The sequence below is a fragment of the Labrus bergylta genome, chromosome 11 (genome assembly GCF_963930695.1).
Source record: "Labrus bergylta chromosome 11, fLabBer1.1, whole genome shotgun sequence".
Classification (NCBI taxonomy): domain Eukaryota; kingdom Metazoa; phylum Chordata; class Actinopteri; order Labriformes; family Labridae; genus Labrus; species Labrus bergylta.
In genome coordinates this window covers 4621039-4898375 of record NC_089205.1, presented here as the reverse complement: position 1 = coordinate 4898375, position 277337 = coordinate 4621039, and the positions used below count along the sequence as shown (strand labels likewise).

Sequence of the window (277337 nt, the reverse complement as noted above, 5' to 3'; positions counted from 1 at the left end):
GCATTTCTTTAAAGTAGACCATCCTGTTTTGAATTTAAATAATTTCAATCAGACATTTAGAAGACAAGGATGTGTGTTTGTTTGTTACATAAGTGCAGTGATGGTGATGGTGCAGGCCGTGCACATTTCTTATTATACAACTTTAACACAGAACATGTTTTATTAGAGTGTCTGTAACATTTTGATTCCCGACTGTTTTACCACGACAGATAACTATGAGCTGCTATGGTTATATAAAATAAACAGCAGGGTGGATATCATCCTTATTCTCAGCTTTTTAAATAATCTCTTACCACACTTTTTACGGACGTATAACTATGCGGAATTTCCATTTTTGTTACGTAAGACAGAAATGTCATGAGGTTCAGCTTCAATCGATTTCACACCAAAAAGCTGCTTCAAGTGGAAACATGAAATAAGCAGCTCATCAAATGTTTTTTTTTTTTTTTTACTGATGGTTATGAAAATCAAACATTTACACATTTAAAGAAATTCATTCGGCCTGGGATTATTATTGAACCAAAAAAAAAAAAAATTGCATGATGAAATCTTAAACAAAATGTCAGTCCTGACTGCTGGAACAGAGATGTAAATGCACAGAGATAGAGAGAGAGAGAGAGAGCACGCAGAGCACAAAGCTGAATCTCTTCTCATCCGACATCTTTCCTTGCTGTCTCTCGCTCTCTCCATCCCTCCATCTCTCGCTCGCCCTTGCCTGTAAATCCACGCTGAGATTTGGCTCGCACACACTGGAGCTCTCTGCAGCCGAAAAAAAGTAGGCCAAAAGCCATCTGAGGACAGAGCTCGGGGAGAGACAGAGAGAGAGAGACGGGGCGAGAGGGGGGGGGGGGGAGGCGGCTGAGGAAAAAAAATGACTGAAAGGATCTGATAGAGGACATGAAGAGGGATATGTATTTATATCTTTGTCAACCTTAAACCCTTTTCATGGTTTCATTTAGGGCCCTTTTTTAACCCGTCTTTCAAATTATATAACACGTTGAAGGTCTTTGTTGTGAAAAGGCTGACACGCACTATTTTTAGACCAGATACCGGCCTTTTTTTAAATCTTTATTTATGAATTTTTAACTCTTAGCTGCGGTTTTATTATGTCTCTACATTAACGATATTCCTTCAGATGAGATTCCTCCAGAATGTTAACCCTAAAGCAAAGATCTTCAATGTCATAAATAAATACCTTATAGGATATATCAGGATTCTGTAGAGCTGGATTAAATCAAATATTACTCTGATCGTCTAAAAGCTTTCTGTAAGGCAGGCTCTGAACTTTAAGATGCTAAAATCAAACTTTGGCGAGATAACTTTCTTCTTCTTTTATCCTGAAGTGAAACATTTCTTCTTCTTTTTTTTAAATGACTTAACATGAAACTGGATTTATTCCTTGATTAAATGTATTCGTTGTTGTAATAAAAACAAGAGATGAATGTTAAACTTCACAATGTTGAAAATGAGCCTGTCGTCTTACTTGATGTATTTAAAACGTCTTTGTTTAATGCGAGCAGATTTCATAATTATTTTTTAAAAGTGATGAATATACATTTGAGCTGTTAGGTACTTTTACTTTTTTAAAGTGTCCTCAAACAGGCGATGGTTTGTATTTTAAAAGACTTTCTCAAGGCTTCATTTAAAAAGTTATATCTCTTTTTTCTTTGTATGAAATCAGAGTAATGTTTCCAGGTTGACACTTTTGTGTTTTCATCTTTAGAATTAAAGAATCAATCCTCGTCGGTGTCCTCTGCATTGAGGTTACAAACTCAGTCAAGGACATTTTTTTAAACATTTTATCTCCAAATAAAGACTTGTTTAAACGCTCCCAAAGACCTCATTTATTTTATTATGTTTCATGAAAGAGACTTTTCCCTTTTTCTTAATACTCACTGTATGTGTTCATGTTCAAAATCCAGCAGGTTTGGACCCTACATATTTCAGAAACATGTTTAGGTTTTGACTGATATGGCGAGAATCATAAAATAAATGAACTCATCCCTAAGCATGTGTTATATTCTTGATGCTTCACAAACTAAATCTTTTTGTTTCTCTGATCAAGGCCGAACATTTGTTGATCCTCATTCACTCAGGGCTGCTTTCTTCAAATCTTCTTTAGTTCACTGCTTTTCAGTCTTAAAGGACTTTGGCAACTTTATGCAGTTTGACACTCATCTATACACAGACTCTTAAAGTTTACATAGTATGTATGAATAAGCAGAAGGAGTCTTTTTAAAGTTTTTGGATTGAATGACATAAGATAAATATTACAGCAATGACTGCGTGATTATTTTTCGTTTTTTAATGGTTAAAAACATTACAAAAAATAAAAAATAAATGCTTAATGTCTCGAACTAGAGTTTTATTTTTCTTGATCAAACATTTTCTCATGAACGAGACAGTCTTTCAGCTGTGATCAGAAACATTTTTCAGTTTGATGATAGACTTTGGTGGAAATCAAAGATGTTTGGGTTTTTTGTATTTGGTCTTCTTTTATTGCTGCTTCATCAAGATGTCTGGTTTTATATAATTTTTAATGTAATATTTAATTTTGAAGCTTTGGCACAATTGTAAACTTTCCAATAAAGCTTTTCCTTCTTTCTTTTTTTACTTACTTACTTTCCAGTTCATTTTTAAATCTGTCGACTTAGTTGATTTGATTTTATCATTTAGATTTCATCCTGAAATCTCTGTTAGTTTTCTTGTTTCAGTTTAATTAAAACTGTTCCCACTTTTAAATTGTATCTTAAATCTGTAATTTAAATTGGTTTATAACATTTTGTTTTGACATATTGTTGTTATAAATTTTCATGGGGTTTCAAGTGATCGAATGTTCAACACTTTTACTAGTTTTTTTGCCCAAAGGCCCAAAGCTATAAACTCTTAAAGCAGCACATCAGTTTCATGCTCTGTATTGAAACTATGTTAAATTTCATCATCCCTATTAAATAAATAAATTCAAATTCAAATTGTATGACTCTTTAATATTAAAAAAAGTTGTTTTCCTTTCATAATACTCAAGTTTCCATCAAATTCTTTTTACATCTCAAGGAAAGAGGAGATGGTGTTATTGTTGTGTCTATCACATGCTTCACTGATTCATGTAGAAAATCATCTTCAGTATTTTCACATCATTTTATGGTCTGATATTTAATGAAGTCGTGTTTTCAAATTAGAAAAGACTTCCTGTTACACAGAAATTTAAACATTTTGTCTTTCTCAATTTTATTTTGACTGAGAACTTTTACTTAATTCATTACACTTTCTATAAGCCATAATCCTCTGACTCAGTGAAAGAGAAACATTTGATTTCAAGCTAACAAGCTTACAGTAAGGTCCTGAGTCGATTGATGAGAAATATCTGCTGATGCAGCAAATAAAACACGTTACAGGACATCACATGTATTAATTAACACATCTGTCACATAACTGCATTTATTATTATCATGTTACTTCAGCATCTTTTGCACTACTCACCACTGCACTGTTTCATATTTAGCCTTGTACATATCAGTCTGTGCTTATTGTGTTTATTGTTGATATTAAATGTTATACTTATAAGAGAGCAAATTAAATTCCTTGTGTGTGTAAGCATACCTGGCCAATAAAGCTGATTCTGATTCTGACAACTACATTTCTCCTGCTACACTGGCAGCGATCTAAAATCTACACAAATTATTTTATAAGATTTGAGTTATTGTTGTGATGCAGTAATATTACATTTACTGTCTTTCAACTTTATTCATTGAAATAAATCACCTTTATTCTCTTATAAATGAACGTTTCAGACAGCTTACTTTGTCCCACTCTTAAACTTTGCCTCCAAAACATTTAAGTGGAAATAATATGAACCATTTTGATTTCATTTTGTGATCATATAATGTTCAGAACACTCTTTTTTTGTGTGCATTGTCCATGAAATTGTCCATGAAATATGTTCATAACAATCATTTTGCTAAATTCTAAATGATAGCTTCCAGTCTCCTCTTTGTACGACAAAACTTAATTATGCTATTCATGATCAAGTCCAAGCTTTGTCACGGCCATCACAACACGTGAGGTTGGAAGTCCAAATCACACAGCAAAGCTTCACAAACCTCATGTCACGGTTATATTTAATATGATATTCAGAGAAAAGACTCAAATGCTAGCTCTTACTTTTATATAATGTGAATAATGAAGCATTACTTACTGCGTTGGTTCTGAATGTCACAATAGACAAAAAGATTTATGGAGCATCTGAATGTTACCAGACCTTGATTTGAAGAGACAGCTAATTAGAATCTTGCCATGGTGAACATGTTTTCAATAGTATCCACCAGAGTTTATGAGTTTATCAATGACAACTTGTTTAATAATAAGATGGTAATTAACACAGTGTCATGTAAGGTGAAAATGGAGATTTCTATTATTAACACTTTTGAAAGTAACATTTCAACATGCTGGATATGCTGTATATTATATTATTGAGAAAATTAAGAACAGAAGTGTCAGGACCTTGTCAGTTTATAGTCGCAGTTTGAGCTGTTGGAGACCTTGAGCTTATTTAACCACGGTTTGTTTTCATTCAACCATTTGTGTTGTGTTTTTATGGATGATAAAGAATTAAGTTCCACAGGCGCACTATGAAAGAAAAGTGTATTAACAGAAGATTGAATAGATATTGAGATTTTATATAAAACTTCAGGATGGTTTATTTCATTACTTTTATTATTGCCAAGTGTCTACTTTGGGTTTCTGGTCTCTTTATTATAATGATGGTGTCATGTAAGCCAGTTTTAGGCTGGGCATTTTGTTTATGCAAGACAGAAATATAACATTTAATCAATCAATCAATCATTTAATCAATCAAACACACACACACACACACACACACACACACACACACACACACACACACACACACACACACACAAACACACACACACAATTATTTTGGCCCAATCCAGCTTGACTGACTCAATGTCAAAAGATTTATAAAAGCACTTTTAGGATGAGTTACTGTTATAAACATAATTCTCTTCAAACCACAGCATGAAGTTTACGTCTGCATGTGCATTTATATTTCAGCATTCCATTAAAGTAATCATTTGTCACTTTTTTTTCACATTCTGCATCCATTCGTTGTAAACTTTTTATTTTTTTCAAAAACATCTGGATTTGATCAGGGCCATTTTCGTCATTTATTGCCTTGCCTTGGTATCCATTTTATTCATCTTTAAAAAGTTTTGATCATGCTTTTCACATATTGCTTCTTCTCGGCCCAACCATTAACGAGCGAATCACTTTCAAGACAAAGTTTCATCATGTGAGTTTGTTTATAATGATACCTTGAATGGTTGTCAAGCAGTAGTAGAACTTTTGACATTTAGAGCTCAAGTTTCAGCAGCTTCATCAGTCACATCAGAGCAGGTTAAAGGCCTGCTCAGAGCAGCTTTTCAACAAGTACAAATGATTCATTTTGGAGATTTTTCCTTTAACAGCTTCATCCCTGAATCCTTCCCAGGCATCTGAAGTAAATCTTGAAACATAGTTTGGATGAAGTTTAAAAATCAGGGAATTCTGACCATTAAAAAATCAGCAATGTCCATGGAGAGTTTGCAATTACATGGGGTCATCTTTCTTTTTCTATTGGTGAATTGGTGAAGATAAATAATAATAATAATAATAATAATAATAATAATAAAAAAACAAAGATAGCAAAAATAATACATTGAGACATTTTGCTGACTACAAACAATACTAGCACTACGATTTGCATTACAAAGGATTGACAATAAAAATGAGTTTCAGAAGAAAAAATACTTCACGGTTACAATTCACAAAAATATTTATTTATAAAATGGGGGGGGGGGACAAATTGAACTATAGACATAAAAAACAGGAATATTTTGTAGATGAGTCTGATCAGGTTTGTAAGCTTGTGTTTGAGGCATTTGAGACATTTACTTGTGAAAACATAACTTGTTTTCTTTCTTTGCACCAGTTAGTTTTTGTTAAACCTTCTATAATCATTATCTTTTCACAACATCTAACGGAAGTAGCAGCAAGGAAAAAGCTCTTAACACCCACCTAATTGGTCGCTATATAATCAACAGGGCAAAAAGTAAAAGTGTAGTAATTGTAAAGAGATAACTCAAAGACTATATTGGGGCTCTTGTGACTGAATTGCACCTGTATGTTTCCGGCTAGCTAGTGTAACCACTACTTGGAACAGCATTATACCACCTTTCCTTCTGAGAAGTCCCTACAATGACAAAAATATATTTGATACTGTAAAGAGTTCCATTTTATGTTTTACCTGGGCATTTCATGGTGTTCCTCAAGGTTCAGTTTTTGGTCCCTTACTTTTCTCATTTGTTTGGTGATAATGATCAACATCATGTTTCTTCAACTTCAGTTATTTCTCCAATTACAATCACTCTGATTCTTTGATTTTCTTAAACAGTCATGGAGGGTTTTTTTTCTATCTTCCCTCTATTGCTTTAAAATGTAGCAGCTATGATCACCACCAGTTCAAAATTAAAAGATAATTTAAAACAGGCTCTTGCCTACCTGCATAATCGTCCTGATAATTTTCACCTGAATGTTTTTATCTCTGACCTTAAAGGCTTTGCATGACCACGGCCCTAAATATATCACATGCACATGGTGGCTGCCCTTTGTCTCTTGCGTTCGTTTGTGGTATTGGTTTAATGCATGTTCGGAATATTTCAATGTGATTGCATGATGCAAATGAACAGTAGGCTCAATGTAGAGGCAGAGGGGATAGGACAGAGTCAACACAGCAGCAGCAGCGACAACAATGGCAAAACGTTTTGAGGAAAAGTCTGCATGTATGCACATTTGAACGATGTGTCATTAGCGCCAAACTAGCTTGCAACAGATCAGTTACATTTTATAAGACAACGTCTAAACCTGCTAAACTAAATGGAACAAGTCTGGGTATGTTCTGACCACTGGTCATCAGTCGCCTGCCCATCTGATGCTACTATTGATTATTGATGTTAGCATGATGTTAGGTCGGATCTCAGAATTAACATAAGTAACCTTCTCCAGTGTTGCGATGTGTTTACACATTTACATCCTTAATATTAGGTAGAAGCATACGGCCTGGGCTCTCAGCTGTGACCTCTAGAGCAGTAGTTCTCAAAGTTTTTAGACTGCGTACCACCTCCGACAATATTTGGCTCTCCAAGTACCACCATTATGGTAGACGTTAAAATACAGTGTCGGCCTATTTCTACACACATTTTACGCAAGAGGTAATTTATTCTTGACTGTTGGCAGACAAACTATAGGACTACTAAGGGCTAGCACTAGAACAGGCACTTAAACTCCACACAACTCTGACATTTTCCCAAATCAAAAAAAAAGTGCAGCACAATAAAAATGACAACTTTATACCAACAACATGTTTGAGAATATTTAATCTTCAGTGTTTCCCACTAATAGACGATACCTGGGCTCAAGTATATTTTCCGACCTGTTCTCATTTAATTTTTAATTTATTCATAAAATTGCTGCGTGTGCAAGAGAGCGAGAGAGAGCGGGGGAGAGAGAGAGTGCAGGTGCGCGCTCCGCAGGCTCTGTGCAACCAGAGCCGCTTTATTATAAGTCTCTGCATTCAACATAGCAAAACTGCCTTTTTTAAAAAAATCCCTCTCGACTCCTGCGGAGTGTTAAGACCGCAAAAGAGAGCAGAATCACATCAGCTTCAGAGCGAGAGAGAGATAGAGAGGTAGAGGGAGGGGGAGCGATAAGGTCCACTGTCCGTACATGCATCAGAACTGAAGCTTCTCCTGGCTCCGTTTTAAAAATGTTAATGTAAAGCTGCCTGCTGCTGACTGTGTGCTGAACTCCAATAACTAACAGAATATCTGTTAATGTAGGCCTACAATGTAATGATAAGCTTAACAGATATTATGTTAATGTAGGCCTACAGCTGCTTGCTGTTGTTTCAGTTCTGAACTATAACGGAATATCGAGTGGAACTTTTCAAAACATGAGGCGTACTCCTGTTGTTGTTTATGTCTGTGTACATTTGAGCAAAAATTGAGCAGATTAAAGTTGTTTGTTGCAAAAACTAGATTAATTTAGAGGGGAAAACACATTTGATATTAATACAACTCAATAGATACAAGACAGATAAGATAGGAGTACGACAAAAAAAAAATGTTGTTTTATGCTGAACAGGTTGTTTTTTTTATATTGTGGAGATTTCTTTGCGTACCACCACAGGGAGCCTGCGTACGTACCATAGTTTGAGAACCACTGCTCTAGAGGTACTCTCCAATAGTAATGTAGTGCAAACCCAAATATGGTAACAATTGCATTCATGACACACCTGGTTGTGTTTGCAAATGTAAGGTTAAGAAGCAAGTGTATCTCTGGCCTGTAGGGTTTCTAACAATCTGGAATGAACTACCCTTTGAAATCAGATTTACTAACAGTTTTTATAGCTTTCATTTAAAACATTCATTTAAAGGAAAAGGTTTTCTGGGCCAGATCTAAGTTACTTTGTAACAAGCAACATGTTTTGTAACAACTCAGTTCTTTATCTGATTTGTGAATCTCCTCAGAGTTAACAAGAAATATTGGAGAGCCCTTCCACAACCAGTCTGTACGTGAAAAGATGTCCTTGATGCCTTCCATCAAGATTTATTTCACCCTTTCTCTCCTCATGCTCTCCCCCTTCTGGCTTTCGAGGAGTTGTGAGACTCTTCTGGATTGTATTTATAGTTTTCATTTGAGCCAGCTCCTGCTGTAATGAAACTGTAATGATGCCCATTCACCACTGCCAGAGTAAACCCATTGACCTCGTGGTAGTGCATGGCATGAATTCGGACCAGTCCCTGCAGCGCGGAGCGGGACTCCGGAGAGGCCACCTGGAGGTCTGGCTTGGCCGGCCCACAAACCCTCTCAGGAGCCTGCTGTGGAGGGGAGTGAGGGGGAGAGAGAGAGAGAGAGAGAGAGAGAGAGAGAGAGAGAGAGAGAGAGAGAGAGAGAGAGAGAGAGAGAGGAAAACAAGGGAGAGATTTTCCATCTGAACCCAAATACCTTCCACCTCTTCGTATCTTATTTCTCGTCCACCGCCTCCACCCATCCTCTCCACTTTGCTTTTTTTTCTTTACTCCAAGCAGCTCCTTTTCTTTTTCACAACACACAGTGAGCTGAAAAATACACAACTCTTTATACCTGTTTCATTTTCTCATGCTGAATTCTCTGCATTGGAAGCAGGCAGTGATATTTTCCATGTACTCTACAAGGGCAGTACTATCCATTTCAAATTGAACAGCTTCTTCCTGTTCCATAATCATTTCCACCTTGTTACACAGCAACAGTTTCTCTAAGCTACTGTATGCACAGGCTTACTCATTCACACAGTATGCATTGTACAGTAACAGTTCAATATGAACACATGGTATTCATGTATTGGAGCAGGCTTTCATGGTTTTTCATCTTGCTGTCAATCGATTACAAAAGGTAATCAGGATTATTCACAGTAGAGGCTGTGATTTATCATGATCCATTGCTTTTTTTCAAATTGTAAAATACTCACAATGTGCCACTTTGAAATGCAAAGAAAGCAGCTTGTTGCAACACAGCCCAGTTAATTCATTTTGGATTATAGGGTGGCACCTGCAGAGGCCAATCAGATTCCACCTGCGGACCAGGATACCCTGGCCTTGCCCTTGATCCACCTCAGACACCCAGGCAACATGACCTGAGGCCATTCAGCTCATCATGCACACCACTACGCTATTGAGAGGCGCCTAATATGCAACATTATAGATGCAAACACAGGACCATTCATACAACTATGTTTGCAATCTTTCCCAGATGTTGTCATACACCCAACTTGAGTACAACAGAGGATACCTGTTTTTGTGGCTGGAATGGATGTTTCAAGTGATCATATTGAATCCAGATCGCTCCATTATAATGCTTAAACTGCACATGCTGTGATTAGCTATTAGGGTTGCAATGCTGAGAGGAGGCAGACCTGTCATGACGTAGATCTGTGTGTGAATGATGCTCCAAGTCCACAGAACTGAGGAACATCAGGCTTCATGATCTAACAACGTTTCATAGGCAGCATCACTTTGTTCTGGAATTACCTGCTCCTTTAAATGTACGTCTCTCAGGAGAACCAGCGTTGTTTTAATAACATCATCAATAAGTAGAGATCTCAAGAAAACAACTGAAATGTACTCATTATCACAGAAATATAGAGTACTATTAAATGAATCGTGCATGTCCCTTTAGGGCTTCATTACAATTCGGTGTTAGTTATCATTATTTTTGTAAAGCCACGTTTTTCTTTTTCTTTCAGTATAAAAAAGTGTTTTTTACAAAAGTGCTAGTTTTTGTTATCGTTAGTTATATCCTTGAGCGAGTCCACTTCAGAGATATCATTAGTTAAGGTAAGAAGTTTGACATTCATCAGCTGGACTGATTTGAAAAGAGGCAGTGATTTGTGTTTTCACTTCAGTTTGTTTAACTTCACACTTCCCTCTCTGTTCCTTCAGGTAAACAAGAGGCTTGACCTCTCCGTCCATCCTCTCTCTCTGCCTCTCTCTCTCTCTCTTCATCCCTTGATGAAGTCAGATCCCTTCAAAATAAGTGACAGTTCAGGATAATAGCCTGCTGTTGCCATAGAAACCAGAAAGCAGATCTTTGCACTCCTCTGTTTTCTCTCTCGCTCTGTCTCTCGCTCTGCTGGAAAAATGACAGTTGAGTCTGAACTCCACGGCCTCACCTCCTCTCTCTCTCTCCCTCTCTCCCTCACCCTTTTCATCGCTCCTCTCCTCTAAAACTCTGTGATCCTGCTTTTTTTCTTCCTTATTTTTCATATCTCTCTCTGCTTCTCCTCCTTCCTTTCTCTCGCTCGCTCTCTCTCTCTCTGTAGTACCTCAGCCCCCTTGCTGCTTCTTAATCTCCGCTCGCTGAGCTGCGGAAAGTGCTACACACGCAGAAAGCGGGGTCATGTTGAGTTTATACTTGTGTCTGCGTGTTGTTTGCCGCCATCATGTAAGAGGAATGAGGCTGGGTTGAAATTCAAGTGATTATATGACAATCAGAGAATGGGGGGGGGGGGGGAGAGAAAGAAAAATGCCCCCCTACCCACTCCCTAAACCTCCCCCAACCCTCCAGCTGTCGATGCTTTTGTCATGTGGACGCTCCCTTCTGCTGGTTCCTCCATCCAGAAAAGCCGTGTCACTTTTAAGTTTCAGGGGGAACTTTGAGTGTTCTTTCCAGCAGCACATAATGTATCATCAAAGCCGGGATTAAAAGGTTTATTCTCCTCTTCTTCTTCGTCGTCGCTGCTGTGGCTGCAGGAAGATTTAAGCTTATTAGCTTAAAGAGCAGGGGAAGGCAGCTTCAACTGATGTATGGCAGACTTCAAAGATGGTTTAATCTGCCAGTACACATGCCCCGTACAGCCTATTTATACTGGGAAGCCATGTTTCTTCCAAACGACTTCCTCTGGCTAGCTCCGGGTTTTCTGTTTGTCAGAGTGTCTAGACAGCTGAGATGGCTCTTCCTGCACGTTAACACCATCTCCCCCCTGGCTCACACACATATCTTGAGCTGCTCTGAATGATGAAAGTACAATGTGTTTGATGTGCGCTGTTGTTTTGTAAGATGTACCGCATCTTTCAGCTTATTGCATAATTGGCACTGATCTCTTGCGGTGAATGTGGGAAGCTCAAAATGCAAACACGGAGAATTAAACCGAGATGGCAAAAGTCAATTCTTAACTCTTGTAAAGTGGGAGATTCTTGTCTAGAAGAAAAGGACCAACTATTTGTCTTTGCTGTAGTAAAAGTGAAGGAAGTAAAAGCTTCCTTCTAAAGACATTTTTTGTGCTAAGATAACTGAGCTATGTTTAGAGACCACCTTAAAATGACTTTTAAAAAATCAACCTTATACCTTCTAAATCAGGAGGATGGGGAATTTGCTGCACGTTGTCGGCCATGTTGCCCTCCAAGTTCTCCCTGTTGCTCAGACATTACCTTCAAAGATGCCTCTCCTCCAATGTCAAGTTAAGTCTACCGTGCTTTACACACTGATATACTGTATTTGCCAAGGAATCATCTTATGTGTTCTTCTCCCATTCCTTTTCCACAGCGAGCATCTTTCTGTTGTAAAGAAGATTAAAACTTTTTCAAATGGGAGTTTTTCACCAGTTATGTATAGTCGGTCGTCTCCTCACCGAAGGTCGTGGGTTCAATCCCCAGCTCCTGCAGCTTCATGTCCCATGTGTCCTTGGGCAAGACACTTAACCCAGCGTATGAATGTGTAGGTTTGACCTGCGGTATTAAAACGCTTTGAGTAGTCAGGAGACTAGAAAAGCCCTATAGAAGCTTAAGTCCATCAGGGATGTAAAGATGCGTCTCATTTATCATGGCTGAAATGATGAGCATCACAGTCACTGGCCAAAAAAAATGCACATAGTAGACCTGGTTTCATGACTGCCTGCATTTAAGTCCGATGCTCTCCACCTTCAACCACCAGGGTTTCTCTAAAGCCCTTCTCCTGTGAGGTATGAAACTACTACATCAGCACACAGGGGACTTTCTGTCGATTGTCAGAGCTGTGCGGTATACCTGCACATGTGCAGTCTTCTTTTTTCATCTTCTGTGGAGAATTTTCAAAAAGGCTCTTCTGAACATTCTCGTTAACATCACACGGCCCATAAAGTGTCGTATTTAGGATTTGAAAATGTGTTGAACTTACGGATATTACCCCAATATGCAAAAGGATGAGAAATTATGTTACAATCATCATTTGCATCATCCTCTAAATGCAAAAAAAAAAAAAAAAGACATTCTCAAAATTCTCAAACTTAGTTGTTTTTCTGACACATTGATGTTTTACCGGTGTTTTAGAAAAATGGTTTGAGATGATATATGTTAAAGATGCCCGAGGAAAGCTGAGCATGCATGGAATGAAGGGATAGCCGATTAGGAACTGACTGAAAGAGGAAACAACAACCGCAGTAAATCCATTTTTTAATCACCTAGCTTGCGCTGTAGTTCACACCGTCTCCCGACTTTATCCATAAAGTAGTCCAAAAACTATGATGGCTACACTTCCTGCTCTTTTTCCATCATAAATGTTTACTCTGAAGTCATGTTTGAGTTTTTTGTGAGCTTTCAAGTTTTTAGAGTCAGGACTGGTTGTAGGCAGAGCAGAAGTAGTGAGAGATAACCGTCAGTGTGGATTATGATCGCAGTTTCAATCAAACCCTGTTAATACGATGATCTGATTCATCTGTGCTCAGCAGGAGACCTTAATGATCACTGTCACGATAGATAATAAAGTTTAACATGAAGATTTAGGTGCAGAGGTGATTTTAGCATCAAAAATGTGTTTGACTTTCTGCTCATCAAAATGCGTTGTGAATAAATTATACCTAAAGCAGATAGTTTCAGAATGAAGCCTTTAAACCTTTTACAAGATTAGACAAGATTTAAAACTGAAACACAACGACAGACTACAAAATATTTAACACTTCTCTTACAACAGTGAGTGAAATCAGACATCGTGTGGGAAGGCACGATATGCAAAAAATGATCTAAAATTTCAAAAAGCATACCAATTCCTTTGTATGTTCCAAATGTAAGGCATCTTCCTTTATCATCGTTCAATTGTACACTGTTTCATTATGTTAGGCAGTTATGATCTGACCGTAAAATGTTGTCTTTATCCACATCTTTATTTTATGTGTCTTGCTGCTTTTCCTCTTTATTTTTACTCACAAACTATTAAAACACTAAATGTGTAAAGGCTCTTATTGAGACCTGCTTTTATTCGTAAAAATGTGCAGCAACACCAGGCTAGTAACAGAGATGGTCGATTGTTTAAAGCGTTACTGTATTTTCATCTCTTGAAAGACAAATTAAACATACATTTTTATAAAGTCGCAGGGGTATCAGGGCCACATTAAGGGGAAAAATCAGAGATTTTGAGGTTAAAGTCATACATTCAAGAGAATAAACTCGGAAATTTATGAGAATAAAGTCTTTTTTAGTTACATTAGAAGAGCCGCCGCCTGTACGGAAAGGAGGAACATGAAGTATCTTGTGAAGTTATACTTTAGTAAAGGTTTCACAAATAAGGAAATACTTTTGGCACATCAGCATTACATTGTTATGAGTATCAGAACACTGAAAGATACTGCAAGAAACTGGAGCTTTCCTGAAGAAAGAACCACTCTGACTGGGAGGAGATTGTTTCTTATGTTGCTCCTGTAGAGGAAATGTCTTGGAGGGTTCCCCGCACAGGCCCATGGCTGCTCTTCTTCTGATACGACCTTTTTAGAATGATTCATTTAACCATAGCCTTTAATTTAAATCGATTTACGAATTTAATATCTTAAATTAACTACTTTATTTTCGTAAATTTACGACTTCAATCTCAAATTTAAACTTTAGGACACAATTAAATTTTGGACGTGTTGAATGTGCAAAGAAAAATCTCGTAATTAAACAAAAGCAGATTGATTTGAAATGTTCAGACAACACTGATGAGAGTAATCCCTTTTAATTTGAAGAACACTATACCACGCATGTTGTATAGTTGCAGAAAACGTCTTCCTCGCACAGAGGCAGTTAATTTATGGCAGTTTTAATTAAAATATGAAGTCGAGCTTTTTTATCATGTCATGTAAATGTTAGCCTGATACAGGAAACAAAGCATCTTTAGTTGCATAAGGTCAGTGGGTTTCATGGATTATTTTGAGCACATGAACGTCAGCTGTAGTAATAGAAAATTAAACATATTCTGGACTTGATGATTTTCTGCAGGAGTAAAGTGAAAAACAACCTGAATCTGTTCCTTATATAAAGCTCAGGAGTCCTTGATTCTATTCTTGAATAGTTGTCACAGCTTGAGGGAATTTTATTCCTTTAACATGAAGTGTGACATCAATTTCATGCGTCTGACAGTGTGTGTCTGTGTGTGTGTGTGTGTGTGTGTGTGTGTGTGTGTGTGTGTGTGTGTGTGTGTGTCACATGTCTGCACTGAGCTGTAAACTGCTCCTAAAATAGATCCTTGTCTTCATTTTCACATCTCTCTCTCTCTCACACACACATACAGAGGAATTGATGAATCTGTCGCCCTGCTCTGTAGTGTGATTCATTTATCTTTTACTTTAATGTTATTATTGTTCATGGAACCTGTTTGTTTTAAATCTAATGTACACTGAATTTTAATTCACATTTTTTTTTTGAAGATTTTTTTTTTAGTCTTTTTATGCCTTTATTGGAGAGACAGAACAGTCGATAGAGTCGGAAATTGGGCAGAGAGAGAGAGTGGGGTGTGACATGCAGGAAAGGAGCCACAGGTCTGATTTGAACCCGCGCCGCCTGCTATAGGACTACAGCCTCTGTACATGGGGCTCACACCCTAACCACTCGGTCAACAGCGCCTTTGTACTCTGAATTTTAGCGCAATCTAGTTCATCCTTTGTTTAATGTAATTGTAATTAAATTAAATGTAAAATGTGGGGATGGATGCAGCTGGTTCGGGTAACACAACTTTCAAATGTTACGTTTTTCAATTGTTTACATGCAATGTGAATCACATCTGAGTTGGAGTGTCAATAACATGAGGCGGGCTAATGACGCCACTTCCACACTGAAGGAATCAGACGAAACAGGAACAAATATCGGCTACTGTGCACGCCTACTGAACAGTAGGTCCTAACTGTTTATCGTCTATTGCTTCAAGTCCCGCTGGTTCACTCTGAATTAGGAAAATCTGCTTTTAGCGTCTTTGCCCCAAACATGTGGAACCTTGTGCAAAATACTCTTAAGACTGACACTCTGATGTCTCTTAGACGAATTGAGTCATTTATCTCAAATCATTTCACGTCAATGTGTGATTGTTTTTTATAAACACAAATTGTGTATGTTCTTAACTGTTGCAAATGTTGTAAATTGTTTGTTTATGTATCTCGACATCATTGTAAATGAGGGAAACCTCAATGATTTTTAAGGCTTGAATAAAGGTTGATGATGATGAACAGTATACAGCAGAGATAGTAGGGACTGTCTACTATCAGACTGTGCAGGCACTTTGCTATTTGGAAGCACCAAGTGACTAAATACAAGGGGGCAATCAAGCAGGTGAGACTAATGACACAGGTGAAGACAATGAGGGTAATCAAAACTGGAGGGAAACACAGAGGCAGAAATAAACACAAGAAACACTGAGGAACTAAAAAATGAATCAAGAGAGACTAAAGACACACAGAGAACTCAAGAATATAAAAATAACAATAAATACTAGAACATAGAGAAACATGAGGATATAAAATGATAAAATAAAACAGGAAACAGTAGAAACCTCAACTAGGGATAAGAACAAAAAATACAAGAAACACGAGGGAAGATCAATATGAAACTTATGTGACTTATGAAACAGGAAAGGAATTTTTAACACTGAAATTTAACAAAATATTGAACTAAACAGGAATCATGACAGTTTTAATATTTATTCTTTTTAAATGGATAAGTTACCCTAACTGATACAAATCTATGAAAAAGGAAATGTGGGAACATAGGGCCTAATTTTGAAAGAAATCTTAGAAATGTAGGAACAGGGGGCTGTGGGAACATAGGCACCCTCCCCTCCTGAGAAGTGAAGCATTTCCACTTATAACATTATTTCCTTTTTGTAACTTTACTTTTCATAACAAGGTGAAGGACATTAAGCCTGTGGGGTTTTTAGCCGCTCTAACAGGCAGGAAAAACATTTTCTTTGTTTCACCGTTATGTATTCACATTGTTGTTAACATATGTATCACCTATATAATATTAAGATCCCCTGATGAAGGTTCCTTTGACAGCTGTCTAAAGTTTATAATCCATGTCGCTGTCACAGTCTACGGACAGCAGCAGACACTGAGATGCCACCACAGTTTTAACAGCCACAGCAAACTGGCAGCTCCCACAAACGGTCCGTCTGATAGGTCTGTAGTAACAGCTGATAACAGTCAGCATAGTCTCATTGTATGGGCTACCATTTCTCTGTCTTGTTGTTTCAATTTTATTTTATGGAGAAAGTTGATTTTAACAATATATATGTTTAAATTGGGATTCAACAAAGTATGTTTAAAAACAGATTGCAAAGTGGCACCGGTAGTCTAGCGGCCCCATGTGCAGAGGCTTAGTCCTCGACAGGGGACAGCCCAGGTTTGAATCCGACCTGTGGCTCCTTCCTGCATGTCGTTCCCCACTTTCTCTCTCACAGGTTTCTGACTCAGACAGATTGCACTCAAATACTTTCAATCAAAAAGTTAGAAGTTTCTCAGTTTGTATGTGTCTTTTGCCTTTAATGAATAAAAGGTTAAGAAACCTTGCTTGACCCTAAAAACATTGGACTGCCCTCCATTCTGCAAAAACAGCTAAACCCCCCCCTCCCCTTTTTTTTTACCTTCGACCCTCTAATAATAACGGCCTCTTATTCTGCACAGTGTGTGAGCCTGATTGAAAATATTCCCGTAGTGTTTATCAGTTTACTGCAGGGCAGAGGTCAAAGAAAATTATGCAGCAAGCTGCTCGGAAGCTGTTTTTAAAAATAAATCTCATCTTGGAGGCTCTCAAAACTTGCCTGACCTTTCAGCTAATAGTTCGGTGACTAAGAGTAATTTATCACTATGTCAAAATCACTTATTGAGCCATTAGTCATTGCTGCACTCATGGCAAGAAATGTAATGGATAAAAGCAGGTTGGAAAGAGGATTTTGTTGCTGGAACATTAATGGTGTTTATTACAGTCTGATCTCCTTCACACCTGAAATGATATCAAAACTCAAAAGGCTGAGTCACTAAAAAATAATTTCTCTATTTCTATTGATGAACAGACCATAAGGTATGACTTACCTGCATTTGATTTAACTCTGATTTCCCATTTTAATGAAAACGTTTGATGACTTTTTTGTCACTTAGGAGCAGAAGAAAAAGTTTTGAAAATAAAATATCAAACGTTTTAATTTAGGGTGATACGATTAAAATGTGCTTCCTTATGATTACATTTTAAATTCAGTAGTTAGGGAGCATTTAGCAATTACATTTCCCTAATTATTTTGGCCATGAGGTAACTTTACGTATACAATATTTACTTCTTAGAGCTCTCTTTGACTTATCCTCCCCTTTGTACCACGGTAGAGTGGAGTAGGAAAATAACTGAGTTCCCAGCTAGAACCAGAGATGTCATCGGGGATCTTGAGGGCTTAAATCCCCGGTGAGTATGCTATGTATTTCTATATATTAGCCAGCTAGCTGGGCCCTCGAAAACCCTTGAGACTCCAAATCTCCGGAGCTATAGCTAGCTAGTTACCTAGATAAATATAGCTCCGGGGATTTTGAGGGCCGAAGTAATTTCCGTCCATCTTTTTTTCCTTCTCCATCGTGGTACAAAGAGGAAGACATGTGGAATAGGTAGTTATGCAACTCCATCAGTTTCTCCTCCTTTTTCACGGTCCAGGAAAACCTTCTTTGCCTTCCTGCCATGTTCAGTAGTTTGCAGCTTCCTGTTTGTTGCTAGTGAGCCCACTTGTATTAGTTGTTGTCTGTGGTCACATCACTGAACAACACAATTTGCACAAGACAAGAACAAAGACCTGTGATAAAATCAAATCTGTTTGATTTTAACTTTACGCCAAGATGAGAAAAGGACTGCCTTAACACTTTGAGAGATTTATGACCACCTTACACCAAAAGTCTCATATCACAGGAGCAAAACTCTCTGGATTTTTTTCTAACTTTAGAAATGTGTCTGTGACTTTGAAATCACTGTGATGTAAGGCCAGAATGAGATTAAATCCAGTTTAAGAATGAAGATGTGACAAAACTGGGGCCGGATTCACAAAGCCTCCTAAATACTCTAAGAGTTGCTCTTGGTGACAAAATTCTAAGAAAATTCTTAGAATCATGACATTTTCTAAGAATTTCCCCTGAAAGTTAAGACTTGTAGAGATGAAAGTTATATTACAAAGTGTTTTAGCCCTTAAGAGAGCTCCTAAGGTGTCAAACTGTTAGGAGGAGTGAGGAGGACTTTTAACAGGATGAAGAGTTCCTCAAGCTGAGGAGAAAATGGAGAAATGTTCTTTAAACAACACATGAAGAATATTAGTCAATCATAGTTGGGCCGAACAGTCAATAATGATTTGTGCAGATATTTAAATCCTTCTTTGACTTTGTGTAAAGTGACACATGCATGTTGAGTTTACCTCCACAGGTGAATTCAATCACTAATTAAGACTCTTCACCTGGTGACTCTTCAGCAGGTGACGTTTCAAACTTTTTAAGCTAAGTTAGGAGCTCTGTGAGAGGATTCTCAGAACGGCCAGACATCACATTAGCCTCTAAATGAATCCATTATAAGTGTGTTGTATATCTGCAGTTCTCATTTCCCTGGAAACTGATGGCAGTATTCTTACAAGCTGAGGTGAAACACTTTGACTGAGGTATGCAGTCAGGTAGCATATTGGGTCTTATATGGTGTGAGGCTTATTTTAGCTCCTCTCCTCATCTGATGCCCTGGTGGAGGTTAGAAGTGTAAATAGAGCTGTGCAGGAGCTTTGCTTGACAGAAAGAAAGGCAAGGTAAAGAAATATAGACACCTGATCTTCGATTTCCTCCCAGTTTTCTCCACAGAAAAGGGTTCGTAAGAGGAAAACCACTTTGAGGAAAAGATAGTGGAATCCTTTGCCATGACATTTCTTAAAATAAAAACTAGAATCGCAGCCTGCAGTTGTGCACCTAAAAAAAAAAAAACAAGTCCAGTGCACATTTTGTCTATCAGTAAGCATCTCATAATGACTTCATTTTTTTAAATACATTTCAAAGACAACCTTACATGTAAAAATAAGTAGGCCTGTGATAATGACAGAGGATCTCTCTCTCTCTCTCTCTCTCTCTCTTTGTGTTTTCCTCTGCATGGTATATCTTAAGACCAAGTCTTAAGACCCTCCTCATGTCTGCAGACCAAACAGGTTCATGAGGGGCAGAGTGAGAGAAGAGTGTCCACTAATTGATCTTGCAGGGTGTTGTTTCCTCAGATGGATAAAAGTGCTCTTGAAAAATCTTGCTGACATAAAAAAAAACATGGAAATAATGGCCAGGAAAGTGTTCTTTAGAGGGACATGAAGACGTCACAGTGAAAAACATACTCTTCAAACTTTCTGAAATTTGTGTTAAACTGAATCAGGATGACCATACATTCTGAAGTTATGACTTTAGACTGTTTAAAAAGATGGACGTGAAGTGAGGCCAAAAGTGAAGCCAAAACATTTAAAATCCAAATAGAGCACTTTTAAAAAGAACAAAAGTTGAACATAATGCTGCACAAACAAAAATTAAAACAACCAAAAGTAAAACAACAGGACATTAAAAAGTAAAGTGTTAAGATCGATAGGAAAGAAAGTGATAGAAGACATCTTCCTGTCAGAACTAAAAGCCAGCCTTTTTGATGATTTTTTATTTTTTTTTACTGCAATGTGGCAGACAGTTAAACAAGTGGCGGCATGTGTTCAAGGCTTTGGCACTGCTGCTGAAAATGCTTGGCCACCCCTGAGCTTCAACTTAGATTTTTGGACAGTCAGAAGAAAGTCATTGATGGACCTCAGTCTCCTTGGTAAACGTGTAGGAGCCAATGAAAAGTATAGGTGCAGAATAGGTTAGAAGCTCCACCTCCTCCATGTAAACCAATGGGATAAAGATCGAAGTTTCAAATCAAAATATGCATCGAATACATTTTATTCAAACTTCACTGTCGTAGTTGGTTCCTAACATGCTGACTAATGCCCAAGTGTTTATTTTTATTTGATGCTATAAAAAGGATTATAGAATCATGATTGACAGCACGGTTAGCAAATGACGCTCCTGCAGCGCTGTGTGCATCGGATTATCTGGTTAGAGGATGATAGATAGATAGAGAGATACTTTATTCATCCCTTGGGGGAAATTCAGGAGAGTCTCATAGCTCACAAGTTAGAAAAAATAGAACAAACAGAGAAAACATCAATATTAATTTAAAACTGGATGGATATTAACAGGTAATTAAAATACTACTATATTCCTAAATGCAGAATCCAGTGAGAGGAAACATAACAAACACTAACATAGTCATTCAACTTTTCATATCCTGAGTGTCCGCTTCAAACCAACACCAGAATCGGTTCTGCTGCAGACTGTACCCACCCGAGGGATGTTTATGTATCTTGATGTTTTATCTGTTTAGGTTAAAAATGTTTGTTTCGGTTAGTGGAAGGGGCAGGATATCAATAATGTGGCTCAAGTAAAGGTCATGGTACATACAGAGAATACAGTCGAAAACTGGGAACAGTGGCGGACATATTTTAAATTAATTTGCAGATCTTTATGGATGTAATGTGTTTGGATTCAATCTTTTACTAAGAATCATGGGGCCCATTTTTAACAGATGTGTGTTATTTGTATTTTGTCATCATGGCCTCTTAAGAACTCCAATCTACTGACATAGGAAAATGCTGATGTTTTTGTTATTCGTTTGTTTGATAATACCGGTTAACATTGCATTAATTTAACCTCAGTTAGTAATTAACGGATATTGAAGTTAACGCTTTAAGCAGATTAACAGTTCACAAAGTTTTGAGGAACTGTGCCCTCTTCTGCAAATGTGTAATATGTCGGTGCCTCTTGCATGGGTATTCTGGCTTCACTTATGTACAACGTGTGGAGGTGAAGACACATCGTCCATTTTTACACTCAATGCTTATGAATCAAATGTTTTGTTTTTATCAACCTTCACTTTTGGTAATCAGGTACATGATTCTAAAGACTTTACAGTGCAGTGAAAAAGAGGAAACATGTAGGCCTAATGTTGGACAATATCCTCAACATCACAAAGGATGGATAGATGTTGGAAATGAAGGAGGTGTGTGTGTGTGTGTGTGTGTGTGTGTGTGTGTGTGTGTGTGTGTGTGTGTGTGTGTGTGTGTGTGTGTGTGTGTGTGTGTGTGTGTGTGTGTGTGTGTGTGTGTGTGTGTGTGTGTGTGTGTGTGTGTGTGTGTGTGTGTGTGTGTGTGTGTGTGTGTGTGTGTGTGTGTGTGTGTGTGTGTGTGGTGTGTGTGTGTAAAGTACGTACAGAGCCAAGGCTGGGAATGCTGTGTGTGGCAATTGGCCTCCTTTGATCTCGCCTCCTCCCTTGTCCCATTTCAAAAGAATCCCCTAAGAAGAAAAGTGTGTGTGCTGGAGGGGAAGGAAAAAGGTAGGAGGGGGGAGCAGAGGATAGGGGAGATGGTGGGAGGAAGGGGGGGGGGAAGGGGGGGGTGGAGGGGGGCAAGGACCAGTGAAGTGTGAAGAGTGTGCAACTTTCTCCCACTGTCTTTCATTGCTCTCTCACTCTAAGAATGCTATTATGTCTGTGGAAAGTGGGAGATCGACCAGCCCCTCTCTCTCTCTCTCTCTCTCTACAGATTCTTAATATAGGAAGCTGGTTCCCACAGGCTGAACAATACATTAGCCAAGCGGAGCAGCATTGTCTGAGGGGAGGATTTGGTGGAACTGAAACTATACGAGCATACAGGAGCTGCTTGTGGCTGCAGGGGACATAGGAGCTCTATAGTTCAGTCAGAGGCCGAGTCTATATGGCTTTCACACGGCCAAAACTAACGCTGCATCTTTAAGCGAGCAACACTTTAAATGTCACTCACTCAAAAGTGCCCACTTGGTAGATTAAACAAGATGAAAACATGATGAAATAGTTAAAAATGTGTGCCTTCAAATGTAGAAAACTTGATGTAGGATGTTCTGTGTGAAATCTTGATAAGTGTCATATGTGTTCCATCCCAGTGGGGAAAAAGTTTTTCAAGGTGCCCTCCAGGACAGGCAAAGAGATACTGGTGGGCCTTAAGGTCCTGGACCCACTCACTTGCTCTATTGGCCTACCCTAATGACTGTGACAAGAAAGACTTTCCTTCCTGAAATATTTAAATGAAATGGAACCCCTAAAATCAAGTTTCCCCCTTAAAAGGTAAAGCGAATTAATTTCCCATATGACAACTTGACCACTCAGTCAGATTTCAAGCTTAACACTGCAAAGCTTTCTCAGTCTCTAATGTTTGTAAGTAAAGACTTCCACTTCCTCACCGCTGTAAATCAAAAAAGGCAGATTGGCCAAATGTCGTCTTTCTGACTTTTAGTACCCAGTCACCCCTAGTGGATGATTTAGTCATACCAGCTCTGCCACAGCTAGGTTAGGCCTGGCATTCTCAAGGGTGCAAGATTTGTTAATAATTTTTGACATCAGGTAGGCATCAGAGTAAAAAAGGAAGTTATCAAAGTTGTGAAATGTATATGTCTTCATATAACCATGATAATCTCAGCTTTTTATCTGGTAGTTTTAAGATTTGATTGTAGAGTGAGTATACACAGGCTTGATTGTTCGACAGTGACACTCGCTTCTGACCAGGTTTTAATACAATAAATGAAGAAATATCATAGTTCATACAAAGAGCTTTGCAGCAGATGAAGATCACTGATGCCTGATGCTCATATTCAGGTTAAACTTAAGATTTTGATGATGACTCTCTTTACATGCTTTTTGACTTTGCCATTGAGTTAAATGTTCTCTGTTCAAATGAACACTTGTTGCATGCTTATGTTTGTCTGAACCTAATGTCTGAGCATTGGCTTAAAGGCAAGAATACATCAAAATGGTGTAAAAATACACACTTGTACAAGTTAGTTGAATGTTTGTGTCAGCACATTTTGTCAATGAAGTTGGATCTGAAGAGGTCAGTGAGTTTATACGGAGTACCGGCTAGTGTGTTTTAGAGCAGGTATGTGATTCTCTGTGGTACACTAAAAGCTCTTGTAAAAAAACTATGTGAAGAAACACAATTTTCAGCTCTCTGCCCTTTCTTTCTCTCTTTCTCATTATAACACTCTGGCCCACAACAGCAGGATCAGAGGCGAGGCAGGGTCAGCCAGTAATAAGCCAGTGGCTGATACACATAGAGGAACAGTGGAGGAGGAAATTACAGATGCTATCAGCCAAGTTCAAGAACATGCTTTTTTTTCCCTTAACCCCCCTCCCCCTCTCCCCCTCTCTCCCACCCTATTACCCCCTCTCTCTCTCTCTCTCTCTCTCTCTCTCTCTCCTTCCTTTTCGTCTCTTTCTTCTTCTATGCGTTGCTGCACAAACGGCAGTCTGCAAGGTATGCAGCTCTCCATTCAGAACAGTCAGCACGGGGTCCCTAACTTCAAATCAGCCCCGCTGTTCGTGGGATTTAAACGTTCCCTCCATTTCTAAGCTCGCTGCCCCCTCCAACCCCTCTCCACCCGCCCCACACACAATGGATGAGAGAGACTTTTCTTCCTGACTTGTGTTTGTGTACAGCTCGATTTGCAGACTTATATGACCTTATATGGGCTGCTAAAAAGTTTGCTTTGTTACACGTTTCAAAATGCATGAATTGTTTTATTGGAGGTTTTTTTCACTTGGTTAAAGAAACTGCAGCAACTGTCTCAAATAGAGATTCAGGAGGAAGCTTTTCTCATTGTCCATCCTGTCATGACGCTTACTGCAGGTATTTAAGATGCAAATACACACTGGGAAAGCACAGTCATTGTTCTCCTCAATTATTAACACAAAATGACATTTACCTGTATTAAATAACATTCCCAAAAATGTTGCTGGGAAGTTTCTACAAGCGTATGATTGGATGTATGTACAGTTGTGCTTTTATTTTGAAGTTTCCAAAGAGCTAAAACAGACTCTTTGTGCATGCTGTTTTTTTTCTGCTTTAGTTTTTTTATTTGATCCTCACCCTTACACAGAAATAATTCTAACTGGGAACTACAACAGTCCACTGGAAATGACCCAATCCTACTGGCCACATCTGCACCAGCAACATGTGCTCACCTGCACAAAACAATGAAACTACTCTTGCTTTGTTTCTTTTTCTTAATATGTGAGCTTTATATATGTCTCTATGTTTATAATCCTAATCTCTTTTTGTGCCCTTCCTTCTTCATTTTTGTTCACCCTGATTTCCAATCTCCTCAAGAATCAAAAAGTAAAGATGGATGATTTTCATATTGAAGCAGATACAACCCATAAAGTAATACACAAAGTGTTCACACACAGACACACACACACACTGAAACACACACACACACACACACACACACACACACACACACACACACACACACACACACACACAGACACACATACATCTTTCTTATTCATACAGTTCCCAAGGAGTTTTCTTTTTTCATCAGAGGGGGGAGGGAGGGAGGGAGGGAAGGGGGTTGGCACTCCTGTGGCCCTGCAGCTGCATGTTGGGCTTCCTCATCAGCTCTCAAGGGGCAAATAAAACCCTATTATATGTTTGAGGGAGGGCCGCATTCAGGCTGTCATGCAGGCGCTCAGATGAAACGCAGCGCTGCCTCACAAGCACCGGTGGCTGCAGAATGAATGAACACGCCCGTTAGGAAATCGCGCCCTCTCGACCAGGTGGCTCCCGACAGTTTTTTTTACAGACGGCTGAATCTACAAGTTAAAAGAATGGAGGCTGAAACATGGAATAAATGAATGTTGTTAGTGTGATTTAAACCAAAAACTCTTGGTCGATCATGTGCAGAGGCGAGGCATCAAGCTAATTATCCTCCTGTCTGAGAGGCCCCACTGCCTGTTCATCATCATTGTCGAGGCATGACAAGTTTTCCTTCAAGAATTAGCCTGAACTTCTTCTAATTAATGACTAATGACCATATTATTCTATGTGACACTGTAATTACTCAGAGGGGAAGTGTTTGAGTGCCTGTAAGGCAGACTAGCTGCACTTATTGAAGATGAAAGTTATTTTACTAATAAGATTTCCTATACAGTGAGTTTAATCGCTTCTATTATTTTTTTTAACATTCTTTTAGATCTATTAAACATTTTTTTCATTCCAGTGCCTGCTCAGGGGCTGCAGTTATCAGTAAATGCATTTTTTTTCCACATCACATTTTAAAGCTCCTGTGAGGAATTTTTGGGTTTGCATTTGAATGTTGGTCTCCCCTCTTTATAGAAAAGGAATTTCTTCTCTCTTCTGATTCTTCCCTACAGGTAAAACTAGGAATGGAAGCCGATGTGCTCACTGTGTCGAGTGATGGGCAACACAAGGTGCGCTGTAGAAGGGACAAATTGAAGAAAGAAACACAACAGTGGACTGGCTTACCTCCGTTTTGTAGTGGAGCGGTCTCTGAAGCGGTTACAGGCACACTTGTGTGGAAGAGGGTAAGGTGGAAAGGAAAGGAAAAGAGTGGAAAACACCCACGCGTTTTAGCCTAATGGCCTTCGTCAGGGCGTTAGAGGACAGGTGTAAGATGTGCTGAATAATAAAAAATGTCATCCTGCTGTCTTTTTACAGTCAAGCATGTCACTGAGTTGGAATCTTTGCTGAGGAAAATGTAAACAAAGGCTGTTTCTGCAGTGTGCTGACATGGACCTATAGCAAGAGTGTTTACATACATTCAAAACAACTATATAGAAATGATCAATCTTATCACTGACGGTCAACAACAGACAACTGCAGCAGCAGTCTGGCATGCTGCAGACGTCTCAGCTCATCTGCAGACACCTCCACTCCCCTGCAGAAACTTCCACTCCTCTGTAGATACCCCCACTCTTCTGCAAACATCTACACTCCTGCAGACACTCCCACTCTTCTGCACACACCTGCGCTTGGCTGCAGACACATCCACTCCTGCAGTCACCCCCACTCTTCTGCTGACACCTTCATTCCTCTGCAGACTGTTTTCTTTCTTTTTTTCTGCTGTTTTTTTTCTTTTGCAGAGCGGTTCCCTGGTTGTTTAAAGCTGGGCTAAACCACAATGTCTGATACAATCTGTATATGTGTGGTTTCAGGATGTGTGTGTGTGTGTGATGTAATGCCACGCGCCTGGCATTTCCCTCATGACTTTATCATAAAGGGCCTCATATTACAGACTATTTATAACAAATTGTGTGGAACCACAAACATTATTTGCCGCTGGTGTTTTGTAGCCTCTTTTTTTCCATCTCGGCCGCCTGACTGAATGTGCCTTTTCAACCCACCCACATGGAGATAAGCCCAATCACAATTCCACTTATCAGTCACTACAGACACAGAGGAGACCCACAGGGACTTTATCCAAACAACCACTTGTCTACTTCACTCTGCTACATGTTTAACTGCAGGGATTTATGGGAAAAACATGGCCTATTTTAGGTCACAAGAGCTTGTTTTTCCCCCCTGAAATTTACCTTGTTTTACCTGAGGAAAATGAGGGTAATATTCTTGTTTAAATTTCTTTGCATAGGTCACCGTTTTTAGAAAATGTTTAAATCTGTTTTGTCATTTTTTTATTTTGAATCCAATAGAATAATTAATATAACTCTGTAAAGTGTCTTTGGGTGGTTTGAAAAGGGCTATACAATTTAAATGTATTATTATTATTACTGTTTGTTTACTCGTTCACCTTTTTATATTTTTAGGTTTATTCATTTATCAACGATCAGTTGGGATGAGTATCTTTAGGATTTTATCAATACGGTATATGTATGGTTACTGATTCTTATAGTGACTCTTATCAGTACTCTTATCGTTCTCTTCATGATTTTGTGCAAAAAATGAAGACGTGACATGAAATGTGTCTAAATGTTTAAGACAAATCTCATGAGAGAATTCTGCTACCCTCTTTAACACCTTAATAAAAAAAACTTAACAGAGGACCTAAAACTGACAAACCCAGGCTACAAGCCAAACATGAAATATACATCCAGAGAGTTCACCACAATAAGATCAGAATTATTCTATGTTTAACTTTCAGTTACATTTCTAGGTATGAGTATCTCTATCATCCTGGAATCAATGATATGAACAGACTGAGACTGAACAGACTGGTCAGGAGGGCCAGTTCTGTCTTGGACTGTCCTCTGGACTCTGTAGAGGAGGTGGGTGAGAGGAGGATGTTAGTGAAGCTGACATCCATCATGGACAACCCCTCTCACCCCCTACATGACACTGTGGGGGCCCTGAGCAGCTCCTTCAGCAGTAGACTCAGACACCCACCCTGCAAGACTACCTACCACAGGTCGTTCATCCCATCTGCCGTCAGACTGTTTAATCAGACTCTTTAACAACATCACCACCTCATGCTACACACTGTGTGTGTTTTTAAGAACAATCCCTTAGTTACTGTGTAATTTTACATTATTGTATTTTTTTTTTATTTAAATGATGTAAATATGTTTGATTTGATTTTAACTTCTATTTTTATTTTTAATAAGTATATTCCCGTCCCCTGTTTTCTGGAGCTGCTGTAATGCACAAATTTCCCCCACGGGGGATCAATAAAGTTTATCTTTAGCTTTATCTTTATATAAAATCTTTTTCTGACATTCCACAAATCCAGATAATAGGCCGAGCCCTCTCAGTTGCTGGATGTCTGCAGAGAAGTCTGCCTAGCAACAGGCTCTGACATCACAGCCTACCTGTAGCTTCTTTCATAATTATTATGTGTGTGTTTCTGGCCCTGTGGGAAATTAACTTGTGTTCAAAGAGTGGGTAGGTGACAGTGTGAGAGTGTGTATGTGTGTAAACAATTCATTATGCGTCCCCTGTGATGAATATAATAAAAACAATAAGAAGGATTTGTTTGTCTCTTCAAGCTTTTACAAACACCTTTCAGCTACCTTAAGTTTAAATGTATGTTTTATGCCCACACATTGAATGTTTATATAGACAGGTCTCTGGCGAACATGGAGGCAAACTCGTTCCTTATAGCACAGGATCAGCGGACACATGATCCTTCACTCCACATAGCTGCACTAACAATCAATCATCTTAATGCAGCTCCTCCTGTGGCCACTAGAGGCTGGCTCCAAAACTGAGTCAATGCCCATAGAGTCCAACTCAACAGCAGAAATAAACATGTTTACAAAGCGGTCATATGAATCCTGACAGCTATACTGGGGTTGATTTATATAATATACAAAAAATAAGTTTAAGATTTAAGTTTTGCAAAATTTGGGCATAGCCACTTTGATTGACAGGTGGGTGGGTGCTGCTAGCTATCTTCTAGGTTTAACCTGATGCTAATTAAGTCACTAAAATTAGCCTCTGTGCTATGTTTCTGTCGCTGCATGAGGAGAATCTGAAATACAAACTGGACAAATAGAATAACATATGTTATATCTAATGCTTTTACGGTCATTTCATGTTGAACAATGAAATTTGCTGTGCTTCTTTAAAACAGAAAATAATATAATTCATCACATTCAGCCACACATGTTCATCCATAACAGTTACAAAAGTTATGAAAAGATGTAGATAAGTATTAAGAAAAAGAAAGAGTTCAGACTTCAGTGTTATAGGACCTTTGGATATTATTGCACCTTAACTTTCTAATCATAGGCAATATTGAAGTAAAATGTCAACATAAATGACATTGCAAAGGAGATGCTACTGTACAAATAAATATTGCACATTTTATGTGTTGTAGCATGAGTATTTTTGTAGAATAAATGTTAAGTCAGTATTGCAACAACATGCACATAATGTCAATATCCTTTCTTTTTGATGCACCAACAGACATCAAATAATTAATGACATTTTAGCTTTTTTCTGTTAGTTCTATGCTCCCTGTGAGCAAGATGTGGGAGAGATTTCTAATAATTTAGCCATAAATACTAGGTAAAAATATTGTTTTAAGAATATGTTGCTTTCAGTAAGAGTCCAAAGGCAGCTAACAGCTCTACATTTTACAGCAAGTAATCAAAAACTGAAGATGTGTCATGATTTTCAGGGACACTGACAAAAAATGTCAGACTATAAACATCTGAGAAAATGTGTGGAAGATTATAGTGAAAATGTTAAGGCTTATTAAGCATAAAGGTAGCTTCTGCAGGGGAATTCTTCAGATATTGTATATTCAGTCACTGTGTGCAGATTAAAGCATGCTCAGGACTTCTTCATCGTGAAAAAAATGTCTATCAAATAAGCTCTCTGCAGGTAGAAAAAACTGAATCCTCCAATGGGAAACTCTTTAAGATATATTTTTTGGCACAAAACACTACTGTACAAAAACAAAAAACACCTCCATGTTTTGGATCAAACACAACTTCAGAGTCTCTAATACAGCTCAACACATTATGTGTAGTCATTTTTATTTATCATACAGTACAATGAGGCTGAATTAATGACCATTTGTAACTCCTTTGTTTTTTTTTTTCAAAATGCTGAATACTGTCTGCCAGCACCAAGACCCCATCAACAGCGGCTCCCCTCTCTTCGGCCCCTTAATAACTTGGAAAAAAAAACAACCTTTCTTCTCTCTTGCCATTCATACACGTCCTCCTTCTTGTTTCACCTCTCTTTTTCTCTCTCTCTCTCTCCCTCTCCATGTTTCTCTTCTTTGTTTCTTTACTTGCGCTTCACCTCTTATCCAATCTACGCGTCTGTGTCTCTGTCATCTTCATCCGGCTGCCATGCTGAGCCGGGACTTCTATCTTCTGTAACAACGATATTTTGTGAAGTAGCTGTACACATGTGCAGATTATTGAGCCGGGGTCAGACTTTGGAGTTGCCGGTTAAACTAAATTCCTGTGAAGTCCCAGAGGAGCGTCTGGTTGAGCATCAGTGCACACGGCATCAGTCTCTCACACGACCCGTTTTCCCCTCATCATGTCCCACAGCAGAGAGCTCACAACATGGCGTTAGAAATTAAAGTATTTTTTCTGATAACTGAATTGTCAATATCAGACTGTGGGATTCCTCTTGAAGGTTCCACTCACACTACATTTTCTGACACTGAAAACTTTTTTGATAATGTAATCCATTAATGTTGTTTTCAAAGTTCAAGGTTTGAAGTCGTTGCTAAAACCAAATTATAACTTAACAACACCTACCTGTAACAAATGAACATTTTTTTATCAGATGACTTTCTTTGCACTTCTCATGATTGCATTATTGTCTCATTTAGACTTTTACTTTTGCATGGCAGTGATGGGCAAGCTACTGAAAATGAGTAACTAGTTAGTGCTATGAAAAGTAACTTAGTTACTAACAAAGTTATTGCATTATAAAAGTAACTGGTTACTTGAGAAAGTATTTTTAAATACTCAAATTAATGTTCACAACATTTATGTTGCTGTGACAGTGTGAGAGGAAAACACTTGCAAATATCAAATATCATTGTAACCGTTTTCAATTCTACAATTCACTTAGTAGATGCTTTTATCCAAAGCGACGTACGCTTTGGAGTAAGTACAACACAAGCAAGGATCTAGAAAAAAAGGGAACAATGTCAGTAAGAGCAAACGATCAGCTTTGAGTCTGATTGGACACACAGGTGCTGACAGGAAGTGACCAGAGGCAAAGCACAACATTGAGGGCAGTTCTTGAGAGCTCTAATCAGTATAGAAACCATCTTATAAGTCGTCATTATCAAACAAAAACCATCGTCATTACCATCATCATCATCAATAATATGGAGACCATCATCATTAAGTTAGTAAGTATTCATCAAGTTTCCAGTTTGTAGGTATTTTACTGATGAGTTTTCTGTAGGTGTCAGACTCAACTGTTTATATCAAGCTTGCAGCAATTTGAAATCAAGCCTGCTCTTTGAATAAAAATTAAATTGAAAATGATTGTCAGTCATAGTAAAACAGACACATGCAAAAACACACATGTGGGATTCATAAGGGCACATAATCAGACAAACACACACACACACACTCACAGGGGACAGCTTAGAGGAGTGAATGCAGCCAGCAGTAGTTTAGGTATGATTATGTCATCGGTTTGGACAGATCTCTTGGGGGGAAATATCTGAAGCCATGAAACTGTCAGTTCTCTCCTCTCCCTGCCTCTGTGTGTGTGTGTGTGTGTGTGTGTGTGTGTGTGTGTGTGTGTGTGTGTGTGTGTGTGTGTGTGTGTGACTGTTTCTGTCTGTGTGTGAGTGTGTGTGTGGGCAAGCTGGGTGACATTGCTGAGCCCAGTGAGTCGATGGCATCTGAAGGCTATTAGCATGGAGAGAACACATCCGGAACAGGACAACCAATACAAACACTCAGCTCGCCAAAATGAGGCGCGACAACTACCCCTCCTCCGTCTGATCTCTCCCTTTTAACCCCCAGTTTGTGTTACTCTCATTTTCAGGCCAGATTAAAGACTGAGTTTAACAGTTTCTCATTAAGTATTTGTTGGATTAGTTTTACCTGGGGACCTCTGATCATTTTTTTATAATCATGCAGGATGTCTGTGGTTTTGATTCTGTGAGAATCGGCCATGTCTGTATTTTATAAAGTCAAACTTCCAGGGCAAATGACCGACCATATTTCAGCTAACACAAGCTTTGATTATACTAATGCAATATGTATCAGCATCTCAGTCATTTGGTAATGGTAAATGGACTTGAGCTTGTATAACGCTTTTCTATTCTTCTGATTACTCAAAGCTCTTTTATACTGCAGGTCACACCTACACAGCCACACACTGATGGCAGAGGCTGTAAAGTGACGATCAGAAATGACTTATCACAATTATACCCCACTGACCAAGCAGCTGGAGCTACTTTGGGTTAAGTGTCTCGCTCAAGGACAAATCAGACATGTCGCTGCAGGAGCTGGGGATCCAACCCCCAACCTTCTGGTTGAGAGACAAGACAACAAACCGACTTTTACCAGCTGAGCCACATCCGCTCTTGGGTTGGTAATTTGTTTTGAGAATACTCCCCAAACCCTTTTTTCGGCTTGTCAGTAGATAATACATTTAAAAATACAATACCCTATCTTTCTTAGGTCATGTATTCATATTTGGTTGTGTTATAGGTTTATTGTTTGTTTCACCTTAGAGTAGGTGTCAGATGCTACTTCAATGTGTACACTCAGGGGGGAGAACAAGGGAGTGGATAGAAATCTTGAAAAGAATAATGGTTGTCCACTACACTTGGCCGACTTGCCTAGATGTCGTCTATAAGGGAAACAATGGCTAACAGAACGTGTACATGAAGGCAGTGTAATCTGCAAACGCAAAGTACACTGCATTGCAATTTTGTGTATGTTTTTTCTGATGAAGATGACAGCTCTTTATTTATTGTCCCAGACATTTTAAATCAGGAATATCAGACATTTACAGTCAATTACAGGCGTCACTTATCTAGTGCAAACTCACCACACCAAACTCTGACGCTGGGGTATAATTCCCATATTACCAGAGGTTCCCAGGTTATACTCATCCTATCATCTACTCGTCACATTTGCTCTTAATTTCCCAGTATTACCCAAAATGTCCCAGTTGAGATCAATGTCCATCAATCCATCCATCCATCCGTCCTCAATAATTGATGTAAAAGACTGAACCCATTGTACTCATTTGTCCTCAGTAGCACTTTATGTGCAGACCTAACACTTGGAGGTCTTATTATGAGTCGTAGGTCAACTAACTGAGCTGTTTTTGACGAGTTGGCAGTGGGATTATGTTGCCATAACAGGTAAGACCTTCCTCAGATGTCTCCAACAGCCCTATTTCCTGCATTATTCTGACTTGAGTCCTCTATGTTTTCTGCCCACTGAGACCTCTTTCAGGTTCACCTGTCCGGACTCAAATGACCCGGTCCAAACCAGGCTGGGCCAGTGGGGGGATTTACTTCGTCAGGTACATTCCAGCCTCTTGGCCGGTCTTGTGTTTGTTTCCAAGGAGTGCTCTCTTTCCCAGGTCTCTCTTGGCCTCACAGCGAAGGCTCTTGGCCGAGGTCCACGCTGCACAAAGGGCCCGGGCATTCCTGCTGTCTGCCTTTAATCCAGTGTGTCAGCTCATGTTAATGTTGCAGCGTGAAATCTGAGGGCGCAAAGCGGCGTGGAATATCTACAAGAAAAAAAATCCACCCTAAGAATTCCTCTGGAAAAGGCCACCAAGCATCGAGCCGGCCAACTGGATAGAAGTCTGCTGGTGGTAAAGTTTATGGGTGGTGGATGCAGAAGGTTGAAGTTCATTGTGTTTGTGAGTGTGTGTGTGTGTGTGTGTGTGTGTGTGTGTGTGTGTGTGTGGGGGGGGGGTTCCAAGCTTGCCATGCAGGTGGTAGGAAGGTAACATTTGGGAGCTAACACCCAAGGAGGATGCTGGTGTAATCAAAAGGGAAAGCGAGGAGAAAGAGGAGCCCACGGACTAATGTGAGACTAAATCAGCATTTCCGCTCCTCCTCTGGACCCCCACTGCTCGCTCTGACACACAATAGAGGAATGACACGCTTCTGTGGACGGTTAATTATCTTAGACACACACTTGCACCCACTTCCACACACAGTATATGTGAATGCCTCAGATGCAGATGAACATATGCCACAATGCACACACGTACACAAAATCTTTCACACTTATTTTCACCCAAATCCGCCTTTATTCACCCAAACTCATTGTCTGCAAATTTAGCTGCAAGCTTCTTTTTTTTTTCATCCACAGCGGAACAATTCATCCTTCAAATACCGTAACTCAAACTTTTATCTGTGAATGGAAAATAACAGGAACATTTTTTTTTTATAGATATTTAATAAGCTTCAACCCCCAACGGTACAAAAAGAAGATTTAAGGTGCCATAGGAGTTTTCTACAGGTGATCTGCTTGCACATGAAGGCACCACCCAGGACCTCCTGACGCTCTGCCAACCTGCACTCGTCCCTGCCATGAAAGATTTACTCAGATCTGGATTTTATCTCTTCATAAAGGCACTTTCTGGAGTGTGTATGCACTCTGATCTGAAGCCGTACTAACAGCGCTTCCTCGCTGCTTTTGTTTCAGTGAGTTCATGGTTAAAAGCTGGAGGTTGATAACATTTTAAAGTTTTGCAGATGCAGCTCAACTCTAGTTATGTTCTTTATTGCCTTTGTTCAACTTTGGATTTAGTTTTTCTTTGGCAAATGATGTCTAACAAATAAAAGAATGTTTTTTGTCAGCTGAGATGAGACATGGGCAATTGTCAGAGATCTGTCAACGCTCAACCAAGTTGATGTCCTAATCTCTATAATAATTCAAATTTTTGGCATTTTGATTGTTTTTAAATCACACTTTGTATATTCAAGGGAAATTAGACACAAAAGAGGTTTCCACAGTCACATTATTTTTAATATGTATTCAAACAACATTATAATAGTTTTATTTATCTCAAGGGTCTAGATCTAAAGACATTGTTCTTTAGGGAGAACCGTATTTAAAAATTAACATGACAAAGAAAAGCATTTGAAAAAAAACTGCATTTAATCATCATTTAACACAAAGCCATTTTGGTGAAATGTTGTTTGGCCCTTTAACAACTTCATTTCTCAGCTTAATCCTGGCCCACAAAAAAATATTTTTAAAATCTTTACAAATGTTGAAGATGTCAGAGAGCCCACACATGATGACAAACAGTGAAAGATGAAACAGTTTTGTTCCTTAAGAATGTGAAGAGCCTTGACTGTTTAAAACATGGATGTAGTCGGGGCGCTGGTGGCGCAGTATCTAGTGCACGCGCCCCATGTATGGAGGCCATGGTCCTCCAAACGGGCGGCCCAGGTTCAAATCCAGCCTGTGGCTCCCTTCCTGCATGCCATTCCCCACTCTCTCTCTCTCTGATTTTCAACTCTATCCACTGTCCTATCTCTCCATTAAAGCCACAAAAAGCCCCAAAAAAAAAAAAAAACATGGATGTAGTCTCTCAGTGATGTCACCCATTGGTTTCTGAAGTTTGTGAAGCTGATGAGAGTTTCCATGTTAAAAATGCTAACTCAACTTAACTTTCAGTCCATCTAGTCACAGACGAATAGGTGGAGCTGAGGCGGACCTCAAAACTCCTGACAGCTACCTTCCTTTTGAAATAGGTGTGTATGCGACACTCGAGGAACTACAGTTTGCTGCACTTCCGCGTCGGCTTCATTTTTCAACACTGGGGGTTGCTGCTTGGTGGAGAACAACGAAAAGACTGAAACAACACACCACACACTAACAGATTCATTCACCAACAACATCCAGAGTCCTTACTCTCAAAACTGGAAATCTCACAAAATCTAGCAGTCAGACATCAGGTCACACAAACATGGTGGCTGACAGGCAGGAAGAATTCATGATATTTTTGGACTTCTTTTACTGATAATTCACAAAGAATAAAAAAATTACAATGGGTGAAGTCATGGGGACGGTGACTAAAGATGTACATGTTACAGTGCAAGCTGGAGGTGGGTAAAAATTGACTCACGGCGGTTGTTGTAGTTCTTCCTTCTTCAGTCAGCTTGATTCCCTATTGGCTATATCGTTCACAACAGGAGTTCTGATCAATAATGTTAATATTTATCATCTTAAATCTGTTCGGACACAACATTCTCCCGAGCAGTTCGGATCACTCTCAACACACCTCACACCACACCACAAGAACATTTGGCAAGATAGCATGAAATAATCGAGACTTTGCTTAATTTTGCCGATTGGGGAATCAGGCAAAAAGTCTGCAAAAAGAACTTCAAACTTTAGAGTTGAAGAGAAATAATTAATGAAGAAGAGGAATATTAAAAACAAGTGAGATGAATAATACAAACAACATTTGGGGAGTAAAGATGGTTTGTAGAAGTAGATCAGGCTGAAAAAACGGATCATAGAAAATCTGTCTTCTGCTTTCTTCATCCTGCAGGTTCATGATAGTGAACCATCAGGATTTTGTAGCTCAACACCTTAATTGCCAGCATCCTCATCCTCATACCTGAAATGTGCATTTCTCGCTCTAAAGCTTTCATTTTATCTTGCTTCAAGACTGAGGAATAAAAATCAGACATGAGAGATATATAACGGAGGCGGGGGGGGTTAATGTGTGAGACGTGCAGGTGTTGCAGACAGCCTGGCAGAGCTCAAGCTAATTAAAAGCTTTATTTACGGATATGGTGCGAGCAGACCGAGCACCACCGTCTGTTTTCTGATGACACCGCAATTTGTGGAGGCCAGGAGAAAAAAAAAATGCTCCAAGAGACGTGGGGCGAGGTTCTCATTATCACATCAGTGTCATCTTTCACTGTTTTCATCCAAAAGCCAGATCACACCCCGCAGAGACAGATGGAGAAACACACACACACACACACAATCATCATCTCCACATCGGTTTACGGGCCTGTGTATCACCCACCGTCTAACGGGTGACTTTTGAACCTGACTTGTTCAACAGGTCGGGTGTCTGGGAGCGAGGTTTCACATCACAGCACAAATGTTTTAGTGTAACCATGGCCTCATTTCAGACCCCTGAATAACCCGCCCACTTTTTAAATTCATTCTAGTGATTCAGAGGTCTGGTGGTGTCAGCAGCTATGTTCACATCCAACTCTAACAATGGGAATAATGGGTTGATCAGAGTGAAAGTGCTTGATGGAAACATCTCACCTGAAGAGCCTGCTCCGACCTGAAACAAATTTCACAATAATTGAGAGGCGCCATTTGTCATACGGGTCAATATTGATGTAAACACTTTTTCAGATTATTCCTTTTTGGTTTGTGTAAAAGTATTCTTACTGCACACGTCTGCACCACGTGGTGGAATCAGCTTTAACTTATGACGACCTAAGAAAAATACTCTTTGACCATGTACCAACAAGTATGCTCCAGGGTAGTGATACAATGAAACAGCATTTTGATAACCACATATTTGCAATATCTAATTATATTTATAAAGCCTGGAAGGGAAGGAAGCACACAACTTCTGCACAGTAGGAGGCTCCCAGCGTGGATCTTACAAAGCATTACTTTGCCCTGGGTATGAATGAGCAGGTTTACACATTTGAAAGCATAAAGTGTCTCTCGCTCTCTCTCTGTCTCTCACTCTCTCTTTTTGTATCAGGTATTTATTGTGTTATTCCAGTTTTTTTTTTCATGCTGAGTTGTTAACTCTATCTTTGTATCATTTTTGTGTTTGATTTGTTTTGTGTATAAGGGAATGTTTTCTTAAAATGTGTCTGAAATATTCTATAAGTTATGGGCCGTGTTGAGCAGCCACACAGGAAGTTAAGATTCATTTTACAATTCATTCATTCATACTGTAGTGCTAGCCATGTAGCCCTCACAGTGTTTAGGGATTGGACTGAAAAGGCTCAGGATTGATGAAAGGAATGGCACAGAAGAACGAACAGCACAAACACATGTATTGTTTGCAGTACAGGAAGTAGATCCACTTTGAAAAAAAAAAAAGAGTAGAGTTAGAGTAGAAGAGACAATGAGATCTCTGATGCACAGCAAGGTGGCTGGTGAGGGAGAAATAGCTGGAGGTGTTTATAGCACAAGTAACAGCTTCTTAAAAACGCTGTTTAAATAGTGTTGTGAGGCTGGTTGCATCTTAGTTACAGATCATTGCAATACACTACATGATTAACAAGCCGATTCTACTCCACTGTTAATTGGGCATCTTTATAAAACGATCCGCTGATGATATTGTCAAAAGGTCAGACACACAAGGAAAGGCATAGAGAACAGGTAGAAAAAGTGGCGGGAAGGGGGTGTGTGGATAAATTTGAGATGAGATTCCGTAAAAAAATGAAATGAAACCAGTTAAAACTTTTATCTGGCATCTGAATTGGGCAACTTCTCCGTAGTAGGCCTTTTTTGCCACCGGGTTGGGCGGTTCCATAAGTGTGTGATTTTACATTAACTAATAAATAACCATAAAAGAGAATGAAACAGAGTCGTTCCTGTACTTTCAGTAGAGGAAACTTGCTTCCAAGAGCTGGGTTGGCCTTGCTATGACTGTAAAATTTAATTATTAATTATTTAAACCATCAGAGCATTGACTTTTACTTCCAAAAAGGTGACTCATGCCCATCACTGACCAAAAGAGCCGTTCAGCCTGAGCACCAGGCTAATGCAACAAGCTACGTTTGTCATGGCCGAGTGCCAGGGCCCCCAAGGAATCTGTATCAATGCCAGCAGTTACAACTTCCTCACGCTCTCTGGACTTTTGTCTAAATGTTCTGGTTCAATCACATTATCTCTTTCCTTTCTTTGCCATGGTTAGCATTCGGGTGTCTGATGCCTCTCTCTTATCTAACAGCGCAGATGTGATACGTTTACCTCACTGCATTCAGTGTAACAAGAGCTGATCTTTTTCATGGATGTTTTAGCACAAACCTGTTTTACAGAAATATAAACAACAACTATGACCTCAATCTCCTCAATGAGACCAAACTCAGGGAGAAGTCACCCTCCTCAAACTTTAAGACCATGTCCTCTGTCAGGTTCTTTGCTGTCTTTTGTCATGCAGCTTGAAGTGCAACTGGACTGAGTTTCTTTCAAGTTTATTCCACCCTCCACCTTTTTGTGTCCCGCAGGGTTAGAGAATGGATTTGAATACCCAAGTCTGTTCTTAGACCTTCTGCTATCTGGGCCTCTCATCTACACTCTAGATGCCGACTCCAATGCAACCTGCTCTAAACAAAAAAAAAAAAAAAAAAAGAAGAGGAGGAGGAGGAGGTAGAGGGAAAGGGAGGGAGAGAAAGAGAGCCAGACAGCACAAAGCTGGGAGTGGGGAGAAACTGAACACAGTGTCTGTTGTGCGTATGAAGGGAGAACTTGGCACAAACACTAGCCGGTCTGTAAGAGTATCCTGTGCTGCTCCCTGCTCCATGCCTGGCTCCTCAATACTGTCTTTGTCCTACCACTGTGCACAGTGACACTGAGAATCCACACACAGCAACACCTGGCCCCTACAATGCTGTGTGTCTCCTCTGCTTTAACACAGGGGAAGGTAGGACAGGACAATGTAGGACAACGCTAATAATACACGAAGGAACAGAGAAGTCAGCTATGCTCAACAAAATCAATGACATCTTACATCATTACTTCAGAAACATGTTCAAGTGTTCACAACTTTCAAAAGGTGAACTTTAAGAAACATTGTTCTGTAAATCTGATCTTCACCTGTCTCAAATCCTTTTGAAACTAAAACCAAAAAATCTTTTTATGACCACTATATTTTCCTAACCCTTAACAGGTAGTTTTACTTGCTGTCTCAGTATTGCAGGTGCAGAGGTCTTCTTGCACACTTGGACAACAGACTTCCAGGGATGCATGGGTTTTAAAACAAAATTTTACTGTTTCTGAAATGCAGCAACACAAGTGCATCAGCTCAGCATGGCTATATTACTAATTACTTTAAATATCAAGGATTAGGGTCAGGGTTGCTTTTGAACATGGATATATATCATTTTATTACTGAACAAGATAATATACAAAGTAACTAGAGTAAAACTTGTGAGGGGGTTCCAAGTGTCCTTTTGTAAGCTGTCCATAAATACTCTATACATTGCTATGAGTTCCACAGTGGTTTATAAATACAAGGGAGTTTGCATCCATGAGTTAAAAAGCATGCAAATGAAGAAATACAGTGGTCCCAGGAATGACCCCTGTGGTGCCCCAAATTGGTTACGTGTTACTTCTATAGAATCTGGAGAACACATTTTTTGGTGTTTTACCAAGCAAAGTAATTCAATTTAACCACCGCTTTGGCACTTACTGTTTTTATGACTTTACGTTGGTCACTGTCTTCGAATACAGGCTACTGTTTGGCTGCAACTTTGGTTTCAGGTTATTTACTTTTGATGACCTGGTGTCCCATGGGAATAACACACTATAGATCCAGAGTTTACAGAGTCTATGTGGGACTCCTGCAGATTTAGAGTTATTAAAGATGATCCCAGAAGTAGGTATCTTAAGGAGGATGTCTTACTTGGTATTTATATAGACAAAATAAAGTGCTACATTTTTACATAGTAAAAGTAGGAAATTAAAATTAAGACGTTATTTATCCAAAAATAAAAACTATTTGCAGCTTGATATGCAAAAAAGATCCACATTGAAGGTGGGCAGTTTATGTTGTTGTTGGATATTATTTTTTTGTTAGGTTTTTGCTTGTCATTGTCTTTATATGTACATTTGTATATGTGGATCATCAACCTGCCAAGGGACTACAGATGGAAACTAGCCTATGGATGCAATATGGCATATTGATGTGTTCATCTTCCTTAATGTGCACTGTCCCTATTTATAAAAAAAAAGAGCAAACAATGAACCTGTTACTGTTTGCTATACCTGTGACTCATGTAATTGTCATCATCATTTCTAATATCAAGTTTCCAAACTCAAGTCCCTGCTTCCAGGGGGCCTCCCGCCTCCTGTCTCGTTATCCTTGGGCAGCCATCTTGTGTCAGCTTCCAATGTAGAAACACAGGAGGGAAAGAAACAGGTTCTTGCCATCACAACAGAGACATAATCAGAAGGGTGAAGGGAAAAGAGGGCTGCAGCAGCAATGTGAGACAGAGGCGGAGAGAAAGAGAGAGGTACTGCTAGGGGGGAAGAAATGGAGAGTTGGTGGCAGGCAGGCGGCATTTTTCTTTTAGCAACCTGATCTGAGCGGGGAGCGGAGCAGGGCGAGATAAAAGGAGAAAGGAGCGTTGTCCAAGCCCGGCTACAGGAAAAGGACGATTATAGCAGAGCCTGGTATCAGGTATGCAGGCCAGCAATCCCAGCCAATCACACGGCGGGTACATTAGGCCAGACGGCAGCTTGACTCCACTGCACTAAACCCACCTCCCCACCCCATGCATCCCCCTCCCACCACTCTGAATGTCTTCCTCTCTCTCTCCCTTGATGTTGCACTCCTCCTCTCTCTCTCGCTGTCTCTCATCCTCACCCCCGTTTTATCCTGTTGCTCGTCTCCCGCCCACTGCTCCGTGTAAATACATTACTGACTCTTTGTCTCCAACTGCTCTGCACCGGAAAATCAAAAAGCCTTTCAAACCAACACAAAACCGTTAACACATTAAAGCCAGGATAAAAATGCATTTTTTTTAGCTTAACCTATACACTGGACAACATCAACAATATATTGAAAACGACAAAATTTTAGAGTTCAAGTTTGACACTTTTTAATACCTCATGTATTTAAACAATATAATCTCCATTTAGTTAATTGGTCGACAGTATCGAAGAGTAACAATGCTTTAAAAAGACTTATTTAATCATATGTTTAGCCCAAAGCTGCTATGAGCGAAGGAGAGACAACACAGATACATCAGGAAGGTTTCTGACTGAAATGTTTACAATGTTTGTGAACGGCTAGAGTTTTTTTTTTAAAGATTCTGTCCTCTTTTATTCTATTGATGATTAAAAAAAACGGATGGAATTGTTTTAAAACACATGGTATTGAAAAGTATTGAACATTTTGACAACCTTTCTTTAGAGTGCAACAGTTGCTGAGTTCGGTTGCCTCTCTTCAACTAGTTCTCTGATCACTATATCTCTGGGCCTCTCTGCGAGGTGGCCATCCTAAGTTATACGCCATCTGAGCCTGCCACAGTAAATTTAGTGTGTGGTGCTCTCCGAGTCACAGAGTGCCTATTCAACTGTCAGTGGGAAAAGCCAACAGAAGGCTTCCGTCTGTTTCCTTTCATCTAGATCCTATAAGCTTAAAAACTAATCACATCAACTGAAGCATGATGCATCTGTGGAGGCTCTTCCGAGAAAGTCTTGTGAAATCGTGTGAGAACAAAAGAGGATGAGGAGGGGTAAAGGTGGAGGTATGTGTAAAACACAGCAACAAACATAAAGTGTTCAAGAAGTGATTCAGCTGTTGTAAAAGAAACTGATAAAAAAACGAAGATGATTTACTCTGCAAACTGTTAACTTAGTTTACTTTTTTGTTTTTGTTTTAAGTTGCTCTGCTTTCACCTCCCATGAGGAGACAAATGTTTGGATTTTAACCCTGCATGGTCAACACCTGATTTGTCTTTAAAGTGAAAGAGATTTTTATATGTGCAGCTCAAGTTTGGGAACCTACACTGGTAGTGTACTGGTCCAGCAAGGCAAAATCATATTTCTCCATGACTATTCAGAAGCCAACAACAATCCTATGAACTCCCAACATTATATCGTATAAAATAATCCACAAAATGTACCATTGATCCAAAACAAAAATACAATATACAAAATACAAACCACACTGAATGGAGCCTTGGCTTTAAGCATCATAAGCCAAGAGTCTTTAGTGTTGAAAGTACAATAATATACATGATGTGTTATTCATGTCATGAACATGAACATGTCAACAATGTTATTTGTTCATCATCATTTAACAGATAAAAGCAAAAGAAAAACATTTTGGCTCCACCATAAGCTTTAGAGACCATAACCATTTAATGTACCAGGCTGTTAACATGTTTATATCAGAGGTGTCGTTTACAGATGGTGCAATGTGGGGATTGAGAACCCAGCAACAAATCAGGGAGTTGCAGCTCCACGTTGCCGCAACAGTCCACTTTTCTGCTGCTTTGCATTAACCTACATTCAAATGAACACATGAGCTCAAGATCAAAAGAAACTCACTAACAAAGAGGGGATCCACAGCTTACAGAAGACATGTTGTATGTATGATGTACACATCCTTTATATACTTCCTGGTTAGACTACATTACGCTACCTCTAAGGAGGGGGAAATTAAACACCCAATCAAAGATTCTGACAATGTTTGCAACATCGGTCTTAACATTCATAAATTAATTTTTCCTATAATTCTTCCCCATGTTTTTCATGCTGGAGTTGGTTCTACAAAGACTGGTCGAGAAGGTAATACAAACATTAACACCATTGCTCTGTCCCCCCTCCAAAGGTTGCACTTGGTACAATCCACACTACCAACACCTGTTGGAGGAAGAGATAAAAAGCAAACGTTTCAATCAACTAATGGTGGTCCTAAATTAATCTGGAGGACACACACAATCAATATCAAATATTCAACTAAACCTTTATTAACAAAGGAGCTTCTCACCTTCCTGTCACAAGCAGATGAGTAAAAATATATAAAGTGCTGGCAAACTTTGATGAAATACATTAGTTTTCCCCAATGTAGAAAAGGTAGAAAAAAAAGATCAAAATGGAAATAAAATGAATGTTAAGAGTTTCCCTGTGTATAGCAAATGCTCATTGAAAAAGTGGACGAAGACTCCTCGTTCTACAAATGGAAATCAGAACACTTCTGATTCCAAGCTGCCCACCCTCCTTTATCAGTGGAAGAACCCCTTTATGTTTTTAATCACGAGCACTTTTATATCTAAGATATCTGAATAATTAAATCCTTAAAATTCCTTTGTGCTGCAAAGCTGATTTTGTTGCAACCATGTGTGCTGTGTACACAATATTTAATGCATGTGATGGTCCTTTTTAATGGAATTTTCTCTCCAAATTGATGATGCAATTTTTCACTCATGTTCATTTTTGCTGGTTGCAGCAAAATGTGTTTATCTCCGAGTATCTTGCATCTGCGGTAGGAGCAAATACTTTGAAGTTATAAATACTGTTGCTAAGTTCATTTTTCACAACAATACACAACTCCCTCACTACACCCCATAATGTGTGTGTGTGTGTGTGTGTGTGTGTGTGTGTGTGTGTGTGTGTGTTTGGGTCTATGTGCATGCTTTCGAGTGTGAGTGTGCAGAAATGTGCATGGCGTGTGTGTTCGCGTCTGCCTGTCTGAGCGTGTTGTGTTCCAGTAATGACATCGGAAGCTGGTAGGCCTTCGTGTCTCCCAGGCTGTATTCAGAGCGGCCGGGCAGCCTCCCCAGACCAGACTGTCGGGGGGGAAATGGAGTGATCTTCTGAATTGTCAAACAGAGGACCTAGAAAAGGCAGCAGAGCCGGAGTGAAATAAGATAAGGGAGGAACAGAGAGAGCATGATGGTGAAGGAAGGGGGAAAACATAACACGGGCAGAAATTGATATGTAAGAGGAAAGGGGAGGCATCGGGGTAGAAGTAGCAGCACATCGAGGGAGCTGAGGTTGGAGTGGCACAAATTGAGGACAAATTGGGGCTTCGTGGGGGCAAAGTTTTGTGGGTTGAGGGATGAGGGAGCCTGAGGAGGGGTGAGAAAGCGGATGACAAGTGAATGGAGGCTGAGGAGTGATGGGAGAAAGAAGAAGCCCAGAGGATATGGAGGCGAGGAGCAGAATAGGTTTGGCTGACATTCAGGCATGTGTAGGGCCGGGGGGGGGGGGGCGACAGGGGAGCATTGTAAATGAGGCGGAGGGGAGACAGATAGGCTGGGGGACAGAGAGGGACTGTTTGGGTGAGAGTGAGGGGGTTAGATTTGGCTGGTATGACTGGGAGATGATGGGGATCTTGCCCGGACCAGCTAAACAGTCTGTTATGTTTTCATTAACCACAGGAGATTGTCTGTGAGGTGGGGCAGTGGTCACACACAGTGTCTAAAATTAAATGCGTGAGGGGTTCATCACTGGGGAGAACTTCCCTCATTACACTGACACAATGAGCGCTCACACGTACGGAGCCATCGTTCTGGAGCTGCACAGCCAGGTCACACTGCCCTGCAAAGCATGCACAGATTTGTAAGAACAAAGGAATTACAGTCCACAGAAAAACATCAATCAAGGGTGATATTTAAATAATGTAATGTGCATTGATCCACATTCTCTTCAGTATCTGCAAAAGACGTTACAATAAACCAAATTTTATATTAAACAGTTCACAATTCTTCTACATGGACACTCGGCTTGATGAATCAACAAGGTATCACCTGTTTCTGCCGGTTAGAGGGGATGTTGTCAGTCATATCACACACAGAGGCTCTGCTCGTCAACAGGCAAGGTATAGGCAAATGCTTGGGGCCCCACACCAGTAGGGGGCCCCCTGAGGGCTCACAAACTTTAAACCAAAGCAGTGATCCCAAAATGTGCACATTTTTCAATGACAGTAGGACAACTCCCTAAGGGGGCCCCATCTCGTTGCACTGCTAAGCTTTGCAGCATTATTGCTAGGAAAACCAGAGTTTGTCAATGAAAGTCAATAAAGAAAAAGAAAGAGGAAAAAGAGGAACAAGGGGAAGCGTCGGGACACTGGCAGACATGATGGTGATGAACGCTGGAGGGCCTCCCAATTAATCTTTGCCTATACCCCAACAGTCTCTAGAATCACCTCTGATCAAACACATAGCTAACTAGATTTTACATGTAGCTTGTCAACAGATAGCCGCCATCTTTTACAGGCTACTAATTTCCTAATACTTCCTATACTGTTGTTTCTGTTCAACCTGCCATGTTATGTCCATAAAGACATTTCCCATGCAGCTCCCACACAGAGTCACTCTGGTGCTGCAAATAATCAGAGGAAACATCTTCGAAATATCAACGCAAATATTGATGCTTGAATGAGCATTGTACCGTTTTCTAATCAGGATACGCAGATATGTTTGATAAATACACCTTCATTTACCAAAGTGATAGCCGAGGATTTCTGACACATTTTAGAGTCCCAACAATTACTGACTAATAATTCTCCTCTGGTAAGGATCAAAGGTTTGCTCTTGGTTTAGGAGTTGTTTTCATCATGTATCAACCAGAGTTAGTTTACAGCCTGCTGGATTACCCTCCAACAATCAGTAACACAGGCACTTTAGTTCCTGTTGTGGGCTTTAGCTGCCAAAGGCCCCCCCAAGTGCTGCTTTGCTGAAAGACAGGATGTCAGTCTTTATCAGCTGGATCTAAACACACAGTCTTGTACTAGCTGCTATGTTCAAAGACTAAAATATACGCTTGTACAAAATGAGGACGGGAAGGAGAAGATTTAACTGTATGTAAATGTAATCTGTCATATGAGAGTGCCCGCCAATAGCAATAGTCGAGGTAAACCAAAGGATGCAAACTGGAACATGTGCATTTAAATTCTTAAAAGTCACAGAGTTTTCATCTGGTCAGATGCAGCAGCATGGTCAGCAACCTTTTGCTATGAAACATGAAGATCAAGATATCCTTCTTTTGTTTTTCATGTGCAAAACTTTACACATCAAGTTAGAAAATTATAAGACATAACAAACACAAAGTGTCCAGCTTTAACAATAAAACCTGCTGATATAAACAACTTTTTTAACTTTCAAATGTGAAATGAATAATTAAAATATGCAATATTAGTTGAAACACACAGTCGGTGTGAGGGGGGTCTCACAGAGGGTAAAAAAGGTGAAGATTGCATTTTGTTCAGCAAACTCCTCAACAGGCAGTTTCCGTGCAGCTCTTTACCATCTGTTGTCTCGACTTCTAGTTTGCAATCCTGCGAGCTGACGGTAAGCTAGTTCAGCTCTCAGCCTACAGACCCGCAGCCCACCTCTGCTGATCACTTGTTATCTTGAATTGAGGCTCAAACCAGCACTCCTCAAGGGTTTATTTTATTAACAGTATACCAACATCTTCTTTAAATGATAGATTATGACCTAATGAGGGGGGGAAAAGTGCCAGTCTGGTCTGCGCCGCTTTAAATTCCTGCACACTTTGTACAGTGACATGGCCACTTGCAATACACAAAGAATGGGGGGGCAACTTTTCAAATGATGTGCAGTAAACGATGTTGGTGACTGCACTTGTGGTCATGACGGTGCATTCCACCAACATTTTATACTGGTATGTTGGTAGCACTGTTATAGGACTGAAACAACTGTTTAGATGAGAAAAATAGGAATTAAATGCACCACATGCACCAAATTTTAAGGTATATGTTGATCATTTTGTAAAACAGTCAGTTTGGCTTTAAAAGAAAATCAACTGTGGCCATCATATTTACATTTATCCACTTAATTATTGTCTTAAAGTGAGTGGAAGTGGGAAATTAACCAGCGCTAGCACAGTGGTCATGTCAAGAATTACTGCAGAATATTTCTAAAATAATGTTATTAAGGTGTTAAATGACATGTCTACAGACATTAATGTCATTCATTAACAGCTGTGATTCTAAGCTTTTCTTTAATTCTAGGTTTGGGCTGACTCTTCACAAAAACTGTTCATGGTACATTTGCACCCAATCATCTGTTTCCTTTTTACCCTGAGAAGGCAAAGTTCAAATGAATATCTGCAAATGAAACCGGAATCCAACAAAGCATGAGCTTGAAATATACTTTATGGAATGAATATTTCCAACCTCTCACTGTGTAGTGTCTCATTTGGCCTTTATGTGTTTCTTTGTAGAGATTAGAATCAAAGATGTTTCCTAGTTCTTAATGTAATGATGCAGCTGAAGAAGAGATCAAACAGGTCGAGTGCTGGCGCTCTGTCAGCGTCTAAATTAGCGTTTACAGTAAGTCGTGTCAGCACAGAGAAGAAAATCCATTCTCATCTACTTCCAAGGGGAAAAAGGTAGGACTCAAGTTTAGTGATGCTGTTTTTTTTCCATGCCATGTGCTCATTTGAAAGGACACTTTCACCAACATTGCTACGATGGGAAAGCATGTAAAGGGATTAAAGTATTATCATCTAAGACACATCTATCAGGATAACAGAACATGTCTGAAGCTTATCTGTCTGTAGTCTTCACACAACAGTGAGATCAAAATGAGAGGCTGACAAAAGGTTGGAGAGGAGCGATGTGTGTTGTGCTGTGATCTCGGGCTTGAGGAGAAGATGAAGGTTTTGATACATTTCAGACGTATCAGAGAGATGTCTCACATGAGGTCTTTATCAGCTGAAGATTCCTCTCAGGACTGAAATGTTGCATCATGTTTCACCCTGAGAACAAACTGAGTCTCACCTTTGTTCCTTAACATTTTAAATAGAGATATGTCAAAATAAGTAGCAAGCTTTCGTGTTAAAAACTGAAGCAAATGCAGGAGTGAAAAAAACACCTCTGCCCATATTCTGATATGTTACTGTTGAATGTTCCTCGAGTCAGATCAGAACTGGGAAAATCTGCTTTTTCTTATTCTGCACAGGACTCTTGGAACAACATACAGCATCTTCTTGAGGGAAATGAACTTTTACCTTTTGGGCATTTTAGAAACCTGATTTTAAGCCTCCCAACCTCTGTTTGTAACTGTTTTACATAAGTGTGTTTATTTATTGTAGTTTTGTACTCGCTTAATTATCTTAGTATATTTTAGCTTTTTTTAGACTGATTTTAGCAGTCTTGTATTATCTGTCCCCTGTTTTTCTTTTTGATTTAATGTCTGTTTTCAAATTATTTCTGTAATGACACAATGTCATTGTAAATGAGGGTTGCCCCTCAATGATCTTTTGAGTATAAATAAAGGTTGAATTGAAAAATTTAGGCTATATTAAGTGCTGTAGAGTGACCATCATTTAGGGGACTGCTTCAACTTAAACACCTGACCGGATGTCACTCTGTTTGCTGAGTTTGAAGCTTCAAAACATTTTCAGAAACTATTTGGCAGAAAGTCCCAAAGCTTCTAAAATTCCATTCGCCCATCACTAGCAAAGGGTAACATTTACACATTGAGGCTACCTACAAATAGATTTTTTTTGCATTTATTGTAGAGATAGGACAGTATATAGAGTCAGAAATCAGAGAGAGAGAGTGTGGTGAATGACTTGCAGGAAATGAGGAAAAGTTTGGAATTCAACCTGGGCTGCCCGCTTGGAGGACTACAGCCTCCACACATGGGGGGCGTGCACTAAATACTACTCTACCAGCGACCCCTTAAGGTAGATTGTAAAGGGTTACCCTGAAACAGACATTATAGATACCTTGAAACAGAGGCTAAAAAAGTACCTCGCACAGATGCATAAAGAAACCATGAAACAGTAGCTAAAGGCTTCCTTGGAACAGACAATAGGGTACATTAAAACAGATGAGTACCATATACTGAGGGTATTAAATATACACTTTAAAACAGCTGCTAAAAGTTATGACCAAAATCACAATACGTTTTTAACATTGCTCTCACGTACTTATGGTGCTGCCTCATGAACATAAATGAGCTGATGCCTGCAAGCTAGTTCAGGCAGTCAGCTCAAGCTGCACTGGTTTCAAACTTCACGTGTCATTATCCACAATCACCTGACAACACCTCCTTCCAATTAACGATCTGTTTAAGCTGTGAGATGTCCGGTCTCTCCCTCTGCTCTTTCATTGCCAGCTCTGACCAGCACCAGTGCTGCACTCATGCTCAGCCTCACTACCACACCAGCATCCACCTGTAGTCTCCAACTGGAGGGTTTGAGATGTCATCCCATCGCTCCAAAATTTCTGCATGTAAATTAAAACGGTGAGGAGCGATAAGGTCGGAGCCTACAGTCGCCAAACACAAATCATGTTGTTCTGCAGTAAATATCTAAACAAGGCAAACGTGAGTTGTCTGACTGAAATGTTCTATGCACTATGCGAGTTTGCATCGAAGAGCTCAAGTCATTTGCAGCAACCTTATATGCGGGATGTAAACTATAGACATAGCGACACTTACGGAGGTTACTATTGTGTTAAACTGACACAATTAGATATCCAGCTCAGGGGACTGACAAGTGCCATTTCTCCAACATTTCCCTCCCTGCACGGATGTAACGGACCCTACCTTTTTCCGATTTGGTTTCGATCATGTGCATGAACATGGGGGGCAGCCGTCATGCACACTGAAACACAGAGTTTAAAGCAAGTATAACTCCTGCCTAAGCCGACGCCACCTTGTAGGCGACATAAATTTGTCGTGAAAATTTGTGCTAAACTTTTTGTAATACACATGAACAAGTGTTGCATTAAAGCAGAGCAGTAGTTAAAAACATTAAACATCAAAGTAAATCATTGCTTAGTATAATACATCGACAAACCTCAAACACTTTCCATTATATTATTTGTAGTGGCTGAAAGCAGCGATGAATACACTAGTATCTATTATATTTCATGGTTTTGCTAAATATTGAGATTAAATGTAATGTAATGATGAAGTCCCCTGATAGCCTCAGATTTGTTGGCTTCTTACTTTGTCCACCTTGCTCTTATTTTTACACGTTTTCATCCTGACTTGGCATGGTGAATCAATTCTATCCGTTGGCTGTGAATGATTTATTATTTCTTCTTACCAGAGCACCTCCTCCATTAGAACATGATTCTAAACCGAACCTGCAGGTTTTCATTTTACTTATGGCCTGAAAAACAAATCTACAGAAGATGCCTCTGTCTCTGTTTCTTTTGACGTTAATCCTGACGCAGTGTGAAATAATTTATGAAGTACAGAGAGGACACATAGACCCACCACATCCAATCAGGCTCATATTCATCCTTCCTAAATCCCATCATCTAAATCATGCCACTTCCTCTAAACCTATTGTTTGTTTAATTCTGCCTGCGACATCCATCCCACACAGCACCACATCAGACTGATCAATCACCACGCTGCCTCACACTGCTGCCATTGTCAGCGGCCTCCTTAAGTCAACCAACACACTGACAACCTCTGTTTGCGTCCTTTCTCCAGGCCCTGAACGAGCCCTATAGTCCGCTCTTTGTCCGCCCCGCCCGTATTGATGGAATCTGAAAGTAAGCAGATTTGCAACGGATATTAACAGTAGGCTTGCAGAACAATGGCGAGGAGAAGCATGGCACAAGGTTGAGAACAAATGTGTCCTTCTTGTCCAGTGGGGGCCTTGTTCTCAGAGAGGGGGGGGTAGAGGATATATGAGGAGGGGTGTATTCTCACACTGCAGATAGAAAGGAGAATATCTGCACATGTTGAAAGATAACACACTCACGGTGTGCAACAACTTAAAAAGCATAGGAGCATGATGTTAAAGTCTCTGATAGCATCACACATTCTGGAAAATACACAATCTTCTTTTTTCCATCATATAACGATGTTATCTCTGTTTAACCCAAAGTGACTAGTGTGTTTTTGTAAGCTTTTTTTATTCATATTTTGTTCATCACTTCTTCTTTTTTTTTGTGGGACGGAGTGTTTAACAACTCGTCTTTTTTTTGTGTAATTGTGCTCTAGTGCAGAAACTGCAGGCCTTTAGAGAGTAGAAGTCAGATAAAGCAACATCCCGACACACACAAATAAATTCAATAAATAAATAAGAAGTCATTTCAAGAACATTTCAGGAAGGCTGCCCCTGAATTTTCACTGACTTGCTTGTTCAAACATAATGAAACCCTCCATTATGTGCATGGAGATCGCACCGGTCACGTTCATACAGTTTATTGTCGGCCACAGACGAGGGATAGTTGACATCATCTCTTTCCACTTGTTTTCCTGCTGAATTCTCACATCAAGCTCGCCCAAAATTCACACAGAAAATTAGTGGCAGTACATTCAAGGTAAAGTGGGAGTGAAGAATTGTTTGCTGATCCCAAAAAACTTAAGGACATTTTCAGGAGTTTTGATCAAGTGTAAAAGCCTCATAAATTGCACCGTTTTACCTAAACTGAAAAGTACCCATTATCGGATGCCTAGGATTTGTTATAGTATTGTTTTGATCGTGGAAACCAAACAGCTATCAGTGTCATTTGATTTGAACTGGAATTATATCAATCTGGTATGTTGACAACTGTAGTTGTGAGTAAATGATGATGTGTTTGTTCTAATGAATCTATCTTAAGATATCCCTGAGGAATAATCCAATTATCTTTTGATTATTTCTTCCTTTTTTCAGGAGTGCTTACTCTCTACAAATGGAAGTGAGATACAACTGAGAGCTCATATTGACAGACAGACTCTCTGCTGAAGCTGAACATGCTGACAGATATGAAAAGAGGACATCACACACACACACACACACACACACACACACACACACACACACACACACACACACACACACACACACACACATAAAACACATCCTCCAAACAAGACGCTGGGGAGTCTGCGCTGTACATCTTCATCTTCAGCTACAGTAGTCTTCCCCTCCTCACTGCCAATAAGGGAGGTTTAACGCCTCCCTCGGTGGCTCCATTTCTCCATCCCTTTGACAGCGTGGAGATGGGGGGGGGGGGGGGGGGGGTTATTGGTTGCAGCTGCAGGGGGTCTCTTCACACACACCGCTACGGAGCTGGCTTGCAGTAATGCAACACCTCTGTGTGGTCAGAGGCGAGATGCACTGACATGTATTCATGATGTGTCTATGTCGTTAACTGCACGCTGTGAGATACACTAGCTGTTATCTTCATGAGGAGCTTTAACTGCACAATACCCCATGATAATGTGCCCCTTTATGTTTTAGGGGCATTATATATATATATATATATTTTTTCAAATATGTTGGAAATGTAGATTTAAAGAGCCCACATTATGCCCTTTTTGGGGTTCATATATTTAATCTATGTACCTACTAAAGTATGTTCACAATAGCTAAAGTTATAAAAAGATCGCTCGCTTCTGACTCTCTTTAAGGCTCTAAAGTGCCCACGTTCAGAGTCCCCACATATGCCAAGTCTGATCTGATTGGTCGGCCTGTCGGCTCTGCCGTAATTGGTCAGTCGCTCAGCACGGTTCTTGGAAATGTCCCGCCTCTTTTACCATATTAGGAATGTAGCCACTGGCTCCGTCCGAGGGGGCATATCGTGGGCGTGCTACAGAAGTTAACAGGCGTGCAACATGAGCTGCTGGGCTTGCCACAACGAGCCAATGGACTTAGATCAGTGATCTCACACTGACAATGACGTCACACTGACAAATAACCGAGCATTACATGCAGCTAATGCTACAGCTAACAGGAGGACGTGGGAGAAGCCGCGTTTCCGCTGACTTTGAATTTTTGCACATAGATGTGCCTAAACATGCACAGGACACTTGGAAAACACACTGAAGAGCATATAAAACCAGAAAAAGCATAATATGGGACCTTTAAAAAAGAAGTGAATGTAGCCGACAGAGTCTTAAAGTTAAGAAGTGAGATATGAAGAACCTATAGATTCATAATTTACAATTTAGAAGTAAAATTATTCTCCTGCTTCACTTTGTAAAATATTATTTTAGAGATACATTTTTGTGTCTACTTCAGGAACTAAACAAATTCTCAAATGAACATGTTATAAAGTCGTTGGTACGAGAAAATTATGATCATATCTCTTCTGATAAGTTATTGTATCTTCATGGAGAATTCAAGTCAGCCTCAAGTCACGCTCAGGGTGGAAAGTCAGACTGTCAGAGATTGAACGACTTGTACACGTAGGGATTCTAACAAACAAATCAAATCTTTATAATTTTTACATCCTCTCCGTTCTGAACAGACTCAGTATGTGCCATTTTTAGAGACACTGTCAACATAGAAAAATGTCTTACGATATTTTTAATGTCTGAGTCTATGTGCCTTGTGCCTATTTATGAAACTGCAAAACTAATTAATCCCTTGGGGGCAATAAAGTTAAAGCTGAAGTAAACTAAACTAACAAACTAGCTAATTAAAAAGCAAATTAAGAGCTAAACTGAAGTGTAAAAAAAAAACTTCAATTCAAACTAGTCAATATAATCAGAACATATGATTTTGAACTCAAACAGGTTTCATTTTGAATTATTGAAACTTGTTTTGGATATTAGGCCTAAAGGATTGCCCATTTAATAAATTGAATCTTTCTCTTTCCTGCCTGGAAGTGTAGTGAAATGATTTGTCATTAGTCGATGAGAGGAAGAACAACACATAGATGACTGAATGTGTCATGTAACAGGATCCCTCTCTTCCCCTGCTGTATGCAGTTAAGACACAATTAAAATGAAAGATGAACTCGATTTAACATGGAAAGAGAGAAACACATGAAAATACCAGCTGTCATCTGATATCTTTTATTCATACTGTTGTTGCTGATGAAAGGACCAAAACAAGTTTAATGTCATCCTGAAGACAAAAGGGATTTTTTTTTTTTAAATGTGTCTCAGTTAGCTAGTGGCTACACACAGCCAATGAGTCTTGTTGCTAGGAGAGATGAAACCCGTATCTCTTCTATTGGCCGGGATGTTCATCCAATAAAAAGCCCCCCAGCAGTAGGACAGTGATAGTCATCCAGACTCAATTATCATGGTGCCTCTGTGGTTGAAGTGGGCTGCCAAATACCTGTTGGAAAGGTCAACAGTGGGACTGTTGGTGGAGGAGGGAGAGGGGTTAAGCTGTGTGTGCGCACACACACACGTTTGAATTTGCATGTAAACTGTGTGACATGACGTGGGTGCCCACTACTCTGTCAGCAATAAATGTAAAATAACATCAAGGTAGAGACATGTATTTGTCAGTTATCTCATATCTGAACAATAATTGCTCATAACCTTTCTCCCGTCACTCAGGAGGGGGGCTTGGCTGCATTTTAAAGTGGTAACACCTCGATTCCTGAAAAGTAAAATCAGTCAAATTCAGAACAAAATAAGCATGTTTTTCATTGGTGGCTGGCTGCATGATGGCTGAGATGATTGGTGTCCAGGGAGGAATCTAAGGGCGCACTCACATTAGGCAATCTGTTCCATGCTGAAGCATGCTTCACCCCTAAAGTCCAGTTTGCACTAGTGTGAGTCCTCCAATCCGTGCTCAAGCAACTGACAAGTACACTTGTAACTTGGTCCTGGCACGCTTAGAAGAGGTGTGCTTGGGCATGGTACAGTTTATGCACGAGCCTAGTGTACAAGGGGGATGGCCTTCATTATCGAGAAATCCCAGAGTGTTCTGACTGTATCTGACTAAAATGACTCAAAGTAAGCCACAAAGTCAGTAAAGTATCTGTCATGTTTTCTGTTTTGCCCAATGATGAGCGGTAGCGGACTTGACCGCGCGTCCCTTTCATTTTTTTATTTTTCTCACGCCTCACAAGGAGTTGCATTACAACGTTATGTACAAGAGGTAAAGATAAAGATAAAGATAAATTTTATTGATCCCCTATGGGGGAAATTTTTGCATTAAAGCAGCTCAAGAAAACAGGACAAAAATTAAATTAAATTATTAAAAATAAAAAATAAAAATAATAGAATAATACCAGGTATGTGCACTTCCACTTGTGGAAAGACTTATCATTAAAAACACACACGGTGTGTAGCATTATTGATATGAGTGGAGATGCTGCTAAACATGCTCAGGCCCAGTTAGTCCTGGAGCAGTGTGAGTGCAGGACAATTGGGGGGGTGCAAAGCACGGTACGAGACAATTTTGCCTAGTGTGAGTGTGCCCATAAGAGGTGTTAAGGCATGGCCAGGACCACCCCTGATATCGGGTCATTCTGTAAAACCTTTAACACTGATTGGCTATTTACCTTTTCACTGAAGTAAAAATCAACTATATTGGCTGTGTTGCAACAGGCTGCCAATAGCTTTCATTGCATTGCAGGGTAGTACACTTCCTTTTATTAGTATTTTAAACTCTCACTTTGGACAAACATCTTTTGGTATCCTTAAAAAACTAATCTAAAAAAGAAGGTGTTTTACTAAGTTAAAACAATATAGAAGAGAATGCAACATCTTAATAATTTAATGTTAGTAGTTAAAGTAGATATGTTTAGTGGAGATAATAAATGCTTTTAATTCTTGTGTCTGTGTGCACAGAAACTCCATGCACCAGTCCCAGTTGGGCCCCTACAGTCACAAAAGTCTAGCTCTGCCCCTGTTGTTGTCTCCTTTATTTTCATCTGCAAATGAACTACAGGTGCATGATCGTACATCACAACCCTGCCCACTGACCCTCAGTGACACTCAGCAGGTGCAGAAATCACTGATTTAAAAACTGGAACTATTCAACGTTTGCTTTCTAGATCAGTAATTGCTTCTAGAAGTTTCTATAAGAAGGAGGTGTTATAGTTAACAGGGTTAAAACAAGTTGCAGCTGGCAGTGTGGTTACATCTCAGCTGAGAAAACTGAGTATGAAACACAAGTTTGAAACTTTTGAACTTCACCTGAAAGAAAAAGAAATCATCTTTTGAATAACTCAGATCAATAATGTTTATTCAAAGAAGTCAAAAAGTAAAAATCAAATCTCTCATCTAAAAATAAGCAGTTTGACTCTCTTTCTGTTCATCTGCAGAGATAAATCTGTGCTGCAATACCCATCAAGCTGCAGAAACTTTTAAGTCTTCTAAATCTCTCTAAAGGGCAGAAAGGCAGCCACAGATCCCTGAGGAGACGCCTCCTGCTTCTGTCTGTGCGGCTGACAAGGTCAGAGCAGTGATTCCTCCTGCAGACAGAGAGAGAGAGTGAAGTCAGCCCAAAGCAGCCGCCTGACTGAGAGACTGTCACAGAGAGATAATAGCCATTCTAAATAATCACCTGCAAGGTAGAACTACAACACCACAGTTAGAGATAAAATGATACAGTACATACATGAGATAACAGAGAGAGAGAATCTTAAAGCACTAGAAAGACGTGGCATATACGATAAAAATATAGATACTTAAAAATGTATTTGAAATAAGTTCTAGTATTTACATACTATAAAGCTAAACATTAGCTATGCTAACACATGCTTTCATGAAAATATCTAGAACATTTCAGACACACTGCCCCAAAAGTCTTCCTGAGTTTCTCCTTTACACATTTCTGACATTTTTAACAGTTTTTGCCTTGATCAATGAATTGTGTGATTGGAAAAGTACATACGAGCGACACACATTTTTTTGAAGCAGCTTTATACCATGCACAAAGATCGAAGCAGTTGTTAACTGATCGCACGATATAGACATCATCACCACTCACTCATGGTGGATTTTTCTCACTTAAAATATTTTGAGCAATTTTCAGGAGTTTTTGTGCATGTGTGAAAACAGCTATTGAAACGATATCATAACTTAGTATAAATATTGACTTTTAAATTTAACAGGGTGTCATATTCTGGGGGTTAGAACCAATCAAAACTGAGTGAAAATGAAACATAGGGGGGTTAAACACAAGGGACTGCTGTCAAATCGTTGTTGTATTTGGGTTGATTTTTGGATATCACCAGTCGGAAGAGCTCTGCACTTTTTGTCGTTTAGAATGTGGCACACTTTATTGTACAGTACATATTTTCTCAATTATATTTTTGGATGAATTCTCGCAACCCCCCTCTCAGTGTCTTGCGACCCCGATGGAGGTTGGGCACTTTGGGAACCACTGCCCTAGAGCTCCGTTATTCTTCATGGGGTCCAAAATCAGTTTTCAAAGTGAGCAAAGGGACCATGTCAGAGGGAAATATTCATTGGATGGGGGAAATGAACGGTGGCTTATCAGTTTGTCAGAAGTGGACAAGCACTGCTGAATTTTTGGTTGATGTTGGGCACTCATTTTTACAAGGATATATATTATATCAAAATAACCTATTAATTATCTGCATGATGTGATTCTCTTCAGGTAAGAAACCACCCATTGAAAAAAAAAAGTTACACAGATTGCAATAGATTAAGTTTAAAGGTTCCAGTGTTTGTCTTCATCTTGAATCATTTTATCTCAGAAAGGTCAAAGTTAAACTGGAGGAGCAACAGGTAACCCCGGTGTGTTTTGGTACGGGGAGAGCGCACGACGGCGGTGATGTCTAAATCGGTGATGATGCATGATTTTGGACTCTCATCTTGCAGTGGTTACAGAGGCTGGCTGTGTTTTGATCGGTCTCTGTATACATGCTGCATTGTGACAGTGTTGTCCAGGTTAGATTACAACAGAGGATCTGATCTCAGTGGAAGCTGCCTTGTGAAATTAAGGTTCAAATGCAGTTAATAGAAACACTGCCATACACCCACATCACCACAACCTCTCTCTTAACTCTCGTTTTCTTGCCAAGAAGAAATTCCCACCGGACTTTCTGAAAGACAACAGGAAATCTGTTCAACACTGCAAAACATTTCTTCTTGTATATTTGTGAAGTATCATCATACGCAGGACATTTCCCAAAATGGTGACACCATTATAACGCCCAAAAATGCAGGAATAAATAATTATACTGATACTAATTGTGGCCTTGAGTGGACCATGATGCTGCAGCGACACTGTGTCTGAACTCTCTGCTCTGTATTCTTTGTCTCTTGTTGCTCCTGTTTGTCTCTCACCTGTTCCCCACCTCACGCTGTCCGCCTGCCAATCACAAACCGACAGGAACCTCTTGACCAACTCTTGACCTTTGGAGAGAGAGACGAGTGGTTTGTTTTTGTTGTGTTGTGTGTGTGCATGTGTGTGCATGACTGTGTGTGTGTTGCAGTCTGACCGCTTCTGACCTTTGACTACTGAGTGTATTAGACAGCAACCAACAGCTCCCTGGTGAGTTTAGCTTATAGTCACCTACTGAGTCTGTCTGAGGGTGTGTGTTTGTGTGTAGATGTGTTGTGTTTGTGTTTGCAGTGTGTCGCAAAAACACAAAACAGACTACAATTGCATCCAAAACCTTTTTTTTTTTTTTTTTTTACACCTAAAAGATATAAGCCTGATTTACACAAGCAGCACTCTTTCAAAGAAAAGAAGCCAATTGTAAAGTGTATAAACTGCAGTTCCTTGAGTGTCCACTTGAGGCTGTCTGCAGAAATCATTAAACCCCATGTGGTCCCATATCAAATGTCATTTTTTACAGCAGAAATAAACATGTTTGCAGCCTGGTTTTTCTATTCATAACCCATCTGATCTGATGCTAGGCTAAAAGTAATATATCCATTTTTAAGATTGAGGAGGCGTGGTCTAGCTGACTGACAGATGGACGCGCTGTAGCTTTTCAACACGAGGCTTAATGCTGCATTCATGGGCTCCTTGGATAGTCCCAGTCTCCAAGTAAGGATGTCATTCTTCAGCGACTTCAGTGTGTTCACGTGTAATAACGAAAGTAATAATGTTATAACAACAACAAACAGCGTGGATGCTGCGGAAGAAGATGTGTGTGATGTCACTGTTACAAGTTATTCTTAAGCAAAAGGCTGATGTGCAATACGTGAATTAATAAAAAAGTATCTTAATATTAAGAAAACATCCTTTGTCTCCATTGTGATGATGAGTATGATGTCAAGTCGGCATGTCGGGCACTGATGTTGAAAACTCATTTTTCCAATGTGTCTGACACAACATGAATGTAGGGAAAGTCCGGCCTTAGCTCCATCTTTTTGTCAAATTCTAGATTACTCAAAAGTTAGTTTGGATTCATTTCCGATATAGCAACCACCATCGTTGGTTTTCACACTGCCTCTTCAGAAACCAATGGGTGACATCACTGATACTGTGTCCATATTTGAAACAGCCTGAGGATTTAAATAGTCATAGCATAAATAACAGATACAAACTTTGAAGTTTAGGCAGATAAAACGTTTAAAGTAAGCAGTTAAAGTAGATATGAGTAGTGGAGATTGATAGGGTAAATAAGTGCCATTTGTGTGTGTGTGTGTGTGTGTGTGTGTGTGTGTACGGGTCTTCAAGCCATCCCTACAGAAGTCAGTAAGCCAGTTAAGACTTGACTAACCCAGTGGTCTCCACCACTGATGGAATTTTCTTCATTCTTGCAGGTAGTTTTTTACATAATAAACTGTCCTAATGATGAAGATAAAGAATGTCTGATGTTCACCAAAGTCTGTGAGATTTGTCTTCTAGGGATCATGAATATTCAAAATATAATAGTTAAAATATTTGATTTTGAAAGTGGTCCCTTAAATCATGGCGCTACCTTTTCATGGGCACAGATGTGATCAACTTTGCAACTTTAATGACATAATCATATAGAGAAAGAATATGTCCACATTTCACATTAAAGCAACTCTGTCCTAAAAGAGTACTTGTTTAAAATGTATCCCTGCATGAGGTGAAGCAACACAACCATCTGCAGGTCAGCTCTCAGCAAAAACCTGTAAATATTGACCTACAGAAGTGCTGATTAAAAGCAACACCAAAGTTGACGTTATGGCTCAAATATCAGCTCGGGTTAATTTTGTGACAATATGCTCCTTTATGCAGATGGTGATAAAACAGAACAGATCCAGTAAGACCGACTGAAATGTATCTTTGATGAAACGTAACTGGAGATGATGGAGCTGCAGCACAGTCTCTCCTGCCCCCTGGTGGCTGGCTGACACACACACACACACACACACACACACACACACACACACACACACACACACACACACACACACACACACACACACACACACACACACACACACACACACACACACACACACACACACACACACAGCTGTGTTTGGTCTGACTCTGAGCTGCTGTTGTCCAGAGTGGATCCGTGTTCCTCAGCAACCTGAGGCCCATCTGAGGGCCCTGGAGGCAGCCTGGTTTTTACTTTGACCGGCTGCAACATCGAACCCACCATGTTCCTCTCATACTGTCCAACCGGTTCACAGAGGAGGGGGCTATTTCAGGAGTGTTCACTTTATCAAACACGGAGCTCTGTGTGGGTGTTCACTTCCTGACCGAGACAGGATAGGACTGTTTATCTACAACCCCTGACCTCTACCTCTAATCTCTTCTGAGCAAACACACTCTCTCTCTCTCCCTCCCTCCTCCACCCATCATCAGCAGCAGCAGCACCCAGCCACCGAGTCTGCAACCTGTCATGCTGATAAGGTGCTGCCCCCAGCTGTACAGGACTAAATCATGTCCGTAGGGCTTTGTTTAAGTTCATTATACATTTTATATTGAACATCACATACATAGCTTATTATCACAAGACAACATCCAAAAAAAAAACATGTTTAGATTAAGCAAGTGTTTGCCAGGCCAAAACTAAAAAAATCCCTTTAACTGTCTGAGTGAAAGGTTCAGCTTTTGGTCACTTAAGACTTCTGTTTTCTTTTTGTATGTACTTTTTTTTTTTTTCCTTGTCAGACATAAAAGTCCAGAAACAATAAGGAATCAAATAAAAACCTGTTCATCTGTAAGAGGGCAGAGTAACATGTATCATATATAGAGCCAGCCCACACCTTCACACAGGTGCCTCCAATCACAATCAGTCATCAGTGAGCTGCACCTGGAACACATGACACAGCTGCAAGCAATACAACGTTAACACAGAGTTACTGCAACTACAACGTACATCCTTACATTACACTACATAGAACTGAGAAGAAAGAGGTTTATTACCAGAACAGTCTGTGGGGTTGAGTCTTATGTAATCACTGTTTTCTTACTCAAACTGACCTGAAATACATCAAGTTTGACAACTACAACTAGATTTAAAGTATAAAGGGCAAAAGTGACTAAAACTAATATTCAAATGGACTTGAGCTTCTTTTGCACTTTTCTAGTCTTCTGACTACTCAAAGGGCTTATACATCACATGTCACACCTACACATTCACACACTGATGGCAGAGGCTGCTATGTAAAGTGTCTAACACATAGACACGCCACCAGCGAAGCAGCGGGAGCAACTTGGGGTTAGGTGTCTTGCCCAAGGACACATTGGACATGTGGCTGAAGGAGCTGGGGATCAAACCCCCAACCTTCCGGTTGAGAGGTGACCGATTCTGCCAACTGAGCCACAGCCGCTCACATTTTCATCTAAAGACTAGTGCTGTATTCAAGACCACAATAACCAAGACCCTGAGATCAGAGAATTCAGAGACAAGACAGAGACATTTAGGGATCAAGACCAAAAAGAGACCAAAGCAGGGCAAAACTGAGACAAGACCATAAATATCTCATCATCTTGTGTGCAGCGAGCCTGTCACTTCCTTAGACCGTATACAACGGGAAGGTTGCGGCTGTAACCGGGGGCATTATTATTCCTTCTTTTAGAATGAGGTGTTTTCCTCCTTATCACAGTAATGACGTGGACAAATAGCCAATCAGCGGTGGGTCTTGACCCATCTTGATTTAAAATCCAGAGTCCGCCCAGTATGAGACCGAGACGAGAACTAGTAAAAATGCTTTCTATTCCGAGACCTTCAAAAAGTGGTCTCAACACCGGCCTTGAGACAAAGACCGATTTCAAGAACTTCAACAAAGACTAAAACTAAATCTAAAATGTTTTCCCAAATGAACACTGCAAAAAAGTTGTTCACATTTTTCCGAAAAAATTAAATATTCCTGAATCATTATTGGGTTACAGTCTGTAAAAAATAAATTTACTGTACTTTTTACTCCTTTTTTTTATAAAAGTGACGGTTTGTTGCTATATCACAAAACACATTGATATGAGTAAATGTTAAACACTGACTTTAGTTCAAGCTTGTTTAGTATTATTATATTTAAATGATACCATTATGGAGGTGCACACATTCACTTACTCAGTCTATGGGTTGAGCTTGATTTGTACCAAGGAGTGAACAGTAAAGATGAATATCAGCCCTCTTTCTATATTTACTGTTCATTTGTCTTTGACTGTTTAGGACTGCAATACTGGAAATCAGGAGGTTTCATTTGTCTGTTAAATGGCTCTTTTGTCTTTTGTCTTCAAACTCTTTCGGACCTTTCTGACACTTTCCTAATCTGATCCAATCTAATCTGTGCACACCACCTGCCTCTCCAAAGTGAAACATTCCTGAAGACCTGGAGGCACAAAATTATTCTTCTGTGAGCTCCAAAAGTTGCATTAAATAAAGTTTGGGATATCTTTAGCAGCCATCTTTGCTGAGAAAACAGACTTGCCTGGATAAAGTTAAATCTTTTCATACCGCTGATATTTTCAGTAAATGTGAGTGGGAGTGATATATATTTTAACGAGGAGCCTCCAGCTTCGTCTGCACTGACTTCCAATTGTCTTACTCAACAGTTCAACAGTTCACAATGAACCCGTCTGAACTCTGTGTGAGCTCTTTGGAGCTCTTCGATCCCGAGTGATAGGCCATTTAGCTGGGAATATTTCAGAAAGAAAGGAATTACTGTACGAGTCTTTTCAATAACCTGCATGAATACAGACATCTCTTTGTCCTCAAACAAAGGCCGGACTGGAAATGTAGATTTAAGAGCCAGAAACTAAGCAAGTCATCACTGAGTCACTGCTGTTGTTCAGTAATCGTCTCAGTCCCCTGTGTGCATAAAAAACTCTGATCTAATGCTGCACTGATCAATATGTTTTTAACAGAAATGGAAATGACCACTTTTTGTAATGCCACAGAAGTCTTTGTCATGTTGGACCACCGGGAAAAAAAAGATCTCTGAGCTAGCTCTCCTGACTGAAAGAACTTCTTTTGAAATAGTGAGCGTCCTCACCTCAAAGACTTAGCTACCTTTATACAGTATGAATGAATTGTATTTAAATGATGAGCGTCCTCTTTTGTGGGAAAAGCTTCCTCACCTGAAGGAATGAACTGCATTTCTAAGAGTGAGCTCCCTTCCTATCAAAGTATGAGTTACCTTAACAGTATATGATGGAGATTCCTCACCTCACAGAATGAGTTACCTTTATATGAATGAGGTTACTCACCTGACACAATGAGCCACTATTGAAATACTGAGCGTCCCCGTTTGCCTGAAAAGGGATGTCACCTCACAGAATGAACTACCTTTAGGCCTGTAGTATGGGAGCGTAATGTTCTAGAGGGGTAATACACTCCTCTGAGCTCTTTGAGAGATGGCGGTGTCTGAACATTAAGAGCTTTATAGGTGAAAAGACAGGGTTTGATTTATATTGTTTTTTTTAAGGAGTCATGCAGAGAAGCTTATATGGCAAGTTTTAATCACTGCACATAAATTGAGATGTCATTTCCAGGCGTTTAAAACCCCTTCTTGGCATCCTAAAACGTACTAAAACCAAACGCCTCAGAAAAATGAACTCTCGTTACTATAGCAACGGAAACCATGCTTGAGAAAAATGTATTTGAAGTGTCTTTAGATTTTCTAGTTTGATCCTTGGCCTTGAAGTTAACATGGAGAAGATGTGTTGTATGATCTATACTGCAGCCTGTCAGTAGGGGGCGCTCCCCATGTTTTGGCTTCACTTTTAAGGTATCCTATATCGTTTATTTATTTATACAGGTGATGGTACACGTGACACTTCTTTTTACATTCCTCAATACCGAAAATAGAAACGTTCCATTCATTGATATTACAAATCCTCCTTCCCAGAATAAGAAAAAAGGATCCCAGTTTGATTTTCATAAAGTTTATTTCAGTATAAGTGGTTTTTAAAACACCTCACACTGTTTCTCCAAACATCACATTGTTCCTGCAACCTCTGAGATAAGCAAGCAAGACATTAACATCTCCAAACATGGCCAAGTTCAACATGATCAAACTCTGTGCCCAACAACATTTTTTTTAAAGCAAACTATTTGACATTAAGAGGCGACATTAAGACAAGTGGGGAGCAAAACAGTCATTTAAGAACCAATGATTGAACTTTGTACATGTGTAAAAGCGGACTAAAAAGAGAGACTTAGCGGCTGGCTTATAGCAGCCGATGCAGGAAGGTGCAGTGATCTGACAAAATCAACCAAATGCCCTAAAAGGAACTTCCTCGTCAGCCTCCTGAGCCTCGTGTGCAGGCTGTGTGTGTGAGTGTGTGTGTGCATGCATGTGTGTGCACTCGTGTTTTATCATACAAAGCTGCAATGATTTTCACTTAATCGATTCAAAGAAAATTAATTGCAAACATTATTTAGTCAATTTGCTGTTTCAGTAACTTCCTGCGGGGAAAATATGTCATATCGATTCCAGCTTCTTACACAAGAAGATTTGCTGCTTTACTTTGTCTTTAAAGAGCATAAATAAAGATTTCTGGGAGTTTTGACAAACAGAGAAGTTTGAAAACATAACGTTGAGCTCTGGGAAATTGTTTAAAGGAGTACACTTTCTATTTTTTTTTTTTTACATTTTATGTACTCAAAAATGAATCCATGGATTGTTATGAAAATTGGCACGTCTACCGATAATGAAAGTAACATTAGCTCTACAAACATGTCATCACATAGAAACCCAATGTTTTTTAATAAGGCATTATGTGGCTCAACAAAATAATCAGAATCTCCACAGAGCCAAAAAAAACAAACAAAAAAAACATTAATGCCACAAATTCTGTTTTTTAAGGCAAGAAAACAGAACAAAGTACAAAATGAGAAGCTGCGTGAAATCAAAGTGAAGTCTTGAGGAAACCTTAAAACTCTGTACAGACACCGGTTAAAGATCTGGCAATGAAAATTGATGAACACAAAAAATCAGACAAAGAATGGTTTGTTGCTCTGGTTGAGTAAAATAGGGTTTGGGTTGTAACAGCTGAGATTTGTCTGCAGAAGCCAGCCCACAGAGAAACAACCAAAAGAAAAACAGGGGGGCTAGAAGCAGAGAGAGTGCATTGACTTCACAGGTGGTGATGCTAGCATCATGAGCTGGGACAGTACCATAAAAAGATACAAAATACATTCATGGAGACATTTTTTTTTTTTACAAACAAAACACAGAACAAGGTCATTAAAAAGCAGAACACCATCAGTTCAAATGGCTCAAGCTGAGAGGCAGACCACAAAGATCATGAGATAAGACTACACTATATGGGCAGGGGGCCGAACAGAAGCATGACTCAATAAAACGTCTTTGAGTTGATCAGCTTATGGGCGTGCAACAGTGAGATTCATCACATCAAAAGAGACAAAACCCCTCCCTCACAAGTTATCATCTCTGTCCTCCTACTGAGCAAAGACCAACTAATGGCACATCTGAAGAAGAAACAAAACAAATAAAAATCATATTCTCTCACATTATGTACTTTGAGCAGTAACGGACACTCAAAGCCAAAAAAAATAAAAATCCAGAAACAGCATCCTTTAAAGCCAGGTCACATAATTTCTAACACCAGCTACAACGTGGACTAAATGATATTCACTTTAGAGCTCCTGTGAGGAGCAGGTTATGAAACATGAGCGCATGACCATCAGCATTAAGACTGTGTTACTTCTTCACTGTAATTATTAATGTTTGAAACCCGTGCTGTGTGGTGCGTGTCAGACAAAGTGAACAATGCATAAACAGCCTTAGCAGACATTTTTTGCTGGTAAATATTCTCCATGAGATACATTTGATTGCTAAAGAAGAATTTTTTTGTAACGCGTGCAAGAGATAAGATGCACTGCTTTGTCCACAGGGTGGCGCCAAAATCAGCACACATGGAAACTTCCTCAAAAAGCTTTAATGGAAATTGCCATTCAACAGGGTCTGGCAATTATTTCGTTTTATTCACAGCAAAAATACTTGAATAATTATTGGCCAGCTGCCCAACAGTGACAGTGCTTTCTGCTTTCATTTGTTAGATGTGACTGAAAAGAGAAACCTTGACGTTAAGTTTGACAAAAGATTTCTCCCTTTGCTGCAAAAAATTAAAGCTCCTGTGAGGAACATCCAGTTTGTATTGATTTTTGGCGCCCCCCTGTGGACAAAGCAACACCTCTTATCACTTAGCTGATCGTGTCCTGTACATTTGTAAAAGGTGTTCTGTGATGAAAAATCTCCTCCTGGTATCTTTGAACAGTCAAACATGTCAGTCCCTGGGAATCTTTAGAAAATATAATGAAAGTCTGTTTCCGCAGCGTGTTGTTAATCACCTCGTCTGACACCGACCCCTTGGCAGCAGTGGCTACAAGCATTCAAAATGACTATAAAGAAAGTATCAGTCTTGTTGCTGATGGTTTTGTATGATTTTCATCATCAACATCAGCATGAATTTCAGTGTTTTTCATAACCAGCTCAAAACTCCTCACAGCTCTAAGAAAAAAAAATCAACTTGTCTGGAACCTGAATTCAACTTTTTTACCTTGTTCAAACAAACTCTGCTCCTCCAAAGAGATCAGGAGTGGTCTGTTTTGGTAAGCTAACTTGCATATTTAACCTTTATTTGACGAAGCTGCTAGCAAACCGTTTGTGGAAAGGCGTGTTGCTGTTGGATTCTCACACCTGACTTTACACTAAAGCTCGGTTAAAAGTGAGCATAAAGGTTTGTTTGAGTTAACTCTTTAGACTTTTATCTAAACCCTGACTCTCTCATCAACTCCCCCCTGACAATAATCTGCGTCTGCCTCGTCATTCCACCCACAGCCGATCCAGTACCTCCACCATGTTTCTGTACCTCTTCAACAGTAGATGGACAGTGCTGCCTGAGCCATGATGCTGATGGTGATGCTGCGCGGGTGTCCACTCCGACACAGTTCCCTGAGAACCCACTTCCTCTATGACTACAGCTATGGCAATACGCAGGGGGGACAAAATAATGTGTGGTCCTGAACAATTCGAGAGAAAAAAAAACAAACACATTTGACAGAATAATATGGTGCAGCATTACAAGGAGAGGACACATTAAAAGCCAATATTTACAAATATTTCTGATGGGGAGTCTTTCCCACCTAAAAGCCATGATTATTCTTTCATCATGGTACGCGTGTTTTCTCTACATACAGACGTACAACAGTGTGCTGGTGGTGAGAAAATAAAGGTGTATCTATGAGGACACTGCACGGTGCCACTGGACGAAGCAGTCACTGAGCTGCTGGGTGTCATGAGTCTTTAGCTGATGAATTTACATGAATCAACAGTTTCTGGACTGGTGATCATTCACAGAGATGAACAACTCAAAAGATGTGAATGATTTCAAATGATCCGCTGTTAAAGAGGAGGTCAGTTGTTTTTTTCTTTCTGGTCACTATTTTCATAGATTTGAGGGGTTAATGACAAATATGTACCTAAACGTTTGGAACTGTTCTAGTACGTTGATTTAGCCAGCAGCTGCAAAGTGGGCTTGAAGAGCTGAAGGTAACACTCACGAAAGGTTTTAGCTTTGAGCACTTGCAGGCTCAGATTGCTTTTTCTAAATGTCTGGCAACATTTCACAAAAAAAACCATTAGAGAATTAAGTAAAAATATATATTTTAACCTGAAACAGGTGACACCACTCTGTTCAAAGCCACAAGACTCCACTGACAAAACAAGCTAAATTTTACCTCATAGACTAAAAGTTCAGGTTTACAGCTAGCACATGGCACAGTTTGTGAGTTTGTATAATTCTGTTTTGTTGAATTAGAGCCAACCCTCTCTAACAAACACACAACAAAGCAAAAACAGAGACTGAGGCAGAGGCCGAGCCAGACCACTACCTCCTGTGTCCTGTGAAGTAAACGTACTGTGTTTGTTCATGAACTCTGCTGCCTCTGAAGGGAGAGATACAACAGAGGTGTCTCATTACAGGGAAATCATCTTATTCATTCAGAAAAAGAGTCTGTAGGAACGCTTTCTGTTACTGTCAGCGACAAAAACAAGCACTCTGATTGGAGCTTTTTTTGTTTTCAATACTGCTGGCTGACGTCATCTACTGAAGCAATTCAAAAATTAATTTAGACCCTAAAACCACCAGAAGATAGTGCCCAGGATAAAACGACAGAGTTCCTCTTTAACTAATCAAACTGCTTCTTACATGACACCAACGTTACATACTGCTGTAGTACTACTGTACTATGAACACGATACATAACTGATACTCCTCCATCTTCTTTTTGTACATATAGTATACAGCATGTTGTCTTATTCTCTCTTTTTTTTTTTCTCATGGTGTGTGTTTTTTTTTTTGCATTCTATATTACAGTCTCTGGATGCTGATTTTGGCTTTAAGCAATGAACCCCTCCTATGGATGGTGAGTTTGCTTTACAAATAGGGTCTCTCTTTCCCTGGGCGAGCTCCACAAACTCAAATCCTTCACAGTTTCTTCAGTGTTCACCTCTTCCTGACAGTCCTCATTCGACCCCATATATATATATATATATATATTTATATATATATATATTTAACAATATAAAAAATAAGTTATTGCGCATCCAAAAAAAGTGCATTGTATATTTGAAAAATATCTCTTTCTCTCTTTACACTTTTCCATTTTTCTTCATGTTTCCTGCTAATCGGGATGGCTTCCTATCAACAGATTTTTGGGATGGCGGCAAAGTTTTTTCGACCTTTTCCACTTTGTACCGTACCGTTTGACTGGAAGAAACGGGGGGAGTGAAGGGGGGAGAGGAAGAAGAGAAAAGGGGGAGAAGGAAAGAGAAAACTGGTAAGGGAGGGATGTGGTGCTACGCGATGACCATGGGAACATCGTCCGAGAAGCCGCTGATCATGGGAGCATCCTCATCATCATCACCTGGAGAGGAAGGGAAGAGAGAGGGATGTTTGTGAACATGTTAACATCATCAAATATAATAAACATGAGCACAGTGGCATAATGTACATAAATCAATGAGGAAGCTTGTGCTAACAAACAGAAAAATGTGCAGCTCCCTCTCGCTCTACTGAGTGTTGGATTTGTTTCATGAACTTTTCAACTCTGCTTGCATCGACCTTCTTTCAGAGAGAGCCAAAGTTTAAAGCAAAGAATCTCAGAATAGTTTTGTGGCTGCTTATGGCACCACAAACTGCATCTACTGTGTCTACTATCTGCTCTGTCTCAAAGTCTAATTCCCAAAGCATAAAGTTGAATGATATTCGCAAAAACACCCAAAACGTTGGCCTGCTCCTGCTACAGTTCACTCTTGTTTTTCAGTCTGAATGTGGAGAAAATAAATCTTCCCCTAAAGTCTGCGTGGGGCTGCGCTCTCGTGCTGACGGAGCTCAATTCCATCAGCAAATAGATGATGAGATAGGAGGTGAGGGAATACTTTTTCAAGTTAATTGTGAGGCCGGGCTCGGGAAAAAAAAGGTTACAAGTTTCACAGTTTAAAACAAAGCTTCCTCCCTGAATGAAGGAAGTCAGGGCAACTCAGACACAATAGCTCCGGATCATCTTCAAACATGTGATGAGTCACTGACAGAACTGATCTCATTTACACAAGTTCAGCTCGCACAAAAGCTGTGCAGTCCTTTTGTGCATCAGGCCCCCAGTGTTGTCAACGCATCAACAAAGTGTCCGCTCTCTTGACACTGTGTGCTGCCTAAAGAAACACACACAGCGACAGAAACATTTCAATCGTCTCACCCAGTTCGTCCCCGGAGGAGAAGATGGCGGAGCCCAGGCGGGAGTTGTAATGCGAATTTGCGAAGGCGGTGAAGTTGTTCTGCAGCCTGCGGTGTCGGAGGTAGAGCGCCACCAAGCCGCCGCACACTCCCAGAAGCAACAGGAAGAGGACGGGAACCACCACGGCCGCCATGTCCCCTGAGTGGCTGTCAGCGCGGGAGCCATCGCTCGCCCCTGGGGAGGTGAGAAGGTAACGTTGGAAGAATAAATGGGAAATCTTTTTTTTTTTTTTTTTTTTTCTTTATTGCTAATTACAAGCTCTTACAGTAATATTTGAGTTTGTCTGTGTATTTATCGCCGTACCTGCTGCCAGCTGGTTATAAAGCAGGAGTGCAGGCTCTCCGCACAGCTGACCGCTGAGCAGACAGCGCGCCTGCACAGAGAAGGTGTAGTTGTGTCCGAGCAGCAGGCTGCTGATTCTGAAATATGTCTCTGTGGTGTTTCCCAGGAAGGACGTCTGGTTGGTCACACTGTCGTAAACATGCACCTCATACCCCTGAAAATGTAATGAAACATGTTTATGATAAATATGAGGGGCAAGTAAAAAGAAATCAACAGATGACAGTTTTGGTTGATCCTGCTTGATGGTGATTGGGTGTTGTTTTAAAAAAAAAAAAGTTAAATTATGCATCATAACAACTTAAAGGCTTTAGCTGGCTCACAATCATGTTAGTCAAATTATGTTTAGGCTTTAAAATGAAAGTTTGAACTGATTCTTTCTTCAGTACATCATCCCCATACTGAACTTAGTTGACTGATTAAAGAAGTAGTTGATTCTGATAGCCATTTGTGCAAAGTTTGATTGATACAAAGAGGGCGTAGAAACCTTATAGAAACCTAGAAGTAGTGTGAAAGAAAGAGTTATGACTGTGTAAAAAATGTGGAAGATGATGGTCATTTTAGTCTCACCCTGCTCTCGTTGAAGCCCTTTTCTCGGACAGCGAGACTCTTCCAGAACAGGAACACGTGGTCGTTCTCAGTCAGGATCTTCAGAGCCTCGGGAGCCGGAAGGGGAACTGAATCAGAGGGAAAATATGTGTTATAATGTATTTAATATAATGTAAAGACTTGATCTGACGGCTCACTAAACTCTAAGAACAGAATCTCTGATGTGTGCAATTAGACAACTAAACACTGTCACATTCATTTATAAATATTTAGATCAATGTAGGACCACAATGCTGGTTCATTGTTGTGTCTAAGCTGTTAGACCGCCACCCGCCACTAGATGGGGCAGTCGCTCCAGTTAATGGGCCTGCTCTCCTTGCTGTATTGCCGGGTGACCCAGCACAGTGGATGGATGGCAGTGCAGGTTAAACTAGCGTATAACCATTTAAACCAGAGCATAGAGTAAACACATTCAGCACAAATTGCAGATGTTAACCTGCAAGAGGACTGAAGGCTGGAGGTGCTAACAATGCTAACATCATCCACCATTGTGCCACACATTTCAGTGGCATTTCAAACAGCTGCCAATTTCATTCATGGTTTTGTTCAGTGTTCAGTTGTTTTTGATGAATTTTGCTTAACTTTTACAAAAGCAAAATCAGACATTTTAGGCTGCAATAATCACAGAAGAAGAAATCCTGGAGGGACTGATAAGAAGACATCAAGAGACACAGCAGGGAGAGAGCGCTGTTAACTTGTGACCCACGGGTTGCATGATGAGTCTTTATGTTTCAAACGGGCTGAGATGAAGCCGTGTGTGTACCTGTGCTGAGAGTGAAGCTGGCCTCCTTGCTCATGTTTCTCAGGCGGACAGAGATGCTGTATCGTCCTCCGGGCTCAAGGCCTTTCAGCAGATACTCCACCGTGTTGTTCTGCGTGGTCAGCTTGTAGTCGCGCTCCACCTTACGGATTCCGTCCCGCACATGGATTGCATACGTCTACAGATTCACAAAGCCAGAGAGAGAGGGGGCAGGAAGTCACAATAACAAAGACTCAAGGCAGGTTACACGATGTATGAAGTGTTTTATCAGAGAGTAAAGCGCATCAAAACACAATTTTTACAAACTCATAGAATACCAGGATTTGTAAAGCTGTGAATGTAATAATGAACTTTTGATCATTCACTGGAACATGAGTCGTACCAGGGGTGCGTTGGGAGTGTCGTATGGCGGCTGCCACTTCAGCGTGGCTTGTGTCTTGTCCACTCTGACTCGATGCAGGTTTCTGGGAGGCAGCCTCTCGTTGGGGATCATTTTCACCACGGCGTACTCAGAGGGAGGACCCAAGAAGGGGGAGACGACGCGCACCTGCAGGCAGACAGCACGCATTACAGTCACGATTATAACATACACGAGTCATAGAGGGAACAGACGCAAACAGAGGCAACGTTTTCTTCTTCAAAAATGTTTCCAAATCTTGGATTTACAATTTAATAAACAGTATAATGATTTTTGCTGTTATCTATCTCTCTCTATAATATATATATATACAATGATTTTGTGAGAGCTGGTAAGATTTTTTATTTCTTCATTTTGTTCTTTAACTGCAAGATTGTCTTTGTCTAATGCCATCAAAAATGTTTGCAAATCTTAGGTGTACAATTTCTTGTACTTTCTTCTTCACTTTGTTAAAGTGCAAACATGAATTTCTTAGAAATATCAAATGTGTTAAAAGAGCTCAAAATGTTCAGTGATTATTTTCTTTCTTTAGAGATACATTTTTTTAATTAAACAAAAAAGTTAATTCACAATCCAACCCTTCATTTCTTGTTAAGTGATCTTATTTCACATCATAGTTTTTATAAGATACAGTTTTAATTCATCCTGCACCATTCTCTATTTTACTTTTTTAACATTAAAACCAATCTAGACTCAACTTTTGGATTGATGATGTCGTCGATCATCACTCTCTGTTCTGATGCTATTTTAAACTGTTGGAAGACACTGAGCTGCAGTTTAACACGTTAAAGTTTTTTAATTTTTTGGAGGAACTGTGGTGGTGTCAGAGAACACCCCCAGCGCATGGATCCAATATTCACCAGGATTCATCAACCTTCACGCCCAATAATTAACACTTCTCATCTGACTTCCTTTCGTATCCCTAAATCTTTGAGATCTTAAAGCTCTATACGTCATTTTCACACAGTCGCTTCTGCATTTAACATTTTGACTTAAAAGTGTGAAAGCTCAGAAGATTGTCGAAACATAGCGACTCTGTGATTCCAGTTTGGATTTGGACTCACCAGGAACAGATACTGCTCATCACTGTCCACTGTGACCGTCAGACTGGGAGACGAGGTGCTGAGCTGACGAGGACTGCGGTACAGATCCAGGAAGGAGGTGGCATAAAACACACCATACACCTAAACCACACACACACACACACACACACACACACACACACACACACACACACACACACACACACACACACACACACACACACACACCTTGGCTTTAATTAAAATGTATTAACAGATTTGACTTTTTCACTGGAAGTCTACATCTGCTTTGTTTTGTACCTGAGGAAGGGGTCCAGTCATGTTCCAGCTGCAGTCCACAGCGGTCTGGTTGAGGGCCCGGGCTTTGAAATGGGGCCGGTCTGGCTGGGTGCCGCTGGTCTGGTGATGGGACAGAGCAGTGGGACTGTCTCCTATACTGGTGTGAGCCCACACGGCCACCTCGTACACCGTCCCTTCTGTCAGGTTTGTAGCTGGAAACACACACAGGCATCAACATTATTTTTCAGATAAATGAGTGTGATTAAAACATGATTAAATATGTTTTCCAGCATGATCACCTCTGAGGATCCTCTCAGTGACGGTGTAGTTCTTGTTCTCCTTGACATGGGAGTCAAACTGCCAGGATAGAATCACGATGTACTGTTTGACCTGTAAGAAACACCAGAGACGCATTAGTCCTGTCTCAACACACACAGAGAAGACTAAAGTTTGACAGAGACACAATGGAGAATGTTCTCAAAACAATCTCCTGAAGTCTTCACAGAGCAAAGGTTAAAAATCTGTACTCTGGAGATAATTTCCATGACAACAAACATCCTACGAGTACACGAACAGATCTGCATTATTCAGGACGTTTCACATCTTTTTTTATAAACTGAAATAATCACATCTTTATATTTCATGGAAAATGTTTAGCCGATGAGGCCTTTTCTATTAAAGTAGCACACAGCACATTTTCATGGTCTCATATTATTTATGTCTTATCTTTGGAAATTTAAAGTAGGAAAGTAAAAACACATCTTCTTTTCAGTTTGTCCATCATTTTTGGGAACCTGTCAGAGAAAATCTCTCACCTCGTACTGAGAGTTGAAGCTGAATGAGAAGCTCAGCGAGTCGCTGGTGACAGTGTCGGTGATCACAGAGGGCGGAGGCAGAGCTGCAGAGGAGACAGAAATAAACTAACAGATTTAGAGCTGTCTAAAATGATGACAACTTCCTCTTCTTCAGAGATTTTAACTTTATTCTGCTCTACACCAATAACTCAGGACTCCCTCCATGGGCTTCAAATTAAAAACCTGCATGATTTCTTCATGTGTGGAAAAAAAAGATCAGAGTCTGAATGAGTGAAAATGAATAAATAAAGTACTTGTTAAAAATGTAGGAATTTAATCATATCATGCTGGAAACTGCTAATTTGGATTTCTTCCACCTTTTGTCTTTAGAAAAAAGCACCTACCATAAAATCCTGACTGCTAACCCATTCATTTAAGATTTAACACCTCAAATTAGATATAGGCTTGAATTAATTGAATCTCCTCTATGTCAATTCTGTTCACAAGGTTGTATAGGTTCTTTTACACATATAGGGCTTTCACACCTGTAGAAATCTCCTGAAAAACTCAGGATGTTTCCAGGTCGTGAGTTTTGGGAGCGTCCTGCGGTGCAGTCCTTTTTAGTTTCAAATCACAGAATCTCTCTCAGAAATTATCAGTAAGGGAGATTCCATGTTGCCCCTTACTATGCCTGCTTAATGACTGTTCCCAGGTCCCTACTGTATGTGTGCACATGAGAACAGAATCTGGCCTAACTGCTGCAAAGAAAATCCACCACAAACACTGTCATTAAATCACTGGTGGCACCTGCTGTTCAATAAATTGCCCTTAGACCTCTCTGCTGCACGGTCTCCTTTAGGTCTCTCAGCTGTAGAAACTCCAGTCAGCAGGAGGGAAGGTTAATTGGAGGGTGGGGTGGGAATGGTCTTCCACCAAGCTGGTTAACGAGGGGTTGGCATCTGGTTGTTTATACTGTGTTTTTGTTTTTATGCATGTGTACGTGTGGGTAAACACAAACCAGGATTAATATGATGTATATGAAGCGTCCCCACAGATGACGATATCTATCTGCAAACTACTCGCCCACATGCTCTAAGTTAGGTTAAGCTGATGCATTAAAATAAAAATAAAAAACACATGCATGGTCCTTTGTTGACATAATGCTTTCATTATAATTTTCATCAATATTATCTCAAAAAGAGGAAAAACAGCACCTCTGAAGAAGAGGCCGAGACAGAGGCATTAGAAACAGAAACGTCAGCAGCGTTCACGTCACACCAGCACAATCTCAAGTACTTGTTTACCACCAGCAGGGGGCAGTGTTTGAGTGTGTGGGAAAGTGTCAGGGCATTCATCTTACCTTTTTTAGGCGTGATGGATTTCACTTCACTCCAGTTTCCAACACCTCGACTCGTCACTGCTGCCACCTGAGAAACATCACCATAGCAACAGAAACCATCATGCATCAGTAATGAAAGTCCACAATAAAGTCCACATCAAAAACAGCCCTAACATTTTTATATAATCATGTTGTTTCACACTTTCACTGATCAGATCGATTAACCAGCGTCAATATTCAATCTTAAAAGTTTTACTGTTTGAATGTCAATTTGTTGCACAGTGTAACACATTGCTGATGAAAGAAGAATAAAGGCTTCAGCTAATATAGTTTTAATGAGACAGCCATTTAAACAGGAACACTCTGTTTGTGCATGTGTTATTTTCTTACCCTGAACCTGTACATGGTGTCCGGCTGCAGCTCTTTAACGTCAGTGTTGGTGGTGGTGCACCTCTGTGACGTCCATTCAAGACCCCCTCGCTCACTGTACTCAACCTGACATCAGATAAAAACACAGTGACACATAAATATCCCAGTGAGGAGGAGGCAACAAAAAGAGGTTTCCTGCATTGATTGAATGAAAAGATGGATGGCATGACAGCTCCCCAAAAGTCTCCTAGACTGTAAGTCTGCAGCCTGGCTACCCTCTTCTGTGTGCTCTCCTCTGTGTGCCTGAAGCCGAGCCCCCTGAGCTTCTAATTTTCAACATAAACCCCCAGAAAAAAAAAATATGTAGTGTACATGTGATATATTACAAACATACTAGGTGCTTATATACGACGGAGAATTAGGGTTATGTTAAAAAATTATTATTATTTTTTTTAATCTCGACTTTAATCTCGAAATTTTTAAAAAATGTAACATGGCCCTAATCCTCCGTCGTACTTATACATTCAAGACTAAATAAAAAATAAGCAATTTCGCCATTCTATATGTTTATGTGCTTTTTAGTTATAAATAAACACACAGCTCAATCAGCAGCGTCGGTTCAGCTGTTGAAAAAAACGGCGCTCTAACTCTCCCTCTGCGTGACTCATTTGAACGTCTTTTCATTCATACATTCATTTGGGCTTCTTGTAAACCTCGGGCGCATGACTCCATCTTCTTCACCGTTTTCTACACTCTTCTCTTCTTTTGGCGCGGTGGTAATGTTTGAATTAATCATAGACTGTAAATATTAATTAATGCGCAAGTTTGTAAACTGCTTCTTGACCCAGCACACTTGGCGTTGTTAATTTCTGGAAGAGCGGAGTGCCAGAGCACATGAGATGAGAGAACACAGACGAGAGAGCGCCCGGATGCAGCCATACCCGACTAAGTAAAATCCAAAACACTAGGAGCTCCCCCTGCTGACTGGCTGCAGTAAAGATCATAAGCTCCGCCTCCTCCATGTTAACAGATGGGACATAGGTCAAACTCTAAAATCAAAATACACGTCAAATACATTTTGCTTAACTGAGGATTCTATCGTCATAGTTTGTTTCTTCTCATGCTGATTTATGTCCAATATATATATTTTTTTCTATCTGAGAAGCCCCAATCTTTTATTTTTTTATTGTATAAAATCGGATGTAATGATTGACAGCTCTGTTGACAAATGCGGCTCCTGCAGTGCGGTGTGCACCACTTTAATGTGTGTTTTGGTTAGAGGAAGGGACGGGGCCTAAATAGCTCCACCAGACTTCACAGATACTGCCGCTGAATGAACATTGTCAGGGAGTATTTTGGTTTCAAATTTTGTAAACCAGTAGGGGGGAGACTTGTTGTCCATCTTTATACACAGTCAAAGGATTTGATGCTTATGAAAATGACTTACGATGTACTCTCTGATGAGGCCGTGTCCTTTGTCAGGAGGACTCCAGGACACTTGCACCTTCCCGTCCTCGTCGTTATCACAGGACAGCTGCAGGTTCCTGGGCGGGTCGGGCACTGCAAGATACAGAGACACACACAATGACAGGAATGAAAGAGTGAACGCATCTTTAGGGTGAAACTCAGCTAATCTCTACTCTCTCTCTCTCTCTCTAATCTGACATTTGTAAACTCATACTAGAAAGCTTTAAATGTAGCCTACAGTGTTTTCATTTCTTATGGTCAATATATTTGAGCTTATGATATGATTATTTAACAGTCTAGTGTCCTCAAACCAATATTTTTTTACTATACAACACTTATATTGTTATCTCCTCAACTTAAAAAATTGTGTAAATTAAAATTCTGAGCTTTCCTAAAATCATTTAACATAAAATCTGGTGTATAAGACGCACTTTAAAAAAAAAAAAATTATCTAAAAATTGCACTGCATCCTATAAACCAGTTTAAAATGCTGAGACATACGCCGTCGTGCAGCCGCCACCATCACCCACTGCACGCGTCCTTATGTGATTATAAATTTACCCCCATACATTATGTATTGCAAGCAGCCTGCCGGGATACATATCAATTCAGACCAGGCTGGCTGCACCACTTTTAAACATCAGGTCTTTTATTGAAAATGGTGATATAATGTTATAAATATGGTGTTTAGTAAATAAACCCTGTCAAGTTCTGGTTTGTTTGAAAAGACTTCTGAGAGGAGGAGGGCAGCGCGAGTCATGGGTCTGTACTTCACAGCTGTCAACGTAACCGTAGACTGAGGTGCAAAAAAGAGCTACACAGCTGCACGTTACCTGTATGGTGTTGACTTTGCTGAATGCAATGGAAATCATAAAAGTGTTGGCGTTGATGTAAACTCTATAAATACTGATACTCACATCCCTCTGGCGTCCTGACTGTGATCATCTCGTTGGTCTTGTGCAGCTTGCTGAGACACTGAGTGAGCACCTTGACTTGGTAGGTGGTGTCCGGTTTCAACACCGTCAGCTGGTAGATGGTCTTGTTGCTGTGGGTGTCCATGATGGTCCACTGCTGGGTGCCCACCAGCCTAAAAAACAACAAAAACAAAAAAACACAATGTGGGTCACATCATGGAAACATGACTTGGGATGGGGATCTTTAATTTTTTTAATCACATTGATATCATTATCGAGACTCCTTAACGATCCGAGTCCTTGTCGATACCACTGTTGATACTGTTTTATTATTTGGAGGAAAGAAGAGATAACTATGTGTACTGACAAGGGAAAAAATCTATTCTATATCTCTTTGTATCAGTAGTGTTATTGATGCATCATTAGGTGATTAGAGCTTGTGCTAGAAAGTTAAACAGGTAGTAATATATATAAGAAAAGATATTAAACATCTTTAAAATCAATTTTATATTTCTGAGAAAACAAACCTAGTTCTCCTCCAAACAGCTGTAATTATTCAAGTTTCTCTCCAAAACTGAAGTTTTCTGTTTCTTGACGTTACATTTGAACAGATTATGAATACAATTTTAACGTTTATCTCACGTCACCTCATTTATTTAGGTAACTAGCCTTCATCCTTCTGATTTCAACACAGATTTCTAAAATTGGATTGTTTTAATTAACGGGACTTGCTTCAAAGTTTAGATGTTCTTCCCCAGGTCTGCTTTAAGCTGGGCAGGACGACTGTCCCAGCAGCTGCTGGAGTCGAAGGAGTTTGAGGGTGGATTTTTAACAAGAAACTTCACAGACATGTTTTGGGGAGCTCTGACAGTAATTCAAACTGGCTGAAAAAGAGTTTAGTATGTGACCTTTACATGACGGGACATGACTTGAGATATAACGTTTCATTGTAGAACCAATGAGACTCGTTCGCGGTGTTGTAAAGCTGAAATGTTACTAAATTTCAGGTTTTGAAAAACGTGGAACCAAGTCCTTAATAGAAACTGGTTTTGATGAGTGTCGAACAGTGGCGTCTGTGTAACTGCAGGGTGGAACAGATTATGCCAAGAAAAATGTTTAACCAATTTATAAGGAAAACAACATGATGAAGTTGCAGAATGTCTCACCTGTAGTAAACCAGGAAGTAACAGGAGTCTAGAGGAAGGCTTTTGGGGCGAGACCAGGTCAAGGTGATGGCACCCAGGAAGTCCCGTGTCCACTGGAGGTTCTGGACTTTATAGGCCAGAGAATCGACTGGGACAAAGAGAGAAACAGATTTTTTATGGATTGTAACAAGCCTGAAATAAACACAGAGAGCCAGCAGGGGGCAGTATTACACTGCTGTCAAAATAATCAAGTTACCTTCCAGGATTTCCAATGGATCTGGAGGTAGATGTTTTTTTTTACAGCTGATATTATTAAGTCATTTAATCCTCTCATCTTGCACATGAACTAAACACATTTTGGTTGTTATTAGAGAATCGGGGACTGGGACCTACGGGTGCAGTTGTCCTCGTCACTGTGGTCGGAGCAGTCCAGGAAACCGTCACACCTCTCACCGTCCAGCACGCAGGCCTCTCCATCGGAGCAGCGAGTCCCGTTAACACAAGACAGAGGACCACGAGTGGCTGCAGACAGACAAAGGGTTTAAATCACTCCGTGTTACTGGAATACATCTAAACAACCCTCACTATTTCTGTTTGCACTGACAAATATTACTAAAATGTTAGAGTTTAATTCATGTCATTAATTAAGAGTCACTAAATAAAATTGTATTTAATACCGACAATGAAAAAAAAAAGGACGTCAGTCTCGGTCTTAGTCTTGTGCAAGATGCTCTATCAATTGTGTTCTTAAAATACGGATCAATTCACAGAAGAATATGCAAACAGAAACCTGCAGCCTGTGTGTTTACAGGAGCTTCTCCATTATGACATCATCAACAAATGTGTAGCTGTACTAAATAAAAGACTGACGCCCTAGCTTTTGCAAAAGACTACGTCATGGTGTCACTTTACACAATGCTATTTGAAGCTCAGATCTTGTGTTCAGATTGAAACTGCGCGACTTCACCCTTTTCGGTAATTCTGACTTGTTGTCAACAAAACCAAATCTCAAGCCCTATTTGCCCTTGATTAGTAAACTGGAGGCTTCGCTGAACATTGTTAGCAAAGGTTTCCACATCACTTTGGGTGCAAACTCAGCAGGCTCATAATGCTACACAGTATGGAGACACATTCGCAGCAAGAGCAAACTAAACCAGATATCGAGGAGTGACAAGATGGATGACTTCCACATGTGGACATGGAACATTTTACTTTCCTGCTCAAATCAAATGTCTTTATAGTGCCAATGGTTTGCGAGCATCAATGCATTGTCACATGAAAAATTGCACTAAGTTGCCTTTATGTATAGAGTTAAAAAATAATTAGAGCACAGTACTTAATTCATTGTTGTTAAGAAACCACGAAATCAACAATCCAGCCACTTTCCAATCAAGACCTCCAAATATTGAGAACCGAGGGGGGAGGGGGGGAGCTAGTGCTGGGCTCAATACAAACTGTGTTATTGTGTGGTAACTTGTAAACTGTATATGACCTTAAGTTCTAATCTTTGTCTTGAAGTCCTCCACCTTGTTTCTGACCCCAGAGACACGGTGGAGGACATGCAGCACCTCGAAACATCAGTACATTTGAGTAAATGACAGACTCTGTTCATCCAGTGCAAAATACACCGCACCAAACACTGACAGTTGGTGTTATATTACCAGATAAGCAGAGACCTCCAGGTAATACTAATACTGTGTGAGTAAGGATTTAGCTGGTTTTAAGGTGCAGCATGATCTCATATTTTACAATGAAAGGTTCAGTTTATCAGATTGATCAGTTTGTTGAATCCACAGTAATTCACCACAACAGCACAGCCTCATCATCGTTATCAGTGTGTGTCTTTGTGTGTGTCTTTGTGTGTGTGTCTTTGTGTGTGTGTCTTTGTGTGTGTCTTTGTGTGTGTGATGGTGTCACAGGTGCACTGTTTTCACGAACTCACGGCATTGGGCTTCATCAGAGCGGTCCTGACAGTGGATCTGACCGTCACAGCGCTGCCAGTCGGGGATGCAGAGGGGGGGTCTGCGACACTGGAACTGACCCCGACTGCACCGGCTGGGGGAGGGCGGGGGAGGAGCGGGATGGGTGGGTACTGGAGCGACCGTCATAGAGCCGTTAGCTGCTGACAGAGTTGTGATAAAAGTTACTGTTTGATTGAAGTGAATTATTCTATCAGTTTATTTGTAGATTTTTACAAATGTTCATTCAGGTTGGTCAACTAAAATTAAAATCCCAACAGATGCAGTCTTCAGAGAAAAATACCATCGACAAAGTACAATTAAAGAAATGACCTTGCTGCTGCTTCTACTTATCTCCGCTCATCAGCAGACAGACGTTTACCTGTGGGACATCCCAGCTCGTCGCTCCCGTCAGGACAGTCAGCGTAGCCGTCACACACCCACGTGTTGATGATGCAGGCTCCAGAGCCACAGTGGAAGCGGTTAGGGGCACATGTGGAGGGGCCAGGGGCTACAGTGTGAGGAGTAACGCCACCTTCAGGAAGAAAAAAGAAGTTTAGTGACTGGAGATGAAAAGTCAGTTTTTCCAATTTAAGTTTAAAAACTATTACATTAAAAAAAACATTTGAAGTAAAGCATCCTGCAAGCACTGAAGCATCAATTAATCACAGGGAAAGTTACATTTTATCATTTCAAACTGTAGCTCCTATCCCGCGTTTCATTACCAGCATTCTCTCTGTCCTACTGTATCTCTCTAATAAAGGCATAAAAAGCCCAGTGTTTCCCCTAGGTTTACAGCTTTGGGGGGGTGGGGAGGTGCGGGCAGACGGACGCCAACACAAACACTTGAAGGAATCTTGGTGTTCATGTGTTACTTTTAATGACAGCTGTCCTTTTCTATCAGAAAGGTATCCTAAATGACTTCTTTCCCTGATTTCCAACTCTATCCACTATCCTATCTCTACAATAAAGGCACAAAAAGCCCCCCCCCCCCCCCTTCCCCCCCCCAAAAAACTATATATACCGGTATATATATATATATATATATTTTTTTTTTCAAAAGTCAAATGTAAACGTTTTTAAGGTTATTGTCTTTTTTGTTTTGTCTTTAACTGCAGATTGTGAAGCTGAGGATGGTAGGATGGTAGGATTCTTTGTTCCCTTGTTACTGTTAAGTTGTGTTTAAATGATGTGCTGTAAGAGATTACAAAAGGCTGTCATAAATAATAATATGGTTTAATGGTTCCAACATCTGCTCTTCGGTTCTTGACAACCGGGTAGCCTAATCACAGAGTGAGCACCTGTACACTGGGCCTCGTCCGACCAGTCCCCACAGTCGTTCTCTCCGTCACACTTCCACCACGTTGGAATACAGCGACCATTTCTGCACTCGTACTGAAAATACCTGGAGCAGCCGGGGACCTCCGTGGGAGCAGCTGCGACACACGGAGCATAACTTCATATATCTGTACTTTATCACTTATGTTCAACAGTTAAAATCATCAAAGGGAACCACAGTGAGTATAAATATGTGCAAACAACGTATTCTTGATGGTTAAATAATAAACATCATTCATGCATTTCTGCATCAACTCCTCCTCCTCACCACAGTTGGCTTCATCAGAGTAATCACCACAGTCATCCATGCCGTCACATTTCCACTCCAGGCTCACACACACTCCGTTGGCACACTGGAAGGTGTAGGCATCACACACTTTACCAAACTCAGAGGGCGTGGCTGACAGAAAAACAGAGGAATGTTAGAGAGTTATACAAATCCCTTTGGTATATTAAGCTTGAGAGGCTTGAGAGGCTTGAGAGGCTTTAGAGGCAGAGATAAAAGGAGAAGAAAAACAGCTGATCATAAGAAAGCTTTCTCAAAGACAATACAGTGATAGACTTAAGACATGTTAGGGCTCCTCACCACATCCAGCGTACGCTGCGTCCTCATCAGATCCGTCCTCACAGTGTTTGATCCCGTCACAAACCAGAGACTGGAACAGACACTGAGCTCTGTTCTTACACACAAACTCCATGTAGCGGGTACACAGCGGGTCTGTGGACAAAACAAATCAACATGTTTTATCATCAAGATCATTAAAATCAGCAGGTTGACTTTGAGCTGAACACCAATGAACATGCTCATGGATAATTTAAGTTTACTGGGCCAACCTTTTAAGTCAGAAAATACAGAATTCAAAGTTGAATCTGTATAAATCACATCCCTGTTAATTCGATGGGGTAGGATTTTTTTCATTCCAGATTTATTACTAATCTGTTTCTGCTCAACGAACAGGATCACGCACCACAATTGTGCTCATCAGCGCCATCTGGACACTCCTGGATGCCGTTGCAGTGAGCAGTGGCAGGAAGGCAGGTGTGATTGGAGCAGAGAAAGCCGTTACAGCGAGTTCCTTCTAAAAAAAACACACAGAAAACGACGATATCACTTTCAGAACTGTGAAATCCAGAGAGCACAAGAGTTTGTAAAAGGATGAAAATAAATGCATGCCATGTTTAATAATAAGTCAACTGAAAACATACAAACCTGCAACACATCATATAATTCAGCCGTCACCAGAACAACATTTTTCTGTTTATTCTAAAATTACCTGATAAATGCTACACACACACACACACACACACACACACAGAGTATTCACAGTACAGCAGAGTGTGTTACAATGACACTGTTGTGTGTGTGTGTGTGTGTGTGTGTGTGTGTGTACTGACTACAATGTTGGGGATCCTCATCAGAGTCGTCCTGGCAGTCGTCATCACCATCACACACCCAGCGCTGTGGTATACAGTGACCCGTGTGACACTGGAAGCTGCTGGCCTCACATGTATGGTGGCCCACTTAGGACAAAAACAGAGAGATTAAAAAAACTAAATAAGTGAAAGACAATATTTCAAACAAATGCAAATGAAACCCCTTCAAAACGATGAGATTCTTCCTGCCAGTCATTCTCTGCTTCCTTGTATGATTGAATAGAAAATCAAAAACTTCTACAGTGATTCTATTTAATCTGAAACAAAGCAGATTTCTGATATAGTGTTTACCTGTACAGTTGGCCTCATCAGACCAGTCTCTGCAGTCGTTGTCTCCATCACAGCGCCACGCCTCACGGATACAAACACCTCGTGCACACGTGAACTCTCCTGGGCCACACTGGTGAGACTCTGAGAAATGCATCAAACTCAAAGTCAGTGCTGTCGCTGATCTAACAACACAAACAACATGTATATCTTTGGCTATGAAAGGGGTAGCATCTTCAACCGAGTCCAGTTGCCTTTTGGATTTCGCATCGATTTACGCTGATCTGGATGACTAAGACCCCACACACACAGATGAGTAACTACTTAATGTTTGATCTGTAAGAAACACTTTCTCACTCTCTGAATGAAAAGCTTTATAAAGAAGAGTAAATGTATTAAACCCTCCATAACTCCCAGGGTTTTCTTACCACAGTGCTCTTCATCACTGTTGTCTCCACAGTCATCTTCGTGGTCACACTTGAAGGCCAGAGGGATGCAGGACCCTGAGGCCATGCAGCGGAACTGGTTTGATGGGTCACAGGTCGTAGTGGCTGAAGGGTGAACACGACACAGACGAGGACAAACATTTATACATGATGTTCTTTTATTCCTAAGAGTGACAAATACTACATTTCTTTTTATGGAACAGTTAAGGTGGGAAGTATAAAAGGTGAAAAATCTGTGTGTGGTGCATTTGTATGTGGGTGTGTTGGTGTTGTTTTTGTAATACTTATTTTGGCCACAAGAGGTCAGGTGTCCAACCACCCCGAGGTATAAGTAGGGACTGAAGGTATTTGTGTTTTCTTTCAGGTTATTGTTTGTTTATGTCTCAACAGGTAAGGTTCATATTGTACATTGTCTGTTGTTTATTTATTTTACATTACTTTGATGTCTTTGTAACAGTCATAACTATCTTTTTTCACCAGTACAGTTATGGGAGAATTCATGAAATCAGATAGAAAATCAAAGGAAAGTTGATTTAAGTTGTTTAAGCATCATGATCAAGTGAAAACAGAGTAAAACTAAATGTACAAATTTATGCAATCTTCCACAGATTGATGCAAATGTTGAAAGAGCCATGCACAAACAATTTGCTAAACTCTAAAGATTTAATTCTCGCTCTACAGACTTGATCAATTTTTCATGAGAAATCTGATGAGGCTGAATACTTACGACACTCTTGTTCATCACTCATGTCTCCACAGTCATTGTCGCTGTCGCACTTCCAGATGCTGCTGATGCAGCGGCCGTTAGAGCAGCGGTACTGGTTGGGCAAACAGCTGTGCTCTATGAGGAGGAAAGAGAATTCATGCAACAGATTATTCATCTGAGCATCTCTTTAAAAAACGTCATTTTCAACATTATCATTTAATTTGCAACACGAGACCATCTGGATTCTGAAGTAGGTGCGTTTATCTCACCGGTCTTCACGCAGGTGTTATTCTGGAGCTGGTAGCCGCTGGGACACTGGCACTGCAGCTCTCCATCGGGCATGGTTAAAGTCGGTGCTCCGTCTGGGCAGACGCAGGTGTGACGATGTCCGGGCTGAGGCAGACACAGCAGACTGCACGGCTGGTCCACACAGGCATTATGACCTGGTGGACAAAAAAATCAGGAGGTAAGAGTTTGACCATGTCCTAATGAGGATCAACAGACATTTGCACAAATTTCATCATTAGCAATATTAGACTAAACTTTTGGTATCGTTCAATCATACATCAAAAAAAATGTATTAAACAATCGTAGACTTTCTACATCCCCTCGCCTGTAAATCCAGTGTGTTTTAAAACAGTTTCAGAACTCTGCACGCAGTAATGAGATGGCTCAATTCTTCCTATTAACTTCTTTTTTTTTTTTTTGCATAAAACCTCAAACTCAAATTTTATTTTCCTTGTTACTAAAAAGATTTTCACACAGATATTTTTGCTGCTCTGTCAAATCTTTTCGGACTCCGCTGCACTCTCTGTTCCTCACCTCTGTTCTTCCCTTTATAGAAGATCTTGAGGTCCATGACTCCGGTGAGTCTGCCGACGATCTGCTCGTTGCTCTGGGAGCCGGCTTTAGGAGCTTTGAAGATTCCCATTCTGGACCAGTCGTCCCAGTACAGGTCATTCTGAAAGAACAGCATCCAAAATAATGTTAATGTTAACGTGAAGATTTAGTTCTGATTTCCCCTTTCTGACAACAGTTAGCAAAGTTCAGATTTTTTGATGGTTCTAAAGATGATTTTGTCAGATTTCCTATGTTTTTAAATGTGTTTAGAGTGATTCCATCAGCTATGAAGAATGTCAGGGCTGCATCGACTTCCTGTTGAGTGGGGAGAACCCCAGGGAAAGTCGAGCCGAGACTCTGTGGATTGTCGATGATTGTGAATGAAACGATAGCCAAATGGGAATCAAACCGACAGCAAATTCATTTTTACTCATCTCCAGCTAGAAAAGGTATTTCAACGTGATAAATATCAGTTCCTCCTGTCCTTCATGTTTGTTTACTATAAAGTAGTGTGGGTCAGCCAATAGAGGACAAGGCATTTTAAAGTTTGTAAATATATATTTGAGTTTGGGTCTCACTTTGAAGACAGCGATGGCGTACGGGTGGGGCAGCCCCTCCATCAGAACGCTCCTCTGGCCCCCCATGAAGTCGGCTCTCTCAATGCGGTCGCTGTACGCCTCGGTCCAGTACAGCCAGTGGTCGTCGGCTGTGATCCCGTTGGGCCAGCGGACGCCTTCAGACACGATGCAGGACACATTGAATCCGTCCATGTAGCTCCGGTAAATGCCGGCTGCTCGGTCTCCCCAGTCGGTCCAGAACATCAGACTGTGGAACGACACAGAGGGATTTAACAGAAAGACATACATTTACATCTTTAGAGTGCAGTTTATTTACACACATAGACATTGCCTTTCACCCACGTATTCTCTGATTTTATTAAGATAAATTAAACCAGTCAAAACACTTAATCAAAAAGTTCTTCATTAAATTCAGTATCTGTTACCCGCTCTTTATCAGACACAGCAGGTCAGGAGGGGCTGGGAGCTGAGCTACTGCTACAACCTTAGCTAATGGTTTATAACATTCCTTCAGCTTTCACAAGGAATATTTCACTGGAAGTTAAGTTATTCCATCTCTTGAAAACAAACAGACCCAGTAATTAATAAGTGGTAAAATAATAATAATAAATAAATAAAAACATATCTTGCATGCTCTTTGATGGTGTTTTGGGGGCTTCAAGATGAGCTGCAACAAAGTTAAGCTTTGACTTTGTTTTTTTGTCTTAAAGGAGGAAGGTGTGACATTTTACACATAAATACAGCAGAAATCCAGTTTATCCTCTGTAAATAAATCTCTGCTAACACAACAATGCAGCTCGAGACAGGGACGATTTTGCGCTTAATGCTTCATTATGGTGCCTTCCAATTTGATAACTCCTTTTTGCAAAGGCGAGCTTCTTTCCTCAGGCTGTCCGGACTGTTAATTCCACTCTCCTCAGTTAAAAACAAAGCACCTCATGAATAAAAACAGAACTGTGCCTACATGATGCACACACACCACACACTCCAATCTGCACATTGCACTTTGATACCCTGGACACTTTACACACTGACACTTTACACTGTTTACATTATTCTATATTTTGTTTATTCAAATATTTCTTTTTTAAATTTTACATTATATTTCTATTTTACTGTATTTATGTGTATTAGTAATTTGAGTGTTATTGCATGGCCTTGCGGAACAGTCTTTACATTTCACTGCACATCTGTATGAGCATGTGACAAATAAAAATCTTGAATCTTGAATCTTGAGGGGAGAGGGATTGGATGTGTGTTGCTGTAGGAGAGCGGAGGATTCAGTGTGGCCGAGGTGTCACACAGCAGCTTGTTTTGGTACTACTGGATCAAAAGGTGACCCTTTGTTTGGTTTGAAGATGTATGAGATAAGATAAAACTACTTTCAGTACATTTACAAAGACACGGTGATACGAGCTGCACAGTAAGTAAGAATCGGGCTGGAAATGTTTTCCCACCTGTTTTTCAGGCTTAATCTTCAGACTGGCTGTTTTGTTGTTTACTTTCACTGTTAGATCTGTTCATATCAAGACCAAAGTTTATCTTACATATTATTTAAATCACCTCACCCAGCTCTACAGTTATTCATAAAAGCATAAAACACTTGAACTAGAAACCTTTGTATTGTACATGGAGTTTCAATTCATAAGCTCTGTGCATGGAATATGAGACACTATACTGGAGAGGAAGAGGAAGAGGAAGCAGGTGACATGAGGCTGAAAATAAGTGAATTTTGTGGATAAAGAAAAGAGGAATGATGGTGAAACAAAGACTATACAGATAAACATGAATACCATAGAGGAGTTACTCAGCTGAACTCATCTTGAAGAAAAGCAGAAGTTCTGTTTGCAGAAGTGAAACTGGCTTGGTTATAGTGCATGTGAGTTTGTGTGAGAACTTTTAGTCTGGTCATCGCTTCCTCAAAGGCATGTGGTGGGGTTGAGTTGAAAGTTTCAGTGAAAGGAGGTTAAAGTCTGGGTTAGCCAAACAGCTGTGGAGGTTAAAGCCTCAATCATTAGTGTACTCACCACAACAGCGTGAATGATGTTCATGCATACTGGAAGTTTTATCTTTTCTTTGACTTTTAGAATTTAAAAGTGTCTGCATTTTGTCTTTTTTTTTTTTTTTTTACTAAAATGACAAAGTCTTGTTTTTTTTTCTATGTTGAATCCTTAAATTAAAGATCAATCAACTGGTGAAAGCAGCATATGAGTGTGTATGATGAGATTAGTTATTTCTGATGGTCACTTTGCCCTCAGTGAGTGAACGTGTAGGAGTGACCTGCGGTGTAGAAACACTAACACAGCTGTTAGAAAGAGAGATGTTTGTTACCTCTCTCCAGGCAGCAGAACCAGAGCTCGGGGATGCTCCAGGACGGACGAGTTGAGCAGAGTGTGACGCAGGTCGCCGTCAGGGTTAGACACCTTCAAAAGTGAAGAGAATACTTTTCAGAGCTTCATCAATTGAAGATTTAAAAAAATAAAATAACAAAGACATGAAGTTATTGAAGAGACACACATATGACACAAGCCCAAATGCCTGCTCACTCACTTTACTTTGAACAATTTACAAACAGTAAGAAAGTATGGAGCACAACTATTACAGATGATGGAAAAACCTTTTTGAGGCAGAACTCAAGACTTTTTTCATCAATCTTTGCAGAGCTATTCAATCCATTAACAACACTAAAATAAAAGATAAAAGTTAGATGTCATTAAAATATGAAGAATAATTCAAAAAGGTATAAATACAGATGGAAGGGTCATGTATTGAAACATGACTTAGACTGTAAATATTAATGGACGAAGCCTGAGTGAAGTCACCCATCTGTTTTGACAGGGGGCGCCAGAGGCTTATCGGCAGCAGCCGCCATGCTGGAAATCCTGTCTCAGCCTCCTCCTGACAAACCATTACATCACGCCCACCTGTCAATCATGTCAGCTACGCGCCTAACTATGGCTAACACTTATCGTTCATCAAATCAAAATCATCCCCCGTACAGTGTGTGCCCATGAGGACTTTAACTAATCAGATGTATTTGTTTATGTACCAGGCCAGTCCATGGTCCCTGCCTTAGCTGGCGTCCACAAGCGGTGATTAAGCATGAATAACCACTGCAGCTGCTTGAAACGACCTCCTGTGACACTCCAAAGGTATCTCACAGAGGATGCACACTTCATCAACATGGAGTGATCATTATGAACCTTTAAGAGGTCCATAATAACCTCACAGACTCACAACCTCAACATAAAAATGACAGAGTGCTCCTAAAGGGCACATATTTAAGTTTCTCTTCTATTTAAGAGATGTAATGTATTAACAGGATCATCACCAATGAATACCATTCAACCTTGTTTAAAGAACAGGCTGCCGATGTGTCCACAGCAGCACATGTATATCTACCATATGGTATCCTGAGTCCTATACAGTGCTTAAATACCTCAATCTTCTGCGCTCCAGCATCGACCCAGTACAGCAGCCTGCTGACGGGATCAAAGGTAAGAGCTTCCACGTTCTGCAGATCTTTCCTGACGACGACCTCCTGACCCGTGCTGCCGTTCAGACACAGGCGCTGCAGGAGAGAGGTCAGAGAGAGGCAGGTAAATCTTACATATCATTCTATAAACAGTAACAAGAGCTCCTGAACTTCAAAGAAAAGTGTCCTGCAGGAGAAGCTTCTCACTCACCTGTATGGTGTCCAGAGAGATGTCAGCCCAGTACAGGCAGTTCCTGTCGTAGTCAAAGTCCAGAGCCACGGCCTCTCTGAGTCCGGCCAGAGGTAGGACTTGGTCTGCTCCTGTGGCCAGGTCGTATCGATGGATGGAGTTCCTCACCGCGTACAGGATGAACTCATTACTCTCTGAGAAAGTACAGGAGACACGACGGACAGATGAGACACTCGGGTGGGTTTTCACCAGAACTCAATGTGACCATGTATAGCAAGCACCAAGAACTGCGTTACATTTTCCACTTCTGTGTCTTACGATTCAATTTACAAAAAAAAAAAACTGTAGTCATGATGTTCTCTTGCAAAAATGACAATTGAGCTACGCAGCAGAGTTTCATTTTCTCATGTATGCCTTGCACCTCCAGTCTCTACTTCTGCAGGAGGTACCAGTTCAGATAGCGCTGTTTGTCAACTATGAACTTTTTTTAAAATCTATTTTCTAAAATCTATGTTGTGCTATCTTTCTATTTTTTGTACATTTTTATTTTTTATTTTTTTTATTTAAATTGTGTACTGTGTTCACTTTCTGTTTGCAATCTTTGCTCTTTGCTGCTGTAACACCGTAAAGTTCCCCGTTGTGGGATAAATAAAGGATCATCTTATCTTATCTCTTAACTGGACTTTTTCTGCAGTGAGGCATATTTTAAGAGAGAGGATGCAGTTTTTCCACAAAATGCAGGGATACAATTAAATTTAAATATCTGCAAAAAGCACTGGAAGAGGCAGCTTGCTTCGGGCACTATGGGGTGCATTCCACCTTTTCTGGATACTTAAGAAATGTCTTCTTATGTTCCCCTACTTTTGCAAATTTAGCTTTTGTCCCCTCAGACACACATTGAACAGTTTTCCCATGCTTACTGTGGGTTTAGTCTACTCTAATAATATGTCTGTACTAACCTGTCTACTAAACTAAGCTTAGAATAAATCATATTGGTCTAGAGACTTTAACTAGTTCAGTTAATTATATTGATGTTTCTTTAAAAATACTCTGCTATATAAAAGGTATGATGTATCTTCCAGATCTTATTTTCAGACACATTCATAACTGTAGGGATCATCTGATGGTCGCAGGTTTACCTCCGACCGGACATGGCAGCATCTCTCCGTCCAGTCTGGACTCCACATCTCCTCCACTGCAGCTGTCGCCTGGTACCTTCCTGTAGCTGCAAGAGGAACAGGACGGGTACTCAGTTAGACCACTAGGTGGTGCTCTAACATTAAACATCTGATCACAGCAACATGACTTTATCACCGTAGCAGTGACAAATCAAAGAGAAAGGGGGATTCTCAGCTGAAGTCAGCTTTTTAAATTAGAAGAGACAGAAAAAAAGTGCAAAAATGTGACAAAAAAGACTTTAAAGGTTCAAAAGAAAAAGAAGGAACAGAAACATTTAAAAAACAAGAAAATGAAATTCTTCACTTCCAGTTCAGGTTTCAGTCTGACTTTTTTTTTTTTAACTTTGAACAGCTCTGCAGTTTTATGACAGAAATAAATAAAACTAAAATGATGCTATATCTTTACATTTGAACTCTCCTCAGGAAGACATGTTTTTTTTATTTTGTATTGTCCATAAAATATAGATTTAACCAACTTTAGAACACAAATAATCCTACTTTAAACCTCCTTCATACTGCTTGAATGATCTGGTAGCAGAAGTGAAGTAACTTATAGTGACTTGTTTTACTCAAGCATGAATGTTTATGCGTTTACTTAGCATAGCTTTTGGAAAATAAAATAAAAAACATTCCTATACCAAACTACCCTTTAAAACTGGTCACTTGCATACTAGCTGTATTGATTTAACAACTCCATCTTTAGGTGAAGACATCTCTTTGTAAGTTTTGATTCAGCTATACTTTCTGCAAGACTTTTATATATTGATATATATCAATCCTCATCTGGTACTTTGACTCTGTAAACTGCTGTTCCTTTAATAGCAGAGACTTCTTACAGAGTTACTAACAATCCAGTCATCTTCATTAACCCTCAGACACAGCTTGTTAAAAAGGCGTTTTATCCTTCAGTTTCTACAAGGCCTAAAAGCTAAGTAGCAAAGACTGTAGTTTAAACTTAAAAGTTATTTAATATTGGGGGCATGAGGCTGATTTAGAGCCCATCTGGTCATTAAACATGGCAATTAAGAGATGCCCATGACTTGAATATATTCAAGAAAACTGGGCAAATGGTGAATAAAACTGGATGAAAAATGAATGCAGCAGATGCCAACATTATGCTAATAAACCAGGCAGAATCTCAGGTTGCACATTTTTTTGAAATATGATGTCAGGGAGTAACAGCTCACCCTTTGCTGCGGCGGTACGTGGTGCCGACAGGACACGGCACTGGAGGAGCGTAAAGGTCACCTACAAACTCAGGGTCAGGCACACACACCTGCAGAGACAAGTCTTCACTCAGCTTGAAGCCGTAGTCACTGAGAGGAGAAAGAGGAAGGAGGAGGGAGAAAGACAGGTGGGGAAAGGGAAGAAAGAAAAACAAGCCGGTTAGCTTCTGCCCTGGTGATTAACGGCGGCACCTGACGTGCATTTTAAAACAGGCTCATTATGAGCTGTGATGGGAGCTCCAGGAGCGTTAAAAAATGTGCAGCAACGGCTGAATCTGACGTCGTGGTCTGTCAGAAGTGGATTTAATTAAGAGTCAGGCACACAGCTGCATCTACCTCCTCATATGAAAGAAATCTTACTCACACTGGAGCTACTGATCAAAGATTTTTAAATCTAACTTTTATGTTCAAGTTATTCTCATTTACACGGGACTAATGTCAACCTGGGGACCTCTAGTAATTACAAAAAAAGAACTGAGTTGGTCTTTAATTACTATCTTGGGGTGATTCTACCATGTCCATAAATACTATATCAAAAACATTAGTGCAAATTATTTCAGCAGACAAAGAAGGCATGATGATATTGGTCTCATGGGAAACCTCTAAAATAGCAGGAAATCCCCGGGTAGAACCAGTTTCATCAAATCAGGCTTTGGGGAGCTGTTTCCAGAGTTCTTTAAAAAAAATGAACCATAATTACAAGAAAATACGTCCCACAACTCTATTAAAGCACGCTCGTTATCACTTCTAGTCAGTGGTGATTCTAGAGTCCGTTGGGGCCCTAGGCAACAAATCATTTGGGGCCCCTCCAGCTAGTGTTCATCACCATTTTGTCTGCCCGTTTCCCGACATTTACTCGTCTGTCGCTTTCTCTGCCAGACAGATAATTCATTTTCATTTTCCTTTGGTGACTTTCATTGAACATGTTAATGTTCAAAGCAAAAATGCATGCCACACTTAGCAGGGCAACAAGAGGGAGGGCTGTCAGATGGGGCCCTTTCAGGGAGGTTTCCCTGAAAGGGCAAATCTCGACTGCTGTGGTTTAAAGTTTGTCAGCCCCTTGTTCCCCCACACTGAAATAAGAAAAATGCTGCTCACTGATTGGTCACATGAAGTCAAGGGGTATCCAATATATTGGTTAGTATGGACTCTCACGCTACCCTTCAAGTTGAACCATACGTCACCATGGTAACCAATCAATGGCACAACTAAGTTAAGTGTGGATTTGACACCCTGACTTCAGACTGAACTTCTACTGAACTGGTGAAACAGACCACAGAGCTTTATCTGTTGTGAACCAGTCATTTGAAAAAGTGTACATTTTAATGAAACATCTGCTTCCTTTACTGACTGGTTTTAAAGAGGACATATTATACCCCTTTTCCACCTTTTAAAACAGTCCCCTGTGGTCTAAATGAAACATCTGTGCTGTGCTTTGGTTTACCAGAATCCCACTGTGACGGAGGAGAGCACATTTGAAACGGAGCATTTTTCTCATTTTTTAAGATTTGTTCAGACCACAAACAAAGGACAGGAAGGGTCATCAGGGTTACCCGAATATATGTTAAAAAACAATGGAAAAGTGGATTATTCAAAATATGTCCCATTGAACACTTATCATCAAACAACCAAGACAACAACAAAAAGCATTTATGACCTATGTATATGTGACATATGTGGATGTCTTGTGCATCAGTGTGTCTCTCACCACTCGTAGTCCTGCCGGGTGCAGGAGCAGTTAGAGATGGTGACTGGCCGGTCGAAGTCCTCTCCGTTAAAACACGTAGCGTGAGGAGCTCGTCTCTTAAACGTTATCTCTCTGCCCAGCAAACAGTCGTTACCGTGCTCGTCTGACGGGGACCAGCGCTTGTAGTCGGCCTCTGAACACGGCACACCTGAAGGAAAACCAAAAGAAGAAAATGCTTTAGATATCTGACATTAATAATTAACTTAGAGTTACTTTTCAAATTATTTTGTGCATTGAGATCTTTTAAGGGAGCTGAAATTAAAAAAATAAAAGCTGCAAGTTTACTTTCATTCAAGTTTAAACTAAAACACAACCACTGGTGTTCAAAAACAAGAGCCAATGCAGAAGTGCAAAAAGCTGCAGTTCCTCAAATGTCCACTTGAGGCTGTATGCAAAAGCCAAGGAACCCCCATTATGTCCGATATTAATTTTTTTTACAATAAAATAAACATGTTAACAGACACGTTGAAAAGTCGGTCTCTAGAGCTTAATTCTGTATTGGAAAAAACTATACATGGGCTAAGAGTTATGCACACATTAGCATAACAAGGGGGATGGCTGAGTTGACTGACAGGTGATCATGTTGTAGCTGTCAGGAGGCTGAAGGCTCGCCTCAGCTCCACTTCTTTGCCTGTTTTTAGATCGATTAAAATTCAGAGATAGAATTTCCAACATGTCAACGGCGATCATTCAGCTTCAGAAACCAACGGGTGACTACGTCCATGACTGATTCAGGCTGTGGTGTGATCTTATAAATAGCTGATGGCCGCTGTTGATGCTCTCTTTCCTCTGACATTCCAACCTACCTAGGACGTCGGAGGTGTTGACCTGCAGGATGAGCCAGCTGTGTCTCTGGTCAGCGTAGGAGCCGAAGATGGTGAAGATGGTGCTCTTCTCCCCAGGTTCAGTCAGCAGCTGGTACACAAACACCTCCCTGTCGGAGAACTTGAAGTCCGTCCACGTCTCGCCTTCATTAGTGCTGAACCTGCAGGGGACACGGACAGAATGTAACCTGTCTTTTATAGAAAGCAAGAACAGATTTTAGCTGTTTCTCATGGGTTTTGTTGGTCTTTTTGCATGTATGTGTTCTCTTGCTTAATTCAGTCCCCAGAAATTTTTTTTCATGCAGGAAGGAAGATGCTTAAAAAAAACAACAGTTTAAGATGGTCATATGGACGTTTACCAGCAATATAAATTGGAATATAACTGAGTTATAAAAAATTGATTGATTTGATTTCAGTGTGATGCATTAATAGTGTAGGGGGGTTAAAAGACACCATTAAAAACAAAGAGAAGCATGTTGAAATAATTAACATATGATTTAAATATATCCTTAAGGATTTGTCTGAGCTCAATAATCAAATAAGGCAAACCTGTTGAGTCAGAACACCAAAATACAGAAGCCCTAAGAGGACATACATCAATATATTTTTCTTTATTTGCACACTGTGAGGTGCTTCAAGTCATAAAAACAGCGTCTCCAGGTCTAATGTTTGAAAATGTTCATTTCGGAGGAACCAACAGAAGGATAGCTAGAGTATAGACAGCTATAAAGTGATTGTTATTGTTGTCCTGGAGGAGCATTTGTTCAGGTCATTTGGACTCACTTGAGGTGTGTTGTGGCTCCTCCCTGTGGGATGGCCATCAGGATGCCGCCGTGGTCTCCCCATGTGAAGAAGTAAGGGCCTGCAAGAGCCTGCACAACAAAAAGCATCGTAAAGGAACTATCAGGGGCAAAAAGCAAACAGGTCATTTAGCTCTACATACAGCTCTTGAAACAGGATTCTAGAGGTGGTTCAATCTAAACTGTATCGATGCTCTGGTTTTGCTCTTTTTAGATGCTAAGCATAGAAAAAGGTGAGCCGTAGCAAAAAGAGCATAAAGGTCCATACAGCCAGGATAAATATACAGTTAGCTCAGAAATGTCTGTAGACGATGAATTGATTGTGACTCAGTTTTACAAGCTGTGTTTTTCTTGTCATCTTGTGTCAGATTTTGGACTGACCTCCTTCCAGCGGGCTCCGGCGCTGCTGGATACGTACACATTGGGCTTGTTGGCCAAGTTCCTGCCTACAGATCCTGCAATCAGAGGACAGAAAGGCTTTTAAACGCACACATTACAGGGGGTTTTCCCTCATTACAGACAGCATTTAACCACTGCTTTAGCTTTCACATAATGGAAAAACTTGTAACCCAAGAAGTCAAACCAAAGCATTCAGTTCCTTGCATGCATGTGACCTTTCTATGCACTCACAGATAATAACCTAACTGTACATTGTTGAGACATTTCCAGGACAAGAATTTCATGAACAGCCCTTGCATAAAAAGTGACTTTAAACATCTTAAAACGGAGAATGCAGAACACCAAGAATGATCTACTCAGGCTATTCACAAAGAAATAAAACATGCAGAACAGAGCCCCAGCCTTCTTATTAATCCTGCAGTGTTTCTGGAGTGTCAAAATAAGAGGTCAAAAGATTGCAATGATTCTTAGCGCTCGCGGTTGCATAAGCAGAGGTAAGTATGATATTGCAGAGATGTGTAACGTTTTTGTTTTGTAAGCATGGCAGTGTTGAGGGATGTTTTTCATGATACTATATGGTGCAAGACTCTTGTGAAATGTATTGATCTTTATCATTCATTTTATTGCAAATCATCGCGGTGAGGGGGCCTTCAGTTACTGTTACAACTATCTCTACTTTCAAAGCCAAACTCAAAACCTATCTGTTCTCTCAAGCACTAAGTTAAGTGTGGATTTGACACCCTGACTTCAGACTGAACTTCTACCGAACTGGTGAAACAGACCACAGAGCTTTATCTGTTGTGAACCAGTCATTTGAAAAAGTGTACATTTTAATGAAGCATCTGCTTCCTTTACTGACTGGTTTTAAAGAGGACATATTATACCCCTTTTCCACCAAGCAAGTCATTACTCTTGGGTGTATATGTGGGTATGTGTAAGTGTTTTGTTTTGGTACTGTTGTTGTCCATAATCTGATTTTTGAATCATTTTCATGATTGTTGACAGCTATTTTGTCTCTCGTATTCTTATGTTTTTCGTTTTTTTTTTTTAAATCTTCAATGTAAAGCACATTGAGCTTACCTGTAATGAAATGTGCTTTATAAATAAACTTCTATTCTGTTCTATCGCACACTGGAACACCAATGTGTGCACTTAATGGAGAACAAATGCATCCAGCAGATATTGCGATGTCTTGCTGGATAGATGCCGTGAGTTAGGGAGCCAGAGGAAAGGTCAAAGGATCATCGAAGTGGATTTCTTTGCACCAAGAAGAAGAGCCTGCACACTTACTCAATGCCATAAAACGTGAAATAATGACAAAGTGTCGACCTGATGGTGGAACATTCAAACACGCTAAACTAAGATTTAGAGCATGGCTTCCTCCGATCCTTAAAGAACAATTGATGGGCTGATCAGCAGCAGGATCTACATCTGCAGCAAACGGACGCCTGCTTGTAAACGCATAAGTCAATCGTATGAATCAAATCTTTAAGGGTGAACGGCTTCCAGAAACAGAGATTAAAAAGACGGGGGAACAGTTGTAGCGTCTCCGTCGAGGGCTGTAAGAATGCCTCCGAAATGAATTACACCCCATCTCTGTGTAAAAAACGGGTTAATGACACTCATTAAACATCATCAGACAGACAGCCAGAGACTCCAGACTATAAAACCAAATGTTCCTACACAGGCTCACAGCCTCTATCAACACATGCGGTTACTTTAAAAGTGTTTTCCAGAGATATATAGAGTAGCAAAGCATCACTATTTACACTCTGATCACAGGCAGCATCACTGAAAGCTTTAGAGAGCGGACACAGAGGGGTCGATCCCAAGCTTCAATTCACTCAAGTCAAAACTTAAAACACTGGAGGAAAACATGTTCAGGTTGTGTTATGTTCATCTTTTAAGATATACACTCATATGTATATGTAACGACAGGACTTGTAGGATTGCAAAAGTTCAACATCTTATAAGACTGTCAGTTCATGTTTTTTTTTTCCATTTCTATTTTTCAACAAGTTGAGGAGCATGAAACTTGAGACAAGAGGATAACAAACTAAAATAATGAGCGATGGAGAAATGGAAACAAAGACAAATGAGATATGTGTCCTTCCTCCACAACCACCGCCGTCCTCATTCATGCACGGCCTGCTCCCACCTCCACCTCCTGTGGGGAGGAAGTGTGGACAACAGGAACGCGAGGAATACAAATGAGGAATCCTTCCTCCATATTATGCCATCTGCTCTTTTTGTAAAGCGTCTCGAGGTAACACTTGTTATGAATTGGCGCTGTGTAAATAATGATGTTTGGATTCAATGGTTCTTTTTGAAGGCTCATAAGTAAACACATGCTTTTTTTTTTGTTCATTCATCTGAATTGAACCATCAATCTTTAAACCACAACAGTTCAGCTAACTTGTTGTATGTTCTTTGTTTTTCAGGTTTGAAGTATCGTGTTTCCTTTCTCCTCAAGGGCTCTTGTATTTATCTGCACTTTGCATGCTTTGGTATGATGTCATGACTTCTTTTTTTTCCATGCTTTGCTTTCAAATTTAAAACTCTGCTGCTCGCTTACAAAACAGCAACAAAAACAGCTCCTCCTTACTTTAATGCTCTCATCCAGGTCTACACTCCCTCCCGCCCACTACGCTCTGCCAATGAAAGGCGTCTGATCCAACATTCACAACAGGGTCCTAAGTCTCTGACTAGACTCTTCTCCTCTGTTGCACCCCGGTGGTGGAATGAACTTCCAAACTCCAGTCCCTCTGCACCTTTAAGAAAAAGCTAAAGACCCAGCTCTTTCATGAATACCTACTAACTTAATGATGATGGTCTCCATATTATTGATGATGATGATGGTTGTGATGATGGTTTTTGTTTGATAATGACGACTTATAAGATGGTTTCTATACTGATTAGAGCTCTCAAGAACTGCCCTCAATGTTGTGCTTTGCCTCTGGTCCCTTCCTGTCAGCACCTGTGTGTCCAATCAGACTCAAAGCTGATTGTTTGCTCTTACTGACATTGTTCCCTTTTTTTCTAGATCCTTGCTTGTGTTGTACTTACTCTCTGATGTACGTCGCTTTGGATAAAAGCGTCTGCTAAGTGAATTGTAGAATTGTTGGTTATCCTAATGTTTCATCTGTGAAGTTCAGTCTGATATGTTTTTACTGTTTTTACATCCCAAACAGTTCATCACATATCTGTTTCATATTATTGTCTGAATGGTAGTTTATGTTGAATCACACCTAACAGGGCTTCCTGATACACAGTATTAAATAATGATTAATGATACATGTACAGTATATATAAATAATAAATGTGTGCCACTTGTTGAACACTGTGATCGTGATTTTCATGTGACATCTTGGTCAAGTGTGTGTAGGAATATATGAGCAGTTGATTCAGGCTGTTGTTTATGTAAACATGTCAGAGTCCTGTGTTTGAGGTGTGTGTGTGTGTGTGTGTGTGTGTGTGTGTGTGTGTGTGTGTGTGTGTGTGTGTGTGTGTGTCTGCCTGTATTCATGAGTGTGTGTTTGACCCGCCGTGTGCCCGCTGGGTGCAGCAGCAGTAATTATCCCATCTGCTTGAGAGCGATAACGAAAGAATGGCGCCGGCAATTGCCAGCCCTCCCTCTACTCTCTCACTCTCTCTTGCTCTGCCCCCTCTCTCACTTTCTCCCTATGCCCATTATCTAATAAGAATTTAATTAGAGGGACTGGCTGGTTGCAGGGGAAGCAGTCTCCTAGACACTGAAGAGTATCAACAAATCAATGCTTTTCATCGGCTGTAAACAAGTGAGGAGGCTGAGACTAGAGGCAGAAACTCGGCTTCAGTAACGGAGCACAGGAACTGTTTCCACTTCACTCTGAGGGGCCTGATCCACAAAAGGATTGCACAGCTTTTTTGCCTGATAAACAGACTTTTTGTGATTCACAAAAAACATACGCAAAGCCCCGTAACTGTGCAGCAGAGCAAACAGCATCCACGTGGGTCAGTGCTGCCGAGCGTATTTTAATGAGCCATTATGCAGTTGTCTGGGAAAACGTGGCCCCAGAGTGGAAAACGGTGTCAATGCAAAAATCTCTGATTCATAAAAACAGGTGCTAATAGCCACACGCAGTGGAAACCTTACAGTCTGTTAGGAGTTGGTGGTAACTGTGCTGCAGTATTTAAATAATGGAGATAACATGCATAAACTTTCCAGTGATCAGGAAAACTTTTCTGCCTCTGAATTTGTTTAAAATAAATTATATATTTTAAATATTACTTTCACATTTCTTTCATTCTCTTTTCATTTGAGACTCTGAACAGGTATCTATCGGCAGTAAAGTCCAAACCCACAAACTTCTTCAACTGGTCCAGAACTCTTCTGCTCGTATCATCTCCAGATCCTCCTCCATTAATCACATCACTGCTGTCAGTCAGCAGCTTCATCGGCTCACAGTTAAACACCGCATTGACTTCAAGATTCTGCTCCTCAGCTTTAAGATCATCCATAACCTCACTCCGCTTTACCTCTCTGAACTCCTGCATACAAACACACCTGCACTCTCAGGTCTTCTTCTTCCATTCAACTCACTGCACCACCCGCCCGCCTCCATAATAATGACTCTCTCTCCATTTATAAATCTAATCTAAAAACACATCTTTTTAAACTGCCATGTTCTGTTCATTCTCCATCCTGTCTCATTAATCCTCTACATGATTTTTATACACTTTAAATTTGTCGTTTAATGTTTAATTTTATCCATGCATTGTTACTTTGTTGTTTTTATCAGAGCACGACCAATTAATCGGCCAGCCGATTATATTGGCCGATATTAGCATATCCAGTGACTATCGGTATCTGCTCATTTTATCGCAGATATGCACTGATATTAATAGATTCATTCAGCAATCAAATAGCATTTAATTTGAGTTTCATTGTATAAAACTAGCAGTTTCTTTCACCTGCAGAGGGCGCTGTATGGATTACAACAAGCATCATCGCTCTCAAGCGGTGTCAAGTGGTGATGCTGGATGTGAGCAGTTACTTTCCAGCTGAGTCACCATCTTTTCCTCATTATATATCACAAGTGTTTGATGAAGTGCATTTGAGGGATCAACACAATAAATGTGTATATCTATATCTATCATTCTCTACAGATCGAAGATAGAGCTCAGAAAGATATCGGCCGATATATCGGTATCAGATTTTTTCTCTCACCAATATCAATATCGGTATCGGACACAAAAATCCCATATCGGCTTGAGTGCTTTGAAAGGTGCCTTTAAATAACAATAATTATTATTAAAGGTATTCAACATATTGATGGTAAACTAGCAGGATCAGATAACCATTGGGGAGGGGTGATCGGTATGGCTCATGAAACATCAAACCTTAAAACACCAACACACTGAAGCAGACAGTTTCAGCACCTTCTCTGCAGGTTGAAAATAGCATACCCTTCCTGTGCTAAGGGCTATACAGGAAGTGTATATTTACTGAGAAAGAAAGAGAGGAAGCTCAGCTCGTTACCACAGAGGAACAATTGTGCGTTTGTATCGCTTGTTTCCTGTGTAGAGCAAACTTATCTGCTAATCAGAACAAAAGGAAGTTGCCTGAGCTCGCCTGGCTCCAGCTCTGACAGTGAGTTCACCCTCCGACAGATGGCCCCCACAATCCCTTCATCGGCCATGACTAAGAGACACTCAGACAGACAAAGTCCTGCCAACATGGTGAAATTTAAAAAAAACACAAGACTTTTTCTGTTTGTTTGTTTCAGGGATATTAAGAAGTAGAGAGGACTGTAGGGAAGAGATGAAACTGATTGAGGACGGTTAAAAAAAAGTTTACAGACACCATCTGTGATGCAAATCTCTGAAATTTCACTCAATTATTTTGCCTAAAAAATACTTTTTGTGCCTGTCCTCTGTGCACAGTGTGGATTCAAATTAGGCCAAAGAGAGTCTGGTGCTCATATGGAGTCGTCCCTGACTGTAAAACATTTGTGTTAAGAGGATTTTGAGTTCTAATAGTATACTCTTTGTCAGTTCTATCAGAGGCATTTAATTCATCCCCCCCCCCAAAAAGAATGTATGTGTATGCAAATGGCAAAATCCCCCCCTCCCCCGAAATTCAGCTAAAATCAGGGTGAGTGGATGTGTGAATGCAGCAGAAAATTCTGCAGCAGATCTGTGCAGAATAGGGTAATGATGCCTACTTTATATCTCCACAGGTGTAATGTTTATGCATGTAATGAAGCTGCTCTTTAACCATTCTTTTGTTGATACTGTGAATACGTCAAATTCCACATAGCATTGATATAAATGAACAAACTATAATTTTACCATTGGACTCTGCTTCACCTGCCATCTTGGATATCTTGGAACTATTACATCGGAGGCTTACTTAATACCAGATGCCCCTTCTCCCTAGACCCCACCCCCCTTCCTCGCCTCCAGGCAAGCAATATCAGATGGTTTTACAGGAACGGGAGACGTCTCATTGAAACAGTATTTCTATCAGTCCTTGATGAAATGATATAACCTGAAAACATGCTGCTGCTTCCAAACTCCAGTCCCTGGACTCAAAACCCGTCAAATTCATTGAGGGAGATCTCTATGACACTCTGTATCACGTTTTATAAACTACACTAAGTTAGTGTTCTCTGCCATGGAGGTGAGATGAACACTGTTTACAATGTTCAACAGGAAAACAAGACAATGTCAAAATTGTCCAATGCTTCTAGTCCGCAAAGTGTATTCTGAATTTGCTCATTTCCTCTTTGTGTATTTTCACCAAACATGTAGAATTATTTACAGCACGACCTCAAGATCGAAGCATTTTTGTTTCATGTTTAAATAAGGATGGTGATCTCAAACCAGTTCAGGTCAGAGTGCAAAAAAAGAGAGCTATCATTAATCTATTGTGTTATTTTGATTTGTTTCAATGCTGCATTTCTCTCCATATCTTTATCCTTTACAAATGAATGAGAACTGAATGATTTGAGGTTTGAAAAGAGGTGTTTATGGGTCCCCTGGTGTTGCTGCTTGTAGTCCCACCTGTGGCCATGATGAGTCCCGGGGCAGAGTCTTTGGATAGAATGGGCATCCTCCTCAGCTGGATGTTGAACAGCTGACTCCAGCGCTGAGCCAAGTGCAGAGAGCAACCTTTACTGAGCTGAAACAGAGAGGGGAGCTTCTTTTAGGTTTTTCACATTTCTCACTTGTCTTTTAGCGCTTCCTGCTAAATTAATAATCAGTCAGACATATTTTTCTTTCAACCGACTGTGTGAGCAGGTCAGCACATGTGCAGCAGACGCAGCAATGGAACAACGTTTTTTTCTTCCCAAGACAGAAACCAAACTGAGCCATATTCCTCTCTACAGAAACCCCACATTGTTTTTGAGAAGAGGTCGTGCACTTTCTTTGGCTGCACAGCTGAGTAAAAACATCAGCATCAGAGCAAACATACCGCGTTAACAGATATGACCACAAAAATAACCAATGAAATCATATCAACCATTGAAAATAATGGGTGACAATAAGGAAGCAATTTCTTCTGCATGCAAACAGACATTATTGAAGAGTGTAGGCGTACCTGGCAGTCCACAGATCCCCCCAGGCTGTCTGCAGCGGGCGGCTGCAGCAGCTCCCATGTCCCTCCTTTGTCAAACGTGATGACGGAGCGCATGTTGTCCTCGCTGACTGAGCCGTTGTTGAGAGTGGCGATGAAGACTCCTCGTAGTCCCTCCACTCTGTGAAGATCTGCAAAAGGCTCATTGGCAAAGTACCTGAAAGACAGAGTAGAAATGTCATTATCACCAGGCTCAGGGGGCTGATGATAGGGTTGTATATTCCTAAATGTAATTAAAAAAAAAATCTGTTATTAAAAAAGTGCAGTTATTTCATATTCAATATGGCTTAAAGAGGTTTTGCTGATTCATGTCTTGCATAGAGCTTCTTTTTGTTATCGCCATAATCCCTTTTCATGCTCATTTTAGCTTGGTTCAAGAACACTGAAGGACAAATACAGGCAAATTATTCGCATCAGCATTTTAAAAATCCGGCTGTTAGAGTCAAATTTTTGCACCGCAGAGTGAGGTAAATTCAAATTTGAACTTTATGAACCCAAATAGAGCAGGAAATCAGCATGTATGCAAAGAAACAAAAAAACATGTTTGATCAGATCTGCACAGGAACAGACGGCGGGGGGGGAGGATCCACAGATAATTTCATTAGAGAAGACATAGTGTCACACAAACAGACAGAATCATCATTGGCAGACAAACACCTGAGTCAACACTCAGTGATCCGGCCAAAACAACAAAGCAACTAAAAAACCAGAGCAGATGAACAATGAATACAGGTCAGACAGCGTCACATCAACAGATTGTCTGTTATTAGATACAGCGGCATTATGTGTCAGTGTTTGCTGAGTCTTTAGATTATCAGAGTTATGAGCTGTTTTTAATGGGACATAGACACATTCCTGACACTTCCTGAGGATGCTAAAGAAGCTGCTTTATTATAATGTCTGCATAAGTGGTTGTGTTTAATTGTCCTGTGCGTACACATCACATAAATTCTATATCCTGGTACGATGAATTGATTTAATGAAGGCAGAAGGGAATTAATGACCTAAAAATAGGAGTTTTAAAAACTAAGCCGACTATTTCTGCAGCTTTTGACTGTATTACAATGACTCTGTTTTTCTGAGAAAAGAAAGAAAGAAATCTGAGAAACCATTTTGTTTAGAAGATTGTATAAAATCTTTAAATGGCTTGTTATTAGAAAAAGGGATGGTGGATAATATTAGAGTACATAATTAAGCTTTTTGTTTCAATTTGTATCAAATCTTTGGTGTTTGTTGTTTAAAACTAAAAAGAAGGATCTGAAAACACAAAAAGTGACAAAACTTCTGAACTGGTCAAATAATACAGCATTTGTACTAAAAGAGGTGAGTTATTAGTCAACGCTGCACTCTGCTAGTTAGCACCTGAATTACAAGTTGGTTTAACTAATTATTCTTTTTTTATTATGATTAATGTAGGCCCACAATGCTCGTTAAATGTTGTGTCTAAGCTGTAATGCTTAGACACAACATTCTCCTCACTCTACTCCCTGGATGTGAATCAGCATCTCGTAGGAGCTGAGCAGTCTGCAGTATTTCAATCCAGACAACAGAGATGAAGGCTGTGTCAGGTTCAAGTGGCATATCAAACGGAGAAATGTGAAACCAGTCAGCACACGCATGTGGACGTTTACCTGCCAGGAGGACTGAACGCTGGTAGTGCTAGAACCGCTAACATTAGCCCGACTCATCAAAACCAATCAGAGGTGATTTACCTGCAGACTCTGTGATCCTGTGTTTAGTAGTGTTAAATCATTTGGACTGTTTTATAAATGTTTTCTTAACTTTAGACTTGCCGTTGTGAATTTTAATTTGTTCTTAACCAACAGGGAAATGAGTTTGGATTAACATTAGCTACAGATGCGTGTGTGTGTGTGTGTGTTACCTGATCAGTGTGTTGCTGCCAGAGCCCTCCGGACTGTAGTACAGCACATTCTCCAATGACAGAGAGAAGGACAGGCCCTGTGTGTCCGAGATGTAAAGGTGTGTGACATTGTTCAGGTGGTTCACACACACAAACACCTGGTCCTCTGAAGCGTCGGCGATGTAGTACTCCTGTTAGGGAAAGAAAGAAGAGAGGAGAATCATCTTGACAATCACAGTGAGAAAATACTGGATATCAGAGCTCAAGCAAAGTCTGTGCAGGGAGGTGTAGGTGGTTCTTCCAGCAAAACCAAGAAGTCGATTGTTTCACATATTTTTAGAAATAAGAAGCACACTGTTCTGACGCAGTTTGCTGGGTTCAGAGAACTTATCTTGAACATTCAACCAAAAGCAGGTACATGAACCTCGAAAGCTTTCAGGATCGTAAAGGTTTCATGTTTTGAGAGAATCAAGTCCAAATTCCATCCTGTGACCTCCATGCATGTGTCTATCTCTCTGTGTCCAGACAACAAACTGGGCACTGAGGACAAAGACAGATGCATTGATGTGAGCTAGTTGCCATGTTTCCAACCTGCACTTAAATTGTATTTCACAATGTGATTTTGCGATTCAAATTTCAAATGTTCTTAATGAAGTTATATGTTGGAAAAAGAAGCACTGGCCTATCAGTACGTCTGCAATGGTCATGTTGTCATGTCTGTACAAAGTTGTTGCAAATCCACACAGAGAAAAAATGACTGTTTAATCAGATGTTGTTTTTCTCTCCCTCTGAAATTAGTTTCGGTCTTAAAAAATACAAAACAGTCCTGCTTTATGCAACACTTTTCAATACAACAACATTTTTAGTGCATATTAAGCCCTACTTCATTGTAAATGTATCACTTAAGCTTTCATAGACTCTTCATTTCTGAGTTATTGCTGCAGTGTGTGTAAAAGAGACTCACTGTGATTGGATGTCTGGTCATGAACCTGGCATTTTTCATTGGTTGGCGGTTGTAGGAGACCCAGAGCTGAACAGATGAAGGTTCATGGCTGCCAAACAGTTTCTGAAGAGGACACAGAGACGGCACAGTTCAGTCAGCCGCCCATCATTTATGTCAAACACTTCAACATTTCACAGTTAGCCAATCTGGAAACATTTCTCAGCTGCTCCAACTTCAAAATAAAACACACTCTTTATGAAAACCTTCCAAAACAAACAGGCAAAGAACTTTATTAGAAGAATCCCATGACACTGAGAGACAAAGATAATGACAAAGCAGACATCTGGACGGCGCTGTCCCCAGATAAGTGAGGTTAAAGACTCCAGACTTCAGTTACTCAGACTCTCCTGGTTATGTTTTTCTGTCCTAATATCCCAGCTGTACAGAGCCCGACAGCTGAGTCAGAAAACATTAAAAGGCCAGACTTAAAAGGACTCCCAGTGGGGTGCAATAATCTGTGTGTGTGTGTGTGTGTGTGTGTGTGTGTGTGTGTGTGTGTGTGTGAGAGAGAGAGGTACTCAGAGGACACGTCTTCATTGTCATTACCTATGCATTAGAAGCCTGGCTGCTGAAGGGAGCCGAGCTCTGATCTTTTATGAATTACAAGTGTGTGAAGACCAGACATAGATGGAGCATATCCCATGTCTGTCTCTGTGTGTACATGTGTGGCTGTGTGTGTACATGTGTGGCTGTGTGTGTGTGTGTGTATGTGTGTGTGTGTTTGTTTGTGTTCGTGTGTAAATGACAGAGTGTTTGAAGGAGGTATATACATGAGGTTTTTTTTTAGATGAGTGACTCTTATTTTCTTTTGAACCCTGAAATATTGACTACCCACAATGCAGGCGCACAATGGTGACATTTCATACACTGGAATTGATGTTTTTTTGTCTCCTGTTATGACTAATTTAAATTTTTAAAACAACAATGCACAAACAAAGCTGTGATAAATATCATTAATTCCCTCTTGTTTTTCTTCTTCTATTGAGTTCCCTCTTTGCATGGTGCTTTTAGTGTTATCAAATGTGCACGAACATGGCCACATTTTTTAACCATGACTTTTTTCCTGCCAGCAAAATAAGTGCTTGAAGGCTAGATGAGCCAGCGTGAGAACTAGGGGTGTGAATAACAAGTAAATGTACTATTTGAAAATTGCTCAATATTATTAGTATTAAATTCTAATTATTGCCAGTGACTCATTTTTTTTTTTCACCATCTGATAATGCTTGCCAAAAACGTGCTCACCCTCAGTAACCTATATGGGTGCTGAATCCCCAACCAAAAAAAATGTTGTTTTTTTTCAAGACAGCAGACCAAACTTTGGTCATTTCAGGATCAGGCAAACAAATTCAATATTCACAAATCATGACCCATCCCTGGTGAGAACCCAGAAGTAAACATTCAGGTATCTCCAGCGTGATCAAGAGGGCCGAGGTGATGCTTCTTATATAACAGGACTTATTCATGTTGGTGTAATACTCCTGCACATAATGAAGTAGCTTAGCTTCATACTCTTTTCTCCTCCACTCGTGAATCCATCCAATTACACATAACATTGAGATAAAAAATGTCAGAATGTCTTGACCCCCTCCCTGTCCTAATCTACAGTCAGAGCAACAGACCAAATGTGTCAGTTTCCTCTCTGTGGATAAACCCGCTCTCTCTGCTTGTTAAATGTACCCTTATTAAACAGTCTCACAGTTTTCTCTCCTATTTCCTCTCCCCTCTCGCCCTGCGTCGCTCTCCCAGCTGTAAATATATTTTGTGATGTTGTTCGATTCAAACTAACAGAGAGCCGAGCTGCTTTGTTATTTATTTTACTCCCGATTAATTCAGACCACCCTGCTCCATGCTTCAACAGCTTTTCCCTCCAGAGAGAAAGAAAGAGAGAGAGAGAGAGAGAGAGAGAGAGAGAGAGAGAGAGAGAGAGACAGAGGAGAGACAGAGGAGATAGAGAGGAGAGAGAGACTGAGGAGAGAGAGAGAGACAGAGGAGATAGAGAGGAGAGAGAGAGAGAGAGAGAGAGAGAGAGACAGAGGAGATAGAGAGGAGAGAGAGGAGAGAGAGAGAGAGAGAGAGAGAGAGAGAGAGACAGAGGAGATAGAGAGGAGAGAGAGGAGAGAGAGACAGAGAGAGACAGAGGAGATAGAGAGGAGAGAGAGAGGAGATAGAGAGGAGAGAGAGACAGAGAGAGACAGAGGAGATAGAGAGGAGAGAGAGACAGAGAGAGACAGAGGAGATAGAGAGGAGAGAGAGACAGAGAGAGAGATAGTGAGAATAAAAAGGCAGAGAAACAAGACAAATTCATCAGGGAGTTAAACAGAGAGAGATCAGGAGAGAGAATCCAACAGGCGGGAGGCTTTAGAAAACTATAATTGAAGTTGAACAAAGGTAGAGACTGAAATTCAGAGAGGCGAGCTGCACAACCTGTGTTCATTATGTGTCTTCAATTCAATTTTTATAAAGATTAGATTAATAAAAAGAGCATTTATCAATGTCCTATCAAAGCCATTATGTGTCACACATCTGAAGTCAGAGGGGTTTAGAAGCATCATAATGCATCTGAGAGCAGTACTGAATGTGTTCATCAAATTTAAATTCTATTCAATCCCTTACTGAGTCTAATCAGGTTTAGCTTGTAACATTTGCAAGGGGTGCTACAGTGTCACCCATAGACTGTATATAAACATGGACAACGTCTCAGTGACGTCACTCATCGGCTTTTGAAGGGCAATTTTGAAAGCGGTTGCCATATTGGAAAAGTCTAATAAACTTTCAGTCAACCTAACAACAGGCAATACACTCAGGCGGGCTTTAAGCATCCTTCTGACAGACCGCTACAACACGGCCATTTGCAGTCAGATCGCTCACGCCCATGTCGTTCATAAAATCAAAACGACGAGTTGTATAAAAAAAATAAAAAATAAAAAATCTGAAAACATGAGGATAATGCAAAATTAATCATTCATTATTTGTATAGTGCCAGTTCACAACAAGTGTTATCACGATTTACAAAGAGCAGGTAAAAGACCTTACTCATGGTTTAGAAAAACAGGATAGGGGGAGATGGGATAAGTTGCAGGAAGGATTTCTCCTTTGCATTCCTCTCGTGCCTGTTGTCCACTCTTCCTTGCCGCTGAGGTGGAAGACGGACCGTGGTCTGTTTTTAATCGTAACCCTTTCTTTTGAGCTGTTAGCATCTTTGCTTTTGTTTCACAGTTTTCAAAGACAATCAGTTATTAGAGCGAGCAAGCTGTTTGCCACAGGCAGTGAAAACAATCAAAGATATCAGTCACTGTGTATACAATTTAAAGCTTCTGCAATTTTAACATACTGGTGCTGGCTTTTACAATCCTGTTTTGTGTGTGTGTGTGTGTGTGTGTGTGTGTGTGTGTGTGTGTGTGTGTGTGTGTGTGTGTGTGTGTGTGTGTGCCTTGAAAAGGAGGATTTGTTTCCATCCCTGAGAGCCTGAGAATCCCTCGACTCCAGCAGAGCATTTCAGCCTTTCCCGTTCTGTCTATTGATTTATCTAGTGTAGTGCCCGCGATCGACTGTGTGTCGTGATGTGAAAGCAAAGCAGCTACAACACTCAGAGAAAAAGAGGGGGGACGGAGATGAGGGCCTTTTGAGGTAGAACAAAGAGATAATAAAGAATATAGACTGCATGGAGTTTACAAAAAAAGGGCATGTGAAAAGTCTATATGGTAAGAAATCACCATAGAAAAATAGACTTTCTCAGACGTAGACAGAAGTGAGGTCAGTTGACTTTATGAGTCAAGGGGGAAAACGGACAGCAAAATGTCTTCCATGTATTTTCATATGTAAGTGGCAAGACAATTTTTTTGAATTTTCCAGAGAGACCACAGGTTGCACTTCAATGGCAACTGTAAGAGAGTCACACATTCCACTGTGCTCCTGTTCTCTCATACTGATCCTCACGAACATCTTAAATCCCTGAGTAGAGATGTGGTTTCCAGGCCTGGGATCAACTCAGCCTGGGTGGCAAACATACTCAATTATAATACAAGCCAATATAACAGAGAGTTGGTCATGCAATTATGTTACCTAATGTTGAAATGAAACAATAAAATATGACATCAGAGGATTTATTTTACATTTATTTTACCTAAAGCTGCTGCTGCGAGAGAGATAGATTTTTTTATTTACGGTATTTGATTCTTTATTTTATATTTCTGTAAGCAATCTGTAGTCATCTGTACATATTTTAAAAAGCTAAATGAAATTATTATTATTATTTATTTATTTTCATTCTTCTTATATGAAAAAACATAAACCTGCACAGCTCTGTTAGTTAAATATTCACACTTGGTACCAGTATCTCCATGGCGGTTCTCAAGGGACAGGTAGATTAGAGGGGAAATTAGGTATTTTAAAATCATGGGGTCCTAGTTGTACATATTTTGGGCTCTGACTGGCTTAAAGATTAAGAAAAAGTTAAGTTTAAAACAGGCAGAAACTGCTACAATGTCATTGTTGGAAGTCATTTCTGAGATGAAATCATGCCCCAGCACAGAGCTTGTTTTGGCCACTGAAAGCATTAAAGTGTTATTGTAACTATTCAACAGCAGGGGAAATGATTCATGCAGAGCTAGACTTCAGCTCTGTATGAATCATTTCACACAGAGCAAGGTGAAAGAGTAGGATGTTTATAAATGGGATGAGACATCCCAGTCTTCAAAGCCACTATACTCCTTTACAAAAAAACGATAATTTTACATCTAAGAACGATGGAGATGCAGCTCCACCGACGCCTCAGCCTGCTAGTTACCCTGTGTTAAATAATAATGTAACACTAAATCCTATTGCAAGTTGTAGTGGCACCTAAAGCCATGGTACATTGCCAGTATCTTAAGCAAAACTAAGGCCAATTCCTGCATATGTTTCCCAGGATTTATATATTTAATAACCCACAAAGCCTGCACAGTAAGAGCTCTATGCCCACATAGCAAACTGCTGCAAGGTGACATTTTTTAAATGACTGGCCCCAGAGGAAGAGCGCATGTTAACTGCTGCTGTGTCTTCTTTAAAGGCTGACATTTTAATACAACCAAAGGTACGTGCACTCACACCAAAACAAGCTGGAAATGCCACAGGTCAAATCCTCGGGGGTAGAGTGCCTTCTGCTGCACAGTCAACGCAGTGAGACTCCCTGTTTGCTAGATCCACGCCTAAGACTCAGGCATCATCTGTTACATATTCATGACCCACTAGCCTGACGCTGCACCTCAGGCATGCGTGAGGCATGTTACTCAAATAGCTTTATTACAGCATGAAGGCAACACTTTTTTCTTTTTCTTTTAGATCTGTGTTCGAGTCGATCTCAGATGCTCATGTAGACGTACATTTAATGTGATTCTGTCATTTGGCACGCACATGGAGGTTCTTTGGAAAGTAAAAATGGTTGCAAACAGTTCCTAGATCAACACACTAGCTGAGTCATTTCCCCCCTCTTTAACTTCAACGTATGGTTGTAAATCTAAGAAACAATGGTTCAATGGAGAGCACATCTTATAGTTACCATTTCCATCATGTTTGTTACTCCTCCACCCTTCATTTTTTGTGACTCTAATGCTCAGATTTAGGTCTTAAATCTTGATGTCTGTTCAAAGAACTACACTGAGATTCAAGAAAGGTATTCAGGAATAAGAATCTACTGGAATCCAAGATCAAATTGAACTCACTTGCAAAAGGCCTAATTCTTTAATTTCTAGAAATGTGACAAAGGCAACCAGCACACTTCATCCCCATTCTCCAATAGTCTGTAACTTTAAAGAAGAACGGTTTGGTATAATTTGTGGTGGTATGATAGAAAAGGTTTATTGTTGTATTGTTATTGTTTTCTCTGATGAGGGATAAATAACAAGGAGACAAAATGAATGGTTAACTTTTAAACACGTTTAGCATTTAGCTGCTAAAGGTCCAACCACAGCGTCCAGTCTGAAGCGAGGCCTGGGCTTCACCATTACATCAGTGTTTCTGTCATGTACTATGCGAGTTAGCAGGTAGTAGATGAATCCTGAAACAGCCCTAAAACTATGGGAGCGATTAGTGATCAAAATTCAAATGATAAAGCTAATTTGAAAATTCAAATGCATTAACAGAAATGCTTTTTCATTTTCAGAATATGAGTGTAATATTTGACTCAAAAATAAAATGATGATTAATTTATCTAATTTGAATTTTAGTTTTCAACTTCAAAAATGCACATTCATTGACTAAATTAAAATGAGAAAGAAAATGACATTTGCTTTATCATTTTCAAAAAATGCCCCGCTAAATCTGTATCATAATTCAAATGAAAAAGCTCATTTTAAAATGAAAATACAGGAACAGAAACACGTTTTAACTTTCAGATTATAGGTGCATTATTTGACCTATATTTAAAATGAATATTCAGTCATCCAGTTTGCATTATACTTTTACTCTTTATGTATGCATATTGTATGATATAATTCAAATGAAAACGAAAAGGTCTTTGGCTTTTTGTTTTCAAACTTGCCGTGCTAAAAAGTGATCATAATTCAAACCAACTCGAAAATGAAATGACAAAGTGGACGGCGCAGGAAAGTGACGTCAGACTCCAGCTCTCAGGCAGGCTAACGTAATATTTACAGTCTATGAGGCGAGCGGACAGAACACGCAGTACGATGGGTGGCGGGGTGAATCTTTAACAGTAGGGCAGACTTTAGTTCACACTGTGATGCAGGTGGCGATCGGAGTGTTTTTTTCAGCGCACACTGAACTTTCAGCGAGCATGAAGCAGCAGCTTTATAAGCCGAGCTGCCAAGTCTCACGCGTGACACCATGCCCACTATCTCTGACCGTGAGAGTCACTCAGCATCTGCACGCTGTGAAATTCACACAGACGTCTCCTAAGACCGCTTTATTGATAGATTATAGATCACTCTCTTCTCTGCTTAACTTAGTTACATTAAAAAAGATTATCGATTGAATTTTCTATTTCAAATAATCTCTCCAGCTCTGTACACAAAGTGTCTCTCATCCTCTGTGCGTACTGGCACACACTCTCCCTCTCGACCGACCGTATGAGCTCTCTCTCCCATTCAGAGATTGTTTTGTAGTTATTAAAAGAATAATCAACTACAACGCCCAAATTGAATGAAAATCAGGGCAACATCTAGTTTGGAGCTTGTACCAGCGTTAAAGATTCACCCCGCCACTAGTGCGCGTTCTGCCCGCTCGCCTCATAGACTGTAAATATTACGTTCACCTGCCTGAGAGCTGGAGTCTGACGTCACTTTCCTGCGCCGTCCACTTTGTCATTTTGTTTTCGAGTTGGTTTGAATTATGATCACTTTTTAGCACGGCAAGTTTGAAAACAAAAAGCCAAAGACCTTTTTCGTTTTCATTTGAATTATGTCATACAATATGCATACATAGAGAGTAAAAGTAAAATGCAAACTGGATGACTGAATATTCATTTTAAATATAGGTCAAATAATGCACCTATAATCTGAAAGTTAAAATGTGTTTCTGTTACTGTATTTTCATTTTAAAATGAGCTTTTCATTTGAATTATGATACAGATTTAGCGGGGCATTTTTTGAAAATGATAAAGCAAATGTCATTTTCTTCCTCATTTTAATTAAGTCAAAGACTGTTCATTTTTGAAGTTGAAAACTAAAATTCTAATTAGATAAATTAATCATCATTTTATTTTTGAGTCAACTAATACACCCATATTCTAAAAATGAAAAAGCATTTCTGTTAATGCATTTGAATTTTCAAATGAGCTTTATCATTTGAATTTTGATCACTAATAGCTTCCATATAAAACAGTCAAGCAGACATCAAACATTATAAAAAGGCATTTAAAATAAAGTTGTAGCAGTGTGAGCGAGCCTCTGAGGCAACACTCAGGGTAAAAAAACACCTCACTGAGGCACTGAAGAAAAGCAGTTCTACATTTTTATTGACTCTTTTTGGTGACTTACTCAAACTGAAACTGTAAGTGTCTGGAGAAAATAACACCATAACTTTCTGTATTGAGCAGCCACAGATAAGCAGGAATATCTACTTTCAGTGTCGGAGCATGACGCTCTTAACAAAAACTTACATCTCTTGAGAATTTCCTGTGAAATACCAAAACAAAAAGAGGACACTGCCAGGAATTCAAAGCTGTCTGAAGAACTTAACTGGATTGTTTAAGGAACTGAAAGTAAACAAAATACTTCAGAAGCTTGGAAGTATGCAGCACTGTGACTGTGAATCATTCCTCCTCCAATCCCGTCTTCCTGTTTTTTTTTTGTGTTTTTTTCTGTCTGTCTCAGACATTCTTCACAGAGAATCTGTGATCTAAATGAGAAGGAATATGGCTGACAGATAAAAGTGGGGAGAAGGGATGGGCCTTATCGACACCCCCATTACATCTTCTTAGCCCGTTATCTTCCCTGGGTCCCCTCTGAGGGAGAAAGGCCGGGCTCTTTAAGGTCTGATTAACACGCTTTTCCTCAGGATCCCTATTGTTAGATAAAACTCTCCATTTCTGGCTCTTTAATTAGCTTAAGCAGCTTGGTGCTGCCAAAAGCACTTGTGATATTCCATTATTCTAATCCTATTAGCACAAGAGCAAAGACAGAAGAGCAGAGAGAGAAAGTGGGACTGCACTAAAGGAACCATCTTTTTATAGCTAATGAACACGGCAGAACTCTGCTAGCAGAGAGTGGCTAATAGAGCTGATGCTTTGTGACGGGTCAGCCTGTATCTGTTTCATTCCTCTACACACACACACACACAATCATTTTCTGCACATGCTCAGAGGAGGCGTCTCAGCTGAGGATGATAATGGTGTGTGTGTATGTATGCTCCCGTCAGCTCTGGTGTTCAGACAGAAGGAAGGGCACAGTCACAACACCTACAGGCAAACCCTGCTGTCCAATGTGCTGTGTGTGTGTGTGTGTGTGTGTGTGTGTGTGTGTGTGTGGACATTTTAATATGAGACCTTATGAGAATTCCTTGGTTTTTGCAGACAGTCTCAAGTGGACACTCGAGGTACTGCAGTTTTTTGTACTTCCTTATTGGCTTGATTTTTGAACATCAGAGGTTGTTGCTGGATCTTAACTCCATGTGTTTTTCGAACAACAACAAACAACAACAACAACAACAACAACAGGTCAGTAGTATTTAGAGGAGCGTTTTAAGGCACTTCTCAATAACCATCCATCATCTCTGAATCAACCTGTTTATTGTTCAGTCAATTTAAACCTCCCTCTGTATCTGGATATCACAGATGTTTAGAGTCCCCCTCCGACTTCTGTCATCACATGCAGCAGCAATGATGGATTCTTCTAGAAACGACCGTCTCTGAAGAAACACTAGAGGAAGAAAAGAGCCAAACAAATCGGCTAAGCGTTGGCACTGGCATTAATTTGCCCTCTTGTGCTCAGAGCCTCTCTCTGTCTTTCCATGTCAGATAGCCCCTGATGGATCAGTTTTAGGTCACAGACTTATTTTAGGAGGTTTTTGTTCTCCATGTGTTTTTGGGTTTGATGCGATTTAGCACAGCAGCTCTCGTTATTCTCTAAGAGTGGAGACAATCAAATGAGAGCAAACCACGATCAAGGGAAATAGTTGAGCTCTATGGATTTTCCATGTGGCTCGCTCAATAACGCTGTCGTTAAGGAAGAGAAGGGCAAGACATTCTTTCTCATCAAAGCGTAGCTGAGCCTAATTAGCTTACAATCCCCAGTTAATGATATGTTACCTAACGATAGTATCAGGGTCCCTGTCCGGCCGCTGTCACTTTCACTCTGTGATCTGGGGCAGTAATATTTTGATCAAGATAACATCATATTTCCACTGAAGTACAAGCCGTCAAATCCAGAGGGTTCTCAACTGGTGGGCCGGGACCCAAAAGTGGGTCGCAGAGTCGTTTTCAGTGGGTCGGTAATGTGTGTCTGGAAGAAAAATGCTGTCAAGAAGTCTATGAACTGAAGCGCTTTTTTAACAAGATGGTTTCATTCAGCTTCTTGTTCTATCACACTTTGTACTGTCTGAGGTCCAAACTGCACTTTTTTTTTTTTTTTTTTTTATATATATATATATATAATTGATTTATTGAAACATTTGAGAAATTTGGGTAGCAATTTTTCTTGAAGGAGTGGTTGGTGGGTTCTTAGGCTTGACCAGTTGAGCACCACTGGTCTATTGCATACAGTTAAACAACAGCAAACTTTGGTTTAAAAAAAAAGAATAATAATATTTATTATACATTATTAATATGTTGCTTTGGATAAAAGCGTCTGCTAAGTGAATTGTAGAATTGTAGAATATTTGAAAACTGGTATAAACCCGTAGCTAGCAATAGAGACCAGCAGCTTCTCCATAGTGTGCAGCAGTAGGAAGCCTTTCTGTGCCGCATGTACAGAGGCTTTAGTCCTCGTTGCAGCTGCTGTGGGTTTGAATCCAACCTCGGCTCTTTGCTGCATGTCACCCCCAACATATCATGTCTCTCTTCAGCTGTCCTCTCCAATAAAGGCAAAAAAAAATGACCCAAAAAAAAAAGAACCTTTCTGGACAATATTTACTTGCAGGTCGATGGTACTGACCCAACGTTTTAATTAAAGCAGGTCAACGTCTCTTACTAGAACCCTGCACATGCTTCTTTTCACCAGGCCTTTTCTTCCCTGACTATGAGCAGTCTTTAAAAAAAAAAAAACACACTCAGCAGCTGTTTGCTTCTAAACACTTTGAGGTTAAACTCTGTGTTTTATGGGACCACATAAGTAATTGCAAATGAGGATTTACTCATTAGTTTTAACCACATTAGCCACTGGGATTTATTAAAGGCTGCTCTATATTGCTCTGACTTCATTAGCTCAGTGTTAAACACCGCCTGTGTGCTGTGTACACACTCAATTGCACCACATGCATCTACACCAACAGATGACAACACACTCAGAGTTTATAGATATATCATTATCTTGCTTTGCGAGTACCAGAGCAGAGAGCAGCCAAGCCATAGTTATTTAAATCACTCATATAATGCTTCAAGTGTTGCGCTGAAAATGATAACGCTGAGGAATAGCAATCTTTAACCGAAGCACAGATGAACAGAACTGACAAAAGCATGTAAGCAGCATGCAAAGAGCCGCTAAATCATAGCAGTTGTGGTTGTGTTTAAACTGAAGTCATTCTTGTCTGAAGACCAAGGTGATTAAAAGAAGCGGGGCTGTAACGCTGACTCATGGTGAAAGGAGCATCTGTAAATCTCTTCCTACAGCTTTAGCAAAAAAAGAGCTTCAAAGACCAAAAATTGTATTTCGTTTCAGGCACTAGAAATGTATAATTTGACTTTGAAGTTGGGCCATTTAAGGTGCTTGATAGGGATTTTACACGCAGCCTCAAGTGGCTATCTAAGGAAATGCATTTTTTTTTACAATTTGTTGATTGGTTTTGATTTCATAACAATGAAGGATGCTGCTTGTAATTCCTTTGTTTCCCCTGCTGATTTAACGTACAGTTACATGCATTAACTCTGCATCATGAACCATCTGATAGCAATGATCAGATCAGATGAATCACTCACAGCCGACCTCTCTTTACAAATCGACTGTTTCTAAAGCTGCAGGAAATCTGTCCTGGGCAGCCTGTGAAACAACACAGGACATGAGATTCAAACAATCCTCTCCATCTGCTCTGCTGTCTGTTTGTCTGCTGCCTGATTGAGGCTTTCTGTGCACAAACACTCGAGACTAAAAAGTGACAAACACAGAGAAGCCTCGTGTGACCGCCTGCCAGATATTGATCCAACGTCTGTTCAACTTAGCGCATTATGCTGAGGTGGAAACCGACTACTCACTTGCTTAACTCTGCTGTAATACAATGTCAGCTTTCAAACTGAATGTCGGTGCACAGCAGGAATACACACTTTTTTTCAGTTGCTCCATTACATCTCTGTGTAAAGGTGCCTGGTAACTTCTTTATGTGGGGAATGATGTTTATGCAATCAAGAAGAAACCACAGAAAACATAACAGCACTCACAGATGACATTTCAAATGAATCCTAAAATACCCTGAGCCTTGTTTTCTTTTTTTAAATGATGTTTTTGGTGACATAAAACAAAGGACAGTCCGAGTTTTTAGCAGAGGTTATATGGGATATGTTTTTATTGTTGGGTTTAGACATTCATCAAGCCTTTAGGCAAAAGTATCAAGATTTGATGTGAAATTTGACTTGACTTTGATTCTCGTGCGACAGACATTTAGCTGCCTCCAAAGTAGTGCTAATTAGTTGTAAACACATGTACAAGTATATGCAGCTTATGTCAATAGTTTTAACCCCTCCACTAAGGTCATCGCTACAGGCAATTTGAGGTTTAAGTGCAATAATAAAAACGTTTAAAATTTGCAGGTTTCTTGGCGCCGGTAGCCTAGCGGTTATGTTGCGCGTCCCATGTGTTGAGGCTGTGGTCCTCGCCACAGCGGCCGTGGGTGCAAATCTGACCTCAGCCCTTTGCTGCATGTCATCCCCCCTTCTCTACTCCCAACACTCCCCGTCCTATATGATGAAGGCAAAAATGGCTCCCAAAAAAAAAGAATTAAAACTTAACAAAATAATAATAATTTGCAGGTTTCAAGTTAAAGATAGCAAAATTGGTCGACGCTTCACCCTTCCAAGTTGAATCAAAAATGATTATTAACGCACACATTCAAACACTTCAGTGGTCAGCCCAACCCCCCCTCCCCCGCTCACTTACCCGAGTGGTGGTGGCGAACATGTACTTTTCTCGGAGCTGGAAGCTGTCCACCTGCTCCAGGATCACCCTGCGGTTCAGTTCACTCTGGAAGAAGTCGGTGCTGCTCAGTATGGTGGAGACACCCTGGGGCTCGTGTCTCTGGACCAGCACTGTGGTCGGGGGGTCGTAGGGATCCACGCCCCTAGAATAGGGGAGCAGCGAAAGATAAGGAGGAAAAGAAAAGAGATACAGGAGGACGAGAAAGCAGGAAGGATAAAAAAAAATAAAAAAAACATCAGAACAATTATTGAGCTGTCCCTTCTTGAAATATAACAGATGTTATAGGAACCAAAACATTCTTGTATTCTTGCACATTTCTCGTAAGTCCTCCTATCTGTCCAAACACAGTACTTTAGTGGTAACTTAATGGAGTAAAAGTAGGCCTACATCAAATTTTTAACACTTTGTCCTCCATCTAACTAACCCACTTAGACCTACTTCACATGTCTCACTGCTAAAAGATTTCTCTGTAGCTTTATTAATTCACCAGAAATATTGTTATTAATCGTGAATTTTATTGGATTTATGGCTGGACAAAAGTGTAATAATAACATTATTAGTATTTTTGTTGCAGAGGTAAGTTACTAAACGTTTATGAGATAATGTTCTCTAAAAAAATCAGGTGTTATTTTATTGTAATCCAATCAATCTTCATTAATCAATCCATCTTATTTAACCAAAACTACGACGTACATCAACTTTAACTGCTTTTTAAACACAGTCAAACCAGAAAGTGGCCCCACAAATGTCATCCTTAAATCAGCTTATGAATGATGGGGGATTAGTGATGTTTTTTCACACTTAGCAAGCCTGACAATATTCTGTCATCACAGCATCAATACTGTAGCTTCTTTCACCATTTTGGCATCGTCCTCTGTAAAAGCATTCCCCCCCCCCATTTTGGAAATGCTTCACCTAACGTTTGATCCCTCTATAATAACAGTCAAAGAGATGGAGCAGAGGCAGGCCTTAAGCCTACCTGACAAACAGCTACAAAACATCACCACAACCTCCTGCAAACTCGCCGTGAATTCCCATATTTCCTGTTGTGTTCTCACATCAGCTCGACCTGATTTCACAGGGAAAATGTACCAGGGAGCTGGCAGGACAAAATTGTGGGTGCAAAAGCCGGACTGAAAAATGTGCCTGTTTGCGTTCACACATGAAAAAAAAAAACAGAAGTTCACAGTAGTGTTGTGAAACTGTAAAAGCACCATTGGTGATGCTTTGTGGTGGTGTCCTAGCCCATGTGAATACTGCTCCATTAGTTGTATTCTTGGTCTTGGTGTTTTCACTGTGTGTTGGCTGATTTACCGTTCTGCCTTCATTCACTTTACACTACGTACAAGACTAACCAGGGCGTACATTTCCAGCCTCTGTCACTTCTCATGGAGACGTTTAGAGTTTGAATCGCACCCCTGTTCGGTCTGTGAGGAGTTCAGATGTACTCCCAGTGGTCTTTTTTCCCCATAGAGAGATTTTTTTTTTTTCCCCACATTTCCCGGAAATGAAGGGAAGGTGAGCTTAGGACTCCAAACAGCACACAGAATATCCATATCTTTGGATGTGCACTGCAATGGGAACTGTTTTGATATTCAGGACGAACTCAGCTTTTATCCTGCTGTTCAGTGGGCTTTCCTCCAGGTCTCATTTCAGAAATCATCTAAATGTGGAGACTTGTATCCAACATCTTAAAAGGTGTCAGTCTGTGAAAAACATGTACTGAATTCAGCCTGAGGACTCTGCTGCTACACCTTCTAAAACATCTGAATTATTCTTGCTGTTTCAATGGCACAGCATTTGTCATTTCTTTTGCTGTATCAAATAGCAGAACTTCAAAAAGGGTGCATCAGGATGTCCAAACTGAAAGCACATGTCTATGTGTGAACCTTTAAAACAAGTGTGTTCAAACTATTTGTGGCCTCAAGTGCACGGCCAGGCTGTTCTGACACAGTTGCACAGAGAGTCAGCCTGAATGAATGGAGGAGGTTCACTGCGTCTTATCGTCTTGCCTTCTAAATCAGTGTGTTTTCCTGCAGACTCTGGGGAGCCGAACAGAGGGAGCAGTGTGTCTCCACTCTGCTCGGCCTCTGTGGCATTCTTTCAAAGGTTCCTGTTCAGCTGATGGACACTGTCTGGGCTGAGAGTGCACAGAAGGCCATTGGCAGTCTGTCTCTGTCCCTTCCTTTAGATTCATCTCTGCACGCTCTAAACACTTCAAAAAAATCCCCCCTCCGTCTGTTAAGTACCCATTTTCTGACAGTTGTGTTTGTCATTTGATTTGGGTGTCCCTGCAAAGTTTTTGAAAGAAAGGAAGGCGTTTTACACTGTGCCTGTTAAAATGTTCTCGTACTTTAACCCTTCAACACATCTGAGTCGTTAGCTGTCGGCTAACAGACGCTTGTTGTCGTACTTTATTTTGGAGTACATTCACAGCAGAGTAAACAAACACAAAGAGTCAAGATGTCCTCAAATCTGTCCTTTTAAAATGTGCAGGTTTACTTTAAACTGAACAGAATCTAACATCCTTATAGATGATAATGAATGATGTAAATATTTCTGGTCGGAAAATCTCATATCAGAAGAAAATCTGAATCAAATCAGTTTGGACCTGAAGTGCCCAATGAAGAACGCTTCCACTCATTGGCTCTGAGAAACTTTGTTTTTGAAAATGATCTTTTTGCATGACATGTCAATGTCAAACGACACCAATAGCCAAGTTCTGTCTAAGGACAACAAGTACATAACAGATAGAAATTTCCTTTTCACTTTTCCGTTTTTTAATCAGCAGACCCATTAACCGGAGCTACAGTCAGTCGATGGATGTTATACTATGTTACGCAGCAAAACATTTCACCTCAATCAAAGGTCAAATAATCATTATTTTTACCCACTCTGGTGCCGACCAGAAGGGGTGACGACGTTTAGTGAAATAAATGTGCACATCCCTACTTATAACATGTTAATAGTTCGGCTTTATAAAACAAAAATAAACTCCAAAAGACAACTTTAACCTGTGCATTTACTTTCTTAGCCATGACGTTTACTCCTTTCTTGTGTTTTCTTGTTAACCCTCTTTTATTCGTCTCGATGCATTTCAAAGAAGCTTCTGCAGGATTTGCTTTACGTCTGTAATCCGTAGAAGAAAAGGGGATTGTACTTCTCATTGTATACACAGAGGATTGTAGCACTCGGTCCGTCTCAGAGCGATGAGATCAGAAGATTAAGAGTCGGGTGGGTGATCGACACATCAGATTGGGTTTTAAACGCATCCAGTAGCAGAGCCTTTAGACTGATCTGCAGCATGACAGAGGCCCCCCTCTTCCTCAAGGCAGAACAAACAGGATTAGACCCAAATTGGATGGAGCCACAGGGGGCCTTCAGGGGGTAGAGTTTGGGTTCAGATCAATCTTTATTTGTGCTGCCTTTGTCCCCAGATTATTTGCAGTTTTTCTTGGCGGCTGTAGCTCTGCAGAGGGGTAGCTTTAACAGACTCTATCAAGTCTTGCTGGCTGACCGCTGCATGCCATCAATGATTAAATAATCAGGCAATCTATGAGAGAGAAAGCTTAAACTACAGATTCTGTTAGAGGCTGAATATTGCTGGGAGGCTACAGGGAAATATACACATCAGTCTTTGGGCTGCTGTGATGTTGGGATGACTTTTTAAAATTAGTTTTGGAGTGATTTCAGGGTGTGGGGATGACGGGGATGGAAATGGAAACAAGTTTCAGGTTACATAATTTACATATTAAGCAATACTACAGGTCTGTAGTACCTGCTACTGTGACTGGTGGATTCTAAAATGTACCTGCCACTCTTTCTTTTTTTTACATGACACTTTTTTTTTTTTTTTTACTGGCAGCATAATGTAATGACATATAAGATCAAGGCTAACAGTACTCAAGTAATCGGCTATTTTATGAAGGGAAAATGTTTCAACTATTAAAGAAAATACTGACATGCTTTTTGTCTCGCTATAAAAAATAATATCTTGGTGATTTTATTAGATGATTAAAAGAGGCTGGTAAGAGTTTCCATTGCAGCCATGTTCTCAAAGGCTAACTCATTTTGCTGATTCATCTGCAAATGAACCTCGACTGAAAGGCAAGATAATCAATTTGTTCTTTCAAAAGCACACGTTTTAAAATAACTCTGTTACCTCACTGTTATTTACCAGCCACCGTCACTGGTAATTTGAGCAAATTCACCCGTCACTGCAAAATAAACACCCATATTCGGCAGGTGACGGGTGCTAATTTCCAACCCTGGTGGATGAACACATAAAGGACATTTTGTGAAGAGGAATAAATGATATAGTCATTGTTTTTTAACAAACATCAGGTGCATAGTTACAAATTTAAAGCCTCTCCATAAAAGTGAGCAGATATTTTTAACTATCTGATCACATTAATAAATAAGGCTGACCTAGCTGTCTTGAGTAGAGCTTCCTGAATTCATTAAAGACTTCAGAGCTAGTGTCTATTAATGAATAATGAGGAATGATCATGTGTACATAAAATACGACTGGGGTGATGAGAAAGTGTTGAGAACACATTTTACCAGGATGAACAACTATCTGGAGTTTAGTGAGTCAGCGATTTCATTTGAGGCTATACATTTTTTAAATTCTCACACTTCTTTCTTTTTCTCTGCTATTAACTCTGCAACAATTCAACTACCATAATCCTTATAATGAAATGATCTTCTCTCAAATTAAAGGAATGCTGTAACTGCTGATTCATGATTCTTTATTTTGGTTGTCTAGTGTATATCTCCATGTTGTGGATGAATGTACTTTTAAATGTTGTATTTACAGTTCTATTCTTCCAATATCAACACTACAGTGAGCTTTAACTGTATCACTAAACAATCAGGCGCCTTTCACTTGAACAAGGTATGTAGGTGTGTGTGTGTGTGTGTGTGTGGTTGTGTGTGTGTGTGTGTGTGTGTGTGTCTTATCGGTGACAGAATCCAGAAGAAAAAGTGATTTTGATCACTTTAAAGAGATCCAGAGACATTCATCTTGATACTAATTTACTCCTAAGGCCTTGTTTAGAGCTGTTTTCTTCCTCACGAGTTGTTTTGTAGAGTCTAAAGCCCCGCCTTCATTTCAATCTAAAGCAACAGACTGAGGAAGTATTTGGCATGAACGTAGATATGCAATCACTGCCTTCATTGTGTGGCTGCTGGCAGCAGTGCCACAACTTTCACTACTTTAACAGCTAAGCTATTTACAAGCTTTTGTCAATCTGAGTTAAAAAAAAAGAATATGAATCAATATGTTTTCATTCAAAGCAGGAGAGTCCTTTTCTCTTTGATTCAGGGAGGAAATTCAACACAACCGAACTGTATTCATCCGACCTGAGCAACAGGCCGACTTTTATAGACGCCAGAAATCAGTAAGCTCAAGGATGTTACATTCACGTCGATTATGTCAATTATTAACATCACATAAAGGAAATAGATCTCGTAAGGTTTAAGGCAATTAAAACAAATACATCATAGAAGTCTTAAATGAAAAGCAGGGCTTAAAAGAATCCTCTTTTCTCCTCCTGCCTGTCAGTGGTCCTTCTGTGTTGTTCCTAAGAGTTACCTCACAACGTCTGTTCAAAGAAGCAGCTACACACCACAAAGTGCTCACGCCTAAAGCATCAAACCAATAAGATTTTGTTATATAACATTTATTCTGGATGGGCCTTTAAGAGCCTCAAAAAACAGAGACTTCTGGAGAGGCTCCCAAACTTGAGGGTTGTGTAAAGTGTATACTGGTTTGGCACTGGTTTGAAATGTTCTGTGAAAAGGTTCCTCCATACTTTTTTCACCTGCCCCTACATTCCCTATACTTACTGCAGCCAGCAGAGTGAGGCCACCTGTACTTAACAAGTTAGAATATCATTCTTATATACTTTATTAATCCCTGAGGGGAAATTCTGGTTTCACACTCTGTCATTGAGAGACCTGCTTCTCACACACAGGCCTGAAAATACACACATGCACAAACATGACCTGTGGACATGCGTTGGTGGAGAGATGTCAGAGTGCGGATGTGGGTTCAGTGGCCTTACGCAAGGGCACCTGGGCAGTGCCTCTCCAGCTGCCAGACCAACTTCCATACTTGGTCCGTGACTTGAACCTGTTTGAGTCCCTACAGCCTGAGCTACTGCCTCCCCAGTTATTGCCCCACATCATTGGCGGTTTGTGTTTTTCTTTAGCTTCCAACTTGTCATGTTATTTTTCTGTTTGGTGATTAACTGTCGTTTCAGGGGGAATTTTGTTCTTTGGCTTTGACTCCTGAAATGGTTTGCTCGGATCAGGGCGGGGCCAAGAGAGGAATAAAAGCAGACTCAGCCATAGTGTGCGGGGTTTTGCTTTTGTTTTTGCTCTTTTGTGCATTTGTTCTGCAAAGATTCCCGCCTCCTGACCAGTAGAACATCTTTTTACTCACCACTAGAGTCAAACAGCCACACGTTAATCCCATTTTTCATTTAGACTAACAACCAGTAACACTACACTTTGTTGTTAGAAACATCTTGTGTAACAGTCTATATTTCCGTTAATGAGCCTGAGAGGTGTGAGATGTCAGGTTGAACTCGTTTTGTCACAACCTGGTAGTTATGAAAGTTTGATGTGATTGTGAAGAAGAGGAATGATTTAAACCAGGTTTCCGAGGAAAAATACTTTTATCCTTTTATCCTGATCATTCTTTATTATCCTTTAACAATCCAGGCTCAGTTTGTGCTTCAAACAGTGTTTTAACTCTTCTGCTGAACGGAGCACCAACAGCAGTCTAACGACTCGTGCCACAAATCCCAATTATTTGCATCATATTCATAGTATGGATTGCCCCTGTTAACAGCACACACACGCACGCACGCACGCACGCACGCACGCACGAAACTGAGAAAGTGAAAGTAAATATGAACCAGGTCAGCCCTCGTGTCTGATCCTGTTTCAGCTACTCAAATAATGAAGCCTTTCACTCGCCCCTCCTTAAAGACAAACACGGTGTTTCACCGCTGTCATGTTGTGTAAACATGTTTAAACCTCTCAAGAACACACATCCCAATCCAACTGGATTCTTTTGACTCATTTACAGCTGTCAGGGGAGCGTCGTTTGGCTCTAGACTCTTTAATGTCAAACAAAGCTGATCTATGCATTAAGGTTGTTTTTTTAAGTAGTATGTTTTTGGAAATCTTTCAATAAACATTCATCAATATCACATTAGTATTAGGAAAGAACCACAGGGTACCACACAATACGATGTCCCACGTTTACAATATCATATATAATATCATGACTCAGCGATTCTGCGATGATTGGTGTACTGCAAGCCCATCATGTAGGATTAATCACTATTTATGATTCACTGAAGAACACAAAAAGCCCCTCAAAAGGTAAAGTGGGTTCTCTTTTTCTTCTTCTTTTATCTCACTTTAATCCACTTCTTATTTGGATCACTTCTGTCATTACAGTCATGAGTGCCATCGTCAGGAGTCGTTAAATAGTGACGCAGTGACTTGAACTGGCAGCGGAATCTGATTAGAGAGTCCTATTTTTAATATTAAAATATAAATATAAGGCCCCAGAGGTCTGACAAACTGATATATCATTACACTTTAACAACTTGTGATTTTTACATATTACAGCCATGCATGTAATAAAGCATTACAGTATTTTTAACCCATACCATTTGTGAACAGTTTCATGGTCCTTTCTGCCTGAAAGCTGAGTATTATTTTGTAGCAAGGGCTGAACTGGGATTTCTGGAAGGTTATGTTTGCTATTTCCTGCACATACCGGGGGCCCTGAATGCAGCACAGAGTTCAGGACATTTGTCATCTGAAGTATACATACAATCCTGAGACAGTGGATGTGTCTTACCAAAAGTAGGTCTTCACGTGCTCTTGGATCAACACCCATGTCTCCCCAAAGTCGTCTGATTTCCACAGCTGCAGGAGGGGAGAGATGCGGTGTTAGGAGGAGGAGGAAGAAGAGGAAGAAAAAGAAAAAGGAGGAGGGGGATGGTGAACTGTAAAAATGTAGGTCATGCTCATTCCTTTCGTTTTGGCTCTTGCACATGTGACATGAGAACACTGAAGAGCCGTTTGGCGCTATTGTGCTTCAAGAAAACAAAAAAAAAACCTTCCATGGTGAAACCTTGGCAAAGACACTCTCTGCTCTCAGTTACCATTTATTCTGTATTCAACATCAGAAAAGTGCAGAAAATCTAAAAGCAGCTCATGAGGTGCACAGAAGCTTAAGCATTTCTAAATAGACCCAATCATGAGGAAATTGATGATTTGATGTATTACATATGTGCATTAGAAGTATCTGAATTTAAAAATATTGGATCAGAATGTGGCTATGAGTTGAAGTCTGAGGGCATAACTGATGGAAAAGTAACCTCTTGGTCTACATGTGAGCAGTGAAATACATTGAACAATAACACAATAACACCACTTTTTGTTTTTGCTTCTATTATTTATGACATGACAGAAAAAATAAGACACTCAAATGGCTTGTTTCTCTCATTTTTTATAACTTGAAATCCCTGTAGCAGGATAAACAGAGTCATTATTTACCCAGGTGTGTCTGGACTGCAGCTGGCAACAAAAGCTGGCTTAATAATGTGTTGTCAACCACACAACACCAGGACACACATACCTGCGTGTGGCTGGTCTGAGACTATCTTGCAGGGGGAATCTAGTGAAGTCGTACTGGCTAGATAAATGTGATGTCAAATTCCCAGGCTTTGTTTGGTTGAGTGAAACTGCACATTTAAGTGTTCACAGCAACCAACAAAAATCTGTTCGGACAATCCTGCTGTTTAATCAGCATCTTGATAGACCTGACCCGTCGGTTGTAAGTAAATTAATAAAACCATAATTGTTAAACTTAATAACTTAATCATAAAAGCTACACTAAGGAACATTAGGTTGGTGTCATTAACCGTATATAAATATGGACATCACGTCTTTGTCTCCTTTCATTGAATAAAATTGAAGCCAAAATACCCCCATGTTCGATGATGACATATATAGTGCTGGTGACCCAATTTAGCGCCTCAACACGGGAAGAAGAGAGCTGGTTGGCGGATCCGCGGAAATTAGCGTCATGCCCCTTTTCCGCTAACCGAAGCACACATTTAACTCACAGATTAAACGTCAAAGATCTCTCTGGTGGGTACAGTCCACAGCAGAACAGATTTTTGTGTCATTTCAAAACACACACTCACAGTTATGACTTCTGTGGTAGTTTTTATTACTCTTTCTCTCCTCTGCTAAATCAGCTGAGGACGCTGTCAACAGAGCTGTCAATCATGGCTAACCTGAGTTAAATGGGTTTTACGACTTTGTGAACATAATTGAGAGAAACAAGCATTTGGTTTGACTTTAAAGGTCTTAGATCTTTTGATTGAACTTGTAAAAAAAAAAAATAGTAGGAGCAAAATTAAATTTGTTACATTTCTATTCTTTCAGTTGATGCTCTGCAGGTGTCATTCTTGAAGTATCACAAAGGGTTAGCTAATAAATCTATGATGAATCTAGCGTACACCTTGTGATGATGATACACTTTCTGTTACAGGGGGAGCGGGTCTGTCTGTACCTGCTTGTTCGGGTGTGAGCCGTCATAGCCCAGCACCAGGTTGGATCTTCTGTTGTGGAGCAGCAGGTCTGTGGGTTTGAAGGGCAGAGAGAAGCCTTGCACACTCTTACAGAAGTCAAAGGTGTTCCACAGGTAGTTGTTGGTGGAGTCCACAAAAAGGTACTGATGGAGAGGAAGAAAACAAACTCATTAGAAACAAACAAAAAAACACATACGACTGAATTTAAACCTTACTTGGAGCTGAAATATTGCAATTTTTTTTCAAGCTAGGAAGTCTTACAGCTCAGTGCTCCATCAACACTTTGCATTCCCCAGTGGCATTACACAGTTTGATTATGTAATTGCACTGAGCTAATCCCACGTTTCTCAGCTCGCTTTGATGTGCTGTGTCACTGTTTTCCCCAATAACCACTCAGTTCTCCGTAAGCAGGGCAGAGCAAAGCAGAAAACACAAGTTACTGAAGCACGAAGGCTTTCTCAGGTGCTTCAGTGATTTCTGACTGCAGTGTTTGAACAGAAAGTCAAGGGTGGGGGATCACTAATGTACAGATCACTAATGCACAGAGGAAGCTTCACTAAGTCATGCCTGCTGGGACCAGGGGGCCATTAAGAGTTCAGAGGATAGCATCTGAAAAATATCTCTTATATTAAATTCTAGGAGCAGTTAAAGACTTGAATTTCCTTAATTAGTATTTGATTCAGTTTTATTTCATGTTCACACTTTTTTAGATTCTTACGACTATTAATATCAGACTATACTCTTTTGATAAATCGGCCAGCCGATAATATCAGCCGATATTAGAATACCCAGTGACCATCGGCATCGGTAATTAGATCACAGACATGCTGTGATATTACTAGATATATATTGATTACAACAATCATTATCACCCTCCAGAGTGTCAAGCTGAGATGCACGTTCATGAGCAGCTACTTTCCAGTTAAGTGACCATCTTGTCTTCATTATATATTTTTTCGACAAGTGTTTGATAACTGCATTTGAGTGCTCAACACAAAACAAGTTTGTATCTATATCTATATTTATCTCTACGATCTCAGATAGATCTGAAGAAAATATCAGCCGATATTTCTTTTTTAATAGGTCTATTATATTTTTACTTTTTTCTCTTCCTAATATCGGTATCGGACCCAGAAATCCCATATTGGTCAGTCCCTAATTGTTTTTGACATTGCAGCTATAAATGGATCTTATTAATTGTTGTTGTTGTTGATCTTTTTGTCTCTATCTGTCTCTTTCTTTCTGCATCTCCGTCCATCCCAGTTCCAAGCAACACAGACATCCACCGCAAACGCATTAAAGGGGTATTTTAGTGTAACTTTGAAACCATCATTATTTTATTTCTCTGGGGGTCTAAAGTACAAGGTACAGAAAGTTTTGGTGGTGCTCCAGCTTCAGTGAAACAAATCTGCATCATAATCCCTGTTGGCAAAACATGTCGGATTAAAGTAAGTCCACTTACGGTTCTTGTGTATGTCACTAACAAGCTCAGATTGTTTTACTGTAGTGTCTAACAACATTACAGAAAGGATCCTGACAGAGTCTCTGTGAGGCGGAAACAGCCGTCATATCCCCACTCCCCACTCGTCAACTGATTATACCTGACGTTAGAAGTTTTCAGACCTACCCGTCTGTTGTCTGCAGGACTGTGGTAGAACTGGGAGATGACCTGCTTTGCTCCCTCTTTGAACTTCACCCCTGAGAGCTGGAATTTCTCTGAGACGAGCGTGAAGGTGGTCCCGTAGTCGTACGACACATAGATCTGGAGGAGCAAAAGCAGAAGAGGAGAAAAAAAATCAATGACTTCACTTTGTCGTCAGTCATTAAGACCCCAAAATGTGTAAAAACAGGGACCAAGGTTTCTCAACAAACAAAAAACACCCTAATTCATAATCCATTGGAGATATAGTCTGCCTGTTATCTTCCATTGTTTTCAAGTAAGCTCGGGAAGGGAATTAATCAAAAGCAGTGCCGGTGGGGAAGTTAGAACAGAAAGATAAAAGGGGAGCAGGTTCAATGACTGGGCTTTAGGCTTTCAGTTAATCACAAGTGTGTGCTTGTGTTTGTGTGTTTGTGTTATTAGATGACAGATGGAGGACTCAATCTGTGGCCCTACAATCAAAACATCACCAGAAACATGAGAAACATGTTAGACGAGTGTGAGCAAAAACACCTTCTGCTGCACTGCTCACTTATTGAGGTTACTTACTGATGGAGTTTCAATTCAAAAGGGACGGTAAGACTGGGGAGACAACATGTACAATATGCGAGGCGTTTCAGGCAACAAGATAAACTCTCATTTATGTTTTAGCTGAACGTACCGAGCTGGTTTTGGGCCCGGTGGCTCCTGCGCTGTCTCGGGCCAACGCAACGATCACATTGCTCTTCTCTCCGGCCCAGTGGACCACCATCTGGTTGTGAGAGTCGTTCAGGTTGGCCTGCAGGACAAAATGAGATGAATTAAAGATGTGCATCAGGGAAAAAGGCAAACAGGCCGATTCACACTTCACCATGGAGATACTGGGTTGGTGCAAAGCGAGAGAACAGGACAAATAAGAAACAAAACATAAACAAGGACTGCAAGGTAAATTGAGCAAAGCTTTAAATCTAATCTGGAGTCAAACTGAATGTTTCTATGAATCAGTTTTTTTTAATCTGCCTTGTTGTTGTTTTGAGGTCAAGGTTGGTTCATTAAATCTCAAATCATGCACTATAGTGACTGAGACTCCAGCTGCAGAGGATGTCAAGCAAACCTAAACAACCTGCTTCCAGCACAGTTTAATGTGTTGTGATAAAAATAAAACAAGAGTGAACATAACATTTTATTCTCCAACTGTACCGTCAGCTCCCGGTGTGCTGCACAATTAAGTCTTTATTTTAAACAACAACAGCTGCTCAGGTTGCAAAAACACATTTTGACTTTGAAATTTGAATTGACCAGGCAGTATGCAAACAGCTCAATAAAGATCCCTGTGAAACATGGAAATGTATGTGAAAATTGAGAGCTCTTTTTGCTACTTTTCATTCATCTGTCTTAGCTACAGAGTCACAAGCCCCTTTCACATTGTCAGCTAAAGGCAGAACTTTTACGGCCCCACTTTTACAGGGCTGTTTGTGGTGCTAACTGAGTGTGTGTATATGAAGCTCCCGCTGTTTGTTTACATGTTGTGCCGCTCTTGCTTCCGTTAAATCATGCACTAGAACGCCGATATTTTCCCATTGTGGATTCAATATAAATGTGCAAAGCTGATAGTGATGGTGGAGCTTCCTTATCTGCACTGTTAGAAAATAACAATGTAAAAAAAGGGATGGTTGTGTGGCTTCAACAGGGACAGCTTGAGTAAGCGACATAAATGACTTCCAGCTGCTTTTACACCGTATCTGGATTAAGCATTGGTTCCTTTTAAAGGCAGGGTGGTACTTATTGAAAGCTAGCAAGATTTGAAAAGTAGCATCTCCTCAGGTCTCCGTCTTAGCCCACACGCTCCCCTCAGCGCTCCCTCAAATGTCACTTCAAAGGTGTTATGAGTGCTTCCTCTGGTTTGTCCTCTTGCTTTATCAAAACTCTTTCTCGTTGCAGCCTTCTCAGCTTCTGTCTATCTTTTCTTTCCTTTCTTTAGCAGGATGTGTGACGTGATGTGCGGTCTCCAGTAACCGTGGAGGTGGTCATTTGAGCTGAGCTTTCTATGCCATCCTACGGTAAATGTGGAATACCTAAGACAGCAGGGAAGCTTTGAGCGTCGGCTGGTGCAGGACATCTGATTGGTACTTTCCAATCATCTTTGTCTTTTAGAAATAAAAACTATATCTAATAAAAAAGTTATATTACAATTAAGTTTATTACTAAAGGTTAGCAAAAACAGAAACGGAAAAACCGATTGTGCATATGAATGCATATCCACACACCCTACATCCCCCCTTCTCCCCGTCAAACGAGCCTGTGATGTGATAATCATTTCTGTGTATCAGACCAGAGAAAGATACTTTTGTAATTCACTGTGTTCAGTTGTTAACGGGGGACTTGTATTGTGAAGGGAGTGTTTATCATTGAATTAACTGAGATTTAGCAGAGGTTTTTCAATAACACCAAAGGGAGTTACGGTATTTACAGCCAATCTCTTGATCCTGAGTGAACACACTGGCTTAATGTTGCCGTTATGTGATGAAATTGGAGAGGGGAGAAAACAGGTTTGCCACATTTCACTTTTGTTTGAAAACTGATCAACTGCTCTGACACGAGGAGTGGGCGTTGCCGTTTGGTCAGTGAGCGTGTGAGGCCGCTGGCTCTGCTCTGGGTGTCAGAGCTAAACAAGCAGAAGACTTCTGCCCTCACTCTGAGCTGTTGTCTGTCACAAATCACTATTTGACGCTACTTTAATTTACTCGCCACTGTTGCAGGTAGGTTTAGCATTTGGTGTCGGCTTAAGTGTGCGCTACAACCAAAAGTGTGGTTTTAAAATCGGTGATAACAGTATCGCACAAACCCATGTCTTGGCAGAATGTAAAACCTGTGACAGTATTGATATCGGTTTTCCGCACACCGCGAGCACTAACCATGACTTCTTGCAGAAATGTTCTAAAGAATTGGCTGCAAAATGTCCGGGTTAATTTTGGGTGAAAATGTCATTGACACCTGCAGATCACTCTGAAATGTTCAGGAGTTTTGCATGTGTGAAAAGAGTAAAAGAGTGGAGTTTATGGGCATGGTTTGTATCTACAAGTGACACAATTATCTTTAACCATAGTGATGTGGACATTTCCTTCATACTTCATTATTTAGGAGTGCAGCTTTAAACTCAGAACTCAGAATTAGCCCTCAAGGTGAACACTATCTTGGTTAACTTGTTTATTATCTGTTATGCAACTTGTTTTTGAGATGTGCCCTGACAGATTTGGGCTCTACAGCGGGAGGTTATCTCAGGTGTCAGCTGTGTTTGTTTGCAAACCGTAATGAGTTGTCATGAAGCCCTGAAGGCTTCCCTTCCTTGATCTTTATCTTCATTGTGTAAGTTTGACAGACGGGACATGGAAGAGACAAAGTAATTGAGTCTTCATGCTTTTAAATTGAAGGAAGAGAAATGAGCTTGTCTAGCTGCCCTGCTCTTTAAATCAGGGCAGATTTGCAGCATTATGTCTGAGGTTTTACTGTGAAGCAGAAAGTCATGGCTGTCTGCTGAAGCCTCAGATATAAACCATGTGTTGAGCTGAACTGATGTCTAAATCTATTCTTGAGACAGTTAGCAGATCACACTGATTTGTTACAGTCATCCTTCTTCCCCAGAGTGAAACATTATCACATTCACTTTTATAATATGAAAGTTAATCTCATTTTCGTTCTTACATTTGTCTCAACACCGAGGAGTTGAATAATGAAAATCTGAAAATGTCTAGAAAATTTCAGGGAGGCTGGCCATGACATCTTCCTGAGTTGGTTTTTCATGCATGTCCTTCACATCGGGAGATGTGTCAGACGGGGGGGGGGGGGGGGGGGGGTGTCTCAGGAGGCCAAACAAGACATAAAAAAGAACGAGATGATGAAGCAACAAAGTGTGACGCTATTATGAGATTTTTAGCATTCATATCAATGCCACCTGTAGATCAACACATTCAGAATGTAAACAAGAGCGTAAAGGATCATACTGCTCCAGGCTGTCCCATGTTCATATCTACACACAAGATATATATTTTTTTTTTTTGGGACTTCAGAAGCCTCGTATGATGCACTGCTAGACTGTATAGTTTGAATTTTGAACAGCTCATTACAGGTCAATTCCCCCAGGTTTGAATTTAGAACAAGAAAACATAATGAAGCGGTGTTATTACGTGGACAGAGATGGCAACCAGTCACATTCATACATTATATGCACGACCAGTAACAGGTTGTGCACCGGTAACAGGATATAAACATCAACACCCCCCTTCCGCTTGCTTGCTGTGAATTTCCCTGAATATATAATTCTCACATCAGCTCAAAGTGTCTTCAGACAGAAAAACCTACAAGGAGGCAGGCAGCGTGAAAACTTCCAGGTAAAGTCGGGGTGAAAAGTTTGTCTGTTTCTGTTTACACAAGAAGCTCAACCTGAAAGTTGTGTGTGAGTCTAAAATCACCTTTTGACTAATGAGAAGTCAGTGCTACAAAGAATGGGGCAATAACTTTTCTGCTGCTGGAGATCACTAATGCACACATGGGCGTAATGTTGCCTTCTTTTTATTTTACCAGGAGTACTCCCATTAACAAACAAAATCTCTTTGGCGAGGGAGTCCTGGCCTAGACAGCAGCATAACGTTTCATCCAAAGAAGAAACAACAGACAATAAAACAGTAGAACATTTCATCAAATAAAACAACATAGCAGCTTTCAGCATTAAAGCAGGTTCATCCACTTGTACATGATCCTTAATCCTGTTTTTTAAGTCCTCAAAGGCTGTAGTTTAAGGTGACTCCGCAGCTTCCAGGATGAGGGGGCAAAGTCATTAAAAGCACTTTTACCAACCACAGAGTGAGCTAAAGGAATGACATACATGGAATTAGTGTGGTATTCAGAGTGGTTGAACACTCACATTAACACCTGGCCCGATCAGTGTGTGCATAGTGTGTGCATATGAGGTAGTTCAGCCGGTCTCTGTTCATGTAGAGGAGGGCTAATGTAATGACTTTCTGGAACACATACTGATTCCCCTGCTCAGTGCACCTCCCACAGGGCTCGTAGATCAATGAAAAGAAATAGGCTATTTCATCTTTTTCATTGTCACTGCCTCACCCGCCGTGCTGCCGTTCTTCTCTTATCTTTTATTGATGATTCTGCGAGAGGGCAGGCTTCTGAAGGAGCTCTGCTTTTTGCTTCAAAGTCTTCTTTTTTTTTTTTCCTTTGCTCTTCACACTGTGAAGTAAACAACAAATGTCTCCCCGCTTCCCCTGTCAGCCGTGATCAGACAACCCTGGACCCACTTCTCGTTTGCAACTTCTACTATCGCTGTGCTGATGGTGGATGACAGGGCCAAAACGTTGTTATTGTGAAAGCATGGGGGACGTGGAGTTTAATACAATATTTGGCTTGAAATATTTCAGCACTTATGAAGAGCTGCTGGCAGTGCGGCGTGCATTGCTGGGCCTGTGGTGTGGTTAACATCAGGGTTTGGATTCAACAGTAATCTTGCAAGGAGAAAACACGCAGCAGAAAAAGGCTGAGACGCTAATATCACCACCCACAGAGGCCTCACAAATCTATAAAAGCAAAGCAGCAACAGCACATATTGTGTTCTGGATGAGGCAGTGGGTATTTCATGAAAATTACAACCGTTTATCACAACAACAAAAACTCCTTGAAGGCATCCTAAATCACCAGAGACTGATGATATTTAAATGCAAGACGACCCAAGTGTTGATTTTTCCCCATTAGCACGATGCTAAAGTTGTCTGCAAAAGCCAACATCCTGCAGGAGCCAGACTGAGTGTCGCCTGCAAGACACAAGTTTAACCTTTTCCTCAACAAAGGGATGGCTATATGAGCTGCTGTCATGAAGCCAGCCTCGCTGATACACAACTTGCTTTTCCATTTCTTGCTTTAGTCATCAGCCGCCGCCTCCTCCTCCTCCTCCTCCTCCTCCTCCTCTCCATCTTCCTCAGTCCTCCTCCCTCAGGGCCACCTCAGTAAAAAGCCACTGCTGTCTCTCCCTCTCCAGCCGAGGTGTTGCAGCAGTAAATCTCTGCATTTTAGGCCTCATTGGGTCACGGTGCGAGCGGGGCCAAGAAGTTCGCCGGCGGCTCTGCAGCTGAATCGAGGGAATGGTGATGACGGTGATAAAAACTATTTGCCAGGTTGCGGCAGATTGCATCATTAAAGTCAAAGCTTGGAGGGTCCATCTGTATGATGATTGTCCCCTCTGTTCACAGGTAGTGGCTCCAAATGAAGGGCAGCACTACCATTTAATGTTGGCTTCCTCTTGGGCTGCCCACTAAAAGTCTAAGATTACTATCATCAGTCAAGAAGACTCGAATTGACCGTCGTATCTCTGCAACGTAGTTTCTAATTTAGCCGCGTCATACAGAGCAATGCATGAGCAACAAACACACACTGTTATACATTTAACAAACACAGCAACAAAAGGACCTTTCAGTGTTCCTCTGTCATGAGATTTATTTTTTGTTTTGAGCTGAATTGTCCAAAGAAAAGAAAATAAATGAGCCAATGATTAAAACTTGTAAAACTTCTGGGTACTTTAGCCTAGCTATAAGCTAACTTTAGCTAACAGCTTGAAACCATCTCCTGCTATAAACATGACGATATATTGCCATGGTGATTTTTTGAGCACAGCTCTAGTATAAACCTTGTTTTCCTCAATGGGAGACACCTAAAAACAGACTGCACCTTATACACCAGTGCACGTTTCTGTACCACAGCAACGAAAAGAGAAGTCCTAAAGGCACCTGGTATTTGGTCATTTCTTGTTTTTTTCATTCACACAACTGCAGGCAAACTCTTCGACACTGACATACAGACGTTATAATCCTTTAACGGTCATATATTCCTAAAATCAATTAAAATAAATATTAAATATTGTTATATTAATATCATCCTAATGCTGTGTTTGTTTAATCATCATTTCACACTTTAACCATGTCTGGAAACACAGATGTGGGGTTTCAGTTTGATAGTCTGTTACGAAGTGTTGCTTGATCATGCATGGAGCCACTTCCTCTATGTAATCACTACCTTGATCAGGCTTGTAAACATTACATGAAGGAAGAGAAGCTGTAGCCTAGTAACAGCTGAACAGACACCTCCCACCTCAGACTTCATTTAGGACAGCTGCTGTGTCAGAGCCGTACGTTCATCTGAAAATAATGGACACCTTCAGGCTAACAAGATTTCATGCTATAATTCCTGTTTAACATCCTGTGCTGCTCTGTTTTTATTTCTTCTCTCTCCCCTCACACACTCTGCAAAGCAACATGGCGGCTGGTTTTAAAAAGGTGTAAACCCAGACTGCTACCATCCATCAATCTCCGAGACAGCTTTGTGGTCACTTGGGGAGGCTGGGGGAGGGAGGGGAGGGAGGGGCGGAGTCAAGAGCATCACAGACAGCCATCAAGGCTACTGTACTGTCACTGTCTCTGTCTTTCTCTCTCGCTCTCACATGTATAATGCATTCTAAGTCACCAGAAGCGATCGTGTGCAAAGCCTTCCCACCTGAGCGAGCAGAAAAGGATTCAGTAAACACAGCAAACGAGTCAGAAGGAGCAGCAGCGGAGGATTTCTCTCTTTTCCTGATGGGTCGCTCCTCTGCCAGACCTTGAGAGGCAGCAGACTGGAACAGCAAGTTTATCGCCATCTTTATAGTTCCCTCTGTAGCGAGGAGGGGGAGATTCATGTGTGCACTGCCTCATTCTGCTCCAATACCCAAATGCAAAATAAAATAACTGTCATTGAAAAAAAAAAAAAAGGAAACCACACAAAAACTCCAACTGGGAGATTAAAGCTTTTAGCAAATATTTGTTGAGACATGACATTTGAACTGTCTTTTAAATTGTTTGCAGCAGCACATTGTTGTGGTGCAAAAAGTGAAATTCATTCAACAAATTCAGACTGTCAATGCTCATATCGCCATAATGTAGATATTGAAATTTATTGAGCAGCCCTATTTATCATAATATAAAACGATAAAAAGAGAGAATTTCAATAAATGCCAAACCTCTTTTTTTTTTTTCTTTTTTTTTTTTACTAACAGTGGAACCACCATGCAATAAAGAACAAAATAAACAAACCTGTCTGTCTTACTATTGTCTGTAAGCTAAAGACAGGCTGCAGAAACAAGCCATTGAATGTGCTTGTATTTACAACTGACAAGCTCATGTGTAATGTGACAACGTTATGAAGAGGATTCCTACAAAGATTAAACTCCTCATTCATCTTATAGGTGCTATTCTTTGTAACCAGAAACAGCCGTTAAATCACTCTCCACAAAGCCACCAGAATCCATTGACGTAATTGAAACTTGCAGAACATGGGAGTTGCTGGTCTACCATTACATCATTTTGGTTGGTTAGTTTATTATTGTGCAGCTAATGACACACCCTTCTACTTGGACATATTGTGAAATAAGTCATCCATGGCCATAGCGGCATCACTTCATCAAAATACATGACAAAATGTATCACATGTCTCCTGTGTTATGGCGTATAGTGTAAAGCATTGTGACAGGTTGGCTAGCTTGAGAAGTTGCATGCTGCAGAACTTTGCATTCTGTTATACAGTAGGCAAAATAAGCTGGCTGGAATATGACAGGCGTTGCTTTTGTTTGCATACAGTGTTCATTTTGGTTAAACAAGCTTACTAGAATACAACCTTAAAGACTGAAACGAAATTGTCATCTGGCGCCAAAATGAACAGTTTACAATCCCTTCAAATGGCATCATGTGTTTTCCCCGAACACACTTATTTGTGTCATATCCCCCGGCCGGCAGGCAATGAGGCTGTTTCTTTAAACAACAAGCCAAAACATGCGACTGAGAAAGAACTGGCCGCATTCCTCATCGGCGCTTGGATCCAAATAAAAAAGGCCTCTGGTCTTGTCGCTGCAGGGGTTTCTACTGGCTGCCTGACAACAGTTTAAAAGCCTCATCGATGTATTGATTATTTGGGATGGAATCAGAACCACTGGACAGAAATGTGTTTAATATTCACAGAGCAGATTAATTGCCATATGAGAGTGTTGATAAAAAGCATGACCAGGCCTGGATGTGACACAGCATTAGTCATACCGAGCAAACAAGTGCAGGCCAGACAGAGCTTCATCGGAGGATTAGCAAAGTGAAACTTGAACACAATTAAATAAACTCCAGACAAAGCTACTGATCTCACCTATTAGAACATGCTAGAAAATCCTTCCCTGGGTGAGAATGGGCACATGAACAGCCTGTGCTATTTGTCATCATCCCACTGGAAGAGCAGCTCATTTCAAGTCTTAACAGTTCCAAGCCTGTGCATATTTTTATCCAACCAAGAAAATATATTTTTTTACAGCACAGTTAGAGAAAGAACCTTTTGTAAAGCAGGTTTCAGATTTTTCTGGAAACAAGAATCAAAAGGAGGCTGAAATAATCACATTTCTTCTCTACAATGACAGGCTGTACAATGTAACGATCATCATAGTAGGTTGTAGAGTTTTTAATAAAAATGTAATCCATCAGACCTCCTAACATACAAAGCGCAAAAAGCCAGCAAGTCCACAGTTACTTCCTGCTTGCAGGTGAATGGAGCATGTGCCCACTTCTCACTGCAACGCATATTTGAGGTGCCACTGTGCCAGTAAGGAAAGCGTGACTTCTGTCAGGGAGAACATATTCCATCCCATCTTCAAAAAATGAGAACATTCATAGCAAGTCAGTGGCAGCTCGGCTAGCAGCCCCCTGTTTTAACATCCATGGCAGAACAGCCTGTGAGAGGCACCACTGTTTACTACAAAGCACAAACTATTTCATGTGTTTAGTGGTTTTAAATATCAAGTGCTGTTAGTTTTCAGGAGAAATGAGACCTTTGCAGATAATTGGGCTTCTGTTAAAAATGTTAAAGTGCTGAAAAATGTGAAATCGGGAAGGAATAGCTAAGCTAGTGTTTATGTCAGCTCAGCCAGCAGCCCCCTCAAAGAGCATCAGAGATCCTTTTTTCAAGTGATGTGATAATGGTTTCAATTGCAGGGACTTTCTTTAAAATAAGAAAACCTCTTCAAATAATTCAAGTCTGATTTAAAATCTTCTAAATTATGAAGATCGTAAGAATCCTGACTTAAATAAAAACAAGCTGAGCAGGGGCTCAGTTTGCGTGACCCATGTACAGAGCCTACAGTCCTCTTAGTGGGCAGCCTGGGATCGAACTCAACATGTGGCTCTTTTGCAGCATATCATTCCACTCTCTCTCTCTGATTTCTAAACCCAAAAATAAATCTTAAATAATAATAATCTCAGCTAATGTGAGTGACAGCTCAGCTGGCAGCCCCCTCAGAACATCCTGTTTCCACCAAAGAGTTTTAGCGGGGACACAGATTTATTACCTGTGACTGCTTGATTTAAGTGTATTGTTATTTTTTACTACTGGGCATGTCTCTGAAGATAATTATGTTGCTGCCAAAAATACTTCATGAACATGAACACTGAAAGAATTCTATCCAAAAGAAAAAACAAGCTGAGCTGATTTCAGAGTTGCAGCTCGGCTCACAGCCCATCTTGACACGCTGCATCTGTTGAAGAGATTCAAGAGAGGCACTGATTTATAACATCATACCGCTTTATTCACATTTATTTCACTGATTTGGTTGATTTTACTTCAAAACTAGAACAAGGCATCGAAATATGTGATAGCCAACTCTTGCACATGTAAACAAACTTCTGAAGTTTTTCTAATGATCCATGGAGTTTATGTCCCAATCGAGATGCTCGTCAAACTGGCAACATTATCAAATCATATATGAAAAATGTGAATCTGTTTTTTGCAGGGTCACCCAGCCCTACAGCAGAATGAAGAAACACTTCTACACGCTGCATTCCTCTTTACTCCCTTCTGACACTTTGATGTCCTGTTGGTAGCGTGGAGGAGCTTGGCTCTGTGTCTGGTACTACCAAGGAGCAGAACAGAGCAACAATACGCCTGGGCATTTAGCCTACACTCTCCCACTCCACCCTCCCCTCTCCTCAGCTCAGAGTTCTCTATTATTCAACTGTGGCTGGAGGGGATAGCATCGTAGTCAGGAGAGCATCGGTGGCCGAGCCCGGTCTCAAACAATGACATCATCTCTGCAGGACTGGCATGCTCTACACTTTGCATGTGTAAGTTGGCATGTGCTGTTAGCATATTTCTGGCTACAGGGAGGACACACAATTTATCCTCTGTGCTCAAATTGTTACAGCAGACCTCCTCTTTGGGGTTCTTTGTTATTTGTGTAGATTATTATTATTGTGTACAAACAAGGCAATCAATGGGAAACGATGGAGATCAACATAATTTCTTTAAGAATGACAAGCAGGCTTAAAGTTGCTCCACAACACGACAGCCCCGCTTGAAATGTCTCAACAGCAGCTGCACAAACTCAACCAGACAAATACCAAGGAACATGTTTTCATACTGGAGCTAAGTGCAGCGTTCAAGACACACACACACACACACACACACACACACACACACACACACACACACACACACACACACACACACACACACACACACACACACACACACACACACACACACACACACACACACACACACACACACACACACACACACACACACACACACACACACACACACACACACACACACACACACACACACACACACACACGGTGCTAAGAGTGAGAGTCAGTGATGAATTTTAAGGAGGCTTTTGAATCAAGACTCTGCACGCAAGAGTTAAGAGTAAAGATGCATAGTGCGGGTTCTGAACACACTGCAAAAGCTAAAAATTTACAAAGTGTATTTGTCTCATTTTCAGTCAAAATCTCATCACACTTAATATAAACAACAGTCCAGATATATAGAGAACAAAACATAAGGCCTTAATTGCTGGTAATAAGTGAGAGTTGCTGCCATTACAGCAATCAAAATGAACATGGTAAGTTTCTTAAAATTTTGTTTGCAGCAACTTATAGTCAATCTCCCTGCACGTAATAAAACAGCTTCATTTTGTTATCTTTGTTATCTGTTTGCCAGTTTGTTCTTTGCCGATCTTTTGTCGATATTGTGAACATGTTGACCTTCACGTAGCATTGATACAAAAGCAGATAGTGTCATTACTGAATCGGTCTCTGTTTCCTTGTGTCCACCACTTCTGTAGATATGTCACTTCTTGCTTCCTGAGAACTGCTGCTTGGTAATTTAATGCCCTAAAAGGTAGGTACACATGGGCCGACTGTTTGGGAGGTGGAGGCTCGTCATGGCTGTCAGAGAGTCAGTGGTTATGGTCGACTGTTGTGTGAACAGCAGCGTTGGTACTGCTTGGGGCTTGTCAGAAGCTTTTTTGCCAAATTCAACAAGTAGAATCAGCCGCGGCCAGTCTGGGAGAAAAAATCACTCTTGATTGGCTGTCAGCCAGCGCCTCATGTAACGAGAAGAGAAACAGAAGCGACAAAGGAAAACAAACGACAAGTTTCGTCATGTAACACTATACCGTCTTTGTAACTTTGCACAATTTCTCAAGTCGAGGTAATTAAACGCGTTCTGCAGAAAAATGATAAACAAATGTAAAAAACCGCTGCCATTTGTCTCCTCAGTCCGGGGTCTTTCGGTTTCCCTTTTACATATATCAGACTTCCACGTCTGCTGGTATGGACTGTTTGTTCAATTCAATTCAATTCAATTTTATTTTGTATAGCGTCAACTCATAACAAGTGTTATCTCAAGACACTTTACAAAAAGCAGGTAAAATACCTTACTGACTTTTCTGTTCTTTTCTGTTAACATTACAAAAGAGCAGGTAAAAAGACCTTACTCATTGTTATGTTACAAAAGAGCAGGTAAAAAGACCTTACTCAATGTTATGTTACAAAAGAGCAGGTAAAAGACCTTACTCATTGCTATGTTACAAAGATCCGGCCTATCCATCATGAGCACTTTAGCAAAGCAGCAAAAGTTACAGTGGTAAGAAAAAACTGCCTTACTAAAAGGCAGAAATCTTCGGCCGGATCCCCGGCTCATGACGAAACAGCCTTCACAGGCTGGTTGGAAAGGGATAGGGGGAGAGATGGGATAAGATGCAGGAAGAGGGATAGGGAGCAAGGGGGTGGGGGGAGGCAAAAGTTGGTTGCACTTCAGCATTAGCTGCCTCTTGGTTGTTCCACAACTACTGAAACATTTGTAGAGGAACCTTGACCTTTGAGGAACAGTTCCCTTTACAGTTCTAGATAATTTGTGTATGGCATAATCACCACACAAGTTCCCAGAACAGTTCAGGAAGTTTGACAATGACTGCTGCCGCCCCCGTCTCTCACTTTCTATCTCAGCTCGGAGGTGAAAGGTTATCCTTTGTGTTTTTCTTGCCATTTTTACACATGCACTCCTGCAGAAATTAGTTAATTTATGTATCATGCTTAAAATGCTTGATAATTAGTGTATTCTTCTAAAAATATTTGAGGCCAATTGACACGTTGGTCGGCTTGAATTACCATATATGGTCATCACACAGGTAAATTGTTATCGGGAGTAAATGTTTTTCGATATGCACCGATGCAAATATGCCTGGGGTAATTTAGAAATGGCGTCCTTCGAATAGCAGAGTGCACCCTGACTTAGTTCACGATCATCTGTCTGCAGCACAGAGCATCACAGCTAAACAGACAGTGGACTGCTGCAGAATTAGTTGACACTTCACTGTAATACAATGTACAGCCTTCTGAGTTATTTGGATTGTTCTAATGGCGCACATTTAAAAATGATTTTGCATCTCAGCAGAAAATTAATTACACAAGCTGCTGCATTGTAATTTTGTGATATTTCTTCAGTACTGTAAGTGTCAAGATATATGACATCTTTGCTCCAAAAAAATGCACCAAAGACAACTACAATTTTGATTTGACAAAAGCCACTGTCCTGACCCTTCTTCAACCAAGTGTGTTCTCTCTCATGAGGGCAAGCAGACCCACTAAATCCCCTTAATGCTGACTGGAGTTTGGTTGAGCAGCTCACCGGAGCTACTTTGCATGTATGGGATCTGTGAAACTGGTATCCTGACATCAACTTTTCATTCTTTTTCAACTCTGTCAGTCACAGAGGTTAAAAGGAAACAACAGCTGGAGCCATATGTTTCACACCTAGCATCACCTTTCTCTCCCCGAGTGCCCCTCTATGGAGAACATCCATTTGGAAAACGCATCATTAGGGTCCCTTGTGTATATAAGTACACAACACACCTGGTAAAACAAAACCGAAAACATCGGCAGAATCTCCACAGCTTTCTGGTAACTTCGGCCGGAATTAACACGACGTAGCAGCCACATAACTCTCACTTTTTTGTCATTTATGTCTGACTTTCAGAAGATGCCAAGGCAGGTTGCCATTTATCGACCTATAGGTAAACAAGGGTTTGAGCTGATAACTGAAACACATAAAAGCAAGCTGTAACGACTGACCCCCTGTATATTCTGTGCACTGGGTGTGTTGCTTTGAGGTGAAACAGGTCACTCATTTTCGATGTTTTCCCCTCCAAAAACACAATCTTCAGTAAAAGATGCAAGCAATGATGTGACTAAAAACACAGATGCTTGCGTAATTTAAGACATCCTAAGCAGCTGAGGGCAAACTGAGGTGATGCACAGTGTTCATATTTTAGAGGGCAGTAATCACTAAGATGTAGGCTACATTACCTGCCCGTACACCTTTGGCATGGGCGAATCTCCTGCGCTCCGGCGGCTTCGCTGCAGCGGGAAGGCGCCGGAGTCCGACCCGCCTTCAGCGACGCTACGAGCGGCCAGAGGTAGCTCCGGAGCCTCGGCGCCTCCTCCATCTCCCCACGGTAAATCCTCATTTGCTTCTATTGTGAAAAACCCTCTGTTCTGCAGCAGCATGTAACGCTGCTCCGGGTGAAGACGAAGGGTCGACGCATTAAATCCAGCAACCCAGAAGACTAATAAATATAACGAAGAGCGAAGAGAGGGCTGCATCTTGACTGCTTGTAATATCGCCATGTTTGTGTATGTTTCGCTTCTGGATTAGGTAAGACTGAAGGGCTCCTTCTACTGGCAGTGGAGCTGGTTCATGCTGCGTTTCCGGACCATGGGAATGTCGGGAAAGACGAGACTTCTCTTTTCATATGCTTTGCGGTAAACAAAGGCAGTTAACAAGCCACCACTGCGCCACACAACACGTCTTTTATAAAGTGAACAAAGGACACAGTGTCAACCGCAAAAAAATAAATAACAATGGTATTAAAAGCTTTTGATTTCATTTGATTTATTCTTGAAAGGACAGCATACCAACACGTAAAAAAAAACAATTAGCCTACAACAACAATAATAACAATAAGAGGAATATAGTAATAATAATAATAATAATAAGTATTATTATTATTATTACTATATGGACGACCTAAGCAGACATTCATCCATGCATTATACAGTATTTACTCTGTTTTACCTGTGATAACTTACATTTTGGTTGTTCTCTCAATAGCTATATCCTTTATCTAGCTTTCTCTGATGAGGCTACAGTGCTGTTATTTTAAGATAACGAGTTCATGTCTTGAGTTCTCAAAAAAATGACTGAAATATAGCGACTGGTTATCATGGAAAACCAGCATTGTTATACAGAGAATACTAGATAAATAAGTTGAGATATGGACAAGTTAATTTTCCGGCACAAGTTCTTAAATTGCACTATACATAGGCTGTAAATTGTGTTTATGCTAACTATATGGCATAGATTTGAATTATTTCACTTGAAAAATCCACTTTTACAGTGTTTTTGAACAAATATTTGGGTAACCTGAGTGTCTACTGACCCACAACATGTGAAATAATCCATAAAAGTCCTTTGTTTGTGGTCTGAAATGACCAAGAACTTTAAGTGTTCTGTGGTGTCTTTCATCACTAGAAGTACACTGATGTACACAAGTCTGCTTTGTTAGCTTTGCAGCAACCATCTTACCGCTCACAAGCAAAACAACTTCAACCTCCTTCTTCTCTGACTTTAACTTCCATCTGTCTGAGTTTTTAAGAAAGTTTTATTGACAATTCATAAAGAAATATTGAATTTCAAGACAAAGTGTTACTCCTTATCCTGATGGAAAAAAGTTTAAATAAATATAAGTACATGGAAATAAGTCCGAGCTATATGCATGCAGGAGTCTTGGGTTATATGGTTGACGAGCTCTATTTGATTAGTTGTAAATCATTGACTCAGATGTGTTTTAAGGGCCTGTTAAATATTTAAAGGTCATAAAGAGCAACAGTATTCTGCCAACAAGGCCTATCAGTGCATGATGACTTTGAGAAAATGTAAAAGCATACTGTTCATTCTTATTAATCAAGATTTGGAACATTCAAAAATGTGATTAAATAAATAAATAGGTTTATATTTCTCAGTCTAACTCAAAGCAGCTCTAACAGTTTCAGTCCTGCGGTTTCTCTACTGCAAGGAAGATTCAGTCTACTTTATTTCTATCGATTGTTCTCTTCAGGGGTTGCATTCACAAACTTCCTCAAAGAATCACATTATTTCCTGCGAAACCTTTGAATTAGTGAGATATTGATTGAGCCTCCCCTATCTCCAAAGCAAAACAAAGTTTTCTCCATGTTGCACCAACACCACTGCCTCAATGTGAGCCCTGAAGATTTCATTACGGATTATAAAGTTTATTATATTTTTTATCATCTTTTCATTTATTAAAAGGATTGCTCCTAAATAATGCAGTTTAGAAACAGAGGTGAGCTTGTCAGACTCAAGGCAAGGCTATATTTGTTATGTATTTCATCATGCCAACACTTTTTATGTCAAGATACTTTTGACCCTTTGACACATTGCATTTCGATACAAAGTGAGAAGCATACATTGATGGAAGATTGAGAGATAGACGAGGAGTCTGGAGCTCTGTGTGTCAAGTCCTTTGACAGTCGAAGCCTAAAGCAGCACATGTAGAGACTTTTCCAAGCCTGAGCCAGCCTTAACTTCATCCAAAATGAAAGATTTTTGTTTATACTCTAAAAAGAGAGTGTCTGACCCTGACAAGAATAGGAGGGGAGCCTGATAAATGAAGGCTCTGCGTCCCATACTATTTTAGAAGACACCCAGCAGGCAGCTGCACTCAGGGGTTCTAATGTTCTCGAGGGATAATAGGGCCCTATGAGCTGCATAGAGCATTGACAATTGTCAATAAAACGCCTTAAAAACTCAGACAGATGGAAGTTAAAGTCAGAGAAGAAGGAGGTTTAGGTGGTTTGCTTACGAGTGGTAAGATGGTTGATGCAATGCTAACAAAGCAGAAATGTGTCACTTTAGTGATCTGCCATGGTGTAAGATGCTGTCTGCAATTTTGTGCACAATCAGGGAAAAAAAACCTAAATTGGAGAAGCGGCTCATGGTTATGCTTTCAGATTATGCTGTTGGTCAACCAAAATTTCTGACAAGACAGAAATTAATTCAACCGGTCAGGAGCATTTGATCAGGTCATAATCAGGGGGTCGATTGACAAACCGCTACACTGCCCGTCAATCAGTCAGTTACACGTCTTATTGTCAATAACGCTTATCGTTCATAAAATAAAAATAAAAAGAACTGATGTAGGCCTATTGTAAAAAATAAAAAAAACATCACCCCCATTCAGTGTGTGCCCATGAGAACAATAACTAATCAGACCAACATCGTTTTTTGAACCCAGCTGTTAACATGCTAATTTCTGGCTTACTCCATTAAATGGAGTGTGTATGTGACTTCCGGTTCTTCTGAGGCCAACCTCATGCGGACACTGGACGAACTGCATTATTTAGCACTTCCGCATTGGCTTCCTTTTTTTTAAACAACGAATGTTACCACTTGGAATTTACGAGCACCCTTGAATGCAGCATGTGCACGGCGCGTAAATTTTTGTTTTTCTGCCCGAAATCATCAGAGATCAAATTAAAGGTAATGTCCTCAAACAACCACCAATAATCCGTAACGTTTTCATTTATTCAGTGAATAGTTCACTCACACCGGTGTCTTTAAAAGTAGATATTAGCTTCCCTTACTTTAACAATGCTAGCTAACTACCGTTTGTTAATCTATAGGCAGGTAGTTTAACTCTCTGCTAACTTTACATTAATGTTTTAGCTGTTTGTAAGCTAGTTGTCAAATAATTACTACAACATAACTATTCGCTCTGAATTCACTTAATGCATTTATTTAGTACGGTTTGATAACATTTCTTTCAGTTTCTTTACATGAGGTTTTTAACTATGAGGAACAAAAAATGACTGAAGTGTAAATAAATGAATAAATAAATAAATGTTGGGAGAAATGCATACAATAATGTATAAATAAATAAATAATTCAATAAATATATTCATAAATATATTCATATATTTATTTATCTATTTCTGTGTCCATGTTGTTCAAGGAAAAGTAAATATGTAAATTAAGTGGGCCGTCCTAACATTACTGAAGAAGGATTGGTCAATTTTGAAAGACAGACAGAAGTAAATTTACTCATATACTTTTCCTCTTACGACCTGGACACAGAAATAAATAGATGTGTAAATGTAAAAATACAGAAATATATTAATAACTCAATTAATGTGGAAATGTATGCATTGATACATATATAACTGTAGAAATACGCTAATAAAGAATAAATACATGTACAAATATATAAATAGCCTTTTTCATTAACAAAGTGTGTTTATTATTTATTCATTGATGTATCGTTTTCAGCATTTATATATTTATTTATTTATTTATACATTATTGTATGCATTTCTCCCAACATTTTTTTTTTGTCCCTCATATTTAACACCAAGGAGCAACAATTGAAAGAGTCAAAAGTCAAAAAAGTTATATAATTCAAGATGGTTTTCATCTTTAACCTAACTGTAAAGATGGTAATAATGTGTTTTTATGTTATCATAAATGTTAGTGCTGACACAGTTAATTGATCATGTTAAAATGCCACAAAGATATTTGATAGATTCTCATCAGAGCCTAATCTGACACCTTCAAATGGCTTTTTTATACCTCAGTCCAAATATCAAAGACTCAGATTGCTGTCATAAATTATGAAAATAAGCCGTAAATCCTGCATTTAAAACACTGAAACTAGCAAATGTTTGAAATTTAGAATGAAAAAATCCCTGCAGAAATTCTTCCGAGGCAATTGTCATCAAGCAATTCATTATTGTGGAGATTTGTTATTGCAGCACTAACATGAATTATCATTTAACTTGAACACCATTGGATAAATTATTATGCAAATTTTAACTTTTTGTAAGTTGTTATTTCAGCTAACAAGAGGCTTTTGCCCACATATAGTAACTATGGCTAAACTATGTGAATAAAATCAGCTTTATAGACCTTGGCATACACTTTACTGTCACTGACTGACAGTAATGAGATACAAACAGGCCTTTAGGTTACAAAGCTGTACAATAACATTTATAATTTCCAGTGACCTGATAATGGAAGAATCAACACCAATGACAGGAAAGATGCTTCCTCCAGTACTTCCCCAGAGGGCCATGAAAAACAGCAAAGGCCCTAAACAGCCAACACCACATGAGGTAAGAGAAGCAGCTGGTAGCCACTCATTGCTTCATAAAAAGGCTATGTAATCCTTCATGAGAAAATTATGCTTTTCCATGAAGTAGTAATATTGTCCTCTTGATTCAACGACCACAAAGAAAAGACACTTTTAACTGAAACTGAAAAGTAAATTGGATCAAAGGTCGAACGATAAGGGGCCCTAGTATAACGTGTGACCAATGTACTTATGTAAAATGCTGAGACATGCCCTCAGGACGGCAACTGCAGCACCACTTTTTAACAGCTTTTCTACATCATTAGGTCATAATCATGCATTCAAGGACAATGGTCGTTAACTCTTAGTGCACAAGTTTGATTGAAGAGACACCCCATAATTTAAAACAAAAAAGGACAATGGAGGTGGGCAATGCAACTCTTGGCAAATTAGTGGCAGGCTGTGGGTCTGTACTTCACAACTATCAACTAACTGTAGGCTGAGAGATTACCTACTGTACCGTACCAGTAGGTAACAGGACTGCTACTCTACATGGGGAAAACAGAGAGTACAAGAAAAAGCTGCACAGAAACTGCACGTTGTGAAATGTGTTGAACGCAGTGGAAACTGTCACACAGGAAGACAGTTTAAAGCAGCTCTGGAAGACCCCAAAAACGTTCTCTGTCTTGTATACAGGTGCACTTATATTCAGGAGTTTATGGTAAGTAAAAATACAACTAAAAGTTTAGACATGATGAAAGTAGCCTTTGTCCTGGAAGGGTTCAGGTGTTTTTATTTACTTATTTTAAATGTCCAAAACTAAACTAAAACTTTGCCCATCACTTTAGACCGCTGCAAATCAAGACACATCTCCACCGATGAAGAGAAAAGCTCCATCCAAACCATCAACATCAGAATCAGCAGATATATTTGAGGTTACAGCTGCAGGTATGTTACATGGTCACACTATCAGTTAAAAAACATTCTGTAGTATTCTCAAAGTTGTATTAACAAAATGAAATTCAGCCTACACTTAGATACTGACATATTATTCACTGCGAGTATTAAGAAAGATAGGTAACTTTCATGTTCCTATTCTTTTCTATTTTGGAAATGACTTTGGACTGGTTTTCATGGAGCAAATAAAGAATGTGTTTAAGTAAGTAAGTAAGATGATTGCTAGTTGCTAGGGTTTGAGCTGTGTTGCAAGTCACTGGGTTGTCCAATAGCCCTAAACGCACCATTCCTGAGGTGCGCTCAGAGCGAGTGTCTGTGTCTCCTTTAAATGATGTAACAAGACTCAGGTGAATGGCTGCAGCTGAGAGGGAACCCGTATGGACACCGACTTTCAGAAGCTAGTAGAATCGACAGCTGACCCACACCAATAAACTGTAACGTAACTAGCAATCATCTTCTTTTCAAGATCCAACCAGACAAAAACTGAACTCATAGACTAAGCCTGGACTTGTCGCTCCCCTGCAACACTGTCCACGGTGAACAAGGCCAGCGGCCTGGCACACTGGCGTGCAGGTGTTTCCAGTCATGAGAACCAGTCCTTTCTTTTCAATGTCAGTCTCTTCCCTTATTTCCGCAGGTATAAAATATAAATTTGTTTTGCCTTTGAGATAAATTTACAGCATCTCTCTTTGCTCCCTGAAACAGGTGCTAGTAGAGAGTTCAGGATGCTGTCCTCAAAGTTTGCCCAAGTGTTATGGTAAGTTGTGTTTGTGCAACTACATTTCAGAGCTTTGATCTGTCACCGATTGATCTACACTTATGTCATTATCAACGGTTTGTTGCAGTGAGAGAGCTGCAGCGGACTCCGCCCAGATGGAGGAGCTGGATGGACTTTTGAGAGAGGCTCAAAACTTTCAAGCTTACCTTATAGGGAAGAAAAACCTTCTGAAGCAAACACTGGCCTCCATCTCTGATAAACTGCAGGGCTAGGTGTGCTTTGTTGGGATGAAACAGTTCTGGTCATTCTACTCTTTTTGTTTACATGTTGTGCCTCTCTAGTTCGTTTTGGTATTGCTTTTTATGTAGCTATGAAATGATATATAAATACCTAATGTTTGTTTTAAGTTTACGCAATTATTTGATGAGGCCAATATTCATGCTTTCATAGTTTTAAATACATCACCACAATCTCACGTTTCATTCTTCATACAGGGCTTACATTTACATATATACATTTAATATAGTTTATGTATATAATAAAACATATAAAGAGAAAGTTATGTGTTCACAGATGTATTCATAACTGTTAATAAGAACATTAAAGTGTGTTAATTGCAAAATACTTTTATACCCTTTCATTATTGTGAAGTTATAAAAGAGGGATTCGGTGGATTATCCACTTCAACACAAACACAAAAGGAACTTGGATGAAATAACTAATAATTCTAATAATAGTAAATAATTAACTAATAATTCATTTTAAAGGATTTGACTGAGATTAAAAAATGCATTTGGACTGTCTTGCTTTTCTATGTTAATTTTCATACATATGACCACTTGCCTTTACTTCTCTACTATGATTTCAGATCTGTTTTAAAAATGTTGTTTAAATTGTGTTTGGTCAGCAGAGGATGCTGGTGGGCCAGAGAATGAAAGAAGACTCCTCTGTCTAACTTCTATCCAAAGTCTTTCTATTCCAGCATTACAACCTCAAGCAATTATTGTGTATAACTATTATTACAAGGAGGACATAATCAATTATTTAAGAACACTTTATTTATTTACAGAGTATCGATCTACAGTTTTGGTACAGAGATTCACAAGCTGTTTTATAAATCATTCATGAAATCGATGACGTTTTCTCCACCGCCACAATGCATTTACTTATCACTCTATCTGACACAACAGGTGCTGTAAAAAGAGTTGGAGTTCTCTTAATTTGTAATGAATCTGACATGTTTTGCTGTAAACTTGTTTTATCACATTACCAGTATGTACATAACTAAACAGCAGACGTTGAAGATGATCTTACTTTGCCTTAAATGACCACTATTTTAAACACTTTATGAAAATGGAAATGGTGAAAAGTAAAGTGGAAAAAACATATTTACAATACATTCATATATGGAGTGACCTCTTAGTTTCCAGTTAAACAAACAGCACAGTTAATATTTACATACAGGGTTTAATTTTCAGTGAGCCCGGAGGTACAGTGAGTTTTTGTGAGCTTCCTCGCATGTCTAAGCCGTGTTATTGAATGTCCCGTGGAAACCGTAGGGGATGTTCACAGGCACCGCAGCCCTGCCCAGCTCCTCAAACGTTTGGGCATCTAAAACCAGGAGGAACGTGCTCTTGTCCTGTAAGTAATCAAGATGAAGGAGGAAAAAAAAAAGAATGTAAGTACTCAACAGTTTAAGAAATCAGAAGTTTATCCAACTCTGACATGCACTTTGGGAAACTTTTCCTAATGACTTAATAAACATCACCTTTAGGCTATATATGGCATGATGTTTTGTAAATTATGGACCCGTTTGGAGTCAGTAAAGAAAGTTAAACAAGGTCGCCAAAACAAACAGCTTGGTAAAACCCTAAATTGTAAGACTTCAAAACGATACACCACTGACCAGATGGATACATAATAGGGATGTGTGCAATTAGTCGACTAAACAATGAAACATCTTCCCCCTTGCTAGTCTGCACCAATAACTACTAGTTGGTTAAACATTATTGCCCTAGACTCCAGTTAAATGTTAAGCTCAAACTGCATCACAGCCACTAGACAGGGCTGTAGCCATAGACTGGCTGTAGCTCATGTTAATGGGCCTCCTCTTCCTGCTCTACTACCCGGATGTAAACAAGCACAGTAAATCGAAAGCATCCTTTAGTAGCAGTGCAGTTTGACATTATTTTGACCCAGAAAATTGAGATCAAATGTACCAAAGGCTGTGTCAGGTTTAAAGTGGAATATCGACCAGTGCAATGCGTAACCACATTCAGCACAGGAAATGTGATTAGTAGTTGGAATTTTAATTTCCATATAACAGACTAGAAAAATGAGTCGCCGAACATATTCAGTCTCTGGTTTTAGTCCATTGCCTCCTACGAATTTCCTCAGGTGTGTTGATTTTTTTAGAAACATTTTCATCGTATGATTTTATTAAAATCAACAGTGAGCTGTGAAGAAATTTGGGGATCTAGAGCTGCTGGCAAAATCATCAGGCATAACTTTAATCCAGAAATAAAAGGTAAATGACCATAAGTGCAAATGTCCCAACTTTGCCGTGGTGAAAATAACTTCACTGAACCAGATTTACCTTATTAGGAGTGATGACCACAGACAAGACAACACCGTCGTCCTCTTCAGTTGCATTGGGGGAGGGTACGAAGACTGGTTCAGATGGATAAAGACCAGTTCGTTCCCACACCTGTGAGTAAATACAGTAGTCTTAGAGATTAAGTTTGTTGCAGTTTGAAAATGTTACGGTATATTGCTGACCAATAAAAGCACCATGAGATAAGATACCAGCTGTGATTACTCACCTCTGAGGATAATTTACTTTTATTGTACTAATTGTTTGACTGTGATGATCAGAGACTGAAACTCACCTTCATTTGTTTCCCGTTGAGGTCCATCTTGATCAGTGTGTCTCCTACAAGATGTCTGAAGCCGCAGCCATAGAAGTAGCGGTAGGGTTTGGTGTTGTACTTGCTATAGTTTATCTGAGGGAACTCCAGACCTCCATACTGATGAAGATCTTCTCCATGGAGGTCTTCATGGGTACAGAAGACCTGAACAGTGACAAAAAATCTGCGTAAGGCAATGGGGCTCAAGGAACACTGGCAAACAAAACTACTGTTTCAAACGGTTAAGAAGAAATTGCATTTTTGTAACAGAATGATCCAGACCAAGTTATCGTAAGACTTTTTAAGGGAAGTGTCTCTAACTGACAACGCTTGGCCCATGGACCAAGCTTGGTCCATTTAGTTTGCGCTAACATAAGGAGTTATCTGAGTAGACCCAAGTGTTGATATGTGTAGACAGTGTTGGCCGCTCACCTTGCTTTTGGCTGTTCTCAAAGCAGTGGCTGTGGTGTTGAACTGGTTGTTCAAGTTCTGGTTGAAGGGGGTATCATTGCCCACATTGAGAGGAAGAACAAAGCGCCGTGGAAAGACTCGACACAGGGTGTTATACACCTGATGGGACAATATAAACATGACTTTAACAGGATCAAGAAAAACACAATACTTTTCAACTTAACAAAAACAAGATAAAGGGTTTACTTAGTCCTCTTACCTCATCAAGAGCTTCTCCAGACTTCCTCAGGTTCTGAATGTTGTAGTTGGAGATTGCCTGGCCATCATCTGAAGCACACATATCTATGATCAAGAAGCCGCCCTCTTCGTACGCATTAATCTGATGGAAGGTTGACAGTGCCTTGGCTAGGTACATGATCGAGCTTACCTGGAAAGCATGATGGGACAAATGTATTTGTTATACAGTACAGAAATAGTAAGAAGAGGGTCAAGGTTTTTTTTACTTCTGTTAGACCCAGTAAGACCCTTTATCTAAATATATGTACATTTAAGTCACTTGCAGAGAGAACTGTAATGTTATCATGAATTAAATGGACTGTCTCTACAAGGTTTAGATATCACCTGCTGACCTTTGAGTGTGTAGTCATTCTTGTGATGTATTTTTCAAGTCTTAAAACGTATTTTAACAAAATGAAATCTTTGTTTGGGGACATCACATTTATATATGACTAAACCTAAAACATGATACAAGAATTATTAATGTCACGCCACTCACTATAGTTCAATGTTTTTTCCAAATGAAAGGTCTTTTGGTTTTCCACCAGTAAGGACACTGACCTGGCCTCTATAAAGGCTACATAGTGAGATGAAAGTTAGTTTCCAAGCCTTACCTTTCCTGTCTTCTTGTCAATCAGGTGGAAGATGGTGTTGAGTTTGGGGTCCCAGTAAAAACCGTCACTGATGCTTTTCGTTCTCAGCTTGCCTGTCACAATCTTCAACAGATCCATCTTGATTGGCTGTTCAATGAACACCACGTAGTTCTCAGACATTGCTGAAATTGACAGGGTTACATTAGTTTCTCTTAAAAATTATTTGAGAAAACAAGTGGTTTTCCAATCCAGATACCATTTCTGATACCGACTGCTTAGACTGTTGGGATCTGCTCTTTTATTCTAAGTTTCATTGTCTCTTGTCAGGCTTCTTATCTCATATGGCATAAATTTAAATGGAGATGGATTGCTGTGACCAGATTATGTAACAGTGTTTACGAAGATGTAATCTCCATAGACACTGATGTAATATGCATTTACATAGTAAAGTTCAACTCCTTCTATTTGATTTATAGCTTTGGCTGATCTGGGGGAAACTTTTGCTCACCAAAGCTGTGGTAGTAGGACGGTTTAGTCTTTTCCAGTGAGGGAATAGAGCACAACACAGTGGCTCCCTCCAGGGTCTCATCATCTGTGTCCTTGGTTGGTGGCACACGGATGATGTTGTAGGATGCTCCTGCAAGCACAGACAACCGTTAACGGCTAACGGTCAGCAGAAATGTTGTTCCGTGCTTCTATGATGGTTCATAAAAAAAAAGTGACTTGGTGTTTCTAAAATACCTTTAGGGTTGTAGGAGTTCCCCATGTTGTAGGTTGTTCCATCAGGCTCGGTGTGAGGGTGTGCCGTCGCTCCATTCACAGCAATAAATTTGCTCCAGTCCACCTGATTAGCGAGCAGAAAGGCTTGTAAACGCTTTTGTTCTATTTTTTGATTTTACACTGCTGCTTAGTGCCAATAAGTGGTGACAGTAGCCTACTTATCTTAACACTAAAACTATAATCATTGTGTTACCTTTTTAGTCGTCTCCAGTGTCTCAGGGTCCACCCTGTGCATGATGTTGGTTTCCGTACTGACATAATAATCACCCTTGTAGGTCACGAAGCTCACATTTGCATTATCTGTGGGTTCTAGAGGGGAGAAACAACATGTGAAAGTTAACAACAACCACAACAAAAACTTGTTTTCTGTAATAAACACCTCTAGCTAGCAATATACAGTCCAGAACTTGGGACTGTGTTCTTAAACGCGCAGTCATTTTATAGAGATAACTCAATGAAAAGTGATGACTGACACTTGTAGAGGAAAGTAAATGTTTGCAGCCCTCGAGTCCAAGACAAATTAAGTGTTTACTATGGTATATTGTATCAACATATTGTATTGTATCATATCCTGTTGCATCGTGTGATATTGTTCCTTTCAAGAATACTCGATAAAATACTCACTTGGTAACTCAAATCTTGACAGGAAGCGCTGGAAGAAGTTTTTGCAGGGGTCTGGCACATTGACGGTGCCAAACTCCGACACGGCGATGCGGTGGTGCTCCTTGTTGGCTTGATAACTATCACTGGACAGGAAGCGACTTTTGTAAGTCACTTCACCATTGCATATTTTGAACTGGTGCAGGAGAGCCATACCATCAAACCAGTGATTGAACCTGGTGAGAAAGGGAAGTAAAAAAAAAAAGGAAGAAGTTAGAAATATACAGTAGGAGTGATGTGTTATAATATTTACCAACTCCACGATGGAACCATGTTGCAGACATCTTGCATGGGACAAGATGGGAACCTGTTGTAGTTTGAGGCATATGTTGTCACTTACATAATAAAAAATACCAAAACTATTTTTATTCAAATGTGAGTTCTACATTTCTAAAGGCATTTGATCCATTGGGCATTTATACCACAGACATCATTTTCATTATTAAAACTTGGTTGTGTCTTGCATGTAAGAACAGGTCTTTTTTTGTGTGGAATAATCAACAAACAACATTAAGCATTATCCTTTTTGGAAAAATTATACATTCTATTTTATTATTTCCTATAAAATCCAAATGACCTACAGTAATCTATTAATGCAGTTTCAATGCTATACATTGTCAAAAAGGCAATATCTAACTTTATCAAACATACCAACACACACTAAAATACAAGATTTTGATGATAACATTTGGTTCACTATGTTTATTAAAACAGTAAGCAGATCTGATAGGCTCACTGCAACTGTATTTAGTTGATTTGTTAATTATGGCCACAAAATATTAAATGATGCAAAGAAATCGTAGGACCTGATCTGCTGAAGTACAAATCTTCCTTATCCAACTGGATTACTATACATGCAGTCAGCTTTGTTATGTATTGGCTGCAGGATACGTATCAACACTTTGAATACTCACTTCTGGTTTCCAATCTCAAACTTCCCAGGTCCGTTTCTCAGGAAGCTCCCGTTGATCCATTCTGGGATTTTGCCAGTGATTTTGGTGACGATTTGCTCGGGTGTTTCCTCCACTGAGCTCACAATCTTCTCAATGCAGGGCAGACCGTGCACATCTGTGAAGTGGTTGATGTTCTTCTTAGACTTTGATTTTTTAAGTGCTGTGGGAAAAAAGAAAAAACATGAAGTCACAATGTTTTACATATACATCTAGATACATCATTGTGATTTATGAAAACAGCTGGTTAGGAACATTTGTTTTGCAAAGTTTGTAGAATCAAATATTTACCTGAAGCATTGTTCTGCTGCTGGATTTTGATGCTTGCCATGGCTGTGGTTTTTCTTCCTTGAGTATGTTACAGTGTTGAAAGGTCTTGTACACTCCTCCTGTAGTCGTGTGCTTTCTCTTGGTTTTGCACTAAGCTTTATACAGTCCTTCTGACAGTGACCCTCCCCTTGATTTGTCCCCCAGTAAGATAAGTTGGCATGAAGACAGTGATTTCATGCTTGTGTAATCCTCTGCAAAATGGAAGTTTTTCATGATCATAAGATAATACAAGTGGTAACTTATTCACAGAGATAATCACTTGATCTTACTAACAGGTGATGGAAATTTTTACTGTGAGATCATCATTCTTCATACATTTGACTTTATTTCACACAGTATTTATACTTGAGTCTGAATGTTTAATGCATATTAAATGTGTAAATTAATTATGTTTATATTGAATCAGCCTTTTGACTGAAAAGTTCCATTTCTGTCATTTGTATTGCGTTTGCAATTTTCTCCATCAGATATTTATTTAAATTGTCCTCCACATGAGTGTCTGATATCTCCTTAATGTATATCACCAATAAAGAGGATAACAATCACATTTTATGGTCCCCGTCTGGGCACTGAAAGGTGAATCAGTTATCAGACTGTGAGGTATAGTGAATCTTTGTTTCTTCATTCTTCACAAAGGTCACAGACTTTACAGTGGCCGGGAAGTGCAAAGTAAAATGACAAAGTGTGAAACACTTTTACAACATTTGAGACCAATTTACATTTTGAAAAACATTTTTAAAGGACAAAACACATTTACATTTTATGAAACAAATTACAAGATGTGAAACACTTTTACCAGTCCCCAAACAAATTTACAAACGTCAGAATCTTGATGGAAAGGGAATGTACCAAATGTTGGAATTGACCCAGAAGTAATTGATTTAGGGGTCATTTTGATTGTTTTGGAGGAAAGACTTGGCAGACAGTGATATGGAGTTTGTGCTGACAGAAAGATGTTTTGCCCGTTTTGTGGAACTCATTTGAGCCAGATTAGTCAGTTTTGCTTTTCATGTGGACGGTCTCTCAAACTTTTGAAGTATCCAGCATCTCAGAGGTCTGCAAATAACTCCATCCAGAACTGAGACATATAGAAACCAATATAATCTTGTGTTTATACATATATGATTAACAACAACAACAAAAAAAAATAATAATAATAATAATAATTAATCCGAACAGTCTTTCTGCCACAACAAACAAAATGACCCCTAACTAAATAACTTCCGGGACACTTCCAACATTAGATACATTCCCTTTCCATCAAGACTCATTTGTCATTTGTAAATTAGTTTGGGGACTGGTGAAAGTGTTCTGCCTCTTGTACATTTGTCTCAGCGCTTGCAAAAGTGTTTCACATCTTTGTTTTATAAAATGTAGATGTGTTTTGTCCTTGGTGAAAGCTTTGTTTTGTAATTTAGTTTTATAAAATGTAAAAAATGTTTTTCAAAATGTACATTTGTCTCAAATTAATTAAAAGTGTTTCCCACTTTGCAATTTTGCTTTTGCACTTCCCAGCCACCATACAGACTAGCAGGTGAACTGCAGAATCTAAACCGCCCATTTTACTGTGGGCTGTAACTGGTTACGATGAAGTCGGGGCATAATGGGGTAGCCTCTTGTTATGTTATTGTTAGATTTATTTTAATGATGTTTGTCTGTTTGACAAGTTGAAGTTCAACAAGGTCTCTTGATGTTTATTTGCATGTATTAAACGGATCAGCTTTGGTGGAGGGATTTGCATTGTCTTTACATGCTCTTATCTAAATAGTATTTATCTGCTCTCACTTTGTCTTATCTATATTAACACATTGAACATTGATCAACGTTATGGATAGTATGGGGTGAAACAGCGGGCATGCGTTAACAGTTCGACCTCTTCACTCAAAGGAGATGATGCAGTTGAACTGCACGCTCCCTCATTTAACCTGTTTATCTTTTATACATGAACTATCTAATCTAACAGTTATATAAATGATATGTGTATATTGAAATGATAGTTATTCATTCATCTTATATTTCACTTAAAGTACTTTCAGTCTACGTTAGAGGGAGTTCTTTTATTTCTTAGCATTGAGGTAATGGTAATAATATCGATATAGACAGTTTAGGGGCGCTGGATATCCTGGAAGTTATGTCACACAACCCATGTACAGAGACAATAGTTTTCATGCAGTGCCGTGGGTTTGATTCCTGCCTCTTCCCTTTGCTGCATGTCATCCCCCGCTCTCTCCTCCCAACATTTCCTGTCTCTCTTCAGCTGTCCAATCCAGTAAAGGCCTTTGATTCTTCAAATAACTTACAGCAGATTGTTTCCAACTTGGGTGGAACCTAGAGTAGCAACCAAACCTAACTGTTACAAGAAAAACACGCACAGTCTACAGCCCAGGTACTGTGGCATCCTCATCCTATCACTCCCGCAGTGTAAATGATTGACAGGTGTCATGACACGCTCCTTTGATTTGCTGATCATTTGGGCTAAATTCAATCAGCCCCACAGGTCGCTGATTTTTTGACCAATGACACAACCGTAGCGTTAGAGACTGTAGAGAGGATAAGAAACTAACTTAACTAATCACTTAAGTTAATAAAGAATCTATTTTACTGAACATTGTGAATTTAAATAGATTGTTTCTTTAGTTACAAAAGCTGTGTTTGCAATGCTAACTTTGATAGCCTGTTAATAGCAGTTTATTTTGTGTTATGTTCTATAATTTAATTTAGCATCCAGCTAACAAACCAAGATGTACATCCTGGTCCATAAGTGAAAAATTGCATCAGCCACCACCGAGTAGAGGCAACTTTTCACATAAAAAGGCCATCTAACACTAACAAGAAGGTACTTTGATTGTTAGTTTTGTTAACCCCTTATTTATTCAGGTCAGAGATCTCAAGCTAATAAGTCGCTCAAATTGAGATTTTGGTTCTAGAACAAGCTGTACCTGCACTTCATGCAGATTTCTGTCTATAGGGATAAATAAATCCCTATAGATGTGAGATGACCACAGAAGAGAGCCAGGATGTAACTACCACAGATTTCATTACACTGTTTTTGCTACAAACACTCCTGTGGATACGTGATTTGTCAAAACAACCCTGCCTCTAAATGGACTACAAACACAAATCGGAGCGCCTGCATGTACTGATTGTACATTCTGTATGTAGAATCTGTTGGTATAGATTAACGAGGGTCCAACTTGATGGTTTAGAAGCTCTGATAAAATGAGGTTAGTCGTTTTACCCTTCTGATACACCAGTCAGCATAACTCAACTTGGAAGTTCCCAGAAAAACAACTCTTGCCCTGCAGCAATGTCAACACTGATGATACATTGATCACAAAAACAAAGGCAGAACCAAACCATTTACATAGCTTCATGGGTCATCAGTGTATGGAGTTTATGCTAGAAATCAAATCTTTTTGTGATTGACTGATTTGTTTCCACTGGCTTGAGAATAAAGAATTATAAATGTTAAAAATAGGAATCACCTTCTCTCCCTCCGGGCAGAGAAAGAACTACTGTGTCGTTACAAATCGATTTATGTAAAACTGTTTTCATTGATGAAGAGCTCATTTGTTGATTTTGGTCAATTCAGGAAGGATGATGGAACTTTTGTTTCCAAGTTGTCCTCTGCATTGCAGCGAGCTTACAATATAAAATTTGTTTACAAATGCTGAGTAGTTTGCTCTTTTTTATTTGATTCATTTAGGACATCACAACCCAAATATTTCAACTTTGGGATGGACGAGGAACAAAGCGCAGCTTGTATCTGCTGATCAGTGTAGCAGAATGGACCCTGATAAATAACTCTGTAAAAAGCTGAAATCAAAACAGCAATGGGCTTGTTTCCATGTCACCCATGTAGCACAACATGATATCTTCTCATCGCTAAAAACAAAACTTTAATGAGTTTTAGGGGACTTTTCATTCTTGTTTTGACATTTGATGTTTGTATTTAACTGTGTTGTTTGGCCGATGAATAAAATAAACTTTGTGAACAATAACCAATGCCTTTTTACCAAAAACAAAGCCCCAATGGCTGGGATTTATGTCAACAGTTTTAACCATTTACAAACATTGATAATGTTGGGATATCAGCCAATATCATTTAGGTTAATTCAAAAAAGAAAAAAAAAAAAGTATTTAACAGTAGTATCATTGTTTTTAGAGTCACTTGACACATACACTGCTTCATGTCCATTTGCTTATCTAAGTAAGAGATTTTGTGTTTTTTTGCTCACACAAGACAAGCCCAGTACATCAGATCCCAGAAATAGAAGTTCTTTGGCGGATGGGGCGCTCTGGGCAATGTGCTTAGCAAATACCCACGGACACTGAAATCAATGGAAAATTCAATTGATCAGGCTACAAAGTAAACATATATTAATAGTTCTAGTCCATATAGGGTGTAACTGATTAGACTGACATTATCTTTATGTAACAGTGCTTGCTAAAGACCTCTGCCAAAATGACGTTTCCATTACTGCCCTATATGTCTAAACTTCCCCACATGGTGGAGAAAGTGATTAATAAGAATTGGTTTTAAGTTTTAACAAATTGTATATCAGTAGATATTGCTAAGTGTTTCTGGTGTGTCTCAGATTTACTGGAATAGTTAGTCATTCTTAGGCTTCACTCTGAGGCAGCCTCCAACACAGCCCAAATACAATAGTTGCCCAACAAAGTCCTGCCTCTGACAAGGAAATAACCAGTCATAGTTAAACACCACTGCTAAATTACATGCTAATGCATCACTTCAAGACATAAAGCAACATGCTAAGAACTAACAGAAACCATGTTTGGATTTTTTTTTTTGTCCCTGTTTTCATACAGTTTGGTGTATATGCCCACTCTAACCCTAATACTAAATGTAGGGGTTTCATCTGTTTTTGAATGATAAAATTAACATAAAAACACAATATCAAGTAAAACACTTTCCTACATTTTTATGGATTGTTATCCCACCACTGAGAATCCCTACTATGATTATATTGTCCACATTGTTGTACAGCAACACATTCAGCACTATGCTTTACAAATCCAGCTCAGACATCATCCACTATTCTCCACACACCCCTTTTTTCACTGATAACATATAATCTTATCAGGCACCAATGATAGAAAGAATAAAAAAACATTGGAACCACACTTAAAATGACCTCCTGACTTTTCAGTGACTGTCCCTATGAGTATCAGTATATCTCTTATGACTGAAGTCATACAGAGTTTAACCACTGTTTGACAACCCTTCAGCGATAATAGTGTTTCATGATAAGGAAGTCATCACTCTGTACTCAGCAGATAGAGCAATATTTTACATTGGTGCAAAGTCCTCGGCTTTCTCCCAAAAAACACAAACGTTTTAAATCCTTATTTTCTTGCTGCTTTAAGCCAGTTCTGAGTGGGCATTTTTCAGCATTTGTAAATGGTAAATGGACTTGAGCTTGTATAGCGCTTTTCTAGTCTTCAGACTCCTCAAAGCACTTTTACACCATCTGTGTGTGTCAAAGATTTACTGGTGGTTCAGAAACCATAAAAACAAAAAGATTAGATTGGAGGTTTCATAACTCATTGACAATTTATAAATTAAAATACAGAAAAGCATTGACCAGATGAAGGCTCAAGGCCTGCATTCACTCCAGCTCTTTGTCTGTGACTAGATTTATCTAAAGTGAGATTGAGAAAGCACCTTCAATAAGGCGATTGCCACTTTGGGCTTTATAATGTCCCTTCAGAAACCTATGGGAGACCTCACAAAGACTATATCCATGTTTTAGAGAGTTAGTGTGTCAAATGGCCAAACATGTGGGAGGAAAAAGGCTTATACTTTAAAAAATCAGATCTGTCATGATTTGGTCTTATTTAGTTGTATTTCAGTGTTTAGGTTTCCATGTTTTAATTTCTCCTCTCTATAGTGTTGTTTAGTCTTTAGTGTTTCCTGTGTTATTTTGTAACTTCGTACCCTAGTGTTTCTTTATGTTCTAGTGTGTTTTTGTTACTTTCTTGAGTTCTGTGCGTCTTCAGTGTTTCAGGATTTAGTTTGTAGTTCTCCTCAGTGTTTCTTGTCCTGCCTCTGTGTGTTTCCCTCCATGTTGATTACCCTCATTGTCTTCACCTGTGTCATTAGTCTCACCTGTGTCTGATTACCCTGTGTCTATTTAGTCTCTGTGTTTCTTCCCTTCTGTGTCAGTTCGTTGTTGTTTGTTGGTGTTGTAGGTTGTTCCCCATGTCTTATGCCAGACCTCTATTTACCTGTGTTTCAAGTACTTTTCCTGTGTTTTTTGACTTCTAATTTTTGAAGGAAGTTTTTGTTTTGCCTTTGGCCTTTTTGTTTATTAACTATATTTAGTTAAGTCTGCACGTGGGTCCAGTTCCTTGTTTTTCCCCTGAACGTGACAAGATCATGATAGACTTAATTATCTCAATCCGCTCCAAGCATGCAAACAAATACGCTCAAGAGCGGCAAATCAAAGCGGGAACAAATTTCAAGTTGTAGCATAAGGATGGATAATTGAATTTCAAAACTTTAAAAGTTTGGTGGCTGTTGTGTTGCCAGTTTAGGATGTTTTGCAAAAGACTGACCTAAATGATACGCTACGATAAAATGTATTGTCCCCTTGGGGAAATTTGTCTTGGACTCAAAGTGCTGTCAAACATTCAGCTGCTTCCACGAGAGTCAGTAATAACAAAAACACTACTATAACTCATCTACATGTAAACAGAAAAGCACATACCAATGCAACGCAGGACAACGTATATTGAACATTACCCATATTGCACAAGATCTGCAAAAACACAGCATGAGAGATAAGGTTAGGATAGGATAGGATAGTACTTCACTGATCCCCAGAGGGGAAATTCGGGCATTACAGCAGCACAGACAAGAAAGCTCAAATACACATTAAACAGAATAAATAAGATAAATACAAATAAAAATAAAAACAGGGGGTATATACAGTACAAAATGAATGATGAAGTTAACTGGGGGGAATTGAGAATTGAAACAGTATTTGAAGAGAATGACAAGATAAAGTGACAAGTGATGATTAAAGTGACTTGGTATGATAAATAAATAGCAGCAAGTAATGTAAACAGCAGAGAAGAGAGGCAGTGTTGTACCACAGTAATGCAGAGTGCAGTTATATAATATAATGTAGTATAATACAATATAATACAATATAATATAATATAATATAATGTAGTATGATATAATATAATATAATGTAGTATGATATAATATAATGTAGTATAGTGCAATATGAACAATAAGATAATAAAGGTAAAAGAATGCATGAAATGAAGCGCTTTTTTAAAAAACATGTATATGCATTGACAGTTTTCTTGTTTTGAGGATTAGTAATGAGAATCACAAGGAGAAGAAGATGTGAAATATAAATAAATTCACAGAATAATAATGACAAGAGGCGTATTCATATAACTCACAGAATATGACTTCTCTAGCTTTTTTTGGGGATAATTTCCCTCAGCTTGTTTTGCCCCCCTAGTGGCAGACAGCTACACTGTCCCAGCCAGAAAGTAGACTCAGTATAGGAGAAAAGAAATGTCTTCAGAATCCAAGAATATAGAATTGACTAGGAAATCACTCTTTTTTGTAAAGCAGTATATTTTTAAAATACTGTCCTCTCAATGCATTACAAGCCACTTGTCTTGGTTAGATGTGACACTGGAGCTACTCAAAATGAAGAATTCGACCCAGAAGCACACTTCCTATTCCACACAGCTGTGTTTTAACTTGATTCACCCTCTACAAGATTGTACATTTCGACCCAGTGCCAGCCAGCATATCATATAACCTCTTTGCTTTGTAATGACTCCTCTTTACAGTTTTTTTTATCTCTTTTGGAGGAAGTCAAGCAGAGTTTAACAAAAGTTTGACAAACCTTAGAGTTAATAAGGATTCATGATAGGGTAGTTGTGACTCTGAACATAGCAGATAAAGCAACTTTTCACACTGGTGCAAGGTCATCATCTTTTGTGATATATTTAGTTCCATTTTTCATAAATGTCGCCATGCAGTACTGGGTTGAGACTCTACTGTTAATAAATATGAGACTTGTTTCAACAAATATAGGTCGACTCATAGCTGCTGGCACTCTCATATCATACGACTATGACCCCAAATGGGGTACAGGTCTACATTTCAGATTGGATGCCATATCTCCAAGTGTGATTTAGAGATTTGTTTCCTTCCTTTAAAAAACATAAAGCCAATATACTGCTGTTATTATAAGTAGATATTTCCTTTTCTGAATGCAGTTTAACATTATCTTTAGTTGCAGGATGATTCCCACAAATTGGGCTAATGGTCCTGCTACTTTCGGTAATTTGTTCTGGGCCTTGATGTAAGACAATGTAATGTAAATAAAGTAAACTGTTATGTTAGGAAATTAATAATTTGGTATATTCTGTGTAACAACACAGGTCCAAAGTTTTCATGTTTTCTGAATTCTTGTGTCAAAAATAAACCAACTTCATCACCATACTCAAAATCTTTATGGAGATGAAATGATGCCGTTGAGGTATTCATAAGCAACAGATCGTTAAGCGTAAAAGTAGAGGAGAGAATTGAGAAAATAAAGTCTATTTTTCGGGGGTACTGACAGACGTACAAGGGGAATTCCCTGACAGGATGCGTAGACTCCCTTATATTTGGACGATGACTGCAGCAGCAGGACTGCCATTCATTAAGCCCTGCAGGAAATCCAGGGTACCATGGGCCCTGTTGTTGAAAAGGCTTGATCAGGCTCATTCTTCTCATTTGCACTGACTTAAGAAATAGAAGTAGTTTAAAAAAAACAAAACCTTTAGTAGCCTACTTCTGTCAGGCTAAACGATAAAACAGAGAACCCAAAATTCACAACTCCAAACACAGAGTGTCATTTCAAAGTCATTTTAATCAGAAAGATGGTCGGTACACAGAAGTTAAAAAAAAAATAAAAAATACTTTTTGAAAGTGTTGATCATAAAAATAAAAGAGATTGTAAACTTTTACTATATGGATCAAATAATCCAGCTCACGTTTATCCTGGTTCTTCAAAGAAACACTGTATTGAATCAACCTGATTAAGATTTTGTCAGAGGACTGTCAAATCTGACTTCCCAATAAATGATTTTATTTTATTTTACCAGGTAGTCTCATTCAGATTTTGGAATCTCTTTTTCAAGAGAGACCTGGGTACATCAGTGGAAAATAAAATGATAAAAACATCAAAATAACAGACATCAAAAACACAAAGTAGATGCATGGCCAATACACACAAAAACATCATACAAACACATGACAAGTCAGGTTTCCAATGCAGGGCTATTAACATAGAAAACTCCAAATTGATTTAAGTTTGTGCTCTTTCAGCATCCCTTTAAATTCCTACAGGGAATTTGTCTACAGGGGTGCTGAAATCCACATTAAAGGATCCTCTGTTACTTGAAATTGAATGTTAATGTTTAATAAGGATGCCTTTTGTGTTTTGGAGATAAAACCCTTCATTATTTGGTTTATTTCTGTATTTTTTTTTTTTTTTACATGACTGTTTCTTTGTTTTAAATGTGCTTGTCTGTACAAATGTTTTAAATACTGTGTCCCTGTGTGTCCTTTTAATGTCTCTGCACTAGCCGGGACTCTTAATCTTGTTATATCCTGTTATGCAATGACAATAAAGGCTTTCAGTTCAATTCAATTCTCCAACCCTATCTGCCACTTAGTCAGTGGAGCAAAACAGCATTTAACAGCATTCAGAGCAAAATATATTCAGAAAAATGTCTTTACAAAAAACAACTACCTCTTAAAAATTTTGTATTGTTTGACCAATTTAATCATTTTCTTGCATTTCGCCCTATATTTCAGTCAGAATCCAGTCGTCTGCTTGGATCAAAGTTTTTCTGATCCCACTCAAAGGTTTAAACAACACAAACTGGAGTTTTATCCAGATAGAAGAGGGATTACCTAATCCGATTACGTAACCCTTTTCTATTTCAAAAACCGGTTTTCAAGATTTATCTGATTCCATAACTTTTATTTTTATAAATCTACCAATGTTGGGAGTGCATTTTTAACTTAGACAGGCACACATTAAAGTGCATTTATGAATGGTTTTCCATTCTCACTGTTGATAGCCTGTTGAGGAAAGATCATCAAAGACTTTCTCCGTTTTTACAGTCCATAGTTATTTCTAAAGAATGTTAACATATACTCGTACATCTCTCTCAACCCCTTGTTTTTCTAATCACCAACAATATTGCCTCCTTAATACTGCACAAAAATGACTTTAAGGAGATTTTTGGACATCCAAAATTGTTTATCAATAACCTAAATCATTGCATACAAGTGAGAAAGTGAATGGTGGGAGACTTTATGAAAACATATGATCAGTAGCTACCAACCAACAAGTTGACAAATATTTTGAATTTGGATATATGACACAAGCTTTCAGAATAAAGACAAAGGCTACTGACACTTCTGGAGCATTTTGGCATTATTCTTCAGCTCAATTGGGCCCTCTGGTGGTAGAAAGCTGCTATTACAAACCTGCAAATGACCAACATACAAACGTAAAATAAAATGTTAAATAATGTGAATAACTATTTAACAGGGGGAAAAGCCATTTTTAAAAGGTATTTTTCACTCCAGAAATGATCGTGATTGGTTTTAGTGGATGCAACACAAGAAACAATTATCATAAACATATTTTAAATATAGGCCTACTAATATTACTAAAAGAGATCAAACAAGTGGTTTTTATGGTCTGGGGTGTTAGAGGGAAGGGGTTTATCAAGATTAAGAAAAAAAAAAAAACAGGACACAATTTAGAAAAAGTGAAACAGGAATAACACTTTCATTTGTGAAGTCTTCGGTTTTCACTTCCGTCATGCTCCTTTAATGCGAAACCTGGGAAGTGCGAGACTCGTCTTGTGTTCCACCTCCACGCTGAAGCTTTCCCTCCTCCGCTCCTTCCTTATCAGGAAACAAGGTAACATTATTTAACATAAACCTAAAACTAAACCTCTAGTAAGCGGGTCTTATTTTCAATCTCTCAACTTGAAACTGGACGATAAACACTTTAGTTAAGTTGTTATTAGACCGTATGTCACACCGTATGTTTGGGGTGCCCAAACAGTGGATCGCGATCGACAGGTAGATCGCTGACTGATTCTCAGTCGATCGCGAGATGTTTAGTCAATATAAAATACAATCGTAAAATAGAAACGTGATTTCAATTTCATATCATTGCAGTGTTTCCCACACATAGACGATACCTGGGTGGGGAGCCCAAGTATACTTCCTGTACTACCTGTATTTATTGTCTTGTATTTATTTATGTATTGTTATTGTAAATGTATTTATTTTTCATTTATTCATTTATTCCCTTCGGGTTATAAGGGAAAGAACCTCTCTGAATGTCTTCTCTCCACGTTCACATATAAAAGGTTTCCTGAAACATATCGCATCGTGTTCGTGTTTATTTAGAGAACTAGCAATTCTCATATTCTTGGAAGAAAGAGAGTGCAGACACCTGTGAGCATCGCGGGGCACGAGGCACACCAACACACACACACACTGCTGTAGTCTGTGAACATCTCCACACAGATTAAAGTTGTTTGTTGTAAACTAAATTAAGGGAAAAACACGTGATATAAATACAAACTTAATACTAAAATGTAGCCTACCCTAAAATAAGAGTTTTAAAAAAAGTATGTCGATATTGCATTATTTTTTACAGAACTCTCATTTATTATTTTCTGTTTGTTGTGTGAGTATTAAATGCGTTTGTAGGCTGTTGGGAAAGGCTATGGCTCACTATGTGGACTGGTAGATCTCGGCAGACTGGCAACTTTAAAAGTAGATCTGGGTTTCAAAAAAGGTTGGGCACCCCTGAATATGAGATCGTATATGTCCTGTGTGTTACAGGTGACAGTAAGAAGATCCAGAGGAACTCGCCCTTTCACCAAAAGGTATGCTGAACGTTTTTATCGCTCAAAACATGACGGCTCTTTTTATTTTTACACCGAGTTGGAGTTTACATTTTTAACAGCTAGACTGGACATATAGGTCAGTAGGCTACATACAGTATTAACCTATGATTCAATTCTTCCTTGTCATCAATGAGCATTTTTTCATTATCCACGATTGAATTCTTCCCTTGACAAATGACCTCACTTCTGCCATTCATGTGTTTTGAAGGCTGTGAATTTAATGCTGGTTTAAAAGCCCTTTATGCAGTATTTACATGTTATTGAATCATCAACTGGCAATAAGCTATTCAGACCAATTTGTTTTAACCAGGCTGTAACCATTTTTATTTCTGTAAAATGGGCATACTGGACGCATGTAATATCTTCACATGTATTCCAGGGGAGAATAATGGAAACTGTTTCGTTTCCCTAGGGGCCCAAGCTCCATTTTAGTGTTTGAGACTATTTAGTCCTGACTCATATGCCCCAGTAAAAGGCACTGTAGCTGGAGGTCATGCTTAAAGATAATTAAAACCAAAGCAAATGCATTTTCAGACGGTTATGTGTTTCCTTTCAGCGGTTATTTTGTATCCAAGCTATGTCTATAAATGAGTCTAAATTTAGAAAACTGCTGACACGTTGCAAACAAATGTAACATACAAGGAACTAATGACTGGAGCCCTGAGGACAACAAGAATAAACAACCCTGACACATCCATTTTCGCAAAATGTAACTTATTTGTTCTCAAAATATGTTGATGAATGTCCTATTGCATAAACAAAAGATCGGGGTCAGGACATTTTAAGAGTGCTTCTAAAAATAAACAAAGTGTGTGCCAAAGTGATTTGAAATAAATTAGAGAGAAGAAAAAAAAGTACATAAATGCAAACACTTAAACACACTAACACAGGCATGATTAGGTTCATGCATCAGGACATGCAAAATCATGTCAACATTGAAAACAGTGGCGTTAACGTGAATCATTGTTAAGACATCGCTTAAAGCTAAGTGATTCATTTAGACTGAACCTGCTCTACAAGCTGGGCCTGGGTTGTGAGCAGTGATTTTCCCCTGCCCCACAGCACAACTCGTTAGCCTTTAGATGTGATGTTAAGATCAAGTGAGTCTTCACCAAATGTCTGGACCAGGTTGTTGACTGCCTGCTGGTTGTGGGTCAGTTATACTAGTGCATCCACTACTCCACGTTTTGCCTTAAAGGCAAATTGTATGGTATCAAGTTTTCTAGACAGGTGGTCACACACTGCTCTCTCCATACATTTAGACATCACAGGGGTCGGGGTCACTGGCATGTGTCTTTTGGGGGATTTGGATTATGGTAGATTCCTTCCACTGTTTGGGACACACCGAGAATCCAAAACTGTGGGCAGCTGTGGCTCAGGTGGTCGAGTCTCAAACAGAAGGTTGGGGGTTTAATCCCCAGCTCTGCAGCCACATGTCTGATGTGTCCTTGGACAAGAAGACACTCAACCCCATTTTTTTCTACCTGCAGAGTAGTGTGGCTGCAACTTTCTCCTCTAGTTGTAAGCTGTGAATAGAGTCCTGGTTGATATCCAAGAACAGGGAGATGTTATCAGGGAGCTGGAGGATCTTGTATTCCTTAAACATTCATTTATTTGTGACGCCTTCATGACAGGTTTATTGTTGTCTTTTCACGACAAAAAAGGCAACAGGACCGAAAACATAATAATGAGAAGTCCGGTTAATTTGATTTACCAGGTTAGATTTATTAATAAACAATGTTTGTTTTAAATAACCAAAAGTTTTAGGCAAACTCCTCCACACTGTCTAAATTGCCCAAATATGTTCGCAACATTTCATGACAGAAATGTGACTAACGTATTTATAGACAGTGCTCTCTCTGTTGGAGCTTTTTGCATAAAAATTATGATTGAAGATCTTTAGCTTTGGTACTTTTCAACATGAAGATTAATATGAGTGAGAATCTATGATTGACAACCTTAACTCATTCTGTGGGAGACACAGTGATTTACGTGTTGGCTAACAAAGAATAGCCTCGGCCACAGACTGGATCTTTGCCGACCCAGCTCCTCTCCAGTGCTGAAATGCTGAACTTGCGGTTCTGGTCTTTGATTACTAAGTATACAATCTTTTAAAAAGGTGTAGCTGTTTTCTAATTACAGTGCAATTAAGTACAAAAGTGTGTAAATATGGAATGATTGAGGTTTTATAGAGTATAATCTCTGGTTTCTTATGACAGCACAGGTTAGATGTGTCTAATTTAGACGTAAGTGTGTTTGATTGTCAACCACAAAAACACAGTATCTTTACTGTTTTACAGTTTTTGCCAAGAGTTATTCAAGTTTGTGTTTTTAACCTCAGACAAACACAAAGGGACAGTCCCTCGGTGAATTGCCTCACTCGTGATTTTTCCCATTTCCTTCGTTGTTTATGTATTGTGGAAGTTGTTATCCTTCTTTATTGAACTAGCTTGGATCACAAGTCAGCCAAGTGGGTGTGTGAAACAAATGAGACAGTGGAGCAATAAATTAGAGGGAAAACCGGAATGGTGGGTGGCATTTCTACCATACAGGTGTACATTAAAGTACACTGGCCCACATGAAATCTAGAGCAATGTGGTAAGACCGCATGCCCCTACACCTTCATCAAAGTTCAGTCAAACAAAATGTTGTAAATCCAGATCCTCAAATTGGTAACACTCAAAAAGACACAGACATGCCCTGTAATGACACACACAACTGTTTTCATTTATTGCTTTTTCACCAGGACTACATGATGGCTACCAATGGCTTCGCCACTGCCACATTTGTGGATACATGTGAGGATGCCTTCTACTTTGAAGGTAAATGTTATGGCATACTTTTTTTTTGCAATCTGTCTCACATTAAGTTTTGAGAGACTATATTATAGTCCATGGTTTCTTTTGTTATTGATGTATTTTACATTATTGCTTTCTTCTAAACTGAAACCCTCGTAGCTTATTTGGTCCTTTTCAAGTACCTACATGCTCTAGAATGACAATAAACCTCTCTGCATCTGCATCCATATTGCTTAGTGCTCATGATGGATTAATGTTGGGTCAATGAGTAAGGTCTTTTACCTGCTTTTTGTAGCATGACAATGAGTAAGGTCTTTTACCTGCTCTTTTCAATCTATCTTGAGATAACTTTTGTTATGATCTGGCGCTATAGAAATAAAGATTGATTCATGAATTGATTCCTAATTGTATCAAATACTCACCACTGTTTTTTACATGTTTGTATACTAATACTGAAATATTGTCTCTTATTCTCCAATGCTGTCTTTCAAAGTGGGAGAAACAGGTAAGACAATACTTGATATTGTTTTGAAGAATAGAAATTTACAGCCCAAGGCATTCAAATTGTTGAATATGTTTGGCTTAAGTTTCACCTCTTCCTCTATATCCTTATCTTTAGCATGGCATAAATGAGGTGTTTCATGTGGGTCATGGTGTCAGTTCTATATTATGTTTTTCCCCACCTCTTAGATAAATGTTTGGATTCGGACGCCTTTGGAAAAACTGATAATTGCTGTCAATGTTGGATCCAAAGCAACAACAACAAATTCCTGATGTTGAGTGATGACGGGCAATTTCAAGCTCAAAACTTGAATATACGGCAGCAGCAGAGAGAGTCTGGTGAGACAAATCCAGCCAGATCCAGTGAAACAGTGTTCTGTTATAAAAGGGGAATTCCAGTTAGATTAATTGTGTTGGGTCTACAAAGCCCAATTCCAGTGAAGTTGGGATGTTGTGTAAAAGGTAAAGAAAAAAACAGAATACAATGATTTGCAAATCCTTTTCAACCTATCTTCAATTGAATACACTACAACGGCAATATATTTAATGTTCAAACTGATAAACTTTTTTCACATATATTCACTCATTTTGAATTTGATGCCTGCAACATGTTCCAAAAAAGCAGGGACAGGGGCATGTTTACCACTGTTATACATCACCTTTCCTTTTAACAACACTTAATAGGCGTTTGGGGACTGAGGAGAAGCTCTGTAGTTGAAGCTCTGTAGGTGGAATTTTTTCCCATTCTTGCTTGATGTACGACTTCAGTTGCTCAACAGTCCAGGGTCTCCGTTGTCGTATTTTGCGCTTCATAATGCGCCACACATTTTGAATGGGAGACAGGTCTGGACTGCAGGCAGGCCGGTCTGGTACCCACACTCTTTCACTATGAAGCCACGCTGTTGTAACACGTGCAGAACGTGGCTTGGCATTGTCTAGCTGAAATAAGCAGGGCTGTCCCTGAAAAACATGTTGCTTAGATGGCAGCATATGTTGCTCTAAAACCTATATGTACCTTTCAGCATTAATGGTGCCTTCACAGATGTGCAATGTAGTAACACACCCCCATACCATCACAGATGCTGGCTTTTGAACTTTGCCCTGATTACAATCTGTATGTTCATCTTCCTCTTTGACACAGAGGACATAACGTCCATGATTTCCAAAAACAATTTGAAAAGTGGACTCGTCAGACCACAGCACACTTTTCCACTTTGTATCAGTCCATCTCAGATGAGCTCGGGCCCAGAGAAGCCAGCTGCGTTTCAGGGTGTTGTTGATACATGGCTTTCGCTTTGCATGGTAGAGTTTTAACTTGCACGTGTAGATGCAGCTACCAACTGTGTTAACTGACAATGGTTTCCCGTAGTGTTCCTGAGCCCACGTGGTAATATCCTTTTACAGAATGATGTCGGTTTTTAATGCAGTGCTGCCTGAGGGATCGAAGCTCACGGGCATTCAATGTTGATTTTCGGCCTTGCCGCTTACATGCAGAGATTTCTCCAGATTCTCTGAATCTTTTGATGAAACCATGAACTGTAGATGATGAAATCCCTACATTCCTTGCAATTGTACATTGTTCTTAAACTGTTGGACTATTTGCTCATGCAGTTGTTCACAAAGTGTTGCCCCATCCTTGCTTGTGAACGACTGAGCCTTTTGGGGATGTTCCTTTTACACCCAATCATGACACTTACCTGTTTCCAATTAACCTGTTCACCTGTGGGATGTTCCAAACAGGTGTTTTTTGAGCTCCCAGTCTTTTGTTGTCCCTCTACCAGCTTTTTTGGAATGTGTTGCAGGCATCAAATTCAAAATGAGTGAATATTTGCAAAAACACAATAAAGTTTATCAGTTTGATCATTAAATATCTTGTCTTTGTAGTGTATTCAATAGAAGATAGGTTGAAAAGGATTTGCAAATCATTGTATTTTGTTTTTATTTACGTTTTACACAACATCCCAACATCACTGGAATTGGGGTTTGTCAATAATGAAAATGAAAACGTTGTGTATTAACTTGATTAGAGTGCTGCAGGACAGGCTGAGATTGGGAAAATGAGCCAGAGCAGAGTATGTCCGACATATGTTCTTGTTTTCACCATAAACAGGCTCAGAGAGTTAGGGTGCGTTCCATTTACCTTGGATCTTAGAGCTGGGAATGACGTCACACCCGAGTTAAACGCGTTCTGTTTGCAATTCGGACAAGCAACAAGGTCGACTCCAGGAGTACTTTTGTTTTGACAGCTTATACCTGTTGATAACTAAATACTACTTGATAGTTTGTGCACAAAAATAACATGACGACATGTCTACAGATAAAAACTGCACAATACTTTCAGTGTGATTGATTTATAATTACACAAAGAAGACTAAGATGCTAATAAACACAAAAGTTACAGCTTAAACGTTACTGTTGATGCACGTAGCAGCCATGTTGGATTTTAACTTGGACTACTTAAGTTGCTCTGAGTATCCGAGTCGGAATTCCAACCTCGGGGGGGCGTTCCTGATGACGTATCAGACCAGCAACTCTTTTTTTCTGACTTCCAAGATCAAATGGAACACACCATTATTTGAAATGTCTGAACACCTCCCTCCCTACAGATATTTTTACCAAACCCTCAAAATTACATTTTATAAAAATAAATTTGCAGAATGGGAAAAAATGATATCAGGATTTATATTGCAGGGAAATAGAGCCTGAGTGCGATATAAAACATAACATTTATTACATTGTCCTATTAAATTGCACCCAATTCAGACAGTGGACTGTCTTTGGTCCTCAGAAATAAACCTGCAAGGTGTGAAGTCAATAGGATGAGGGGTTAGCAAGAACATTAGAGGACAGGCTAAAATGAAATAGATATAAATCAAGTGGATTTGATTCTGCGACAAGCTGCTTTGTCCCCTCTTCCTTACCAAGTGTTTCTTTTAGGCTGCAAATTTCACTTCCAGTTTTACAACAAAAACCCGAGCGAGAAGCCAGGGAAGGCCGTCATTCTGTACTCCAACAAAGACGGCAAAAATATGGTGGTGTCCTGCAGTAATATGCATCAAGTGTGTCCGGTGGAAATGGTGAGTAAAAACAACTACTTTCACTAATCACTGAAAATGTGTGACGTTCCACCTCGAGTGGATCTGTTTTCCCTGAACAGAGACATCTTCATTCCATCTGTACACATGCTAGAAGAAACAGACAGATGTATTTGGGGCAGCTGTGGCTCAGTGGTAGAGTCGGTCGTCCTGCAGTCACATGTCATAGTGTGCTTGGGCAAGAGACTGAACCCCAAATTGCTCCCACTGCTGTGTCAGAAAACAGATGTATGAGTATGAATTGGATTAATTAATACTGATGGACAATTTATATAGCAGCCTCTGCCATCAGTGTGTCAATAGGACCTGCACCATATGAGAAGGATATGCGATGTGCAATGGTATTGTAATAGTGATAAGAATTGCAGTAAATCAAGAAAATGAAGAGTGCATGTTGGCTTTGACTCTGTTTTCTATGTATATCTGCAATCTTACAGAACAGCTGTGCTTGCAGCATATCCCTTCTAAAATGAACACTTACAAATGTTTTTTTCTCCATTAATTTGGTGCTAATTAATCAGAGAGAAGCTGATAGTGAGCTTTACCTTCATCCTGTGTTTCTTGCAAATGCTCATATAGAATATGCTCATATAGAATATGCTCAAATAGAATATGCTCATATATCATTGCGATTGATTTCCCAGCCCTAGCGTCAATGTGGTGTGTGTGACCTGGAGTGTAAAAAGCGCCAGAAAAGCTCAAGTCCATTAATCTTTAAAGGTCACATATTATGCAAAATACACTTTACCATGTTTTTCAAACACTAATGTGTTTGTAGTTTGTCTACAGATCCCCCATTCAAAGGTCCATCCTCTCTGTCTTTTGTCTGCTCCACTTTTCAGAAAAATGTGTGCTCAAACAGGTATTTTGGAGATTTTCCCTTCATGACATCACAAAGGGCAGTAACTCCTCCCCCAAGTGGTGACACTCCCACGGCTAGGTGTTTGTTCTGCCCACTGAGTCTGCAGATGGTGGTTTCTCACCATTTCTTTATGGTGAGAAACCATAAACAGTTGGGCATGGAGCAAGAAATCCTGAGCCACCCAAGCCCTTCCAGAGAGGGGGCGTGGTCAGACACAGCTCATTTACATTTAAAGCTACAGACACAGAAACAGCCTGTTCTGAGCAGAGCTGAAATAGAGGGGTTTATAGTCAGGATCAAATACAGGATCAGAGTGGATTTAGAACAAGAAACTTCACAGACATGTTTTAGGGAGCTCTGAGACTTATTTAAACTGGTCCAAAAGGGCGATAGTATGTGATCTTTAATTGTGACAAGATTATTTGTTACTAACTTTGCATTTTGGCAACAGTTTCTTAATGCTTTTTAACCAAGCAGGTACCACACGAGGAATAATGAGCCTAGACTTTACATTTGTCTGATGTTTACATGTCTACTAGGAGGCAGTGACATGCAGTAAATAGAAAATGGTTTGTGTTTCAGCAGGATCTTCCAGGTCACATTGAGGAAAACTCAAACAAGGCCATATTCTACCGGGTGAATGTCACATCAACATCTGGCAGGTACCTGTTTGAGTCGTCTCTGTACCCAGATCACTACCTGGGGTTAGAGACCGATGAGAGCAACCCCTTTCTGGAGAAACTGGTCCTGCGTCAGAAAAGTAGAGATGAAGTGGATGAGTCGACCCAGTTACTGGTTTTAACAATTTAGATGAATTCTGCAGTGTTATTTTCGATACAGTGTTTTTAAAATGCTGATTCAAGAAAACCAGAGTTTTTGTTGAATAGATGAACTGGGGGAAAAAAAGTACAGTTTCACACTTAACGATCTGGTTAAAACATAATTTTTGTACCTTTTTAATCGCAAAAAAAACACACATTTGGTTTAAGACAGAAGCCAACATGAAATGAGCATTAATGTCAGAAAACTTTGGCAACTGTATGTTGTGTCTTGGACAAAGTTTAATTTTAATCTTGTAATTTTACTATGTCAGTCTATTATTATTATTATTGTTAAGTCTTTTTCCACAGTGGCCCCAATTCTCTGTAATGTAGAGTTTCAGGTTGAGGCATAAGGAAGAATTATTTTCATTTATTTAGTTTTTTCTGTATGAACAATTGTTTATAAATAAATAAAAAACATTTCTTTACATTTTTAAAGTAGAGGAGCACATTTTTTCTTTTTTACTATTTTCCTCCATGTTGTTACCAAAAAAGCAACATTTAACAAACCCTCTGCGTTTGGTTTTTGCTTGGCCCTAATATTTATTTTTACATTTGGATCTCTAAAGTGTTCAATATGACATCAGATATGTATAAAGAAGATATGAATTAATCAATCCCAATTCATCCACTCAGTTTAGAACTGTGAAGGATATAATGTTATTTCATTAGGCTTTTACTTTTTACTTCCAAAAACATTTTTCATTTCGATGTTTTGATGTTCATTTGAATGTGAAAAAGTGCAGTAAATTATATTTTTTTACTTTTGGAAACCTTTCATATAAAATCATCGTTTGTACTCCTGATGTTGTCGACTCTGTGATCATGTTTGGTTAAAATAAAACAAATTCAAAATAAAGTCTGGAAAGCCAACTTTATTCTGCTGAGGCAGGAAACACAACACTTTTCTTTTCACATCTCATTTTGTGCGTTTAATGTGACACGACATGAATTGAACAGATATCACATATTGATGATTGATTCAAAAGGAGCATTCGACAAACAAAGTGACAACAGACTGAATGCAGATTTTAAAGTGATCTGCCCGACCTGTAACATCGATTCTGGCTGTCATTATAAGCTGCATGCAAGGCAATGTGTGTGTAGCTAATGAATGAGTAAAATGTTCCACGTTGACATGAATACTGGAAGCCATGTTGTTTTCTTCTCTGAACAGACTGCACTTGATATTAAAGTTTTTATGTGCATGTTCTTGAATAAATGCAAATTTCAAACACATGAAGCCGTCTGTACTTTAAACATGATGCACAGCACGAGCCAGTCTGTTACAAAGCTCTTTATCTGACTGTCTCCGGCAGAGGACGGCAGCAGACCCTGCTGTGGATTACACACCGTCTCCTTACGAGAACACGCTTGACTTCATTAGCTGGTGTGTTTGCTGGATGGCTTGAATGTATGATACACCTCAGATCTCCTCCCTACGCCTTTTAATTCACCTTCAGTAGAGCAGCAGGCAGATGTCCACCTGGATTAAACCAGAGGAACTCTAAATATATATATATATATATATATATATATAAAAATAGAAAGCATCGCTGCAAGTCTCACTACAAGACATCATATCTGTGCTGTTCCATGTTTGAAAAATGCTCATCACCACATAACTGAATTAATCAGTCTTTGTTTTGAGATTTATTGGTTTTAAATTATGCAAAGGTAGCCTCAATGCTTCACCTTAAGAAAACAACATAACCTTGCTAGCTTTGATTGATGTAACACTTTCTGCTAGCCCCTTATTTGCTGTCTTAATGTGATCATTTACCTGAAATCAGTTCTTCTTTCAAGCTTTCAAACAGCAGCTTCGAGAGGCAGTAGTGGTTCATATTGACTGTGTGCTGCTGCTTTGGAGAACAAGAAACAAGTCGATTACTGCGTGGGGGGAGCCACTGGTATAGAATCGGTTTATTGACACGTCTCGCTTCAGCTTTAACACAGCTGCTGAGTGGAGCCTTAATATATTCAGAGACGGAGAAAATTTTTCAAACATGACAACAATGGTGCGATGAGTCATAGTCGGACTCGCCAAGTTAGTATGCTGCAGAACCCCAATTACCAATACAATTAGTATGCAATTACCCCTCTTCCCTTTTAGCTTCCATTGATGAAAAAGGTAAATACTAACAGATGGCATTCTGCTCTCATGTCAACACCTGCTGCTCTCTGCAGAAACCACAAAGTTTCTCTTAAGCTGAGGGCGACAACAGGACACACAAAGTGGATTGTGTGTGTGAATTAGGGGTTAGTATGGAGGGTGAACTATGACACAAACACTGCTCTGCTCTGTTCTTCCTGATGGGTCTTAAAGAAAAGATTATGTACAAAATGTGTTCCAAACAAACCATTTAACAAATCCGCCACATGAAAATAATAAATTAGCTGTCAAAGGACTTCTTCCAAAGAAGATGAAGTTGTTATGTTGTAATCATACATGTCTCCTGTAAATAATTGTGATGTAGAAAATGGGCGTGACATTTGGACGAGCTAAGGGTCAAAAACTAGAGGGGAAACATTGAGTCCAAACGGAGGCTCAACTCCCTCGTTGTTGTAGAAAAAAATGGACACCTGTTTAACTAAACTGAGCAAGAACTTACCACATGGACAAGCCTGAAGTGATGGGCATTGATGACAACTATACACGTGTGAATCGCTGTCGTATCGTCAAAATGGTATATATTTATAAGAATTTACATGGAACACCTTGAATTTTTACAATCAGCCAGGACCAGACTGTTCCCGTCCCCAGCGTCTCGGTCCTCCCAACTTCCCCAGTCCACAGTCATGTTCATTTGCTCCACAGCAGGGCGATGGCTTTGCAGATGCCCACGTCGTTGTAGTTGAAGTAGCACAGGCCGGCGAAGGTGACCGTCGACAGGAGGAAGAGACCTGCGTTTGCCATCTTGATCTTTGCGTCGCCATGGACGTAGTCTGTTAACACCTGCCCGATACCCCTGCAAGACAAACAAATTAGCCCAATTAGCAATAACATTATGACAACCTGTCCAATCTAAGGATATGTTCTACCATAAATTCTACTTTTACAAAGCGTCTATGTTTTCAGTTTTTAATGACATGTACATGATACATCTACTTTATATTTATTATTAAAGGTGGGTGGTGGTTGTGTGCTGGAGTGCATTATAATGAAAGGTCTTCCTAATATTTTGCTTCCCTATTAACTTAAAAGAAGGCAGCTAAATATTAGGTACACCTTCCCCCCCAAAAACTATGAAAGCAATGCTTAAAAAATGACTGCTGTGTAGTGTAAGCTAGTCCTATACTCTTATAAAGATGTCTTTTATTTATTTATTTATTTATTTATTTATAGAGAGGAGAGTGGGGGATGACATGCAGTAAAGGGCAGAGGTTGGATTGGAACCCATGGGCTGCTGCGATGAGGACGATAGCCTCAGTACATAGGGCGCGCAACATAACCACTAGGCTATCTGCACCAGCTAATCCTTTACTATCCAAGAACAAAACTCCCCCTCACATCTCTCATGGCTGCTAAGAAACAACCCAGATGGTTGGCCCACAACTCCTGCAGCCCCGGAGAGACAACTCTGTTGAAGTCAACATGCTCAACTTTCAATACTTGGCCAGAAACAATATGAAGTCTGGGAAGCTGCTCGGTGACATTTCCTGTGATTTGATTGATCCCCAAACAAATATTCATTCATCCACGCTCAATTTAAACAAAACATCAGAAACGTTTACAGAAACTTTAATGTTGAACTATGGCAAAACATTTCCACATGTATTGCTTTGTTGGAGGGTTAACGTAGAGTCGGGTTTCCTCTGGTTTAATTGGCGCTGTGGACAGCCGAACATTCCTAAGAGTATAAAATCCTATTAGGCATTATCCTGAGAGCCAGCTGAAAGGAGGAAGCTTTCCAGCCTACTCATGCTTTAACCATTGGCTGTACTGACCCCAAATCACACTGGAGACTTCATCTAAGTGGTTTTGGCCAGAGAGGACAGGTCTTGACCCTTTGTGATACAGACCTGCCCTGAAAGCTGTTGCTTAACCGGACTTATCACTTCTCATGACTGGGATTTGTGGCCTACACCTGCCACGCGGTTCAGTCTGCGCTATGACTGATGGACGAACACACCGCTGTGACGCTAAGCTAAAGCCGCCCTCTGAAGTCCGCAAACAGAGCCAGAGCTAACCGGGGCTGATTGAGTATTGGCTGACAGCGACGGCGAGATGACTTACACCAAACCGCTGTGTCGTAAAGTTTCCCTTTGTCTCATCGGGGTCAGTGAACAAACTAAATCTTTGTACTTTGGAGACACGGTTGGGAAATAAGCTCCACTTTCATTCATGCTCCCTCATTAATCACAATCTGCTGGTGTCTGACCACACAAGTCAGGAACACTGTAATGGCCCTGGAAGCTGAAGAATCTAAACTACAACTCCCTGCTGACAATTTGACAAGAGAAACAGAGCTCAACAATGACCGGCCACATTTACTGCAGCTCTGGTTCTGCAAGAAAATGTCCCTATACAAATCCTCTATTGACATTTCAATAAATCCTTATCTCAAGAGAATGAAGCCTGAAACCATGACAACCAGCTAACCCAATACTCGTCACTATAATACATTTGATTCGGCTAAATTCCAGCAAACTACTTTCTTTGTGTTTCAAGTCCTTAAACCTGCTTTTAATTTCATTATAAACTTGTATGACAGATTCCAATCTTCAGATATCTCCAACCAAATCATTAGTGACACACGTTAAGCTTAACCCTAAGAGAAGTCTAAAAGCTCCACCAAAGACGATTGGAGAACCCGAATTTCTAACATAACACTTCTTTATCAAGTTGTTTTCATTCTTGGAGGAGACCTCTAAGGATAATTTACTCCTGATACAGCTCAAAAACAAGCTTAAAAAAATTCCAGACATTCAACATCTCCACAAAATGTGAGACTACTCAGGGTACCTACAAGTAGGGATGAAGATCTTTCATGTTTTATTGATTCACTTATTGATACTCCTTAACAATCTAAGTCTTTGTCGATGCCACTACAGACACTTTTCCATTACTTGTTGGAGAGAAGACTGTTTGTTTTTGACAGAACTCGTTTATCTATTTTTTCATTGCTCGGAAAATAAACAATCAATTTGTCATAATAGCAAATGTTGTGAATTCGATGCATGACCTTTGAACTCCAGTGAATAACATTTTTAAGAAACAACGTATGGAGGCTGTGGTCCTCCAAGTGGGCGGCCCAGGTTCGAATCCGACCTGTGGCTCCTTTCCCACTCTCTCATCTCTACATTAAAGACACAAAAAGCCCAAAAAATAAATAAATTCTTCCCCCCCAAAAAAAGAAGCCACTGTGATTTTGGATCTGTCGAAATCTAATCAATTCATCCTTAAATACAAGCTGGTGTTTTTGCCAAATTTGAAGTTTTTTTTTTTAGTGTTTGGGGGATTCTGCTTTTCAAAGAATGTCAAGGACAGTGCGAAAGTATTATATCCGCTGTAGAGATGTGACTGAAGTGAAGGTATTAAAAGAGTGCAAGGAGTTCATTATTAAATAGAAATAATTAGTTCCAAACTCGACTATGGGTTTGAATGAAAAACCTTGATTTGTACATTTTCATGACTAACATCTTCAGGACTAATTCTATCAGGGTTTGGGTAAATGTTTGCAGGTCTTACCAGTGCCCGTGCAGGGTCAGGGCAGCAGCCAGAGAGTAGTCGACGAACGGAGAGGGACTAAAATATGCTGCAGGTCCCAAGGCCAGCAGCAGGATGCTCACTACTCGCTCTCCTGTCCAGTGCAGAGAGGCGGCTTTAGAGCCAGAACCCGCTGAGGAGTTAGAGAGACGAAAGCAAAGTTAATGATCTGCATGCTAAAAGAAGATAAAAACAAATCTATCTTAAAACACAAAGAGAAATAGTTTGATTTGTTGTAGTATACAGGAATAGGTTGCGATTTTGAGATCTTCTTTCTTACTGAGTTAGACCTTCATTTGTCACGTGCAAAACAAATGTATCCAACATCAAACAGAGGATCTCATACCTATCAAACACAACTTTCAAAGGGACCACATATTTTCACAAGCAAACCCACAGTTAAAGGTACATTTACAAAAAGCCAATTGGAAACTAAAGCTCTGTCGCAAGGAAAGGTTTAAAGGTCACATTATTCCTCCTTTCAATCAGTGTAAATAAGTCTCAGAGATCCCCAAAACATGTGTGTGAAGTTTCTAGTTCTAAATCCACTCTGATCCTGTATTTGATCATGACTATAAACCCCTTTATTTCAGCCCTGCTCAGAACAGGCTGTTTCTGTGTCTGTACCTTTAAATATGTAAATGAGTTGTGTCTGTGTATTTTGCATAATATGTGACCTTTAAGATACACATTCTGTAAAGCTAGATAATCTCCACTTTGATGAATTGTGATGCTTTTTAGAAGCAAAGGCTAATGTTAAGCTATAAACAAGCTAAACCATCATCATTGTAAATCAGCTTTCGTCTTCTCCCAGTTCATCGTGATGAGGATGATGTAACTGATAACCTCCGTAGACTCATTTATCCACATGTTGGAAAAAAAACCATTTACGGTTGTATTAATATTTGATGTGTTGCCGGATAAAACAGTTATGTTAACCCTTGGTTTAATTTCAGGGATCTATAAAAAGAATCGGCTTTGAGACGAAGGAACCAAAAGTGAAAAACTGTCAACTCATTTCCAGGTTTTAGGACTTATCGCTGCAGCAGCGTTTTTACTTGTTTCAGACAAAACACAAGTAGAAGTGAAAAGAGGACACAATGTGGCTCCACATTCGACTGTGAATTATAAACATGTCTGAACCTTTTTCTCATTCATCAAAATATGTCAGAGTAATCGCAGATCACTGTTATTGTGCAATGTTTAAACAATTTATAAAAACTATTAGTGGTTAAAGAGATCAGTGGTAAATAGACTTAAGCTTGTCTAGCTTTTCTAGTCTTTCACTACTCAAAGCCCTTTTACACCGCAGGTCACACCTACACATTCACACACTGATGGCAGAGGTTGCTATCTAATGTATTACCTAATCTCATTCATAAAACATTCACACGCCACTGATGCAGCACAGGGAGCAATTTAGGGTTCTGTACCCTGCACAAGGACACTTCAACATAAGGCTGCAGGAGCTGGGTAAGCCCCGACCTTCCAGCTGAGAGACAACCCACTGAGCCACGGCCCCGGACTGTACATACAGTTTTCCAAAAACAATGAGATTTTTCAGTGTTAACATTTATGTTGTCTTTGTGATATTTTCCAATCAAATATAAAGCCCCCATTCATTCTGAAGTCACTACATTTATTTTTCCTAGTGCCAATTAGAATGTTAGGAATTTTCCTTTTCCAGACATCCGTTATTTCTTGTTGTGAAGTATAAAAAGATTTAGTAAAAAGAAAAAAATATGGTTTTTAATTTCGCATAACAAGTCAGATTAGTATATTATTAACAAAAATGTGGTTTAGAAAAGTAGAAATGACACATCTGTATTAACAGATTCATTTTGATCCCAAGGGGAAAAAAAGCGTCCACCCTTACTTGTAGATGACCCAGTAACCTGAACATTGTGGGTCACAGTGGGGGTAAACAGCTTTAAACAGGCCTTAAGTGAACCGGTGTCAAAATACGAAAACCACTCTGAGCATCTGAGGTGCTAAAGCTGGACCGCAAACCAGCAGTCATAAATCATCGAGGCAGTAAGCTAGTTGCTATTACTTCAAACAGGAAAAACTAGAGGTGTGTAAACACAACAATCTGCAGAATAAAAGATATATCTGTCGTCGTCAAAGCCAAAACCAATACTAACATTAAGAATCAAACACGCTGTCCTGTTTGTTGGTGCTAATATGTGCATGTCCTCACCTCCAGAGTAAAGTATTCTGGACTTTGACCATTGGAGCAGATCATTATCACATGCATACACAATGCAATGTGCTATTATACTGGGTTTGAGTAATACTGGGTTCAAAAAGCTGTATTTATAACTGGGTTAAGCTCAGAAAAGGTGAGAAAAGTGCAGCTTGTAATGTTAAAAAAATGTGTTGCTTCAACCCAGTGGTAATGTCTACTCCAGTTTTGAATGTATTAAGAGTTTGTTTTCTGTTGTTCTGTATCTGCATACTTCCTGTAACTTATGTATGTAAAAGAGATTCTTTTTCAATTGTAAACACTGACCGTGCAGAGCCTGTGACGAATGGATCCTCGCCGTCAGCTGGTACGGCTGTTCCTGGTATTTGTATGGTACAACCAGCGGCCTGGCCAGCAAAGTGCTTTGGTAAAACAGAGCTGAAAGAAAAGACAAAAAATGGTTTCCCAAAGGTGGCACAAAGTATAAAACTTAACCACAGCTTACACTGAAAGAGTTGTAAACAAAGAGCCTCGGCATGAAATCCATATGAAGAAAATCAATCAAATACTTAGATTATTTAGAAATCCGTTTGGTGATCTTTGAAACAAAAATCTCAAACTTTGAATGGTTCCAGCTCCGTCAGCGTGTGGATTTGCTGCTTTTTTAATTTTCATTATGGAAACAAGAATTCTTTGTTTGGAAATTTTCATTTAAAAAAAAGTAAAAAAAAAAAAAAAAAAGAGATGGGCTATTTAAAGATGGGCATTTTGCTTATCTTTTCATATACTTAATTGTTTATCAATTTAAAAAATATAAAATGATATTTCTGATAAACTGTTTATTTTAAAACGCAGCCTTAATTTTTTTTTTTTTACTATATTTTGCCTTTATTACGAACAATTAAACTGTTGCTCTAACTAATATAGTAACGAATAAAATATTCAAACTATCAAATATATTTCTGTTTCCCCACGAGTTGATCTTAAAAACATGCTCTCTGTCTTGAAAACCTCTGTTTTCTGGAAATGAGCAGTAAAGCAGATGTTTAGTATTACATCGGAATCATGTAAACACAAAGAGCCAAAGAAAAGCAGCTTGTGGTTTCCACATAGACACTTTATGGTTTTGGAAAGTGTCCACCCATTCAGTCAAATGAGGGCGGTGGCGAGCAGTCTTCACCTAACATGAACTTTAATTAAAGGAGAATCTATGCTCCTCCGTGAGGTTTATGCATGCCGAATTCAAAAGTGAGACTTCTCATCTTGGAAAATGTCCTCAGTTAACTTCTGCATGATACTTAAGGTTTAAAAAATGTATTTAAAGTTATAATTATCATATTTCTGAATGGGGTTCTGCGCCTGTCGAGAGAGCAAAAACGCCGTGGTCGGACAGAGTGATGTCATAATGGCAGCGAAATTTAACCGAACCTCAGTGAACTCACTAAGAAACCATCAGTGTGAATTAAACTTTAACACTAACCAGTGATGATAGTGAGTAATAAAAACACTGACAACATGTTTATCTAACGAGTCGTGAACTTGAAGGGAGAAGTCTCCCCCCTGTCCTGATTTGTTCATACACAGTTTAAAATGACGCACTCTCCGTCGTATTAACATCAACTTACCACACAACAGTGACCACATTTATCAGAAGACAGAGAAAATATAGAAATACTCACGTTTGACTCCTCTACGACACACAGAACTCAACCTGACGATAGTCGCCATGATGATCAATTCACCAAGGTCACCACGGTTACCCGGATGTACTTGTTAAATCTTCGGAAGCACAAAGATATTCAATGTTTGAGAAGATTAGTAAACTGTTTCAGTTTATCTTTTCGAAACGCAAAGATATTATTTATCTTCTACTCACGCGTTACCCAGACATTGATGTTATTTAATGTTTTAAAAAAATATTTCTAATCAATATACTCTGCCATATGAGTTCGTGTTACTATATCATTAACTGGAAGAATTAATCCAATCTCACTTTAATTTTTTTTTTTATTAGTGATTATTTTTAATTACATCCAGAAAACCTTGACGATTCATTATAATGTATGAATAGTCTTCTCTGACATGGTATTAGTATAAATATGGTTCAGCCAAAAAAAAAGGTAGGATATAACACGAGAAAAATAAGAAACTAACTTTTCTTGTATAACTGCTTTTTGTAAAATGTGTGCTTCTTAGACACTGAGGAAAAACTTAATAAAGAAAGGAGAAGACAACTATAATTATAACATTAAATCTTCTGAAGCAGAATCAGTATCAGAATAAACTTAATCGGCCAGATATGCTTACACATACACAAGGAATTTAACTTCGGTGAACTGAGCTCTCTCTGTCCAAAAGTACAACATTAAATATCGACAATAAACACAAAGTAAACACACCAATATGTACAAGACATAAGATAATAGTGCAGTGGTGAGTAGTGCAAAAGATGCTGAAGTAACATGATAATAATAAAAATGTACAGTAAATATGTGACAGCTGGGTTAATTTATATGAGGTAGAGTTTTACAGTATTTATATTAAAAGTGTGCATAGTGTTTTCATGTAGAAGTAGTCTATGGATTAAATATATTTTTTTAAATGGCTCAGATAAATACCAAAGATTTTGACTTTACGCAAAGTGATGTTTTGATAGCCTAGATTTTTCCAAATAATCTCATTTTAACGAGTAAGCTCCTGTCAAACACAAAATATCTTTGTACGCGTCAGTGTTTGCGTCAGCTTCCACTCGTTGATTTACAAACGATCTGGACAGGAACACCCTACACGCGTAACCCATCCCTTGATTTATAGATCAGCGGTGACTCAGACACAGCAGCGCTCAGTCCAGAGGAAGCGAAGGTCACCTCCCCTTACCTCAACTCACTGCAGCAGCTTGTCGGCGTGAATAGAGACTTTTTCTCTGTAATTATTCCGTTAAAAAATGGACAATTTTGATAATTACAACGCGTCGGATAAAGCAGAGGCTTCGGAGCTTCAGCGTATGATCGCCATAGAGCAGCAGAAAGCGCAGTTCCAGGCCCAGGTGTGTATGCTAACTATGCTAACCTGTATCTCCCTTTAGCAGACATGCACATGCATTAGACATATGAGAGACTTTTAAGACTTATATGTAGGCAGCACTATCAACATATAACAGCGTGTTACAGAGATCAGATATCATAATACATTACAAAGTAAAAATGACTTGTGGAAGGTAAAGAAAGGCTAAGCAATTTTTATAGGAAATTTAAAAAACAGGGCAATTCAAAGTGCTTCACACAAGACATCAGAAGAATGTCTTGTGTGAATACAGAATAAAGATGCATTCACACCTGAAGGTTAGTTTAGGTTAGTCTGCATTCATTTAAAAAACAAGTAACATTGTATTGCCTTTTAGTTGGTTTGTTTCTATAGTTGTCTCCTACAATCACATCTCCAGCTTTAATTAAACATGTAAGGATATGGATTAGAAGAGTAATTAGCATGACAGTTATTGGAATTGTCCAATAAAAATGCTTGTTTTTGCATTATAATTGTACCTTGCTGAACACTGGGTGACTGCTGCCTTGTTCTCTTTGTTTTGTTTTAATACATATTTTTGTTGGATTCACATTGTAAACACTAAAGTTGCACAATGACACAAACAAATGAACATGTAGAGGTTTATCAGCATCTCTGGTGTTTTGGTTGTCAGTCTCGTCTGGCGGCTTTGATTAGAGAGGTGTAGGAGCAATTTCTGGTTCAAAAATATGTAACTGTATAAAAATAAAAAAATTCTCTGTAGTATCCTATCTGTAATACATGAGACACACAGAATAACAATCTGAGTTACAGTCACAGGGAAACAGCCATGTTTCTTGCCAGTGGCTGAAGCAATCTGCCAGTGAAATTAGATACATGTATAAGTGCTTTAGATCCTACGACTTAGCATAGCACGCTGTTGAAAACATTTCAGAATCCTTTATTAACAATGTTGAAGGAGCTCTGATCCCATACTCATAATCAGTTGTGTCGTGTGAGAGGTTTACCGGTTCAGAGGTCAAACACCATGATGTATTAACCCCACAATCCTTTGTTAATAAGCCTTGTATGTATTTATTCCAGGTGCACACTTTCACTGACGTTTGCTGGGACAAATGTGTGGACAGCCCGGGCTCCAAGCTGGACTACAGGACGGAGACGTGCCTGCAGAGCTGCGTGGAGCGCTTCATTGACACCACCCTGGCCATCACCAACCGCTTCACACAGATGGTGCAGAAAGGAGCTCATTAACGATAATACACCGTCGATGCCAACCAGACTGTGTTATGACATTCATCAGATATTTTGTATTCTTATGATGTTGGTAGAAGATTAGATGAAGAGGATGTTTTTTTAAATATAAATCACTGTGTATGCTTCAGGGGTCTTTAATGTGATCAAATGGAAAACTGTGCATGGATACAGCTGCACATAACAGCCAGAAGTACCTCTTTGACTATATGAAGTGATGTAACCTGGCATGAGTAAAGTGAAATATTGTGCTCATGTTCACTGTCTTGTCTGTTTCTTTCATGCATGTTCAAAACCCAAAATAAGACAACAATCCAGGAACATCTGGAAGCTTGAATATGTGTCAAACCCACAGAAAACATCAGCTGATGAGGGTAAACAGAAAACAATCACAACTGTAATAATAACAGTGATGTATAATAACATAATCTATATAGTTCTCATTCATATTAATTAAAGGATAAATAAAGACATTACTGACTCTTTGAGACACTTCCTCTGTACATTAAAGCTGAACGTCTACCATGACAGTATGAAATGTCTCCTGATTACAAAAGAAACCTCAAAGAAAAATGTTGTACACTAATACAACTAAAGAAAGTAAAGAAGTAGGGACACTGAAATGTAAATGTGATTTGCAAAGCATTGAAGCTCTATATTCGATTGAAAATTTCACAAAGGCAACAACATAAAATGTTCACAAGGAGAAATATCGTTTATGGAATACTGTGAGCCCTTTTCTGATTTGATGTCAGCAACACTTTTCAAAAAGTTGTAAAAGTGGCAGAAAAAGACTGAAAAGTTGTGAAAAAAACACCTAATGAAACATCTCAGTTTATAAGGTAATAACTATGAAAGGTTTAGGTTAGTAATATGACTGGGTATTAAAAGAGCAATCCAGAGTGTTTCTGAAGTACACACAGAGAGGGGCTCACTGCTCTGTGAAAGATTGGGCTGGCAGATAATAACAATAATAAATTAGACTTATATAAGCCGGTCCTGACCCAGGACCAGTGGAAACTCAGACTGCTATTCAGACTCATTGTGTAACTCAAGTTGCTGCTATACTTTCCATCCACAGAGTCCTTTGGTGGGTGCAACAGTGGGATTTGTAGTTTTTAGTCAGAGGTCATGTTTGCAGGCTGTATGCTCCTCATCACAATCATCTTGCTTTTAATGAGATCAATATTATCAGTTAAAGACATGTACTCTGACTCAGTGTACTGTTAATGATCAAACTGGTACTTTCTGTGAACTCTTCTTTCTGTGAAAAGTTATTATTTCTAGTTTTGACCCTTTCACATGCTTCAAATGTCAAATCAGTTATTAGCTGTTCCACTAGGGACACATATGGCAGTAGCTCAGTCTGCAGGGATTTTGTTTGGGAACCGGAGGGTCGCCAGCTCAAGTCCCGATACATACTAAAGTCTGGCAATTGGTCTGGAGATGAAGAGGTGCCAGTACACTTCCTGAGCACTGCTGAGGTGCCTCCTTTGCAAGACACTGAACTCCCACCAGCTTAGGAATGCTCGCTGTAGGCTCGCTCGGACATCTCTCCATCAGTGCATGCATAGGATCCTGCTTGTGCATGTGTGTGTATATTTCAGCATGTTCAATAACAGAGGGTACAATTGGATTTCCCCTCGCAGGACTGATAAAGTATATGATACCCTGACTTGAGATCACACATGGTTCCATGTGAATAGCTGTTTGAAGCCCATAAAGACTTAAAATGATGCATTAAATTTAAAAAGTACTAAAACAAAGAGGTGAAATGCTGCTGGTTATTATTGTTTATACAATATGGAAACCTGGAACACAGGAGTACGTCCAATTAACAGTATTTGAGCTTCCCATCCTGAGCATCTATATCCGAGTTCTAATTACGGGGGAATCTGTTCAGAAATTCACAAGTTGAACTTCTGATGATGTCGATCTAAATCAGTAAATATTTACATAACGCACAGTATGTCATATTGAAAGGGGTTAATACAAAAAAACAACAGAACATATAAAGATGACAGACAGTAGCTTCTGATTTTAGAAGTGGAACTAATGCAAAATGGCTTTGGACCTGTAATCTCTCTAACGATCAGCAGGGGGCGACTCTGCAGAAAAAACCGAAGTGCTAAGACATTCAGTTCCTTTCCACAGAACGGTAAGAGATCACTTAATCTATTGTTAAAGAACAATCTCTTCTGTACATCCGCTGTCATAAAGAGGCAACATTTACAAAGTCAGTAAAGGGTGGGAACGATTAAAGGGCAAAGGCAGATAGTTAGTGATAAAATACTAAGGGACTACACTGTCTGCAATCAGAATGTCAATAATACAAAAATAAATAATTAAGCATTTCAATTTTTTTTCCGCAAAAAAACAACCGTGTTGTTAATATTTCTCAATGGTCTCAATTCATTCTCATCCTGGGTTCAGGTCAGGTTTTAATATAAGCATTATTTCACAATATTAATGTTTCTGTAAATGGAAATTTAAACCATTCAAAATGTACCATGTTAAAATGATTTCTTCATTTAAGATCCATATTTTTATGTAGGCTATTTAAACAAAGAAAAAACTCCTTGACATCACGTCAATAATTACTTCAATAAAATAAGATTTCAAAATTCAAATTACACTTACGGCATCCAAACAGATTTCATTATGCACAAATAATATTTCAATATTTTCAGTTGGATGTTTTTGTCATTTCCACAGTCCTAGGAAACAGTCTCTATGTGCACCAATATGGCATATGACACCAGATTGCCAAGAGCTATTGACATGCATTTAAAAAAAATCCTAAATTCAGATGAAACACTCTGAAGCGTGTTAAAAACATGTAAATGGAAAACAGTCTTTCCTCTTCACTTCATCCAAATATTGCAAAAGAAAAATAGCCTGGAACACACTATAGTGAAAAGAGGGTAGGGGCTCATTTACTATGCTGTCTCTATCTGTGCATTTGCCAGTGTTTTGTTTTATTAGTGCATGCAGCTTGACACTTTATTCCTCATGAAACTCAGTGCTGAACTGTAACTTCTGAACATATCTAATGGGACTCCTTGAGTTGAGCTTATCTCTCGCTGACGTCCACAGAATTCCTCCATCCTTCTACACAAATGCATTTATTAGTTTTCCTTTTTCAATGAAGTATAATCTCGAAATTATTTTAAGGCCAGAGAATGCCCCATAGCAATTTTATAGTCACCTTTTGACTCTGTGATATAGAACTGTTTATGTGAAAATTATTTAACTTGTTTAGTATTTTCAGAGTCTGAAAACTGCTGAACCCTGGTTTAAAACATGTACAGTTAGATATAAGATAAGTAAGTTATGCATATAATATTTACTGTACATTCACTTAGTTTATAATTAAACTTTCAACTATGAACTTAAAACAAACAAGATCATTTATGGCATACAAATATTTTTTATGTAAGATTTTAAAAATGGAAAGAGTGAAGAGGGTGGTGTTGAGGGGTTTGGGTTGGTGGGGCAGACGTAGGAGGGGCTTGTGAGTCTCTGAGGCTTCTGGAGGAATGATTGGTTGTCCATTCATAGATGCCCCGTGCAGGAACACTGAAAACACAGAGGAGTCCTGCCCTGTGAAAAAGATGAATAAGACATGTGTTAGTGTGGACATAGTATGACAACATTTGCATGATATCTTTACCTATAATAAAAAGAATACACATATGTAAAGTCATCTTAAGTTTATCAGCACTTACTTTGCTGTGTGACAGCAAGGTGCCCATCGCTCTCCAGCTGGTCCTGTAGTCATCCATCCTTCACATCTGCTCTGGAGTAAACACGTCTTCTGTTGCCATGGGAATCTTGGGTGTTGAGTCTTGGCCTTCTCCATCGTCTCGTCTTGTGGGGGGGGGGGGGGGGGGGTTGGTACATCTGAGAAGCAAACAAACAACAGTATAACTAAGTGTGCTAAAGACAACACTTGCTTTTTATTAAAAAAAAAACATGGATATGAACATTAGATTCCTAATGTTAGGCAGTATAAACTTACCTCTGTCTGCTAGTCACCTACACCTAATTTATAAACATGGTTACGTGCAACACAGTGATGACAATAAACAGTGTTTAATTACCTGTGCATGGAATTATCAGCCGTCTTTAGAAACTGTTGCTATTAAATATTACCTTACCTTTGTCTGGTATAGCCACCTGGACCGTACATAGACAAATACACAACAACATAACAAAGTAAGAAAGAGTAACTATCTCTGAGTCTGCACTATTCCAGAAGTTGATTTAAACTATCAAAAAACGTGCCTAATGCTTGTACAGTACTTGCAGCTGTTAAGGCTGCCTAACAGCATTGTCTGCCAGACATGTGGAAAGGTTTCTGGGGCTTTGAAAAGTCCTGCCAGACACAAAGATTCCACTTTTTACTTCCTGGAGTAATCAGGGCTGTCATCCAAATCAGAATAGCTGTCATCAACCACAGGGGGATACTCCCAGAATCCTCTTCTTCTGTAGAAGCCTGAGGTGGATGGAGCGGAGTCCATGTAGCTCTCCTCCCTGCTCCTCTTGGTGGAGGAGCTGAGGCATGAAGTGGAAGTAGCACTCTCCTCATAGCATTCCTCACAGTCACACCTGGGCCTCTTACTACTTACCTGCTCTGTGAGGATCTCCTCCCTGCTCCTCTTGTTGGAGGAGCTGAGGCCTGAGGTTGAGGGAGCACTCTCCTCGTAGCATTCCTCACAGTCACACCTGGGCCTCTTACTACTTACCTGCTCTGTGAGGATCTCCTCCCTGCTCCTCTTGGTGGAGGAGCTGAGGCCTGAGGTTGAGGGAGCACTATCTTCTGATCTTGAAGGTGAGGTAGGATCTTCTTCCTGTGGATGTCGGACAGTCAGCAGCTGAGGAGGAGCATCAGGAACAGGAGGAGACACCTGCTGCCATCTCTGGTAGAAATCCTCCGGGAGCTGCTGGTCCATAGGGGAGAGAGATCTGTTGTCCTCCTCTTCATCTTCATCCTCGAGGTCCTCTTCAGAGTCATACATGGATTCATACCCAGAATCCTCACTGAGCGAGTCTGAAAAGTCCTCCTCGTCCTCGGTCTCTTCGTCCTCGGTCTCCTCTTCACTCTCCTCTTCCCTCTCCTCTCCCCTCTCCTCTTCATGCGCCTCTCCCCTCTCCTCTTCGTTCTCCTCTTCATGCTCCTCTCCCCTCTCCTCTTCGTTCTCCTCTCCCCTCTCCTCTTCGTGCTCCTCTCCCCTCTCCTCTTCATTCTCCTCTTCCTGCTCCTCTTCGCTCACCTCATCTTCATCCTCAGAGGACACTGGAGGAATGTCCCCTGGTCTACCTACCTCTTCCTCTGCTTCCATGTCATCTGAAATCCAGATTACTTCCTCCTCATCACCAGAGGACACTGAACAAATGTCCACTGGTATACCTACCTCTACCTGGTCCTCCTCCTCCTCCTCCTCGTCATCCAAGACCCAGATGACTTCCTCTCCATCGCCAGAGGACACTGGGGGAGTGTCCTCTGGTATACCTACCTCTACCTCAGAATCATCGTCGTCCACGATCCTGATGCTGATCATCTCGGGGAGGCCGTCTGGTGCAGGACGTACCACTAAGGGAGACAAAAATAAAGCATCAGTATACCTGATTTCAAACCTCTGATTAAATAACAACATCTGTGTAAAGTTAGCACTTCATTTGTCTGTATACTGACTAAGATTGCAGCCTAAACAATCCCAAACCAGCCACAAACCGTAGGCCCTTTGATACAGTGATACAAAATATTGTGACACTCTACTTTGATGATTTTTTTAAGCTGTGTTCATGCAACACTTGATGAAAGCAATACTTTTTTTCTGCTGGGAAAAACATACATACAAGGATGTTCATATATATATATACATCAGAAGACCCAGGTTATAAACTAGAAATCTACAATTTGGTCATTTTTTAAAGCCTTTTATTAGTCCTGTTTTACTGGTGTATTTACATACATGATGGATAAACAAACATAACACTGACAAATGTTACAATTCTAGGATTTTCTAAAAATAGGCAAAATAAAGTCTACTTAGAAGAATCTCCAACCAGCTCAGAGCTTTTTTTTTATAGAAGGGACTATTTTAAGGGTAGCTGGTTTGCCTAAGTTAGCAAATATTTTTGTATCAAAATTGTGTATGATGATAGGCCACTGTATCAAATTTGATTCAATCTGATTTAATAAAAAACGCAATTGAAAGCATGAATTATGACATTGAACTCAAATATAGAAGTCCTAAATTAATATAAAATCCATGATCGTAATTTGATGTAATGAGAACAGCTTGAAAATAAAAGCACAATATAATTCAATATTATCTCCACATCAAAACAAACGTACTGAGATAAGAACGTGCCTAGTTACTGACACTGACGTTCTGACGTCATGGATCTCGCTAACGATGGTCTCCATGGTGCAAAACAAAATAATATATTTAGCATTTTACGAAATTTGGCCTGGTCGCCATCTTTTTCAGATAATTTATATTTAATTTCTTAACAAAATTGTTGCTCTTAAACAAAAATAACAGTATTTCAAATCACCCCGACACTTCCTAATTAATGCCACAATTGGCGCGCTAAGTATTCAGACATTACAGCAATCAAAAGGTTTTTTACACAGGAAAAACAGTGAGAAAATCAAAGTTCACCAAACATTTGTTTTTTCATTGAGGCCTAATAACATCATGAGAGCTCTCGACTTTAAATCTCACATTTAAAAAAAGGTTTGACTGATAAAACGTTAGAGCGTTTATGGAGATTAATAAATTAATCAGTAAAATGTCAATGGTAAAAAAAAAAAGGTCACATTTGACATACCTCCACCGCTGTCAGACAAGTGTTGGGCGGACAGGTGCTCCTCGTCCATCACCGGTCCGCTGAAGGCGATCTCCGAGCTCTTTGGTGACCCCGATAGGTGTCCCACTGAGTCCAAGAAGTTCTTTTCTTTCCTGTTGTTTTAGAAGAAGTGTTCTTGTAGAAGATATTGATGCAGCGCTTTTAAATAGTTAGCTTTCCAGCAAGGTCTTGCAAAAAGGTCAACTCTCGTCAAAGTTCAATTGCAAAAGGGGAAAGTTGAACGGTCTGCGGCCATTATATAGCCTCGGTTGGTTGTTACCATGGTGATTGATGACGCGCGTGCGTGAGTGCGTGCGTGTAAACCGATGCGGACAACAGCACGAGCCAGAAAGAGACGTTAATGTGGCCTCTTAAGAGAAAACTTCTTAAATACTCCTTCATTGATTGAGGGACCACAATTTCCATTTTTGATATATTCCTCTAGGGGTTGTTTTTTTAAAATGTTGTTTTTATTAAATGTTTTAATTGGGGGTCATTATGAAATCTAAAAAGTAACCCTTTACATGCCAATTTGTTTCACATAATTAACTGTTTTTTTTCCACATGTTTTAAAAAAAATTCAACATACTAAAAGGTAATGTGATTATTCTACTATTATTATTCCTGTTAATAATAGGCATCAGCAATAATTCAGTCTGTTTCATGACTAGTCAGCAGCTGATCACAGGAGCTTTACATTGAAGCTGACAACCATCAGACCTGCAGTGCAGAAATCTCTGCAAAATGAGCAGGTACGACACAAGTTCTCATTAATGGAGACAAAAATGACACATTTTGTTTTCAATCAATACACAAACTCATTTATTGCAGTGCACTTAAGAGAAAACCAGTAAGTGCACATCCAGGGAGAATGTATACAGGTGCACAACAAGGAATGTATTAACTGCAGAAAAAAAAGGAGGTCTGCATATTGTTCAGCTCCCAATGGTGATTTTATTTTGACATTTTTATTTATAAGTTGTTGCCCTGTCTAAATGAAAGTGCCATTTGGAGCTGAACCGTGTGCAGGCCTTTCTCTTAATTCTGTCTTAAGATACTTTTTTTTTTAAACTTGCCTTTTTAGCTGGTTTGAGAAAAAGAAGAAGATGCATTGGACAATACTGCTGAATTTCATGCTTCAAAAGTGAGGTTCACAAACCAATGGCTTATGTAAGTCTGGCTTTGTCCACTTCTTTGAACAGTCTATGGTTGAAATTGATTGACCAGTATGTAGATTGAACACAGAAGATATAAAACACATTTTTGCTTCAAAAAACTAAAGTGTGAGGCTGTTTATATTTTTCGCTGCCCTGAGTGCAGACTTCATGGCGGTTTCTATCCACCCGTGAGGTGTAGCTGTATGTTCTCCTGCAAAATGCACCCGCCCCTCACTCTGGAACAGTTCTCGGGCGTAGTGTCCCTGCTGGTAGGGCGTGAACAAGGCGAAAGCTCCTAGACTGTAAGGATCCAAGCCCCACTTCTTCACTAGCCCCCCTGTCCATATAGGCCGGATATCCTCTCCGTGGATCTTCACCAAATCCTCCAGCACCACCGCCATCAGCTCGTCCTCGCTCAAGCCTTGGAAGAGGGTGGAGTCGTCAGAGCAGGTGTAGGACGCGAGGAGGGCCCCTGCGTCTGTGCCGGGGAAGCTGTGGCTGGGGTAGTAGATGAAGCGGGAGGGCCGGTCTGTGACGCTCTTCCCTCCTCTGATGCCTTCTTTCTCCCAGAACCTCTGACTGAAGCTGAGGATCACCTTGGTGGAGCTGGCGTAATGAACCGAGCGCAGGGCCTCCATCTTGTCTCCAGACAGAGGAGGCAGGAAGTCTATGAAGACACTGGCTTTGGCTGAAGATGTAACCAAAGCATAGTCCACCGTCAGGTTGACCAGGGAGTCTGGATTACGCCAGTCCTGGAAGGTTACGGTGACATATCTGCCGCCTGTTTGGTCTACCTGTTTGACTTTGGAGTTGAGAAGAATCGTAGCATTCAACACCTGGTAGAAAGCCCTCGGGAGGTGGTCGAATCCATCTGTCACCTCAAAATACCTGGAAAAAAACCCAATACAAACCTTTCAACCAAAATACATCAGTCATTTTACAACATCAAAGACTTAGAGCTGAATAAATGTCTGCCAAGTGTTGGCCAAATGGGATCGATGGAGCCTAACGCCCATGCATCTGTTTTATTTTCTAGTGTACTGGTTTGTTGTTTGTTTAAATATTTTCATAACCACTCCTACAATTACAGCCAATCACCATATGCGTTACTGAAAGAAAATGTGGTTTGAGAAACGTACATTAAGGGGCCTGTGTTAATGGAATTTATTGCACTAAAAACCCTTGTGACAAATGTTTTTTTGTCCCTGCGCTCACAGCACTCTCAGATGAAAATAGTTCAACTTTTAGAACACTGCTGCACCCAGCAACAATGGCGGAGGAGAAACAGTAAGGCCTGTTTTGCACCCAGACTTTTTTTTTCTTCTACAGTACAATTTCCAGTCCAAGAGCTGCTGTTACTACCAGGACACAATTCCTTTCCATTATTTTAAAGAATCGTTTATACGTAAAGTAACCTAATAAGGAAGTGGAAGTACTGCAAGATAACTTTTGTATTAGCGTCAGTGTGAAGGGTTTCAAGTCCCAGTGAGGACCAAGTCTGGAATTGGTCTGGTAACTGGAGAGTTGCCAGGTCACCTCCTGAGCACTGCCCGATGTGCCCTTGAGCAAGGCACCGTACCCCCAACAGCTCGGGTGCTCTTTCATGTGCAGCCCCTCACTCTGACATCTCTCCTTTGGTGTATTTCTATAGGATTCTATTTGTGCATGCATGTATATTTCATCCTATGTGGGTGAAGCCTGTCTCAGCAACAGAGTGTAAAATGAATTTCCCCTCATGGGATGAATAAAGTACATCTTCTTCTTCTATATGAACCCATCTGTTACCTAATTACATCATTTATTATCATGTCTGTTTCAGCATCTTTCACCACTGCACTATTGTCTCATTGAGTCTTGAACATATTACTGTTTGTTTATTGATTAGTATTTGATGTTGTACTTCTTTACTTAGAGAGCACAGTCTACTGAAGTCAAATTCCTTAAATGTGTGAGAATACCTGGCCAATAAAACTGATTCTCATTCTCACTTGGTTTAGCATTACACATAACAAGGAGATGAAATGAACATTTCTTACTCAGTGTTGTCATTGATGTCTGACTGAATGTACAGCATCTCTATCAGCGACGTGTAGAAGAGGCTGTTTTCATTCAGGAGGTCCCCGACCATCCTCAGTGCACCACGGCTCAGGTTCCCCTCCTTCACCAGGTACTCCTGTAATCAGGTGATCGTTAACTCTATGGTAATTTTTCATATTCATATAACACTTAAGCAATGTTTAAAATAAATATATATTCACCTTCACTGTGTAGGAATCATATTTATTCAACATGGCACTGCAGCCCATTGACTTCAGGTCGTCCCTCACCTGTCCAAAGATTATGATATTTCAGAAAATGTTCACATGTCTATCCTTATGCATTAAAAATACTGACGATTATAAAAGTTAGAATGACACTATTGATGTATAAAATGTGCTCATACCTTCCAGAGTGTCTTACTGAAGAGCTGAGCGGCTGACATCCCTCTCTCTCCTTCGTTCAGGCTGTAGTTGAGAATATCAGGGTTGTTTTCCACCGCATAGGTTTTCTGCAACACCCCGTTTACAAAATAGTAGGTGTTGATGTCATCTTGGATAAAGTGGTTCAAGGAAATTTGTAATTTGGAGGCAAAGGAGAGCAAAATCCTGTGAGGAAAAAAAAATGACACTGACTGAAGTTTCCTGGAGAGATTTAAAAATCTTCAAGACGAGACAATTAGAGATTAAGACCACTTAGTATGAGCTGCTACAGTTATCATCACCACTTTGGTGCAACACAACAAACTTGACTTTACACCAATAATCATCATTTTTATCAAATCTGGACAGAAACATTTCCCAGCAAACATCATCATAATGCTTTTTTTTCAAATATAACTCAGCGTTCACGCTCCACTTTGTCCTCCAGTCAGGTACTATACGGCTGAGTAATGTTCAGTCTCACGGCTAATGAGAGCCGTGAGACTGAACCAATACAGCAAAGTGAAACCATATCAATACTTTACGAGATACTTGAACTTCAGGTGGAGATAAAAGAACTGGGAAAGCAGAGTTAGATGACACTTTTTCTGTGGGGTTTTCCTTAAAGTGAGTAATGTCAAGATATGAGCAGAACTAAACATCAGAAAAAGAGTTTAAAGGGGACATATTATGAAGAATCCACTTCTACAGTGTTTTTGAACATATATTTGGGTAACCTGAGTGTCTACTGACCCACAAAATGTGAAATAAATCCATCCTGTCCTTTGTTTGTGGTCTGCATAAGTCTTACAACACAGAGAAAAATACTCTGTTTCAAATTTGCTCTCCTTGTGATGTCACAGTGGGATAATGGTAAAAAAAAAAAAAAAAAAAATTCCCTCCCTTCCCCTGATATCTCCACCCATGGACTCCACCCCCAGACAAGAGCAAAACTTTACACAGGTCGGCCATTTTTATTCTTGCTAGCGAAGGAGGGATGTCAACGGGGGAAAGCTCGGGGGGGGGGGGCTCATTGCATTTAAAGAGACACACACACCAAAACGGAGCGTTCTGAGAGAGCTGGTTTATACAGGGTCACAAACCTCCTCTGGTGCTTGATTCATGTTATATTTTGACCAAAGCACAGCATAGATGTTTCATTTAGACCACAGGAGACTGTTTGAAAAGGTGGAGAAGGGGTATAATATGTCCTCTTTCAAAGATTTTCTTATGCTGTCCGTGCTTTATTATTGAAAAGAAGACGGATAAAAGAGACCAGCTGGTCATTATCGTACTCACTTATGAAAGCTGGGGATCCTCATGGCGCCCACTTCTGCGTACCAGCCTTCTCTTCTGTTCCTGAAGGTCTCCACACGTCCTCCAATACGGTCACTGGCTTCTATTATTGTCACCTTTTCCAGGTGGGGAAACATAATCATCATTTAATATACACACCACCAAGTTTTTTCATTATCCACTGAGGGAAAAAAAATGTGTGTAAACATTAACATTTCAAGCATTGTTGGAGTCTACCGTATGTCCTGCATCTTCTAAAAACTTTGCAGCGGTCAGTCCAGCCATGCCCCCTCCAATGATGGCTATGTGACGAGGGCTCTTGGAGACAGGAAGACCTTTTTCCACGATGTTGAGCAGCTCCCTGTAGTCGGTGTCTTGTAGACAATCGTACAGGGGGTCTCCAAAGATCCCACTCACAGCAAAAATCACGACCCCGACTACAACTAGAGGAACTGACAGAGGACAAAAATATCAGTATTAGCTAATAAACAAATTATTGCATCATGATGAAATGCAGAAGTGGGGGGATATTCTCAAAATTTCTTGAGAATTTCTTGAGAATTTTTTCTATTTCGTCAAAGCAACAAATCCATTAAAAACACATTAGAAGTGTTATGTCAGCAAAAAGGAACCCACATCTTCATATGCACCATTGAAATGAGTAAATAAAACTAGTCATGGGAATGGAAGGGAAGGATGGGAAGGATTATCCAGTTAAAAATGAATATATTTACAGCACAAGTAATAGCCTTGTAACCACTACATTCATTTGTTTCTTGTTAGAAGTGAATCTGATCCTTACACAACTTGCACAGAGCCATGTGAGGGATCATCTTAAGGATGGAGCTCCACAGTTTGGACGTCTTCCTTCTGCTGTTAGAGTCACTCTGAGAGGCAAAAGAAACCTACCAAACACAAAAAAGTTAAGAGTGAGAGACAGCATGAACATGGACAAGCCCTGTTGTTTTAAACTAAGAATTATGTTCCATTAAAATCCATTAAATCAGATCAAAATCAACAAATTTCCCATAGATAGAGAAAAAAAAAAATACAAGAGATTTGGTACGACTGAGAATTTTTTCTTTTGAATGTGCAGAAAGGGATTTTTTTCAAATGTGATATAAGATTCCAGATTAAGATGAACTTTAATGTCTCACAAAGTGAGAAATTTGTCTTGGGCTCTTCACTCGTGCTGCAGCCAAACAAAAGACAACAATTGACTTAATTAATTATTATTATTATTATTATTATTATTATTATTATTATTATTATTAATAATAATAATTTGTATCAAACACAGGACGAAAAACATTGTTTAGTAAAAATTAAGTATATAACATCAGGTTCTTAAAATATCAGTGCAAACATGTGCAAAGGAAAAATGAATTTTTAAACCTTTTCAGTCTACAACAGGTTTAAAAAATAATTTATCCCTGTTTCTATAAAACTTTTAAACAGTGGAAAAAAAACAGTTGATTTCAAACTTGTATTTATATATGAAATATGTTCCATTGTAATACATTGAATGAGATCAAAATATAGGCATTTTTCATTAAATCTCATAAAAAAGACATCAGATCTGTTGTTTTTTGTAGACGCAGACGTCTGCTCTCTAAAATGAGATCCTGTTGTTTTCAACATGTACTCTATATAAGAATCATGTTCCATTAAAATACATTAGAACAGATCATAATCAAGCTTGTTTCCTTAAATCGTAGAGAAAAATACATTTGATTTGTTGCAAGTGATTCATTGATTGCAGATGCAAAAGTATGCTCTTTAAAATGAGATACAGTACAAAGCATTTTTTTAAAGTTTGGATTTTTAAAAATGAATTATGTTCCATTCATTAAAAGCAATAAATCAAATAAATATAAAATAGTTTTTCCTTAAATCTCAGAAAAAAGACATTAGCCTTGGTGATAGTATCCCCTTTAAAATAAATATACACCTGTTGTTATAAACTTGTACTTTGTATTAGAACTATGCTCCATTACATTATTTCAGATCAAAACTGAGCTGGTTTTCTGAAATTGCAGAAAAGAAATACCTCAGATTTGGTACATATGCTGAAAAAAAAGAACTAAAGTTCAAATGACACTCTCCCTGCACTCCACTCACCTTTAACAAAGGTAATGTCTCGTCGCTCGTTGTGTGCCTATGCATGACTGAGAGGAAATGAGCGAGCCCCACATAGAGCTAAACTTTCATTTCTGTCCCTCCACATATATGAGGGCAGTCTGGAAAACCTGGAAGCGTGGGATGTGTGAAATTGCACACAACGTTATTTTAATGAGGGGGACTGTGTGGCTCCTCAGGTCTTCCAGAAATATTTTCCCACACCGGCTCGAGAGTCAACCAGACTGAACAAATCAGATTAGTGAGGTTATACTAGTCATCAGCATAGCTCATTTCCTCCATCTTCACTCATTTCAATATCTGACCTGAAAGTGCTCATTTACTGCTATCCAAAAATGTCAGATCTGAAGTGTCATTATTGTTCATAAAACATGTAAAACAGTGAATTAAAGAGCTCATTCCTTCTGTTACAATTATCTTTCATTATATATTTATTTAAATAATTTACTCACCTTTACATATAGTTTTTTCTTTAGAGCCAAAAAAGCTTCCCCAACTCACACAGCCTTCCTGTGCACAACAGACAGCATGACAAAGACACTACTTTTTATAAGCTGCAATAAATGAAACCAAAAGCAAGAAGACAAATAAAGTTTCATTTTCCTGAAACGTCAGTGGCACATGTGTAGTTTTTGTTTTCAAACTTAAATGCTGATCAATGCTTTTTGGAAACTGGAAGTTACCAAAGTAACCCATGAAAGAAAATAGGATAAGTTACATATTTTAATTACACTGAGGAATAAGGAACAAGGTGTAACTTACTAATTTTTCTCAGGACAAACACACAGCAGATGATGTCTTTCTTCCATGTTTCCTCGTTGATTTCTGTCTCGTGTAAAAAGCCTGACTGAGCTCAAAGCAGAAGCTCACCTGACTGTCTTGTTACAGCTCAGGTGAGTTTTTACATCACAGGTTACAAAGTACTTAGCAATACATATACGTGTGTGTGTGTGTGTGTGTGTGTGTGTGTGATTCATAGCTGAATTAGCATTGTTAAAGGTCAAGGGGCAGGTTTTATTTCACATTATGTGTGAAAACACTGAGGTCAGTGAACTAATGAGGCTTTAGAAGTGAAGTCAGCCGTGTTAATGCATAATGTGAAAGGTAAAGCTCTCATAACACCCTGAGAAAGCTGGCAGGGGTCTTGGCTATGAAGTCGTTTAGCTGTAGGTCTGATCAGGGAAGGAATGATCGGAGAGAAATAAAAAGAAAAGAAACAGAAAAAGAAAAAAATAGAAAGGAAACAGAAAGGAAACAAATGGCACGTTGATGGCAAAGAAGCCAAAGTTAAAGAGACAGACATTTTTCTCTGGAGTTTCTGCAGCAAACCTGACATAGAATGAGGTGAACAATTTGATTCTTGTTCATCTGAGGGAACGCAACCCACATTTATACGTATAAATGCTGAAGGTGCTGGTTCTACCAGAGTTGTTCAAGCTCTCTTGTGGAGTTTTTTAGCTGGTAAGGACTTTATGACCTAAAATCAAACAAGGCCATCAGATAGACTGAATATTTCTTAATAGTAATTTTATATACCTGCCATGCAGCCGTGGGGTAGGTTTCGGATAAGATGCTGCAGAAACAGCCTTTTTATAGTTTTTACATGCCAAAATTCATTTGAAATATCATTTGAAATTTCTTTGTCCATTTTTACATTTAAGATGAAGACAGATTAGACTCTTTTTCATACACAAGCACTTACACATGTACAGAACAAAATCAGCAAAGAGATGAATGGACCCAATTTGTCCACAGGTGGTGCTAAGATTGAAAAAACCCAAAAGTTCCTTGCAGGAACTTAAATAAAACATGTTTTTTTCATGTTTATCACCCATAGACTATACATATTAATGGATGAAGCCTAAGTGACATCACCTATCTGTTACTGAAGGGGGCTTTGGAGTCCCATTGATGGAGGCCGCCATGCTTGAAATGCTCTCTGTATAAAGTAAACTATACACCAATTAAGATCCATACTAAACTATATGACATTGAGACATATTAAGGTCTAAATGCCATAAATAGACTTTAATATGTCTCATATGTTATAAGGTAGTAGGCCTACATATTTCTATAATAAGATAAACATCTCACAGGGTAAAATACACACACTATGTATGACATCTTTTTTTTATACATCTAACAAACTGAAGAATAAAGACAGAAGCGGACTCCGAAATACAAAAGACATCAAGAAGCTGATAAACGTCACCATTTCAGGTCGATAAAACAACATATCCCATAAGTCTTAGCTGCAGAAAAAGCCTCACGGTAGCTGCAGCTGTTTCACCCAACAAACCAATGTGTTTACTGTTATTTTCCTTTAAAATTGACGTATTGATGTAATTATTGGTTTTATTTTTGCCTTTTCATGTGGTCCTAAAACCTGTTTGGCGCAGGAGCCTTCATTTGAACTGACGTCATCATACCGGAAGTAAACAAACCGTACCAAACAGACGCTCACATGACCGGTCGTGCAGGTTGATATATTTATTCTTCTTTATTTCATTAAATAGCCCGGGAAATTAATCTTCAATGATACGCCACAATACAAACTGTGTTTTTGCTCTAAGTGTTCGTCATTGTTTCAAACAGCTAGCTGGCTAATGCTACATCAGCCTTTTAGACCTAGCCTGATGCTAATGTTAGATTCATGCAATTTAAACTTTACATGCTTATTGACGGAAAGTGACACATAATGTGGCCTTACTAAACACCTCAAACAAATAACTGTAATCTTATCCCCAGTTCGGCTCTACTGTTGTTCTTAAAAAAAACATTATGTAGTAAATATTGAGACTTTAACATTACTGATTAACCTCGGAGGGTGGAGTAGAGTCTATTCATCATTTAATACAAACTATGTTTAAATATATTATTCAAGGTAAGCCGAATTTACTGTTATTACATGCATTGCTTTCAATAATTTCATAAAACCACATGTTCGTAGACATGTCAATAGTCTAATTTATAACCTGAAAAGGTAACTATTTATATGCTGAATGTCTTTCAGTAATTCACTGAAGCATATTAATGTTCGTATACTATGCAATGCAAGTATATTAAAATGCACATTAAATCATTATATTTTGATTGTACATCATTTTGATAAATAGCCTCTAAAAATGTGTTTTCTGCCGACGTATCGTGCAATCAAAGGTCAGCTGCTAGAATCAATATGGTTTAGCTTTGACTTAAAATCAAATAAATGATGAATGTGATGAATGAGGTCAGTGACAGTAAAATTAAACAGCCTTTAAAAATAGAATAAAAAATAAACTCCAAATCTTTTTTTCTGTGGATAATTGTAGCAACAGGATGCATACATAGTGAGTCTCTACCACCACTACTACTTCTACTTCTGCAACTGATAAATAATACTCCCTTAATTGATATTGATCACATACAATTGAGCTTCTCAGGCATTCGTTTAATGTTGACTTTAATATCACTGTGAACTTTTGCACTTTTTTTCTTCTTCACTGCTCCTTTATTTAAAACAGTTACATTGTTCAGATTATTTTTCTGTAATTTTTCATATTGTGTCATCTAAAATGTTCTATTCATGGTTATTGTTTCAAGGTACTTTCTTGCATAGTTTTTCAAATCCCTTCATACTATGTTTATTGTAATGTACCGGTGTATAAAATAAGATGAATTGTAAGATTGACAGTAAACCTTTATCTCCCCTGTTTTTTTGTTTTTATATAGATGTGATGCTTCCCCTGCACACATGATTTCTACATCTCCCCCTGAGGGCGTCCGGCCACAGAGTAACCTCCCTGCTGCCATGGCTGAGGTGTTGGGACAGAGGAGCATGTTGGGCCTTGGTGTGATGCTGGCATGGTTGGTGCTGTTCCACCTGCTGGTCAACATTTGGCTGCTGTGTGTATTCACCAGCCTGCTGGTGGTGCTCGGTGGCTGGCTCGGCTCACAGGCGGTCCTGGAGTCTGACAGTGTGGTTCACCTGGAGAGGTTCATCTCTCTGGAGGAGGTAAATTTACAGCTAACTGTTTCAGCACAAAGGCTCATTTATGCTTCCTTTACGTATGTAAATAGATAATTAAGTTTTACACGATATAACCGTCACTACCTGTATACTCCCACACATCCTTTAAATTGGGATAAACGTAAAGAAATGTATGCACTAGAGGGCGCAGCCTCGCATGGATCACTTCTCCTTTGCTGCCATCCAAAAGACATCCAGCTCTGGTCTGAATTTCCACCTAAGTTTATGTTGTAGTTGTCTGTCCCAGTGCCCGGGCGACATATATGACATCATATATATGATTACGTTTCCTAACCAACTGGCACAACTTTTCCTCAAAAAGTTCTGTGTTCTTCGTTGTGTTTTGCTGGTCTGGATTCAATTGTTGACTACTCTGCTCGACACTGCCCCTATGATTTCCGGTGGTATTGCAATGATTGGTCCGTATCTGTAAGCTTCCAGAAAACGTGCAGAAATACAGACGAAAATGATTGCAGAGTACAGACTTAAGGCTCCATATGTGTGTCTCTGATGTACAGCATAAATAGGCCTTAAGTTTCAGTTTCCACGTCAGCCATGGTTATAAAGAAAATATTTGCCGTGTTTCTCCATTATCATTATATTTTACACTTCTCTTGTCGTTGCTGATTTTCAGATTGCACCCTCTGTGGAAGATGAGGATCACTTGGACCAGGAGATCCACAACACAGTGAGGAAAATCATCAGGGACTTTGTCAGCTCCTGGTACTCCACAGTGTCCTCCGAGAGCAGGTTTGAAACAGAAGTTCATGACGCCATGATCTCTATGGCCATGGAGCTGAAAGTACGTGCAAGACAGGTGGACAGGAAGGTAGGTAAACATGAAAGACTTGAGTGTTTGCAGGGTTTGTTGCTGTAATAGTGCTTGTTGCATGCCTGTACTTTGAAAAGGAAAAGATATTGAAGCAGGCAAATCAAGCTAGAAGCTAATATTGTTGTTTGTAATGGATAATGCCAGGGAAGAATTATCATCAGTACATACCTGATATACAGTCTATTGCATTACATTAATGGTGATATCAAAAGGTCACGTAATTGAATAATGACGGCATAAAAACTGGTATTTTTTAATTTTCTTTTAGCATTTTTCACAAATACACTTTGCAAAGATAAAAAAACAAGATACTATTATCAGGTTTACAGAAATCAGACAATGACATTACCAACAAATAACAAGAAAAAAAAGAAATAGAAGACATTTCAAAGCAAATCAAATCTTGAAAAAATTAAGAAGGCATTTTAAAGACGACAAGACTCAGCCAGTTTGGTGTCCTTTAGTTTTCAGCAATACCTCTGCCCAATTATGTTCTCCTGCATACAATACTAAGAGGTCCAAGATTTGAAATCCTCCTGATCTGGTTGTTCACTTTTTAAGGATATTTGTTTTTACTCTCTGCAGGAGCTGACCCAGAGGATCCTGGATCTATTCGGCTGTCACCTGCAGGACTACATCCGAGCCAAGGAGCTGGTGACGGAGCAGCAAAAGCCCCTCACCTCAAAGTGGAGCAATGAGACCGAGTTGTGGAAAGCTTATTCTAGGATAACCACGCCTCACCTGGCCATGACCAGCGACACAGTGGAAGTAAACTATGCCCGAGCGGTTGTAGATTTGTTGCTGCATGTTTTGGTGCCCCCACCTCATTTGGAGACCCGCACTGGGCGCTTTGTCGTCGCAGAGCTCATCACTTGCAACGTTGTGCTGCCTCTTATCGGCAAACTGTCCGACCCTGACTGGTTAAACAGTCTTATTATTGAGATATTCAGCTGGTCCAGCAAACCACAAGAGCCGATAAAAACAGAGCCTGTGACGCCTTCGCCACCGAAACTACCATCTCCCTCTGCCGAATCAGAGCTCGCTCCACTGCAAGAAACGCCTCCAAAGAATAATGAACTAACTCCAATCAGAGCCTTAACTGAAACGTTTAATCACACGGAGACGTCCTCGACTGACCTCGCCGCTTACGATGTGATCGACTTCGAGGAGGCGGAGTGCACGCAGAGTATTGCAGAAGAAGAAGAACCTTCTCAACCCTTTTTTAAGCATTACATAAGAGGAAGCAAATCCAACCCATTCTACCAGGAAAATGACTCTGATCTGGATTCTCCTTTGGCCGACTTTAAACAAACCTCCATTGACTCCCTGGTTATGATCGGCCCAGAGGAGGGTCTGTATCACAGGCTAAAAGATTCAGTTTCTTCTGCTGAGAACAGTGTGGATCAGGAGGATGTCTGCCCTAGTCCTGTGGATCTCCCCTGCCCTAAAGTCCTGGTGAATTCACAGCCAGTGGAACATCCGAACAGCTGTAGCCCCTCACCAGTTAGAACAAGAGATGGGACTGTGAGTATCTGCAGCATCCAGGATCTGGAGAAGGAGGCTCCTTCAGTCAGCCCAGCCAGAGATCTCCTCCTGGGTGTAGAGCAGAGCGGACCTGGGAGCTCCACTGAGCTGACAGATGCGAGTCCCCTGCAGGCCTCGTCCCCAATGCCGCCGTTTAGTTTCGAGCCCCTCAGCAGCCCCGATGGTCCGGTCATCATCCAGAACCTCCGGATCACTGGCACCATCACAGCTAAGGAACACCGCGGCACTGGCTCACATCCCTACACCCTTTACACAATCAAAGTAAGGAAGCATTATAACCTGTATCTGTTCCTTCTTTCTATGCCCATGTATTTGTTTCTTTACGTGATGCAGTTAGCGCCTAAGCCAGGTATAATCAGAATTATTACTTTATAAGCCACTTGGTTTAGTGGTCACTTCTCTGTCCATCTAAATTAGTTTTTTCATCTCTTTTCAAGACATTCAACAATTAAATTTGTATTTGTGCTTTTTCTATCTTGAAATAAGAATTTGTATCTGGAGGTGTTAGTAAATGTGGCTTAAATATATATATATCGATCTTTTTGACTAGAAATCAGACAAATTCACCTGCTTAAATTAGATTGTTTTTTTTGTAGCATCTTTTAAAGTAGCAAAGGAAGACTAAGAAACAGTGCAATGTGTCACACCCTGACAACCATGCCTGTCGGAGGCAAAACAACATCAGCACTATATGCAGCCAAGAGCTTAAACCACGTTCAAAGACCTGTAGCTAACTAAAAACTGTAGTTCAAACTTTAGTTTCAAAAGACTTGAAATAGAGGAGAAAATTTTAACACGTGGTATTGAAAAGTATCAGACCCCAAATCAAACGTCACATAGTGATTTATTACATACAATAGAACTTACTGCAGGAATCTTATGCTTTGTTGTGTTTTTTCAGTATGAGACATCCATGGGCTATGAGCAGCCAGGAGGCATCCAGCCCGGCTCTGAGGACGCTGAAGTTGAACCAGCATGCGAAAACTCTGCCTCCATTCAGCCGGTCGCCTATCACATGGTGAACAGACGTTACAGCGAGTTCCTAAACCTGCAAACACGACTGGAAGAAAAAAATGACCTGCGGAAACTCATCAAAGGTTTGAAGAATCGATCAGTTTACTTATTATTTATGTATACGTCGACATTTCAAATTTAAAGAGGCAAGACGGATGCACTGATGTGCCCAGTGGCATAGTGTGCTTAAGTCTGGCATGGAAAATGTCCATGCACGGTCTTCAATCAGACCTGGATTTGCAGTTGAGTTCTTGGCCGTTGATTAAAAGATCCAGTTTGATTGTTGTTGGGTACTCGAGCCAACACACAGGATTTATTGTAATCTGATTTACTCTGTGCTTCAGGTGTAAAAGGTCCAAAGAAAATATTTCCAGACATGCCGTTTGGTAACATGGACAGCGACAGGATAGAGGCCCGGAAAGGACTTCTAGAGACCTTTATTAAGGTAAAGGGAACAGTATTTTATTACTTTTATTTTTTGTGGCCCTTTTTTTGAATCTCTTAATTTAAGTAAATAAACATTCTGCCTTGTTTTTCAGCAACTATGTACCATCTCTGAAATCGCCAACAGTGAGGAGATGCAGGAGTTTCTGGCTCTCAATACAGACGCCAGGATCGCCTTTGTCAAGAAACCATTTATTGTGTCTCGCATAGACAAGGTTTGAAACTGATTACCTACTAGAAGCTTTTTTGAGGGAATTATTAGACTTGAATGCACATTATCATAAACTACATACAACAACATGTTTATGGTTGTACGTTACATTTTGTGAGATTCTTTTGCCTACATCTCTTGTGTGATGCAATACATGTGTGTTTATGTGTTTAGATTGTGGTGAACGCCATCGTGGATACCTTGAAGACAGCATTCCCTCGTTCAGAGCCTCAGAGCCCCACAGAGGACAACGAGGGAGAGGTGGATGGATTGAAAATCGGTGGTGACAAGAAGAGCAAGTAAGAGTTCAGAGATCCAGGCTACTTTTACCCGCTTATATGTCGGAAGCACATCAGCATTATTGCGATGTTTTATACTCTTTTATATGTTCGTTGTTTTGTCTGAATTTTTTGTTTTTTAATTTGTTTTGATTTCGATTTTGCGATGATGTTGTTGTCCTTGTGTTTCTTGTCTTCCGTGTGCTCCCTGCTGCAAAACACATTTCCCCTTCTGGGAAAATAAACAATCTGAATCTGAATCTGAATCCCATACAGAGAATCAACAGACATTCCCGGGGCAGACTTCCATAAAAGCAGGGTTGTCCTTGCTTCACCTCAAGACTCAGTTCAGCTAAGTGAGCTAGAGTTAATCCTCAGGAGCCGTTTGCCAGTCTGGTTATGTGCTTTTAAAAACAGTATTGGCATTCAAACAAACCTCAAGGAACACTTAGTTGCTGTTCAAGACTTTTCGGATAATATCCCACAAACTTCCTTGGCAGAGTTTGCCCTGTTGTCTTGGAAACGTAGATGTTCCAAGTTTCCATTTTTACTGAACAATTGAAAGACTTCCTCTCAACGTTGGTGTAGCAGTGTAGTTTTAGAATAAAAAGGCAGCACTGTCTTTCTAGTGGAGCAGGTTGTGTTTCTGAGGGGCAGAAAAATACTGTTTTCATGCGGTTAGAGGGTTAGCCTCACATCCTGTATTACACAAAGCATTGTGCACATTCTCCTTTACTCGCGTTGGGTTATTTTAATCAGCACAGCCTGACTTCAAGTGAAAACTTAGTAGGAGGACTGGCAGGAAAAATACCAGGTAAAGATGGAGTAGAGAACTTGGCTGTTTGCGTTCACACATGCAGCTCACCCTGAAAACATTTCAGGAAGGTTTCAGGAGTTTTGTGCATGTTTGAAAGGTCTAATAAAGTTATATTGTTTAACTGTAGTCCTTGTGTTTATTGACTTGTTTGTTTGATTGCAGATCTCGTATGAAGTTCTCCAGTAAAAACATCCCCTTTATGAACGGCTCAGACATCAGACCATCGGTTTTGTTCAGTTGGGAGAAAACAAGCAAAGTAAATATCTTACATTACTGTGAACATTAATATTTTCTGCCTCTGTGATCCAATGAGTTTTTCTCGGTTTTACCACCTTCTCCTCTCTTCTCCTTTAGGTGTTCAGTGGAATGTCTTTAGGAGATTTGCAAGCCTTCATCTCAGAACAAGAAAAATTAGACACCAGAGACCTTCTAGAGAGGGAGGAAAGTCCAGGAATAGATGAATTTGGGGGCCGCTTGGACGTTTGCTTTAGAGGAAAAAGCAGTCGGGAGTCTGGTAAGTACAGGAAGATGGAGACACAGTTTGTTTCTCTTTCTCTTCTTTACCTCAGGTTCAGACAGGTTATCTCAATGCTGCATGTCCTGCTGAAGTTAAGTTTACGACAGAAGGCGAATGGAAAAGATTTGATGATTAGTTTATGATTAAGATTTTAAGTCAAATAAAAAGGTACACCCCTCTTATCGCCGACAGTGATACCAAACTGTAACATCAAGTGTTACTGTTTGTGGTCTGCTAAAGTATAAAACAGTATGAAGGAGAAGAAGTAGATTTAGTTTTAGAGTACAGTTGTCCTCCTGTGTAGGAAAGCCAGGGCATTATGATTAAACATCTTTTAAACGCTTCATTGTATATCCAAGGGATAATGAATACACTCATGTTTGACGTCCTTCAGACACTTTCACTTTCTTAGCAAGAGAAAACAGTGGGGGGTGGGGGAGGGGAGCAGTAGAGACCGTCCTGTAGGCGGCTTGATTGGGCCAACCATCTGTCATTGTAAAGGAAACAACCAATGATAAGAAACAGAGAGAAGAAGGAATTACAGACAAAAAAAGAAATAGGTCACCTCATTGACATCAGACATCCTGCAATGTGACTATTTCACATAAAAGGATTTATCCTTCAGCCATATTTGTCCACAGTCGTGGATCTGTTATAAACATTACGCTGTGACTTCCAAGGTGTACTTCTTCACCATGTCTTTAAGGCAGGGTAAATAACTGGCTGTGAGGGAGATGTGAAATGGTGTCTCAGGAAGATGTCAGGAGCCGACTGCATTGAAACTTTCTTGAAATTTTCAGATGTACAATAAAAAACCTCCGTACATTTTTTTTCAGGATAGTGAAGTGAACTGTGGGGATTAAATTTTTGTTTTGCACCAGGCTGTAAACGTGATTAATTTAACCAAACATGTTGCCATAAAATTTTTTAAAAGATTTTTGTGTCATCAAATATTTTAATTCAGCCACTTCCTTCTCAAGGTCGCCTCTTCCTCCTTCGAGCCTCTCATCTTTAAATCTGCACTCATCATGTCTATCATGTCTGCGTGTCTGACTCACTCCTGCATGTCTGCTTTCGTTTTCCTTTGTTTCTGAACAGCTCACTGACTCACTGGTTGTTTTGTCTTCCTTTTTGCCTTTCTGCTTAACACTTCCACTTTCCACTCAGTATCTCTCACTGATCACAAAAGGACAATCTGATGGAAACCATCTTGTTCCATATTCCAGTCATTCATCAGATTCATCAGAACACATTCATATTTTGTTATGAAGCTGCAGCTGAAGGGACCAAAACACACAAACATGACCTGTTGTGACAGATTTTTTTTTTTCTGTCAAGGATCCAAAAGCTTTCATCAGTGGCTGTTCACTGCAAGGGCTTATACTTTTTGGGTCAAAGTAAACCATTCTATTTATTTAAAAGTCAAAGTAAGCCTTTATGCTGTACAAAAAGGCTTTGAGAAATAGGCAACTCTGATGGAAACTTAAAGTGAAAGTCTTACATTCATACAAAAAGGAATGGAACTAATGAGTCATTTAAACAGTCATCTCTGAGCCCCATCAGCTGTCATAAAAAACCCCCACTGTAGTTTCTGTTTAAAGTTCTACCTGCAACTTGAAAGGCAAGACTGGAGTTGGATATGGGGAATCACATCTAAGAGGGGATCTTTGGCTACTCTTGCATACAGATGTCTGTTTAGTGACATGAATTTAGGCTCAGTCTCCGCTAGATGACCGCTGATGGGTTCTGGGATTGCATTCCTCTCCTTTTTCTATTGCAGACTGAAATACAAGTGGATGGTACTATGCTGACTGCAAACTAAACCAAAATACCTTCAGTATTAAATTCCAGCCCTGCAATTTTATGCAGAACTGTAAAAGATGATTTACACAGCAAAGCATATGGCCCAGGATCAAGCAGAATGACCTTTTAATTGAATGCTGCTATTGGTCATCTGTCATAGAGTTGAAAGAGAGAGAAGAAACAATAAGAGAGTGATGCTAGTGAGAGGGAGCAGAGCCAGAATTGTAAGTGAACCTTAACTACCCATGTACCTGTACGTGTATAAACAAAATCTCATGTGTTTGCTGACTCATTTGAGGGATTCCCCTGGAGCCACGATAGACTCTTCAGGACTTCTTTTGAAAAGATTCAGCACAAATTCCCGTTAATATTTGAACAGGGGGAATTCCTAAAAAATGCTCATTGTGTTTACAGGAACCAGGAGACAGGCTGTGTTTTCCGACCCCACCTAAAGGCAAAACAAAAAGAAGCCTCGACTATCTCTAAGAGTTGTCTGTCTTTTGGTTGTCTTTGTAGTCACACTAAGTGATTAGTCTTTTTATTTAATTCTGTTTATTGTCATTAGAAGAAAAAGCCAGCGTACACTCAGATTTAAGGAGGATTATTTCACTTTAAATAAACACTGAATGCTATTAAATATGCTAAAACAGAATCTCTCTGCAAACCCACAACAAGTTTTAAATATCCTGCAGAAAGCATTCAAAATATTTAATTTATGAAAGACTGCTTAAGCTAACAAATACAACATGACGATGTTGTAGAAAATAGTCTATTTTAAAGGGCCTGAACTAAAAACAAAACACACAAGCATTATCAAAGTTTGACCACATGAGGGCAGTGATAATATGTATATGAAGTGGTGAACTGATGTGAGGACTGCAGGGTTCTACTGTGACAGACTAAAATGTGAGGTTACAAATACATATGCATCTACAAAACCACCGGAAACCTGTGTATAACAAAATCTGCTTTAGCATGCAAAGCTAGCTCATAATAGGGTATATTTTGAATGTGGTATCTAATCCATTGCCTATTACAGAGTAATTAGTATCCTGTATTTTGTCATTACTTAGTCATTACATATACTTTGAGGTGTTTTTAAATGTGTTTCTTGCATGTTTTGTGCACAGCATCAGAGACGGCGCTGGCTGAGGTGGCTCTGAACATCCTGTGTCTGCTGATGAGGGAGCAGTGGAGCTGGCTGTGCAGTGAGAACATTCAAAGGACCATCAGGCTGCTGTTTGGGACCTTTATCAACAGGTGACTATTACACTAGACTAACAGAAATGGAATATCAACTCATTTGTGCCTGAATAATTCCAAATTAGAATTTTCCTGATTCTGTAGGGGTTGTGCAACAACTTCATGGTGTATTTTTCTTTCTCACACATGTATGTTGTTTTAATTTCAGAACATGCACATTTGTGTTTATGTATTATTAAATGGACTAAATGGTAAATGGACTTGAGACCACCGTAGGTCACACCTACCCATTCACACACTGATGGCAGACGCTGCTATGTAAAGTGATCATCAGAAGTAACTACTCCCCTTCATGCACATTCATACACATTCATACATTGCTTACTAAGGCTTCTATAATATATGCAAATCTAGATCTCTAGAAGTATATTTAAATATCTACTATATATATATATATATATATATATGCCTTCTATATCATATCCATGATTCTCAAATGTCTTGAATGCTATTTATAGCTGTATCCCGATGGTATAACATTTGCTTTGTATTTAATATTGCCGGATGTTTCTCCAGATTTTCAGAGTTAATTTTCCTTGTAGTTTCTAATCAATCTGACACATTTAAGTGAAAACAAGTTACTCAGATTTGCAATGTTCACATGACTTAAACCTAGAACCCAACAGTAAGACACAATGACAACATTTGGCTCCCCACCATGAGTATGACATCAGGACAATATGGTCGCCCTGGGAAAATGGTCAATTGCTGCAAGAAGTACGCCCAATTGTGGGATTGTCTGATTTGAAGAGTGAGGGATAGAAACTGTTTGTATGATATTTTTCAAGTTGAATTGTTGTTCTTATTAACAGTGACGTGTATTCAAAGAGAAAACTTAACTTTGTATGACTTGACATGTTGTATGAATTTGATTTATCCACGCCAATAGTGTTTTTGGTATTGAGAAGTGTTAATGCTTTACTCTACATTAACACTGTAGACATATTAACACACTGTTTTTTAGTGCACCCATTGATGTTTTTTTTTTTTATGAAGAGCTTCTAAAGTTTAATTAATAGGCTTCAGATCATCTATGCTCAATCAGCAGTGAGCTTAATGACTTGGTTAGTTGTATTTAGGAGTTGTTGACAGAGTGAATAGAGACATGTGTTCCTTGTCATTTACCCCCCCCCCCCCCCCATCCTTTGTGCATCATGGATATTTTAAAACAACCTGAACAGGATGTACTGCTGATGCTGCCACAACAATGCAGATACACTTTGTCTCCCTTTAACAACTGTTGCCTCTGGATGACTTCTCAAAGTGCTTTTATGAGGTTCTCTGCAGCCGAGAGGAGGTGGAAACTTTTCATGGCTGTGTGTGTGCGTGTGCGTGTGCGTGTGCTCATGAAGACACATGGTTCCTTGTGGAGATTCCATGGAGGGAGCAGTTTATGGGCTGCAGAGGAGTCATGTAGTCGTTTATCAAGACAGTTGATATTTTAGACAAGGGTTGACTGTGTGCCTTTGCAGTGGTCCGTGTTTTACAAAGTCAGGAGCATCCTGTGCTGTGCAATGGACCTTTACATCAAATAGCAATAATGTTATTTAATACATTGGATGATTACTTAAATACGAATCATGATCAAGCCTGCATATGGCATTTTACAGCTCCTAACTCTTCTGTCATTTTCACACATATTCTCTTCATCTGCTTAGAGAAGTTTGTTCTTGCGTAAGGAATGGCATCAAGTCTTTACACTATTGCACTTGTTGTAAAAAGAATACGTGCATACATGCATGCCTGCAGTATTTGGCCCAAAAGCGAATGCTCGGCTGACATCAACTCCCCAAACATTTGTCGCAGATAGGTATAGCTCCGGCTGCCAGTAAACTCAACGTGCAGACAATGTTCTCAGGTTCTGGTGTTTGTACTGTCAGTGCTGTGACCTCACGTTCCCCAGGGTGTCGGGACCAGAATATCGTTTCTTCATATTTAAACTGGGGCTGTCTATATTAAGACGTTCCACTAGCCCAAGCTTGAAAGGTCTTGTGCTTTTGTTTGGCCTTGTCTATATTAGGCATCAGTCTGTCAACATGGCAGTGACGGCTTTAAGAGCGGCAGGTATCTCTTCTCATCGGCTTGTTTCTTTCTTCACAGCAGACAAGATGCTACAGAGGTAAAAGAAATGCACAGTTCTTTAACAGCAATGAAATATCAATCACATTGTTGCATAAATTGAAAATGTCAAAACAAAGCAGCAAAAGGTAACATACATTTTGCATTTATTATATAACCTCATTTAGTAGCCCTTTACTGAAAGGAAAAAGTAACTGAAGGATGTTCATGATGAGTTCAAATTGTTAGCGTGTGTCAGTGAGTTTTAAAGCGTCTGGGCGACAACCTTTGGCCTTCAGCCAGGATTCACTGATGGTTACCAGAAGTATGCTTGAGTATTTCGGGATGTGCTTCATCTGATTAAGAGATACAAAGGATAAAGATGTACCAATTTTAGTTTGCATTCCCAGCCAAGCCTGAAAGCTCCTCTAAACAATATGTGTAGTCATAATAGGGCAGACCACTTTGGTCCAAACTGAAATATCAATGCAATGTCATGTCATTTTCAACAGACAGACTACCAGAGGGTAACTCCTAATGACTCTATTGGTTCCCTTATCCTTTATCCACTGCCACCACAAGGTTGCTTTCCTACTAATGTCTACCTTCCATCTAGTTCACTACAGAGGGTATATGTCTTGACATATCAAGCCAGCAAAATGGTGTCAGCATATCATTTGAAGAGCATTGAAATACTTTGTTAACTCGAGGCTAACTCAATACTGAGCAGTTTCAGTCAACTGGTGCTTAAAGACTTCGATTTGAAGGTGGAATATTTTCATATTGATGAATTGATTCACAAAGTCATTTAAAAATCCAATCAAGGCCTTTATTTTTAAAAGAACCAGGCACATTTACTTTAAACTGACACCTATTTACTATTAGGCATGAGAAGCAGCAGGCAGTGCCAGTCTTCAGCTGTAGTGGACGCTTGTCTGTCTGAATTGAACTTGGAATTGCAAGTTGTGACAAAAAGTGTGTGTTTGTGTGTGTGTGGGAGATGAAACCAGGAACAAACTGGCTAAATCTGGGTCTGTGTTTGGGTGTATGTGTGAGTGTGTGTGTGTGAGACAGGTCTGGCTGGAAAAGCCGGCCCTCTGTTCCTATAAATGGGGTCCAAGGCGAGGGTCTGGTTTGGGAGATGTCTGATTTTTATGGACTGGAAAGTGGGACAGTTTAAAATGAATACAGTCTCTTTCTCTTAGACAGCAGCCTGGATGAAAAATCCACCTGGAGCCAAACTGTTGTCAGTGTCTAGATGTAGTGAAGCTGTAGCAGATTTATGCCACACATCCCAAGCACTTGTGATTTTCCATGTTCTGATTGGTTGAATGCGTCTGTAAACATACTGATTCCAGTATTTACCAAATGAAAAGCTGAATAAACTCTTAGACTTTATATAAGAAGTTGTTGTGGCTGCAAAGACAAAACCTATTGGTTTTACTTGTACAGGAGGGTTGAGCCACAAAACAGGTAGGGGTAGCGGCAGGGGCGCCGGTTCAGGTGGTTAGTTCACGCACCCCATGTACTGTACAAGACGGCAGCAGTCATCAAAGCCAGCAGCCCGGGTTGGAATCCGATCTGTGGATTCTTTCCCACACGTCATTCCCCACCCCAAGAGGCTATGTGCATTACTCATGCAGCCTCTTACTAGTTGATTTTCTTGATGCAAACTTTTATTTTGTCGATACAAATAATGATCACACTTACAGAGGGCTTAGGTCTTCATCAGATTTTCCAATGTTTGAAATCAACTATATTAATGCGTGAATGAGAGTGTTGTAGTTTGGCCCTAAAACAGAATAAGATAAAGCCTTTGAGACTCAAATAATGCACTGGACAGCATTGGCTGAAATTGAGTGGCTGAGAAACTAGGTCAGTGCTGTCGATGATTGTGATTCATCAAATTGCAACAAGTGGTTCTAATTGTCCCGGCAAGCTGTTTTGTCTTTTGCCTGAGGTCAGTAAGTGTCAAAGTGGAACATTCCCACTAAAAGTCCAAAAGGACACATCACATCTGCTCATAGTGACATTTTTGCCACGCCACCTACTATGATAAAGTACAGTTTTGTTTTGCTGGTGCACCTGTACTGCCATGCACAAAGTCTGCAGTCCTTTTCTGTTTTTAAAAAAAAAAAAAATTTTTAAAAGGACTGCTTGTTGGTGTCAAGGGTTTCCTTATTGGTCTCATAACACCAAACTTCATGTGGCACCTCTGCTCTGCCAGTCCTTTCCTGCACCTGTCCAACAATGACATGATTCTTTTATTTTTACTACCTAAAACGACATATTAATACTTTCATAAACAGTTCATATGATGCCACAAGCCCTTGCTGACAGCTTGATGATGGAGGTGAGGATGAAGGGCAGCACGGAGGATTTAGAGCTTGTCAACAGTTGTCACAGGGAACGCTCTCACTCTCTCAGTCTTTTTTCTTTCACTCTTTCTCTCCCTCTCCGTCCGTGCCGTCTCCTGCTACACTGTTAATTAACACCCAGGGATCTCTCATCTGACACACAGTGGGCTGCTTGGGTTTCATCCGTGGTGAGCAACAAGTTGTTTGGCTTCAGGGAAAGTGGTTTCTGTCTCACTGCTGTGCTATTTAGCTCGTGACCACATTGTGGGATTTGGAGAGAACTCTCAAGATGTGGTCAGAACTCCCAACTTTCACAAAATATATAGCACTAGCTTTTCTAAGTAGTATATTTTACTCAGCATGAATCCACTTGCAAACTGTATTTTTTTACTTCAAGAGTTGGAAGTTTGCCTTTGAATGCATGAAGTTTGCGCACAGTGACTTGAATCAGAACACTGGTGAACGCAGGTGACTTGAATCAGAACACTGGAACAAGCTGTGTCCAACAGTTTTGAAGGTTAATACGGTTATTGAAAGCATTCCTGATATGATGTTTTTGCAAAGCTGGACTTGAAATGAAGACCGACCCTTTTTAAGAGTTTGAAAATACACTGAGTTCTGTTAATGATGGACATTAACAAGACCTGGAATGACGATAGATGGCTTTTACCTTCATCGACTTTGTACGGATATGTCTTTGCACAGTTATTCAGAAGTAACACACAGATAATTGTATCCAACATTAATCTACATTGTCAACAAATGCTAATGCAGATCCTTGTACGCTGTGATGTGATGCTCTGCAACATGTCGTGCAGACAGTGCTGAGAGTATTGTAAACTATGGAGTCAGAGAGGACTGTGCTGGAAAAAACAACCTGATGATGACTTTGCATTATATGTCCTGGAAAATGTTTAGAGGGGTGCCCCAGTAGTTCAACTGGTATAACATGTCTCCTATGCCCAAAGCTGAATCTGTCTAACCCTGGCCCTACTACCAAAATGGGTATCTATGGGTCTCCATAGTTTCAAGTTTCATAACCATTTTTTCTAGTTGTTTGACGAGATTATACCAGCTGCATTAGCATACAGGGGGCCTGCTCTCCCTTAACCTAACCTTCAGATTAGTAGGTTAAACTGAATTTAAATATCAAGGAAAACAGTCAGCTAGAAACAGTCCTTCTCCTAACCTGCCATCCCTACTCATGCAGACCCCAGCTCTAGCAGTACAGTTGAGGTTAGGACTCCAGTGAGCTCCATGCTGCTGTCATGTGTTGAGCAGATCCATATGTAGTGGTGTGTTTACTCATGTCAAATGGCTCATTTGCCCTGTAGTCTGCTGCTGCAGGCCTACCGCCATCTCCACCGAGAAAAAATACATTCAACTTAATTGATTCAGGCAGTATGGACTAAAATTACCACGCATACGAATATGTATCAGCAGATACTAAGGTTGTGATATTTTAAGAGAATAGTCGTATGTGTCTGGCTCTGGGGTAAAGGCTATTTTTTATAATTTGGTGGTGACTTGAGTAGCTGTTACTACTAAAATTGATTCTTTTGGACATGGTGTTTCTTTTGGCTCCACTTTCCCGACTTTGCCAGCGCTCAGTGTCAGAGTTCATTTGTTATCATGTTTTAAAATAACAGAAGACCTCATGCTGCGTAACTGTCTAAATGATTGCCAGTGACACCAATGTGGGGAATCCAGGGACTAAAGTTTTTCTCCTTTAAATGGTTAGGCCCAAGAAACAGAGCCCCGACTTCTTTAACTCAGAGGAATTTTTGACAACGCTGGTTGTTTTTCTGCACTGGTGCGGTTCCTTGACATATGGATCCCAGCGGCCAGGCGTGAGGTTTATAAACAGAAGACCAAGCTTTGGAAGCCCCCGGGCTTCTTCTGTCAGCAAGAATTTTACTCTGTGTGAGGCTGCGAGTGTGCTGGTGTTCAGACGGGTGGGCCGTAGATGACAAATCTGGTATTAGTGGGAAGAAGTGGAGGGGAGTGTTGGATGGAAAAGATGCTTGTTACGTAACCGTGCCGGCTATCTATCAGCCTGTGCAGAGTGGAGGAGGTGTGACATCCATGGACAGGCTGTTCCCCAGAAGAGACGAATTCGGCCGCACTCCTCGTGGTTGGATCAGGCTGTCTGAGTGGTTTATATCTCACCCTCTGTGTTTCGGTTGGACGATTGCCCCGCGTCATGTCACCATCACGTTTGCCCAGGGCATTATTCCCTTACAGACGCTTCTGAAATATAAATATTGTCTTCTATTACAGTCTAATAGTAGTCTGCAGTTGCTTCCAATTCCTGCAGCCCTATGTAATCGTCTCATGGGGACATTTTGGGTCGAATACCATAGGTCGCTTCTTGGGATGGTTATGAAACACACTTATCCCCAGCCCCCCGAGTGCCATCAGCCAAAGCTTGCCAGCCTCTGTGTCCAGTTATCCTTATTTAGCGTTACTGAGTTGTAGGGACACATACTTCCTCCCTGGCAGGACATGAAAGATAATACGGCTCATTATTGTCCCATTCTAGATACAGTTAGATGGAGGACAACTGCAGCATGCTGCACAATGACCTCTATGAATTGACCCGTTGGCCTCTTCACATCTCTGGTGTCTATTTTCCCTGCTCACCTGAGCCTCGGGGGCCTGAGATGTGCCTCCCAAGTCATGGTTCGTCTTCTGTCTCCAGAGACATACTTAAGCAATGACATCTTGTCTGCTGAAAACTGGCTGAAGGCTTATTTTAGTTCAACCTAGTTATACTTGTGCATGTTTACCTTAAAAGGAAACTTTGATAAATCCTAGCATGCATAGTCTTTATCCAGCTGATGTTTTACGTGTTTTTGGATTCTCTTATGACACTGATTTGATTTGTTGCCAAGTATGTGAAGCATCCCCCCTTCATCTCGATAGTCGCGTAAGCTTGATTGTTGGAGTTGAGCCCAGTTGTTGTTCATTTAATCAGTTTTTTCTGCCCTTGAGCTTTCTCTTACGTCTCAATGAGGTCCTGCTTGGGCTAAAGGGGCAACAGTAGCCCGAGTTCAGATCCAATATGGCTGCTACGTGCATCGAAAGGGATGTTTAAGATGCAACTGTTGAGTTTATTAGCAGCTTAGTCTTTTTGTGTAATTAAGTCAATCACACCGATGGTATTGTGCGAGTTCTCTCTGTGGAGGTGTTTTCATGTTGTTTTCTGTCAGAAACTATCATGTAGTGTGTTTTTATCGTCTGGTATTAGCTAACAAAACAAAAGTACTCCTGGATTCGTCCATGTTGCTTTTTCCAACTTGCAACTGGAACGCAGTTTCAGAGCAGGCGCCCCTGTTCAGAGGCTACAGTCACTGTCTCACTGGCCGTCTGATCTACTCCCATTCTCCCTGAATCTATTGCCCTTTTTACACATGCAAACTCAATAATTTACAGACAATTTCAGGACAGGCTGCCCCTCTAAAACCTTCCTGAGCTGCCTGTTCATGCATGCACCTCACAGTGTGAGGCAAGACAAAAAAAGATGACACAGAAATGGGGGGAAGAAACGACACAGTCCCTCGCTATGATGACAGTTTTTGCCTGTCATATCATTGCTATTTGCAGTTTGACATATTACCAGTATGGTTAAGAACATATTTGCGAGCAGAAAAGATGACGAAGCTGCTTCATTATGTGCACGTACGATTACAGCGGTTGCTCACCAATCTTATGATATAAACATCATTCCTTTGGTCTGTCTCTAACATTGTCTACACCTGCTTCTTGTGTATCTTTGGAAAAATCAAGGGTGTCACCTAAGGCGTTTTTCCTTGTAGAATTAAAGTATGTCACCTGCGCTGTAAACATCTCGTTCCTGGCAGAGTCGAGTTTGAGCAATCAGAACTGCAGAGAAAAGCTGGCCAAATCTCTCTCATGAGAGCAGCATGTTTTTCACCCAGGCGGTCCTGGTTCAGCAAAAAAACGTCTACTCCTTTTCTCCAGCCCAGCTTCTGGTCTGCTTATATTCTTGTACATTTTGCACATGTCTTTCACAGATTTTTAATATACCAGTCAGGAAGGCACAAACATCTGCAAGACGTTTGTAAAATTAGCAAGCTGATAGAAGATATTCGTGACACTCTTCTCAAGCTTCTCCTGAGGTGACCCACACTTGTGTTTTAATGTGCCTTTAATGAGGTTACACTACATGTTTTGCTGACTTTTAGCCACAATTAGCCCGCAGGCAGAAAAGCAGAACATTGGTCTGGCGCCCTTCTCCTGCTTGAAAAATATCTTTCTGACAGAGTCGGCCTGGAAAACAGCTCGTGTGGTTTTCATGGTAGCAATAATAATGCACAGTCTTAATACTCTACCAGACCACAATCTCTCATATAGAATTACTTGGCATTTGTCAGCTCTAATTGGTTGAAAGCACTCTGCTCTTGTGTGTGTGTGTGTGTGTGTGTGTGTGTGTGTGTGTGTGTGTGTGTGTGTGTGTGTGTGTGTGTGTGTGTGTGTGTGTGTGTGTGTGTGTGTGTGTGTGTGTGTGTGTGTGTGTGTGTGTGTGTGTGTGTGTGTGTGTGTGTGTGTGTGTGTGTGTGTGTGTGTGGTCTAAATTTGTGTGTGGTTGAATGATCGAAAGGGAAAAGTAATCTCTTTGGTGATTGCAATATGTCTGCGATAGTGATGACAGCAGAGACTAAGTTCAATGGATGTTATTGAGGCAAAAGCAGTAACCATGACATTTTTGATTTTATGTGTGTTCGTGTGTTTCTTGGTGTTTGGATGTTTTTTTTCTCTGAGCTCCATTTACCAGTTTGTGCATGGATGTGACCCGCGCAGAACCAAAATGGTGTTAAACCTCTGTTGGCCATATGTGATTAAAACCTGGCTCATGGCTTTTAACGTCACATGTCTGTGTTTTGACCAGCCATGGGGAACAAGGCGCCACGACAGTCCTAATAAAACCTGACCATGTGCTCACACTTAAACATACAGAAAGGAACAGAACTGAGAGTAGACAGCTGGGCAGATGGTCTGTAAGACGGCACCGTGGCCTGACTGGAGGTGCTGATGTGATGAGTCTTGTGTCTGAGGCTTGGACTGAGGAGTACGCCTGACTGAGGGCAGACACATCACACAGTTTGGAGAAAACTCTTTGCTGACGCACGTGGTGCTTAAGAATGCAGATTGGAATTCTGGATGGTCTCTTTGTTGCGTCTGCAGGAATTGATCTTTCTGTGTTATTGCTGTATGATGATGAAACCAAACTTCCTGCTATAGCATTGTCTATTTGCTCCTGGTTTTAAGCCCCAACAGAACACTGCAAATCAAACCTCAAAGAACTAGAAAACTCATGTGTCCCCTGTGTCAGGGCCAAGAAGTTGCACTGTACAGACTGCAAAGACTACAGCAGACTGCCAACTTGCAAAATATGTTCTGCCTCTAACTGAGGAGGTTGTCACAAATGCAGAACATTTGCCACTGCTGAGCTGTAGGCAGAGTAATCTAAGTCTGGCATGACTGACAGGAGATGTAATCCAGTTTGAAGAGGTTTAATGAAAAAAAGTTGTAAATTACATCGTCACATGGAAACATGTGCTCCCGGCCTAGTGCAGCTTTCTCTCTCTCTCTGCAAGTCAACTGAACGTGATGTCACTCAATCTTTTGAAGGGGGCATGTGCATGGCAAACAGAGCTTACATCAGAATGAGTCTGCTTAATTAAAAACCCCTAAATTCAAACTACTATACAAACCGTACACCCTACAGCTTTAAGTCTTTTAAGGTGTTTTAATACTTGATTGTGAAGGTCCTGGTAATATTTGAAAATGACCTCTTTACTGTCATTACAGTTTGATACAAATATTACTGAACTCTGAGTGATTCTTTAAAGCACATGCTTTTCCAAGTGAGGTTTGCTCTGTGCTCAGAGAATCATGTAAAATACCTCCCGAGTGTTCCAGCCTTTTGGATGCCACATTTCATCACTGGAAACATGTTGTTCTTACACTCATGGTAATACAGCCACAAATAGTGTGAAGTGTCTAAACGGATGCAGTATTAATATTAACCATAGTCTGTTCTTCTTAATATAGCCATGTCTGTTCTTAGTACGTGTCTGCTGTTAATGCCGGGCAATTAACACTTCATAATATCGACTAACCTCTAATTTTATCCCTGCTCCTTAAACCAAACAGAGCTGGTGTTGGAAAGCACCTGGCACTGACTTTATGTTTTTTTTTTACCACCACAGCAGCGTGTCTCCTTAAAGAAAAAAGGGAATGAGCTGTATCATTTTCACAGCTGGTTTATTTATTAAAGAAACATACATCAAGCAAAGGGAAATCTGATGCAATGCATGACATCAATCACTGCTTCTTCACTGTAATGCTCAGTTACAAGTTGTTAATGTTAATCAGTGAATTTTTCTCTTTCTTGAATGGGAGCCATGCTCTTTTACCATTACCCTGTTATGAAAAGATTTGACTCTACAAGGTAAATTAGATCGCTTGATATTAAGTGTGATCTGTTCAGTCGTATTAATCTTGTTTGGAGTACATATGTGTCCAACCTCACAAATTCTTTAATCAAGGTTCCCTGTAGTGTGTGATTTTTGTTGTTGTTTTCTTCTAAAAAAAAAACTCATTCAATGTGTATGCCTTCCCTCTGGCGACAGATGTGTCCATCTGTTTGCTATTTGTATTCCACATTTGCAAACATGTATTCTTAAGAAGTGGTAACCTGAAAAATGATTTCAAGCAATAATATGGAATAAATGATGAAGTGATGTTGTTTTTTAGCATGAAGATCAACGATCATCTTTACTCTAACATTGTCAACATTTTTGATACTTTTCAACCAAAGCTGCCTTGAGCGCAAGAGAGCAAGCACTTTAGTACAAATACTTGCCATTGTATTTGTGTCACATATTTGTGCAACGAAGTCCGGGCACACACATTTGGATTTCAGTCGTTTGTTGTGTAGTGTACAGAGGGACACGATGGCCAATCGCAGCCTGATCAGCTACAGATTAATTTTTGCCATGCAGTGTTTCCCCTTGGTTTACAGCTTTTTTACGCTGACACAAACACTTGAAGGAATCTTGGTGTTCATGCGTTACTTTTAATGACAGATGTCCTTTTCTATTGGAAAGGTAGCGGGCCGCCCCCCTAATATATGGTAGGGGAAACACTGCCATGTTTGAAATGTTGGTCGTACGACTGCACACGCTCGCACAGGGAGAGCAGAGCCACAATCTGATTACCCAACTTCAGCGCTTTTTCTTCTGATTGCACCTGCACATACTGTCACTGAAATCACCATGACAACAGCAGGAAAGCCTGTTTATTGCATCTTCCCCTCCTGTCATGAAAGACATGAATGAGAGAACGGTTTTGCAGGAAGTATCTGCAGACCTCCAGCTGAGACAGCATATTTGTTTTGATTTAGCTTGTTTGTAAGCTTGTGTGTGATGGTGGTGCTGAGTGTTGTCAATGTTTCTTGACAGTGTTTCTATTTGAGCTATGCATTGGAGACAAATGAAATACACATACTGTAGATCTGACTGCAACATCCACCTGGGATTTTTTTGGAGAAAACTTTATTGACAGTTGTCAGTGCTCCTGATTGAACACTTACAGTGTGAGCACTCAAGTCATGCGTGACAATCAGACTGTACAGTGTGAGCATTATTTGTGAGCTTTGGTTGTGCATTGTAAATGATTGACATTTTCACTATGAGATTTTTACAATCGTACAGTGTGGAGGATTTGCCTGCAACTTTTGTTAATTAAAAAAGAACAAATAATTAACCCAATATTGGCTTCCCAGGACTTCTATCTTTGATGACGGTAGTAGTCAAGGTAAAAAACTGATTCTGCTTTAGTGTAAAAACGTTGGAACGACTGTGTGTTGTATCACCAGTGTGCTTGTGCATGATCATGGTTTTCAAAAAAACAAGAATCAGCTAATAAAAACAAAACACATCTTCCATTAGCCCCAGGCACTTGTCATTTCAGCAGTGCTCTCATTCAGTCGTAGCTTCTTGTCTGAGAAGATGTCCTGTTGTGTTTGAAGAAACCCAGCAGGGTGTTTGTTAACTCAGGAATTCTTTGGTCATAGTGAACAAAGCTCATCTCCACATGACTCCAGTCTCCCCTCACTGCCATGTCCATGTAATGATGGTGATACCTCCTTATTGGTTGCAGACTGCAGATAAATGATCTCATCAGTGGGGATGTAAACCGTTTTTATGATGCCCATGTTCTCCTGCTGTTGTTCTCTCTGATGTAAGACTATGTAAGGACAATGGAACTCTTAATGGGAACCAGTACAAACAGTCCTAATTAACTGCTGACACAGTGCTCACCTTAAAATGAAGGTCATGGTTATTAAGGTTTCTTATAAAGCATATGCACAGACTGGTTTGTTGCATGCTTTGTCAGCTCTAAAAATGGATAATTCATATAATTAATCAAGATTTCCCGCTCTCCTTTATTACTCTCAGGGGGGCAAAAGACAAACGTGTCTGCTAAATGAAATTGTAGAATCATAGCAAGTGAAATGCCCTCTCCTATAACCTGCTCTGTTCACACATCATGCTAAACTCAGTGGTTTGCAGGTTGAATGTCTGGATCAACAGATTTGGACATCTACCTTCTCATGTGCAGCTCCTCTGGGTAATGTCCCGACATGTTTGGAGTGCAATGCATGTTTGAAAGTGAGTTTAACGTTTGTAACCAGATTTTTTGTAACAAATTTTGGTCAAATTTTCAAATTCTGTTTAATTAAATTAAAGGTTTGAGGAGACCTTTAGTTTAGATTTCTTGATTTGCTTTTAACGTCAACATTGAATTGTCCAGCTTATCTGTAGTTGCCTAATTTTTATAGAATCTATATTTGTGATTACCTATAAATACCAAGTTGTATTGGTTGATTTTCTTGATGTGTAGAGTGACTATCTTTAGTGAGGCAAAATGTTCACAGGGAAACTCCCACGGCTGTATTCCTGACAGACATGCTGCTTTCAACCCAAAGATCGGTTACGTAACTCTGAGAACTGGAAATCAAATGGTGTAAATCAAATCAAGTCGTTCTCAGATTTCTATCCTCTTTCCGGGAACTTTATATTTTCACAACATATGTTATCTAGTTACAACACATTTCAGACCACCAGCATCTAGAGTGAACCTTGTTGTGCAGCATCAGCACAAATGGTATCAAAAGCAGCAGCAGTCATTAAAGTGTGGAGTGTGTTTGTTCTGTTTCTTTTTATTTGTTACCATGTGTTTTACTCTAAAAAGAAGTTAGAGTTTTTTGATTTGCAGAACGAAGCCTCAGCCCGCAGCTTAAACATGTGGAGGTAATTTCAGATAACAGGCAGACCTGTCTGTGTCATGCACTCACTAAGACCACAGCAGTTTAAGAGTTGTTTATCTGCCGTGTTTTACTTCACATCCTGTCTGGATTACTGTGGTCCAAGTGCATGAGTCTGTCCTTCTTTTCTCTAGACCTTCAGTGACTCCAAGGTGAAGGAGTTTATTATACTGAGACAATATAAAGCCTGCTGTCTATTGTAAAAAAAAAAAAAAATCAATTCTGAACTTGTATTTTATCATAATCATAAGAGTGATTCTACGGCGCTCGTTACAAGCACGCGTCAAGCTGTACAGAATCGATCAACCCGGACAGGAAGTCAGCAAAGGAAACGCACAGAACGTCCGGTCCATTTCAAAATAAAACACAACATACAGACTCACAACCGTTTATCGTTTGCATGCCTCAGTCTGACTCTGTATTTCTCAGTATTTATTTTACAAATGTAACAATTCAACTACCACCTAAGAGTGAGATTGTTAAATATTCACTACCAACCTGGAGCAACTCACACTTTCAATAACTGCTTCCAATTAATACATAAAACACCAATCAAATCAGTTTTAATCCCATCTTCAGATATGGAAACACATTTAACATTTCTGTCTTCCTTCATCGGTCAGTCAGGCTCAGGTGTTCAAGTTTTGTGCAAAATAGTTATAGGACTGATAAGTAACTCTGACACCTAGTGTTTAAAATGGGTACTGCAGTCAAAATTAAAATCAATGGAGAGCGCTGTCTCCCCCTCCTCTCTAGAGTCAATGTGCATACAAGTTGCCATTTCATGGACACTGTAGCTTCAGTGTTTAGCCAGCTCTGCATCAGTCTGAAACCTTTCTGTGTTCTAACCTCTCTCCCTTTTTTGAAAGAATCTCCAATATTTCTCCTAGTTTGAGCACGTTTCTGCTCGTGGAGCTTCAGTAATAAGAAAAATGTTGAGGCTTTTTACGTCAAGTAGAATCACTTCTATCTGAACCAGTTCATTTGTTCGCTTTCATCGCTGTAACACCTGTTGGTTTGCCATTTACCAGGCAAAGCGAGGGGCAAAATGGCTGTGTGGGGATGCCACCTACTTCACTGGTGAAAATCTAAACTTTAGGAGGACATACAAGCACAGGCTGCTGTGTTGTTGTCAGCACTTCAACATAGCATGTTTCCTTTATGTATGATGATATATTAAGGTCTTTTCATAAGTTAATTCAGTAAATATCTTTACATATTGGACATTTAAAAGTGCTGGTCTTAAAACTTCCCACGTTTTATAATGATTTATTTTCCCCAATTTGCCATCACCAAAGAGGAAAACCTAATTTTATAAAACCCAATATATGAGAGGAACTTGGTCTGCTTCTTAAAACCCTTCTATCATGTTTCCCTTTTGATTCAGCTGATATAAATGATATTACACATTAGTGATGATAACTGATAAAAAAATATAAATAAGAATACTCTGAGTAGAATCACGCTACCAACCAGTTATACCCCACACAATGTGGATATATGAAGCATGTCTTCCTAAAGTATTATCGCACTTGCTCTGCATTGCTGATACTGTTGGTGATATGAAATTGATTACTTGATATTGTGCAGATCATTTGACAGATTTATGGATACAAACCTGATGATTTGATTTAAGCTGTAGTTGAGCCTTGGACCAACACGTTCTGCATCTTTTGTAATTTTTGTAATCATGCCGTCAGTTCATTTTTAACTGACGGCATGATTACAAAAAGTATTCCTGCTCGGTCTTTAAACGTTTTTCCCCCGTGGATTAAGAAAGTAATCCATCCATCTATTCATGCCTAGCATTTAATATGGTATTGTTTCATTTTCCTAATCATGTTGTGATGGGCGTCAGAAGAATAGAAAGAAAGGTCTGGAATATTTAGGACAGCTGGTCTGCGGCGTGCCTCCAATCAAACGTGTTCCCAGACCAGACTGGGTCTGCAAGTCCATTTAACTGAAGTGTGAAGCTACTTTTAGACACTTAGCTTTAATTTTGGACAATGGTACATGATGTCTGCCATAAATAGCGACATACATTATGGGAAAATACCACTAAAGTATTTTTATTGGTCCACATATGATGAAGGTCTTATGAAGCAATTTCATGGTCTCCAGAAATAACCTCATTAAGCAAAATGTGCTGGAAAGGTGTGCTTATTCTTTATTCTTATGATTACTCCTCTTCATGACTGTGTTCAGCTTTATTTTTAGCCATTTGAGTTATATGGTCAACCACAAAATATGCATCCTATATGCTGTACTGGAAAAATTGGAAAAGTAACAAAAAAAAAAGAGCACGTTTTAAAGAGTCCACTTGGTTGGTATAAGCAACATGAGGGGCTTCTTGGTTTTGTAAGGGCCCACAATGACTGGTGGGCTATTGGTGTAAAATGTAACCAGTTTTGTGCATGTTCCTTTAAGGCAGATGTAGCATCAATATACATTTAACTGTTGTATTTTCTCTTCTGCTCCATGCCTTTTTACATGCAATTTTAATGTCTCTTTTAAGCCCCCCCCCCCCACACACACACACACACACACACACACACACACACACACACACACACACACACACACACACACACACACACACACACACACACTCTGTGTCATGATAAATAAACATGCCTTGCTTATTAAGTTTTTGAAATAATGAAGTTAATTTCAAGGTTTTAAGATGTTTCTAATTTTGAGTTTTTCTGGGACCTGCAATCTTTTTCCAATTTCTAACCTTTAACTCAGTCCATATTTTGCAACTCACATTCTTATTCTGAAAATGAACCACATATGGATTTATTTTTCAATTTTCTTTTTTTTTTAATTTAATTTGAAACTGAACAAAGCATCATAGATTGTACTCTTCAGCTTATTAAATATAATGAAATCATTGTAAAAAATAAATACTACAAGAAACTATCCAACATTTAGTAATAGGCAAGGCTGCTTCACGTCGTCACAATAGAATGGAGTAACAAAATACCCCAAATCCAGTCTCTTTGGTTCAGTGAAACAGTAGCTCACTGTCATAAAGTGCAGAAATATAAATCTATGACACTGTTCCCTCGGGCTCTCAGGGTTGGGAGTGTGTGAAGCTCCATATTAGATCTATCTTTTATTCAAATGAGACACACGCACATAACCTGAGCCGGCACACATTTAATAAATGGCGTTATTTATCTGAAAAGATCTGCATCGAGGCTGCAGACACTTCATTATGAACGTTAGCGCTCCTCCTCCTTTTTAAAAGAGCCACCCAACTGGGCTCCTCTGACTCTGTTCATTAGGCTGAGTCATTTTCCTCCCAAGTGATTTTACTGGTGTAAGTGATTTTGTTTATATTTTTGCTGTGTCAGTAGAAATCACAGTGCAAACTGTATTATCGAAACGCCATTCTCTCCAACTGGAGGGAGTTACACGATGTATTACAATTTCTTATCTTTTCTTTTAGTCTGTTAGGTTTTATTTGTGCACTCACACTTACCCTAACTGAAATTTAAGTGTGTTTACTCGCTGTGTGCACAGCTGCAGCTCATTAATCATCATCCTAACTAACTACAAGTCGTTTTTGTATCATTACTGGGGAACAACAACACTCCTTAAGTTATTTAATTAAGACAAAGTTAGATGTTCTTGAGTGTGCTGCATTGACTCCCCCTGACATCACAGAAACATTTGGATTTGGGACTGGCAGGAAAAGTCCACCTGGAGTCGGGATGAAATAATTGTCTGTTTGTTCACACATGCAACTCAACCGCACCATGTTCGGACAATTTCAGGGGTGCAGTGCATGTTTGAAAAGGGGCTTATATTGAGTGACCACTCCATTGAAATTGAAACTTTGTACAGAACGATTATTAAGAAGGGGAACAGATTAAGAGATGTTGCCTTGATGCACACTTAAGTAAAGTCCATTGCATCAAAAGCAATAGCATAAAAATCATTTTTTAACTAAGTCTGATGACAAGTGGCAGAAACTTGTTGTGTACTGCTGACTGGATGTTGCCATAGAGAATATTTAAAAGCACTACTATTGTAACTCCAGGACAAGATCAGCCAAGAGAGACAAGTCATACATTTTTGTTGCAAAGATCTAAACAAAATAACGTAGTATCTCACAGTGGCTTTAAATGTGATTGCTGACCTAAAACAGAGAAGAATCTTTAGTATTTCTTTATCATTTTAAACACCTTCTTGTGTTCGTAAAGCCTTTGTGATTCTTTTTCTGATTCCATGTTCTGTTATATTCCACTCATAGTTTCAGAAATGCTTAGAATTGGATGCACATCATTCTCTTAGCATCTCCTTAAAATCGGCCTGATCATGTGCTATCCTTAAAAGTTCAAGATGTTACCCCCTAAACCAGCAGTCTGGTGCGTTACCACGTCTGTGTTTTCTCTGCAGTTGTACAACTTGAGGGATTTAAAATACCATCGTTAGGAAGGATTTGGCAACTCTTGCACTGTTATGAAATCCTACAGGACAGAGGTATGTAACATTGTGGCTGGCACACTGAGTCTATCCATAGCTTATGTGACTGCCGCTCTGCAATGTGGTAACAGGCCAGAACAAGGTAATGAAATAACTTCATTAGGGGCCACATGAAGTGAGCAAAAGAAGCAGAACATTAGGCCCAGAGGGAGGTCCTGGCTTCTCTTTAACAGAGCTTTGAGGTTTTAAACAATGTTGCATAACATCATCTGCATGGCGTTAAACATTTTAAGGGTGTCTGCAATTCTTTGAAAACTCTTACAGAATCTGAAATTATCCAATTCAAGGCCTTAAATGATCTCGAAGCATCTTATAATGCATATAGTAATTGTCAGGACTGGTTTTATCTGCACTACTGTCGGCTTGCGAGTGTCTCCCACAGCTTTATGGGCCTGACCCGTACAGTGCTCGAATACTCGAGCTACATTGAGATGTTGTTTTTAGCTTTAGCTTTGTGCTTTAAATAACCACCCCCACTCACCCAGTCTGTTTGGCGACTGGCTGTGTTTCCATCCCTCAGATAGTAAATCTTGGTGTGGAAAAGGTCAGGTCGGTACAGAAGGGGTCAACATCTCCCAGCAATACAACACCTATTGAATTTACTCATCACAAGACCTCAAATCTAGCAGGAACGTGGAAGACTGGAGGGAAATAGGCCCAGGTTGAAATCAGTTTCAGTGTGAGACTGTACCGGGCAGGACTCGCCTGCTGCATGTTAAGTTTCAGATCCGTGTGGGAATGCGATGAGGTATGAATACATTTAAAAGGATTGGCTGGTGTGAAACCAAAATTGTTGAGTTCTGATCAGGTTTGGCATGATGACAAGATCACAACACATTGAACCCACTGACTGAAATTGAGGAGTTGAACCAGCTATTGCAGAGTTCTTTGCTCTTTGATTTGGGATAAAATGGAGCAGGACAATTGCTGATGTAGGGCGCTGCTGGCAGAGGAATCCGTAGCTGTTGCGTCAATCAACTGTGCTAAAACAAAGTGGCTTGCTGATAGCAAAGTTATGTGCTGAAAATGTTCTGAATGAACCAAACATTACATTGACATTCATTATTAACTTGAAACTTCTGTTCTGTGTTTGGCATTTCAGATGGTTGGATGTGAGCGTAGCCAACCTGACCTGCACCAGTTACTGGGTTGCGTACCTGCAGGTGATCCAGGAGGCCGTGTGGCCTGGAGGAGCTCTGCCTACAGAGCCTGTACTTGAACGCAGCCAGCAGGAGAAGGACGACACCAGGCAACAAGCTTTACACTGCCTGATGAGACTCATACCAGGTACATGTTGATACCAAAAGGAAACAAGTTCAACACAAAATCATTGAATAAGAGCCTGACCAGTACACCACATGGCCAGTATTATGGTACAGATTAAGCTTTGTTGTTTATGTAATGTATTAGTATAAAAATTAATATCTGCAGTATCTCTATATCCTATCACTATCTCCAAACTACACTATTAATTTGTTTTGAATTAGGCTTTAACTTCATTGATTAGTCAAGGTTAAAGTAATGCCTCTTCTTACCATAATGAGAGAGGTGGACAAACAGCAAACAGCTGGTTACACATAGTTATGTAACTTCTCTTTGTGTCTCCAGACCTGCTCTCAGACATGTTGGGCTCCGACAAGTACAAACTCAGCTGGCAGACTGCACTCGACTCTCTTCAGGATCCCTACATTAACAGGTGAATATACTCCATACACTCAATAGCAACTGTGCTACTTTAAGTTGCATTTCTTCATAGTTAAGGCGACATAAGAAAGCACTTTGTCATATATTTTTAAAAACATCAAAACTTTTCTCACAGACGTAAATGTGCACCAATAATAAACAGCCCTTAATGTGTTTGAATCACAGAGAGGGATGTCCGTTATATCAGCTTTTTCTGGCCCATCTAATGTGATCCAGTGACCATTTTTAAGTATAAAACGAATAACTACGGTGGCCCCAAAGGTCAACTGTAAAACATTTCAATGAATGCAAATTATTTAATGAAACACAAAAACATTAATTTAATAAACAGGATAAACAGTTGGTATTAATATATGTGTATAGCTATACATAGATGTAAAGATACATACACATGAGAATATATAGTATATGTTTAGACAGAAATCACAGACAAATATGAATAAATATACATAGGCATATAAATACACTATGTATGTAACATTAGCAGATATGAATGTGTGTCCTTATATACAGAGTAAATCTTTGGTTTGAATGTGTATGTATATCATAGATATGAAAATAGATCAGTGGAGGGTATTACAGTATGTACAGTGGATAGTAGACGGAGGTGCTGAGCCTCATGTTGTACATGTGCTGCCACCTTAGGGAGTTCTCTGTAGAGGTCTATATAGTGAGCTCACTGGTACATTTAAAAATCACTGCTGGATAATACTCGCCCAGGATGCTGATAATGACGTCATAACTGTCATGCAATAAAAACGTGCAGCTCAATGCTGGCCTGCAAAATTCTGTTAAAACGAATTAAATGCATATATTATATAAGTGAGTTATATAATGAAATCATATTTCCGTGCCACTACTCGTTTGTTAGTCTCATGCATGCACATGTCCGTCTGCAGTTTCCCATGCAATGCATGATGGTATATGTTTGGTTAGGGATCATCCTTTGTTCTTTCCTTTTTACAATGCAGTGTGGGACACCATGAGTCCACTAGATAGGGTAAAATAATGCTCATTCATAATTGGGACAGCCCCAAAACATGGGGAATTCCCTTTAGTTTACTATATAGTGAGTAGTAGGTGATTTGGGACACATACTGATTATTTTTTAACATATCAGAATTCTCCCCCCAGATTTTTTCTTTATAAATGCAGTCCTATGAAATGTTGATAAATACTGAGTTAATGACATTTTTAGCATACATAATAACCAGCTCATTGTTTTCTAACAACAGACAAATTCAATCAGTACTTCATTTTGCTCGCACCATGCGACAACCTCCATCTCCTGCCCTTCAAGTTTGGTGACTTCTGAAGTCTTCTATGTTACATTTTAGTCGATAGAAATAAAAATAGTTTTGCTTCTCTTAAAGTCATTCAGAGATTGATCTTTTATTCTGCCTGTAAACCCTTATACAACAGTCTCCTCTGGCCTTTATTCTCCTCTCAAATGACTGCATGTGTTTTTGGTCATCACCTTATTCTCAGCATAAGCTGCACGATGTAGGTCAAAGATCTGAACAAATGTGTTTCTGTTGGAGAAGGCAGCTCGAGGAGCCATGATGTCACCGCCCCGGTCATGCAAAGCTCACCGGTCATGTCGACTCTAACATTAAAACATTACCTGATGGTCCTGATAAATCCGCCTGCATGCTTCATATCCTCTGATTCACATGGTGTGCTGTATTTCTGTTAACCATCAGGTGTATCTAATCAAATGGTCAGGGGTTGTTCTTTCTTGATTACGCTCAGACACGAATAGAAGCTCACCTGGATTCATTCAGTGTGGTCTAATTTCTTCACCAAACAAGGTCAGAGTAAAAAACCCGCTGGACACGTCCATAAAGGTTTACAGATGTAGAGACACACTCAGCTCCTTATAATGCTGTGTTTAGTTTTGACAAATAGAGCTCCAGACAGACATCACCATAGAAAAAAATATAGAACACTTTTCATATGCTGAAATCGCCCTCCCATATTCTTAAGAGCTAGATCGTTTAGTGAACTCATGACTGCAAAACCGATGTAGCATCAAGAAACGTTACTTAAAACTTTGATCAAGGTGGGCAGAAATGTGTTTTTTAAGCGGCTCAGTTTGCTTTTGGAGTCTCTGTAATATCCTCCCGATGGTGAGAGTTCATACTCATGGCATTAACTGTATATCAAAATGAACAACACAACTCTGTCTCTCCCCCCCCCAACTCTGATATGTTGCACTGGTGACATAATTTGGAGCTAAACTTCCTTCATTTAGATCCCTCACGTGGTTTCAGTCCAAAGCAGAACAGATTCTCGTGTCAGTTTGAAGCAGATACTTACGGTTATGGAAAGTTCAACGACATTATTGTTCATTTTCTCTCCCTGTTCCTCCTTTACTCTGATAACCTGGTTCAGAACACTACAAGGAGCCACATTTGTCAACAGAGCTGTCAATCGGGATGTTAAATCTCAAGTAAATTCTGTTTATTGATGGATAGCTTATAGACAAAAAACACAAGAAAAACGATAAGGACAGCACTCCAAATTTTATATTTTAATTGCCACACGAACGTTTCAAGCCTCGGCTCTTCCTCAGCGTTTGAACAGGTAATTTTTTTTTTTGATAAAGGAAAAAGGAAGAGCCGAGACTCAAAACCTTCGTGTGGCAATTAAAATATAAAATTTGGAGTGCTGTCCTTATCGTTTTTCTTATTGATGGATAGCCCCTTGAGATGAACCATCTCGTTTGCTCTTTTTTTGCATCAAATAACAAATAAAAACACAGATGGACATATATCAGCATGAAGGGAATCATCACAACAGAATTCTGGTTTGACAAAAATGTATTTGATGTGAATTATAATTTTATAGTTTGATCCATCTCCCATCTGTAAACATGGAGGAGGCTTTATGACCTATACTGCAGCCAGTCAGCAGGGGGAGCTCTACATATTTGCTCCATCCATCTTAACATACAGACTATGCTCTTGACAGACACACCTGACTGTTACAGGTCTGTAAGTCAGACAAAGCAGTTATGCCATGTATCATCTCCTCACTCAGTCTTATTTTCATTCACCACTAAAGAAAAGCCGCTGACTGCTGTCCCCGTTTTCCAACAGACACCTCGTCTACTGCATATTTGATCTTCTGCTGGAGTTCCTGGTTCCTGAAATACCTGAAGAGGACTTCCAGACGAGTTTGCTGCAGACCCTCTCGAAGAACCCCGAGAAGCTGCTGGCATGATGAGACCACCCCCCCCCCCCCCTCCAAAGAGTAACACCTGCAAACCCAGCATTAATGCTCCGTCATCCTAACCTCATCCTAACCTATCCTCATCCTAACCTATTATTCCTACTGATACATCTTTTTTACATCGAGGATGCTCCTGTTCTTCTGATGTTCTGCCAGGAAAGTGCAAGTTCACTGCAAAAACTCAAATCGTTATCAAGTGTATTCCTCTAATTTATAGTCAAAAATATCTTATTACTCTTACTATAAGCAACACTCAGCTGACAAGTCCAGATCAACATCTTATTTCAAGGTTTAGGCCTGGATTGCATGCATTCCAATGCAGGAAAATATTCTTGTTAAGTGTCTTTAAATGAGATGTACTGAACAGTTTAGATAGAGGCATCTCAATTTAAATGGCTAAAGTGAAATTAGCTCGCTGCTTTGACATCTATCTACTCATTACAATCAACTCAGCCTTTATATTTTGCTTTTTACGTCTTCAAATAAGATATTTATCTGTACTTGTCACGTGAATGTGGATTCTGTTAAGTGCTATCAGATATTTGTCACTTCAAATTTAACAATTTAATTCGCTCTGATTTGAGTTTTTGCCGCGTGAATGTTTATTGAGACTGGATTTGATCTCTGTCGCCTGAGCTCCCTCGGGCTCCTCCTTTTTGTTGATGTATTGAAAGGAAAGAGGCTCTTGAACACTGTGTCCTGTAAACACAAACACTCTACCACAATGTGAAGCAGCTTTGATTACATGAGAACACCTGGTTTGTGTTTGATCTCGCCCGTTCACGTGCCGCTCACGTCTAAACATGTGGCAAAGAGCCGCCTGATCTCCACATCCAGCCTCTTCCTGCCTCCTTAACTCCCCGGCTTCCACTAAACTCACTTCAGATGGTCCTCACACTCTGTCCTCTTCCCCTGTACAGAAAAAAACCCACACCTGTTGTTCTACTCTGGAGAAGCAGGATTTGCTTTCCCCCCCTAGACTTCAATCTCAAAATATTCTCATGGGATTTAGCATCACTGCGTCTGCTCTCTTTTGAGCTTTTCTTTAACATCCCACTGGCTTAGTATAGATCCACACATGTGAATCTGACACTATGTGAGCTATACTTCCTAAACCTGAGCCGTCCTGAGGGATTCTCTGGAAGCGATTTTAACCTACAGATCCAGGTGTAGTAAAAGTACATACTGTAGTATAGTGTGGTGAAGAGCTGTCCATGAGATGTTTTACTGGCTTCACGGATACGTCACAGCTTCTTTAACAGGTCCCTCAGAGAGTTTATCTGTGCAGTGAATGTCTATATTTTACAAGAAGTTGGCTCTGAAACAAGAGCTATATGAAGGATGGAGGAAGATTTTGGCTTCAGTCAGGTTAAGGAGAGTTTTATTCGGTATCTGTAAAACAGTCATTTTCTGGAGTCTGCATCCTTGAGATCAGTTCTTTCTGACATGTATCAATCAGTGCTGAAAGCTTTGGTTCCATGTCCCTGGTTTATCAGTCTCTGGTATTTCTCAGTTATTCCCAAAATAAAAACGACAGACCTTGATGTGTATAAGGTTGTCACAGTGAGATACTCTGATACCTATAGATACATGTTTTAATATGATACAAGCTCCATTATTTAAGTGAATGAGCACATCGAAAAAGTACCAAAGCTTCATAAGAAAGTCAGATGTTCAGTCAGATTTTCACCAAAATTTGCTGCAAGAGGAAGAGAGAGAGATAGCACTGTCTAAATGGCTGAAACAGTGCCAACATATTTGTGCAGTTTAGACAAGGTGCAGGAGATTTCTTTCAGTTTAGGTAATTAAAAACAAGAAATTGTGCAATATTTGGCATCTAGGACTTCTCTTTTTGTTGCCTTGGTTTTGAAACCGGTATGGATATTGTTTGATCATTTCCTATGGTCATATCTAAGTATGACATTCTGGTTTGTTGACAACCTTAATGTGGACAGTTCCCTGCTCTTTCTTTTGTGGAGAAAAAAAAATCCATAACAAATCTGCTAGCTGTTTTGATTAACACAATCATTTTTTTGCATATGCAGATTTTATTCAGATTAATTTTAGAAAGGACCAAAAGCACTTCACTTTTTATTCAAAATTAGATCCATCAAGGAACCTTAAAATGTGGAGATCTTGTTTTTTTTTTTTTTGTTTTTTTTTACAAAACATACAACTTTTTGTCCATTCCAGGAAAAAGTCAGGATTGCATGAGAGTATACGTATTCGGCTATCTCATTTCATTTAATTTCCCCAAAGGGAACATAAAATATGATCAGCACATCAACCTGCTGAGTCCAGACAGATTGTGATGCATTTAGCTGAATATGAATTCAGTCAGAGGACGAGGGATTGACCTGGGTTTGAAGGTGTCGTCACACATCTGATCAGGTGCAGTCAAATTCTCCGTCAAATATCCATAAACATATAATCCTGACTACGACATTGTTTTGAGCCGTATTGAATCCTTTTTCTTTGCACCTTGAAATCAGCCTTATTGCCTTGAAAGGGTAACACAAATCAGCGCTTCTTACCTGGCTGAATTAAGACAGGTAAGAAGCGCTGTTATGTCATAAACACAGTTAGTTTAGTCTTATTGTGAAAGTGCACAGTTTTGAAGTTTATTTTGAAAAGCCTATGAAGTCATCTTTCTTAATTGATTATATTGAGACAAAAAAATGCAGTTTTCCCTCTAATTTAAAATAGTTCAAATTCTGCATATTCTGTTATGAGCGTTTTTGAACTAGTCTTAGAAATGTTACATTCCAGCTGAGAAGTTCAGTCAAATCTTCTGTTACTATCATTCCAGTGTTTGCACTCATATCCTGGTCGAGTGCTCTAATCCTTATCTTAAATCATCCTTTATTTTCATCATGAATTCAATTTATTTATTAACCTATTTATTTCACTTAGTGATGACTTGTTCTGCATTCCGTCCATTGAAGAACGAGAGAGAAGCGTCCTCTCTGTGAAGAAGTGCTTGTGACTTCCTAAGTGACCTGATGAAGTTTTGGTCCGACTGTGCAGCAATGAAACAGAACCTGATCATGCCTTAGTTAGTGAAACATAAGCTCATATTTCAGCCCCCTGTATCAGAAGAACATGCTCAGTGTTGAGCAGTTACAGATTTTTTTTTTTTATGTAAAGAAATTGTGATATATGAATAATCTACTGCTGCTTCTTGGTGCCATCATAACAATAAATATTTGCTCTGGGTATCATAGTAGTCGACTAAGGTCTGGTCAACACTGAAATAATTATACAATCTTAGCAGATGTTTGAAATGAGAGACACCCCACACACAATCATAGATGTAACAGATCTATGATCCAAGTGTTTGGAGAGCAACGAGCAGGGATCAGGACTTTGCTTAAGATTGTCAGAGGGAGGGGGAATCCGTCCCACTACATACAAGACCACATTCTGCATCAGTAACATCGTGCAGTTAATTAATATAAAACAACGTCTTTAGAAGTTGACTTGACTTTTACCTCATTATAACAACTAATCAACCAGAGATGTTATATGAGAAACATTCCTGCCTTTAATGAGGCGTTAAGGATTTTGCTTAGCTTTCCACCAAAACAAGACGAGCACGTGATGTTTCAGCTGAGGTTTCTGGTAAACAAACATTTAAGCAGCAATAACCAGTTTTTCAATTAAAATACCTTCTAATAATGAGAATCGTATTTCTATTTGTAACAACAAACTGATTAACATGTTTCTTGTAATGGTGGCATTAATGTGCAGTGTACTTATCGGCTTTAATTGATGTATGGTCGATCATTTCTTTAGTATTTGCACTGTGCTTTTTGTCATTTGAGTTTCTTGTATTTATGCCAAATGTTTATTAAAGGGGCCGGACACTAAAGCTTCATGTGTTGTAGAGACGTATATGATACTGTACAGGTGTAATTCTGTAATTCAGTCATGTTCTGTGTCGCCTTTACACTCTTTTTCACCTTTTTCTTTTTTTTTTCTGCTGCTGCCTCTGGTGAACCTGTGAAAATGTGTTGTGCACGTGAACCTGTAAATGTGTGTTTTAAAACATTTTGCTGGTTGTTCCTACAGTATGTGCATATTTACGACAGAAAAATAAAAATTGCAAACACTAGTTACTAAATCCACTCGCTCTCATTATTTTCTTTGCACGAGGCGGGTCATGTGTTTTACAAGAGGCTGGTGAGCCGACCGCTGATCTTTTATGAGGTTTTACTTTAAATGTGTTCCATGCTTGATTGAAGAGAGCTTCACCAGAAATTCACCCTTTGTGTAGAAGTGTAACAACAGCTCAGCGCTCCGTCGGCTCCCAAATAATTTGCCGTAGCCCGCAGAGTCGTCGTTCTGGTCCAACGGCAACAAAAACTGTGGATGAAAAATGTTTAATACCTCATAATAAAAATCCAACCTATTTTTTTTGGAACTGGTTCTGATACGCTTCACTTCTCCAACAACACAGAGAAAGTCAGGGGGCTGATTGTTCACAATAGATCAATAAAATAAGATTTTCTGAAGGGATATTCTTTAAGATTAAGTTCATTTTAGATAATCTTGTTGGTGCATCGCTGACTATATGAGTGAAATCATTTTTCAGAAAAAACATTTAAATGTTTTCTCTTATAATAAAATATTTGAGATCCTGAAACACACAACAGGGGAGAACATTTTTGTCTCTTGTGATCAGTTAGGATCATCATCATTAGCAGATCATCATTAGCAGCGAGTCTTTGTAGGTTAGAGAACAAAGTGCCAAAAAGAGCGACAGTGTCAGGAACAGCTGCTGTGTTTTTGTGTGTGTGTGTGTGTGTGTGTGTGTGTGTGTATGTGTGTGTGCGTGTGTGTGTCAGGGTGGGGGGCTTTATTACTGGAAGTCTATTCAGAGAGCTGTCACCCATCAGGGGTCTGTGTGTTTGTGTGTTCCTGCAGAACAATGGAGAACAAGGAAGAAGAAAACAGTTTCATGCACATTTTTTATGTGCAGATTTATGACATTTTTTTTAAACTGAACAGGCTGTAAATATGTTCATTTATGTTGTAAAAATGTGTATTTTGATATTTGACCTGATGGAGATTCCTCTGTTTTTTGGAGCCAGCCTCTAGTGGACACTCGAGGAACTGCAGTTTTTCTCTCAGCTTATTGTAATGTCACACATTTACCTATATGCATTTATGGCATTTTTAACATCTGTATTTGTACGCCCCTAGAAGTGTAAATGAGTGAATCATTAGCCTGTCATGAGGTTGGGAGATTCCTGCAGCTCCAGTAAGCCCTCCTGACGAGCAGCATGGATACTTTTGGCTGCCAGTGAATTTAAAGTTTAGTTTGACATTAGCATCAGTCTGCAGCTGATGTACATAGAAAGCACATGTTCTTCGTCCTCGACAGCTTATGCAATCCTGACACACACACACACACACACACACACACACACACACACACACACACACACACACACACACACACACACACACACACACACACACACACACACACACACACACACACACACACGTTTTGGCCTCTGGGCGTTCACTGGAGGCACCATTCCCTGTCTAACTCTTGTTTTCTTTTCTGGCTTACACAATAAAATGCAGACACACACTCACAGGCCTGCAGCTCTGAGGACATACATGTTCAAGCCAACTACCCTTTAAAGGATAAAACCTGGGACACAAGTGTACTTTTTTTTTTCTGCCAAAGAGTTCCAACTATTTTTGGGGTCTGATATTCAGACTAAAGCTCTTCTTAATTCCAGTGGGAGACAGTTGGAGCTGCTTAAAATAAATACAAAAAAAAACCCATCCTGGGACATTGTGGCCAGAAAGACCACACAGCTCAGAAGTGCCGTGACCTTTTCAACCCAATCAGACCAAGATAGTAACAACTTGCTGCGCTGAGATCACTGGTAATACCAAAATGAGAACAGACAAAATCTTTACTTTTATCAGTAAAACACTGGAATTTAGCAAAAGACTGCAATAAAGGGTAAATTTGTAAGACTTAATGCATGCATGTTTAGTCTTGACATTACTCTTGCTCTGAACCTGATTTAGTATCTAAATGCAGATGATTAAGCACTCATTCCTCCTGCTCTGTTAAAATGCAGATATTTTATCTTTTCAAGATAATTAGGTTACAGTTACAGGTTTATTAAACGATTGCTTACGCACTCAAATTAAAAAGGTTATTAACTGTTATTGTCCTGACACACAAGAGCAAAATATCAGCAAAGATTTGCACAACTATACGCACACTCAGACTTTTTTCAAAATACCAAACTCTTCTCTCCATAAAGTCACATCATTCAAACCTGACAGCCTGTATGTGTTAAACACTGCCACTGAAGTGGTGCACTCAATTAGCAATCACCTGAACTCAGAATGCACATGTGAAGACACCTGTAACCAATCGGATCACACCAACGTCAGCTCTTGAACACAGCACAGTTTTGCTCATTACTGTGCACAACAATGGAGGACACTTTTGGAGAAAATGGCAAAGCAGCAAGAGAACACAGAGATGTCCTCTTCAGTTGAGTGTTGAGAATTAAGAGATTTGATTCCCCATAGTGTTTATATTCATATTTACAGCATGCAACAAATGAAAAGACCAAAGACATACATTAAAAGTGTTTATCTACTTGGAATATATCCTTAGAAAAGTAGAAATGATAGAATTATTTTAGATTTAGCACAGATGTGGGCAGCTGGCAGTGGAAATATTTGGAATGTTTTGGAGCAGAAGTATCATATAGTTTTAAATGTAGTGTAGAGATGTAATAATTTCTTAATTGTGTTCATGTTTATTTGGTTTGTGTGTGGAGTTTAGACAAACAGGGCCCTGGTTTCAGGACCTGTGTTTATGCAAAACTCTAAATGTAGGATTCAAGTGTCTAAACGACCACGCCTGACTCTGTGCTGAACTACAGTGCCCTCTAGTGGCTCGTAGACAAAGTAAGTGTACCTAAATGCAACCTTTAAAAAAAGAGATGCAGTTTAAGTTGCTTTACAGAATCTTACAAACACAAAAAAAGCCTAAATCTTCATTAATATTAAAATTGAATAAACATTTGTTTCTATTAAACCATAACTTAACCAGGAGTTAATTCTTACTTGTATTAAAATCACAGTTTGACATATTGCTCTAATTGAATTCCCTGCAAACTTTGTACATATTATTTCTTCAAATCCTGGGCCCTTTTTGTACTCATGGCTCTTTTCTCATGTATTTCTCATGTATGTATATATATATATATATTATATATATATTATATAATTTATTATTCATATTTCTCTTTATGTTTCTATATTTCTTACTGCCATATTGTGTATAAGATCAACTGTACCCACCAATTTCCCTCTTTCAAGATAATAAAAGTATTCCTGATTCTAATAAACACAAGAAGCTAAGAAAAAAAACCCATAAAGAATACAAGACCCATACTGCTTTGCGATGCTGCATTCATTTTGGGCTGAAGTGCTTCATCTGAATCTCCAACCTGGCTTCTCTTACACAGAAGATTTTGACATGTATGACCATTTTATCATCAGTTTCTTTCAGAGCATTTATGTGAACCTGCAACATTTGTATTCCTTCACCTGTAGATGGCAACATAACCAAAGCGATAAATTAGGATTTAAATCAGAGAGACCACAGGGAGGCGCCGGATGCTAGACTAACAGGTCCACCTGTTACCAGAGTGAAGAAGAGAGAAGGGCTGGAGCAAAGAGGAAGATAGGTGTGTCTGCTCAGGCTTAGATTCTTCTTCATTCAACCACTACAGAAACAATCTGTTAAAGCACTCTAACTGGGAACAATGGGTGCAAAATATGTTGAGGAAGTTTTCTGACAGTATCAACATATTTGAAAGTTTCCTCATGAAATGTGTTGACGTGAATGTGATGAGTTAAATACTAAAAGAGGGGTGTAGTAGGGACGGTAATCAGAAAAAAAGAAGATGAGAAACAGGAGAGGAAGAGATGAGCACCAGCAGCTGGAGTTGTTTGCCGGTAACCAGCTCCGCCCCGCCTCAATGTCGCAATGCAGCTAAACCGCTGAGCCGTCAAAACATCTCCCACAGCTGTATTTGTAACCAGAACCCTCCTCCGCCTAATTAATTTCCCCGCCTGAGTAATTGGCTTTATTTGTTATTGTTTCAGAGAGAGTGGAGAAATCAGCCTGCGTTTGTCAAACCACACCGACCCAACTTAAACGGAGAGTTTAACAGAGCCGTCAGGGCTGGCTCCTGTCACTGAGACTTTGTACAGACCCTACAGCTTGGGGGTGAAACAAAAAAAAGATGGAGAAACAATGACATCCTGGCTGCATGCACTATAAGTTAAATTTGACAAAATGAATGAATACATATTTCTTTATATTCAAGGAAAAAAAATGAACAGGAGTGCTTTTTTCCCCTCATTAGGCCGAGTACTTGTGTTACAAAACTTTTGCTACATCAGCATGAAAGTTGTTCTTTTTCATTGTACTATGAAAATGTATTATTTTTTACTTTAAATCAGTATGACCTTTCTCTTAACTAAAGTTTGAATTCATTGACAAAACATGAGCAGCTTTTCCAAACAGAAAGTCACATGCAGTACAAGGACTTATCAAGAACTGGGAGGCGGTAAGCTAATAGCCTAGCTTAGCACAGAAAGCAACCCTATCTCATAGAGGGAATATTTAGAGTTCTTATTTGTTAACACAAGACATTTTTTGGAAGCCTTTTTTGGTCAATTTGTAGTAATTGTTTTAAACTCCAAAAAGTGATTAAAAAAAAGGGCGAGTGTAGACTCTGCAGATCAAGTTCATGCTGAATGAAAGCTAACGAGCTAGTGTCACAGGAGTGGCAGAGAAATGTCGTTTGAAAATGAAATGACGTCAACAATGCTCTGTACATATGTGCGTGCTTTTGGCAGTTTTTTTCATTCAATTTTCCAAATCTATTTTTTTCCTTGCAGGCTCCCAAACAGTTTCCATCCAAAGTTTGAGGAGTTGCACAGACTAAATAATAAGATGGAGTCATGGGGCCTGGCAACCTGTTCCCCCCATCCCATTCTCTGGAGCAATATTCTCAAACTTCTTCTGTCATGTCGTCTCCCAGTTCAGACACAACCAGGTCAGCTGTTAACCCTTGATATTTAGCCTTTCTCCTGCTCATCTTCTTCTGAATGTGCCTGTATCAGATTTAACCGCTCAATGTGCAGCTGTCCTCAGCAGCATGACTCCATGTTTGCCTCCATCACATCAACAGAGTCCTCTTTGTTACCAGAGCTGCTGACTTCCTGAATAGAAGAGGGAAATATAACATTGTTGCTGCCAGAAGCAGCCTGAATGTGACATTTATCTGCCGTTTCACAGACCTCTAAACAATGCAGACTATGAGATCTCACACACATGGGACTGAATTAACACACCCTTCACACTCACAGTGCACAAAACACAAGCACACACACATAATCAACATGCATCCCAAACTGCAACAGTTAGCTTGCACTCTGGCTCTGTGCACGCTGTGTGAACTCTAAATGAACACATAACAGGGGATAACTGCAGAAACAGGGGAACACACACTTCATTTCCCTTGTTCTCTGTCACAAAAACACACACAAACAAACACCTCCAGGGGCTGTTACAATCATTTCCAAAACACCCCCCACTTAATTGCTGTACAGGGTTCAGAAAGGAGGTGAACAGGAGGTAAACTGACAGTAAGTCCACCTTCAGGCCGTTCCGCGGTCTGACCTGATGCCTCGAAAACTCAGACAGTGTGAGTGACACTCACGCTTACTCACTCAGAGTGGCAGACGGTTCAACAGCAATGAATCTGAGACACTTTCATGTTCATTCAAACGGCAGAAGGGATGACAGACACAGGGAGCCAAAGATGTTAATGCATTGATTTTGATATAAAATGTAGTCTTAAGGCCTAACTCTACTGTAAAGCTTTAGTGTTAGAAGCATTGTACTGGTCCTCACCATAGACAGGAGAAAGAGATGGATGACATGTAAGTCCCTCAAAAGAGAAGCCAAAACTGAGCTGCTAGCTTTGGTGATGAAGAATGAAGCCAACGCAGATGTGCAAAAAAACTGCAGTTCCTCAAGTGCCCACATGAGGCTGATTCCAAATACCAAGGAATCCCAATTAGGGTCCCGTATTAAACTGTTGATATTTTTGTTTACAGTAGAAATAAATATTTTTGCTGCTTGACAAAAAACAGTTCTTGTCTAGATATCATTGGTCAAAACTACAGTGGTGTTTTTCCAGCCTAAATATCATCACTTTGGAGGTTTAAATGACTTTTATTTGCAGCCATTGACTAAAGATTGCTAAGCGTCTCAATCTCCTTCTGTTGTACAAAAATGAAGCCAAAACACCTCTGCATCTCACGCTGACATATTGCACTGGTGACGTAATTTAGAACCAAGACATGCGCAGAAGGAAGCTGGCTGGTGGAGCGGTAAGCCTTCTACTAATCTAATCACACATTAAACGTACTGACAACATGTCAAAGATCCCTCAGGTGGATATAACAAAACAGATTCTTGTGTTGGTTTTTCAGAAACTGCTTCATTGCTATCTGGGCGGGGTTAATGACCTGAACTGCAGTCAGTCAGTAGGGAGAGCTCTAAATCTTTTCAGAAAAGGCTGTTTCAAACATTTTTAGTACATGCTATTGTTGCACCACTTCCATGACCATTAAGAAAACACTTCTGTCTCCAAAATCCTGTTTCTAGTCTACAGATTCTTCCCCCTTATGCCGATATCTGTATAGTGATAAGTAGTTATTTATCCATGTGAATTTGCCCCTGTTATTTTTAAGTTTAGTTCATTGTTTGGATCCTAAGAAAAAAGAAAACTTTCTGGACCTTCTTCACAATAAACTTCAAACAGACACAATTAAGAAGAAGTTCGTGAGCATGTTGCAGCTCAAGTCAGATATTGTTCTCAGATATCTGACCTGGAAAAATAAAAATGTGAAAAAAGTAAAAATGTAGAGTGCATATTGAACATTCAACTGGTTATCAGAATCACACCTCCAAACTCCTACATGTCCTCTTTAAGTCGCCCAAACAGCTGTTAAAATGTATTACAGCTTGTTGCTGCTGTCCCAAACTGTCCAAACAATTAATTGGTGCAAGTCTCACTTTGATTTTTAAAATAGGACGATTTGATGATATTCATTTGAAGAGAGATACATATTCAGTTATGGTTCATAAAACAAATCACACCAGATTTGAGTCTTTAACATGAGATTAGAAGTCTTTGAACACTCGGTGGTGTTGGCCTGTGTCAGTATACAGAGAGGGATTGGGTTGATCTGGCTTTGCAGAAGTAATACTGTGACTGATGTAAAGTAAGCTTATTAGGACTTACAAAGCTGCTAATGATATAAACTATTATCCCTCAGCTGCATGCTTTCTACATGTTTACTTTGGTTGTGAAAGTCATTGTGAGGCTCATTACCATTCACCGTATACAAGAAGAGGTGATAACCACATGGGATCTGATTGAAGCCTGGAGTTCAGCACTATGGCAACTCCATCTTGTAATTTGTTTCCAGAAGAGAAAAAATTTGGATGAGAGGAAAACAGGAGGTTGTTATACTGACTCATTAGCTGCCTCATTAACTTCTTAACAACATTGTTTGTCACAGAATGCGATTCTGTTTCTGTTAGCAGCTAACTAGAGTTGTTCATTTATCAAACTACAAAAGCTGAGAGCATTTCCAACAAAGCAAATGTACAAATGCTGACAAGCTTTTCATTTGCAGCACGCACCCATCACTGTGTTTGTTTTGGACTGTTGCATGGGTTTTTGAAAATGCTGCTTGTCTTTACTCGGATAAATTGTTTTGCTGCAGGTAAGCTGCCTGTGTGGACTACAGTACAAAATGTGTTTTCACTCAGCTTTGGTTGAAGAGTAAGCAGCAGGAACACTGTGGAAACTACAATACCTGCCCGTCTTGTCACTACAGTCCGCCATCTTAGTCCCGGAAATACTAACATCTCCAGTCGCAATCATGGACTACCACAAAAAAAACAAGCTAGGTATGGTGAACGTGAGGTATGGTGACACTGACAAACAAATTAAACTACACAATATTGGGTGTGTATGACTTCTGTTTCTGTTGGTATCAAAACAAGTATCCATGTTGTTTAATTTTTGCTCGTATCATATTAAAGTTTGAAATCGGGGTATCGTACTGCAGATCACACAAGGACTTTGTTTTAAGCTAATGACACAAAGACAAGTGTAAATTATTTTTTTCTGGAAAAGTAGATTCAAAGTATTCAATCCCTCGATGGTGTTAGTCCGAGTGAGCTTCTGTATCCAGAACAAAAGGCATGAAGTTTACCTAGCTGTCCAACAGTAATCCTCTCACTGACGTGGACTAACAAGGCTGCACATATAATCCTTCAGCATGCCTTATATATGCTTTCTTTTTGTTGTAAATATTACTGTAAAGCCCATTACAAGCTTATTTGTTACAACCCTCTTTACAGATATAGTCATCTTAAATGCAGAGTTGTTTAGATAGTGGAGAGATATAGAACATATTTGCAGTGACCCTTAATTTGAATTTGAGTAGGTTAACAATTTGTAAATCTCCCTGTTTTCTGTTTTTTTTTGTAAATAATGGATTATCTCTTTCTGCGTCCCCAATGTCTTTCTTTTTCTCTCTCACATCACTATAAGCTCTCTCACTTCAGCCTAAAGTACAGAAACCATCCTTCAGGTCTCAGCTGGTCTCTGAGATCTAATCATTCAAGGAGGAATGGAAGGAACATGCTGAAGACCTCATTTGAAAAGTGCAGATTAGATTAGTGAGAGACAGCCTTTAGAGAAAGACCAGAACACAAACTCTTTTAACCATCTATCCGTCCCATCTATGTCTTTATCCATCAACCCACAGCGGGGACCCACAAAGTGAAAGGAAGCAGTTTGTTTCTCATCTCTCTAACTATTGTAATGGCTTGTGAATAGAAACGAGAGATTGTGAGACGTCTATCCAATCATCTGTGTAATCTCTGTGGAGGTGATTTATGCAAAACACGAGAGGGGTTTTGTCCTCCCAGAAAAAAGGCCCATCTGCTTTTTTTTTTTCCAAACAAGAGGAGGTGGAGTGAAATCTCATCTCGTCCTGTGGTGCTCTAAGTGGCAGCTGCTGCTGTGAAGATGCTGCTGAAGAAATCAAACAACGTGACCTTTAAAGTGTATGCTTCAACTTTCTCTGCAAACTTTTTTCAGTGTAATTTATGATGCTTGTAGGCTCCAAATAAGTAAAGCCCTTTTCAGAGTGCAATCTGCAACAGTGCTGTAATGTAGCTCTGCTGTTAGACATTCATATTGATTGAGCAACAGCAAGATATTGGCCTATCAGTCTGTGAATTCACATTTTGATACGCCGTTGTGGACGTACAAACGAGCATGGCACAGCATGAGCTCCACATACACACACAGTCAGACATGCACACAGCACTGTTCTTCACCAATCTTAAACTCTGAAGCCGGCATCAACTCATCCCCCCCATTATGCCTCTTGTTTCCATCTTCCACAGCATTGATGAGGGTTTGGACTCTGGGAGAAGGTGAGATGTAGTGATTCTGTAAAATATGTGGGTAAAGGCAGCTAAGAAGAGGTATGTTACGTTCAGTTGTATTTCTGAAAACGATGGTAGCTGTTCTGTGAAGAGAGAAAAAAAAGTGAAATACTGTATCTTGGCCCAAGGTTGAAGATACAAAATCTTGCCAGGTGCAGCCTCCCTCAGTTTTACCTTTGGAGAGGAAGTCATTCGATCCAATAAGCACTTTGTTTGAAACTGGCCTTAAAAGTTCATCTGTTGAACCGATGATGTTCCAGGTCTGACTTAACGGGAAAAACAGGTCGACAACTTAATGTGATACAGCGCCATTCATCTTTGAATATGACTTTTCATTTAAAAAAAAAAAAAAAAAAAAATCATTTTGAGACTTTCTTCTGCTTTGACACTTGTGATCAAACTTCCATTCAGTTAATGGATTTTTGTTTTGTTTGTCAGGCAGGTCATAATAATCAGGAGAGTTCACATGAACTAATTTATGAATGTTGTGGAAAATGAGGATGAGTCCAGTTTAGATCATGAGCAGTGATTCAATGTGCAGAGCACAGTAATAAACTCTTGTCTGCTTCAAACCTGTCAATCAATGATGAGCATATTTTTCCTATGCCGCAGCGTTACAGATGTTCACAGCCTGTATGGGTGATCATAGGAGTCCCATCAGATGTTTAAAGCATCAGTGTTCCCTCATTCTCATTGGCACACCTAGCAGTGTCGTGGGTTGATGTCCGTCTGCAGTACTTCTGAGATCGCTCACACCAATGAAGTACTACTTCTTAGTACTTCTTAGTATCCTGCAAATGACACAGTGATTTTCTCTTCACAGCACATGTTTTATCTGGTGTCAATTTAGAGGTGTACTGTGGAGGATGTGTTCAAATACATTTTTTTGAACACACTCAGTGGTGGTGGCACAAATGATATCCCAGCAGGGAGCTTTCAGGGCTCTCTGATGGGGAACTCTTTCTCTCCCCATTTGTTTTTGTTTGGTTTGTAACCAATGGAGGCCCTAAGTTGACATGTATCCATTTGTTTGATTAACTTAGTTTTACTGAGTCCTTTCCAGTTGCATTTTTGAGAGCTCCACTTATTCATCTCGTAGCACAAAGCAAACATATCTAGTCTTACCTTCTTCATTGGTGTGAGCGATCATTGTCTGACCTACAGTAACCAGCATGTCATCACAGAAAACCAGATGAATGTCAGTGTAGGGTTTAGAAACCAAAAGTAGAAGTCGATGCATTATTACAAATAATGTTAGTTTGGTGATATTTGGGCACAAAAAAAATCTTGAAGTTTAGACTAAGATATTTTTTTCGTTGTTAAAATGTGGCACATTAAAGGAACAATGATCAGAGGAAAAAGGTAAAGCCAAAGGGGAAATGATTATATACTGACTTATCAACAGGAACTGTAAAGGAGATCACAGTGGACACTGTGAGTGTGGGGAGGTCATCATCTTGGTGCAGTGTCAGGTGTGTGTGTAACTGATTGGCCCTGAATTGGTCCAGGTGTGTAAAGGTTATATATTCCCTTGAGTTGCAGCACTCTGTGCTGGCTCATTGTCTCACCATCAGAGATAGTGAGAGGTTCTCGCTGTGTTTCTTGTGTCCTCTAGAAGTATTTTGTGATTTTGCATAAGCACCACTTGACTTTCCTCTGTGTGTTTACTTACGGTTTCATTTATTACTGCTGTCACACAGGACTTGACGATCATTTCGACCAATCAATGGACAGTGTTGCAGTGTTTAGCTCCACCTTTTAGGTTTTGATCGGTAGACTTGGCACCCCAACAAAAGCGTAACAAAAAGTAGGACGGTACGGGACGGTAATTTGGGGACCTTTCTCGACTTTTGATCGTGGAAACGATAACTCCAATGCGTGCCGTACCGTGACAAACCGAACTGAACTGCTTGGTGGAAATGGGGCTTTGGTGTCTCAGCTGTTTCTGGGCCTTGTTGTTTAGCTTGTGGCATTTAGATTTTTTTGTCTCCTCCTATTTAATCGCTTGCGATCTTAGTGGTTAACTTTCAGATACCTGTGGTCCACAATTGCATCCCACTTTCCCAAACCCTTACAGGAACTGAAGCCTAGACTAGTAACATCTAGCGGTCACGATTCAAACTACCATCAGCATACTTCACAAAAGTTTGTATTGGATCAAGTGTGCCATTCAAAAGTGTGTTGTTTGAATCTTTTAATGTATACCCCCAATATAAATCATTTGAATTGTTCTGTACAATGTCCATTTTTGTCTGTACCTTTGTGTTGTTCATGGGTGTCTTACCAATGACTGCATTTCATGTATTCACCTCTAGCTTGTGTTGTAGTATTTCAATTTCCAGATCCGTCATTAGTGACTGGCGGTCCAAGTACAACATTTTATTGTTGGCTTTTTTGATTTCTTTTTTTTTTATAATGTTCAGTCTGTATAAACTGCAGAATTAACCTTTAGCCTTCACTGAACATCTTACTGAGTTCATCTCTGCTGTGGAATTCGATGGACCCTCTTCATGCTGCCCCGCCATGCTCTGTTAAAAAGGTTAAGAATGTCTGTTCATACTTCAATGTAGGTTTCATGTCACATTATATTATACAAAAACATGTAAGTAATGGAATGGGGAGATAATTATTAGTAACATAATAAGATGTTTCCACTGTTTTCTACATTTCTTACATCTTATGAATCCACTTGTGTCCTGTGATTTAGCTGGCTCAGATGTGGTCCCTCCGCCGCCACTGGCCTTCCAGCATTTAGGCTCAGGGCCAGTTCCTCTGCCTCTGTCAGAGGTGGAGGTGCTGGTCCTCCCCCATCTTACTGGCCTCTGCCTTCTTTCTGCGAGCTGAGTGGAACTCAAATTTTAGATTTTTAGGCCTAATAAATAAACTTAACAATATACCGACATGTATGTGTGTGAAAGCATTAGGATAAAGGATAAAGTAGGCCTACATTAAAATACCTACTGAATATAAATAAACTACCTGTTTGTGAATTTAAAAAGTAATATTATAAAATAAAAATGTTCCTTAAATACAATAAAAGAGAGAGAGAGAGAGAGGAGGAGCAAGGTTAAGAGGGACAGACAGTCAGTCATCATCAGTGAGATGAGAAAAAGGTGACCTGACACCTCTATAATGTTATTTTAATGCAACATAAACTATATCCATATTAACGATATTGTCTTACCCTATATCTTGTTTGAAAATATATCGATATATCTTAAAAACCCGTTATATTTCCCAGCCCTAGTTCAACACCATTATTCCACCAGTTCCATCTGATATAATATCATAAGTGTGGTTAAATATTAAATTAAAATAAAACAAAACTCACACATTGATGCGGTCAGTAATTTTATCCCACGCAACTTCTCTGTCCTTAGCTGCTGCCGCTGTGTTGCTCTTTCTCCAAAAAATGGCCTCATGATCACAATAAGACTGCATAAGAATTTCGAGTTCAAGGGAAGAGGAAGTAGGATGACCTTTTTTCTCAGATGTTGCCATGGTGAATCACTGTATCGCGGTTCAAATCGTGGTGGCTTTTTATAGTCACGGTGCACGCGCTGAACACCGAGTCAACCTACTCATAGTTGATTTAACAAATTCAAATCTGCTGATCTGGAACCCAAAACTCAGAGTTTCCCACCTGAGGGTAAATCAACTCAGATCTCAGGGTTAGACTGAGAGTTTGTTGAACCTTCTTTCAGAAACGGGCCCCAGGTTGACAAAAAATAAAATGCCATGTGGACATATCACTTGACAGAACTGCATGAATCATACAAAAAAATGTAGTTTTTAACTATAATATGAACTAATATCATCTACTCTCCCCTCTAAATTTCTGTTTCTTCTCTTGTGCCTTTTTTTTCCTTTTCTCCTGACAACTATAGCATAACTTGGGGGGTCTTGCTTATTCAGAAAAAGGCCATTGTTTAGCTACTTCACATTCTTTTGCTCGTACAGATAAAATCAGATGGAGGACCTGAGGGCATATATGCAGCGACACACACAGAGCTCATGAAGACAGGAACAACATTTATGACCTTTACTGATAAATCACTGCCAAAGTGACTCTCAAACATTTCTCTCATGCTGTTAAACAAACCATACCATCACGCAGAAAATTACGGTCAACAGCAGGGGCTTTTAAGCAGAACAACTTATTTGTGGTGCAATAGGATTTAGTTAAGACTTCACATTAGTCTGTGGAGGAAGAGGATTTCAAGTGAAACTTCACTATGGAAAGTTTGAGTGTACGTTTTTAAAGGGCATTATTTGCTTAATCACTGTTTAACAATAGAAGAAAAGCTATTGTTCTTAAGACAACAACCAGTCTGCAGACTGGATTTTAGAAACCCACAGCGCCTGTCATTTACTTTAATCTCTGCGATCATGATGACATATCAAGGTTGTGCGATTATATGCTGATGATACGCTGTTCTTTCTGTGACAACTTCAAGTACTGCTGATTGGGCCGAACAGATGCAGATTAAATGTCACTTTTTGTAAATGAGCCACTGAAATCTGATTGGATGGTTTCACGTGGGAAAGTACGAGTTTCTCATCAGTTTTCAGTCTTATTACACATATCAACACTGCATATCTCGGCAACCGGACCACCTCATCCTGTCCTTGAATACCCTGGAGACTTTTTGATTTTCTCTGTCCGTGGCCATTGTCTCAATCACAAAGCATGTTTTTAGCACTCATAGAGGGAGTGTTGTTGAGCCACAGCTGGTTTCAGGTAATACTTTCTCCACCAGTTGTACTATAACAAGCGAGGAAGACGTAGGAGGAGGAAGCAGTGGGAAGAGGGAACAAAAAGAGGCCTTATTTTGGCAAGAGAAGAAGAGGGGAAGAGAAGCTGAGCTGAAGGAGGAAAAACTATCCGCTGAAACACTCCTCCTCACGTTCTCTTGATGAATGATGGGGCTTAGGGTTAATTTAACAGCTATTTGTATGTTTAATCACCCCACTCATCTGGCTATTCCCAGGCCCAGGATTATCAGCAAAGTCATTAATTTCCCAATATATCATCTTACCTTTTGTTATTCTTTGGGTAATCTCTTAGAGTGAAATAACTTCCAGGAACTTTCACATTTATGACTGCATTGTTGGCTGAGGCTCTGCTGTGCGCTCTGATTTATGAGCTTTGTCAAATACAATAGGATGAATGTTACTTGCCACTGTATCTACAACAGTGTCTTCTGGGTTCTATCATATGAGCTGACTTTAGTTTTATGAACCTGAGTTTATTTTAGGAAATAAAAACTAAAAAACCTAAACTCCAGAGATTAGTGTGATGAGGAAGAAAATGTAGCTATCTTTCAGATCATATGCAGGCTTTGTAACAAGGTATCATAAGTAGGACTGACTTTTAACTCTGAGGATGTATGTTGAACATAGACTGTAAGAAATGTGTATGTTGCCATCTTGGAGGGTAGACATTTGTGGAAAGCCTTCTTTGAAGCCTAGAGCTTTGCATCCCTATCTTGGTTTCTTTAGAGCTAAAAGTGATTATGTTTGAATGAGAGTGATGCTGGAGAAAAAACACACTGCAAGCTTTAATTGTTAGACCAATACTTGCTTAAAAAATCCACTGAAGGCGCCAACAACACAAACACGGTCAAGAGGTTAAATTCAGTAAATTCACTTAGCTGGAAGCTTTAATAAAACCAAAATGGATGATTTGAATCAAAATCCATGGTCTACTCCAACACTGAGACTGTTGATAATGAAAGTTTCTGATTGTGTTGGTTTGGAGAGACTAACTTACATTGCTAAAGGCAAGAGGAAATACTTTGTCCAGCAGAATGGGAACCACAGCCTCCAAAGTAGACTTCACCTGAACAGAAGGCAAGTGTCTCAATCCCTTTGGATACATGAAGACGTCATGATGGAGTCTTAATGCCTAAGACAATGCACATTTCTAATCTTTCTAATTTAGTAAAATAAACAATTTTTCACTCAAAATATTAAGTTTCAACTGATCTGATTGTTCTTAACCAACCAACTAATAAAACCAACCAACCAACGAAGGCTACAATGATTAGAGGGCTTGAGAAGTTGGTTGGACAGTTGGGCTTCAATATACGGGCTTACGGGGATGGACTCATCTTTGGAGCCAGCCTCAACTGGCCATTTGAGGAACTGTAGTTTTCAACACTTTTACGTTGGCTTGATTTCTAAACTCTAGAGATTGCAGATTGAGTTTTGAAACACAGTATTTTTGGATTTTCTCTACAGCTTCTTCTCTCACTAATGAGGGTTACAAACCATTTAGCCAAACCAAAAATAAATCTTGCATCTCCAAAATTTCAAGTTATTGATTGATGTCACGCATAAAATCATTCACTTTCTGTTGGACAAATGGCAGAGATAATCAAATGAATTAAGGGATGATGCTGAAGCCAGTAATCGACCTAATGGTGAATATTTGTGTCAGCTTGCTCACAGCATCAGACCCAAACAAATAAATCAAGGATGACTTTCCAGCTTTTCAATCAATGTCAGCTTGTAAGACCTAAGGATTCGATATCTACATCTGGTTTTTATTTCATTCTTTGGCAAATACAACGTTTTTTTTGCTAATAAAGCATCATAAAATCTGACTCCTTAAATATGTTGTAATGCTAAGGTTAATTTTAAAATGCGTTGATTTACTCATAATGGCAGCAACATTTAAACCAATTTGTGGACTCCTTTTTCTCTTTTCAGCCTGAAATTCTGAGGCTGATGGACGAGAAGCGTCTATCCACGGAGCAGCTGAGATCTCTCTTTCTATCTGGAGTGGAGCCAAATGGACAAGAAGCAAATGTTCCCACTGGGAGAGGAGCGGAGCACAGTTTTTCCTCTTGCAAAATTCCTCTTAGAGAGAGGGGGATTAGTTAATCAGCAGCACCTGTTGCAGACTTTGAGACCGCTTGGTGGGAACACACACACACACACACACACACACACACACACACACACACACACACACACACATGCATGTAAAAACACAAGAGCAAACACACACACACACACATAGCTGCACAGGTCGGTGGGAACATGCCTGTGTGATTGGTCAGTGTCTCTGGAGGTGGCTGAGGTCAGAGGCAAGTGTAACCAGTGTTGTGATCGCTTCTTTCACATCTCACCAGAAACAGAGGGACTTTCCACTGCTGAGGTCTCCAACACAAAATGGTTTATACATTCATGATGTCATCTTACAGTGTGTGACAGCACATTTGGAAGACGTTAGCGCTTCAATCCTGCTTCAGCCCCGTTTCAACACATGCGTAACATAGCTGGAGTGCATACCGCATATTCTAATCTGCTGTTTGTGTTTCTTAAAAATATTCACAGAGATAACTTGTCAAGGTCAATTAAAGATTCCTGATGTGCCCCATTCTGGCAGCTCTGTTTAATGCTTTGCTTGGGCTCAGACAACATGACAACAAGCCAGAGAGGAGGAATGGAGGAGGCATATGATTTTGATGATAACGTCTCCAAACAGTTGTGCGTTTGTTCATGCTCAGACTGAGGGGGCTAATGTGGGGCAGCACTTTCCTGCCCCCTATTAATCCGATTATCTGATTGGTCATTGTAGTATTTCTCTCATGAGATTAACATTCCTCTTCTGTTTGACTTGATTGTCACCACCGATTCTGGTCAATACATCGGGCAAAGTGCTGAGAAATTTCTCACAATGACAATGAAATGTCCAAGGGTGGGAGAGGAGGATGTGTTGTTAGTGTTTGGCCCCATACAGCGAGCTATTTCCAGCTCAACTCTCATGCTATATACATCTATATAGATATACATATTAGCATTATGTAACCACATGCACACGTAAAGTCAGTAACTCCAGTAAGTAACTCCAGAAAGTAACCATGGACAAAATAATGAGCCTGCAGCTGTACTGTGCTCACTTTACGCCACAATGATCACACTGTGGATACAAGCTGAGCAGATATCAAAAGTATCATCTAGTCAGTTACATAATGCAGCACAAACAAGTGTGAGAGCCAAAGTAATGTTTAGCATTTAAATGGTCACTCAACCTCCCCATTCTCCAGTTAAATTTTTATTTTTCTGATGTCATTTATTATCTTCATCAGTCATATTTTGATATCTTTTCATGTACAAACCAAGAAGCAACAGCTAGTGTTGAAATGTGAAAGCAATGCGGACGTGCAAAAACCTGCAAGTTCCTTTAGTGTCCACTTGATGGTTGGCTCCAAAAGACAAGTAATCTCCATTAGATCCCTTGTCAAATTTTATTTTACAGCAGAAATACTGAAATTCAGTTTCTGTCTGGTTAAAAAAAAAAGTCTACTGGTCTGAGTAGAACATGTCTTTATTGATACATACTGTAGAGGGGGTGATTTTCTTTATTACTAATCCGAGTTAAATCTAAAATGTATTCACAAACATTTGCATAATTAGACAGACGGGCACATTGGAGCTGTTTATCAGAAGGCTTAGGTCCACCTCAGCTCCACTGCTTTGCTGTTACCTCACTGCAAGCTAGTTTGAGACAAATTTAAAACTCTACTTCAGAAACAAACGAGTGACATCACTGAGACTATGTCCATGTTTTATACAGTCTATGGCAAAAACAAAAAAATCTACCTACCTACCAGTATTTTAGTTTGTTTGTGGTTGTTAAGAGTGAGAGTTAAGGGTCTTTAAAAGCACAAAGGAACACGTGTCATTAGCTGCACAAAGGTATTTGCAATATGTAGTCATGCAGTACTGATGTGCTTGTGTTTCTGATCTTCCACATGATTAAAAAATAGTTAATCTTTGTACAAAAGTAGCGACACATGCAAAGAATAATGCATATGGCAAGGCAAGGCAAGTTTTTTGCATCAAGCTTTTTTCAGCAACTCAAAGTGCCTTCATAAGCACCATGACCAAAGGGGAAAAGGAACACATTAAAGGGGACATTTCAAAACTATTTAAAAAAAACAATGAGAATCAAAGAGAGGATGAAATAAAAACAGTAATACAGAGGATAACATATGATAAGTCAGTTTTCTAATACATGTGTTAAAGTTACAATGCAGTGTTAAAATACATTTGAAGATGATTTATTAAAATCATTTAATAAAAGACAGCTGAAAACAGGTGAGTCATCAGCAATGAGTTAAAAGAACTAATCAGCAGATCTGCAGTTTTCTGGGAGTTTGTTCCAGATATATGGAGCACACAAACTGAACTAAAAACGAAAGAGTAATTGCCTTTTAATAAGCAGTGAGGAAAAACAAAAACAATACTTATTCTTAAGTTACTCAAGCTAAATGGGCCTGTTTAGAGTGCCTCACCCAGCTGTCAGCTTATAAGGCTCCTAACTTTGTGTGAGTTTACAGATTATTATCAGAGTGTTTTGTGAGGGGAAAATGTGCATTGAGTGGGTTGGTTCTGTGGAAGGGTACTTAGACTGGTTGAGCAGGACTTGGTCTTGTCCCATCTTGAAGGGTTTCCTATGTGATAATCAGCCGCTCACTAAGTGACATTTTTCCCTCTTATTACACAGCTACTTTCCTTGGAAATAAATCATTTGAAAAAAATCTGATTACTGGTGTGATGGCTGCCCCATGTACAGATGCTGTAGTCTGCATAGCAAGAGTCCTGGGTTCGAATCTCATTCCACAATCTCGCTCCCAGATTTACCCACTGTACCCCACTCTGCTGTCCTGACCGTCAAGTAAAGGCATAAAAAGCCCCAAAATTAGAAATGACACTACACATACAGTATAAGCACTATGCACATGACAAGTCCAGATCTTATTTCAAAATGTTGCAAGCATAAATTAAGGCCTGCATTGCTTGTAATGAGTAAAGATATCTGCAAATGCAGCTGGCTTATTTATTGTTTTTTTTTTTTAAATAAGATAATGATCTCATGTCTCAGTGTCAGTAGAAAAGCTATGCTGATGTGCTAGCTTTCTGTATCACCAGACATGGAATATTTATCATAAGTCAATGCACGCAATGAGCTCCCTTTAGTTGTGAAACACTGGTCGTTTACAAAAAAGTTTTAAATACTCTGTAAAACAAAACCAATTTCTATCAAGAGAGCAAACAACTACGTCGACCTTGGACAACATCTTATAAGCTTCCTCCTCCGGGAGCGCAAGTCCATCAAGACGCTAATACAGAACATCTGCCTATGCTCAGGTCCTACATATTATAAGCAACTTTATAATGTAAATGAGTCGACCGCAGAAAAAGCGTGCAAATATGGCATCTATATTTGGAGAGCTGGAGAGCTCTGACCTGTCAGGATGAATGTGGATGATGCTGTTAGCGCTCAGAGACGATGTGGCTTGAAAACGAGCATGCTGAAGATCCATGTGTGCCTTGTTAGTGTAGCATTACCTGGAACGTGCAGAGAGAGGGGGAGAGGAAGGGGATTTTGGGGTGCGCTCTGCGACTCTGGGCGTGGTGGTTGGATGATGGTCTAACTGAGCATTAAAGTCAGCGAGGCGTTTCAGCTGTTAGTGTTGGCCAACATGCTGTGTGGTTACTAACTAATGTGGTGAGTCTGGCCTCCAGGGGAGATTTCTCTCTCTCCTGTCTCACTCATTTCTCTCTTGCTCTGACACACACACAAACACACACCATCTCACACACACACACCAACACAATCTATCTTTTAAAGTAAATTAGCCGAAATATAATTATTACAATTAAATATATGTAATGAATATCAAGCTGCTGTCATGCCTCTGATATGAAACCCATGTACGTCTGTTAATAATCAAGATCTGGATGTCATACAGCATGGTGAATTTTTGTCAACAGGCCAACACAAGCTGTCCAGAAAATGATGTAATGGCTATGAAAAGCCAATAAATTGTTATCTGAAAACAAGAACAAACTTTCTGATTAGTACAATTTCATCAGGAAATGTGGTTTTGGATTATCATCAAGGCACTGAGTTTTCTAGACACACAAAGCAGTGTAGCAAGCAAAAAACACAAGTGGAATATGATGACTAATTTGAAAACATTTGCCTGTGGATGCAGAAAGGGAAAAACACATCTCTTGTGTAAACTTTATAGCCTGCTGTTTTGAGACGAGACATTAATGACCATTTATGAATTATGAATCTTTATTGTTATTATAAAGTTAAAGGGAACATCTTAGCAATTGATGGCACAGGTTCACTTCATGGTACAAGCAAAGGTTTATAGAAAAACCTTGGGGGTAAATCAATGACACAAAATACCAAAGACTGCAGCTCCTCTAGTGGCCACTGTTTCCAAAAGTGAGTCAACCCCTCATAGAGCCCCAGATTTGAATGCCAAGCTTTACAGCAGAAAGAAAACATTCACATTTTCAGGTCAGTGTTCTTCTATTTTTTATTCATAATACTAACATGTAAGTATAACTACACGAGTGACTATGTTTAAACAACTCACTCAACATGTACAACAAAACATCACCTCTGGTCATTATGTGGCAGCATTGACTGAAGAATAAAGGCTAGAGCATAATGAAGATTAAATGTCCAAAGAGTATTTTATGTAAAATATAATCATGCTCAGGCCATTTTCTTGGATTTTGTCATTTGTTAACCTTTAAAACATTACACAGTGATTTGGTTCAGTGTTGATATTACAGTTTTGATTAATTCAGGTTTTTATATACTTCCTGAAACATTGATTTATTACTGTTATCATCAGCTGGAGTTGATAATTTAACAAACGTCATATTTACAGTCTCAGTGTATAAAAGCACACAAACCAACCCACCCACAGTTTCCTCCCCTCTGCACCTGGACTGTGATTGACAGCTGGGTGCTGGGTGACGCTCAGTGACAGCAGCAGTGACCTCAGTCATGGGTGACGTCACTGCGGTGGTCACTGCGGTGGTCACTGGCTGACGCTGCCAGATGTGAGGCCTCTGCAGGTTTTCACAGCTGTACGGGGACAGAGGCATGGACAGTGTCCAGTAACAACCTGCTCCAGTTCCCTGGTCCCCTGGAGGCTCGTGGTCATGTGAACAGAAAGTCTAACAAGAGCGAGAGTGAAGGGAAGCAACTGTTAGCTGTTAGCCAGAGGGCATTTCCAGAAACAGTCAAAACTGTGTGGTGTGCTATAGGGCTTTACAAATCAGGCTTTTGATGCCTTTAAAGGTGAAATTATATTTCATTTCAAAACTATGAGCATACATTTCCAACATAATATAATACTCACAAGTCAGATAGTCAAGGCTGAACGGAGCCCTAAGAGGTCAAACATCCACGCTTTTTATTTCACTCATCCCATGATAGCAATCACGTCTTGTTTGTTATCTTGAAGTCTCAACTTATTTAGTCTTGTCAGCTCCAGATAACAGCCCTGGTTTTCTTGTGATAATGACTCAATTTCTCAAGATCTTGAGGTAACGTCGGAAATTAACCTGTCACCACGGGAAAACCAGTGATGATAACCGGAGATAACGACAGAATTCATTTTTTTCTTCTCTATTTTGAGTCCCTTCGTATTTGATTGTGCCTCTTTATGGTCATTTTGTGTCTCTTTATATTTTGTTATGAAGTCTTATTCAATCCCTTTTATTTTGTAGTTTCTTTGCTGTTTAAATGTTTGTATTTATTCATGTCTCTCTGTAGACTTTTATGTCTTTTTGTGTTTTGCGTCTTTTCTGTTATTTCTATCAATTTGAAGAGGTTTGTTTCCATTTGTGTGTCTTTGAAGTCCTATTTTTGTGTTGTTTTTTGTAGTTTCATTGATCAGAAAAACTGAGGTGGATAAGCAGAGGTTAGGCAGAGGACAAAAAAGATACCTTTTTTGTTGTTTTTAATTTTTAAAAAGCTGAAAGAGATGAACCATATTGTTTGTGTGGGTGAACATTTTACACTACACAATGTACAATGAGTCAAAGCCTCGGCACGTGCAAACAATGTTCTCCCTCCTGGCTGTTTATTTGATCAGGGTGTGTAAATGAAATTTAGAGGGGCTGATTGTAATGTAAATACTTCACACCACGGCTCATTCCCAGAGTGAATATTTTGGTAATTAGGTGTCCTTTTGTGTCGAGAGCTTTTGAAGCACACACGCTCATATTGAAAGGTGTGTGTGTGTGTGTGTGTGTGTGTGTGTGTGTGTGTGTGTGTGTGTGTGTGTGTGTGTGTGTGTGTGTGTGTGTGTGTGTGTGTGTGTGTGTGTGTGTGTGTGTGTGTGTGTGTGTGTGTGTGTGTGTGTGTGTGTGTGTGTGTGTGTGTGTTAATAGAGGGTGGTGTAAAAGGTTCATGTTTCTCAGTTAGTATCATGTGGATGAGATATGGACCACACCATTAGCTTGTATTTAGACAGCTGACTTAATTTAGACACCTCTCTCTCCCATTGTGCCTGACAACATGTGATTGATTATAAAGTGCTCCACACATCCCTGTGCATGTTGTTTTTTGTGCTCATTGTGTCAGGTTTGAATTCTGCCTGGTAACAAGTTACTTTATTAAAAAAAAAAAAAAGAAAACATTGCAGATTTTGTTTAGAGGGTTCAGCATCTGCAAAATGTTCTCACTCACAAATTATTACTCATGACAGCTTGGTCAGAAGCTGCACTTTTCTAAATATGATGCTCTTGGTACTCCTCTTGCATCAATTTTGCACATGCAGGCTGGTTAGACTTTCAAAAAACATGGTAAAGTAAACATTAATAAGTAAGAAAATTAGATAAGCTTACTGAAATGTTTTACATTTTTTGAGTACTGGGTGAGGTGACCAGGTGCCAACAAGCCATATGTGGGACAAAGAGTATATTTTTATGGGGCGACCATGTGGGACATATTACCCCCATGCCGAAAAGTAGTTCCTCAAAAAATAAACACTTCAATTGAAACTGTGATCTTATCAACAACAAAGCTTAACCACAGGTTGACTGGTTTGCACACACTATGCAGGTTGAGCATATTTCCACAGAGACAGGTGCAAGCACTTCTGTAACAATGGGCTCTGTTTTTTTCATCCACAGAATTTTTATTTTTTTGCAATTTCTGGAAAAATGACCAGAGCTGGTTTACAGCCCACTACCAGGGTCTACAGAGCTGATCTGTATGATTGTGAGCGCCTCACAGCGTGGTAAACGATCCTCATTTCAGCAGCTGTTACCTCATCTGGGCGACTCTGTTTTGGTTAAAGTTGGAATGTATCCATATATCGACATGTCTCCTTATAAGTCAGGCGTTTCTTGTAAGTCTCACATGTAGTGGAATTCTCCTCCAAATTCACAACAAGTGCATCCCAGTAGCTTGTACATTTGTTTTGTGGCAGTGGGGCATAACGTGACAGGTTGGCAAGCCCTTAACCTCAGCTTGTGTGCTGATTGATTGACACTTGAAACAGGCCATGGTGAAAACCTTTCTACACTTTCTACTTTCTACACAGCTGTTGGATAAGAGCCAGGCTTTGGAGAGTCGACTGTCCTGCACAGTCCAGCTGAAGACTTGATACATTATTGTGCTGTGTTCCTGACTTGCAGACGTTTGTAACTGTTGACCTTAAAACAACATTTGTGCTTAAACTCTGACATAACATGAGGAGGAAATGTGGCATTCATTGGAGCAGCAGTTAATCCAATAGGCTATGAACTAGAGCCGGGAGTCTGAAGGCTGAACTGTGCACTGTGATGAAAAAAAAACTATTAATAGATCAAAGTGGGCAACCAATAAAATGCTTAATTGATAATATATTAATTTTAACCCAAAAGACTTTGAACACTTTTGAAATATAATCTATGGTTCTGTTTAGGGACGTCACAATACCAGAACTTTTCCACAGGTTTCCATGATACCTGTTGCTGATTCCACAGCAGCAAAAATAGAAGCCATGGCCCCCTATATTGGGAATTTTCTAATTTTTTTTTAGAATCAGAAATTGCAGGCAAACTCCTGCACATGGTCTCGATCAGTGGTTCCAAAAATGTGTGTGTGTGTGTGTGGGGGGGGGGGGGGGGGGGGTCTCAAGCCACCAAGAGGGAGCACATGAGATGTCTTTCCAAAAAAGGAATTCAAATTTAAAATGGCTGTGTGCTACTGTAGATTATATGCCTTAACCACCCTCAGGCACAGTGGGGCTCCCCTAGTCTCTGGCACTGCTCTAAATGACACAAACACATTGCAAATATTTACTTCTAATTTGCTATCGTTTCGTTCATGTTTCATGTTCAGCTGTCCTTTGAGTTGAGTTTCCCCCACACAACAGGATATCAGGTTGTTGTTTAATGTTTAGAATTTGAAATCTTGGCAACCCCTCTGATTAGACCGTATCACTCCTAACACAACTCACACAAAAGGAAAAACCTTGCACAATAATCTGAAGATCCATTTAAAAAATGAGACTTTGCTTAGGACTGACGGAAAGGGGGAATCAGGCCCAAAATGGCTTATTATTTTGTACCACATCTTTACCGAACTAAAAGCAGATACAAATGAAATGGAATAGGTAAAATTAATCAAAAAATAGACACTGCATGACTTTCCTGTCTTAAATTATAAATAATGTTTAATTATTTATTGGCTTAAATGTTTCCCATAAAGGTTAACGTCAAGAGCGACTTGTATTATAACTTTAGTCAAAAATGGATCCTCTACATGCTGACATCATCACCCTAAAAGCAATATAATGGTGCACATAAAGAAACATTTCTGACAGTTATTATGTGACCTGAGCTGGAGAAGATGTTGAGCTACAGTTCCTTTGGTACATTATTATTTTTTTCTTGTTCATTCTCTGACAAACGTTTGGTTTTTAATGTGCTTCTGATGTTAAAAAGGATGCGAGTAGAGCGTCAGATAAAGCCATTGTTAAGAGCAGATTTGACATGGTAATTAAAACAGTCAATGGATGGATGCAAGTGCTGCTTAAAAAAATGTGTGCTATGCATCTATGACATGGATTTTTTAGTTGGTATTTAAACTCTGATGACCTGCTGGTTGGATGAGTAATAACCAGTCTAACTTTACACACAGCACATGCTGGAGAACATTGTGTTTTAATGCATACATGTCCTCTCTGTCAATCTAAGAGGTAATACATCCCCGCTGACATAACATTATTAGCCTCATATCGTCTCCTCCAGGGACATGTTCACCCTCCAGTTAAGTTCTCTGAAAAACATTTACTCAGTGTTTCATATGGGTATCAGGTGACGACAGGATTTCAGTCATACATTGAGTCAAGGTGGGCTCTATCTTTGTGCACCTTATTAAAAACAACAACATACCACATGGGTGAAGTCATTTTAGGGGGATGAAAAAAAAACGTTGTGCTTCTTTGTTTTTCCCATTTCAAAGAGAGAACATGAGCTCATTTCATCTTCACCATCCACATGCAGTAATATATTTTCATTATTAGACCTATTAGAAATACCAACAGACCATCTGAGGGCAGGCTGAGAGTGCAGCCAAAGTCTGTTCTTCCATGTTGTCACCCCTGTAACGCCAAAATAGAATCTATTATCCGTGACAGATATTAAAAATGCATCCAAAATAAACTACTGACCACAAAATCTATTTAATTCACAGCGCATGCTCCTATTTATTAGCTTAAAGAAAATACAGATGTATGATTTTTTCTTCTTCTGGATATCCCCACATTGACTCCCGTCTTCTAAATCTAATTTTCCAGGACATTTCATGTAAACACAGCATGAGTGAGTTAGCCAAGGCCATCTATGTGTAGCTTCTGTACAGTAATGTGCTGCAAACTTTAGATGAATAAATTATTAAACATCTCGTAGTTTTTATTTAAAGGTGAAATGATCCTTTATACGTGAATGTCAACAACAAAGAACCACATTATAACCTTTCAGACCACTCTTAATGAAGAAGGTTTGCCAATATTATCAGTCCGGGACCAGGATGACATTTGAGTGACTTAAAAAAATAGATCTGCTGAGTTAAAAAAGTGAATTTGTGTGAGCTAGATTAAAGGAAGCATGTTATATGTCCTGCTAGATGATATAATTTTCATATTAAAACATGTCACCTTTGCTAAGTGAACGCCCAGCATCAAGAGCCCTTCAAGACTTTGGAAAGGCTGCTGACAACAATTGTGTTTTTAATGTGTGGCAACAACATTATTTTTTTCTTTTGGTCTCATGTCTGACATGATGGGTACTTCCCTGATTTGTAACGTCCCCAAACCCCTTTCTATAGAAGAAAAAAGAATGACATCATTCCTGACTTACAGCGGTTAACACACCATGAATATTTAAGACAGTTCTAACCTTGTTTTCTGTAAATGCTTTTTATCTGTTTAATTAGCATCAATACTAGCCTCAAATTAGTAAATGTGTATTTTTTTTAAGCATGTATATGACAATATATCTAAGTAATCAGGAACAGTTATTTAGCGTACTTGGTTAACTTGTCCTGACGTTACATGACAGTTATACAACACAGGAGTGACACAGTGTGTGCAGGATGAAACCTAACAGGAGCTCTGTGCAGACCAGCAGACTAAACATGTTGAGGCCCATGTTGCCTCATCACCCACACAGTGTTGGCCCTGCAGGCAAACCACAGGAGGCCCTGCTGTGAGTTGTTGTTGTTGTATTTTAATGAATTCAGTTTGTCTCATGTGATCTCAGGTAACCCTGCATGGATTCTTCCACTGACATCACCATGACTATGCACTGTAAAGCAACGCTGCATCTTGCGTGTCACACATTTATCTTGTTTGTTTTTAAAACACTGTGTTATCACTGTGCACCAAAAACTACAACCTCCAGTGTTGAAAAATGAAGCCAACGCAGAAGTGTAAAAACTGCAGTTCCTCAAGTGTCCACTTGAGGCTGGCAGCAAAAGCAGAGCGATCCCCATTAGGTCCCATATTAAAATGTCAATTTTTACAGCAGAAATAAACATGTTTACAAACTGGTTCAAACAATGAATATGTTCTCCACAGCTCATTTCTCCTGTCATTCACTTTGTTTAGGCTGGGATTTTTTTTAACTCAACAGTTTTCATAATTGCAAGGCTAAGAGCTAGGCAGGAATTTGTATCATTAAGGGTGTGGCTAATTTGACTGACAGATGGGTACATTGTAACTGTTTGCCAGGAGGTTGCAAGACCCACCTCAGCTCCACTTCTTTTCATGTTAGACTGATTAAAAGTTAGGTAGAGAGAGCACTTCCAATATGGCGACCGCTATTGACTGGCCTTAAAACGCAACTTTGGAAACCAGTGGATTACAATACTGAGACTACATCCATGTTTAACAAGCTCAAGATGTATAACTGTACACTAAACATGCATGCCTGCACAGTAAAAGGTCACCATGTTCAGAGTTCCCTGGACCTGAGCGTCTGTGTGAAGCATCAGTGACAGAGACTTAAGCAGGGAAGGATGGTATTGGATTTTTACCCATCAGACGAGACAGTATCTTACTCTTCCAATAAAGGTATATGCCCTTTTTCTACTAATTGCCAATCATCTAATCCCTGAAGTGGAAATAACATTATTGCGCACACATAATATTCAAGTCTTTCAATATGTTAATAATCAGTGGGTACAACAACTTGTACTTAGGTAGAACATACCACCCCTACTTTACCCAAATGTTTTCCTACCAGCTTCCCAGTAAAACTTGAGAACGCAGCTGGTAATATTCAGGAAAATTCAATGTGAGGGAGCAGGATGTGTGTGTGATGACATTTTTATCACACGACCGGTGTGATCTCATGTAATGAAGCTGCTTTATAATATTCTGCTCGCCAGTATGTTCTTTTCCACTTGTTCACGATTGTGAATATTACCAATCATAGTGGTGTCCTTTCGTCTGCCAACTAGGATTTTTACGGCGTCTTTCTTACCTCATGTCTTGCCTCCTGAGACTTCCCCCCCTCCTCCCCCTCCTCCCCCTCCTCCCCAATCTCATCCATTCTCAACAGAGAAAACGTTTCAGGAGTGCCTGTGTGCAAACAGGGTCATCTTCATTTTTGGTGGTTTTTTTCTATCTTTGGTGGGATGAGACAGACCATGACAGATTTGGTAGGGACACTGGAGATTTGTGAAGAAACAGATATTTTAAAGTTTTAACACCTGGTCTGATTCTCTGATCACTGGGATACAACATGAAAAAAAATACTTATTTCACAGTCTAGTGCATGCATTGTCCAGTAGTGTGGTCGCTCTGAAATATTTTTCCGTTTGTATGACACCACCAGCAGGATTCTTTTCCCTCTGAAGCAGTGAGAAAGTGGGCAGGTGAGTGCATGCACACGTGTGAACAGGGATGTCCTGTACATGTTGAATTCCCGGCGGCCCCCATACATCCCTTCCATCACCTCCTCAGTCAGACACTATCTGTCAGCGGACTGAGCCCGGCTCTCTGCCAGGGCAGTAGTCATGGACCCCATGCTGGGTTACCATGGTTACAAGATACACTGGAGAGAAACAGTGTTGTTGTCTTGTCTGTCTACTGTTTGCACATTCCTCGTAGAACTTTATCTCAGGCTCAGGGAATTAACTGAGTCAATACTGAGGAGAGGAAAAAGACATACCAAACATCACAGCTTGTTCTCACTAAGCTTTATTTGGTTTAAGTTTTAGCCAAAGTTAGCTCTTTGTCAAACAATAACCCTTTTAAAATTGTACTACCAGTACGTAAATGCTGGAAATGTACAGGGTGGTGAAATGTTGCATCATGCATTAGAGTACAGTGAAGGTATTCATTGTACTCTAATGCTCACCTTGGAATTAAGGTCGTAGTCAGAAAAGTATTTCTCAAATATTTGAGGATGCATTTCTTAAGTGGTGCCAATAAAAATCATTTTAAAGTGGGGAAAACAATGTCAAGAAAGGGGACAATTTTACCAACAAAAGCAAAAGAACCGAAACTGACACCAAAAAAAAAGAAACCCAAAAAACAACTTCAGCAACTTTCAAAACTAAAGTTAGAAAGTGCTCCACAAATATTAAATCATTAACTAATACAGCTGAATTTAACTCAGGTCAAAAAAGATCCATCCATCCTCTCAAACTTTCATTGATCATACATCCAAACTTCTATCCATACAGTTTAAATCAATCAATCCATTCTTCAACATTTAATCCATCCATGCATCCATCCCTTCCATCCATCCATTATCCAAAATATCATGCATTACTCCACCTCACAAATTTCATCCATCCATCATTCATTCTTCAATCCATCCATCCATCCGTAGTGGATGTTGTATTGCAAATTACAATTCAGAATCATATCTTTATATCTGGAAATATATTTACTGTTAAAAAGTATTTGTCCAATTTGTTCAATTCATTTCCCTCAAGTATCTCTCTCTCTCTCTCTGAAATAAAACACAACCCAAAAATGTGTCATCTCCTAAAAATGTTCTTCCGTTTGCAGAGCTGCATACCTCAGGAACTTTACCCAGAAAGAAAAAATGGACATAACTCAGAGAGTGTGCCTTTGTGCCAAAACAAAATATCAATCATTAATTACAGTCTGTCCTCGGGCAGAGACAGATTTGATGGTTCTCAGTGTGAAGTCTCCGATGCAAACAATCGCTTTGTTCTTAATGTATTAGGTCTGAGTGCCAAAAAGGTTTGGTCCATCAGAGAAAACAGTTCAAGGCTGACAAAAGGTAAAATATGAGATATTTTGGTATGCACTAAATAGAGTGAACTGTTCAGCTTTATCTCTGTTAAACATTGTCACACACACATGCATGTGTGGACACATCCTCTGACTCTCTCTTAAAAACACACACACACTTTTTTTCCCTCTGTGCTTGTAGGTCACTCAGTTTTTGCAACAAGGCAACATCTTCTCATACACTACTTGTAGTTGTGTAAACAGATTAAATGAAACAGACTGGTGAGAACAAGCTGACTTTTCCTGAGTTGCAGCACTGTGACACACAAACCAGCTGCAGCTCCATATTCTGTTTCTTATCCCCAGAAACAATCTCTCAAAGTATTTCTTTCAGAAGCAGAAAAAAAGTCATCATGTGCAGGATTTATCACATCACATTGCAGAAGCCACCGGTCTACAGACAGTTTTTTGTTTTGTGTGTGTGACACGAGTGTACTAAATCAAGGAAAGGACATGAAGCACTGCAGTGTTCTTCCAATAAAATACAACCTTCATTATTGACTTCTAATTGTGTTAATTTGAACCCAATCGTCAACCTCCAGTGATGAAAAATAAAGCCTATGCAAAAAAGCTGCAGTTCCACAAATGTCCACTTGACGCTGGCCGCAAAAGCCCTGGGAGACCCATACACACCCATGTTAAAATGTTCATTTTGACAGCAGAATTAAGCATGCTTTAACTCTAGTTTGGTTCAACAGTTTTGGTCTGAATAAGCAATGTCTTCATACACACAGTATGCGGGAGGTTGTTTTTTTAAGAACTCATCTGTTTTGATTTTATGATTGATAAGAGTTGTGCATAATCAGGGGCTCTACTGATGTGACTGACAGGTGGACTAGT

At 39.6% G+C, this 277337-nt stretch overlaps 8 protein-coding genes across 11 annotated transcripts; 4 read left to right on the top strand and 4 right to left on the bottom strand.

The window, feature by feature from the left end:
• Positions 1 to 64771: 64771 nt before the first annotated feature.
• Positions 64772 to 147130, bottom strand: sorl1 (sortilin-related receptor, L(DLR class) A repeats containing). 2 transcript variants are annotated; one of them, XM_065959962.1, is made up of 48 exons: positions 146791 to 147130; positions 132759 to 132875; positions 132065 to 132199; positions 130419 to 130580; positions 128694 to 128761; positions 120770 to 120950; positions 107994 to 108095; positions 107051 to 107220; positions 105133 to 105325; positions 104595 to 104712; positions 97530 to 97603; positions 97132 to 97220; positions 96331 to 96509; positions 95486 to 95672; positions 93739 to 93867; positions 92513 to 92598; positions 91395 to 91567; positions 91148 to 91279; positions 90040 to 90131; positions 87709 to 87955; positions 87113 to 87251; positions 86560 to 86733; positions 86312 to 86425; positions 85567 to 85689; positions 85163 to 85282; positions 84833 to 84958; positions 84406 to 84516; positions 84024 to 84155; positions 83706 to 83837; positions 83401 to 83535; positions 82482 to 82634; positions 82084 to 82263; positions 80535 to 80663; positions 80163 to 80289; positions 79000 to 79169; positions 78063 to 78175; positions 76637 to 76741; positions 76268 to 76334; positions 74929 to 75011; positions 74413 to 74503; positions 74135 to 74325; positions 73856 to 73975; positions 72756 to 72920; positions 72377 to 72551; positions 71575 to 71681; positions 70969 to 71161; positions 70627 to 70839; positions 64772 to 69795 (listed from the first exon to the last, which is right to left on the bottom strand). In XM_065959962.1, exons 1-48 carry the CDS (start codon positions 147109 to 147111, stop codon positions 69728 to 69730), a joined length of 6711 nt encoding a protein of 2236 aa, XP_065816034.1. In that variant the 5' UTR covers positions 147112 to 147130; the 3' UTR covers positions 64772 to 69727. The 2 variants fall into 2 exon arrangements, with proteins under 2 accessions (XP_065816034.1, XP_020500520.3); XM_020644864.3 differs by having other exon boundaries at positions 82084 to 82260.
• On the top strand, positions 146809 to 154212 carry LOC109992312 (testis-expressed protein 12-like). 2 transcript variants are annotated; one of them, XM_065959963.1, is made up of 6 exons: positions 146809 to 146939; positions 147140 to 147246; positions 151560 to 151671; positions 152477 to 152576; positions 153291 to 153342; positions 153431 to 154212. In XM_065959963.1, exons 2-6 carry the CDS (start codon positions 147182 to 147184, stop codon positions 153573 to 153575), a joined length of 474 nt encoding a protein of 157 aa, XP_065816035.1. In that variant the 5' UTR covers positions 146809 to 146939; positions 147140 to 147181; the 3' UTR covers positions 153576 to 154212. The 2 variants fall into 2 exon arrangements, with proteins under 2 accessions (XP_065816035.1, XP_020500518.2); XM_020644862.3 differs by lacking the exons at positions 146809 to 146939; positions 147140 to 147246 and adding an exon at positions 149852 to 150043.
• A 129-nt stretch (positions 154213 to 154341) lies between these two features.
• On the bottom strand, positions 154342 to 160323 carry bco2b (beta-carotene oxygenase 2b). The gene is made up of 12 exons (XM_020644878.3): positions 160171 to 160323; positions 159844 to 160042; positions 158894 to 159105; positions 158463 to 158578; positions 158231 to 158333; positions 157998 to 158126; positions 157511 to 157671; positions 156880 to 157047; positions 156642 to 156779; positions 156192 to 156374; positions 155900 to 156010; positions 154342 to 154942 (listed from the first exon to the last, which is right to left on the bottom strand). Exons 1-12 carry the CDS (start codon positions 160208 to 160210, stop codon positions 154826 to 154828), a joined length of 1677 nt encoding a protein of 558 aa, XP_020500534.1. The 5' UTR covers positions 160211 to 160323; the 3' UTR covers positions 154342 to 154825.
• A 10750-nt stretch (positions 160324 to 171073) lies between these two features.
• LOC109992315 (interleukin-18) lies at positions 171074 to 181133 on the top strand. Of its 2 annotated transcripts, none has more exons than XM_020644866.2 (7): positions 171074 to 171194; positions 172133 to 172176; positions 174944 to 175019; positions 175489 to 175500; positions 175686 to 175835; positions 178434 to 178573; positions 180039 to 181133. In XM_020644866.2, the coding sequence occupies exons 1-7, from the start codon at positions 171104 to 171106 to the stop codon at positions 180261 to 180263; spliced, it is 738 nt and encodes a 245-aa protein (XP_020500522.1). In that variant the 5' UTR covers positions 171074 to 171103; the 3' UTR covers positions 180264 to 181133. The 2 variants fall into 2 exon arrangements, with proteins under 2 accessions (XP_020500522.1, XP_020500521.1); XM_020644865.2 differs by having other exon boundaries at positions 171075 to 171194; positions 180036 to 181133.
• Positions 181130 to 189949, bottom strand: sdhdb (succinate dehydrogenase complex, subunit D, integral membrane protein b). Its single transcript, XM_020644867.3, has 4 exons — positions 189849 to 189949; positions 188497 to 188607; positions 185967 to 186117; positions 181130 to 183243 (listed from the first exon to the last, which is right to left on the bottom strand). Exons 1-4 carry the CDS (start codon positions 189895 to 189897, stop codon positions 183078 to 183080), a joined length of 477 nt encoding a protein of 158 aa, XP_020500523.1. The 5' UTR covers positions 189898 to 189949; the 3' UTR covers positions 181130 to 183077.
• A 1049-nt stretch (positions 189950 to 190998) lies between these two features.
• timm8b (translocase of inner mitochondrial membrane 8 homolog B (yeast)) lies at positions 190999 to 192701 on the top strand. Its single transcript, XM_020644875.3, has 2 exons — positions 190999 to 191215; positions 192277 to 192701. The coding sequence occupies exons 1-2, from the start codon at positions 191114 to 191116 to the stop codon at positions 192442 to 192444; spliced, it is 270 nt and encodes an 89-aa protein (XP_020500531.1). The 5' UTR covers positions 190999 to 191113; the 3' UTR covers positions 192445 to 192701.
• A 7403-nt stretch (positions 192702 to 200104) lies between these two features.
• Positions 200105 to 207253, bottom strand: il4i1 (interleukin 4 induced 1). Its single transcript, XM_020644876.3, has 9 exons — positions 207119 to 207253; positions 206809 to 206866; positions 205020 to 205122; positions 204455 to 204669; positions 204221 to 204333; positions 202906 to 203107; positions 202721 to 202789; positions 202499 to 202635; positions 200105 to 201350 (listed from the first exon to the last, which is right to left on the bottom strand). Exons 3-9 carry the CDS (start codon positions 205048 to 205050, stop codon positions 200582 to 200584), a joined length of 1536 nt encoding a protein of 511 aa, XP_020500532.1. The 5' UTR covers positions 205051 to 205122; positions 206809 to 206866; positions 207119 to 207253; the 3' UTR covers positions 200105 to 200581.
• Positions 207254 to 208757: 1504 nt separating this feature from the next.
• On the top strand, positions 208758 to 246408 carry snx19b (sorting nexin 19b). Its single transcript, XM_029279521.2, has 14 exons — positions 208758 to 208836; positions 210068 to 210350; positions 211000 to 211194; positions 211783 to 213003; positions 213644 to 213839; positions 214101 to 214201; positions 214296 to 214415; positions 214586 to 214710; positions 215669 to 215762; positions 215861 to 216020; positions 218957 to 219086; positions 238459 to 238643; positions 238965 to 239052; positions 242162 to 246408. Exons 2-14 carry the CDS (start codon positions 210090 to 210092, stop codon positions 242283 to 242285), a joined length of 3000 nt encoding a protein of 999 aa, XP_029135354.2. The 5' UTR covers positions 208758 to 208836; positions 210068 to 210089; the 3' UTR covers positions 242286 to 246408.
• The last annotated feature ends 30929 nt before the right edge of the window (positions 246409 to 277337 follow it).

What these genes read in the sequence shown, in the direction of transcription:
- sorl1 (XM_065959962.1), bottom strand. Translation starts at nt 147,111, where the DNA reads ATGGCGATATTACAAGCAGTCAAGATGCAGCCCTCTCTTCGCTCTTCG. An exon ending in GTCCTGCAGACAACAGACGG is followed by an intron (nt 130,581 to 132,064) that starts GTAGGTCTGAAA and finishes CCTCTCCATCAG; the next exon opens with TACCTTTTTGTGGACTCCAC. An exon ending in GGACGAGGCCCAGTGTACAG is followed by an intron (nt 82,635 to 83,400) that starts GTGCTCACTCTG and finishes TTCTTCCTGAAG; the next exon opens with GTGGCGTTACTCCTCACACT.
- LOC109992312 (XM_065959963.1), top strand. Translation starts at nt 147,182, where the DNA reads ATGCTGCGTTTCCGGACCATGGGAATGTCGGGAAAGACGAGACTTCTC. An exon ending in CTCTTTTCATATGCTTTGCG is followed by an intron (nt 147,247 to 151,559) that starts GTAAACAAAGGC and finishes TATAATTTCCAG; the next exon opens with TGACCTGATAATGGAAGAAT. An exon ending in AAGTTTGCCCAAGTGTTATG is followed by an intron (nt 153,343 to 153,430) that starts GTAAGTTGTGTT and finishes GGTTTGTTGCAG; the next exon opens with TGAGAGAGCTGCAGCGGACT.
- bco2b (XM_020644878.3), bottom strand. Translation starts at nt 160,210, where the DNA reads ATGGCAAGCATCAAAATCCAGCAGCAGAACAATGCTTCAG. An exon ending in CACTGGAGACGACTAAAAAG is followed by an intron (nt 158,334 to 158,462) that starts GTAACACAATGA and finishes CTCGCTAATCAG; the next exon opens with GTGGACTGGAGCAAATTTAT. An exon ending in TTGACAAGAAGACAGGAAAG is followed by an intron (nt 157,048 to 157,510) that starts GTAAGGCTTGGA and finishes CATGCTTTCCAG; the next exon opens with GTAAGCTCGATCATGTACCT.
- LOC109992315 (XM_020644865.2), top strand. Translation starts at nt 171,104, where the DNA reads ATGCGAAACCTGGGAAGTGCGAGACTCGTCTTGTGTTCCACCTCCACG. An exon ending in GCAGCAGCAGAGAGAGTCTG is followed by an intron (nt 175,836 to 178,433) that starts GTGAGACAAATC and finishes TGTTTCTTTTAG; the next exon opens with GCTGCAAATTTCACTTCCAG. An exon ending in AAGTGTGTCCGGTGGAAATG is followed by an intron (nt 178,574 to 180,035) that starts GTGAGTAAAAAC and finishes TTTGTGTTTCAG; the next exon opens with CAGGATCTTCCAGGTCACAT.
- sdhdb (XM_020644867.3), bottom strand. Translation starts at nt 189,897, where the DNA reads ATGGCGACTATCGTCAGGTTGAGTTCTGTGTGTCGTAGAGGAGTCAAA. An exon ending in GTGTCGTAGAGGAGTCAAAC is followed by an intron (nt 188,608 to 189,848) that starts GTGAGTATTTCT and finishes CTTTTCTTTCAG; the next exon opens with CTCTGTTTTACCAAAGCACT. An exon ending in TTCGTCACAGGCTCTGCACG is followed by an intron (nt 186,118 to 188,496) that starts GTCAGTGTTTAC and finishes CTAACTCCTCAG; the next exon opens with CGGGTTCTGGCTCTAAAGCC.
- timm8b (XM_020644875.3), top strand. Translation starts at nt 191,114, where the DNA reads ATGGACAATTTTGATAATTACAACGCGTCGGATAAAGCAGAGGCTTCG. An exon ending in AAGCGCAGTTCCAGGCCCAG is followed by an intron (nt 191,216 to 192,276) that starts GTGTGTATGCTA and finishes TATTTATTCCAG; the next exon opens with GTGCACACTTTCACTGACGT.
- il4i1 (XM_020644876.3), bottom strand. Translation starts at nt 205,050, where the DNA reads ATGATCCCTCACATGGCTCTGTGCAAGTTGT. An exon ending in CATGGCTCTGTGCAAGTTGT is followed by an intron (nt 204,670 to 205,019) that starts GTAAGGATCAGA and finishes GTCCTCTGTCAG; the next exon opens with TTCCTCTAGTTGTAGTCGGG. An exon ending in TCAGTAAGACACTCTGGAAG is followed by an intron (nt 202,790 to 202,905) that starts GTATGAGCACAT and finishes ATCTTTGGACAG; the next exon opens with GTGAGGGACGACCTGAAGTC.
- snx19b (XM_029279521.2), top strand. Translation starts at nt 210,090, where the DNA reads ATGATTTCTACATCTCCCCCTGAGGGCGTCCGGCCACAGAGTAACCTC. An exon ending in GGTGGTGACAAGAAGAGCAA is followed by an intron (nt 214,711 to 215,668) that starts GTAAGAGTTCAG and finishes GTTTGATTGCAG; the next exon opens with ATCTCGTATGAAGTTCTCCA. An exon ending in TTTGGGACCTTTATCAACAG is followed by an intron (nt 219,087 to 238,458) that starts GTGACTATTACA and finishes TTGGCATTTCAG; the next exon opens with ATGGTTGGATGTGAGCGTAG.